This window comes from Pagrus major, chromosome 21, assembly GCF_040436345.1.
Source record: "Pagrus major chromosome 21, Pma_NU_1.0".
Lineage (NCBI taxonomy): Eukaryota > Metazoa > Chordata > Actinopteri > Spariformes > Sparidae > Pagrus > Pagrus major.
Window position 1 is genome coordinate 15,945,562 of NC_133235.1, and position 237,843 is coordinate 16,183,404.

Consider the following 237,843-nt stretch of genomic DNA (forward strand, 5'->3'; position numbering starts at 1 on the left):
AAAAAAGGTCCAATAACTCAAATACTGTACTGAAGGACTGTTTAGATGCACTTATGCTGCTCCATGTCAATGGAGAGCTGAAATAAGAGTTGATTAATCGATTTGTTGATTAATCGATTTGTTGATAACAAAAAGAAAAATGTTTAAAGGGGCATTGTACTTGCACTAGTGTAATTCATTAGTGTACAATATTAATGAGGTAATAATACTACATATTTACATTGTTTCTACTGCTTTTTTACTTATATTTTCTACTTATTTATTACCACTGTTGATGTTTTATTGTCTCTGATATAAAGGATTATCTTATCTTACAAACTGATTTTTTTTTTTTTTTTTGGCAGATGCATTACTTCAAAATACTTTGAGCTGAACTGAAATTAATGTTGTATTTTCTCTGATAAAGTCCCAGCTCATGATCACACCTCATCTGGATGCAATATTATTACTTCTTATTATAATTCAGAATGAAGTTCCTCAAGGGGCGCTATGTAGCTTGAGGAGAAATTCAAACTCAGAATTTTAAAAGTAACAATATTAATGAGGTAATAATACAAACTCAGAAATATTATATTTTATTCCATAACTGAGTAAGCAAGCTGTTCTCAGAGGAAAATAAGGTCCCAAAACTTCTGTTTGAAGGTAGAAAGGTGGCAGGGTCCGCCACATATAAACAGTAAAGTAAAAAAGTATAAAACTGTGTTGTCCTTTAAGGTCAGTTTGTTTATTCAGTTTATTCGCGCATTAAAAGAAAAAAACAGTCAATGAAGATCTTTAGCTTCTGATCAAAACTACATAGTGTACCTTTAATATTTGTTTAATTAAAACTAATTTTCAAGCCAAAATAAATATTCTCTGGTTCAAGCTTATCAGTTATGATTATTTCTCTCGAAACTAGTGTTTACAAAAATATTGAGTATCACAACATATCAATTCTGAAATGTTTAAATAACAATTTCATGCAGTAATCTCATCCAGAAATGAATCAACTTGGATGCTGTTGTTGTTGACACACACTAAACAAGCTGTGTTGTATTTATCTTTTCATACAAATCTCAGATGTAATGGCCTGGTTTTTTTGCGTGTGTATCAAATATCGATATTTTTCAAGGTATGGTATCAGTTTTAGTCTCGAGACATCACTACCCAAAACTTAATACCTTTGAAATTGATTTTTCTTTACATTTCCTCACCCATTATAGACCAAATGATTAATTAATTAATCAAGAAAGTAATCAACAGATTAATCAATAATGACATAACTGTCAGGTACAGTCATACACATTACACATTCATGTAAGCTGGATGCTCACAGACTGCTGTGAATCATTTAAAACCATACAAAAAGTCCAAAAAATAAGGAAAACTAGTTCAAAATAGTCGTCATTTCAGATCAACAAACTGATATTATTTTAAATATATATATATATATAATAAAAAACGCTGACAAAGCATACACTACATAAAACTGGAAAAAAAACTCTTGCTCATCTGTCCACAACAATATTTCAGTGTTTTGTTGAGCTATTTCATGCAAACTTATACAAGTTAACAGACTAACTTTCCATTTCTCCCAAATTACACAGCTCACACAATCCATGCCTTTACATTTTTTTTAAAAGGAGGAAGAATACCAGATCTTGACTGTGCATGTTTTTACTTCACTACAATCCAAAATGAAATGCTGTCCTTTATTTACTATTAACTACCATAATAAGCTAATAAAATGTGATGATAGATAAGATACCAAACAGTATAAAGCAGTAAAATAAGGTAATTCTTGACAAGCCACAATTGGTAAATGCTGTTAAGTTGTCAGTTCAAATAATTTAGTAATATATTATAAAACTACCGTCCATTTACATTTGATCCGTTCAGTAAATGTGCTGCTAATGCTGCCAAACAATGTACAATGTGTACAATGTATTTTTACTTGAAATGTAGTATTCTATTTTCTGATATTACCATTTTTACTTCAGTAAAGAACCCGAATACTTCTACCATCACTGAACTGAATATAGCACAAAACACTAGAGTTGCTCCTGGATTTCAAACACACATCTCAAATACTTACTGAGCCTGGAGAACTTTAACATTCTCCAAATTGAAAAACATAATCCAAGACACACTGACACACACATCTGCTGCCCTCCTCTATTGTAGGTGCATGCATGTGGGTCCGCATACACAAATACATAAAACGCAGACATAAAAGCAAGTTTTTAATTAGTGTCTGGGTTGTTCCCTCTGGGGATTTGTGGGTTTTCGCCTCCCGGTGGGAACTTGACCCAACTCGGTCACCCATTTGACTTTTATTTCATCTAATTGCTTTCATGCTCAAGTCATATACCACATGCCAACACTCACTGTACACTGTGCAAATATAAACACACAATCCTGCACATCATGGCTTCGGAGAGTTTTCTGCTGCAGTCATACATGAATTCCCTAAATAGTGGCGGAAAGCATAGCAGGCATGCTTTGCAGAGAGTGGAGGCTAAATGTAATAACACACACAGGGCAACTCTTATGTACAGCAGCCAGACAGCTGGCTCCTCATTCAGCTGGGAGCTAATTGTAGCAAGGCTCATGAAACAAGCTCAATGATGGCGATGAATGTTTTACATAATATTCACATTACAATCTGAAATGATTTCGCTAAAGTTTTAATTTCTAAAACACCAACTACAAGCAACCGTCAGTAAGAAGAGTGAAGTTCAGAGCTGCAGGAGCCCAACAATAGATGTAACTAAATATTCCTGTAACCCTCGATGCTGGGAGGAGGAATAATAGCTGAGGAGGGCTGTTCCTCACAAGGACACTATTATAACTCAGAGCAGTATCTAAAAATGTGTTCTTACTCACTACAGGTTCAGTTTTCACTATGATGAAGTGGATTGTTGTTACCATCCAAAATTAATTCCACATACTTTCGTATCATTTCTCCAAAGTTTGGTTCTTTCACTTCCTCCTTCATTTCTTGTTAAAGCACAGACGTCATTGTAAATGTTAACAGCTCGGAGTCCCAAACCAAACTGACACAAGCATAACCACGACATGTCTCTCTGAGAATACATTCTGTACAATAAGCAGGATGAAACTAACCGCTCTCTTCACAGCCAGACAATAGTTATCTACATTTAGAGCAGGTCTGGCGCAGGACTGTCATGACCTGACTGATCGTCTGAGACATTGCTCATCACGGCCCGTCTGGCCAGTGGGTGGTGACTGTCCATCTGTAATGTAGTAAACAATCTCAGATGGGAAATGAAAGGTTACACACGAGCTTGTCTCCAAAAGAAATATCAGTGTACTGGCATTGTTGAAAACAGATAATTCAAGCAGAGCTTTAATTTACGTATCCTTTTTTTTTTAAAGTTTGATGTATATTTCTGACTCACCTTCCTCTCAAAAGTGTCAAGGTGCTTTACAAAGACGAACCTAATGTAACCAAGTCTAGCTGATGAAGAGCGAAGTGGTGCACAGACAAAAGACAAAAGACAGAAGACAAAAGACAGCTTATACCAACAGGCCCTTTAGTATCTACCAAACCTGGCAGAGTCCAGTGCACTTGGCTCCAACAGCATTTGTCCCCCTTTAAGGTTAATAACTGTTTAGAAAAAAAAAAAACTTAATGAACTTAATGACAAAAAAACTGAGGTGGCTTTTTGCCTCAAGGCTGCATCGAGTGACCTTCAAAAGCTTAAAACAACTCTCAGCAAACAGGCCATTTAACAGCAGACATTTTGATTATCAAAGCAGGTAAATCCCAGGTGTAACTAATATTAATGATGTGTCGACCCTGTTTAGGTCTTCCCCTTACAGCCCGTCTACAAAGGAGGCGTTTCAGTTTTTCAGTTGTCAGCCTTTCAGGTTTTGGCACAAAACAGATCAACATGGACAACTCCTGGAAATCCTTCTTTGACCACCTGTAAAATTGAAGTCTAATTCTGTGTTCCAGACAACTCTGACCTTGAAAATGTCCAACCTCCTACTAGAAAAAGTACATTGCAACGCAACTCAGAAGCTGTAATTTCTACTTGCAAACTCACTACACATCGGTCTACCCTGATTTCTTGAGGGAGCAGTCGTCTGACGTCACACGACAATGGCAGCGCCCATTGGGAGGGGGTATGATGTATGTGTGTATGTCAGTATTTGTATTAGGCTAGTTAATGGAATACTTAGATACATTTCCAAGTATAAAAGTGCTGTTATATAAAATGTATAATGCCATCTGTGTCGTTTTCCCTCCTCTGTTTCGTTAATATACGCAAGGAGCACTGCTGAGTGTGTACAATTGCCAGAGAGACATCATTTTATTCAAGGTCAGCCACATTTTTTGTTCACTCTTGACATCATGCATCTGGAGCGTCTGAAGGTCCGAAGTTGGAAATTTAGACGAGGAAATTCCAACCTCCAACGCAGCATAACATTCAGTGTCTGTCATTCGTTTACTTCAGCTTTAATCCATTTTTGCTGGTGTGCATTTGACTCGTTTGACCTCTTGTGCTGGGAATCTGTTGTTCACACTTAAAATCAATGGCAGTGTTTTTTTTGTTTTTTTTTTCAGTCTGGAGCACAAAAACAATGAGCTAATAATAGCAGACTGAAGCTGAAAAAAGCTGCGAAGTGTTGATTTCCAGTGGGATCAGCAGCACTAACAAAGCTTTTTTAAAAAAACAAAAGATTTAATGTTTATAAATTAGTCAATGATCTCCTTTAAATCCTTTTGTTAAAATATACTTTACCAGAGAGCCTTTCCTGATTTAACTTTGTTTTTTAAACCTGATGATTTTAGGACTTATCAATTTTATTTTTCTGCCTTTGAGAAGCACACTTTAACATGTATTTTAAAAAAGTGCTCAGTAAATAAATGATTATTATAGATGATTATTCTCATTATGAAATCAAATTACTGATTGTATATATAAAAGACAGTATGGAGAGTAGGCTGACTTTACTGTTAATTCCAAGAAAAGTCATCATGTAGATTGGATTAGTCATTGAACATAAATCCACTTAACATTTCTGTGAACAAACGCACTGGAATATGGCAGTCAAAGCAGAAAAATATAAAAGCAGTACTTCACTTCTTTTTTCAATTATTTGAATCAATGTGTAATACGAAACAGGCAGCATGCTCGGGCCTTACTGCTGACCAGCTTTATTATTTCCTGCCTGATGCAAGTCGAAAGGCACTGAACTCTGCCGTCACATGCTTTCAGTTATAATCCTTATTTTCTTAGGAAAACATTGATGATGACATTCTGAGAGTTACGTGTTTACATCATAATATTACCCACTGTGTTTGACTGACAAAAGGGAAACTTGGATTCAGTGGAATAAATCTTGATGATTAACGCTTTAAGGAAACACTCTACTGTGTGTCACTCCTCGCTCCCTGTATGTATAGCGAGTTGCAGATAAGTGTGAGTGACTCCTCAGGCCCTCCAGAGCAGCCCTTGCTCAGCAGAATGATTAATACCACACAAGACAGACAACATGTGATCTCTGGACTCTACTTAGCTTATGTGGCTGCTTAACTCTTCACTTTTTTCTGCTGCGTACGGACACTCAGTTCCTGTGCGGCTCATCTGCTTTGACGCCTCACCTTGAACTCAGTTAGCCTTGAACCCGATCCAGCCTTTTCTCACAATTTTCACAAGTATTAGCATAATTGGGGAACATAAGATTGCATTAGACTAATCTCCTTGTTACAAAGCAATTCAGCCGTTGGTGATTAAAGTTTAATTCAACTTACATGAAATAAATTTCAAAATTAGTATCGTCCTGCAAGGTCAAACTGAGGGGAAAAAACACATTCCTCTCAAATTTTAATCAGCAAATCCTAGTTTGTATGAATATGTGTATATACTCAGTCTTCAAAATCAGTAACCTTATGAACCTCATTACAGCAATCTAATTTACAGTGCTGCGGTCAGAACAAGCCACCTGGCACTTCATCGATACGTAATTACATTGAAGCATGTCCCTTACAATACATGGCAAATCACCCATGTGATCCAATTAAAAAAACAAGTCCGGGCCAGCCAGCACTCCCTGCCATCCCCAGGGTTTTAGGGAAATAATTGCTGGTCTAAAAGGATCTCTGCCCAAACACAGAATCACATTCTCATTTTGTTTTCAGGCTTCTGCACAGAGAAAACACCATGAAAGTGACTTTGCACTGGATGGCCCGCTCTGTATGGATCTTGAAATAAAATTATTCCTAATTGCACTCTCAATCTAAAATAGTTCCACTGTCCAATATATGAATCCATTACTGAGAATGGAGACTTTATGGCTGTCATGCTAATCGTTGTTTCTTATTACACTTTGAACTGAATGACCTCAAAGTGAATTGGCTCCAGCTCTGCTTTCTTCTTCACCCCCTAACTAACCAAAGCCACCGTCCCCTGCTGTCCGGCTCTACTCAGCTGTAAACGCCTTCACTCCCAAAGGGCTGCAGGTCAGTAAGCATACATGCCAAATTACAGTCTGATTCTGACACTCCAAACTGTGCCAAGGCTCCCAAATCAGCCCCCTATCTCGAGCACGCCCTCATCACACAACACCTTCTATTAGAAAAATCTTTTCAACTTTGGCTCCCTTTCATGTAAGGCCAAGGATACATACTGCAGATTGAAACATGCACATGAAAAGGGATTACAACCAAGACAGTGAGGAGCACTCCCTTCTTGTGTTTTTGCATGTAGCCAGCACATCTTATCTTGAGGAATCGTAAATGTGTTGTGTTTGTAACCTTTGGAAAGCGGTAGGCCAGTGATTGTGCCCGTCAAGTGATTGCGGACGAGGCATTTTTAGAGAAAGGGAGGGGCAGCACATGTGAAGTGTGTGGTTGGGGGAAAAAAAAAAACTGCAGCAGTATTTAGAATCACTCTTCTCCTTGGAGCTTTGTATGGATATCAGGAGAACAATTTAAATAGCCTGACATCCAAGCAGCAGAATATGTAGTGTCTGTGGTAGTAACATCTTTTAATTGGTTTCATTTAGAGAGCATAGTCCAAGATACTGGATCATGTCCCTTTTTTTTCCCAAACAAAAAAGCATAAAATGTGTTCAATCAGGCTTTTTTGTGACTCTATAGTTTGTGTTGCATGCAGTTTTCATCTGAGGTAAAATATGCAATACATCTAAAAACAACTAGACCTTAGTTATATATTTTCTTGAGAGGTGTACTTACACTATCTCAAATGTTCAAACCCAGAGCAATCTGGACTGTAATTTAAAGTAATGGTGCTAAATTTGCACTAAACGCGAAGCACAGCTGAGGCTGATGGGAATGTCATTAGCTTAGCGGGTATTTGGTTAAAAACCAGTATAAGTTTGTGCCCAATGATGGTTCTAGAGGAAAAGTCAGGATCACCAGAGTAACTGCAGTTAATCCTGAAGGGGACATGAATGTCTAAACCTAACCCTGTACCAGTTTTATAGCAACACTGACATCCCTAGAATTAAATGTCTTTCCTGTTATGCGATATGCAACCTATAACTGAACAGATAAATTGGCCAGTCCAATATATCTATGGATGTTAGCTTGGCAGATATACCGTTTAGGTGTATACGTCGTATACAAGTAACAAGAAACTGAAAAACAAAAATGCCAACCTAGATTTGAGGCAAACCTGTGTATCCTTTCTGTGATTAGTTATATTATAATAAAAAACAGACAGACTTGTCCTTTAGTCCTTAAGCAGGGACAAAAGGAAGCTCAGTGTCTCAATGTTCAGTGCAAAATAAGCAAACTGGTAACAGTTTTTGGCAGGAAAACTAAAGTCCCTTCACAATAGCACATTTGATGAGGAGTTCAAAGACAGCCCAGTCTGAAGCTAACCCACTCTCCACTATAAATACCCTGTGACTGTCAAGGTGCCATCCCAGGAGCTGCAGCTTTATAAGGCAAAGACAGGCCCATACTGCTCTCAAGTGATCAGGCAACACTGGGGAGATAAGGAGACTCCCAACAAGCTTATCTCTCCACTCAACAAGATTGAGTCATACGTGTGATCTCTGATCGTGAGCAGCACTGTGGTCACGTGTAGAGCTCAGCTTAAATCAACTGACAGCGAATGACTGTACACCTGAGGGCAAGAAATCTGCGCTCATTGTTTGATTTGCATTTTACACTAAAAATAGCAAGAATCTGCTGATTATGCCGATTATGTTTTCAAGTAATTGCTTAGTCAAGGAAATGTCAAAAAGCAGTCACAATGTCTTAGGGCCTGAGGTGACATCTTCAGATTGCCTCTGATTGATTGATTTGTTCGACAAAACGGCCCAAAACCCAAAATTAAAAATCAATCAACACTGATTTGTTGAAAATGAAAGCAGACAGTGTTTACATTTAAGAAGCTTGAGCCTGCACATATCTGACATTTTTAGTTTAAAATATGCCTTGAAATCAATGATCAAAAGCGTTGCTGATTATTTTAATTAATTTTAATTGTTTCAACTCGATTCTCTCCATTTAATTTAGCTAAATAAATGAGTACCAGCGGTTCAGTTGCAAATGTGGTGTCTTGGGGAAAGACTTCTGGATTTTCGGGTGTTATTATTAGATTCCTGTCACGTATTGTTAAAAAATCTATTGCTGTCAATTTTAGAGCTGAAACAATTAGCCTTTAAGCAATCAGGCCATCCAGATCAAACTAATTGGTAACTGTTATGAAAATTCATGCATATTAAGAAAAAATGACAAAAATGTCCCTGGTTCCAGCTTGTCAAATGTGACTATTTGATGCTTTTGTTGAACCTGATCATTTATAATAAACACAATATTTTAGGATTTGAGGATATTAACTTGATTTTTTCCAGTTTATAGACAAACCAATTAACAATAACTTGATTAACAGTCAACATGTTTAAATAATTGTTAGCTGCAGCCCTAATTGATTTGGATTATTGTGGTCGTCTCAGAGAATGAAACAAAACAGTCTGCAAGATGGCATATCGTATTAAGAGATGAAAATAATATGGTTTGAATTGTGAGAAAATTTTTAAAAAGATGACTATTTTTACATTTATTGTTAAAAGGGAAGGAAAAAGTCTATGAACAATTATCTGCAGACATCAAGGAAGTAATTTTTATCCCACTGGGAGTTTAATAATGGAGCCATCATACAGTCTGTGCACCGTGGGAAGGTTGTGGGTGTAATGTGATAATAACTCAATACTCGGCTCAGGCCTTTTATTCCAAAGAAAGTCTACAGAAATTACTCTACTCCAACCTTTGCATGCCTTATCACTGAATCGTGATAACGGCAGAGATCTGCAGCCTATTCCTTTTAACCTTTAACCCTTATTTCTGACTCACACACGGCCCTTCCATATCCTTCATTTTGTCAAACACAGCACAATGAGTCATAGCATTAAACAGCACCAGCTAAAATAATGTGTTCTCCTGCAGTACAATGCCAGCGCTATTGATCATGACCTGAACTGAGAGTAGTATTGATCTAAATACCAAAGACGAATGGTGAGAGATAGTGAGAGAGTCTTTATCACTGGCAACATTAACATGAAAACAACAGTAGGAAAGGTCTCCTGTAGAGCCCGTAAGAGCCTCAGATGTCCGCAGCAGAAAATAATAACTGTGAACATGAATGACTCTCACTGAGCCAAAGAGAGATTTAATCTTGTTTTGTCATCCTGTGTGAAGAGCAGAGGTGCATGAGAGACTGTAGAGAATGAAATAACATTCAGAAGGGAATATCTAGGAGGAAATAAATTCCTTGTTTCTAAGCAAAGGTCACTGGGGTCACAAGATGATTTTTACAGTAGGTCATCAAATCTGGCCTTTCAATATACTGCCTGTGAAACATCTTCAGATGTTATTACCTGATGTAATACACAGTTCTGGCACATGTGCTCACTGCATTCAAGTCAAAGTCAGATTTTGGAAATTCCCTGCTGCTTGTCCATAATTACAACCTTCCTGTGTTCCAGTGGCCCGGCTTGGAAAAACCAAGGCAAGAAACATGGTCACCCACGAAATGTATATACACTTTCCCATGTAACAGCTGGTGTCACGCAATTTACAGTGTGTGTGACACGGTTTACTATGTGTATGTGCAAACTTTCCATTTTAAATTGACAGTCGTGTGATTTTGACATTCAAACTTTCAAACAGTGCATTTCCGTAGTATGCTGCCAGCTAATTAGCTGTGAAACAGCAGCATCCAGGAAACCTCTTGAAATAACACACGTGTCTACTACATAGAGATGTCATCTTTATGAGGCCCAGAACATTATTTTTTCTGATCAGTTTCTTAGGATTGATTGAGGAGTGACCGAATCCTATATAAACACCTTTTGTCCTGACACAGTTAGAGGCTACCTGTTGAATTCTTACAGCCAATAAGTATGTGCAGCATATTACCAGAGTAATTGATAATTGCCACTAACTGTATTCTGTTTTATGACTGTAGTTAATGTTGGGTCGTTAGCTCAGTTATCACATCTTTGTTGTCAACTGTTACATCTTCACATTCTGTTAATAATTTTGGTTCATTTTTGAATGTTTTTAAACTAAATTGCACCTTTAAAAGCACAAGTCGAACGAGTTTTATTAGTTAAAAAAAAAAAAACCCTCTCACTCCATTCGGTCTTCGCATCTTGTTGTTAGGGCTGGAATGAAAGTATGCGGGGGACGGTTGCAACAAAGATTTTTTTCTTTTGTCCCAAAGAAGTCGCTAACTGCTGCTAATTGTAGCTTCTAGTTAGCTCAGTTAGCCGTGCAGTAACCTTGGGAAATGTATTTACACCACAAGCACAGGACTGTTAGGTGGAGGAGCTTTTGAGGAATGATCATCAAAACTGGAGCTGGGCGATCAGGCAGTGAGGCGGGCTCAGCAGCCTCCCAGTGAACACGGCTGGACAGGCACCGAACACAGACTTTGAGACAGACAGAGGTCAGTTTGACAACAGGGAATGTGGAAATGTACCATTACAGTAGCTCCGATGAGGACTTTAGTCTCTGTTGTCTCTGACTCAGTTGTCAAATACTGACGCTTTGGGTTGGTGTACGATTGGTACATCATCAACCACGTGCACCGACTTACAACTTTCTCCCAAATCCTCTGTATTGGGCTGCACACTTGTCAGTTGCATTGTCGGAGAAATTACATATGTTTGACTTTATTTTACCTCTAGAGCACCGCATATAAGCTTTGGTTTCTGGCTTTGTGAGAGGTCTGACTATAATTTCAAGGAGCAATCAAACACTTTTCTTTAAATATGGAAAATTGCATGTTACATGAAACCAGTATGGAAGAACAACTGTCATCCTCCTCTGCCCACATGGTATGACATACAGCAACTACACTTGCCGTACTAGGGTCTCTTGAAGACAAGCAAAAGTAGCAGCTCAGCAAACACATCCGTTCACCCATTCATGAACACCTTACAGAGAAACGTGCTGTTCATGCCACCACCGGCCAATGAACATGACAAGTCTCACGGACTTTGCCCAGCCTTATCTCCCTGCTCCTGCACATTCACCGCCATCATTCAACCCCATAAACCCGTTTAAACTGTTGGACTGTAAGAACGACCATGTGGCTCTATAAAAAGCAATGGCCCGCCTTAAAAATATGCGTATAAAACACTAAATTTCAAATGAGACTTAATCACATAGCCATATGCACTACAGGACATTACAGATTTACAAAAATATGACCATGCAGTAAAGTTAAGTACCTCTCTGGAGTATTAAAACAAAGAGCTCTTCCTTCATTGATTCAGGCACATTTCTATTTCAGGGAGAGTATAAGAGGAAACACACGCTGTGAAGACTTCCCATTTCCGAAATGTCTGTCTGTGCCGAGCAAACTTCTGATCAGGTGTGTGAGTGTGTGTGTGAGAGAGGAAAAAACTAGTCGTGCTTGCTCAGCAGTTATGAGTTAAGAAACTGTCCAAGAAGTCTGCTGATGTAGATCTCATGACAGCAGAAGACAATCAGCATGTTCAGATGGACTCAGAGCAAATGTCACAGAGGAATCTGAACAGTTGAGAGTTCAGATAAGTAGTTTTAACACCAGACAGGACAGAAAACTGGTGGTTTTAGGATGCATCTGGTTGCTTTTAACCCTTGAAGTGACACACTGGCCTTTGCAGCCTTAATGGCAGAAGCTAAAACTAATGTCTCTTTAAATATATTCAATGTCTTTGTCTGCTATGTGTCAACTGCCAGATGTTATGTGTCATACTTCCCGCTTTCGTGAATGAAGGCTTGCACTCACCATTTCACATTCCCAAGTGAGGAGGACAGCAGCAGGGGACAGTGCGTTTGGAAACCCCGATGATTGAAACGGAAAGACACATGAAAATGAAACAAAACATTAGTGAGTGGACACACGTTGTGGAAATCACCTTTTGAATATGCCAATGCTGCCAAAAATTACACAAAAGTCAGCTGATTCACTGACAAGCAACCGGTTTAAAAAAGTGGAGAAGTTGTGCGGTGCGCACAAAGTGAAGTAAACCCAGCTGAGCACTTTACCTGACTCTTCTGTGCGGGGACAAAACTCCCTGAACACCAGCTGACACCAGTGTGTGTGCGTTACCGGCAGACAGGAATCCCGACGCGGGGCTCGTCCGGGTGGAAAGGACCAGACACCTGTAAGCGCCTGCTTTGGCAAACCTTCCCAGAGACGGGCCGACCTAACCCCACCCCCCTCCGGCCTCATAAACGGCCCCCGTAGTGCTGCTAAACGGGCACGCCCACGATGACGACGCGGCCAGCAAAGCCCCAGCGCCCCCTGGTGGTAGGCTGCAGGATGAGGGGTGTGTTCGATCATAATCTCTGTGTCACATGACCACTAGATGGCCTTGTTAGGCTGAGGTACATGTAAGATGCTTGGTGGTAAGTCTGCAAACTGAACTGAACATGTACTGTGACTTTTAGTATGTAGTGAAGGAAAGAGGGATTATAAAAGTGTTAAAAGCAATGATGTAATGCAATGATTACTGATGAACAAGCAGCATTTTTGATTTGTAGCTGGTTGAGATTGACAGTTTATTCGGTATACCTAGCTTAAATAGTAATGCTGTTATCTAATACAACAGTCCTGGGTCATTCTACGGAAACGTCCACTTTTGGACAGGCAGACTGTCTAAAACTTGACTCCCTTCTCCCTTTAATATTTAAAATTAGACCACACTATTTGCATTTTATAAAAAGGCTGCTATAGGGCACCAAACCACATGTTGTCAGACATGTAAAACTCACCAAATCATGTAATTCAATCCATTTGTGTTCTATTTCTCTTTTTACAATTCCCCACTAATAGTAGGTCACACTACTGACGTCAACTGACTGAAAATGTCTCATAATTGAAAAGAGACAGCGGACTTGACCATGTCCTTTCTTCATAGATCTTCAGGAAATAGGTCAAAGGAAGTAAAGTGATGTCATCAGTGTGATTTTATGTTGTCACACGGTAACACCAGTGACGTGACTCCAGGGGGTGACGACATTCATTATATATTTTATAATATTTATTTTGAATTTTTTAAAATGTCATTTCTATCATATATTTGATAACTATGTATACATTATTGTACTTTAAATGGCAGAAAAACATGGTTTTGAACTCAAAATACGGCACTTTCCTTCTACACATGACTCTGGGGACAAGTAGTTCTGTGGTGCTTGGAATGTTAAATAATTGATTACAACACAAATATTGCCAAATCGATGACCCAAGAGGCAGTAATTGTTCAAACAACCTGTCGTTTTGTTATAAAATATGAAAAAAAGGTTTCATTTTTCTGTAAAGGCTAGGGACAGAACAAATGATGTTTCCAAAGAATGACCCTCCTGCAATACCTGCAATAACATCGTGAACGATTCATTTTGTGCCGAAACTGTTTAAGGGAGGATTCAACTTCAAGGTCAATTTGGAGGCTGCTTTATGAAGGTAAGATTGTTGATATGACTACTTTCATTTATGCTACTGTAGGTGTAGCATACCGAAAACACTGGAAACTGTGTGTATTTTGTATGTAAAACCTTAAAGGGGCCTTATCTATCAATTTATAGCGATTTAAATGTATCAATCTCATTTTTATTGTCCATATGTGAGCAGATTGTAATGTGACATGAAAAATGACACCTCCTCTGTCTTTCTTGGTTGCCTAAAAAGCCTGCGGACGATGTGTTTAAAGCAGCACTATGTAGTTTTGGAGAAGAAATTTAAACTAAAATTTGAGTATTTACAATATTAATGAGGTAATAATACAAACTCAGAAATATTTATTTTTTTCCATAGCTGAATAAACAAGCTGTTCTCAGAGGAAAATAAGCTCCACAGAACACTATTTGAAGGTAGAAAGGTGGCAGGGTCCGCCACATATAAACAAAGTAAAACAGTATGAAATTGTGTTGTTCTTGTGTAGGTCAGTTTGTTTATTCAGTTTATTCAGTCATGAAAATGAATAGAGTTTGTTTATTTAATTTGTTTAGGCATTAAAAAAATCAGTCAATGAAGATCTTTCTCTTCCCCAAAACTACAGAGTGCACCTTTAAGCTGTTTAATGCTGCTGGACTGTGGATTTCTTTGTGATGGACTCAGATTTCCTAAACAGTCCAAAGGATGTGACTTTATGCATGTTCTCGAGTGCCTTGTCTCAGTGCCTCTCTGTGCTCCGCTAACAGAGCGACAGTAGCTAACATAAACTAACCGACTGGCTTCCACCACAACACAGAAGTCCCACAGAGCCCCTTTAACCTGCAAAGCAACTAGTAATAGTTGTCAAATAAATGTAGAGGAGTTGAAACTCTGAAATGTATTGAGTAAATATGAAGAAGCATAAAATGGAAATACATAAGACAAGTACCTTAAAAATGAGTAAAACAAAATAGTCCAGGAACACATTCAAACAGGTGTCAGAAAAGAAACATAATAAATGCATGTCTCCATGACAGTCACCAGGTCTCAGCTAAGGATGTACAATATATATCAGCCTGATAAATTATCAGGCCAAATATTGGGAAATTCATATCAATGGCTATTTATTGGTATCAGTGAAATTATAGCTGATAAATAGAGCCGATAATACAAAGCCAAATTGCTTTCACTGACTTAAGTAGTACAGCATCTACACACTCCAATACAGTAGGTGGCAGTATGCACCTTTCAGGTTGGATGGGAAAAGCTACAAGTAATCTTTTTAGAGCTATGCGATATCAAATCATCCATCTTTTCTCACTACATCTAAGCTTTCTTACTCTCAGGTGGGCATAAACTACAGGTTAGGAGCTTCTTTTTAAAATAGAAAAAAGTAAAACTTATTGGCACCAGCCATGAGAATTAGGGGATTATTGGTAATCGATATCGTCTGAAAAGAATCGCTATCATGCATCCCTAACGATTATATCAGCACGTCATCAGTATCAGCTTATAAAGGTTTTCAACTGATGTCCGTATTGGCACAAAATGAACATTTCTGCTAATATAACAGGCCAATAAATTACGCTTTTTTTTCTTTTTTGCCAAGTGAATGTGGTCAACTTGAAAAGCATTGTGTCTGGATTTGTCAGTGGGCCATCACAATAAGAGTAGGCATTATAATAATATTTTAATTCCATCTCAGAAGAGATTTGATGCTCCCTGCAATCAGGTGGGGAAAAAGTGCACAAATCAGTATCAGCATTGATTGGAAAATATCAACATATCAGGTATCAGCAAAACTCCAATAACGTGCATCTTTAGCGTTCTCATCAACAACCATCAACAGAACACTAAATGAAAGAATTTGAAGTTCCAGAGACTTGTTAAGACGATGCCATGGCACAGTGCAAGTTAACCTATTGGCTCATGTTGGCCAAACACCTGGCTATGGCACAGTATTTCCAAGTTTTTCCTTCATAGGAACAGTTTACCTAAAAAATAAAATTTCAGTCATTATATACTCACCCCCATGCCGATGGAAAGTCAGGTAAAGTCTCAAAGTCTGCAAAAAAGTTTCTGGAGCTTTACAGCAAAACAGTGTTGCAGCAGTCTCCCAAACAACTGAAGTTGATGGGGACTTGTTTCAGAAACAACTGAAATAAAACTTAAAATGGCTCCATACAGCTTGTACGATGTAATCCAAGTCTCTAGAAGCTGTAAAATTCAAAATTGATTTGAAAAGACGTTATTTACACCCTTTTTAAGAAGAACTCTTCACTGTAGCTGCTAAGCTAAAAATGTTAGCACATATGCCATCTGAACTGGGTGCACAAGCTCGACCGCCCATTGAGGGTGTAAATCACGTCTTCTCAAATCAACTTGGGATTTCCGGCCTTCTGGAGACTTGGATTAAGCCGGACAAGCTGTAAGGAGCCATTTTATTTATCTTTTGGTTGTTTTCCCCAGCTACTTCAGTTGTTCATGAGAAAGCTGCAACACAGTTTTGCTGCAGAGCTCCAGAAATGTTTTGCGGACTACACATCAGTGTGGTGGTAAGTAGATAATGACTGAATTTTCATTTTTGGATGAACTTATTGTTTAATTTTTCACTCATCTGAATTGGCAGAAGAGACTCTGCGGATCTTCCTTATTTAATAGTGAAGCCAATCACTCGAAAGACTGTTGTAAAGGTCACTTATAGGTTACTGGTCTCAGCTCAGTTAGCACAGATAATGTGGCATCAATACCACTGCAGTCCTTCACACTAATGAGAAGGGCTGCTAAAGTGCAGGAAAACAAAATCTATAGCATCTGCAGGTTAATCAATCAGCTGTTTTTCATCGTTTTAATGTAACTTTCTTAATTCTTCAGAGCAAAAGCACTAGTTTGCATTGGCTGCATTTAAGCTAAGACCACACAAGGACACCTACTAGACCCGACGGGAGGTGTTACAGTCAAGTTTATTCAACCATGAATGTTTCATATAAACAAGTGTGCACAGAGGGAAGACCTTGTCCTCAAGGTCCCGATCCTAAACCAAACGTCTACCTGAGATTCAATTCAGTTCACCTTTTCACGTGGTATTCACAGAACAATGTAGAGAAACAATTCTAGACTATTTTAGTTTACTGTGGCATATGTTGATGCTACAGTACAACATGTCAGACGGTAGTTCTCAGTGACAGTTTTGGCAATTCTACAAGCTACAATGTTTGCTCTACTGTTATACAAAAAGAAAAGTCGAAACTCATCAGATCAGATTTTCTTTTCTTTTTTCTGTTTTTTACAAATCTTTACTAAATCTTCTTACAAGTCTTTAGTATTGCTCTTGCTACATTGAAAAAATAGAAAAATTACATCTGATATTGAGCTGTGGATGTGGTATTTATAAAGAGCCTTGCTCTTGAGTGTTCATGGCTATGTTTCAATAGTCCTTTAGCTGCTTACTCTCCATGTTTCCTGCACCTCTCATGGCCGGCTTCACATCAGCGATCAGAGAAGAAGATACGAAGCAAAGAACAAGACATCGAAGAGTTTTCAGAGGCTCATCAGCAAAAAAAAAAAAAATTAGTCTAGGATTCTGCAGAGGTGCTGGGCGTCACCAGATCCTCCTCTCCCTGAGCTTCGTCTCCCGCCGCCGCTGCTGCTCCTGATGCTGTGTCTGTTGCTACCTCCTGTTCAGTCGCCACTAAAGAAGTGTCTGTGTCGGGGGCTTCGAAGGACTCGCCCCCCAGGTCAGTCAGTTTGATGTAGCCCTTACTGTTGGAGCGCTCCAGACGAGGGCAGCTGAAGCGCCTGGCTCTGTCGCCTTGACGGCACACAGTCACAGACAGGCTGCAGCGCCGTGCAGATCTGGGCTGATCTGTGAGGGAGTTGAGCGACAGCCGTGACCCCATCGCCCTCGCAACAGGTGATGGAGGAAACAGCTGGGTCCACTGCAGTTGAGGCTGAGGCTGCGGCGCCCCCTGTTGGTAAGCTGTGTCTGTGGTTATGTTGTCATGGCTCTGATGGGGTGGAGGGGAATCTGTCGTTGAGGCGTCCTTCTCCTTGGCGACCATCTCATCAGTCTGGCCGCCGCTGGCTTGTCCTTCCTCGGTAATGGTTTCAGTAGTAGCCTCAATAACGACCTCCTCCTCTGAGTGCCCCTCTGCCTCCGCTCTCTCGGACTCCTCCACCTCACAGTTGTTCAGTTTTATCACAGGGAGGGTAAAAGCGTTCACAGAGGAGGTGACGATGGAGGTGGTCTCCCACTGTCGGGGCTGTGGGGCCTGCTCGCTGCTATTGCTGTAGTCTTTGTAGATGCTGTAGACAGTGTCCGTGAAGGTCTGGACATCTCTAGACCAGCTCCGAGGCCTGCTGGCCAACGATTGGCGTCTGAACACCTCATCCGCGCCTAATTCGCCCTGGAAACCGAGTCCAGTGGAGGGCCAGGAGCTACGAGTAAGCATCCCGCTTGCAGGAAATGAGCCCGACGGACCTTCCGCATTCTTCGACTGAGTGTAGTTCACCAAACCATTTAGAGGTGAGTACTCCTTTGACCGAATGCTGTGGAGATCTATAACTGTGGAGTAGATATCCCTAAGGTTGATGATTTTGGTCTTCTTGTCTCTGTTTTCATGGAGGACTGCATTGGCACAGATGAAGAGGAAAATGCCGATACCCATCACCAGCGGTCCGAAGACTTTCAGATTGTCCGAGTACAGATAATTATCCAGGAAGTCACACAGGAAGCCACAGTGACGGGAGGGGCCGGGGGTGCTGCTGTTAGAATGGCTCTGGTTGAATACATTTGTCTGGCCAGCGGGAGGCTTATCGCGGGTTAAATTAGCAGAAACAGCCTGGCTCTTGGAGTAGTTCATCCTGTTGGGGTGGTAGGCTCCAGTCCTGCGGCGCTCCTGGTACTGCAGCTGGTTCTCGCTGGGCCAGTAGCCCAGCACAGCCATGGTAATCCCCACCATGAGAACTACAACTCCAACTCCAGCCACAAAACCAGCTGGGGAGCACAGATTGAGCTTCCCCTTCACTATCACCACGTCGTTCTTCTTCTTTTTCTTGGATTTCCGTTTCCTTTTGTTTTCCGCCCGGTTCTTAGAACGGAGGGAGTCCTGGCGCCTGTTCATGCGCAGCAGGCCACCTGTGGCTATCATGGCGGCGATTGGACAGCAGGCTTGTCACTCAACCTGGCAGGACACAAAGTAGAGAAGAGAGAGCATTAACTCGATGCTGCACACGATAAGCAGATGGTTTAGACATTTAGAAACAGCCATAGAGTAAATATGTTCATTTCACTGAGAGATTACACATGTAATCCAGATTTATTATCCATACAAGGCTGGATTATCAGGGACCACGAAGGCCGCAGGTTCTCCCTGACATTATATTTGTTGTTTTATGATTCATTTCACATTTGTTTGGTGATATGCACCACTAAATATGATATTACTGATATGTCCTTCAGGAGACAGGTCACCCCAAAATCTAAAATACATATTTTACTTTTACCTGTAGTGCTATTTATCCATCCAGATTGTTTTGGTGTGAGTTGCCGAGTTTTGGATGTATCAGTCGTAGAGATGTCTATGATGGAAGTAGATGGCACTTGCCTGTGGTGCTCAAAGCACCTAATACATTTGAAAAACTCAACAGCAATGTCTCTTTCCAGAAACCATGACCTGGTTACTCAAGATAATCCACAGACCTTGTTGTGAGCAGTTTTCTGTTGGAACTATTTTCTTTCTACCGTATCACTGCGCAGAAGCAAGCTTGCATCTACTCGTAGACAAAAGGCTCGTTCTTGTAACAGCATCCTCCTCAGCTGAGCTGTAACATTAGCTGGCTTAGTCAGCTTGGTTAGCTAGGCTCTTATTTAGGTGCGCGTTACCTTCTCGGCAAGAAAGTAGTTCCTACATGAAACTGCTCTCAACAAGGTCTGTGGATTATCTTGAGTCATGATTTCTGGAAAGAGACACTGCTGTTGAGTTCTCCAAATGTATTTTCTGGGCACTTCTGAGCACCACAAACTGAGTGCCATCTCCAAAATGTGGCAACTCACACAAAAACAATCTACATGGATAAACAGCACTACAGGTAAGGGGGAATAATACGTATTTTAGATTGAACTGTTTCTTTTAGGTGCAAAAATCTAGTTTGATACCTTTAAAGGCCCTGAAATAGATTTTCTCAGCCAGCTTCTTAAATGAGCGATGGGTTCCAACATGACCACACAGATTTCTGCCAACACTTTTGCTGATTTCACATGAGAAATTATTTATGTACTTCTTTTTTCCCCGTGCTCATCTTGCCGGTTTGAAGTGGGTGGGATTTATCTGGAAAAACGTGATGTCACGTACCGCCAGGCACGGACCGGGGTTTAGCAACATCTGGATTCAAAATCTGCTGACAGTTAGTGGGTTGTTGTCTGTCAAAGTCTAATAAAACAGCACCCACACAGTCCTGATGAAGCAGTTTGGTTGAGATTTAATATCTAAAGATGTTTCTTTTTTTACTTCTAAGCATGAATATTTAATGTTGTAGAGAAATACTTCCTCATTACTCCAACGTAAGAATACTGCTTGGACCCCACAGCTCATTTTTTTTCTTTTCCACTAGCGGGTTCATTTGGCCTTGTATCCGAGATTATACTACAGGTAGAGTATACACTGTTTGTTTGCACAAAAGGCAGATATTAGTCATCAGACGGACATCTATCTGCTGGTGCCCGATCTATAAATACAGTGATGTAAGCGAAACAGAGACAGATACTCAAGTTGACAGGGGAGAACAAGGAGTGCTATTTATCTATATTCAGCTGTGCCGGTGCGATATCAGCCTATGAAAATGTAATGTGTCCAGACAGGAGGCCAGCAGGCATGTTCTCTCCACCTCACTCTCGCCTCCTTACTCCCTTTCCCTTCCTGCCTCTCCTCTCTCGCACCAATCTCTCCTACCAAACACTCTGCCCTCCTGCTTTCCACCCAAATCCATTTCACCATCAACCGGCGCAGCTGTGCTCCGAGATGACAGCACCCGTCCATCACACACAGCACATCCACAGAGGCAAATCTGAGGCATTTGTCGACACACAGACACCGCCTCTGACACTTACAGTGAGATGTTTGCATTTGTTTTTCTGATTACACAGCACCGGAGTAGAAGCTGAGGCCCAAAGGGCGATGGAGCAACCAACACCTCTCCTGATTGCACACATCTGCTGATGAGTTTCATCCACATGTGGTGAATTATAATGGCAGGATAAGGCTGATTAGTTAAGACTCCAGCATTCCCTCCTTGATTGTGCTGGTAGCTAGATATTTAATTAGACTAATCACGCCTAATTGCGCATGACTTAGGGCTTAGGTTCATGAATAACTTATTCCACAAATTCCTTTCAGAGCAGCAGTTAATAAGACGTTTCCAAAGGTTGCTCTGGGTGTTGCTCTCACAGCCTTTAACAGTCAGAATGATGATGATTTAAAGGGCCTGGAGATCCCTTTATGAGGCAAGTTATTACACGCAGTTCCCACGGAAAGTAGAACAGGGAGCTGTGCTGCACCTGAGCCTCGGCAAACAACACGCCGGCGCTCAGCTGCTGTTTATAGCGACTTTTCACAGCGTATCTCATCCAATAACCACTCGAATGCCTCCCGGGCGCGACCGAGTCAACCTGCGCTAAACCTGATAACGCGTAGGCGGCGGACCTGTCTTTATGTTTGGACAGCTAACGTGGACCAGGAGTGGGTGTGGACCGACTGTTTCTCTGTCTGCGGTGCTGAGTAGGAAGCTGCCAAGTCCTCGGTTGCTGCCCGTCTGACAGGGATGGAAAAGGAGGAGGAAGAGGAAGAGGAAGAGGAAGAGGAGGAGGAGGCCGGCTTTAGCGCTCGGTCCGTCCAGGCTGCGGGGGCGCATATTTTCGCGCAATGTTGCATGAGTAATCGACTGTTGACATTACGGCGCATCTGTTTCCCTTCTGCTGGAAAAGCCCCGTGATGTAAATACGAGCCGCTGTGGACTTGGGAGTTGAAAATGTCCAGAGCCCCGGCGACGCATCTCTGCCTCCAACACAAAGCCTAACAGTGTGTTTCTGGGCTCACAAAGGTGCAGACAGATGACAAACATCCACACCTCTTCCACGGCCTGACGAAGCCCATGCTCCCATAACTAACACCACAACTCAGAGCTGCGTTCTCATAATTAAACCTTTATTCAGACGCACGGTGCCAGTCTGTTACCAACTTGTTATAAATCGGGCTTTAATGGCGACATCAGAGCGGCAGGAAAAAAAGTTTAGCTGGATAAATAGATTAAATATTGCTATATTCTCACCCCCATCACCTTATTTTCTTTACGCATCTCGCACATCTGACCGATGATGTGTCAGATATGGAAGAAAAAAGCGAGACATCTCACCAGATTGCAACAAAATCATCACGGAGAAAAAAGTAGACGGACTGGAGTGCGCATTGCTCCAAGTCCAACGCCTTCCTCACATCAAAACTCTTGTCCGTCGCTTTGTTCCAAAACCCCCGCCCCCAAAAAATACTCCCCAACTGCACCTCACCAAAAAATTAAAAGACTTCCCAAACCCTGCTCTTCCTCGATGCAGCCCACCCGAGGAGCCAACGTGGAATCAGACGCGACTATCAAAGCACAAAAGGAAGCACGGATACTCAGCTGGAGGTAAAGACGCTCGCGGGGGTAAATAAAATAATAATAAAAAACAAACAACAGATGAGATGAAATCGTAAAAAAAAAAAGCTCTCTTACCAGAAATCGCGGCTTGACAATCAAGCATCTTCAAAGGCGCACTCCTCGTTCAGCTGTGCCTGTCGTGGTGCGCCACTTTGGTGCCAAGGCTGGAAGAGTGGTTTCCAGTTGAAGGCAGATTCACAATAGACCGGCAGGGGCGGGCCAACTGCATTTCTATTGGTGGTGATTACTGGGCAGCGTGAAAAACGAGGGCTGCTCAGGACATTTATCATACTATATGTTACACTCCAAACGCTTCCACGTTTTTTTTCTCCCCCTTTCAGATCTTCTGCATCGACACAGTTACCTCTAAACTGCTGAATTACACTTGATTTACAGATGCCAGCTGCATTTTGCCACACTTAATGGTGTTTGCACACTGGTTTGTCCATTTTTTATATACAGGCTTCTTATGTGTATGCACACACTTTGTGATAAACATAACGCATGAATAAACTGCTGCATCATGGGTTTTAAACTGCATTTAAAGCTGAAGGTGAGGTCAGCAAAAGTGCACCAAATTCATCATCTCTCCCATCATGTGCCTTCCTCCTCCTACCTTCCTCCCTTGGGTTACATTGCTGTAATTGCCCGTATGCTGCGTCCCCATGTTTAACAAAATGAAATATGACAGAGTCCAGATGTGTTCCAGTGAAGTGAGACTGGAGACACAGGCAGCAGCTATACACCAGGGCAGGAGAAGAGGGAGCATGGATAACTGCGCTTTAGTGCTGATGCTCCAGAGAGTTGACTGCGAATTTATGACCCAGAAATGTGTTTTGTTTATGGCATAAATTAGTGGAAGGAACAGAGAAAACTCCAGCGTGCGTGCCGCCGCAGTGAGAGTCAAAGTATACACGGACATGGGGAATAATCCAAGGGTTTTAAAGAGCTGTCTTTAATCCGTCATGTTAACTGGGGCTCTGGAGGTCTGGAGGTCTGGAGCAGCTTTCAGGATAGCTCTAAGCTTGTGCAATATAGGAAGATGCAGTGACACACAACAGATGTTTCTGAGCTTCTGTCAAGGGCTTACAATGTCTTAAAGGTCTGTTACTGCGAACAAATACAGGAAATATTCCAAAATATGTTGTTCTAAGATATCACGGAGAGAAAAGCAGCAGATGATGTTACATAATCATTGGCTAGAATTGTTTTTATGTCAGTGCGTAGAGAAAAATACAACATGCATGACATATTCTTGACTGAATAGTGGTTGGAGAGTTGCACAATTGCCCCCACATCCTAATCTCACACATTTTTAAGTAAGCATCTCAGTATATTTTTAAAATTCTGATGAATCCAACCAGAACCACAACAATCAACACCCATACTCACCTCGGCTGCACACCAATCCCCCAGCAGAATGTCTCATTCAAGAGATTACTGTCCCTCAACAACTCTTGAATCCAATCCCTCATCAGTTATTGAACACAATCCGAGATTGACATCAAGTTTAGCCTGACATATGCTCTACTTCCTCCATATTTCAGTCCACCTATATAACAAGTCAGGGGTTCGCTCAAATGGACCTTTGTTGACAATGGCTTATGTGACCTCTGCCCGACGCAGCACCTGATCTTTTTAACAAATTCAATATATTAAAAGGGGCACTATGTAGTTTTGGAGAAGAAATTCAAACTCAGAATTTTAATATTTACAATGTTAATGAGGTAATAATACAAACTCAGAAATATTTTTTTCCATAACTGAATAAACAAGCTGTTCTCAGAGGAAAATAAGGTCCCCAGAACACTGTTTGAAGCTAGAAAAAGTAAAAGAGAAAGTAAAACAGTATGAAATTGTGTTTTCCTTGAAGTATTCGGTTAAAAGCGAAGAGAGTTTGTTGATTTAGTTTGTTTAGGCATAAAAAAATGGAGATTTTTCTCTTTTGATTGCAGTGTCTTCCCCAAAACTACATAGTGCACCCTTTGTGGAGGAGCAAAAACTTTAATTCATTGGTGTTTACACTATGCAGGTTATTGGACATGATGCTGTGACTGAGCAATATTCATGCTTTTGCTGTTCATTGTTATGGGAAGTATAGTTTCCATAACCTACAGGTGAAAGAGAACCAAACTGCAGACTCTTGCAGAAACTGCCATCAATTTGCATATTTCTGCAGACTTTCCAACTTGCTTTAATGATTTTACACTCACATACTTAATCATTCCTTATCAAGACACCTCCAGGTAATTAAACTCACCGAGGGCATGGTGATGAAGGGGGTATTCTCAGTCATAGAAAGAGAAAAGAGGGATATGAAAGACAGAGGAAGAGTTACTAGCTTCTGTTATGTCACACTCTGCTAATACTGGCTCTTTCATCTTTGGGAGGGGCATTCCCATCCTCACTGGAGCAGTAATTCAATAATTCAATTTATTCCCCAGTGATCATATCATGTCTGTCACGGTTATTTAAGACACCACTCTCCCGTCCTGTCCGCCGTGACTGATGCGTCTCCCATCCACAGTTCTATTCAAGCCAAGTGAGATTGTCTTCTATGCCATTTTCTGATGCTTATCAAAAAATAGATCATCCCTCACACATTCAGGCATCCCAGGAGATGGTGCACCACAGTAGGGCTCACATATACTGTAGTGTCAAAAATAGTTCCAGTTGATCTCCTCCTGAAATCAAACCGGCTTTGTTACCGCTCTGTAGCTGCACTGCCAGAGCGCAGAAGAGGACATTCAAGGCATTTCACTTTGTCCTCTAGCTTCCTTTACTTGTCAGACTCTCTTTCTATGTACAATATGCTGCTTAACAGCTAAGATATATATCTGAAGAAGCATCGGGAGCTGCAGGGGGTTCATTTCTTTTCTTAAGCCTGGGCTGTACTGGCTAATTGGGAATGTGGAAACTTGGAATACAGGCTCAGCGAGAGATCAACTCCCTCCTGGAGACGCTGTCATCATTACCGCCTTGGTTGCTGCAGGAGTCAGAGGGCTTTGCAGTTGTAGAGATAAAAGCAGTCCTCCCTTCTGAGGCCTTGGAAGTGAAGACACAGCAGCTGAGAGCTTTACAGATATGAGGGAGATGATGGACCATCAATTAAGCTTAAAGCAACGACTCTGGTCTGAGGAATCTGCCTCGTGTGTGGTTAGACGTGCAATCAGTGCCGAATGAATAAGGCTGGTCCATCTCTCAATGCTTTATGAATGCTGTCCTGTTTGAGGCAGGTAGCCTAAAGCCCACTGGTCCCTACTGAAACCATACATCTTTAAAAATAGCCACAAATATATAATTTCATTTTTAAAGAAGGAAGGGCACTGTTGTTTTTAGCAAATGCTTCTCAAACAGGAATACATTGCTTATTTGTTAGGGACTATTTTCAGTGGCGGAATGATACACATTTGGTGCTCTAACGAGTATTTACAGCTGCAGAAGGGTGTGGGACTGACTCAAAAACAAACTACAGCGCCCAGGTTCATCGTAAGTAAGGAACATGTCACCCAGTGCAACAGTGGGACTCAATGATCTGTTTCTAATAGTTTTTGGACAACGACAGCCCAGGTGCCAGAATAAGATGTTGCCATTTTAAGTTCCTGGATGCGTTCAAATTTGTACCTGTCATTATGTATTATAATATCTGAACAATACGAGTCATATTGTGTTCACATGACATGTACTGTATATGAGCTGACACTCATGTTGGGAGGTGGAGGGGTTGGTGGTGGTGTTACAGCTAGACACAACAGCTGCCGAGCCAGAGACCAGTGTTCGCGTGACATCGCTTGATATTTTTAAAGAGAGAGTGTTTTTGGCAATGGGACCAGGTAAGCCAAAACATTTCCTAACCCTAACTAAGTGGTTTTTTACGCAATCCTAACCAGACCATACGCACAGCATTGTTTGAAACATAACTGTGGCTTGCAGAATCGTACATTTATTTTGGCGATTAAGTCGACAACAAGCTCTACAGCAGAGAGGAATGAGATCAGTCAGGCTTTGGATACACAGAGACAATACTTCAGTAAGATCAATTTATTGTTGGTTTTGATCTGTTAATGGGATTTCTTCAAAATAAAGAATGTCACGACGCTTATCCTTTAAGTATACCTTCCATTTTCTTATACGCAATATGTTTTATAACCTGGATTATCTGTGAGAAGTCCATGAATTCCCCAAGGGATCACACTATCAAACTCCAACATCTTAATGTGTAAATCACAACAGATGCAATCAGTGTACAAAATAGGGTTAAGAAGAAACAAAAGTGCATAGAGTATTCTTTATCCCTCAAGCAGAATGCAATTAATAATAATTAAACACACTCACATCAATCTGTTGACCTTCAGTTTTGGCCTGAAGCTACACTTTGTTCATTATCTTCCACAATGGCAATTCAAACAGTGGAATGGAGAACCTCCTCATAAATCACACCAGAGTTTCCCACCGTAACCATCACCGGCACCATTGTCTGCTCAGGTACTTCAGGGAGAAGACCTTCTTTTGATGAATGATCATTTGGGTCCATCTGCAGCTTCTGCTTGTTGCTAATTAGATGCGTGACAGTACTTGCGACTGATACAGGTCATAGAGACATATTGGTCCGTTTCTATGTTCGGCAGTCATGCGTCTCTGACACCATGTAGAGCACTGGAAGTGGAACGAGTCGCCCAGTTGAAGCAGGCACAGGGACCAGTAAGCTAGGTTACCGAGGAGGAAGGATCATGAGAGCAAGGACGGATGGGAGGGTGGGAGTGTTGAGCAGCAGGTGTATACTGGGTCCCAGCAGGTAGCTGCTTCCCACTGGTGACCTTGTTTCATTTTTCCAGTATAACTGGCTGATGAATAGGCAAGTAAGGACCTGAACATGAAAAGAGGCCAGCATCAGCCCACATATCATCAGCTGGTAACACTAATGGGGATTCATGGGAAAATTATGGTGGAAATATGTTCCCTTTAATGGAAGAAAGCCCTAGATAGGGATCTCGGACTCCTTTCTGAAGACTCAGTTGTGGCAAAGTTTGCAAAAACAAAACATAAAACTAGTTCTTTCTTCTGAAGATGCTTATGAAGAGGATAATAAACAGCAATGTGCAGAGTGCGCATTATCTCAAGAAAAGGCAGTAATTACAATCCGCAGCATCAAAAGCTCTGCTCCCCCTAAACTGCAGGATCATGAATCCTGTAGGCTGAGCAGCTACAAAGAAGCTGTTTTTTCCACTATTTAGCTTCATGGCCACATTTTGCAGTGCAGCGAGGCAGTTGCGCAATCAGGGCTGATTCTCGGGGCTTGTAAGATGCAAAGCTTCATGGGATCACAGTGAGAAAAAAGCCTTCTTTGATCTTCCATCCTAGATAATATAGGTCATCTCTTCAGGGAGAAACAACAAAGACCAAATGAGGCGGAAAATACCGTTCAACCCACCTCTGTGGAGCAAGAAGCAAATAGTCCCTCCAGTGCTGCTGCACGGACCACAACAAACAGCCTAGCAGACCTATTTTTAGGGTCTTGATCTTTGGCATTTTTAACACAACGGTCCATCAGCTTGTGTGCTGACGAGAGAAAACTGATTTTTTTTTAAAATGTGAAATATTGCATCTGTCATTTCCTATTCTGCTGCCTGTATGTGGAGCCTGTTCAGACTGGGTATCCATGGCAACCGTTTTATAATGCCTCGCGAAACACCTTAGAAGAGGTTCCTTTTTATCTGGGCTGGAGGGCTGGGACATAGGCAGCGGAGAATCAAATGAGAGGGCAAAAGTGACAGCTGACGGGGTTGTACACAGGATATTTTCTTTTCATCTGACGTCTTTGAAAGGCGCCCCCTCAAAAGGGGTGACTTGCAAAAAGGCAGATCGAGAAAATAATGAAAATAGCTCTGAGAGACCAGAGAAGAAAAATGATGATATAAGATCTGTCAGTTTTTACTGCACGGCCAAATGTTCAGGAAAACCTCTTCAGTTGGACATTCAGAGATTCTTCTTCTGCAGATTCTCATTTTTTTTGTGGCGAATACACAGAAAGATGCCAGCATTGGATGTGAGTCAGTGAGACATTCTGGCACTGACATTCACTGTACAGGAGCGCGGTCTCTGGGTCCTGTAGGATCCAGTCATGTGGAATACAGCAGGCGTGAGCATGATGGGGGGGGGGCACACAGCCAGCTGGGTCTTCTGCAGGGTTGAGCCCGAGCCCATGCCAGGAACTGACAGGACCAATCAGGGAAGAGCGCAGGCCTCATCCATGCATGCTAATCAGCCCGTCAGAGGAGCCAGGGTCGAGGGCAACTGCAGGGGTTCATTGCCATGGATACAGCAGCAGCAGTCCCACAGTATTACCTGAGCAGGTAAACCAAGCGGAAGGAATGTGTTGTCTTGGCGTCAGCTGCACGAGGCTCGATGACCTTCAGTTACATCACCGCTTCTTAGAACAGTCAAAGGCTGCGGAGCGAGGAAGCAAAAGTATTGACACATTTTTTTTGGAGGCTTGGTAGCTAAAGCATTGTCAGCTACAGTGTTTGATTTAATGAAGGAAAACAAGATGAAACTGAAAAAAAGAACATTTCACTTGATGTAAAGAAGAAAACAAGAACAGAGAGTCTTAAAAACATGTAGGCTATGGCAAAAAAAGTAGTTTGCCATTTCAGCACAATCCTATAAGTGGATTTTAGGCTAATGCGGCCAATTTGTCTTTTTCACAGCTCCACTCCTATTTCTATTTTCAGTCGTGCAATACATATGGTGCTATCTCAACTTTGTGTCGGATGATTTTAGAGACCAGGTGGTTTGATCGGAGACCAACAGGCAAACTCCCCACAGCATTCTCTCTTTGGATAAGCTATTTAATCATTTTAAAAGGCTCCATTGAGTCACCAAAGTGAGTGACACAAAAACATCAGTAAATGATAGATAGATGCTTCTACTTTATATAATTTTGACTTTGGAGAGTCAAATATGCTGTAAATGGATTCTCTCCAAAACTGATTTGCCTCTCCGTCCCACAATGCAGTCTTTTTCAACCCATACAGTATATTTAGCTCATTAATCTCCGTCACAACATTCCCAGTTGTGTAGCAACTGCCAAAAATGTATTTCCAATCAAAAGGGTTTTCATCTCGGTGGTCGACCTAACACAACCACTTTTGACTGCTTTTATCCAGAGCATCTTTGAGGTCATTCATCTTTTCATATGCTAATGTTTTAATCAACATCTCCCGGTGAATTAAGCCTTTGCAGGGCGCAGGACTCATTTGTGTTATCGGGGAAATTAACCTTTACTGCTGGAGGGACAGCTGAAAATCATAACTGTCCGGCAGCATTCAGAGGAAAGTAATTTTTTTCTCTTTAAACTTAATGAAATGAATTGAGCAACAATGTGGCAGTGGTGTAGACTGAGAAAATTCATTTTCAGCTTCAACTAAGAAGTGATGGGTTACATCATCCTACATATTGGATTATTGACCCACATTAAGACCTCTCTTAACTTCAAACCATAAATGAGCAATATAATGAAATAAATCACTACAGAGCGTATGATTGCTCCTCACTTCAATACACTACCATTATTATGGAGATCAAGTAAATATTGATTATGAGTTATACTCATATCTCTGAGGTTTAGAGAGAGTCAAAACCTGTTCTGTCATTGATCTTCTGAATTAAAAAAGTGAGACAGAGCAAAACAGAGATTCAGTAGTGTTTGATCAAAGAGCAAGAAGGCAGAACATATGATATTCAATTCCACTGGGGATACACTGAACATTCAAGGAAAGAAATGTTTTGGCAAGCGTTTGCCTTTTTTAACATCCAGCAAAAAGTCTTAGTATTGGCATTTATCAGGTGTTGTGTTTCTGGCCAACTGATCCAAAATCCAATATTCACTCTCACTTTAGCTCTGTTATTGCTCTACAGGGAAATATCTGTGTCTTAAACTGCCATATGCTGAACCATGTTCTCATGCAAGTTGCTAACTGTGTCTGGCCAGCAGCATATAGTGGGTCTATCTGAGATACACATCTGAAGTGAGTCCAACAAAGATGTCATAAAAAAATAAGATTTTGAACCACAAGTGGTTTTCTTATGGACGTCTGTATTTGAAGTTGAAATGACGTCAAAAAAGACAACACATAAACTTACGCTGTTTTTTTTTACTTTTGGATATGTTTTGCTCAGCAGCTGCCTGCTGTGTCTGGAAATGATGCTGATGAGTGAAACAATACAGTTCTGAGCCTTAAAACCAAAAACAACGTTCTGTAGAACTGAACTGTGGATTTACTTAGTTATTAAACACATTTTTACCATAGAAAATATTGATTAGAGTAGAGTAGCCTTAATATGGATCTTTAGCAAGAACAAAAAGTTTTTCTGCATTTACCTGTGACAAGAGTACCTTTGATTTAAAGCAGCTACAAGAAACTTTGGTATTTTGTTGACTGTGGACAAAAAGTAATCTTTGATTTAGTGCCATACCACCGGACTACAGAGCAGCCTCTTTCCTCAGGCTCAGAGACCCCTCAATTCATCCTCAATACTCCACCATAAAAAATATGAAGAAGTTGGAATCCAACCTGGTGACAGGCATTAAGAATAACTCTAATAACTATGAAGAAATTGTCTATCTTCTCACTGATTGTCTCTTTTGCTAATATGTGGGTCATAAAAAGACATCAGTAAAAATCCATCAACCGTTATTACTCGAGAGATCATCGAGGAGTGAACCACCATGTTGGTTCTGACTGAAATGTAATGACGACTGTTGGATGGCTTGCCGTAATATCTTTTTCATTATTCATGTTTCCCAAAGGACAGATTCTACAGACTATGGTGATCGCCTGATTTTGACTGTAACATGATGGTATGTTTTTGGTTTAGATGATAACATTTTGTTAAACTGATGACATGCGAGATCAGAATGTCAACTAACACCCAGCTGTCTGACATTTGTTCTAAATCTCATTATCATATTTCCTGGAAACGAAGCAAAAAAAAGAGAGCACATTTTCTGAAAGTACTAGTCATTATAGTAAACAATCCCTGCTGCCAAAAAGCCTCCAAACATTATGTGTGTGAGCAGCAGAACATGTTGTGTACAACCACTCAGTCACACCGTACAACACCATTATCACCTTCTGCTGCCGGGGAGAGCGCGAGTGGGAGCCGGAGAAATGGAGAGAGTCAGTGGAAGTGAAGGAAATAAAACAACAAAGCAGTGTACACTGGCCTAAGACCAAACTGTCCGCTGAGAATGCCTACTCATCACTTTCCTCTGAAACACAGAGCACAGAGGATGACTGATCGGCCATTTGTTTTATCCACATTATCGACACAGGCAGTTGCTTACGTGCTGTGACTTTGCTTTATGTTTATTATGCACATGGTGTCCTTGTTGTGCATCATCAACTCTTCACCATAACAATGAATCTGCTGTATTTAAAAATCAATGACCAGGATGTGACCTACACGTCACTTATAGAAGGTATAATCAATATTTTCGTAATAACAATGTAAATGAAAATGTGCAAACACTTGGGGGTCACACCTACAGGGAATTATCACCAGACTCTGCAGCTCCTCTCTGCTTCATGGACCTTGGATAGCAGCCCTTTGTTTAGCTGTCCGGCCTGCAGCTTAATGTTTCGGATCACTCTCGCTGCTCTTGTGACGCAATTTTCAGCTGTACTAGGCAGCAAATTGCTCCGATAAACCCACTGCACTACCTGCAAAGCACCAAATGGCAGATAGACACAGTTAGCGACGAGCATTTAGTGGCTAATGAGCCTGAGAAATTGTAGGAGACCAAAAATAGTTGAAATTGGACTTAGATTCACCAGGTGGCCAAAACACAACTCTCAATCAGTGATCAGTTGCACCATAACTGCTGGATGTGTAAATAAGCAACTGCTGACAAAAGTGTTTCCGACCATGTTCAAACCCAGAGGAATCATCGAGTTCACTCAAGGTAACGGTGCGTTTTATTCGGTAGCATGTTGCTATCACTTCCAGGATAGAGTGGGGAAGGAAGTCCATTAATAGCCGTAGACTAGCAAGCAAAAACCCGCAGAGGATGTGTGTGTCTATGTTTTTGCATTCAGGTCAATCACTCAACTCAGCACTCACCAGAGACTCCGGTTCTCCCTCTTCTGTCCTCCTCTCGTCTCTGTAAGGTTACATTCATGAAGTAAAGTAACATTTCCCCTTCAGCTCCAGGTGGCAGTCAACATTACAGAACATAAACACCTGATAATGGCGGTCACGGCCCCGTGGATCGCTGCTGCAGTCAGGTTGATAAATGGGAGTGAAGAGGGTGAAGACTAGTCTTTTTTTAAATCCCAGAAGTTAAAAGCAATCTCTGAGCTCTCATCCTGGCCTCCAAATCAGAGCTGAATTCGACATGACTGGTTGTTTATTCCTCCAGAAGGTCTGGCTCTGCCGTCAACATTCTTCACCAGAGAAATGTCTTTTGTTTTGTTTTGATAGAGAGAAGAGAAGTGGCAGAAATGAATTATTGTGCGTTTAAATCTACTGTACTCTGGTTAGCTTTGCAGATAAACCATCTATTAGCTGAGGTTTGAGCTAGAGTTCATGTTGCTTTTTACTAGAATGTAATATATTTTGTTGTGTTGCCTTATCTTTACTTTCTTTACTTTCTTCTTTTCCTTGTAGTTTGTGCCATTTTTAAGGACTCTAAAACTTTAAATGGGTTTAAATTTGTCCCTAAAATATAATTGTTCCTGCAGCATTGTCACGCTAGTACTGAAGGTAGCACTGTAGGACACAGAGTAAACCAAAACAGCTTGCACTGTTTAAGGCTTGTGTTTGCAGTGTTTGCTCAGCCTCGCTCGATAGCATCACTCAGATCCTGCAGTTCTTTTTTTACCTGCAAATTTATGCAGAGATCTCGTTCCATTTTACACCTAATCACAGTGATACGCTACTGAAATAAACTGTGATTTAAATTCAATTACTGTCATGTTCCTGGGTCCATTAATTAAAGAGCCCCGTCAGTCAACAACCAAGTTTAGTAAAAGCTGTGCACATAATGCACAGTTGTTGCAGAGGGACCTACTGTGTGCCAAGAAAAGCCTCTTAGTCATTTTATTACAGCCATCAGCATGCACCTCTGACACAAGGATGGATAGATCAATCAGTTCATATTGTAAACAGCACATTCTCGCACTGACGTCAGTGTCTGACTTGAATTGCAGTTCATCAAACAAGCAAACATTTTCCAATCAATTGTCCATCCTTGTTGACCAGTGCTCCCAGTGTAGCTTTATCTACTTGTTCTTAGCTGAAGGAGATCAGTTCTGCTGCTACAGTTTATCCACGTGTTACAGATTTGCTGAAGGGCTTGAGCAGCTCCTTTCATAAGGAGTTAGAGAAGGAAATTCCCACTCAGGGGCAGGCGAATCTAACGACAGATGTTGCTTCCTAACATCTGGAAAGAAACACTTCAAGACAGAGTGGCCAACGACCTGACATGATAATAGATCGCTGACACATATATTTGATAGTAGGATGTGTAGGATTTAGCCCTTCAGGCCCTGATGATGGATGGATGTGCAGGAGGATGGAGATTAGATGCGAGGTTGCCTATAGCAGCTGTCTCCACTATGGGAGGAACCACCTCAGGGGTTTAAAAAAAAAAACGTGCGTAGGCTGAAACAAGGATCTTGGGCCGTTTACATCCTGTGAGTGTTCTCTTGAGGACCCAGAAGGTGCTGACGTTTTATTTTCTTTGTTGACTGTGAGTAAACCCTTAGAAGGCAGTCAATTTGATCGTCTCAACTGGAAGCAGTTGTAAAACAGTAAAAGTAAAAAATATTGTAAGAATGAAACATAACAAAAAAAAAAAATCACTGCAGATGAAAACATCAGGTCCGCGTGGAGCGATGACGAGACTGTAACGTTCCTCAAATTAATACACACGGCAAACATTTCTCTGGGATGGTTTAATGGCACCTGATGGGAAAATCCGTGCAATTAACTGTTTATCTTGAAGCACTCGACTTCCTTAAGTTCACATAACAGTAGTGGATGGAAATGCACATTTGTTTGCAGGTTCTTTTAGCAATTTTGGAAAAATTTGCAACACATTTGGATGGAAATCTGACTAAGGAGGTCCTGCTATAAAAAGAGCCGGACACCCAGCAGTGTCAAGAGGCATGTTTGATTAAGTTGGCACAAGGAATAATTTCTTAAAAACATCACTCTATCTTCTTCAATTGGAGGAATCTTTGTGGGAAATGCAGGTGGAGAGCATCACTGGAATGGGCAACAGAACCGTGCTCAGCAGCCTCCCAGTTAACGCAGCCAGACCGGGACCAAACGCAGCCTCAGAGACCGATGAAGGCCTGTTTGACAACAGGGACTAACCTACGGTACCGAGGTGGTTTTCTTGCTGTGTTTGGCTTTTGGCACCCCGAGGCTGACCCTAAAGTAATCTCTAATCAGGCTCTGACTGATGTCTGAAATGTTATCATGAGACAGGATGCGCCAAGGCTCGCTGGTTAGCATGCTGTCTTCAGTAGATATCTCTGCAACAGAATACAGAATGTCAAAACTATTAATTCTTCACAATTTGTTGACAATTTTAGTAAATTGTTTATGTTTTAAACTACATTTCTTATATATAGCTCCTTTAACAAAGAAAGGTTCTCCGATGTGACCTCTCAAATCCTGGTATGATGAACATCGGCTCTTCTACCAGAGCCAGACCTCTAACAAGCAGCTCTCATTGGAGGATGGGGAGGAAGAAATCTCCCCAAATGGAAGGAGACATCCTTTAAGTACACAAAGATGTCGCTCATGCTGCCTACTTCAACTGAGCCACATGCAGCAGCTGCAGTGTCAGTCTGGGAGACCTTTCTGTCCTCAGTGTGAGGTTATCAAATGGTGGCAGCGATGGATGTAGTCCCATTACAGCCATCATATCACTGCAGGCAAAGTCCGTCACGTGAAGCAGCGGCAGTGAGGATCCACAGCAGAGAGCAACCATGATGGGTTGCCACGTGCCACATGTGATAGTGTTATCACCGCCATTTTCTATTAAGTTTATACTTAAGAGCAGTGAGATAAGGGGATGAATAACTAGATGTGAAAAACAGAGCAGCCTTCATCTCAAGGTGAACTGTTTCATGACGTACCTTGAACGTTTCGTCTTTCACTAATTAAAACCCAAAGCCTTGAAGTGTTTTCTCTTCTACCACCATCATTTTGTAGCTCTTCTTTTTTCTTACCTTTTTGGGTAAAACCTGGGAGGTCACCCAAAGTACAGAAAACATGTTTCAAATTGGTAGCCATGAGGATAGTTTTGATTTTATTTGTTGATGTTTGTCTCTGGGATTTCTGCCTCCAGACCAACACAGTGGAGGATGGAGCAGATTAGAATATCTCTTGCGGCGCCCAAAGCATTAAAAAAAATGACATGTAAAAAATTAAACAGCTACATTTCTTTCCAAAAAAAAAACAAAAAAAACAGTGCCCCAGTTACTCTGGATAATCCACAGAAAAACACTGTCAACAGTTCTCACAGGAGAAGTCTTTCCTCCAGTGGGAAGTCGTTCGAATGAAAACTGTTTTTTTTCCTTGTATGAACTGACCCTTTAAACAGATTTATTTTCATTGTCTAGTCCGTTTTAAAGTGGAGCTAGTAAATGCCTGACTCACTGACTGCACACATTTCAGTACATCATCACTGCAAATACACTACTCACGCTTCCACTCATTCTAATACAAAGTGAGTCAGCTGGAGAGTCCACTCCAGGTTACCTTGTCAGACATGTCTCTAACATCCACCACCTCTGTGTACCTCCTAATTAGCAGCCGATGAGCACACGGCACATCTAAGCGCTGCACCACTCTGGATCTCAATATAGATACACGATCTTGACATCTACCTTCTCCCCCTTCGGCTCCCTTTGTCTGCTCACCATGTTGCGAGCGCCGAACACAGGCGAGCTCAGCTCAATATAATGCGTCGGAAGATAAAGGAGCTGACTCCCTGCCACGCCAAATCTATCCAGAATGCTATTACGGTGCCATGGCAACAGATGAAGACATGCAGGCCTCTCTGGATGGGGGCACCGCTGGTTCACTTGTCTTCTCTGCTAGACTGACTGGCAGGAAAGCTCCACGGGGCTGCTATGGCAACAGACTGATCATATGCAGAGAGGGGTTTGTTGGCTGCAACGGCAAGATGGGGGCCAAGTTGTCAGTTTCCCCCTGAGTTACAGCAAATTAGATTGACTCTGGTGAGGACTTGACCTCGGGCAGGCTCCCAGTATCATTCTGCATCTTGAGTATTTTTGAAATGACAGAGATTGACGCTCTGACATCAGTCTACACATGTGTGTTTGCATGTGTGAATACATTTTTGCTTGTTGGACCAACAAAAAAAAAGGGAGAAAGTGATGCAATATGCCAGCCATACACCAAACTAGGCTATCCACTTGTGGGTTGACACTAAGCTTGCAACTTCTAAAATATGTAGTCTCAAACTACTGAAATATGTATGCCACGTCTGTGCCCAGGAACACGTTTTCTCCAGCCTTCTCAAATCCAGCCTGTAACCAAGAGTAGTACAGCACCAGCAGATTCAAAGGGCTGACAATGCAATCACATCAAGCTGTCTGGGGGATAGGAACAATGTCAGAAGCGCAGAGACTTCTTACTCTCTCTCCTCCATCTGCATGAAAATGGAGGGAATATGAGATATGGATTGGCCTCAGATGTGAGAGCCTCGACAGGGGCGCTTTTTGTATGTTGAGCCGGTCCATTGATTGATCGCTCGCTCCCCCTTGGCAAACGCTCGATGGCAGGGGCTGCAACCCGAAAGCAAATACGCTGAATTATTGGAAGTCAGCTCAAAACAGCTGCTGCATCATTCTCCAAAAAGAGAAACGAGGATGTGGGAATGATTTGAAGCTTTTTTTAATTGTCAAACAAAATCACCGTGTCAACTCATGAGATACTTTGAGATTTGGCCATCTAAAAGAGATCAATCTAAATTCAGAGCCACGTGAAGCGCACTCTGTGAAATACGCAGAACGGATAGCCACATGAGGCCGAGCAAAGATGATGTCCACTTCTGCTCTCACACAGATTTACAGTCCAGTCTGTGCAATTGTTTGTGGGAGAAAAACAAGGTTGGGGGTGGGTGGGTGAGTGGGGGGGTAAAAAGATGAAGGCAGAGAGAGAGAGAGAGCAAGAGAGAGAATAATCCAGTCCCTGGAGATGGAAACAGGCTGTTGTGCTCCAGTTGCTTCAGCTACCCTTTGACCTGTGTGTGTGGATCCGCAGTTGCCTCGTGTTGCATGTGTGTGGGAATCTGCAGTGATGCCTGTGTGACAGTGCTGGAGCGCTTGTTTGTCTGCATTTCAGCGAGAGTCTTGATTACGAGAAAACGCACCGCTTAATCTTTCATAGGCAATTGCGGAGTGATTAATTATTCATTGGTTTATTTGGTACATTGTTACATCAGCGCCGAGGAGACAGTGTGGGAAAAAAAATATGCTCTGGAATTCAATATACAGACGGAGGATGGAGAAGAGGACACATTAAACTCTGGATCTGTTTATGATGCACATATAGAGCTGCCGTATGTGTTACAACACATACCTCAACTATGTGAATAAAAACCTGAAATATATATACTCTTAACATCATGAGGTCATTTTAAACATTAAACTTTTATCAGAACTTATTTCCAGGATTCATGAAATATTGACCTCGGGGAATTACATGCTAATAACTAATATATGTATATGTGGTCCTGAGGGAAATATCTAAGGCACGTTGAGTGTGTAACAGAGTGATGAGTGCTCTCCTCTAGCTGCTGTTGACTTTCGCTGACATTGTGTGGCTCACAGCTTTCGCCCTGCCTGCTCTACACCGCCATCTCCTGGACATGTGGTGCCACGAAAGCAGAGCCAATGGACAACTGCAGCAGCAGCAGCAGCAGCAACATTGCTCTCCTCAATAGCAGCTCATAAAAGATTCATGACGAAATGTAATGCCTGCCTTTTTGGAAAATGTGAAACTTGATTCTTGTAAAATGATGTCTGGGAAGACTCTGTCACTGTCAAATTATAATTGAGGTTGTGGAATAAATCTACTTAAAGGACTTAGGTCAGGAGAGTCTCTCTGTGGTCGTTACGAGTGTCTTTTAGTCTCTCTGTGGTTGTAATCTGAATCTGTGGTTGCGTTGAGCCTTCTTGTGGTCCTTTTGGTCTTTTTGTGTCTCTTTGAGGTTTTAAGTCATTTCAGCAATTTAGAGGCTCCTTGTGGTTTATTTTGCAACTCATTGTGGTCGTTTTGGATCTCCTTGTGGTTGCTGTTATGCATTTCTTTGTGGCTCTCGTTGGATGTCATTGTGGATGTTTTGAGTCTCTTTGTCGTCTTCTTGCATTTCTTTGTAGTCGTTTCTGCATCTTTTTGTCTCTTTGTGGTCATCCTGTGTATCTTTGTGGTTGTTTCGCATCTCATCTAGGATGTTTTGAGTCTGTGGATTTCTTGCTTTTTTTGTAATTGTTTTTTGCATCTTTGAGTAGACATTTTTGTCTCTTTGTAGTCTTCTTGCATTTCTTTGTAGTCGTTTTGCATCTCATTGCAGATTTTTTTGAGTCTCTTTGTGGCCTTGCATCATTTGTAGTTGTTTAATACGTCTCTTTGTTGACGTTTTAGTCTCTTTGTGGCAGTCTTGCCAATCTTTGTGGATATTTTGAGTCTCTTTGTGGTCTCCTTGCTTTGTTTGTAGTCATATTGCATCTTGCAATACTTGCATCTCTTTGTAGACATTTGTGTGTCTTTGTGCTCTTCTTGCGTATCTTTATGGTTGTTTTTGCATCTCATTGAAGATGTTTTGCTGACACTGCTCTGCACAGATATTATGCTAAATTCTACAGCATACTATACATACCAATATGGTCCTAGTGCCCCCCAACTCCTCGGACCTGTGCTTGGTAGGCATGTTTAGTAATCCATCCATGCACAGAATGAATCATCTATCTAAACAATTATTGAAAATGTCATAAGGAAAATAAATGTTATTTACATTTCCTTTGTTTATGCCTCTGGCCAAAGGAAGACTCTGAAGCCAGTCAACTAATGGATTTTCTTGTCTTTCATATGTTTGAGCATGAGTGGTGCAGATATCTGTTGCTGTTTGCATCAGACATACAATTAATGTGCAGCTCTGTGCATATGTTGTGTGTCCATATGTTGTCTCTGTGCTTTTGGACTCAGGGAACATCTGGTGTGAACTCTCCCAGCAGCTCAACACACATCAAGCCACAGCAGCAGGAGCAGCTCCCAGTTTCCCCAATCTCTCTTCCTTCCTCGCTCCAACCCACTGGATCCCACAGTCTCCATGTGTGAGCAGAGAAATAATTCAACAGCAGCCCTGCAATGAAATATGAAACTATCCCTGGTGCCACAGCGCCTGTAGCTCTGACCAGCTGGAACATTTCTGTAAAGGGAAAAGATGAGACCTTCAGCTTCCATGAAGATGTGCCAAAGATTCCTTCCTGTTATCCAACAGAGAGTCTTCAAGGAGCTGCAGCAGCCCGCAGAGACAAACCAGTCCATCAAGAGCCAATAAAAACCAAGTATCTAATTTTTAAGAATTGTGATGCTCTCTCTTTGAACCTACAGTGTGTAAGGCAGAGAAACATGGAAACTGTGCTGGGTTTGAATTGCTAATCAGCTGCTCGAGTCAAAGGATGTATTCCTAGGACTAATAACAGCTGAAGTGCCAAGGGATGTATGCTGTTTGCATAATACATGCTCAATTAAAACGCGTCATTTCATTGTTTTTTAAGAGTAACGTAATATCTAAACTGTAAAGCATGCTTCACTGACCCCTTGTGGTTGAAAGCTTTAGGTCTGTTGCAGCATGTGGTCAGAAGCGAGCTCTGTTCCACCTGGAACACTGACGTAAGGTTGCACCTCTACATCAACGCAGCAAGACAAATACAACCAGCGAAACGAAGATTTTTATAATCTGTTCATAGATTCATAAATCCCCACTGAGCTGTATGCATTAAGATTAGCTAGAGGTGAAGGAGCTGTCCATCAGACAGTTTAACGTGAGGTATGTAGTTGAAGTTCTTCACCAGAGATGTTGGAGAGAGGCGACTTTCTGAGAGCAGTAAAATGTAAATAAAACTTTCAGTGAATTACCTAGAAAGTTTGTGATTATTTCCTCTTGAGTGATGAGCCCTTAAGCAATGCGAACATACACAGTTGAAAGAACTAGACTAATTGTATTACTGTCAGGGTTTAAAGTCTCAAGGTTTTGAAAATTCAGAAGCCCGAGATCCCAAATTGATTTGAAAACACATTATTTACACCCTTTTTAAAGCTAAATCATCACTGTAGCTGTCTTAACATCTTTCCAAATCATTTCAGGATCTCTGGGCTTTTGGGGGAATTGGATTACACTGGACGAGCTGTATGGAGCCACTTTATGGCTTTTTTCTGTCGTCCCCAGCCACTTCAATTGTTTAGGGGAATGCTGCAAAGCTGTTTTGCTGTGAAGCTCCAGAAATGTTTTGTGGACTACAAAACTTCACCTGACTTTCCATCAGCATGAGGGTGAATGACTGGATTTAAATTTTTGGATGAACTGTTCCTTTAATTGTTGACTGAACTGAACTGAACCTTCGAATTGTTCCAGCAGAACTGCTTTCTGGCTGACAGGTGATATGGAGAAGGATTAACGTTCATCCCTGTAGTACTGATGTTTAACTGCATGAGCTCAAACATATAAATATTTGCCTGAGTTGATCAAGATGACACACTTTTATTTTCATTTGATCGTTTTTAGGTCGATTTACACCCTTCAACTGGACCTGAACACATAATGTGTATCGATTGCCAATTAGTTACCAATTACTGCCGAAAACAAATGTAATGAAATTACAGCATTTTCTTCTTTGACATATGCATGTGTTGATTGATTAGTGTATGAATAAAACAGTTTGACTTGGCTCACTCCTTGCAAGGGAAAAGAAATATAAAGAAATGATTAAACTTTTCCTACTACTTTAATTTTTTTATGTCAGAAAATGCTGACCTTTAATGCTGACATGATTATATCTGCTGGCCAGCAGTTAATAATGTAATATCTGTCCCTTGGTGGACTCCACTATTATTGAGTTTGATCTTGGCAGAGACTTGTCAACCTCTCCAACTGTGCAGGGAAAGACATGTTATTGAAACAGTTGTATTTAATATTACAAAACACCTCACTTACTCAGTTGTGAAAAAAGAAATCGCTAATTGTGGACACAACCACAACAAAATGATTTGGACTTGGTCACATGTAACTGATATGAATAAGTTAAATGTTATATGCCACAATGAATTGCTTGTTGAGTTAGTCAAGGAGAAGGTACTCAGAGACACCACTAGGGGGAGCAAAAGCCAAATGAATCAGAAGGCCCAGAGCTGCACAGGTGCTCCAGATACAGCAGATTTGACTGATATGAGCTTTGTGCCAATTACATTTCATTCTAATAGAGTAAAGTTTTCATATATGAGCTTTCACTTGATATCATTTTCGCAGTCAAATTAACCCCTAACACTGCCCCTCTCAATTTAACTTCATAAACAAAAGCTAAATGTGTTTCTAAAGATTTAATACTATTTTGTTTTGGTTTCTGAGGTGTTCCTTGATCTGTCAAATCATCAGTTAGCAAGGTATTTATTATATTAATTATATAATTATTTATTCATTTATGCAATGCGTTGTAGGAAAAATCATCTTATCAAAAGGACACTCGGACCTCAGAAAGTAAGCGGATTTAGTATTTAAATTGATATATTTGAGTATACTTACACGTTACCATTAATAATTATACACTTACACTACAAGTTGTGACTGACATACATTAAAACATTGTCCATTCTGTATTAACATATCCACCTCGAAGAAGGCAGAAGACTCTACATTTAACAAATAACTTAAAGAACCAATTGCTAACCAGCCGCCTGTGTTAGTTAAAGTGCTGCAAGTTTCTGCTTTTTTAAAGGTCAGTCCTTTGCTTGTATGAAAAGCTCAGGTCCATTCTGACTGATGAGTCATTATAAAGACTTTGTGTAACCCTGGCTTCTTCAGCACATTTTAATAGAAAAATCAAAATTCGTTGTAAGACTTCTGAGGAATATGGTTTTGAGTCCAACTTCTCAAAGTCACTGCACACTTAACATGTAAAACAGATTTTTATAAAGAATTTATTTTTGAAAAAGAGCCTGCAGGTGGGCCAAATGAGGAGAACTCAATAAATATTTATTCAAGGTTGTAATGCTTGTGAATCTTATTTTAAAAATTACAGGGAAGAACTTCACAATGTAGTGAATTACAGTACACTCTCATTTAGTACTGCTTCAAAATAACTCATTTAAATGAACACCTCTCTAAAATAAGATTAAAAAAAAAATCTAATTTAACAACCGTAGAGGTAGAATTTGCTTGCAGGACTGCTGTATTGGATTGCTTTATATAATTACATGTGCTATTGTGTCCGCCTTCTGTAGCCGAGTAATCTGAGGGCTTTATTTGATCACTGGGCAAAAAAAATAAAGGTAGACTAGACAGTGCAGAGGTCAGAGAAGTCCAGGAGGTCTGGGGTCCATTTCTAGCCTTTATAGATGGACACTCCATAGTAGTTTCAGAGCTGTTAATTCCCCTGGTTCCTGTTACAGTTTGTGTAGTGTTGGGTCAGTATATTTTATTTATTTATCTTTTTTGTTTGCACAGCACATTGTGTGGATGTGCATCTGTTACTCCTGATATGGATCTGGGGCGGGGAAATGTGCTCATATTGTCACCTGTTAGCAGCTTTCATGCCTAAACAAACATTTTGTGACACATGGTACATGATGGCATGGATGTACAATTCTTGCATTTTTTCTTGAAATGTACTTTTATGCGGGTATACATGCAGTATACTATGTGCTCCTGCTTCAATACATTCACACTCTTTTTAAACAGTCGGAAATATGGCTGCTATTGTAATTAACATGTCATTGTTGGTGTTAGTGTTATTTTTGATTACACTTTGAAATTATACTTGAAATTGAAAATGGAATTTTAAAAAAAGGAAAGAAATCAACTAAATAACACCAATTCTGACATTAACGAGAATACTAGTTTTTCGTTTAATAATTTGTCCGAATAAAAATGAAGTGCACCTGTCAACTGCATTTATACTGTGGCTTTGAAGGCGCCCATTACAGGAACACACGTAGTCCTTATTTTATATGCGTGCACTATATGATCTCAGATGTTGACTGAAAGTATGATCAGTATATAGTTGTTTTGTTTTAAAGTATCAAATAAAAAAATGCATATTTTACATCTGTCAACATTCAAAACGCATCATTTGTTATACTCTCACTTAAAGGTGCAATATGGAAGCATTAACTACCTGTCAAATTCATACTCCAAGAGTAACTGCTAACTGCTGCTATCTGTAGCTGCCATTTGCTAGTTAGCTTAGTTAGCTGTGCAGCTAGTGGTTCTATTCTGACTCTGCCCAGACACCAGAGGAGTGTGGCATAGGAGCTTCGGACCACCGGGAGGAGATGGTTTTCAGGACCGTGGCGGCATCCCTTTTCAGGTACAAAGTGGTTTCACGAGCCTGCACAAGCCAGGGTTAGCTGGTTAGCATGCTAACTTTATTAGATATCTCTGCAGAACAACGCATAGATGTAGTGTTGTAGTACTCGAGACCGGTCTCAAGACCATTTTTTGAGGTTCTTGGTCTTGTCTTGGAATCGAGGGCATTTTTACTCGGTCTTGTCTCGGTCTCGGACTGGGCGGACTTGGGTTTTTTGAACGAGACCGGTCAAGACCACCGCATATAGGCTTTTTGTCCATGCCTTACTGATAAGAGTGAAAAAGGACCCTGTCAAAAACAGCTAATAACTTCAAATCATTGGTAGTGTAAAGATTTCCCCCAGCTGCAGCTGCTACCTGCCTGGTGTCAGTGTGAGAGTGACTGACACGCCCCCCTGCACACTTAAATAAAAAGAAAACTCACATTTTGATGTTTTGTTATGATTTTCCTTTGATATATATGGTCTTGGTCTTGTCTCAGTCTCGACCTCCAAATGTCTAGGCCTTGTCTCGGTCTCGGTACTCTCTGGTCTCGGTAATGTCTTGGTCTCGGTTGGTGCGGTCTTGACTACAACACTACATAGACGCCTTTAACATAACGTCAAAGCTGTTATTTCTTCCCATTCTCTTGATAATGTTAATAAACTACATTTTTTTGATTCTGACATATTGCACCTTTAACCTCTTCTTCCCACTGAGAACTGCAACGTCAGATGGTTTACCTGTTTCAAGTGGTGTGATTGTTCAGCCTGTCACAACTTAATATCATTCAGCAAATATGCTTTAAATTAAACCATATCCATTTGGAAAAGTGCAGAAAAACCATCCGTCTTATCCTAAAACACAGCAGAACTGAAGACAGTTAGGAAAACTGATAAATACTGGGACATCTTTGAAAGTTGTAATGATGGTGGTGGTGTTATTCTTCATCTCTCCAACAGATGTCCCCCTCATGTCATCTTTCCCAGCTCCACTCAGAAAAGAGGCAGACATACATAATCCAATCTTTATATTGTAGATACATTTATATAATATCTTTTTTCTTTACAATGAAATTGATCTGTCACACAAGATGACCCCAAAAAAAAGAGAGCACACAATACAGTCAATAAACAAAACCTATTGAACCTATGATTGTCACTTACTGCGAGTCACAAAAAAAGTACATACCGTGAATAAATAATCTACAGAAATATGTACAATATGCACAACAAGAATTCAATGGAAGTGCAAATAAAGCTTTGGATCCCTGTACAGGAAATAAGGTAAGCAGATGTAGACTGAGCCAGCTGTCCCCAACATACAGTATGAAGCAATAATCATCTAGAAGTCATAAATTTACAGGACATTTAGTAACATTTAGGCTTTGAGCTCCTGCATTTAATGACTTTTAATAAAGAGCTGAGCAAAAAACTGAAATCAGAGAGAAGTAAAATGAACACATCATATTATGTACAGTGTATCGCATTCCACAGAAAACTGAAGAGTATTTAATGCTCGTCGTCCAATGAGGATCAAGGCAACAACCACGGGACTACAGGCGGCTGAGAGAGATAGAGGCAGAGAGAAAGAGGGATCCAGAGAGGAGGCGACTCACTGCAGAGCAAAAACGAAAAAAAAAAAACTCATTGTGCTCCTGCTGGCTCCGTTAGCCGGTACGTACTGAAACAGGCTGCGATATTTAACACTGTACAACTCTGCGACCTTTTCCCATCTAGACCAACTGAAGACCAGAAGAAGAAGAAGAGGAGCTGGTCAAAGGAGTTGCATGTATGTTTGTGTGTGTACCTCGCTCCTGTTGGTTCGGTAACACACACACTTAGCACAATGCACACATGTGAGCTGAAGTCTTCTGTAATGTCCCAAGCTTTAAGTCTCTGCTGGGTACAGTAGCTCTGAGTTACCCAGAGTTCAAGTACTCCAGCGCCACTTCATAGCAAAACTTGTACTGATCCTAGGAGACAAGAAGAGACGGACAAAACATTAGAGACATGTGCATGGCTGGATCAACATACAAGAGGGCCCCGGGGACAAAAACGAACAGAAGGGCCCCTATTAGGGGCGAGTACACATCAGAAGGCAAAAGTGTCAATAGTTGTTCTAGAAGGTGAAGTCATCATACAGAGGTGGAGATGCACTATTGTTTAAATATGGGGATAAAAGCAGAGTCTCTGTTCACATTAAAGGGGCTATGTAGTTTTGGAGAAAATGAACCTCAGAATTTTAATATTAACAATATTATTGAGGTAATAATACAAACTCAGAAATATTTATTTTCCGTAACTCAATAAACAAGCTGTTCTCAGAGGAAAATAAGGTCCCCAGAACACTGTTTGAAGCTAGAAAGGTGGCAGGGTCCGCCACATAAGAAGTACTTCTGGGCAGTTTAGGCATAAAAAAAAATCAGTCATTGAAGATCTTCCTCTTTTGATTAAAATTTCTTCCCCAAAACTACATAGTGCACCTTTAAAAATGACAGACATTGTTGTGCAATGAATGAAAAAAGACAGCTGGAGGCAGATGTTCAAACACTGGCTCCTTTTTTACCTCCCCAGCTGCACAGTCACAGTGTCAATAGTAATAAAAGAAACTGAGGGAGTGCTTGTTCCCATCCACTACTGTTGGGAGGTGAGTCTTTGAGATAAACAGTAGCTGGCCTTAACTATCCAGTTGGAAAACCATTATACCATTGCAGAAGAAAAGGGTGCAACAACATGGTGTGATTAAATGCGCGCCAGTCAGACATGAGCGGTGATAAACAGTGTAGGAAATGTGATGGAAATGTGATATTTCTGTCTGTTTAATGTGTCAATGGGAGGAAGGTTAGATCAGATCTGTGTGGAGCGTTGAGCAGTTTGACTTAATCTGACTTCAGTGGAGGCTGAATTCACATGTAAGTTATCATTTGCTACTTCTAATTCAGCCAAGTGTAAAAACTTTGTATGTGCAAAATAAAAAAATCCCATAAAAACATGTGGATTAAAATGCACCTAAATTTGGATCGTTGTTGGAAGTCACAGAAAGGGTCGTCCACAGACCACCCTAATCCTATGTTGGAAAGGTGGAGGGCCACAGGATTTCTGATGCTATTTGACCCTTTTTGCGCACTGAATGCCGTATTCATTTACTGGAATTCTCATTAAGCACGTATTAGTGCATGTATTGCTGGTCAGGGTCGGTTGCCTATTTGACAGTCCAGACATAGAGACGTACAGATTGGATTTTTAAAAATGTGCAGACTGCATTCTGATGATACTTTCACACTAATTTGTAAAAAAAGGGCAACAACATTTTTTCTCTTTTTCAGTAAATGTAACAATCTTGAAGGGAATAAAATATAACATAATTTCAACAAGCATTTGTAAATATTTTTTATGAATTATCTTATTTGCCATGATCACCAAATACTTCAGATATTCTATAGCTCAATAGACGCAAGTAGAATTTAGTGACTTTTAAAGGGACAATCCAACGATTTTACACATGAAGGTCAATTTAATTGCTGCAGGGAGAATCAGCCTGTGATAACAGTTGTAATCAAGATTATCTTAGTGTGGGCTTGGAAATGATAACTTTTTGTCAGAGGTACAGAGGGTCTAATGAAAATATGGTTGCATCGTGGGAAATGTTGAATTCAGCATTTTTGAAACGTGGAAAAAAAAAAAGAAATCTGGATATTTTGTTCCCTTCTGTTTTGATTTTGACCGTCCTTTTTTAATGTCTCCCCCCCTACTTTATGTAAGACTAACTAGCTGGAGCACCCCCTTTGAATACCATCTGGTGCTCTTTTAGATTATAAAAAAACTCTTCCAATTATTCCAAGTCTCAAAAAAGTGCTGCTGCACAGCTCCTCACCAGTAGGTCCACCATGTTGGGTTTATTGTTCCGTAGTGTTTTGACAGCGTGGAAAACATCCACAGAGCGCTGGTGTTGAAGCATCTCACACACAATGCTGATGGCACAAAATGTCCCACTGCGACCACCTCCATTCCTAGAGTTGTCACAGAGATAGAAAACATCAGAAAATATAATAAAAGAAAAGTTTAGTGACATTTAGTTTAATATAGAAAGATGAGGGTTGATCAAAGAGCTGGCAGAGGGCTGAGGAGTGTCAGAGTTTTTTGATGCAGTGAAGCTCTTCAGTCAGTAGGTGGAGATGTTTCATTTTTAATGCCAGCTCTGAATGAACTTCCCTCTGCACTCAGTGTTGTGATAACTTACAGACAGTGGACCACAGTGCGTCCCTCGCCCCCGTCGTACTCTTCCTGCCACTTGTCCACCTGTCGGATCAGCTTGAGGAAGGAGCGTTTGGACATGGGCGTGTCTCTGTACATGGGCCAGCCCAGGAACTGGAACTGCTGCACCATCCGGTAGCCGTCCTGAGGCTGGAGGGGAAGGACACACCGGTTATCCCGGGTTAACACACAGAAGGGGGGAGTTAATCGCTGCTGTGCAAAGATGCAATCAGACTGTAAAGATGCAGCGACGCTAAGCCTCGAAGTAGGACAAGAGATGGATAAGGGTGCACAAAAGAGATGATTGCGCAGATAGACGGTTTGATAGATGAGCACAGTTACTGCTGGAGACAGATCAAAGATGCAGACACTCTAAATCACACTCAGACATATTGATCAATAACACTTGTCAGTGATCATGTGTGATTAGAGTGTATTCCACGTAACACGCTGGCGGTGCCTCTGCCGGCCGACACGTTAATATGAGGAATGATTATTGACAACCACGGGCAGGCTTGCAGGGATAAGGAGCTTACGCAGGTGACTGCAGGTGACGCTGCCACGGGTCAGGACCCTTTCTGCGCAGCTCAAAGTTAAAGGGTCAGTTCACCCAAACAAAAAATCACATAGTCTGACTGACCTGTAGTGTTTTATTTGCCAAGTTGTGAGATATCAATATGTGGCATTCCTTCCTCCACTTTGATAAAAAGTGATTTCAGTTTGTTTTTTGGTGCTCACATCATTTAAATATGAAATGTAAAACTTGTTCAGCAACTTGTCTTTCAAGAATCAGTCAGGGATTATGCCTTCACTAAAAAGTACTTCCATAAAATACTGTCAACCAAAGTAAATATAAGATAAAATAAATATGAGAAAAACGAAAAACACATTTCTTTTACACAAGTTTAGGTATATTTCTTCTGACTTTTCTTTAGTTTTTTCCTTTTGTCTTATGAAATACTGGATAAAAATCAATAAAATAAAACAATGTGAGCAGGAAAAAATATTCTTTGATTGAGCTGCCCAACAAATATGTCGACACTGAGGTCTCAAACTGTTATTAGTGGTTCCAAGTTGCTTTGAATTAAGGGGGCTTAAGCCAAATTATGTTGGTGACCACTATTCTAGAGCAATGGTTAATAACTAATTACATCGACTCTAGTCATTTTGGGGGAGACTTGTACTTCTCTGTAATTTTACCCGTACTTAAGTATGTATTACACCATGTTATCTACTTAGTTCCTTTCTAAAATCATAATTAAGTACAATTTGAATTAATATCTCAACCTTTCATCTGCATTTTTGTGGTATATAAATCTATCTGATCACAAACAAGTCAATGAAAACTCTGGCACTAAACATCAATGGTTAAAAAGTAACTAATACTCTGAGTAGTGTTTGAGAAGAATACCAGTAATTTTACCGAGTAATATTTCAGTAATGTAACACGCACAGAATTTCAGTACTTTTTCCACCACTGGCAGTAACCAACCTCTTTGCCTAATGTCCCTTTAAACAAAGCACGTCTACAGGTGGCCCCTTGTCACAGATTTAATGTGTCTATGAGTTGTTGGAGGTATAAAAAAAAGTGATTCCTCTACTTTTGTTTCATGTGAAAACAGAATTTAACAAAAAAGGGGAATTATCAAAGACAAGTCAGAAAAATAATTATGATTTTTTGCAGAAATATATTTTGTATTCTCTCCTATCCCATCAATCACCATGAGACCCCTCAGATTGATATTGTGAATTCAAATTGGAAACCACTGATCTCAAAACCTGCACTGATAAAACCAAAACTATTTAAATGCCTGGATACCACTTACTGCAAATGAAAGAATGTGTTTATTTTAGTTCATGTTCATGTTTAGTTCATGTTCTACCCAAAAGGTGTTGATTGTAGAAACAGCCAGACTTCTACTGGGTTTCTACCTTTTTAACAACGTGTGAAGCTGCAAAACTTGTAGCAATAGCACCTCGGTCCAATCACTGGTACAGTGGCATAGTTAAAGGACAGAAAGAGTCAGCCTCTGCACAGCTTGAATGGACAGGCCGGCGTACGAGTGGGATGTGTGAGGTGTGCAGTCACAGAATAAATTGGCTGTTGTGATCACCACAGGGAAGACGAGCAACTTACAAAAGTTACACAAAAAGGGCAGCAGAACAGAGAAACTACATGACAGCTCCATCACACAACTCTGTTTTCTCCAAAATAAATGTTTGTTTTGAAGCGTGACCCTCCTGTCCCACCGTACCCGTGCTGCGTTGTAGATCCGGAATATCCTGCTGATGATGTCCTCCTCCAGGTCGGCAGAGACAAACTCCACCTGGATGGGTCCATGGCGGTGGACTCCGTTTTCTGGCCAGTACTGTGGGCACAACTAAACAAAATAGGCACGTACACACACATACATTCACACACGCAGAGAAGCAGGCACACCAGCACACACACAAACGAAACAAAGAAAAACACACAAGGAAAACAAAAGACATGAAAGATGATTCATTAGTTTCAGAATCTCACTGAAGACACTGACAATAATTTTACTTTATACACAGAGATGTTGAACAGGTTTGAGTGGGATTACAAAGTTCACAAGAAACAAGAGGTAGACGGAAGGAAGGTGAATTAATTCAGTGTGAAGTGCTCTCATTTTAAAATATGATGACCTGCCTCTTCACTGGAGAGCATTCAGAAAAAGCTAGAATACATTTTTGATGGACCAAACACTGGAAACAGATGCACTCTCAGGATGACAGCTTGACCCTTTGTTCAACAAATCAAACAGAAATTCCTGGAAAAACTTTGTTTTTATCAGCTCAGAAAAACACACATTCTTTCTTTCTTCAAAGCTGTTTTCTTTACTTTTCTTTCTGGCTAAGAGAAAATCAGAAGGAGTCTTTGTTGTGAAGAAACAATATAATCAAAAGATATGTTGCTTAAAATAAGGTTGATATTAGATTATTTAATAATTTGATTCTTAATATTTAGCTATCAATTTCAACAATTAATCCATTACTTTAAGCTAACTTCATCTATCTTTTAACCATAGCTCTGTCACTTGAACTAACTTTTACAATTGCTAATTCATTACTTTTGGCTGCAGTCAGGCCAGAAAAATAAAAAGATGTTTTTCACGTCATAACAAGACATTTTTGCATTATTATCACATATAGATTATAGACGCATTACAGGCACATTACAGTATAACTTTCCTTGTTAAAACAATACCCTCTTATCTTGTTATAATGTGGAACATTTCATGTTATAAAGAGACAAGCTGGTCTCCCTGGTGGACTCTGTGTGGTATGTACCTTAACTGTGAACTGGCACTTGGCTTCATAGTGTAGCCATACTTCTCTCAATACCATCCGAAATGATCAAATAACAGCAGAATCTTGCCATGTCTCAACCTTTGCATGAAGTAGAACTGAATCAAATTGTGTAAATAAACCATTTTCTTCAAATTATCAGTTCCTCGCACACCATTTCCTCATTCAAACATGAGTGTCCCATTTTTACAACATTTAGTTGCGCGATAAATAGAATATTGTTATAGTAAGAAAAGTTTCCTGGTATGTTGTGATGAATTTGTATGTTGCATATAGTAATATGAAAACAACAACAGCAACAACAATAATAATAAAATATACAGTAATGAAATGTAACTTTTACATTTACTCAAGTACTGCACTTAAATACAATTTTGAGGTGTTTGTAATTAGTAACCACTACATTTTAGGGCCAAATACTGTGCTTTTTACTCACCACCCAAAATCTGACAACCTTACTAGTCACTTTGGTGATTACATGCTGCATCAGAGCCAAAGTAGTGCATTTTTAAATTATTGATTTTATCGGCAATCCGACTAAAAAATTACTGAATATCAGATCTGATAATTGGCCAGGCGGACAGTTGGTCGACCCATAGAATACAGTGTGTATATATACATGTAAATATAAGTATAATTTAGTTTAAGTATAGTATAAGTATACTTAAGTATAAGTTTGGATACTTCAATACATTTAATATCAGATTGTTTGAGACTTTAACTCAAGTACTAGTCATATGGTTGACGTTCACTTTTACCAAAGTAATATTAACACATGGTATCTTTACTTTTACTTAAGTATGACTTTTGGGTTACTTTATACAACTCTGGGAACAAATACTAATACAAAACATTTAACAAGTAAAATGCCACTTGGGTGGATCTAGTTTCAGATTTTGTTTGACATAATTGCCGAATGAAAGCTTAAAACTTTGCTTAAAACAAAAAATAATCCACAGTTGTAGTCCTAATTAAAAGTATTAAGAGGCAGTCACTGATGGTGTTATTGACTGCTCTAGCAGCAGTGTTGAAAAAGTACAGAGGGAGAATTAAACCCCGGGGATGGCATAAGAGCTGCAAAATCTCCCCTATTTCCGCTCCTTAGGAGAGAAAGCCCTGTTAAGAACATGCACCTGCAGAGCGCGCCGCCGGCCTCACAGCACTAAATCAGACTGGTGGAAGCGTACACACACAGATGGACACATTCTGCACTGACAGTCGTGCTTACATACTGATTCATGAACAAACAAGGGGAAAAAAAAGAGACTACCTGAGAAGAATGCAAATAACAGGCCTGAGTACACGCATACAGATGGACAGACAAATATATGCTCACTTTGTTTCTCTGACACACAAACAGCACAAACACACATACAGTCTCTATGGCAGCAAAAAGCACCACTTTTCTGGCTTCCTCTGAGAGCCTGTCAAAACTTGACAAATTCAACAGATGCAAAAACAAAGATGCTGATGGAGAAGATGGTGAACCTCCACCTCCCTCGTCTACATCTATGCGTGCCCCCCTACCCTCCCTTCCCCACCTGTGCTGTTTCCTGGGCTGGCTGACTGGCTGGCTACAGTGAGAATATTGAATGAAAGGCCTTTTCTATCCAGCCAGTCAGCCAGTCAGTCAGTCACCTAGGGAAAGGGGATTTGGATGGGGAGAGCAGCCTGGCTTCAGGCTTTGATCCCCGGGTGTTATGACAGAGCCTCGGGCTGAGAAATCTGGAGAGTCTCTTCCACAGGCCTCTTTCTCCATCTACCCGCGCTTTCATGGCAAGTCCTCTTCCACTCTGCAGCTTCTACCTTATTTCAAACATATTCTGTATACGCATATATTATGTGTTTGCCAGCACAGATACATCCCTGGGCTTTTTTCCCTGGGTTCATGGTGGAAGTAAACAAAAAAAAAGAAAGAAAGCAATCTTTCCTGGAATCCGGTTCCCATGCTGTCCTTTTGTACGACTTTATTAGATACAGACGTCTGATGAAAGGAAGTGCTTCATCTGTCATCTGTTTGTGAGTGCACTTCTTGCAGTATCCCTTGAGGATTATTTTCTGTGATGTTTGCGTGTGTGTGTGTGTGTGTGTGTGTGTGTGTTAATGCACATGTATCAGGTCGGGTTTACCTGTGCTGGGTCGACGTCGTTGAGCATCACTATGGATGTGCAGTGATAGTCCAGCACCAATCTCCAGAAATCCTTCACTGTGTTTGGCAATGGGTGCTGGGTCACTATGAATGCAGAAGGCTGCTTGTAGCTCTGGAAGATAAGGGAAGAAAAAATACGATTTTAAAAAACGGTGGCTAAATAAACCACATGCATGTGGAAGCGGAGAACTAACCAGGAATAAACCAACAACCGTTTTAAAATGTCCTCCATCCTTTGACCTGCCTTCCACTGAGAGTTGTTTTCTAATGGCGATTCCATGTCTAGGGAGATCAGAGCAGGACGCTGCACTTTTAATGTGGTTCCTGGCTCCCAAAGATAGCCCAGTGGTGACTGAGAGGATCCTGTACCTGAAAGGTCACCTGCTCAATTCAGGCAAGAGCCAAAAAGTCCATCACCGGACTCGTGCTTTGTCAAGGTGTTCTTTGTTAGGTCCACCCTGAATAAATTTAACACTTGAAAATTGCCTTACATTGCATTTAGGGTTTATTTTTGCATTGTCCTGTAGTGCATTTTAGTCAAACAGAGCTGTTAATTTAAGTCCAAGTCAAGTCTCAAGTACAGTATGTACATGAGGGCTAAGACAGAGACTTTCTTTCATGATCCCATACTACATCTTTTGTTTTGAAATTACAGAAAGGTATTTCATACTGTACCTTTAATAGTCCCACCTAAAGGTAGCTGTTCTAGAGCTTTTGACACGATCATAGGATCTTCAATAGCAGATAAAGTTGTCATGAAACTTCTTGAAATTGCTGTCCACTGCTGTTTCCAAGGTCAAAAATTAACATTGGAACTTAACTTTTAAGCCAACAGTGAGGAGAAGTCCGAAACATGCTCATAAAAATGGAAATTTCAACATCTACATCTGCTCACAAGGATGAAGATCATACAATTTGACTACAACCTCCATACAGGCTACTAAATGGGTGTAAAGCTGAGTCTATTTCTTTGACTGCTGCTTTTTTAAGGTCAACCTTTGGAACCATGGACATCAGTTCAGCTTTTAATGGGTGAAAAATCTAACTTATCCAAGAAAAAAACTTGAAAATTTAGAGGTCAGTAATACAAGTCCTGCTCACTTCTTCCCGCCATATATCTAATTTTAAGCTTTTCTTCTTGTCGAGCACTTGTCTGTACTTGACAGCACAATACATTTCAATAAATGTCCTTTCATTTGTTTATACCTTCTCTTTTGTGAATACCGAATATTTATTTTAGTTTTTTGTCCTGTGACACTTTCAAATGACACTTTATGTCCCTGTGGTGTGATGACGTCCACGTGAGAAAATGTCCTTAGTATCAAGCTTTTAGCTCTGCGTCAAGATATTTCCAGCGCAGCCGAATTCATTTATTTTTCAGGTATCAAAAACATTAGCGATGTTAATTAATCACACAGAGAAATCCATTGAATAAAAGGCTGAAATACCAGCGTCACCACTCATAGAGGATGTTTTTTCCATTAACTGTCAAAGGTAAAATACCTGCTTTGACATCAGTGATTAGCATTTGGCAAGAAAAACAACATGTGGAAAAGTTCCAGGTCACACAGAGTCAATTTACCACTTTAAAATTACAGTGATACAATTTGCAAAGAATTCCAATAATGCGGGACGGCTCCTTCAAGTAACTCTGTGAAGAAATGCCATTAAATATCCTTAAAAGGTAAAACGTTCTTCACTTTGAGGTGCTATAACTACTACACCCGCCTGCATCTGGCTAAAGGGCTATCACACCGCCTCTAAATATGATTTTCTTTCTGTATATTCATTTATTGCAACTGAAATGAACTTTATTACATCTATTTATCCCTTACTCCACAGAATCATAAGCAATCCGCCCCTTCAATGTTTTCAACGGTTATGTGAAACCATTCTACCTCATTATTCAAACTTTTTTCTCTTTTTATCTCCATGCATATACAGAATATATCTACTCATCCTGGTTCTATGACTTCTCTGACAACAGGTCCACTATTTATTCTGTTCTGTACTAAAAAAATAAAAAGATTTCTAAAAAAAAGAAGTTTAAAGTTAGTGTCTGCTTGACTCTTACATCCATGAGTGCAGCGTTGATGTAATTGGAGCTCTCCCCATCGATGGTGATCAGGAATGGGAGGCAGCGGTCAGGAGGGAGCACGTCCATGCAGCGGTTCTTCTCGTGGTTCCTGGGCAGCAGGGCGATGCTGCAGTCCTCCACCCGCAGCGTGGGAGTCACCATGTTCAGAGTCTGTCAGGGTTGAAGCAGAATTACACGCTGTCATACCGACGCAGGAAGGTAGGCACTTGGGTCTTGAGAGTGCTAATTATCTCCCAATATGGTAATTAACAATGCAATTCTTTAATCAGTTACATTAGCGATAGCTCTAACTCCCCTGATGCGACTGTGATGAAACTTAGGGGGGCGATGCATCCCATATAACTCTGATTGGTCCAGGGAGGGGCGCTGCGATTACAGATTAAAGCAAGGTGACATATTTGCCACTGATTGGCCCAGAGGGGGACTGCTATTCATCAAGAGACAACATGTTTACTGTTGTTTTCAACTTATCCTGCACTTGAGCTAATGCTTTATTAAGGATTTGCATACAGGGTCCTATTAGCCTCATTATGTTAAAAATCTCCTCACCCTAAACTCCTCTTTAATGGGGCTGGAGTTGGTCTGGGGGTCCAGGCGGTTCATGTCGTAGTACACAGAACGGAGCTGGCTGGCAGGAATGGTGGTGTCGCCACAGAGACAGGCCTCCAAAATGGCATCGTGGATGAAGACATACTGCTCCTGCAAAAAACAGCATCCTCATTGCGGATCTATCAGGCTTCTAAGACTCATGACAACGAACAACATGTGATTTTATTTTTACCAGCAGCAGCAGCAGCAGCAGCAGCAGCAGCAGCAGAAATGCATGAGCCAGTGTTCCTCTGCATATTTGCTCAGAGAATTCAATGACCTTTCCATGACCTTACCATGAGTATTATTTACCCCTAAGGCCGTTCCTATGACTAATATTTGTCATTGTCTATGTTCAAAGGTTACATTACATATTTTTGCATTTTTTGGTACATAGCTGACTTAATTCTCTTATGAAACTGACATTTTAAAAACCTTGAAATATTTAGAGGCCTGGAACAAAGTATTTTCTTAAATTCCATGACCTTTTCAGGTTTTTCATGACCCTATCAAACCTGGGTGACCTTAGCCGGGTTGAGACTTCGTCATCATTATTGTCATGAACAAGGATGATGTCTCCACAACAAAAAAACAAACCCCCGCTGTCCTTAACTTCATGCGGAGCAAAACTAGAAAATCGCGACACATTTCCTCCTCCTCGCATCAGTCAGTCAAGCAGTCGACATGGTGACACAGCTTGAGGCTTGATGCAAATCTTTTCTGAAGTGACATTTTCAGCTGACACTCCCTTGTCACTTCGGACCAGAATCGGCACACATGCATGCACAGGGGGTCAGTGATTTACAGATTCACAGAGAAACATGTGTTGCCATTTGTTAAGTCTAGTGCAGAATGTGAACTGTTGACCTGCTGGCTTGACTAGCTTGGGCTGGGTCGGCGGGTCGGTGGCAATACGGCGCTCGAACCACAGATTGATAGATCTTATCTGAGCTCATAAACTACAAACAACAACAAGGCTTTTCATTTCAGCGGACAGATTAAACCACGTTGGAGAGTTAGTGTCTGGCCGCGGGCTGAGGAGCTGTGCCAAACAGCCTGAACACCTGCGAGGGAAAACACACACATACACACACTTTGAAGGTCACTGAACTTGAGGAGAGTGACTCAGGGTGAACAACATTTGGTCTCCAGTTACTCAAATCCCAATCCGGACGTCAACGATGAAACATTTGCCCATTAAGTCCAATGACGCTTGTGATTTAAAGGGAATTACGGTGAAATGATGCATCCAACGAGACTATGGACACCTCCAGATGGCCGGTGTTCAGGAAAGCGCAAAGTCCTTCGATAGCCCATACTGGCATAAAGCTGGAGGATGAGCCAGGGATGTTTTCAGTCATCAATATGAGCTAAATGCTCTCAGTTACAAGCCTCTAAACCCTTTTATTATAGCATGTATTGGCAAGCACTTGTGCTTAGCATCCTGGGAAATAGTTGGGGAATGCACTTCAATAAATGTCTTTTGTGAGAAATGATCATAAAAATGTAAAGCTGTAGCCATAAATACATCAGCTGTAAATATAAACACCATTCATCTGATATTTCAAGCAGGTTAAAACAAGCACTGAAGAGCACTTGTCCTACAGCTATCAGGTAAAGGTCAATTATCATTTGAATAATATTCACACTGTTTGAAAAATGCAGCACTTGAAGTGGCACTTCAAAATGACAGACAGCAAAAAATTAAAACTAATTATGCTGCATTTTTAAAGATAATGGGCATCATCAGTCACTGGCAAAATAGTTAAAAACCTTTACCGACTGGATCGCTGTTCCGGCAGAATTATTGCTAATAAATGCAAGGTAATAAATTATTTTGCCAAAAAAGAATACATGTTTTATAAAAGAGCTCCTTTCTTTGCTATTAATTCTGAGCATTTGTTCAGGAGCACCAGAGAAGTGGGGCTTATGCTAAGAATTACTCGCAGACACTAGTTAATCCATATTTGATGGCAGCAGCTCGTCAAGCTGCGTCCTCACCCTCTTCCTTTTACAGGATGAGTCTCTGTGGAACAGCCCAGCTCTGCTGAAGCCGGTGTGGGACCCAATTTACCGTACCTCAGTCTGGACCATGTTGACCCTCCGTGAGCGCAGCTCCCTCACGCAGTTGTAAATGTCCACCACACCCTCTCTCTCTGCCATGTCCAGCATGATGTCGATGACGATGAAGCAGCCTGTTCGTCCCGCTCCAGCACTGCAGGAAAACACACAGGGGGAACATCAGGAGGGCAACAGAAAGCACTGTTTTTATTCTGAGGAGTAGGACACCAAGTTAGACTGTTGAAGTCTGGCATTATTAAGATATTAATAATATTAATTTTGAAGGTATTTCACAGTCATGCAATTGTGATAAGTAAAAATATGTATCCAATATACATATTTTAAAGCATTACAGTGAAGTTTTCCTTTAGACCTTTTGGATATAATATGTCATCACTTTATCACTTTATCCTATGAGACACAAATGTTTGTCATAATTATCATATGAATATGAGTTTTGTGAGGTCACAGTGACTTTGATCTTTGAACTTAGACCACCATCTGATCAGTATCAGTATCAGTATTCCTTTATTGTCCCACAACGGGGAAATGTGTTTGCCACAGCAGCCAAAGGACAGAATATTTACAAAAAACAATAACAATAACCAATCAGTTCCTAATTAACGAGTGCGGGAGGCCATGAGGTCACAGTGACCCACAGTGATTGACCACGACTATCACCGGCAAAAATGTCATGTCTTTACAAAATAACTGTCCCTATACTTGGGATAATAGACAGATTTGTTTCAGTCATTACTTTTCTTAGGGACTATGTCTATGGTAAAAAGTTCTAATAACAGATCTCAAAAAATGACTCAATACCACCAGAGGTAATGAAGAAAGTATACTGTATTTGTTAAGTTAGTAATTCAGTAATATTGTTGAACAGACCCTTTAAGAGCAAAGGGACTTCATGATTTTATGTACTAACATTGACTGACAAACAAATGTCACCCATGTAGGAGGAAATAGTATTATTCTTTCTATTCTTCAGGTTGATATTTTTATGTTTTGGTTTGTCTTCGACATATTGCCTTTGAGCTGCAGTTCTGCACAGGTTCAACCTCCAGAACTGCTGGTTTTCAATCTACAGACCGTGGAGAATGCTATCTACTACCCGGTGGGACAGCGAACAGGTGTACACAAGTGTAGTGTCAGGTTAGACATAGTAGAAACAAAAGTATGACTTAGAGTGGTCAGTTTCAGTGCACACCAACCTGCAGTGAACCACCATGGGTCCAGCATTGGTCAGGGTCTTGGACTTGACTCTCCTAATGAACCCCAGCAGGCCCGTGGCGTGATAGGGCACGCCGTGGTCCGGCCAGCCCGTGAAGTGAAACTGTCGGATCTCCCGGATCTCATGAGCCCCTCTCTGAGGAACAGAGTCATCATGTTAAACACACAAAGCGCAGCAGAGGACAACGGGGATGTGGTGAGTAGACAGACGATACAGTGTACAGACCATGTAAGAGGTCCTTCTAGAGCAAATACAGAGTTAGATTGAATACAAACACACACTTCATGGGCAAAGTAGCGAAAGTCTTCAGCAAAGTTTACATTATCTAACAGCAAACAGTACTTTCAAGGCCACTGTAGCTTTTTTTCTCGCCTCTATGCCTCGTCCTTCCAGGAATTTAAGTTACATGTATAGTCTGAGCAGTGTGAATCAAACATAAAACAACAGGGTTTGTAGTTTTCATAAAATCGAATTTAAGTTTACTTTAAAGGTGGACTTAGAGTTTAATTAAACACAGTTTAACAACTACAATGTGATTGTAACCTTAATTACTAATTGTTTGCTCTTCAAAATGAATCACCCAAACTTGAATTAGTCAAACAGAGTGGGAACCTAATGGTTTAAAAGGGTCTCAATGGGAAAAATGTCATTAATTGAACAGAACATGCTATCCTTCTTTAGCAACAGTTTTTGGGGTAATTTGCTGCTCCAGCTAAATTAGATTACTCTTTTTACATGCTTTGTTTCTATCATCTTAGAATGACTTCCTTTTTAAAAACAACTATATGTGAAGTTCTAAATGATTTTAGCATCTTTCATTATTCCAGGAGCATGTAGTTGTGTTTGTACTAAAATCTGAATGATCCCAGTGAAACTGGTACAATCGATATGATACCTTTCATCTCAGTGTGATCTGTGGATTGGGAGCTGGATGCATTGCTGCCTACCAAACAAGCCAAATACAGATACTGTTCAGATCCTACAAACAATGGCTTAATATAAATTCTGTAACTTATCGTCACACAGGGTCATGTTAGTTATTTGTGAGTTATTTTTGGTTGAAAACAATTATATTAGGAGGAATATGAGTAGCATTAAAGGTGCAATATGTAAGAATTAGCCACCTGTCGAATTCAAAACAAATGGGAGCATGTCACCAGAGCAACTGCTAACTGCTGCTAACTGTAGCTGCTGTTAGCTAGTTAGCTCAGTGAGCCATGCAGCTAGCAGTCAGGATCTGGAGCTTGGAGCACAGAGGAAGTGTTGGTATTTACAGCACTAGCACAGGAGCTTTGGACGGAGATGGGATGGGGCTAGCTGGTTAGCATGCTTATGAGATAATGACCAAATTTTCATTTTTGGATGAACTTATCCTTGAAAACAATTTTTGCCAAGTCTTATTACCACGACCCTGATGAGTAGTTTCAATAAAGTTTATATTGGAAACAGAACCAAGTCCTTTTTAATCAAGTCACGACAGCAGACAAACTTTAAAATATGACTCTCCTGGACCACTTAGAAACTACTCTCAAGGTGCTTATGAGCACAGCACATAACCCATAACTTCTTCAGCCAAACTGTTCAGTGGCCAGAGGTTGAGGTCTAGCACTGAGCAGCTCTCAGCTGAGCGAGTGTGCAGTGCTGTGGACTGATGCTGAAGAGCGCTGATTCAAATCTCTCAGTGGCCAATAAAGGTTAAAAAGCGTACCTTCTCTACAGCAAAGGTCCTGATGACGTACTCCGAGAGCAGCTCAGTCTCTATCAGCGTCACCTTGATGTCTCTGTAGATCTCTGTGTCATCGGGCCAGTACTTACAGCACTTCACCTGAGAGTGACAGAAGCAAGTGTTTCATAACCACATGCACACATAATTTATGTTAACTGCAATGCATTTACACACACACACACACACACACACACACACACACACACACACACACACACACACACAGCTTTAGTTCACTGCATACACTCATATAAAATCATTTGAAAGTCTCAAAGTTTCCAGACCATCATTTTTTCCATTAAAGATAATTGTCACCTAACATTACCTTGAATTTGCCACCTGATACTTCACTTTCTAAAGCGTTTCTTTCAAGTCAAAATGAGATTCGCTTCGCATTAGTTTGGACCCCAGGTCAAGGATCTGCTGTAAATGGGAATCTTATGTATCGATGGAGAGCTCATTCTCACATTATTGCTTTTTCATTCTCACATCGATGATGTGAAAATGAGTGTAAGGGTAGACTGTGCAGAGCGCAGGAACAGAGCAGAATAGGTACTGAGGGGGTGTCAGATTTGTCCACCTTAAATTTTTGACTACCAGCGCGGAGAAATGGGACAAAACATTAAAAAAATAGTGTACTACAATTGGATGAGGGAGATATAACGACAATCCAATAATGATATGAAATAATAAACCCTCAGCTGTTTAAAACAGATTTCCCAACAGAAATCTAAAACACCCCACTGGAAATATTACTTGTATTAGGTATCATACGAGTGCAAAATTACCCCCTCCCCCTCCTCCTTTCCCTCCCGTTCAATTAAACTGTTGATACTGAGGGAGTAAGGCTGGTGATAGAGATTGAGATCACGGAGGTATATCAGAGAATGATAATTTTTGATGAGGGATAAATGTGACATCAGCCACAACTAGATTCAATTTTCATTTCTGGAGTCTGTGCGCTGATTAGGAATGAAATGAGATTTTGGTTTGTGGAGTGACACAGACAGGGGGGGACTTTCAGGTCCCTCTCTCTCTGACACCCCTGATGACTAATCCCCGATGACAATCACAAATCCACCGTCCGCTTCCAGCCAGATTGAATTAGGCAAAAGCCATTACCTTATTAGATCACTCTGAATCAGGCGCCTGGTTTGGGGGGAATTAGCCTTTGGGCTAAATTATGCCAGCATACACACAGATGTTCTTTTGCATGGCCACACTTATGAGCATGCGTGTCTGTGTACACAGCACTTGAAGTCATTCGCTCGTATGGATAAAGTGTAAGGAAGAGGAGCACACGTAGCATCAACTCATCACACACATCAGCACGCTACCTTCCAAACCAAATCTCTCATACATCAAAGTGCGCCGAGTGCCGCTCCTGTGTGTGAAACCAGCAGGACAGAGGCTGTGTGTGTGCGCGTCTGTGTGCGTGCCAGGATTTCCCAGAGTTCATCAGCAACTGTGCCGAGCAGATGGCCCGCTGTGATATGGCGGAGTGATTTTATGGGGCCCTCAGTGGATCCACCGTCACCGTGACCAACTGTGCCTGCCGCCCGCCATTGGACAAGGATCATATAACAGACGGTTTGGGGGCCCGGGCCCACCGAGGACGGCACCGCAGCTAAGCAGGTGTGGAGAAGGTGTGGGGCGGGGCGGGCTCGGCTCAGCTACTGTAGAGGAACGGCCTAATGAGGTACCTAGAGATGGGCCCATGAATCATTATCAGCTCTGCTACATTTAAGCCTCACCAAAAATGCACATCAGCGAAATCAAGGTGTGCCTGTGTTTAAGGGGCTTTCATTGCAAATGTGTTTAAAATTCTTAGAGAAAATTCCCCCGGCAGTCAAAGCATTACACTGTACGTTAGGACCTTCATTTTCTCTTGATTATAACCTAACCAGGAGGAACTACAGTGTGAGTTAAGTGGAACAAATTAGGACTGAAGTAGGGCTCCGGGTTTTTCTTTTTTTTTCCGAGGCAGGCCACATGCTGTAGAGTGAACAAAGAGAAAGTCAAGGCTCTACCATTAGTCTGAACATTATGAACCATCCTCACCACTCAATAACAGTCCCCTTTTGTTCAATGAGGACAACATTAAGAGATGTTTCTGCTAAGAGGAGCCTGGTAGAAGCTGGCGGCTACAGCAGACTATAATCTCCTGTTATAGAGTCACTCAGATGAAACAGTAGTCAGTTGCCTGGATGCCTCTCTGGTAATGAAGGCCATCAATCAGTTTTTTTTTCTCACTTCTCACTGATCAGATAGATGGAGAAAGAGCTGCCGGCACGAGAGACCTATGCCTCACTAATCCAGCGCACACACACTCACACACACAGTAACATCTGGGCACTGATGTCTAAAGACACGCCCGCACACACACACACACGCACACACACAAAATGATGGCTCCTTTTGCCTTGAGATACAATCAGGCTGTCAGTCGACTGGGGGCAAGGTAATCTTATTTGAGATCTGCGGTTAGAGCAAACGTGTAATTAATACCAACCCTGCCCACTTCCACCAGGTTGGTCACCATGACGATAGCTGCCGTGTTCTCCTGCCAGACCATCCTCCAGAAGTCGAAGACCGTCTCCTGCATGGGGCCTTTGAGAAAGAGAGAGGGGGTGACATTTTAGGAGAGAAGTTTCAACTCAATTTACCACAAAAAACATTGAAGAGGAGAACTTTTTCAAACTCTGCTTTGGGAACACTTCATGTGGCAGAACTGGCAGCAGAACATACAGACGATTGTCATTAAGCAAGACGTTATTTCTATACAACTTGTGGATGAAATGTACTATATTCGAGTGATATCACATGAATGATCCCTTTCTGTATTTATTCTTTGTGTAATGAAGAATATTTAATAATAAAATGAATTGTGCATACATTTTTATTTTATTTTAGGATTTATCACACTGTTCATCTGCCTGACTGTTTTGAAAGTAGGGAGATATTGGACTTTTAAAGAGTAATCTAACACTTAATACGCTAATTTGCGTGCGTATGTGTAAATCATCAAGCAGCAACCTCCAAGTGTCAAATACTGCAGTTCCTCAAATGGCCACTTGAGTGAATCCCCAAGGACCCCCATACTAAAATGCCAAACTTTACGGCAAAAGAAACACATTTACAGCCTGGTACAATAAAATTGTTGGGTGTCTATAGCTAATTTTCCCGGTCATGACAACTGTATGGGGGGTGGATTTAATATAACCTACTCATTTAAATTAAGGCTTAAAGTTATACATAATTAATGGCATGGCTGCACTGAGTGACAGCTAGCCAAATATTATCTAGCTAGCTGTCAGTAACCATGACTTATTTGGCCCGCCTCAGCTCCACCCACACTCCAATTTCATTTCCCATTTTTGGATTAGCCCCAACTTAAGCACTGCACTTTTTAAGTTAGCAAATTATATATATGAGTCACTTTATCACACCATCTATTGATCCCGGTCCCATTTTATAGTATTTATTTCAACAGAAGCTATTTCTGGAGAGAAATCCAGTAATTCTGTAGAAAGAAAAAGTCTGGAGTGCTCAGAAGTCAAAGAAAATGTGATGGTGCTCTTTGGTGGGGAATACAGAAGTTCAACAAAAAAAGGATGACTGATTGAAAAAACACAAGTCCCAATACATGCACTAAAAGCATGTGAACAACCAAACAAAGTACGTTGTCACCAATAAAACCATGGCCATTAATATGCTGTTACAGCAGCCTCCACTCTACTGGGAAGACTTTCCACGAGATTTTGAATCCTGGCTACAGAAATCTGCCCGCGTTGAGGCACAAAAGCTATAATGAGGCTGTCCGCGGATATTGAGTGATAAGACCTGATGTGCAGTTGGTGCTGGACTTCATCCTAAAGGTCAAGTTTCTCCACACCAATCTGAGAAAAACACTGGGGGTGCTGCCATGTTGAAACCAGACTACTGTCTAAAATATCATTATATGCTGGAGTATTAACATTTCACTGAATTGGTATTAAGAGGTGTTGCCCAAATCATAAAAGTTCAACATAGTGCCAGCATGATGCATTTAGTTCAGTTAGAGGCAAAGGGTTAAGTTTAATAAACGGCATTACCCTGAATTTTCCATCATTCTTTTTCTGAATATGTTTCTCCCTCTCTCTATAAGCATATAATATTTCATTGGTTTACCTCTATTCTTAAAAATATATTCAGGATATGTATTATTTACTTTATTCTGTTTAAAGCATACATCATGGCAACATCTTTTTTCTGATCATAACATCAAGCCAATAAAGCGCCTGTCACTGTCTTCAGAGGCAGACAGAGAGGCAGATCAACTTACACACAATAAAAACACAGGGGATTTGGAGGTATTACAGTCTTACAGCAACAATGCAGTTTATGGAGCATTTTCTTCTCCATTTTTGCTGCTCGGATCGAGCCTTGAAAAACATGTCAAATCAGATTTATTTATAGTGCTTCCAACAACAGATTCCTTGCAAAGTGCTTACTCCACAGTAGAGGGCTTAAATACTAATGGAAACAAGAGAGTACAAATAAATCACAAATTTAAAGATGAGGCTAGAGCTTGTGCATGTATGTGTGTGTGTGTGTGTGTGTGTGTGTGTGTGTGTGTGAGTGTTTGTGTGTGGCAGAGCTCAAAGTAATTACCACTACACCTCATCTGTTCAACACCAACCTTTCCACCGAACCAGACCCAAACACGTCTGCTGAACATCAGAATAAATAAGCGGTGGAGCCTTTGAATGTCTCTAATATTTAAAACTTCACTGAGCAATAATTGTGGCTTGATAGGAATTTAATTATTATTCTGGTTAATTAAAACAATTATTATTAGTTTTAATCAAGCACCAAGTGGAAAAAAAATTACTTCTGACAAATTAATTAGTGAATGCAAATCTCTGCACTTGTGCATTCTCCTGCGTTGGCCAAAATTACCTGGAGACATGAAAAATTATGCAGACACACACAGAGACGCAACACAACAACATGGCAGAGACACAAGCATGAATGTTTTTCTTCCCCGTCATTTATGTTGTAGGCAAATTAAAAAAAACCTTTAGGCCCTTGAAACAGGTGATTGTAAATCACTTTAGATACTTTTATTCGTTGCATTGTTAAGCGTTGCATTTAAAACATCTGCAATTAAAAATATTTGTCAGTGGACAGATGAGGGGTGACAGGAAACAACGGGGGAGTGAGACGTGGACGGTCATGCAACAAACATCACCCCCAAATAAAACTTACTGTGAAGTACTACTGAATTGTAAATAGACTTCTTTTCTACTTGAGCAGGAAAAAGTACGTCATCATTTTCTTCACCTATTCAAACACTGATGGAGGCAGCAACCATGCAAGACACTAGCGTTTGGGGTTATTTAAATATTCTGCAGGGAAACCTTGAGTCCTGGGTCTTTGGTGCAAGAACTGCTCAGGAACGTGACAAACACAAGAGCATAAACTTGGCCTCCAATTTCCCAAGATCTCAAACTGATTGATCATCCATGGGACGTGCCGAAACAAGTCCGATCGATGGTAGCCCCGCCTTGTAAGAACAATAAGAATACTGCTTTCGTTACTCTAGAATGAGGCTTTCATATCTACAAAGGAAGAGGGTCCTCTTCCATGGAGTCCAACCAGATCGTCCTCATCACAAAACAATGTAGGTCGACTGTGAAAGCAGAAAAGCCATATTCATGTTTCCTGGATGGTGGCAGCCTCTAATGGCTATAGTTGTTATTACGGCAGCAAAGGAGGAAGTCAGCTGAGGCAGTATAAAGAGCGACAAAGTCCACTTCCGGAGGTGGTCAGGGACGGATGGTTGGGTCGCCCAGGACTTTCACCCAGGAGACCGCTTATGTACATAACACAGGTACGTTTGTAACTGAAGTTTCAAGCCAAACCACAATGTTTTCCTAAACCTAACCAAACAGTAAGTGCACATTTAAAGTCCACTACGCCTGTCGCTGGTGTGCTTTGGGAGTCACAGGCAATCGACCTATTAAGTTGTTGAGGTATGAGGATGTATTGAGTCTGCCATGTTACATGGCTGTGTTTTCTACAGTAGCCCAGAACGGAAAAAAACAAACACTGGTCATTTGCTGTCTGTATTTCTGCATGATCAGTATGATGAAATTGAGGCAAAACAGGTTTTATTTCATATAAACTGTATATAATAATTTGATTATCATTGTAATAGTATAGTATTATTACAGTGAAATCTATTAGACACCATTTGCAGCGGCTCCAACATCCTCTTCTGTTGTTGAAGTGTGTGTTGTGTTTATTGGCTTCCATCTTCTGCAACAACCTAATTTCCCTCAGGGCATCAAGAAAATGTCATCACCATTTTAATCACTTGATTGATCAAGCCATGTTTCATTTGCTTTCTGTGGTGCCTAAACAGGTCTTGACTGTCTATCTTCTGACTGTATGCGAGCACAGCTTATTGTGGCATACTTTAAATCACTTCACAAACTCTGCAATGAAATTTGAATGAGACTTTTTTCTGAAAAAAAAAAAAAAAAAAAGACAAATGATTCGAAATGAACCATCATCTCCACAATCATATTTCTACTGCCAGCCTGTGCCAGACGGTGTGCCTCTTTGGAAAATGAGAACATCTTGCACAGTTGAACTTCTGCTGACTTTTTTCCGATCCCAATTGGATATATAGAAATTTGGAACAGGGCTCCTCAATATCTTCCATTTGTATTCCCACATTTCCTCTGCTTTGCATGATTTTTACTGTAGGACCTCAATGTCCAATTCTAGTCACTTCCAGTCTTTCCAATAACTACCCAACCTGATTGAACCACCCACTCTGCTACCTCCCACACTCATCCCCGAGGGAGGATACACGCTGCTGAGAAGTTTGGGAGAGGGAGACTGAGAAGCAGGACAGCTGGTGTGTAGGACTTCAGTAACACAATAACACTTGGCATTATATGGTAAATCATCCAATGGGGGGCTCCTGCCAAGCTCCAGCTAGCCAATTTTTGTTTCCATATGCATGAAAAGATAGAGAAAAGGTGAGGAGGATATGCTGGGCAGCACTGAACTTATTGATAGCCATAAGGTAGTGAGTATGGCTCTTGATTAATTGGTGAATAAGAACAAACAGATTTCATCAGAAACAATTCAACAGCTTTCATGGGGAAGTGGTTGAGAGATTCAAGAGTTTAGTTGAACTTTTGGTGACAACCAGAGGAATATTTGATATTTCCAAGGCTCAGATTTTTTTGTTTCCACCAATCTTCACTGAAAAATAGCTTGACCGTGTCTCTAACTTGAAAGTAAAGAGAAATGTTGCAAGAATGGATGAAAGCGTGCCAAAAAACAACACTGGTCATATTTATAGATTTTGAACCAATGACCAGAGCTACTGGGCCTGAAAAGTGAAGCCGATGTGGAAGTGCCTTAAACCAGCATTCTTTCTTGTTGCCAGCAGGGGGAGACTCTACTGGTTTCTGGTTGTATGTAAGCTTATGAGAAAAGCACCCTACTTCTCACTGGATTTATCATCTCAGTTCCTAATGAGTTTATAGTCTTAGTGTTTAGTTTCAAACCTACACAGCATGATGTTCATTTTGTAAATAATGGTCCCACTAGATCTAGAAGATAAAGCAGGGTATGCTTCAGAGCGGCTACTTTGTGATTGACAGGTTGCCACAACAGCATGACCTTGGGTTTTCAGTAGGTTAAATCCGGATATCCTCCCCAGATCCATTTAGGCATTCAAATATTGTCACTTCTGGCTCTCAAAAACCAAGACGTGACGGCCATAATGTCATAACTTGAGGCTTCAAAAACGGTGACCTACGTTTTCCTGACAACCAACCTCCTATAGTCATGTGATTAATGACTGTTGTCAAAGGCAGAAGCATCATCTTTCCCTAACCTTAACCAGGTAGTTGTTTAAACTTAACAAGACCTCAACCTTAAAACCTTAGAAATAGCAAATCAGAATATGGTCATTTGAACCTTTTAATAATTACGTGTAATCATTTCTTGATGTTTCATTTCTGCAACAACTTGTTGTTTTTTCATCTCAGTTTGTGTGTAAACAAACAAGATGCAATGTCTGCTGGCTCTGGCCTCCATAGTTTCTGTGCAGACATTAAAGCACGAGTAAGCATGTCCCCCAAAATGCGGAAACAGCTCCTTTAAACTACAGACTGCTCCATGTAAACATATTTTCAAAATTCAAACTTTTTCCAGCTTGTTAAATAATAAAAATAAACACCAATACATGTATGAATTTGTTTAAAAACCCTGATATCCACAAAACAGGTTAACCACATATTAGCACATGACTTTCAAAGATGCCTCAACAAAAAAAAAAGAGTCATCTTGACAAAGAGTCTTGGTTTAGAAACTGTGTTGAGAGCTCATTCATTTGTAGTGTTTGTAGTAGGCGTGTGTGGGGCCTAGTTGGAGAAGTTTGGAGGAGGCACTTCACAGAAGAACAACACTGGTAGAAGCTTCACTTCCAGCTGTCAGCGAGCTAATGCTGCTGTAGCAGACGCTGTGTTTTGGGACCAGGCCTGTTCCTCCTCAGAAGCAGTGAGTGTGACAGCTGTAGAAATCCCACAGCCAGGTACGCCGCAAAACTCCTGATCAACGTGCGCGCATACACACTCGCGGGCTATGTTCCCCTTTTGCCCATTAATATTACATGCCGCAGACTTTGGCATAATGTACAGTCACTTATCATTGATTTGCTCTCTCTCTCTTTCTATCTCCCAACCCTCATCCCCCGTTGGGCTTTGAGATGCTAACCTGTAAATAATAAAACTTTTGCGCTGCTGGTGACATTTGGCGCTCGTGAAGGAGGAAAGGGAAGAGCGGAGGAGACCGGAGGGGGAAAGCTTGATGAAATTGAACCCTTTCCTGCGTCATGAATATTTTCCACATCACCAGGAGGATGCAGGGACTTATCAGAGCTGTTTGTGCCCCGGCTTCAGTGTAATTCACAGTCTCCACCAGGAAGAAGCTCGTGTCTGATCGGTATTTAAACGATCTGCAGGACATAAAAATGAAAAGGGGCAAGACGGCGAACTGGGAGGGCTGAGCCGCATGCACGCGCTCAATCTGCTAAGTAGGTGAGCTGCAGTCGGCGTTGGTGAATTACTGAGAGTCAGTTGTTGTACTGCCGCAGCAAAAAAAAAAAAAAAAAAAAATTGCTGGATGAGAGAATGACCTACATAATGAGGAGTGGAGCTTGGGTGATGAGGCTTTTATGGAGTGACAGCTGTTCTACCTGCCGTTGTCACCTTGACAGTGCAAAGGGACTCATCAATAAATCCCAAACTAATGAGTGTCATTGTAGTTTATAGCATGAGAGAACGGTGACAACGTTTTCCCACATGTCTGCCATATTAAGCACACCCTCAACCACCCCCACAACCAATTTATGACAAAGATTTTTTAGCTTATCCAGCACTACTGCGAGTATCATCATTTTCGGAGCTACCGCTGGTCCCGGTGGACTTGAGTGGGAAGTGTCACTCACTGAAAACTTTACTGGGGGAGAGAAGAGACTACTTCCTCATTTTCAGCTCAACTGTGCCAATGCCCAGGTGCTCTTTTCAGGTGCTACAGTATGCACTTTGTCTGACTGAGAGAGACAGGTCTGTGTCTGGCTTTCCTATCATCTCTGGCTGCTCTTTGCCTCAGTGTCAGCAGACTGAGCCTTCCTTCCTGTCAGTCTGCCGGAGCTGATGATGAATTATAAAAGGGCCTGCTCTCCCAGAGAATACAGATGTTTCCACACACACACACACACACACACACACACACACACACACACACACACACACACACACACACACACACACACACACACACACACACACACACACACACACACACCTTGTCTCCGTTCATACTGGATGGCTCTACACTGTGAAAATCCTTATCGCACTTGCGATACAGTCGATGGAAAACGAGGACTTAATATGCGAGCTCAATGAGAAAGCAGGGGCTAATTAACTTGAATGCAAACACGTTTGGCTTCTGCAGCTTTTCATCTTCGAGAGGGCTTCTGTTTGCAATATTTCTTTGACTGCTGATCTGCATATGCATATTTTTTAAATGAAATATGGAATGCCCTTAATGACTGTGGGACAATTATAGAAGTCATAATAATACAGTTGAAATCCTTTCATTGCTGTTAAAGTGGCTCATTTTTGTGAACTGAAGCCCCGTAGGAGACTAGCCAATTGACAGACTGTTTAGTTTTGAGTGTTTGACTCGTTGGTCACTATTCACCAGGTGCTGTGCATACGGCGAAAAACGAGCGGCCGCAGCCTGATTGGTATGCCATCTCTTTTCTAAAGTAAGAGCAAACAGAGGGTTGTTTTAATTGAGACACTGAGGAAGAGAGGCAATGCACTAATAAACAGGTAATTATGCAACTCCCAGCTCCGCCAAAGCAGATTGTGAATCCATTAAGGCCTCTTCGCAAAAACGCCTCCTCCTTTTTTTCTTCCTCTGCTGATTATTTTTTTTTTCCTCTAAAGTGGTACGCAAAATCCCCATGCATGCAGCCCTGTTGTGTGGGAGAGAGGCTCCCGACGCAAAAATTCATAACAATTAACCATCAATCAGACTTAACCTCTGGGGTCACGGTAAGTGCTCCTCGCCCCTGTGAATCTGCCGGCCAGATTAACACAGTGACAAAATGTGCCTGTACATGTCAGCTAATCCATTTATTTATTCAGCTTCCTCCCAGACTGCCTGATTAATCGCTCCCACACCACCGATGGAAGGAAAAGAGGAAAGAGACAGCGAGAGAAAACGTGCTGCTCTGTGCGCTCGGAGGTCCGTAAGTGTGTGTCGGTGTGTGTGCGTGCATGTGTGTGTGTGCAGTGAGCAGTACCAGATTCCCCGAACGCACACTTGACTGAGCATCAAAGAGCAGTTTGCGAGAGCGTATGTAAACAACGACGGGGATGTTCAGAGAGATATTCGCTAACACCTGCACACATCCATCTCTCCAAACAGACAGACAGCTTTAAATTCTCACCGCCCACACATTTCCAACCCAGAGTGCCTTAGCAATTTTTAGAAAGTTTTATTCTTACCTTGAGTGGCAATGTAGTGATTTGGCCTGTGGTAGCCCTGCAGAGAGAAAAAAAGAGAGAAAGGAATATGAGAGTCACTTCACTTTCCTCCTACTCGTAAAATAGAACAGCTGTGTGGCGAGGCCATTTCTCTCAGGAAATTACACTGTCTTTGATTTTTAGTCTGTTTTCTGACAATGCCGGTTGACCCTTGCATGCAAACGCAGTTTATCTCAAACTTACAAAAAATAAACTTTACATACAGTACATCACTGCACAGAGCATATTTAAAATGTATGGAGTACCAGTAAAGATGTTTCTGCAGCAGAAATTAAATGAGTCCCCCTCCAGTCATAAATGTGTTTTTCTTCTTGTTCTTACAGTCCAATGTTTGAGCTCTACTGTGTAGAATGAAAATGGCTAGGTACCTGAAAAGATTCAGTGAAAGGACCCTCTTCGCTTTACGAAGCGAAAAATAAGTTGGTCATTACATTATACTTTGGGTGTAAAGCCCTTGACAGTTCCCTCTTTTTCTTCTCCTTGCTTTCCTGGCATCACAAGGAACTTCACTCCAACATTAGTAGTTAGTTGAGGTCCGTGAATTTCTCAGGTCATGTGGGCGGCTGCCCATGGTGCACTTTTGACATTGCATACAAAAACAAAGACTCATATCAAGTAACAATATATTAAATGTTTATTTTTGCTGTTTTAGTATGTAATGGTGAGTATTTTGGAAATAAAATATGGTTATCATTGCTTATATTAAGATAAACATGATTAGCGGCTGGGCCCCAGGAAGCTTTCCCCTTATGGGTACCCCTGGATACATTTTTGCATTTTCATATGTTCTGGATTTTTATTGAGGGAGAAGGAGTAGGTGCCATTTTTAAGGATATTTATGTTCCAATTATACTTTATTCTGCAACACACTAAAGCATTTCTGTACACCTTAATATATGCGTGAATGGGGTCTTTGACGTCACTGCTGCTGCACCTTATGGGGTATTGTTTGAAAAATGTGTGCTGCTCTCCAGAAACACTGTGCCTGTTCAGGCTGCCAGCTGTTTGCTACTGTACACCCATTCAGTTCTTTGTTTCGACATCTGACTGAGTGAGAGAAAATGCGCGACTGAAAGCCAGTGATGGATGCAGCTGGATGCATGATGCATAAACACTCTCCATCACACACTCTACATGCAGAACACCTCTGGAGTAAGCAGCCAAAGTGTTGATAATCCCCAAGATACAACTAACAGCACTGATCTTCACAACAGGCCCCTAGTCTCACGGATTACTCTAATCCCTTCAAGTTTTATTTGTCCAATTCCTTGTCTTCTCTCCAGAGATATGAGGCAGGAAACAAAACATTAGGACTTAAAGGCTCTTCCCAGGCCCTGCCTCCTCTTGATTGTCTTCTCTCCCCCCTCCACCCCTCCACCCCACCCCTGCTGCTCTGCTTATCTCCCTCATATTCAATTTAACTTGGACTGTGATTAACGCTCCTCCAATGAAGGGAGAAAGACACAAAGGATATTTTGCTCACTCTCTCTCTCATCCACCGGGCTCTTTCAGCTATTCAACTGTCCTCCATTTTTAATGACTTCTTTATCTCTGGACTGAGGAGGAGATTTGTTTGTGCTTTCATGTAAGTTCTGTCAAGTAAAGTGGAGGCCCAGTACGCCGTCGGATTAGAGGGGGGAGAGACAGGAAGAAAGGAAGGCCCTGACAATGACTGTCAGGTGAGTAGAGCTTACTATAAATGGACTCGCGGCTTCTTAGACACATGTTACATTAGGTACATAAGAGCGTTTCATCATGAACAGCACAAAGAGATAAATGCAGAAATGTCTATGTTGAAATTATTAATTGAACAGGTTTTGTTTCCAGGGATGTGTAAATTACTAAAGGAAAATTCAATATGTGTTAGGGTCTCTGTATTTTGCTGCATTGCTTACTTTAATGATCATTTATATTAATTCTTTCCAGCAACAGTGGGGTGTAGAGTGTCTAAAATATGCAGAATGAAGTGTTTTTGCCTGAGGGCATGAATCTGTATTTTCAGGCTGAATATCATTAGATAGCCCACTTCTGCTAATCTGGGGTACCAACCCTATCACCTACAGAATACATTCATATACTGCTTATTTGCTTTGCCAAATGCACTTTAGAGAAAAATGCCTTTATTATGCTCACTGGCGATGTTTCATTTATGATCCAGAAAGTGAAACATCCTTCATGGAAGTCATTAGGGGGAGCCAGGCTGGATTAGTAACAGGGCAAAGTGAGAAACTGCCCCAAGGCCCAAGACCACAAGGGGTTTCCAAAGCCTCAGATTCATTATCTATTTTTTATTTATTGTATTTCAGTTATCAGAATCAGAATTTATTGGCCAAGTATGAGTGCACATACAAGGATTTTCTTTTTCTCTTTTTTCCTTACATTTTTTTCTTTTTTCTCGCAGTTTTCTTACAAAACTAGGAACAACTGGACAAATAAGGTAAAGGAAGATAAAAAATAAAGAATGGTGAATGGTCAGGACTGTACTGTCAATAGCATTTGACAAGAAAATCAGTACAGCATAGTAAAAACACCATGGCCAAGAGTCTGTATACAAACCAGCTGTTCTAAATGTTTTAAACAGTGCAAAGAAATAAAGAATGAATACTGGATAAATATGTACATAATGTGGATGGATTATGTACATTATATCCATGTATACATGTCTATATATTACACACTGCATGCAGGATTTACATTGACAAATTATGTACAGCAAGCAGGATATATATTGACCATCAGTAGATAATGATAAGTATATGTTAAAGATGGTGCATTTTAAACTGTAAAAATATATTATATAGTGGAAATGAGTGGATGTTTTGGTGTTATAGGTTTCATACTGTCACTTGTTTTGGGGTAATTTGTCATTTATTGCTTATTTTTGTGATTAAGTGCAAATAATGCACCATAAAAAAATGTGTTTAAGGGCCTTAAGGTGGGTTATTGATTTTAAGTTGTATTACTTTTCACTTATTTCTATCTAATGTTTCTTCTCTACTTCTGGTTACTTTTACCTTTTCAGGCCTAAAATAAAACGACATGAGGAGAAATAAATCAGTCTCTCGTTGGATTCCTCACAGGTCATGTCAATAGTTGGTCAAGAGCTGAAGAAGAGGCTGGTTATATGCACATCATATAGTTTCAAGGCTATCAGGAAATCGTGTGAATAAAAGGAGGGTAACGCCTGCACACTTAACCCTGTGCCATAGAAGTTTAATTAAGACAATGCTTCAATCCCACTTGGATCTTCATCAGGTCAGACTGTTTGGCTATGTGATAATAAAATATTGAATTTATTGACCTATACCTCAATTTGTAAACAGCTAGTGTCAGAGCTTTGAGTCACTGTTGTATTCTGGCTCTTTCTTTTAATTGTACTGACAGGGTAATAAGTATCTTTTCAAAAAGCTTTATAAAGAAACATCAGAATTGAGTTATGGAGCATTTATGGAACAACTCACCGTGACATTGTAAAGACTTGACATGACAAAAGAAAAAAAAAGTCATTTTTTCCACTGTTTAACACATTTCATCATCAGAGGTTAAATGCTTTGGTGACTGTGCAGAGCTTCTGTCAGTAAATACTCATGACACAAGCCAAAATGGTTGGGAATCACTTTTGCAGAAGGCTTTGCTGAATGTCAAAAAAAGACCGCTTGTTCTGTATTGCATATAACACTGTATAACACCATGGCCTCTATGCTAGACTTGAACGTAATCATTAGGAGACAGTAAGGGTTACCTAAGTGACTTGATTTCTGTGCACAAGGTAAACTCTGTTTAACTTCAGTTTACACTGCACAACCACCAGCAAGCCTCTTTGTGCACAGCAGCACGACTCTGCAGACAACAAGCTATTACACTATGTTTCCTTGCCTCCTAAATGCTTATGAAAATACTCAATCAGCTGCTGCGAAAAGAAACATACCCGGCTGATTCTGCTTACTCGTACATGACTCGAAATAATCGGCAGTATAATAGAGTACAATAACAAACACAGTGGGAAATGTTCTACACATAAGAGTTTATTGGGCAGGACAAGCTTCTAGATGGGTTAAAAAGCTTTCTGAAGAGCAAAAACATCATTACCCATCTGCCTGCATTTCTGCTAAGTACTTTTTCAATGAAGCTGGCAGAGCAGCGGAAATCCTTTTCAATCAGGAGCCTTTTTAATATGCGTATATTCTTATCTTATAATGGGGCCCTCGCTATTGTGAGAGTCTCCTCCGCAGCGGCCCTTTCTGCAGCATAATGGGCTATAAACTGAATAGTGGGAAAGGTAAATAATTTAAGCCCCCTGCATTTGCCGTGGCACACCTTGCATTATGAATTTATGTTTGAAGGCGTAACAAGAGATTACAAATTACCGCATTAGAGGGGCGGGGGAAGAGAAGATGGGAGAGGGAGTGAGAGATCTCTCCTGAGCAGAAAACCACTTAGGACGTCAGGTACATCACCAGGCCATTACACATGGAGCGGAAGCATCTGCTCAAAGAGGCCAATGAGCTGCTGTGTCTGGTCACATCCTGCTACTAACCCTGCTATCAACAGCAAATCAGGTCAGGTCTATATTGTGTGAGGTAAGTGGGTTAGATCTGTTTTCGACGGGAGGCATGTCTCACGCCACTTTTTAATGACTCTTACTGAGTGTAAAGGTGTGCACAGTCACTCGGGTTGCATGTAAGTGCTGTGCTGCGTGTACTCTCCTGTGGTAAGATGTTTAACAGAACCTCTGTATAAAACTGCTGTGTCTACTATTCACTAGTATGTCCATGATAGTTTTTAAGTGTCTAACAGTAGAAAAGAAGGCAGCTGCCTTGTGTGGAGGTGCGACTGAGAAGCAGCTCTGATCTTTCTTGACCGTCCTCACCAGAAAAGGACAACATTGGCTACTTGTTCACTTGTTTCAAATGACCAGATGTGACAATGCAAAAAAGCAGCAGTTTGTGACAAAGCCTATTAAGAAGGAGACTGATGTGTGGAATATGAATTAACCCTCAAAGACCTCGACAATGTCATCTGTTATGATTTAATAACATTTCTAGTAACTCTCTCTTTTGGACACATCTATGTGGTCAGTAAATTAGATAAAGGATTACACCAGTTTTTCCACTAAAAAACGACAAGGATAATAATATAATATAAATGGCTGTAACTTGGTAAGGAAAGGTCAGAGGCAGACAAAAATTCATATTGGAAGTCTAAAACATCCAAGTACATCTATTTAAATAAATAAATGACTCTGACTGAGTCATCATTAAAAAAAGAAAATACATTTGGGAAAAAATCGTTTTTTTTTTAGATCTGGCAAATTCCTCCATTCTCAGACAAGGTAAATGTAAAACCAGGACTTTAAATGAGCCATACTGAAACTTAAGATTCTCCTGAATCAAATTTGTTGATGCTGACTGCAAGAAAAACAAAACAAATACAGAGAGAGTCAGGCACCCAAAAATTTGTTTCAGGCTCTTAAGGTTTAAGGAGTCTCACAGCCTGAGGAAAGATGCTGCTCTGTAGTCTGGTGGTATGGTAGTGGATACTTCTGTATTGCTTGCCATACGGCAGCAAGGTGAAAAGGCTGCGGCTGCGGTGGGTCTTTTTGGGCTTTGCGCAGACAGTTCACCTCACTCATATCACTAATGCACAGTAGATGGGTACCAATGATGTTCTGGGCAGTTTTTAATCACCCGCTGTAAAGCCTTCCTGTCCTACACCGCGCACTAACCAGGCCAGTTTTCAGTCATGATGCTTTCTATTGTTCCTCTATGAAAGTTAACGAGAACTTGGCACAGGAATTTTGCTGACTTGGGTTTTCTAAAGATATAATGACATTTCTGAGCATGACGGATTGACTATGATGTTGATTCTCAGGAATCTAAATCTAAATCTGGACCATAAAGGAAGCCAAAAACATTAATTTTAGTGACAGCAATATAATCTGTGGATGACCTTCTTGTCATTTTGGTATTCTAAGTTGTTGTATCTTTCATTTGATAGATAGAAGTTGATTATTGTCATGTAAAAAAAAGCAACAGAAGAGTTGGAGTAGCCAAACTAATCATTTTTGATTTTTGATTCATCATTATATCATTTTAACTTTTTAATGAATTAATCATCCATGGAACTTCTCTCCTTTTTTCTCATTTTCAGTTCTCACGATGTGTTCATGCTGTTGTTCAAAGCAAGGTCCAAAACTATAACCTCAGTTTCCCCTGAGTGCTGGTTTGCCTTTTCTCTCTCCCAGTGCTGTCAGCCTCTGATCTTCATTCCTCTTAATATATCCAATGAATAGAGTGCTGCAGCAGCCCTCTAAAGTTGAATATAAAGGCACTGTATGTGTGTGTATGTGTCTGTCTGCATGTGTGTGTGGATATGATGGGCAGGCAGTAGGGGCTGCTTTGTCCCTCAGGCCCCCCGCAATGGCAGCACCAGCGCCCTCTCTCTCCCCGAGAGGAAGCGCAGTGACCTTTGCGTTGGTGGCGCTGGCTGGTGTGTGTACTTACATCAACGTAATTTGCATTAATGTAATCGGAGCTCTGTTCCCCCTCCAGGGCCTGCAGCCTGACACGGGAGTGATCATCTGGAAGAGAGGCAGAGAGGAAGAAACCAGCGTTGAATTAATCATATTAACGAGGGCAACAGGAGAAGAAAAGGGAGGAGAGGGTCGGAGAGATAGACAGTAAAAACAGAGGAGGAGGTGATGGAGGAGTGGAAGAATGACCAGACTGGCATCATCACACTGTGGCACAAATGAAAACAGAGTAATAGAAATGCAACATGGCTGATGAATGGCTGCTGTCATGTGATTGAGCCTGTATGTCAAACACAATGTATACATCCCAAGTCTCTTATATGGCATCCATGATTCCTTCATTTGCACCCTTTCCTCAGAAAGTCCACACGTTCTCTACTCAAGCAGAAGCACAGAGCCTGTACCTGTACAGATACAGGTACAGGTACAGGTACAGGTACAGGCTCTGCAATGTACTCAAAGTATAAAAGTAAAAAGTTTCCCTCTGAAGGACATTTCTACCGGCCATTTATTTGTAAAGCTAACTGAACCTCACGTCATATTAATATGATTCAAAGACTATCAAACTTATAGGTCGAATCAGCAGGACTTATCTGATCTGTTCGTTAACGCACCAGAAAGATAGTTGATTGTTGAGTCTCATTCACAGAACGTCAAATATCGACATTTTGGGTTGTTCAAGCGCCCCGAGCCGTGTGTGATATGCACTGATAGGTTGAAATCAGTCTTGTGATGTTTGAAAGGCGGCATGCATTGATGCAAAAATAAATAAAATCGATAAAGCCCCTTGAATGCATTAAAACTAAAGAAACAAGCCTGTTTTGAAAATGTAAGAAGAAGAAAGTACAGATATTTGTGTTAAAATGTAGGGAAGAAAAGTACAATGTTGTCAGAAATATAAATACTCAAGTACAGATACCTAAAAATCTACTTGAGTGTGCTAACATTGTATTAGTATTTGTAGTATTTGTAATTCGCTACTTCCCACCTCTACTTTTCCTTCAGCCTTCCAACCGAAGATGGAGAGACGCAAGGAAACCATGTAAAGACAGAGGAACTGAGGAAATGTGTTTTAAGAGTTTTCCTCTAAAGCGCCACATGGAGCGACATACGCCATCTCGTTCAAATGTGTTTGATGTAGGGGCGGAGAATCGTTCAACGGAAAGTCTTCTGGGAAGGTTGTTCATGTTTATCATTGTTCATGGGTCGTCAGAGATTCCTCCTCGCTGGCCGGAGCACACAACAGTGCAGAGGGACGGCCTGCAAGATGGAGGACCAGAATGACTTCTGGTAAAAGCGAGGAGTAAGAAAAGAGACTTGGAATGTATCCTGTGATGCTGCTGTCAGTTTGCAACCTTGATGATATTAAATAAGAAATTATGTGCTTGAAACTTGCTTAATGGAAGACCTAATAAACCTTCGAATACTTATTTTAAAAGTAAGTAGTGAGGGTAGAGCAAGAACACAATACAGCTATTTTGAATAAGGACACATATTTAAAGTTTAAGTGAAAACCATGCAGCCTTGACTCTGGATCACGAACATTTTCAAAGAAATGGAATTCTGTAGATCTTCTGCATTCTTAAGTTGCCTCATGTAACGTAAAAGACACTAAAGTTTGGATAAGTGATTTGAATTTCTTGCAAAATCAAATTCAGCATCTTGTATAAACATTGCAGAGGCAACGTGTTCTGTGCCATATGCTGGCGAAGCTTATTTCTCACAACTGAAAAGACACTGCCGGAAGATGAATATAAAAGTAGATTGGAAAGGTCAAAGCTGCTCTCGTTGGCTGATAATAAAACTCTGTTTGAGCAGCTTATAGTTATCCAGAGTCACAAGCCCGGCCAATAAATCAGCCTGAAGAATGGGGACGGCACACAAAAAAAACTCATGAGCGCTCAGGAGGTGCTTTGTACACACATGCAATAATATTCCCATATCGGTTCTTCATGCGGTTCTCATCCTTCTTGGCAGAGTCCCACGGCGCAGACTGTCCTTCAAAAAAGCTCTGAAAAGACAGAAAAACAGAAAACAGAGAGAAGAGAGATGAAATATGGTGTCATGTGTGAGCACTCTAAATGATAACCAGGCTAAAGCAAAACATAGCCTCCCTTTTTCAGCTCTCCAAAAAAAGGAAGGGAACATTTGCAATAGAGAGAAAGACACACACAGAGAGAGATATTCACATCATTATTAGACATGAAACACAGAGAGGATGGTGGATCCCGGGGAGCTGTGTCAAACAGGGAGTGCCATTAGGGCAGAGGCAGTGGGTGTCACTCTCAAACCTCTCCCCCTGCTCCTCTCTGCCGGGTGGGGCCACCGCAGCGGCTGTCTGTCTGCCTCATCTGAAGGACTCAATCAGCTCGTCGCGGGGAAAAATAAAGCCAGCTCATCGTCTGCAGATCAAAACTGCTCTGCTCAGATTACCCTCATGAAATATTTATCATCTCTCGCTGGGGAGATTTCCATTCTGGTGGCACACCAGGCACAATTAAGCCAAATTATGAAAATACATCTCCACTGCCAGTCCACCGCTGTTCAGCAGGGGCGGGTGGGGATGGCTCCAAGCAGACTAGACCGGACAAAAACACGCTATTGTTCTGGCTTTTTGATAGTCAGCTAATGCACATTTGAAAAGTCAGCTAATACATTAGAATGCAGGCCATCTGTGAGTTAAGATTCGAGAGCATTTATCGGAGCTCAAACAGATTGTTTGGAGGGTTCACTTAAGTGGGGTTAGCCAGTCTGAGAGAGCTGGGCGCGTCGTCTTCAATCATCAGTGTTCTAGGATTTGATGGTTTCATTCATCTCAGCGCTACGGCAGGCAGCAGGCCGTTTGTCTAGCAAATAAAAGGTCCCTCAGACACGCCACAAGGACATATTCCTGTATTAAGTCCTAAGGATTAGTGATTTCTCTGAGAAACAGCTTTAATATGCTAAAAATATGTCCTATCCCTCCAGTGAAGATGGAAGCATGTCTTAAAGATGAATTATACAGGCCTCTCCTCCCGTGGCAGTATGTCTTGAGTAAATGCACGGGCCAATGTCATTCCCTCTGTCACTCTGAAGGATAAAGGTCTAATATCAAGCATCTGGAGACAAATCTTCTTCAAGCCGAAAGGCGTTACCTGGCGACTTTATAATACTTCTCTCTTAAACTGAGTGACCCTGCCCGTCTCAGGCGGTATAGTCTCATTCCTCAGGCTGTTTAGATCCTGAATTCAGAAAAAAAAAACTAATTATGGTGATAAAGTAGTTCTCAAGAGGAAGAGATTATATGAAGGCTTTCAATTTAAAGGCTATAAACTCATACTGGGAATAATTAGCTAACTAAAACTCATTGAAAAACAATGGTTGGCTCCATCTGTAAAAACTATTCCCGAGCAAAGGTCGGTGTTGTACTTAATTTTAATGCATCTGCAGGTAGATTTTCACCATCCTCAAATTACTCCCATAGGTCCAGTTCACACTTAGTATGTTTTTAATTACAGGCTACCTGCTGTACTCCTGTCCCAGCAGAGTTTGTCTGAGAGGCTTTAACCACTTTTGTGCATTCACTCACTCTGGGAAAACCTACATAAAGCAGCAACAGAGCACTTGACGTACACACCATGGCAAAGTCAAAGAAATAATGGGTGTCAACACAAAGAAGAGTTGATTCTGAAGCAATTAATCATTTACCATGTGAGAGAAGGAGACTCATTCAAACTGACTAGTGTTCATTTGTGGTTGGAGCTTATTGAGTTTCTCACAGTAGGCTAGATGCAACACATTTCCCCTTCACATGAAAGCAGGCTGAAAACAAGCGAAATACAATCACAGCATAACATTTATAAACTTGTTTTCTGCTCACTGTTCACTCACTCAAACTGTGCGTCAACATGCAGAATAATTTGGACATGCAGATAATTAAAGTTTCGACCAAAAATGGCTTTATAAAGCTTTTGCAAAGTATAAAACAAAGTATGAAGTGATGCTGCGTCTCATCTGTTTGGTCCAAACTGTAAATTAACTTTGGTATTTAGTTAGTTTGGCTATGTGATAATAAAATAATGAATTTATTTACCCAAACCTCAGTTTGTAAATAACTAGTAGTGTCAGAAATGGATTGTTATCGGCCAAATTATTCAATTATTTTATTACTGAGTTATTCTGGCACAAAAAGCTTTATAAAGAAACATCAATTAAGAATTAAGATGTGGAGCATATATGGAACAATTCACAGTGACATTGTAAAGACTTGACATGATAAAAGTAAAAAAAAAAAAAAAATGTCACCGCTTCACACATTTGATCATCCGATGTCAAATACTTTGCAAAGCTTCTGTTGGTAAATGCCCTTTTCAGACTAGATCATAAACGTGAGATGTTGTTATCCCACAGGGCCAACAAGCACCATCAATCTGTCAGGTTCGTGATGATCATCTAAAAAACTCACAAATAACCAAAAATATTGGCTTACCTCGTTTATCTGATCCAAAGTTAACGTACAGAATAACAAGAAGCATGGGTCAGAGAGAGATATAGTACAGTGTAAGTCAACAGGTTTAGAGGTGCACTGGGCTCCAATCTCATCATCAGAAATAAACGGTTTGAAAGGGCATTAACCTAAAGACAGATTGATATAGAGAAGACAGCAGCCGAACACAACATACAAATGAATCTCTCTAGCCAAGTTAGAATGAGCTCCGTTCCACACTTTAAGCATCCCATGGGCCTTTTTTGCAAAAGGCTGTGGACGGCGGCGAGGGGACGGGGGGCCAGTAGTTGTTTTTAATTAATTGTGGCGTTGCTTGTGTTTGATTGACTGTTAGGTGTCCGTGCAATGCTGGCCGCATGAACCCAAAACACCTTTATCCATAATGGATTAGGCCCGGAGGGCAGCCCAAAGCACTCCAGACCCTCAATGATCTGATGCTGCAGGTAGCAATGGGAGGCCGCATTATTTAATTCTGCAGTCATAAGCGGGAAGTGTGGAGTTAATTACTGATAAATCTGGCCCACACATAGTAGAGCTAAGCAGGGAGGGAGAAGAGGAGAAAGAACGCAGGAGGTGTAGATGAGTAAATTAGAGTACAGAGAACATACGGTCAGCGGGTTAAAAAAAAAGATGTGATGCAAGTTAAAAGGGACAGTTCAACCAAAAACAACCGAAAATACGTGTTTTTCCTTTTACCTCTCTATCTAGATTGTTTCGGTGTGAGTTGTAGAGTTTTGGAGATATCGGCCAGAGAGATGTCTGCCTTCTCTCAAATATAATGGAACTAGAAGGCACTGGGATCCGTGGTGCTTAAAGGTGCACTGTGTAGTTTTGGGGAAGACATTTTAATCGGAAAGAAAAATATCTTAATTGATTGATTTTTTATGCTTAAACAAACTAAATAAACAAACTCTCTTTGTTTTCATGACTGAATAAACTGAATAAACAAACTGACCTTAAAAGGACAACACAATTTCATACTGTTTTATCTTATTTATATGTGGCGGACCATGCCACCTTTTTTAGCTTCAAACAGTGTTCTGGGGACCTTATTTTCCTCTGAGAGCAGCTTGTTTATTCAGTTATGGAAAGTTTGTATTATTACCTCCTTAATTTCTTAAATATTTAAATTCTGAGTTTGAATTTCTTCTTCAAACTACAGAGGGGCCCCTTTAAATCCCCCCCAAAACATTTGAAAGCTCAACAGCAACTATTTTCTTTCTATCAAACTACACCCAGCAACCGTATCACCTCCCAGAAGTTGGAGTGCATCTACTCATGGAAGAGGCGTTCATGCTCGTGAATATTCCTTGCTAGCCTCACGTCCGTCCATTCTGCATGGTGACACAGTTAGTGGGTGTAATTTGGTGGTTCGAGCACCACAAGCTGGGTGCCAGCTAGTTCCATTATATTAGATTGAAGGCAGACATCTCTACTAGAGTGTGGCCTGTGCTGCATTTTTCTGTCTGAACCCAACTGAGTCGGAGAGAGTACAGTATTAACCGATCCCACTTGAACTAAACGCAATGAGTTGAACCTTGCAATGACTTTCTGTCCTTCCATGCAGACTTGTCCAGCTTTTGCATGCCTGAATATAGTTTGTAGTGTCTTAAAATATGAATGAGCCTAGTGATAGTGAGTTACTTACTACAGCTTCATTCACAGTATTGATGAAACGATGAAACTTAATGATGTGTGCTGTAGCAAGTGTGTGGTTGAGCAAGTGAGAGAGAGTGAGCGGAAGAGAGCGAAGGTGAGTGCCCGCAGAACAAAGGAAAAGCAGTGAGGCTGTCAGTGAAAAAAGCAGTACATTTAAACTTTAAGGATGACTCATTGTTACCATGGTTACTGTTTACCCTGTTTACCCTGATAACAGACATGTACAATTGTAGATTATCATGAAAAGATATTGTTCTACACAAAGATACCAAAAACATGTATATATTTATGATGTGACCGAGCGTAACCCAAACCCAAAAACATCATTGCTAAAGTTTTGTACCTTTAAAAAAAGAGAACGTCAGGATGGGGGAAGATGAAGAAGAAAGACAGAGGATGTCAGAACAAAAAAGTGGCAATGCTATCAACAATAAAGGGTGATGTCAGATAGAAAGACTGAAGCCATACAGATTAGGTATTTAAAAAGAAGAATTTAAAAGTATAGCTTGAAGCCAGTCTGTTACAATGTGGCATCAGGGTGAGATGAGGCTGGCTGGTGTGGTGTTGAAGGATGGTGAGGAGCCTGGAGCTCCGCCAAGCCCCTGCCAGCCTCCTGCACTAATGAGAGGAAATGAGAGTGATGCTCTTCTGGGGCAAAAAATCTTTTGTTTTGGTGTCAGCGATAGGCATGGTGTCAGATTACCATTGCTGTTGTGTGACAACAGTCTTAAGAGAGCAGCCGGCTGCTGTCGCGGGAGCCTAATCGGACTGGATTCGGATAAAGAGGGGACATGGCTAACACACAGCTAGCTGTTCCTCGCGCTTTTTTTGTGTGTGGGGTGGGGAAGGGGTTTGCATTTCAAGTTGGTCTACAGCTGAGTCTCCGAGGGGGAACTGGGACAGCAGCATTTGACACAAACACACGCGCACACACACACACACATATTCGCTGCAAACAACAAGGAACAGATGAACAACAAAACGAATCACACCGTAAACACACTGAGACGGGGTGCATTAACAATTTATCATAAAAGTGCATCTGGGGAGAAACAAAACAGTTGTGCTGTGCGTTGCAAAACAGAAAGAGAGACAGACAGAAAGAGAGAGAGACAGATACAGAGAAAGAGACATGGGGCTGTACACCATGACACAGATGAAGCCTTGTATTAGACTGATAAACATTCCCACTCAAGAAGCTCCGTGGAGATGTTATAAGTCTATCACCAGGCTTTATTTGTGTTTGCAACCTTTGTTGGAGGGGGTGACAGCTGGGTTGCGTCCTACCTCGTACTCCTCCTTGAAGCCGTAGCCCTCGGCGCATTTCATCTGGGTGATGTGCTGGAGGAGGTCTGCCACGCGGATGGCCGGGTGCAGCTGACCCGTCTGATACGGCACGTCGACCGGCTCCCGCTTCCTCAGGGAGTGAGTGTGTGACTGCACCAGGCTGCTGGTGTCGCTGCCCATGTTCTGGCTCTCATCTGTGGGACATAAAGAAAGAAACAGGCCAGAGCAGGTCAGGATGGAGAGGCAGGAGATAGCATTTATTTACCCATATATTGTTATAAGATAGGTGACATAGTGCTTGAAGCAGGAAATGGCAGTAGTGTTTGATTAGTTTATCAATATATACAGTAAAGTTACATAGGTGTTTTCACTCACACCAGTTCATATCTCACAATTGTTCCCATTAACAGATGGCACATTATCTCATTTACTGTTAAGCATTATGTCACCGACCTCCAGATTGACAAACAACTCTCAACTAGTAATCTGTTTGTTATGGATGGTCACAACAACACAACATCATTGAGTAATAGGATGAGTCATGTGGTGGGAAGGTTCAGGTCCATCTGTCTCAGTGTGTGGCTGGAAAAATATTTCATATTACAGGCCTACTGCACTGTACGACAGCCTATAGCCATTAGAATACAAGGCCCCTAAGTGCTTACACTATTAACATTTAATACGTAGAGATGTTCCAATACCATTTTTTCCTTCCTGATACCGATTCCAACACCTGAACTTGCGTATTTATCAATACAAGTATTGATCAGTTACCAGTGCATTAAATTAAATGAATAAATAAATAAAGACAGCTGTGTAACCCAGTATGGATGTGATGTTATTTATATCATTGTTGTATGGCCTGACTCAGGTTAAACTCTTTGTAAAGCATAGACAAATATCTACAGAGAATACCTACAACTAGGGCTGGATGTTATGGCCTTAAAATAGTATCGCAATAATGTATACAAAATCAAATATCACAATATATTTGACCAAATACCTCAATATCAATATTGCAACAATATTGTAGAGATTACTCTTTGACACTATGACATGTTTTGATAAATAATAATAATAATAATAATAATAATAATAATAATAATAATAATAATAATAACGATAATAATAATAATAGTAGGTGGGTAAAGGCCAGAATTAGAACAAGCAGAACAGTGTGGTAAGTCCTGAAAATGACATCACTTTACTGTAATGCAGCCTTTAAAATAAGGAATAGACAACGCTAATGTCATATCATAACAATATACAAAATCTAAAATGATATATACATACAGCTTGCTTTTGCTTTCTAGTTTGACAATCAGTAATAACAGAAAAAGAACATAACTATCAAAAAAATGTAAGTTTGCTGAAACGCTTGAAGTTACACAAGTCGCTTGCCATTTTTGGCATTTCTGGGGAGCAGCAGGGTCCTATCTCAGGATTACTACATTTTGTGGTAACGAATCGGTGGATAGACTCGCCAATACCCAATCCAGCATTTCAGATATTGGTATCGGTATGGGAACAACCCTACTAATATGGCTACTGTCAGAATAAAAGGAGTCAGTGGCCCTTAACTGCAAGAAACACTGTAGAGCGTTTGTAAAAATTCACATAAAGATGCTGTAAAAGAAGTTCACTTTTTTTTTGTTTTGTTACTGGCAGTACAGTATGCTGGTTTGGGCTGCAGCTCATATTGAGAGTCCATTCCAGCTCTTTCATACTGTAATCCAGTCAGTGGCATACATGAGGCACAGATGCTGTGGGGGAGCCAGCGGACGATGGAGGGTGTCCAGAGACATGAAGGAGGAGGATGTGAGGGGGGTGCGGTGGGCCACAGTGAGCATGTTGCAGCAGGCACCGTCAGAAGCATCACACAGACACAGCGTGGATTCAACCCCTGCCACCCATTCTTCCCCCGAAAAATGAAAAAAATAAATAAAATAAAAAAAATAAAATAAATAAATCAAACCTAAATTAAAAAAAAAACAAGAAGAACAGGAGGGAAGCGGAGATGGGAGGAGAATGCATGGGGTGATGCTGCCAATGGGGCACTGTACGTACTTTGACCATGCTAGGCTAATGGTGGCGTGGTGGCACGGTTACGGAGGGCGGTGAGATGCTAACATGTCCACTGGTCATGCAATAAAATGTCGGAATGTCCATGTCAGAAGCAGCCTCTCACTGTCGGCTTGCTCTCTGAGTAAACACCACCTCCTTCCCCCAACCCAGGGCCCACTTGGGAAAACTTACCATTAATGGGCACTTTTTAGATAGCAGATACATAAGAGGTTACGTGTGTAAAGAGAAAGAGAGGAGAAGAAAGAGGAGAGAGGGGATAAGCAACAATACAGCATGAGAACCTGTTACAGTAGAGTGTTTTAGAGCTACGCTATAGGGCAAGATCACATGCCTTCTCAGTCCAAACTGCCTAGGTAGAAAGCCTAGTCAAGGGGGGGATGTTGAGTGGATGGATGGGGCAATTTCAACAGTGCAAGACAAAATTAAAAAGAACAAAACAAGGAAGTCATGGATTTCAAGGGAGAAAATAATGGTGAAATTCTGGTCGTCTTTGCAACAAGCTGCAATTGTTTCCGATCTGTGACTTGCGTATTATAATGACGCCAATTATTTTTTTGAGCATTCTGACATTTTGAATTTCTTTCTCTAATTGCGATAATTATATTTGCATGTGCTGGTGTGGTGACACCTGTATTTATAAAAATTTTTTTCTTTTTTTTTTTTTTTAAATAGAGTAGAGGAGTGTGCGATGAAATAATAATAAAAAAAACATTACCAATCCTTTATGATCTAATCAGTTTTGATCATTAACTTCGACTGATGAGACAATGCTGTGACTGAATGTGTCACAACTGAAAGCATGTAACCTTTTCTGGCTGTCGTAATTTCATGTTAATTGTTTCATGCTTCATTAGATGTGGAACTAACATAAGCAGCTGTCACAGCGGTGATGATGAAAGACGCAGCTTTAAGTTGCACTAATGTGAAGGAAAAAATAAGCCCTGACTGTAAGTTGTGTCTACTTGTGGTGAAGCTGGAGTAGAGTTGCTTATTGCATCTTCCTTCTTGGCCTTGAGTATTAATTTATTGCAGTTCTAGTGCCCCACTTTCTAGCTACATTTCGTGGTCTGCTGATATAAAAAGTGCCTGATCGTTTAAGATGCTGCACTTTGGGCTGCTCTGCATATTCAACAAAGGCCAGTAATAATTAACAGAAGAACAAAATGCCTTTTGATAATTCTATTTTATCGCTGAACAGGATGAATAAACACTGGCGAAAACCAAAACAAAAACAAGTAGGTCACTAGCAGTTAGCCAAAGGCAGGGGGAGCGACATTAAAAAGAATAATAGAAAAGGTTGTTGTTTTGGAGGGAGGGAGGGGAGTTAAATGCGTAGTGAGGAGAGAGGGGAGGGAGGGGAGGGCAGCACAGCTAATGCAAAACTTTAGATGTTCAGATGTTCAGACCGAACGCATCCCGGTTTGGAATTTGTCTTTTTTGGTGAGGGGGGCTAAAAGAGAGAGCGTTTTTCTGTCTCCCTCTCACACTTTTTAATTTCTGTTTTGTGTGTCAGTGCAGCTGCTACGGCTTCAGCACGCTGTAGCCTTGGCGCCGGGGCCAACTGCCCCCCCGTTGACCCCCCTTAAACACTCCCCCCACATCCAGTCCACATGTCTGTCCATGCATATGAGAGGTCAAACATGTATGTGACATCACACGCACGACACGCAATGCGGATGGGATGGAGTGAAGCCAGCCTCAGCCCAGGAGAGCCCCTCGTCTGACGGGGAGGGAGAGGAAGAGGAAGAGGGGAGGAAAAGGAGGGGGAACAGAGGGGGGAGGGGGGGGGAGGAAGGGGAGGAGAAGCAGCAGGCAGGTATGAAGGTGAGGAAGCCATCTTTAGTAAAAAAAGAGCCAACTGAACCAAAACTGGGTAAAAGAAAATCTGTGCTTTTTTTGTCCTCACAGTTAAGTCTTCAAACAGCCATCTTATGAATGTAATGCTCTGTCGCTTTCTTCAGCGTAGAAGTAAATAATCAACAGCAATGGGAAAAGAAAATGTGTCTCACCTAAGATAGCAGTTGGCACAAAGGGATCTGCTCATACCCCCATAACAAGTGCAGAAGTTGGAGGAGGAAAGAGAGTTTGCAGTAAATAAAAGAAGATAAATCCACAAAAAAAACAACAATCACAAAAAATAATAGACAGTTCCTTTTTGGTTTCTTGCCAAGCAGCATAACAAGAAACTTATCAAATTTTCCAGAAAAGCTAATGCCACTCTAAGATTGATTGTAAATCTAGCTGCCTTTTACTCCATCTAATCAATGAGCTGTAATCTGATTACATAAGACACACAATTATGCATATTATTTGGAGAAACTGAAGTTATAATTGAACAGCTAAATTGCATCGTGGCAAAGTGATACAAAACACTTTCTGTTACAAGAAGAAATTAAGCAGGGTGTAAAGCCATCCAAAGTCAATTTAATCTACCTTCTCATTTGTGAAATCAGTTTCTAATTTTTAAAGCACATATTAACTTTATTAGCTGAATTCATACCACGCACTAAAGTCTGTAATTTACATAAAAAGAGGTCTTACCAAGAACATTAAACTAATTAATACTTTTTTGAAAACACGGTGTCTTATTAATTTATCCTGGTATTGTGAAGAATAAATTTCACACCTTCTGGTTTCACTCAACATCACTGCTTATATAGTCAGCACTTCTCTGTTGACATACAGGATTAGCATGAGGAAATGCAGTGTATGTTTACCTGGGTAGTAGGAGTTGGTGGGGATGGAAGTACTGAGAGTGTTGGCTTTAGGCAGTGTAAAGGAAGAGGGCGATGATCCAGCTAGAGATGCAAAGAAGAACATAACACAAGGAAATCAATAATCTAGCATTGCTTAGTGTTGGAGGTAGTATTCAGAATGTTTACATTAGTAAAAATAGCAATACCACTGTGAAAGAATAAAATACAGACAGGTGAGGAAATGTGGTTCTTTGTGGGAACAAGATATTATCTTGAGGGAACAAGATACTCGTTGTGTGAACAAGGTTAATCTTGTTCTAACAAGTTTTTATATTGTGTGAATGACATTATTGTTATCTTGTGGGGGAAAAAAAACATTATTATATATATATATATATATATATATAAGAACAAGATACTATCCTGAGGGAACAAGATATCTTGTGCACATAAGCTACCATGTTGTGCAAAGAACTCTTCACCTTTTTAGACTTTAGGGGTTTCTTTCGAAAAAAAGGTTTTATGGTCTACAGACGAAAATGTGATATATTCTCTTCAGTAGGAAGAGAATACACCATCATTAGGCAACCTGCCATAGAAGGCGGTCGATAGCAAGAAACAAAAAGCATGTTTCCTGGTGAGAAACATTGTGCTTACTTCTCATTTTGCTATTGTGGTAAAACCTTTGAAATACTTTTCTGTGACTTTATAAAACACAGTGTAACGATAGCAACATGGAGAAAGTCTCACAGATTTTACTGCAGCAATGTTTGCTTTCATTAGCCACCATCAACCCAAACATGTAAGAGTATAGTGGCAAGACCCTTGGGTGTATTGGACTCAGCAAGAGTGTTTTTCATTGCATTTGTAGTAAAGAGTTTGTGTTACTTTGTCATTGAAAAGTGACATTGTCTTGCTTTAACGCATGGCTGCAACTAAAGATTATTTCTTATCGATTAGAAGTTAAAAGTGAAAATGAAGAAAACCAAGCCAACTAAGCAAATATTCAGATCTGGAAATAGTTTTTGGCATTTTTGCTTGGAAAAACAATGCAAATGAGTATTCATTCAGCAGCAGGATGTCCCTCTTAACTACACTTTATCATAATCAAAGTAACTTGAAAGTAACTATAGCTAACACACATGCAGTACAGCTGTGAAGGATTGTGGTGGAGTTTAAGCATAAAGCAGCATACCAACCTACAGTATATACTTAAATGTAAGTGGGTTTCAATTTATACTAATGATGTAGCAGCATAGAAGAATACTCATATGGGTAATATAGTAAATGTCAACCCCCCCGCGGTTTGTCATCTCCTCATGTAACAGAGCTAACTGCCACGCTAATGTGGCTTGTGTTATGAGTGCAGCATGTTCATGACTATAATCTGTCAGTCGTGATGTTTTGAGCCAAAATGACACTATTGACAGTCACATAAGGTCATGGAGCGCGTGAGAGGGCTTCGGTACAGTATTGAAGGCATTACACTGATAGGCAGTAAAAAGTAATGCATTTAAATCATTTGTGCTGGCAGACAGTGGGGTTAGATTTAAAACATCCACAGACAGTTAATCAAGGTCAGAGCATCTTTGGGGCTCATCCCCTGCAGGGGTGTGGAGACAGAAGCTGGTGTGGAGTTTTAATCTGATGGTTTTGACTGGGATTATACCAGGTCAAGCCCTGGGTGCAGACTTAGCCAAGCTGTCCATCAACAAAGTATTAAGTTTAACCTGGGACGGAGAAAATTAATAGGTTATCGCACCGGGGAACATCTTGTACGTGTTGTGCTTTTCCTCTGGGAAATGGAAACAAAACGAGTTTAAGGTCTCACGACAGTCTTCTCAGCCTTGATTAGAGATCAAAATACAAGATTCCCTTCAGGCTATTAACACAACTATTAACACAGCTATACAACTATAGTACAGAGCCTGTATCAGCAATAAAGTCCTAACAGTAACTTATTAATATTGCTGATTTAAGTTTACTTTTTGTTAATTAAACAAAATGTATAAAGGGAATGTATAAAAAGGGTAGAACAAACCCTTGAGGCCCTGTGAAGAAGGATGAATCTCTGGTTGAAGAAGAAATGAGACAATCTTTCTCAAAATCATATCAAAGCCTTTCCCGTCAAATCAAAGTAAATTCTGTTGAACTGTTTTGAAGAAGCCGGTTCCCTGTTGACTACCACTGCCGCTGTTAACAACGGTCGTTTTTCAAAAGCTACAAAATTACTGTCAAATCACTGCAGACTGAATAAAGCCTCAGTTAGAACCAGGCAGAAACTGAAAAAACAAAAAGAAAGGTTTTTTTTTTTAATTAAAAATCAATTTTGAACACTGTTTTATGCAGCTGGATGTGGTAAATGATAAAAAAGGTCTTTATCATGGTAATAAGATAGAGTCTTTTGGCCAAAACCTAGATGATTTCAGACCTAACATGGAGGAATAGTTCACCCAAAACTACACACGCATGCCAAAGGAAAGGGTGATGTTCCACACAACATTTGTAGAGCTTCATAACAAAGTCTGTTACAGGATTCTCCAAAACAACTGAAGGAGACCGGGGGACTTGCATCATGTTGGACGGAAAGAAAAACATAAAATGGCTCCATTCACCTTGTCCAGTGTAATCCAAGTCTCATAAACCCTAAGATCCCATTTGATTTTGAAAAGACGTTTTTTTTTAAAACACCCTTTTTAAAGCCAAAATCTTCACTGTAGCTGCTAAGCTAAAAGTGTTAGCCTGTCTGAAGTGGATGCACAAGCTCGACCGTGCTTCAAGGATGTAAATGACGTCTTTTCAAAATCAATTTTGTTTCTTGGGGCTTCAGGACACTTGGATCACACTTTTCTTTTTAAAAATTTTAAAACCAGTCCCATCTGCTTCTGTTTTTCAGGAGAATGCTGCAACACTGTTTTGCGGTGAAGCTCCAGAAATGTTTTGTGGACTACGAAACTACTTCACTTGACTTTCCATCAGCATGAGGGTGAGTAGATAATGATTTGAATTTTCAATTTTGGGAGAACTGTTCCTTTAATCTGCAAATGAGGATTTAATACCAATATTGAGATTTGGGTTCTTACCCTTAATATGTTCCTAAACCCCTTGGAAGTGGACCAGGAGTCATGCTTTTTAACGTTATCCCAGTGTGAGTATTTCCTGTGTGGCCGAGTCTGATTTCTTTCTCACCTGACCAAACTAAATAAATTGCTTCCACCATGCTCGCTATGTGTGTGCGGATCAGGTAGGCTGATGCACCATCTTACCTCGGCCGTTGAGAGTGAGCGCACACTCGCTGCGGCCGTTGAGTGTGAGCGCGCACTCGCTGCGGCCGTTGAGCGTGAGCGCACACTCGCTGCGGGTGTTCAGCGTGTGGTTGTGTGTGTCCATGAAGGACAGCGCCTCGTCACAGTTGGTACCCTGCTCCGTGTAGCTCTTGTCCATGGAGTTGACCATCACGGTCATCTCCTGCCGGGTGCTGTTCAGTGTCTCCTTACGCTTCTTGGCCAATTTCCTGTATGGGGGGAAGAAATAAAAACAAACAATCAGATAAGAACAACAATGACTCTGCTTGAATTGATCTGATATGATGCTGGCAGCGATGACTCATAGATGTAATGAGATGGCAGAGCTAATGCGCCCCAGGCTGTGGTTACATTAGGTTTTTATTAGGCTCCAGATGCTTTTTCAAGCAGTGAAATATAAATCGTGGAGAATGTGCAAAGGTGTGACACCCTAACCCAAATACATCACTGGCCCTGATGATTTAAAATTAGCTATAGTATTTGGGGGCCGAAGAATTAGATTTGTGAACGGTGAACTGAAACAGTCAACCTGCTTTTATTGACCTACTTTGAGTTGATGTGCTGGAGCCCACAAGCAATCTGTTCCCGATCAGACACCATTAGAGCATTGTGTACAGAGTAAACACGAACACGTGCGCACATTCACATGTATGCACACACACATATTCCAGATTGATTCTTATGTAGAAGCAGCTGCCAGGCTCAGATTTCACCTGTGCTGGCTTCACTTTACTGACTGATACTGAGATTCATCAGATTCATGTTTTAACCTATAAAGCTGTCCCACAATCACACCAATCGTTTTTATTCATGAACGCTTTAAACATCGGGCGGCATTTTAAGGTGATGGCTGTTTGACCCCAATCAACACACAAATCTCAGGGTCACAAGGTTCTGTTGTTGTGGCCGCAGGCTCTGATGCAGCCTTCATAGACATTAGGTCGATAACACTGAACTGTTAAGTCAGTGTCCAAAACATTCATGTGCATTTAATCTTAATTGATGTAGTGTGTGTGTGTGTTGTCTAGAATTGAGTCTGTTCCCATTGGTACAAATGGAATGGACTTAAAGTATAATGAAGCACAATTCAATAGCACCACAAACGGCCTGGATCCCGAAAACAAGAAGTCCATAAATCAACATCCATCTACAACGGTCTCAACGAAATCTCAAGATTCTAACCTCAAGGCAGCAGTTATTCCAGGACTGTTGCATTAATTGTTAGCCTGGCATCACCAGACTAATTCACAAATGCGTATTAGCCTGGAACATCGCAGTTCATTTTTGATTTCCTTGGGGCTTTATCAACTGGTGCAGACCAAAATGCCTCAGGACGCAATTGGATAGACCTATAACCAATCAAAGCAATGAAACGTGACCTACAACAAAGCAGAACAATGAAATGTGTGGCGTGTTCGTGAACAGGAAAAGAAATGTCTGCCTGGTCACAAACTTTCTCAAATTACAGCACACTGAAATGTGTTCCTGAAAACATTTGATGAAAGACAAAAGCTATGCAGTAACAGAATATTAATTTATAGTTGATCATCAATGCCAAGTTTGACAGTTGAATCTGAGTTTCCTGGGCCTGGTGCATTGTGCTTGACGGACCTGAAGACCGGAAGCAGTTAGATTTGTTACGTTTCGCTAAATGTGAGGACCCAAATGCAGATACAGTGGGGCAGGCAGGTAGGAAACAAAAAGCAAGCATCATTTACGGTGCCACTATCCAAAGACTCACAATGCAGGCAATATATGGCTAGAGACAAAAAGGCAAGAAGAATCCAAGAAAAAACACTAAGATTGCAAAACAAAGAACAAACCAGAAAGTTACGGGGAACGAAACCTCGAACACTGAGGAAATGCAAGGAGCAAATGCAGACACAAAAAAGGTGAGAAGAAACACAGAGACAGGAAGTGAAAGTCAAATATAATACATGAGGATAAATCTATCAAAATAAAAGAGGAAACATCTTAAAATGAAACCGAAACCCATGATAGGATTGACTTAAACCAATCAGAGCTTCAAAACAAGTGATGTGTGACTTTTCAAAAATCCAGATAGGTGACGCTCCTCTGTCAGCTGCGGATAACACCCGCCAGGTATTAGAGAAAACTGTTGTGACTGGCCCGTTACAAACCAGGATGCTGGGAAATCTGTCTGATTGGGAGGGTGGCCAGACGTATCAGCCAGAAACATGAGCTTGCAGATTTGTCTGGCTCCCACGCTGATAAACTGCAGGTAGGTGTAATAAAATGGCAATTGAGTGTAAATACAAATAAACAACCTCAATTCTACTCGTCTGACTTTGTATTTCTTTTAATGTCATTTGTATTGTTGCCGTTTTTCTTTTGAAACATGATACATTTGCTTTACCTTTGGAATCTGCTCTAGTGACATTTTGATGACATTTATTAATATGTTTGAATTGTTTCCAACAAATTATATCAACTTATGGGAGTTGGACAACAGGAGAGAAGGCATTAGCTGCAACTCTCAAAGATTTGTGAGTTGAAACAAATTTCCCGCTACAACTCCTGCTGAAGTGTCATAAGTAAAGCTCTGATGCCGTTCTGAAGCTGACCCTGACCTCTGACCTCCCAGAGATAGGAGCCACTTTTACCCTTGTATCCTTATCCCCATGGAGATAAATAATGTGTCACTTTGTCACACTCTTATATTTCCACAGAAATATAGCTATAGAAAAATGGCAAACAGCTTGAGAGGGAACACACTGTAGCCATATATCTGATGGCTGCCGCTGCTTCGTAGCTGGAGGGGAGCGAGGAGTAAGAATTAACTACGGCAGCCCTCACACTGATCCTCACACTTTGTTACTCTCTGTGTGACCCCTCTGCCTATTTGAATTGCAGTCTCTCTCACGGACAACTGCTGTCTAATGATGCACTCCTGCTGCGTTGTTTTCGCAAATCTCCTCTGTTTATTCAATTTCGTCGCTGTCTCGTGCCATATGGCAACAGGCCCCCGCTGCCTTCAAACAGTCATTTGCTCTGAAGGCCGCGACGTGAGGCTAATAGTGGATCGGTTCTTCAGAAAGCAAAGTGACAAAGTAGTGACATTTTCATCTGCCGGACCCACTTTTTGTCTTTAATCTGCAATTAGAGCGGGGAACAAAATGGCAATCTTGTCTCTTTTTTTCTGTTATAGCTTCATATTGTAATAGGGGGGAGTGCAGAGGGGAGGGGGAGCTGTAGGCACCCCAGGCGATATTAAGACTGATTCGGCACTGTGTGCACTCATGGAGAAGACCATTAAGAACCACTATAATCCAGGTTTTAATACTGTATCACTGTTCTTATTTCTCTTTCTGCTAAGACTTGGATTTCCGATTTCCTGGCCTGTGTAACAGCTGAAGCAAGAGCCTTGGAGATAAACGAGGCAGCACGGACACCGGTGCCAAAATGAGGAAAGCACCAGCAATACTGGGATGTTTGCTAGGCACCGTGGGTGTTAGATGAAGATTAATTGGCACGCTATTCTCTGCTCATTTGTAAGAATGGAAAATTTAATGATAGATGACTATATTGCAGAGTGCGATGTGCCAACAGAGATAGTACGAGGAAGTGTACAGTATAGTGTTTGTGCATGCTGATGAATGTGATCATTTATCATATCCCCAGATAGTTAGTGTAAAGCTGCATGTGCAAAGATCCCAACAAAGAATGTAAGGACTGATTGCTTGCAGGCATGCATGACAATACAATCACAAATTTCTTTGATCAGTATTGAATGTGCATTTGAAGGGGATGGTACACAGACAGATGGCAGAGGTGTTTGTAGAAGTAAAGACTGAGCAAACACTGGAGGTAACTATATTAGGCAACTCTCATTAGAGGGATTGTCTGCAGTTCAGTACATGACAGGCCTGGCATACCCAGGATCTTAGTGAGCAGAGCTCCGAACTCCATGAGTTCAGCGACAACAAAAAGGAAGCTGCAACGATTGTATGTGTGCGTGTGTTTGCCAGAATGTCTGTTCTGTGGGAGGTGACGCGGCTGCAACTTCTAACACAGGAGCTTCAAAACCTCAAGCTCAGCATGGTGGGCCTCATTTCAGCGCTGGAGCAGCCTAAACCTTGTGACATTGAGACAAAGAAGGCTTCATTAGACGATTCACACACATCCGCAGTGCATGGGTGTGTGTGTGCGTGCGTGTTAGATGACTGACACGCAGCTGGGAGGGGCAACAGAAGCGTCTTTGATCGACCCAGTGGGGGCATTTCAGTAGTTGTTTGCGCTGTGTCCTATTTCAAACTTTTACCCATCTTTAACACAGGTTGTCTGTCCATCCATCATACATCCATCTATCCATTCTTCTGTCTATTTGTTTCAGGAGAAGAAACAGCAGAAAAACCAATAGGGACTATTTCTGAATGCAGACTCTATTCAGTGGTGCACAATGGTCTTTATCTGCTAACTTGATTGCTTCATCAATTCTGTGAAACAGTATTCTTTTAAACAAACAAGAAAGTGAAGACTGTCCTCCATAACTTTGTCAATCTAAAGACAACAATGAACTGTACTAAGAAAACAGCTGCAGCATGAAGAGCCTTGTGCAGTCTGACATGACCAAGGATTTGTTCGCACTGAGGTGGTTTAATTAAATTTGGAACATTAAATTCACTGCATATAATACATGCTTCAAAAATGTGAAGTATGAAATACATGAGGAGACACAATGCTGGGGGTGATTATGTTCCCCAAAAGGTTGGTATTGTTGTAGATAAAGCCTCAACCTGTAATATTGTACAAAGCATTTAGTCTTACTTTTATAATAGCTGACATTTTATTACAATTTGTAACATTTTGGATCTGGTAAAGTACTACTTGTTGCCTCCAAATCTTATTTTAACAGAAGAACTTACGTGAATCTGTTTTTTGGCATTATGGCTAGTTTACTAAAAGTTTACTAAACACTAAATGTGCTAAAATACAGAATTGTACCAAATAGTTTGAAACTTTATTCATAATGTCATCATTCGAATGCTGCTCAGCTTTTTCCTTTCTTTGTTTTTTGCATCTCTATTTAGCTCTAAGTGCTGTATCGTAGGCAACTGGACTTGTTTCAGCGTCTTGAAGACATTACACCTTTCATCCAAGAGGCTTCCTCTGTTCTAACTAACTGGAGGGTTAGGGTCACCCTGAAACAAGTCCAGTTTCCTACGATACAGCACTTAGATTTACCATGACCTGGATGACTGAGAACCTTCATCAACATGTCTATTTAGCGATTCTGGAGAAAGATTGTTGACTGCAGAGTCTCAATCCCAGGTCTTCAAATATTGAAGCTTAGTAGGGGAGATTCTCCAAATCCAGGATTAGATTTGTCTTTCAGTTTTTAAGATTTAAATTCAAGAATTTTAATTTCAATGTTTTACAATAAAGGCTATCGTGTTTTGTAAAGATCAGTAGAGCATTGGTTTTATGCCCTGACAACTGTCATGCAGGTGGATTGCCAATCTGGTGAATTGTATCATAACTTACGATCTTTAATTTTCAAAAACACACAGTAGCTTTAAACTGCACCTTAAATTATCTGAAAAAAAACATGCTCACATCAATAGATGTTTTTAGTGAAAAATAAAATGAATCTTGAAAGATTCAAGTGATGTTCATGCTTTTATTTTTTGTGAGGTAAAAAATGCTCTTTAAATATGTAGGATCCCTAATTGTTTAATAGCATTCAAGTTTGTCAATTAAGGGAACTTGGTATCCTCGTACCATTTTGCATCTTAACAATACAATACAAATGGTGCTTGCTTTTGGCCCCTGGCCCAACATTACGTTTCAGTTTTGGCCCTCCAAGGGGAAAATTCTGCCCTCCCTGGTCTATATTATACCAACACATGTTATATGTATATGTTATAATTAAGAAGCTTATAAGAGTGTGTATTGTGTCAAACTGTGACAGGCAGATGTTTTATGAAAGACGCATAATTTTAAAATGTATGCATTTAAACTTTGTCATTCCATGCATGACATCCCTTCTGCCTGCTCGAGCTGCTCTTCCTCTCTCCCCCACCTCATCAACATTCAGAGCTCGTCGGTGCAAAAATCTGCAAGGCTTGTACCAATTAATGTGATTCTGCTGCATGTTCGGCTTGTAAGGTTTAATGAATGTGCTTGCCCTGAGCATATTGTGTTATACATGGTACGTTTAGTAGGCCTCCCATTCTGACACTGAGTGCAGTGGAGGTGATTATGAAAAGAAAGATTTATAAAGAACAAGGAAGATGATTTATTTGTCTCTCTCTCCGCGTGTTTTCAGTTAAAAGGAAGACACGTATTTATAAAAAGTAAATTATACAACACTATGACACTGCAGGAGCTTGGTCAATTACAGGTGATACAGTTGTTTATTATTGGGGCCACTCAATACAATGCATGTATTCATCATACCATAATGGATTTATGATGTGAGCGACCACCTGCCAGATGGAAATGGAACATGTCATTACCTGAATGAAATTGAATTTTATTAAGTGAAACAATAAAACACCAGGAAGAAACATCAAGCATAATTCCAATATTTAAAATGGATATTTTGGGCAAATATGGGCTAATATTCTTATAACTGGAAATAAATCGTTTTTATTAGTGAAGTAAATAGGTAAATAGTTGCCTGTTCCACACATTTATTTTAGGTATATTCCTATTAAATCTCAAGTATTCACTCTCTTTTAGCTCTGCTTTGATTTCCACCAACCCCTGAAGAAAATATTTGGCTGTTTAGTGGCCAAATCCTGAGATACGTTCACAAGGTAGTTGCTAAGTTTGTGTGTTTTTTTGCTGCCGGCCCATAAATCTACTGTTTAGGTTCACTCTCACTGCTCTTATAGCATTGTTTTCCGCTGTTTTAAGCAGAAAAGCTCTAAAAAATACTGTACACTATCACTGTTAGTAACTAGCTGGTGAACATATTGAAGCATTTAATAGCTAAAGATATATTATTTCCCTCAGGAGTTGGTAAAGACCAAAAACAGAGCTGAAAGATAGGGAATATTGGACTTACACTTACGCGACCAGAAACATGACTCCAAATGAAAGCTCTGTAACTACTGGATGTGTAACGGTTTGCAAAAATGTTTTCCATATCAACTTGTTTCTGCTCACCCAAAGTAGCCAAAAAATGTGTTATTGAAGCTTAAAAGCTTTTTCGCTTAAAGTAGTTCCCTGCTGTGACTAAAATGTTTGCTACGAGAGTGGAAAGAATGAAAAAAAAGCACTAAAGTTGCAAATAGAAAACTGAAACAAGAACTGTTTCTAAAGTGCTCAGTAGAGCTGAGGGGAACTGAGAGCCGGGTGATAATTCTCCATGTGCTCGTCACTACAAGTGAGTCCTTTCACATTGGACATTGTCTTTTAAAACGTTAATTTAAAAACGTTAACTTGTGCAACTTTAAACAAAGAAATGTATAATAAAATGTGCATGCAAATTAAACGGCAGTGTTTCTTTTTTTTAGCTTTTGCTGAAAAAGAAATGTCAGCATCTAAAGAGTAGGTCAGATGTCTTACTAGCCGACACTGCAAGAAATTATTTTTACATCTCTCAGTCTAATCCAAATATTTAACATTTTTGTTCTTTTATTTAGATATATTTGTAGGTGTGGGGTGTGTTTATACAGTTTCCATTGAGGAATTTTATCTTACATGATGAAGAAAAATAACATGGACAAAATCTGCACATTCAGATCATCTCATACCTGAGGTGTGCTTGTATTCAACATGCTTGCTGCCTTACGGATGAATCAAACCCTCACGGGAATAAAAACCCAATTGCAACCCTTGCCCTATGCCAATTGATCTTTCTCTCGTCCCCAGCAGCAGCAGGCACAGCGGCCGGTACGGCCACCTGATTAAAGGACGGTCATATATTTGATCACACATGTAACTGCATCCCTAATGAGCGCGCTGACTGATGTTGTGTTGTGTGCTAGCCCCCGCAGTCACCTCTGGCAATATACCTAAAGTGCATATTTTGGCGACTGCAGGATGTTCTCATGCCTTTAAAAGACTTTGATGAATGCATGAGAGCATTAATGGGGTTCATCAATCATAGAGGTGTTGTAATCTCATGGCTGGCAACAAGCCTGTCATCAGGAGTGCAGATGAGCACTTCAGAGAACGCTTCAGAGGAGAGCATCTTAGGAATGCAGTGTTTAATTAATTTGACAATGTGAACCTTGGGTATGTGCAACATATTAGTTATATTTGCTTATGAACTGAACTTAGACACATTGAGTGCAGTAAAAGTAGGGGTGAGAAGATTAATGTTAGCCCAATCCCAATACACCCCTCCTCCTACCACTTAGCCGTACACTTTCATTTTGTGACTCCACGTCTAGGTGTAGGGTGTCCCAAATCTTGAGACAGAGGGGCAGGGTGAAGCTACCTAACTTTACATTGTTATTGCTAAATTTATGTATAAAAGTTTCACATTTTTAAGTATTTTGTATTTTCACACTTTTCTATCGCCATCAGATAAATGGCAATTTACATTACGATAAAACTGGTACTGCCATGGTTCGAGAAATCTCCAAAGCTGAAGATAGCATATTGAAAATTTCCGGTCGCCCATGTTTACGACAACTGATGACGTATGGTGACCTTAAGGGTTGTCCCATTTCTTAGTGGGAGATTTCAACCTCTACCCTTTGTAACTCTGTTCTGAGGGGCAATGGGGCACTCGAAAACAAAGGGTTGGGGTAAGAATGGGAAGTAGGATTGAGCCACCAATCCCACAGAGTCCTTCTGTGGTGAGATGCAACAATTTCAGCTTCTGCATTAACAAATCAAGGTGCAAATCAGAGTCTGTCCAATTAGCTAACATGCTTCGGCGCTTCTCTGTGCATACCGTGCAAACCACAAGAGAGACGGATATAAGGAGGAGATGGAAGGATGGGGGGTTGTATCATTGAATGGGACTTACTGGCACACTCCAGGATCATTTTTAACATAATGATGCACAGCACCACCTGTTAATGGCCTCATAGAGAATTTACTTTGGTTATACTTAGCGATGCAGGCCTAGCGTTGAACATCCTGATGTTATTGTTATTAAATTACTCCAACAAAAGGTGACAGAGGTGAAAATAACATGTGAAAAATCCTTCACATTGCCTTGCACTGAGGTACAGTAAAGATCCTTATACCTACAATAAACAGCAGTGCAGTTCAGGAACTTGGTGAATAAAAATCATTAAAATCGTCATAGAATTGGTTGTTTGACTATTGAAATAATGTATTACACCCTCAGGACTTTCAATCCAATACAACAACTTTGCCAAGAATTCTTGTTTTATGAAGCTTATACTTTTTCAGTTCCTGTTGACACTGTCAGAAAGGTATTAATTCTACTTTGTGATTATGATAAAGGTCAAAGTGGGTGTATGTTGTTGTACTGGAGTGCATTACATTGAAAGGTGCTGCTGATATACTGCAATCTACCACCTCAATAGTGAATATGTAGTTAAATTAACACTTCTCTGACAGTTATCAATCAAAACAAAACGTTATCATCTTTGCAAATGCAGATTTTTATTGCAGAGCTGACGTATTGGATCACATCACATCATATCTAATGAAGTGGCCGGTGAGTGGATGTTGTTTGTAGAGGCGTCTTGCATGTAAAAATATCTGGGGGGCTGTTGCAGTCTAGATTTTTCCATCACAATATCACTTGTTACAGAGATCCCTGTGATTTAAATAAAGCGTGTTTTACTATTACTTCATATTTGCTGCTGTCATGGCACATGTCCCAGTGGGAATCATTAATCCTTCATCTTATCTGACTGTATATTATGTTGTTATCTTGTCAGCTTTAGGAGAGGAGTCACAACATTCACAACCCACTCTTTCCCTTCTTTTTAAATCCTCACAGTAAATCCCCCCATTTCATTTTGACATTTAGAAAAAATGAGGATGCGGTGCTGTCGACGTCACAAATACATGATTTCTTTTTTTAAAAGGGACTCCCTAAAGCCTGCGATTTAACGTAAGTGTTTTTAGAGCCAGAATATCCAATTTGACTCACCTAAATCCTGTCAATCAAAGCAAACATGCCTTAGAACAAACCCATCTTTAAACACGCACATCTGAAAATTAGCCATTAAATCCCTGACGTCTTCGTGAAAATAATACATTGACTCCAAGAAAATATTATTTGCATGTAACGCCTAAAATAACAGAAACACAAAACTGATATTTTGATTGTTTCGCTGACAACCTCGTCTCTTCCTGCTTAGCTCGGTCAATGTGTGTGCTCAGCTTTGATGACACCACTCCTCCGAGTCATTGGGGCTTTCCATTCAAGACAGCTGTGATCTAATATGAGTGACACACGGAGTAGCATTATCTCCAGGTGTATTCGGAGATGTTCTTTGATGTGAGGCAGCCTCCATTCTGTCCTCTGATCACAGTCATCTCAAGACAGATTAGTCGGCATCCATCACAAAGAACGTACAGAGGGAGCCTATGAGCTACAGCGGGGAAGGCAGAGCTGCAGAATAAGCTCCTTTACCATTCAGAGGTGTGATTTGGAATCAACTGTTATGTTAAGAGCGAATACAGCGGCGAATAAGACGGCCATTGTTTAAGGATGTTCGAGACATCTACAATAAATAGAAAGGAGGTGATTCTGTGATCGCATCAGCTCGTTCAGTAGCGATGCAAACGTCTTGTCAGCTAAAGACACAACTCCACCATCACCATAGAATCAATGGGATGACGTGCAGTAACCCAAAAAACATGCTTGGAAAAAGAGGGGAGGAAAAGCGTGAGATGGTTTGATGAGGATGGAGTAGGGGAAATTATCACATGCATATGGAGCCAAATTGGTAACGTCAACATATCAGCTCATGCTTAAATTTTCAGTGTGTTAGCTATAAATATGAGCAATCCTACATAGAATTATCGACAGCATTTGTTTTTTGCATTTGCAGGGTATATACATAAGTGTAGAACATGTGAAATGTTTGGGCTGAGCTCATTGAGGTTCTAGGCACAACTAAAGCATAGATGCACTGTGATAGGCACTTCAAAGTCAACAGAGATGAAATCATCGGAGGCAAATGAAAAATTCACACTCAGTAAAAATGCAGTAGCTCCTGCATTGATTTTTTTTTTCTTCCACAAGATGAGTTTGGCAGCCGTAAGATCATTAAGGCAGTTTAGTTCATCATACGATAAACAAACTCCTTAAAAGTCGAGCAGAAATCATGTCTGCACCAACATTTCAGTGGCAGGTTCATTTTACGTGGGGGTGTAGCTGCGTCAGAAGTCGTGCCAATGTGACATACAGTGTGATGTGCTCGTCGTGTGGAGAGGCATTGGAGTGGCGTCCTCCGTTCCTCCGGCAGAGATTACAGTTGGGCCTCTGTAATAGCTCTGGGCAGGAAGAGGATGACATGGCTCTTTGCATGCATGGGAAACAGCGTGTGTGGGTGAGAAGCATGGCACTAACATTACACAAAGTGGTTACTTACAGGTAGTAAGTGTAGGAGTGATAGGTTCTTCTGCCGATTGGGGTGGTGGTAGGATTTAAGCAGTGGAGGAGGGGAGGGGATGGAATGAAAAGGAAAGAAAAAGTAAAAATATATTAATGTTTGAAAAAAGAGTAGAAATGAACAAAATCAGATATGGTGGCTTACGTGGAGGTAAACTAGTGATCATGAGGGCAAAGGTGATCGCTTGGAGTCATGTCATGCTTTGCAAGGGGGGAGGGGCCTCAGTACAGTACAGTACAAACTCTCTAATTAAACTGATATTGAGCTGCTCTACAGCACGTGGTGGCAAATCAGAGGCAACCGTTCTGTCACTAAAACTCCCCTTTTTATCAACACATCATTTTATACACCTATAAAAATTACCATATCTGACCTCCAAGGTTGAAACTTAATGAGCGGTTTGAATGTCTAAACACAACTCCGATTCCCTGTTGCTAACAGCAAATTACACAAAATTCAACCAATGAAGTCATCTCCATCTCTGGTTTGATTAACGCTAATTGAAAACAATTCCATTACTGTGTGCTGATTTTTACACCCACCTACTGATCACTGGGCTACACAGGCAGGGCCTGCCGTAGAAAATGAAGAATCTTACATTAACCTCAAAAATAAAAATGGAACATAGTGATTATATTAAGGCATAGCTATCACCTTCCCACTCAGCTGCATCTTCTCTTCTCTGCACTGACCTTTATTCTTATAGTCAAGACAAATTAAACTAACATTAAAGGAGAAAGTACAGTAAAGTACGACTAACACATACTTGGTTTTACTGGGAAATTTTTTTCTCCCTCTCGTGGTTTACAATCAAAATATAAAGGGAAGAGTACAGGTGAACAGAGAAAACTTCCCCAGTTGATTAATAAATTACATTATTTTTGTTACAAGTTTTCTGAAATGTAAGTAGACATTAATTTATTAGATATGCACCAGTTTCCACAAGTTTTCAGACCAGAAATGTAAACATTGGATAAAGCATGGTTTCATTTTGCTGATATATCAGAGTCAAAAGTTTTTACTTAGAGATTTTTGAGTATGCAAAATCCCCAAAAACTTGAAAGGGCAGCACATCACAAATTTCCCAAAAAAGTCAGGGAGGACAAAATACTTCTATTTCATGTCCTAATGCGTTCATCTATAGCAAAATAAACAAGTGTAGTGATTTTTGAGATGTGCTGCCCTTTCAAGGTTTTTTAATTTGCTCACTGGATTTTTTGGGTCGAGCTAAGAGTCCACTAAGAATCTCATTGTTGAAGCGCAACTTCCTTTTTCTATTTCTATTCAGATCTATCACAGTATCTCTTTGTGTGACTTTATAACATAGACGATACTGTAAAAAAGCCATTAAACACCAATTTCAGCCATGATGAGCCTCTGTAAAATCCTTCAATATATAGATATAAATATTCAACTGTAAAGTTTGGTGTATGTAAGTGCTACTAAAGTGGAGATTCAGGGAAAAAAAACATTTTGAGGAAATGGCTTTTAAAAGGTATGTATTGTAAAATTCCATTTGATTTTATATAAAAAATGTTTAATATGATAAATATTTTAACTTGTAGATATCACTGTGAAAACTTCCCCAGTTGATTACTTACATTTAGAAAAGAAAATTATCATCTTTGTATTACAAGTTTTCTGACATTTTATGTATATCTAATTATTAACACGCTTATTTGCAAAAAATCAAAATCTACACCTACAACACAGGAAGTCAACTTGTGTCTGCTAAAGAAATCTCTGCAGAAACTGTTATTTCAAGCCTGTCTGTGGACAAAAGGGGGTTGATATTTGCTGAGCTTTATCTCCACTGATTGCGGGGATATGTACAGAGGACCTACTTCCAGTATGGGGTCCTGGGCTAATGTAAACTCAGCCTTCAGCTATGCGGCCATCATCTTCCCTTTTGAGCCTTTCATCATATTTTCTTTCTTATCTCCTGCACGCCTCTCTCCATACCACAAGCCTCCAAAACATTTTTCCTATTCCCATTCCAATGTCATTGAAGTGCTGCGCATTTGTTTGAGGGTGCCGTGGAAACGGATTAATTTTTCATGGCACACTGTATCTCATGGTTGTAAACAGCCTTAATGGGGCGTATCAACATAATCAAATTAATTATTTACCGCGACACTGACAATACTACCGTTTGAGGGAGAAATATACAAAATGATAAAACAGAGACTACTTATTTGTGAGGACTCGGAAAGTTAAGTTTCAACCTCTTCCACAAATCTAAAGTAGTATTTCAACGAGTAAGAAAAGAAAGCTTACCTTTTCTTCATGAGGAGCACCACTCCTAGGAAAATGATGACGAAGAGGAGGATGCCAGCGATGACCCCGGCGATCTTCACCGTGTGGTCTGTTTGTTTCTCCGGCTCCACGGCATCAGGTTTGTGGGTGGCTGCTCCTGAAAAACATCACAATTCATAAAAAGATCAGACAAAGAAAGCATAATTAATCAGGAATGTGAATAAAATCTAATGACCATTTTGCTTTTGTTCAACATCAGAGTGCACATTCATGCTTTCACTATTTTCTCTCATTGATGCGACAGTGTGGCGGACTGAGGCATATCAATCAATACGCTGATATTCTGTGGCATTCTCTGGACCATAAATATCAATACACATTAATTGGCTCAAAGTAATGCTTATTTTGAAAGTAAGTGACTCCCTTTTGTCCACCTTCAGCTGCGTCCTCAGTGGACATCAGCGCTCTGTGGATCGAGCTGCACTAGGAGAGATAAGTGTGCACCATCTTTACCCTTGGTTAATCATGTTTGGGGCAAATGGTTGCTCGGCTGTAGAAAAATGTAGGATGCACGGCGGGAAAGATAATACCCATGAAGATAAAAAAGCCTGAAATAACCAAAACATTAAATATCAGCTCGGGAGGAGATAGCCAACAACAAGAGACACAAAGAGAGAGGGAGGAGGAAAAAAAGCGTCTTGTTTAAACAGCATCTGCTCCCCGGGAAGTGATAAGAAGCACTCTGAGGAAAGCAACGCTGCCGGAATGACAACTGTCCACCTGAACAACACCATTATTCCTTGTCACCAGGGGTAAATTTAGAATGATAAATTGTTATGTCAGACAAATCTGTTAGAGCGGGGTTCCTTCTCTCTTCAGCGTGGCCATTTTCTATCCCTATCAAAAAGGTAAATATCTATCCCCGGCTGGTTTGTGACATATTGTTCTTTCAACAGCCACGTCTCTATTTAGATATAAGTTTTTAAGGCAGGGCTGTGGAGGATTTCATGACTGGTGACATATTTGCAATCACGTCTGGACGGATGGAGCTGATTTTGTCTCAATATAGTGTTACAGGCTAATCTTACAGGACTGCTGTCAGTGACAAATCCCCATTTGAGCTGTGAGTGCTGTATATTCGCTGCTGAGAGTCGATATTCTTCCATTCTAGGCCAAGGGTGGACAGTAGCAAAGTACAGTTCTTAAACAGATAATATGTACCACTTCCGCATTAAAATATCTAAAAATGACTACACCTTTGTTGCATATTTTGTTGAGTTGTGTACTTCCATTCTGCCAAATGTTTCAACAATGTTCAAACCCAGAAATTCTGAATTTTACCCTGGTGAGGCAGCGGTGCGTTTCATTTGGTCGCGTGTTGGTTATAACTTCAGGTGAAACATCAGATGATACGTCAGAGAGTGAGGAAACAAACAAATTGAACTTGAAGGTGGTAATTGGTTTATTTTATAAATAAACATTGTGCAACATTTCTGTGCTTATAGTGGTTACAATGTTATGGTTGTGTGTTATGTTATGGTTGGTCAAATCAAATTGTTTTTAAAGGATTTAATGGATTTACCCACCAATTTGTTGTATTGGGATGAAATTAATGAATTAATTAATGTCAAGTCAAGTCCTTAATATATGTTTTAATCTTGCCAGTAAACACAGGACTACTGTTAGTTATGTAAACTGTGTAAACTGTGGCAAAAATAAATAAATAAAATAAAATGCAGTATTTTTAAATGCAGTACTTTAACTCAAACTTTCACTTGTATTGGAGTCATTTTTGACCAGGAGTATCGGACTTCGACTCAAGAACTTGACTCATGTACTTTTTCCACTGCTGCTCTAGTCTGAGATTACTTAAGTCGAAACTGAGCAGAGCAGAATTTCAATAGTTAATTTCTACACTCTTGAAATTTCTCCAGATCTTCACATTGAGCACTTCAGCATCCTTTTGTGTGTTTACAGTTGTCACAACTGCACCAAGCAAAACTTAATCTCCCAGAAATAATGAGAAATATTCATGAAAGGGGATTAACTCCTGCCAAAAATCTCTAACACTGACACATCAAATGAGAATCACACCTCAAACAGGTCTTTCATGTCCACTAATGCTGAGGAGATGAAGGTAGACAACAATGTCTACGAGTCTTTGTTTTAGTCATTGATTCTATGCAAATAGCAGGACAACAATCAAAATCCACACACATGCAATATTCCACTTGTTTGTTTTTCTGTTGAAGGAATCGTCACCGCTGCATTCAACACAGTGGGAAAACCAAGTTGTGGACAGCATAACTGACATAGTGGGAGATGCTGCAGATCTGACCTGTTAGTTGGTTGTCACCGGCCGCTGGGGCGATGCGGATGTAAGGGGTTGTGAGCTGAGTCACGAGTATGGCGGCTGAGTAGAGTCAGTGGATCCAGGATTGCATGCAGTCGAGAGAGACGGAGAAAGGGAGAGGGAGAGAGAGAGAGAGAGAGAGGCCACACTGAAGCAGAAAACAGCCACACCAACAGTTCCCATCATCATGCAACATTGAGGCAACTCATTACAGTATTAGAAAGCATTTCACATTTTGTTTTGCCAACTTAGCGACAGCAATCATTTCACACAAGTTCATACCTTTGTGAGCCTAATGTAGAGCATTTAAATATATCCCTGCAGTTGATGAATTGCTTACATGATCCTTGTAATTCTAGTATGTGCCGTTTTACTTTCCAGCCTGTTAAGCCATGTAGATGGAGATATCTGGAATTCCACAAAAAAAATCAATAGTGGAGCCGCATGCAAACTCCACAATATCTAAGATTGTTGGAGCATGTGACAGGGCCTCCTACGGCCCAGAACAGAGTGTGACTCAGGCTCCCTCCGGCCTTATCAATTCTGCTCCCGAATCAATCAATGGTGCTTAGACTTCATCACCTCTAATGTGTGGAGCAGGATGTACAGGCAGCATAGCTAAGTACATCCAGACCCCAATAGGCACACAGGCTGCCTCCCAGTCATGGAAAAACACATGTTTTTTGGTCAATACATTGACCAAGAACATGTGAAGGCCGTAACACACATTTTTGTCTTTTAAAACACCGTTTCTCAACCAGGGGTACTTGTACATCAGGGGGTACTACTGCTGCTGCCATGGTGTACATGGAGAGACTGTATTCATTTAGGCATTATTGCAATTAAAGGAACGGTTCAATCAAAAATTAAAATTCAGTCATTATCTACTCACCCCCATGCTGATAGAAAGTCGACTGAAGTTTTGTAGTCCACAAAACATACAGACAAAACAGACTTGCTCATACAGCTCATCAGATATAATCCAAGCCTCTGGAAGCCTGGAGATCCCAAATTGATTTAAAAAAACGTTATTTACAACCTTTTTGAGGCTGAAATCTTCACTGTAGTTGCTAACAGGCTACAAGTGTTTTTGTGCACCCCGTCTAAAGTGGGCACATGAGGTTGACTGTGTGTTGAGGGTGTAAATAACATATTTTCAAATCAACTTGGGATCTTGGGAATTCCAGAGACATGGATTGCACCAGAGCCATTTTGTGTTTCTTTTGCTGTATTTTTCTTATGTTTTAAAACAAGTCGACATCTTCTAAAGACTTTCCATCAGCACGGCGTTGAACAGATACTAAGTGAATTTTCATTTGTGGGTGAACTAATCCTTTAAGAGTGCGTGAAAACTAGAAGGTAAGAGAACATGACCAAACCCAACAAAACGTTGACAATTCAATTTCATGAAAATATTGTATCATCCACAATCATATCACCTATAATATTATTAATTGTTCAATAACTTGTTCAAAAACATTTGGAACATAAGTGGTGCTAAAGGAGTAACTAGAGTTCATTGGACTGGGCTATGGCTGTACTTCTTACAGAAAAGGTTGGGAATTGCTGTTTTAAGACGCTTTCAAATGGTAACACATTAACACTAAAAAATGTAATGTAAAGTGAGAGTGTCAAGATATTGATTTCAGTGAGATTCACTTAAAAACATGTTAATTTTGTTAGTTTTCAGGAATCATATGCAAGTGATGTTAGGAAATCATTCACACAATCGGATCATTTCCTACCTTTGGTTGCGACTCGAACGCAGTCAATTTTGGTCTCCTGTACAAACAGATAATTTACGGGAGGAGAGGGGAAGAGGGCGGAAGAAATAGAAGAGAATCAGAAGTTATCATGACACACATGTTCAGACATGACACACACACACACACACACTCTTACACCTATCTAAGAATCCATGGTTACAACAAAACAGCTCGGCCAGTTCCACGCTGTCCCCTATCATCTGTTGAGCTCAATGACTGTGACACAAAACGCAGTTAGGCGAGAGGGCCTACAGCACAGATTAGTGGTGCTGAGCTGCTGATTTGTCAGCCAACAGCGATCTGTCGGCAGCCTGCGGCTCAAGGTGGTCAGCCACTGTGGAGAAACCAGAGCCCCTGTGACAAGCGACACCAACCCAGTGTGCAGGGCTCCAAAATGACACGTCAGGGAGCCTTTCTGAATATGTAATCGAGTTTCAGCTCTGACAACAGCCTTCAACAACATAGAAAAAAAACCAACAACACTGCTCCCGCTGTTGGCAGAGAAGTTTGTTGTCAACAATGGTCTGGTGAACAGGAAAAAGGACACAGACAGGAACAGGGAGGCGGTGAGTAATACAACACAAAAGACACGAGTGCTGTGTCCCTGTGTTTGACCCGGCCAAGCTGTCCAATGAGCAATGAGCACACATGGGAGAAACAGCATTTAGAGGCATTATAAAGAAGAGAGAGAAAGAGAAAAAACATTAATGTTCCTGTGATCCCGGGCACATGTGTATTCACATTACCACAGCTTTTAAGCTGTCCTTTTGTTCAAGGAAACATTACAGGAAGCTATATTAGATTTTTATTTGAATAGAAGGCAAAAAAAATATTCTGGGTATGGATGCCACGCACCTTTTCTAAGTGCTAATTTTGTTTAAGAGGCTCAAACCAATCACTCCAACACGATTAGACATTAATTAAAGCTTGCAGTGCTATCCATCGACAGTGATGGCTTAATGAATGAGAGTGCATTTGGCTATTGTAAATCAAAATATTGAATAGAAAAAAAATGTCAGAAATGTCTCCATCAAGGAGACGGAGCTTTATTCTGTATCAACAAGGGACTCTTTCATTTTGTTTGTTTGACGAAGAACACTATCAGCCAACTAATACCACTCGGTGATTGGAAAGTTTCATTCCGCCAATGCTCTCCTCTCAAGAGCAAACTCGCTAATTGGATTCAGCCCTGTAGCACGTGTTACTTCTATTGCCTCCTTAAAGACGTGCTGGTGTTTCTCAAGGAGGCTGTTTATGGTGATTCTCATTCAGCAACACAATCAGTAAGGCTCTCGAAGTCACCATTGAGCTGTCTGCCGTGGCTCCGCGGAGGGAGGGCCCCGCCAAGTGCCACTTGATGACAGAGGCTTCGACCTGTGCGATCGGCAAGCCCAGTTGTTGTTGCCTGCCTCCCACACTTAAATGCTGCTGGGACGAGTGCCTCTCTTAAATGCCGTTGATCAAAGGCTTGTTTGGCATTTGGCGTGAAGCGCCATTGGAAAAGGCAGGAGACCCGAGCAACAGTAATAGCGAGAGAGAGCATGTCACCGCATAGGGCTCTGCATTCCACGCTTGACCCTGCTGTAGCCTATTAAGAGTGCAGACAGTGCTGCTGGTGCACCCCGCCAGAGTACTGACACATCTAGCAGAGGCCAAATGCAATTGTGCTGCTGCGTGCATGTGTCTGCCTATGTGAGCCGTTCCTGTGTGGCATCAGGGACTTGTGTACTCAGCCACTTCAGTCCCTTCAGTCCCTTTCAGTCGCCAAGTCAATCAATCTGTCAGTGAGCCTTTCACTCTCATTAAACCCATCATAACATTTAGCATTTCATGTACACTTTAAAGTGGATATGATTTAAAAGGCGAGACGTGGATTTGACTTGGCAGTGTGTTACAGAAAGTCCTGTATAAAGAACTAGAAACATAACAAAGTCAACCTTCACATTCAGTTTTAAGGAGTGGGCTTTTTTCTGATGTCAGTGCTCTTGGTTCATTAATTACATACACAAATTTGACATTTTCTCGACTACCCTAATTGTTTAGTTGCTGAGCTGAGACTGTGTAGTGTACATACTTAGCACAGCACTATAAGACATGCTGTCAAACAAAAAAATGTCAAGCTGGCACGCACTGTTGCCTCTCTTTGTCATCTTTGTTATTAGTGTTTGGTTATAAAGGGTGGTGAAGGGAGTATTAAAGGGGAATTCCAGTATTTATAAAACTGGGCCCTATATTTACATGTTTCTGTGTGTAAATGATTCATACTTACCAAAAGGTTTGGAACGTAGATCGTCTCAGCTGGCAGCCGCAACACTGCTGCAATGGCTGCAACGTAATCCTTTGAGGTAACTCTGACTGCCAAAATGACGTCCCATGAAAGTGCTCGTTTTTGAAAGAATTGCTACAAAGATACACCTCTTTTTGGTTAAGTGTAAGATCCTTTTTGTAACCAGAAACACAAGTCTCACTAGTCTTACACTAGTCTTCTCACAAGATTCTAGAGCGAGACTTCTCCTTGAGCGAGACCTGTGTTTCTGGTTACAAGACAGATCTTATTGTTTAACTAACATGTCTGTCTCTGCAGGAAGTGTTTTTGTAATTTGGTCAGACACAGAGAATAACAACCCCCACCTGAGAGTGACAAAAACAAGCACTTATAGTGGACGTAACTTTCACAGTCGTAGTTGCAGCTGGTGCCACCGTGTTGCTACCGCCTGCTGTGGTGATCCACTGCACCGATCCAAAAACTTTTACTGAGTATGAATCATTTATGCACTAAAACTTGTAAATATAGGGCCATGGATCATGTATTTTGTTTGTAAAATCTTTATCTGAAAAGTATTAAAAACTGCTAAATGAATGTAGTGAAGTAAAAAAAAGAACAATATTTCCCTCTAAAATGGAGTGGATTAACTGTATAAGGCAACGTTAAATGAAGACACTAAAGGAAAGAACCTCAAAATTGAACATATGTTCAGTATTTGAGTACGCATACTTTTGGAAACTCAAAGTAGCTTTAGTGCAACTAACATGAACACTACATGAACACCCACCCCGTTGGCTGTGCTGACAGCCTGGTAGTAGATGCTGTAGCTTTTCTGAGGCAGCAGTGGGGCGTTCCAGTAGCCGTTGTAGGTCTTGTTGTCCCCCACAGTGAAGGGCTGTGGCGAGTGGATGCCAGCGGCGGGGAACTGAGCAGTGAAATAGTACTGGGAGTTTAGGAGTGTGGCGTTCTGGAAGTGAATGGGAACTGGGTAGCAGCGAAGGATTTCTGCTGTGCCTCGTGCTCTGCGTGGACGTTCCTCCTCCACCACCACCTGGTACGCACTGCAAACACAGGACACAAACAGAATGAACAGACTCCAACGGGCCAAACAGGCACAGGCAGAATACGGCTGGCAATGAAGGCATTTTTCTGTTTTGCCTGTTAGTATCACAAACTGTAAAAAAAAGAAAAAAAAAGCCTCTTTATGAATGGCACAGAAAGGCATGTTGAAAGCTCCAAATCTCAGAGTACACCAAGTCTCTAGATATTCTTTATTTAGACGTGAAATAGAATAGATTTTTCTTATCTAGCCATTTCAGATTTGCTCATTAAAAGTTTAATCTAAATACTATGATGAACTAAATACGCTGTTATGCATCTGACTTTCATTCAAGGTCAGAGGTCTGGAACTTTTGCTGATAACACATACTCACCCACTCACTTATGACTTACGAGCAACATACATTCAAGTTCGTCCATATTTATTTCAGAATCAGACATGTTCTTGTATCTACAATAGTTGTAGAAATTGTGTACTGGAGAAAATGAGACACGTTCTGTATCTGTGATTTAGGAGCTGATCGCAAATTCTCCAATGGAAAGACACATACACGCTCTCCCGCAGTCAAATAGAGAATGTTAAAACATTTATCTCATGGCAGGCTTGCATTGAATGATCTTCAGCTACATTGTATATTCAACACGACTTGCAATTTATTGATCAATATTAAATATATTTCAAAATAGAAAACGTTACACTTCATAATGTAGTCTGGATTGACTCAAAGTTCCCAACTTGGAGAAGCCCTGATACAGTGCATGATCATGTATATGTGAAGATATGAGTGTAAACATGTAGCTCCCTGGCAGAGTTTCCTTTTCAATAGAAAGTCGATACCGTTCTGAAAACATTTTGAAAACTTTATATGTGGTTTTATTTTTGGCATATGAAAAACTAGAAAACTAGCTGGAAGCTTAAAGCTAAAATTAATTAGCTTAAGCAGTTCATGGGGTCAAGCAGTTATAAGAAGGCTAACAGTAAGAACCTTTACCAATAATAGTCCAACAAACTTTGTCTGTGAATGTGCTGTGTAAAAAGGGTTATTTGGTGAGCCAAAAAAAGAGAAAATGCTTAGAAGAGTAGAAGAGCAGGAAATAGCTACTGATAATTACATTCATTTCCACAACTGGGATTATTAAAAACTAATTCTCTTAAATAATCATATCAGAGCTACATAAGAAATTCACTTGTTTTCCTAAGTGAACAGGATAGACTCAAAAATACAATGCAAGATAAATGAGCGGTGACACTGGACAGGGCCTGACGTTATTTGCATTTTCATTATTCAACAACTGAAAAGGTTAACGGCTCTTTCCATTTCCTCTCTGCCGGAGCCTTGTGTTTAGCTAGATCAAAACTGCAGCCCTCTGTGCTGCTGACAGAGATGACATTGTCTCTGAGCCGGCCACTTAGCTGGAGGGGGAGACTGACTGTCTTATAGACGTTCATGTTAGTATGCATCTCGCATCCACCTGGTAAATCTATTGAGTCGCTGAGTGACAAAGAGTCTGTTTACAGCTGCCACGGAGAATAACCAGCCATGATTGGGGACTAGTGTTCCATCACCAAAAGAGTCATGCATACAAGTTATAATTACAGAAGACTGATCGATGAATGAATGCATGAAAAAATGTATGAATGAATGAATACTATGATGTGACATGTTCTGGTTTTCTGATTTTGGATGGATGACTTATGATTTCAGCATCATTTTTTCCTACAATTGGATTTTTTTTTTTTTTACTAATAGTATTGTAATTTTTGAAGAGTGGCTCATTTTCTTTGTATCATGCAGATGCACAAGGATGCACATCACACGGGCAAAACACGTATTATTGCAATGGCGGATAGTGGCAGCAAGGTCGTAAAGAAGAAGACTGCAAGCTCGCAAACATGGATGTGCACAGTATAAAATTTACATTTACAATAAAAAAAGTGGGTTTGCAAAATGAGGAAGGAAATGCATTTAACATGTTTGTTAGACCTCAAGGATACACAAAACACTAACGTGATCTGTATCTGGACTATTAATGACGATGAATGGACGATGGCTCACAGGTATCATCTAGTGAGCCCTGCACCGTTGTAAAAAGTAGTGTTGTTTAGAAGTGTTATTACAAGCCAACAAGGCTGCAAAATGGCCCACCACAATTCGAGACACACTGTTAGATATATTTTAAGGACACCTGGGAACATTTCCACCTGTTTTTGTGGCGACCAAAATGGGCGCTTTCTTGCTGCAAGTCCCACCATGTCCATCTGGGATCGCAGCGACCAAAACAGGTATTTTAAGCCAAACCTTGATTTTTTCCTAACTCTAACCAAGTGCTTTTTGTAAATAAACCTTACCACAGCATTTGCACCACTTTGTAACAAGTGAGGAACAGAAAGTTAAACCTAAACAAAGTTGCAACATAAAGAAACATTCAATTTTAACCCGTGAAGCCCAAGCGGAGCCCAATTGGGCAATTTTTTAAGCACCTAGGGTAACATATAAGTTAAATATATAGTTTGGTACAGTAAATGGCACAGATGGTACCAAAATGTGCCAACATTACACATTTGCAGATTCTGCCTGAGTACTCTGCACTAAAACCTCTCTAATTTTGGTCTGATTCACTTTATTAGCATCAAAGTTGGCAGAGGTAATGTTCAGATGTTTTGCTATGGTTTGGTAGAGATTTGGAGCTGCAACGGCATCATTCCTCAGGGATATTTTTTTTTAAACCTTACATTTATGCCGTGTGCCAACTTAATTTACCCAGTGACATATATACTTATACTTACACATCTGAACAAACATTGTGTTCCCTTTATTATGTTACCTTGACTATTCAAATAGACCTTGTAGTTGCAGAGATACACTCTATTAATTATCGAGCAGTGACACAAAATAGAGGCTAGTTCTTGCAGCAACGTTTATTAACATTTGTTCCGGCGATTGGGTTGCCTTAAACATCTGGGAGAAGTGGAGATAGGCCACCTTTCAACCTGCTTTGCACCTCTTTTATAAGAATGTGGTCACGCTGTGTGGATTGCATTTACACCTGGTTGAGATATGATCACAATGCAAGTCAGACCTTCTCCAGATGTGGTCTTGCTGATCCAATAGCATTCCAATCCCAATGCATTCAGTTACACCTAGCATTAACATTAACGTGTTTTTTTCATTATTCAGATACAGATTACCTGCTAACGCCAGATGTTAACGGGGCACAAATGCCGACAGAACTTATGTTTGCCTACAGGAAAATGACCCAAGGCACCTTGTGGTCCTTCCCTCACCTTAAAAGATATCATTGATAGAATATGAATACATTAAAAGATAATTAACAAATCATGTACCTCACTCTTTTAATGAGTTTGCCAATTTATTTGTCTTTTTTTGCAAACAAACACCTCATTTTTATACGGCATGGTACAATAAATTCACAATGATTGAAGTAAGGATAGACCTGGCGGAATGTAGAGCTTGGATGACACCGAACATTTTCCCTCAGCCCGCATTATTAGAACAACAAGTAGGAAAAAAAAAAACCTGCACTGTAGTGGCTGTACTCTTAAGCTCCATAGTCACAGTACCAACAGCTCTGGAGATGATCAATTGTTCCCTGCGGTTGGTGCTGGATGATTAAGTGTCCCCTTGTGTGTACAGCATGTGCTCTTTAACCCTACAGTTTATCATAAGGTGCTTGCAGTGTCATTAGAAAATCCCCCTTTGCTCTTGGTGGGTGTGTCCCAATTCCTCAGAGCTCTCCCATTTAGTGCTGGGTTGGGAGGTGATGAAATATCTAATCCCGCTGAGAGCCTGCAGGAGAAATCAGCCTTTAATTACTGTCCCCTATTGAGAGCGGAGGTCAAAGGGCAGGAGGAGATGGAGCATGGGAGCCCCTTAAGTAGCTGCAGAGCGGCAGAGAAAAGAATGGCTTCAGCCAAAAAACCCTAGATCTGATGTGAGCTATGATGAGAAGAATACTTAAAATGATAGCAGCTGTCAATCATATTACATTACCCATCTGCTTTAACAGATACACAGTAACTTTTCAGGAAATATAGAAGAAAGACTTATTTCCTGCTATCAGCTATGTCTGGTACAAATTATGGCCACAATAACTATTTGTTGAACTCAGAGCTTGCCCGTATCTGTACTTTATATTCCAAATCAATCTGCAGACAGTGAAATAAAAACAAAAGCTGGCTCCCCCCTGGGTGGTGTCTTGTGATATGATGATGTGGCTGTGCCATGACTTAATGATAGACACAGTGTGAATAGGACTTCCTTTCCTCAGGCAAAATACCAAGTGCCAAAGGCTATGAGGCTCCAAGGGTAAGAACTCTTGTAATGTGGAAATCTGAATCACTGCCTCTCTTCCACAGAATATTCACTGCGGCAAGAGACTGAAAATCTCGCTCGCAATAAATTTGCAATTTAATAAAAATGTTTTGTTCGTCTTTGTAAGTGATAGCGACAATAATACCCACTGGTTTCACTTCAAGCATTTTTCAGTGGTAACTTGCAGTACGCCTATAAAATATTTAAAGGCGCACCCTTTCTTGGTCTTATACACATAAACACCATTTTCAACATGAGCTATAAAAGTGACCCAAGAGTGTAATGTTGGCTATTTAAAAACACAATGATTCCGTCTTTTCTGTAATTGCTGCTGTCACATTAATGTGCCTTTGAGCAGCTGACACCTTGTCACCACATGCTGAGTTCACAATTTACATTATGAGTCATTTTGACAGACCAGAGTCATTTAGTCATAATCTTGATTTAGCATGACATGAATGAGCAATGAGTAAACAACAAACAACAGATGAACAACAAGCAATGGCTTGATAGCAAGAACAAAGAAAACCTTTATGGCTGATGTACCATTTGCTCTAATGTAGGCATGATTTCATGTCACTATTACCCTGTCTGATATAGCTGCGATTCACAATGTTATCCCAATAAGCACCAAAATATTCTTCAAAGTCTTAAAATTGCACTAAAACATGCTGGAATCACTTTACATTGTGTTAGGAAACAAATGTTTTTTTTGCATCACAGATAGGACAACTTTTTTTGGGAAAAACAATCAAAGAATCTTAAATAAGTAAAAATAAATCATGAGGTCTTCCTGCACATATAAGGATAAATAAATGGTGGTAACCTCATCTGGCTGTCCTTCGTTAGTTCCGTAATATTTACACACATCCGATTTAACTTTATCCCGTTAATGAAAATTCATTACGATCAACTCATTGTGTGTTTTTATAGTGCTAAAATCTTTTATCATCCCATCCCTAATCTGATGCCACCCAGAGAATAGAAAATTAATTCAATTCATGTATTGATGATGATGATGATCCAACGATAGCTTAACTTCCTGAAGCAAAAGTCGCAATATCACAGCAAAATATACTTATCGCATGTGTAATTACTAAATATCGTAGACGCTAGGGTACTTAAATATTGTGGTAGATCGATGTGGATGTGCTTACTAGCTATAGTTTTACAAAGAGGTTGACTGATAGTGGTTTGTCAAGGGTCGATATTATAACTTATGCTTAGAGCAGAAAAAGGCAAATAGAATAAATACATTCTGCAGTGTTGGAAATAAACAATCCTTGACTTAATTAAAAACTGGATAACTGTTTAACTGAACATCAAACGCAAAGTAATAAATACCTGAATTAATACATAAATCTGTGCTGTATATCCGCTGTGTGACCATCCACTATGGGAGCCAAGTTCTGCTGACACCGATAAAACTTTTTATCAGCGCCGGTTAATCATATTAATCAGTCTACCTTTAGTTTTATCTATAACAATCCATCATACGCTGTAAACTGATCATATCATTTGCATATAAAATGTTAATCTCAAATGTTGACCAGCAACTATAGCTGTTAAATAACTGTGATACAACAAAAAGGTAGCATAAAATGGATGCACTCAAAGCACGAGTACCTAACAAGTGTTAGTTTGTGAATAAATGCAGTTTAATCTGACTAGGCAAGTGATGAACAGTTAATAGTCCTCAAAACAGCCAACTAAACCTTCACAAACACACAGATCACCGATTAAAAGGAAGAAACCCACAGCTTGCCTCTGTGAAAAGCTGCGTAATTGTTCTTAAATCCAAAACTGCTTCTCTCCCTGAGCAGAAGATGGAAAGACAAGGAGAGAAAGAGGAATGAAGGGAGACGCTGTACGAGATGAACGCTCTAAGCTGTTAAAAGTGGTGTGCCAGAGGTGCCGGCGGGGCAGACCTGTATTCCTGCAGCAACGGTGCAACCTGAGCTGACACCAATTAGGCCTCCTCCAGCCTCACTGCCCGATAGATTTCAGCTCTGCCGCCATGTGACGCCAACCAATTATGGCGGATTGACTCGGAATCGACTGGATTGTGACCTGAAACTCAGATTTATTTTTCATGTGGGCTGATAGGGGGAGAACTCCAGGCTGTTTGAGCAGATGAGGGAAGGTGTATGGGGAGCATTTCAATCACTGTCTCGCTCTCTCTAATGCCAATTGGCTGGCTCTATATGCCTATATGTCTGATTTAAGAGCGGTTGTAAGTAACACACTTCCCCTGACCCAGCAGCCTTCCTCCATGCGTCTGGCTCCTTATTTTATATTTCCCTGGTGTCCATAAAGCTATAAAGCAAACAAATTAGAAGGTGCCATAGATTACATTTGCCATTAAATCGTAAAAAGCACTGAGTTGTGTCACGTTTAGGCACAGCTATTAGCGTTTGCTATGCCGTGATCAAAGAAAGTTAGTGCTTATTTTGGGACTGTAGAAAATCACTTAACTGATTTCAGGCCATGGTTGAGCACAGATAATCTGATGCTACAGGGTAGAAACTACACTGGAACTCAGTTTCCTCAATATGCTACTTACAATGCCGCAAACTGCTCTATTTTATAGCTTTTTCTGTTTATGCCTGTGTGTGTGTGTGTGTGTGAGCTTGCTCAAGGCAAAGGTTATGGCAGGGGAAAAGAGAAGGGCTGATTTAGTGGTATGAATGATAAGGGAAGCATCTCGAATCATTTATTTCTGCAGAGGCATGTAAACATTTATTTTGATGCTACGGAGTGAGGAGGCGTATTCTGGCCCTGACGAGGGGCCATTGCAAACATTAGTTAAACACGACATGACTGATAGACAGTTCACTAATCCTCTTAAAGGAACAGTGTCCCCTCTGGTAAAAACTGTTCCCGGCTACGCGTGTCGTCCCCAGAGATTAGAAGCCAAATCCAAGTTGGAAATGTTATACCGATTAGCAATTACACAAATATGAAAAATTGACTGTCTCTCTCAGCAGTGACAACGTCTGCCCGCATCTATCTGAAATATGATTTGACTTCAGCATGACTGCAGGATGCCGAAGTGAAAAGGACATTTGTCGTCTGCTGCGTTTTGATTTTTTCATGAACCGACACTTATCGTGTGATCTTCCCCTTCCTGCATTACAGCAAAACATCTGCTGGTTGAAACTCAAATGTCTGGAGCTCTATTACCTCCCAAACCCAATCAGCGTGCAAGATTGCGTTATCAAATCAAGCTTCGCATGCTGCTCTGCTCTGTGGTGCTGCGGATCAGTGTTCTCCCTCGTCAAATCCTTATTTCACAGGGGCTTTAAAACTGATTTCATAAAGTGTTCAATTTCAAAATGAGCTACCCACCACTCTAGAAAAGTGATGGCTACTCCTGCAACATCGAGCGCTAGCACAAAATTAAATCTAACTATGGTGTGAAACTTAAATCCTTAGCTGACAAAAATGCTAACTCTTCAATAGACGGACTGAATCAGCTCCATTTCGGAACTTCATGGACTCTTTCCAGCACTCCAGGTCAGGGAACATTTTAGAAAACATCCCTTTATATGTGCCTCAACTTAGAACGACACTTAGTCATGCATCTCAACCCTCCAACCCAAGAAGAGATTAGAGATGTTGTTATTTTTTGAGCCTGGGAAATTCAGATGACTAAATTTATCATTATTGGCCAGAAAGCAGATCCCAACAGACCGCCGGGCTCAGCTCCTCTGAATGGAAGCTACTTTATAGTCACCTTAGATTTTTTCAAAGGCATCTCGTGTCACTTGAGGTGGAGGTGGAAAACACCTTCAAAAGCCTGCCAGTATCTCGTCTTAGGCCTGCATCATAATCTCTCCTGTTTGCTGCCCTCCACCACCTCCTTTTCTTTTGCAATTCATATTTTTTGAGACACCGGGTACACATATGAAGGCAGTAAACTGGCCTTTATGTCCTGTGAGATTCAAGAGAAGTGAGGAGGTGGGGAGAGAAATGTGTACCTGAAAACCCCCAAAGTTTAGCTGTGGAGAGGCACTGCTGTGATCAAAGGATGCCTCAATTAGTTTTGAGGTGTAGTTGTGCCATGTACTCAACTCCACTGATGAATGGTGATGAATTCTTTTAATGGATTATCTCTAGAGTCTCATTAAACATATATGATCCTTAAAACTAAATGTCGGTATCAAAACACATCTTTTTAATGATCAACAAGCACCAACACTCCATCTAAATGGATTAGATGACAATCACCATATTTAGCATTAGTGCCCAGTTCTGCCTCAGCTCAGGCAACCAGAAAGAAGCAGGTCTCAAACTAAAGTTTAAATCCCCAAAGACAGATTTCTTTCATCTGGTCATGAGGTGGGCATGCCTTCCAACGGTAAACAAAAGAGGAGCCCTGCATGCTAATTAATGGAAGCTCCGATTCACGACACTCTGTTAATTATAATTAGGGGTTTGTAATTAGCCCAGTGAAAGAATGGCAGCCAGAGTAAGGCCTTCTGAATTGTACCTGCGAGAAGATTAAAAACCGATCGCTCTGTCTTTCTTGCTCAGGCCTCTCCGTTTGGCGCTGGGGCATTAATCTGGGCAGCTGCACATAAGGTAAACATGAGCTGACAAGCCTGACTAAAGATCTCAGGGCTATGATCTTTAAAGGACTCAGATGAGTTGATAGTGTAAAATTGAGTTTTACAGCGGGCACAAGTGTTTATCACTCCTCATATGAAGGAGATAGCCCACGCTCTCAGGGTCCTGGTGGCTGAAAGCACAAACTTTTAGATAACAGACTTTTCTTTAATATTGTAAAGGCTAATTCACTTCGCACTCAACCTCAACCAAAGTACTTATACAGGTCCAAAACAGTGTTGCTAGATGTACGATGATTTTGCCCTCTGTACGATGTCTGATGTACGAAAATTTTACCATTTTGTGGCACTAACATTAATAGTTGGTTTTAGTCCACTCTGTTTCATTTCAATACATTTCCTGGCACAATCGGGAGAGCCAAATACAGATCCCGCATCTAACATGACCTCTTTCCAGCCAATCATGCTCGATGTAGGCCCTGATGATGAATGTGATTCATGAGGATGGGTGTCGTTCGCGCCGTCCTGCCGCTCGACACTCATTTAAAGCTACCTGGAGCTTGAACTTTCTCACCAAGGTATGTTGCGGGCAAGTCATGTGTTTGGATGGACTGATGGACATATGAACACAACCTTTCATGCATCATAGTTACAAGAGCTTGCTTTAAATACACCCACCCAAATGCAGCAATTTAAAGGAATAGTTTGACTTTTCGGAAAACATGCTTATTTGCTTTTCCGCATCCATACGACACTCATATCTGTTTGTTAAATATGAAGCTACGTCAGTTTGTTATATGTTGTATCTCTAGTCAATGTTACACCTCATTTTTGTTGGTAGGTGGATTTTTTTTACCTTTGGGAAGAGCTGGTGGTGCCAAAAGCTAAGCTAGCCATAGATTCGCATTTAACGGACAGATGGTGTGCTATTAATCATTTCATCAAACTCTTATCAAGAAAGCAAATAAGCATATTTCCCTAAATGTTCTTATATTTCAAATTATACCTTTAATGTGGGGAAACGTAATGTGTACTAATCACACATTACACTTCACCAATTTTGGAGGACATCATTAGTTAAAATCAACATTAGCTACTGTTGCTCTCTGTTAGCAGAGCGGAGAGAGGCACTGAGAGGAGGCACTTGAGAATGTGCTTAAAGTCTCATCCTTGAGACTGTCGAGGAAAATCGTAAGTCCTTCACAAAGAAATCCAGTCCAGCAGCTTTAAACAACTTCAACAAGTCTCCAACAGCTTGCATAGGCAACCGAGAGAGATGGGGAAGGTCTCATCTTTCACGTCACGTTACAAAGAGTGATTAATACATGTAAATTACTACAAATTGTTACATAAAGGCCCTTTAAATGATCAAGCAGTTAAAGCACCTTTATCCTTGACCTTGTTCCTACTATTCAAACTTGCTTTAACATTAGTATTGGTATCACTTACTGATAAGTTAAAAACACATCATACAAAGAAACACTTGAGGTGCAATAACACTAGATATAAGAAAATTAATTTGGTACTCAAAGAAGAGACCTGAAGAAAATAATTGTTTCAGTGAAGGCTGCTTCCTTAAAAACTGTTAATGCTGTATTAACTGAACAGTGTTATATCTTAACAGCTAGTACTTAGAAAAAAAATGATCAAGCAAGCAGCCAGAAGCCTGCATTGGCCTTGGGAGGAAACAAAATGATAACTTTTGCCCCAACAACTTGGCATTTAAAGAGAACAGCTGCACTGCTTCCCTCATGAATGACTAATAAATGCAGCATCAAGCAGGCAGAATTCCTTCGTTCCCCAGCAGCCAGTGGTGGCTCGTGGTGGGCAGACCGGTACATAAAAGACATGTAAAAGGAAAGAGATCCTGGAGCTAGCCTTGGCTGCACCGGGTTTTTGTGTTCTTATCTTCAAAGGCTGTGCTTCTTTTTCAAAAGGATCAAAACCCACAAACAAACAAAGCTCTGAAAATGAGATCCGTACAGTAAGGTGCTGAATTCCCTGGCAACATTCCTTCGCGGTGGGGTATTGATAAACACAATCTCTTTGATAATTTTCTGTTGCTGATGGTCGTTCCTAGTGTTTAATATGCCGTTTTTTGTTGTTTTTTGCTCGGTGCTGCGATGTGTCTGTGAGTTCTTATTGTGAATGCCTACCTCACAGGTGCACCTCTGCTTTGGGCAGGTTTAAGCAGCACTGTGACCGTGCTGTCCGTTTGGTTCAGAGAGGTCTCCTGGTCGTACGCCGGCATGGAGGGAGCTGAGGAGAAAACCAAACAGAGAGATGTTTTACCACACTGCAATGCAAAGTTCAGCTTCGGTCAACATCAAGTCGTTCTGTATATCAAGTCCCTCAGCTCGGCAGTAAATAGAAAAAAAGGAAAGCCAGTTTTCTCACTTTTACACAGAGCACTTACTGCCTTTTGCCTTTATAGCTACATAATTTAATCATTAAGTGGAGCAATAACAGAGGAGTGAAACATTTGCTGCTGTCACAAAAGAAAGTCTTCAAAGCAGTGCACATGTATTAGAATAAGAAACTGTAGAAAGTAAGGAATAATTGCCAGCTAGCCTTGTGGTCATTATATAAATCAATCCAAGTTTTCACTGAACACGACTCACCGTCCTTTATGGGAAGTTAAAGCACAATTTGTCTTCGGCCAAATCAGACATTTCTGCTAAGTCTAATGTAAAAGCCAGACCAAATAATGAAAGTAATTTACCAAAACATCTAGCTGGTTCTGTGATGAAGAATAGAAGGTATTTGAGCTCATGAACATTGTGGTTTATATTAGTGGATTTTTATTGTTTCGCAGTGTGTTGGAGAGCAGACGGACAGGATATATGCTTTGAGCCAAAAGAATAATATCCGTGAAGTAAAACCAGGCCTATCTAACTTTGTTCGATTTCCCATTCACACATTTGGACATAAAGACCCCCCAGCGGCGTTGAGTGGTACACTACTCATTCGACATCCGCATCCATGCCGTTGACCCCACTGACCTGAAATCTTAGTGGTGAACTGGGTGATGATAGGGGGCCCGTAGCCCTTGGCTGTGCTAGCGCGCAGGGTGAAGGAGTACGTGGAGCCTGGGTAGAGGCCTGTGAACATGTGGGTGGTCTCGTTGCCCAGCTTCACCACCTTCCCACTCTGGTTGGAGAGGTCCAGCTCAGGGTCAAAAGAGCTCACTGCCTTGTAGGAGATCTAGGAAGGAAGAAAATGAATATTCTGATAGTGGCCTCTGGTACTCCACACTCCGCTCTCTTCAGCTGAGGAGGATTTGTATTCATTCAATGAAAACGTTTTATGTTGGAGGCATCCAAGTGGCTCAGCAAGCTAAGGCATTTACTGTACTTGCTGCGCTGAGGTTTTATATCCCACTCATGGTGGTGAGAGATATTTAAATTTTTCTATCTTTCTTTCCTCTGCACTACTCAGTAAAACAGAAAGCCACAAAGCAATTTGAAAGAAGTATCATGTTGTACTTCTTTGTGTGTATGCTTCTGAATGACCAGCTTAATCATAGAGCTGCACAATATGGTAAAAAAAAAAAAATCATATTACGATTATTTTAACAGATATTATGTTTGCGTTAATAATTCATGATTTTACTGAAAATTATCATTTTTTGCGTCACACTGAAAGAAAGAAATAAAATCATGTGTTTTGTTTTCTTATATTTGGAGAACAAGATTTGTTGGCCAGGGCATCTCTACAGCACCTCATTATAATGCTGTTTTGTCACACATAACTTAAAAAAGTGCAGCTACTTGCGATATGGATATTGCACTTGACCATATGGTGATTTTGATATTATTTTGATTATTTGTGCAGTGCTACATACTTAGGTATACTCCTTCAGCTGAACAGAATCCAGTGCAGTAGCTCTGGAGCTATTAGGGTTGGGCAATATGGCTTCCAACACTCTTCAGCTGTTAAACAAAACCCAAGAGGATAAGTTCTGCATGTGGTTTTATGTGAAATTTATTTTCAATTTTTGGATGGATTGCCATGAAATTTGGTACAGGCTTTTATTTTCACCACAGGATGGATTTGTAATAACACTGCTGATTGCATAACTTTCAATCTGGCACGATCATCAGTCAAAATTTTAATTTGCTTTAATTTACTCTGGCTTATGACCAAATACATGCAAAATCAATGTTATTCCCATCAGCCTCAGCTGTACTTTGGGTTTATTAATTAGCAAATGTTAGCATGCTAACTGACTAAACTAAGCTGGTGAACATGGAAAACATTATTCCTGCTTAAAGAGGACATTTGCTGTTTTATGTGGATGTCCAATCATTGTTGATGGTATTGTAGTTCATAAATTCCTCAGTGCGTGATGTATTAACCAAGAAAGCTGCGTTCCCTTTCTGCAATATCGGTTCTTCCCGTTCCACCAGTGACGTAATTGGGGTTAAGGAAGAGCTACAAGCTATTGCAGCTTGGATTAGCCTCTAGGTTGCCAGGGGGCATGATGCCGCTCATAAACAAAACATGTTCTGTTTCTTGTAAACTAGCTACATTTCCAACAGGGAAAGGGAAGTGCAGAGGCTACATTTTGGGTGCAATGCATCCTGGTGCTCAGCAGCAAGAAACTAGGTTTTCTCTGTCAATATATTTATGACTATATTTACCATCAACACCGATGGTATATCCACATAAAACGTGGCACATTTTCCCTTAACATCAGCATTGTGACTGTAGGCATGATAGCATACTGACATTAGCATTTAGCCCAAAGAACCGTATATTAATATATTTACTTGGACAACACAATTAGTATAAAAATAACGTGATATGATCATATTACCATATAATAGAATCATCTGACAAAATATTGGAAAGAATAACGTATTCCAGTGCAACAACCCGAATATGTTAAATTGGTTTCTCTGTCTCCTCTGTACTTTCCAGTAAAGTCAAATGCCACAGAGGAAGTCTTATGTTGAGAAGAGATGCTCTTACTCCATGTGTGAGCTTTTGACTTCATGTCAACAGGGCTTTATGCCAGCATTTCCAAAATTAGCAAGGTACAAAAGGTCTTTGGAGAGGAGCTGTCTCATAACAGTGGTTAAATTCTACTGTAAAAGCAGTAGGTACATAATATTTTTCAACCAAAGCCGATGCAGGCTTGAGGTTTCAAGGAGAGAGGAAATACACTTAATATATTCCTTCTCCATTTATAAACACAGGGAGCTCTGGAGGGAAGCATTAAGGTGAGTGTTTTTGCTAATATCCATTTTGAATAACTGTAAAGTCCCACTTTAAGAAAATGCCTCTGCTCGTAAAGGAAAACCTCCATTATAATTCCAATTAAGAAGCACAATGGAAGTAAGGAGTGCTGCATAATTTGTGTCCATCAAGTTCTGAAATGCTTCGAGGCCTTCTCATTTAGTCTTTGTCTGTGAAATGAGTCCGTGATGCCAAATCCTATATCATAACATTTCAGGGAGAGGAATTTGAAATGACTTGTCAACACTGGGCACATGGACAGGTTTTTACAATTATAATGGAACTGACAGGAAAAAATAAAATAAAAAAGAATATTTGAGCATATTCATTTGAGCTTGCTTGTAACTATTACTCGATGTGATATATTGAGCTTTTTAAATTGCATTGGTTTACTTTTTTTTATCTCAGGGAGGTAAATGTCAAATTTATGAATAGTTCATAAAATATAAATGCCTGTATAATCTCCAGCGCTCTTATTTTGTGAAATTATGAAGAAAGCTAGAGAACAGTTCATTTAAGATGCTGTATAATCCTTCCTGTCATAAAGTAAAATGAAGAAAGTGGAACAGAAAACCCACCTAAACTCTGTTTAACATTTCCATTTGAATCTTCAAAGGTAGATCCACAGTAATTATTAACAGTTTTTAAGTCATTTGAAAAGGCTGCATCTTTTATAAGAATAGTGGCTTTTAAGGAAAAAAGCATTACTTAATTTTCATGTTCTGAATATGCTATTTACTTGTATATAATTGTCTATTTCCCTGAGAGGTTATGGGATGCACAGCTTTTATTTACAGCAACACTATGATAAACAAAACGCTACTTCACGGTCAATTAGTACTGTTAAATGGCTGACGACCAAGAGATAATAATTGGAAAATGTGCTGTATACCTTTTAAAGAGATGCTGGCTCATGTCTGTCTGAAAAGGTACTAATAATATAGCATTCACAGAGCTTGGTCAAAAAGGAATGGAGCTGAAATCTCTTTGATATCAGGTCTTGTCAGACGTATTTCACTTTGAGTCCTTTGATAATGTCAAATCAAAGCAAGGTCCTGACTCGTAAGAAGCAACTTCTGGGGAATACAGGCAGAATACATTGTGGGTTACTTTCTCAAACCAGAGAGTCAGATTGTAGCAGTGCGAGAGGAACACACCTGGAACAAGCTGCTGTCGGGCTACATTTTCCTTATCTGTCACCCGACTAAAGATGAATAATAATACTCTTCGTTACTGTAAAATACGACCTACGGTTCTAAATGATGTTGGGAGAACTCTAATGATTCTGAACCACATTACTATACTGTTAAGGCTTTCCAGACAGAGACAGAGAGAAGTAATTGCTGCAGTATGTGACTATAATAGCCCAGGGTAGGTGCTTTGTAAGTTGCTTCAACATAACTGTGAGTGAACCTGAAAGAGCGGCGATGCAAACCACACCATTTGCTGAATGCTTTTACTTGTAGCATGAATTTTTAAAAGGATAAACAACTGAAACATGTTGCTCTAAAAGTGATTAAGTGTGCGGTAAAGCTACCGTTTTTATGGACATTGTTTTCCTGCACTCTGCCAGCACCTTTAAGTGCACAGGACACAACACTGCACTACACACACTTGAATAAACAGGGCCTTGCTGTGATTCTTTAGGACTTTCCGGCTTTGATTGAAATGTCTCCGTGCCACTGCGGGAATATCTATTTCATATTTCATTCGCCTCAGTCACCTGGCAGCGGATTGAGCAACCTATACAACGACCCTGATTGCATCGCTTTTACTATTCAATCTGCTCTGCTCGTATGAGAAACAGCCGTGTCAATGATTGCTAACCTAGTCAAAATATCAAGCGTGAGCAAACGGTGACAAGAGGGAGAATCAACAGAGGAGAATCAATCTGTGGAAAGGCTGCAGGATTACTTCCATCTTAAGCTGGTTTAGATCAATGTGAACATATATCGTGTGTATGTGTGTGTGTGTGTGTGTGTGTGTGTGTGTGTGTGTGTGTGTGTGTGGAGACTGTTTCTATTATTCAAGACTCGATGCAGCTCCTGGACGAGGCTAGCAGAGGCTGTGCGGAGTCTTATGTCAACATTTGTTCGGTGCTGAATCGTGATGTGTTCGAGGTGTTCTTCAGAGATTGTGTTGTCTTTAGAGGTCACGCACGTGTTGAAGGACAGAAGACGGCAGTAGTTTGCAGTTGATTATATCCAGGTAAAATGATGTACAACAGTGAAACACACTTGAGCAATACTTCATAAAGGAGGCGAAAAGTAGCTGAGCGTATTGCAACAATCTTGGCTTGAGTGAACCTAACAAATGGATTCAGTTTTAAGCTGTTCCACAATTATAATTTAGAGTTAAGCCGGCATAAGAACTAATTAAACACATCCTGCTGAATGCTGCTGTCAGCTCAGTTTGCTTCCCTCATAGTCAAGTCAAGTTGGGTTCAAATAGAGTCAACAAAACAGTTTTTTACCTTTATCAGGAGGGCTAAAAGTTAGCTAACATGTCCAAGATAGAATGAGATTATAAAACTTAAAAAGGAGCCAACCAGAGTAATTTATCTGTGTCCAGAGATAGTTTATGTTTAATTTTGAAAGGCTGCACAGGAAGGAATGAGTCCATTCGAGTCTGGTAGAAAGATCGGAACACTTAACACTCTGAAAACTAACTTGACCAGGTTGAAGTTGATCTGAAATACAGCTGCAACAATTGGTCGATTAATCGATCCGTCGACTGAAAGAAAATTGATCGTCAACTATTTAATTAATCGATAATTTCAATCATTTTAACATTTGCTGGTTCCTCCTTCTTAAATGTGAGGATTTGTTGCTTTTCTTTGTTGTTTATGTTGGTAAATGAAGTCTTTAGGTTTTGGACTGTTGGTTGGACAAAAGAAGCAGTTTGAAATTGTTCTGGGAAATTGTGATGAGCATCTTTTACAATCTTAAAGACTAAACAATTAATCATGAAAATAATCACCAGATTAATCGATAATGAAAATAATCATTAGTTGCAAAAAAAAAACTGTTTTGGGCAGTGGTGGAGCGAGTACGAGTACAGTTACATTACTGAAATATTACTCAATTACAAATTAAACTACAGGTATTATACCTACAGGTATAGTACTTTTTTTTCTTTTTAACCGTTGATGTTTAATGCATTATCTGTAGCAGGCATTCAACCTCTTCAAACCTGCACCTGCTGCAGAGTTCTGTATTTTTTTGTCCGTATGTTTTCAGTGGCATAACTAAGTAGATTTAATGTTGCAGTATGTAATGCATACTAAAGTACGAGTAAAATTACAGACTTGCCCAAAAAAATGACCTAATTACATTAATTTGAGTAGCTGTAATTAGTTACTTCCACTCCTGGTTTTGGGGTACATGTTTCCCTGGCCTGATTTACTGGAATGTGGCTGGTTTAACGGTTAATCTCACTTTATGAAGCACTGTATCCCTTTGTCATGTAGACTGTCAACAGACTAGCAGATGCACCCGATTCCCAATCATAAACTGAAAAAAAGAGTGATTCATGATAAAATTAGATTTGAACATTTCTCTGGCATTGCTGTACACTTCTGACTATCACAGCTGCGGGAAAAAAACAGACCTCAAAGAAATGCAGAGAATCCACAGAGAGGTGGGTGAGAGAACACAGCTTGATATTGGAAATAAGTCTGTCGACTCCTCAAACGGGTGATAAATAATATCTCTTAACATTTCTCTGACCCTGGTCTTTGTTTTACCTCGTACTGAGTGATGATCCCGTAGGTCTGCGCGGGCTCTCTCCACTTCAGGATGATCTTCTCCTCATAGGCGCTGCCTTGAATGGACTCCAGAGGAACAGCTCCTGGCACTGTGGGAAATGATGACAGACAAGCAACTCAAAAATGGTGACTGAGTGGTAATTTTCAAGGTAGAAACAATGTTATGAAAAGGGTAAACAGTAGCATTTCCATGGATACATATTATAGGCATGTTGTCAATAAAAGTTGAATGAAAGGCTTTTTGTTTTGATTTATGATGTGCATAAAACAATCAATAAAAAGCTTTCAAGGACCCACAGTACACTCAAGCGGCCATGAGCCAAAGTCAAACACATCTTAACAGGAAACTGGGACATTATCTGAAGTCATTGTCACTCAAAACACGCACTCCGATATATGTTTTACAGCAGAACTGAACACTTTTCTCACAGATAGAACTGTGTTGCAAACAAAGATGAACTAGTATTCCCATGGGAATAGGGGGAATCTTAATCTTTCCGCTATGTTTACTTGTACTGAGATGCTGCCAAAGAGATCTGGTCCTTTAACCCCTCGTGTGAATTACTTTCATTCTGTAACCGAAACAGAATGATGTCGAGATGTCTTTTTTTTCTCCAAGATTTATCTTCAAGAATGCAACTACAGCTACACCCTGTCTGTACACTTGTTCCCATGAGACCCTAAACACACAGATCCACAGACGCGCAGCAGTCAGAGAGTGAGAAACAGTTGCCACTTTCAAGTTTCCGACCACAGATATCTGAGCCAGACATGACAAGACTCTCTTTTCGTCAGCTGAGCCTGTTTGTTATCTGGCGGCCGGGGTTCCTTGAGACTTCTATAGAGTTCATTTCCTGTGCCTGCTGAGGCAACACAGAAGATCTTTCATCTTTGAAGGAGGTGAAACAAGCCTGCGACACAAAGGCTTGCTGTGTGACTTCTGTGCTCACCTGGAAAATATTTGGAAAATCCAAAACTTGTCCCGAGTACAAGCTTTTTATGATCAGGCGAGAATTATCCACCTACACTAAAGATCAAAATGTTCCAACTCTAACGATCAAGCATGTCTGCTTGAGCGGGACTCATAATTATCCTCTAAACTGCCAGGTGTTATAAGGTAAAAAAGAACAAAAATGGAAAACGACTTGCAACTGTTAATGAATGATAAAAAACACTTTTACAATAAGTGGTTTAAAACACATTATCATTAAGGATCGACAGGTTGTTTTTATCAGGGCAGATACGGTTACAGATCATCATTGGTCAAAGAGACCAGTAACTGATATCTGGAACCAAAATGCCAGTGATGGAGTGTAGAATTCACTCAGTCACTGTACTTAAGTACAATTTTGACGTTTCCACTTTCTGCTACTTTGTACTATCACTATGCTACATTTATTTGATATCTTTAGTTACTAGTTACTTTGCAGATTCAAAATTATTCAGTGTTGAAAGGCTTTTACCTGTGATGGGTAACCAACCAGATGGTGTAGTGGGTAGGCAGGGCCATAGCCAGGATTTTAGAAATACTGAGATCATGCCTCCCACCCCCACCCAACCATTGAGAACATCTTGAATACTTTAGTATAAATCTGTGCATGTGTCTACATTTTGACAGGGCCAATAATCACTTAGTAAATAACACCAGCGCCAGCACATAGATGAAAATTGGACTCAAATTCTGACAGAAGAAGACGAAAAAGAAAAAGTAACAAATATGGCCAATTTTGACTTAAATCTATTCAACTTACTGTATTTTAACGTATTTCTAGGCTTAAAAGAACGTATGAACGTGTCATAACAACCATCATTAATAAATGGTAAATTTATAATTCAGATACAGATTTAGTTCAGTTATTTCACTGTTAAGAAACAATATGTATATATATATGTATATATGTATATATATGTATATATGTATATATATATATATATATATATATATATATATATAGATATATTATTTTTTATTTATTTATTTTTTTGTTGCTGTTGCTGTCTGCTTGCTGAACGAATGCTCTACTTTGGCTCTAATGCAGCAGCTTCTCTCTGGTCTGTAGTCAAGTCATGCAAAGCCAGACCTCCACTTATTGGTAATAAAGCCTTTCCTAGGGAGCATTAATGAATGTTTAAACACAAACAGAAACCCTTCAGGGGTGGTATAAAAACGGTTTATATAAATTTATTAAAAATGCCCAAAGACATGTCTTTTTCTATGATTTCGAGTATGTTATGGTTCATTATTAATCGACCAGTAATGAGTGCTCCACAAACAGAGTTCCCACAAATATTTTTAAAAACGCAAAAAAGATGCTTACATCTGCTCAAAACTACATTTCATGTGTCATAAATCATCTAATAATTGCTGACATACTGCTAGAAATGCTAAAAAAACAAACAAAACCCTGCATGACACTCACCATCCTCATCAGTCTGAACTTCCAGCTCTTTGCTCTCCATCACCCCCTCTGGATTGCGAAGCACCAGCTTCACACTGAGGTTGGTGAAGGGCGTCAAGTTGTGGATGGTGTGCTGAGGATCTCGGCTCTGGGTGTCATAGCACACTTCCTCCCGGGTCTCCTCCTTGCCTCCCACCCTGGAGCGGTACTGGACGGTCAGGTTGTAACTGTGGCAGCGGGTCACGTTGTAACCCAGAGGCTCCCAGCGCACTGTCACCTGTTTGGATTGGATGTCCACCACTTCTAGCCTTCGTGGGCCGTGCATGGGCTCTGGCGGGATTGACAGAGAGAAAGAGAGAAGAGTGTGAGCATACATCAAGATAATCAATTAGGCCATACGAAACGGCAGGTAGTGTGAGGTAGTTTCAATAAAATCAAGGAAATTATTGAGGTCTATGCGAGGGCACAGAGGAGGCAGCGTTCCTTTGGGTCAAAGAAAATCTACTACCAGATTTTCATAACACTTGAGACCCATTCAATATTCTTTTTTTCATATTGAAATACCATTTCCACTGTTTGGAATTCATACTTCCAGAAAATATTTAAAAATGTCAAAGCCCCGGCCTGATACTGAGCATTGCCACATCCCATCACCGTTGCTAACTCGGTCTCACAGCAGCTGCACACACCAAGACACCACAGGTCTGTTGGTGGAAACCCTCAGCAGGAGGTGTATCATCCCTTCAGAGCGTGCCGCTCCTCTGCTCCTTCCACCTTGTCCTCTGCCTTTTCCTCTCTCTTTTTCCATCTCACCCAGTGGCGGTCAGCTATTAGCACCACACTGATACAGAGTCAGCCAGCCTGTCAATCCAGGCAGGACACAACCCCCACTGCCATCCTATCACCTCTAATCACATACACTGTGTCTCCTTGCCTTTTCTTTGCTACTTTCTCCATTTTCTCCTCTCCCTCTCCTTCTTTCTATCTCCTCTCTTTCCATTTCCCTTCTCTATTTTCTCTTTTTTTCTGTGGCTCCCACATTTCTATTTCCTCTCTCTCTCTCTCCTTCTCCTCATCTTCTCTCTCTGCTTCCCCCGTCCATTTTCCCCTCTTGCTCTCTCTCCCTCGCTTGCCTCCCCTACCTACGGGAGGAAAGCAGTCCAAGCACAAGGTAATGGGATCAATTTCCATTCCAGGTTAAATTTGCAGTCCATTTCTCTGGAACTTAACACTTTACCACCTATTAGGAAGAGCCAGAGCTCAATTTCCCCGTTCCCCAGGAGACACAGTCCAGCAATTCAGAGGCAGCCACGGCAGCCATGTTTAACATTCTGGAGGTGCATGTGGGGAGACTGGACTGGAGCTCCAGCATGGTGTTCATTTCTACAGGCTGCACAAAGGAACATGACAAAAAAGCAAGAATCTGCAAATAACAGTTGGCAACCCTGAATGTGATTCCCACCGAAATATTTGCTCCGATGCCCAATGAAAAGATACTGTCCGACTAATCAAGTTTTATCAAAAATCCGTCAAAAAAGTACAAGAATAATTCTCAAGTCAAGAATTCTTCTCAAGTTCCTTGTAGCGCCACAGAAAAGCCACATAAGATTTTTCAAAAAATCAGGAAATTAGGTCATGACATGTGATATGACATGTACAAGTGAGAAAGGATAATGCCAGTTAGAGAAGACAAAGGCGCCTGCTAGGTGAATGAAAGACGGAACACTTTCAGATCTTACAAGGAGAAACAATGGATGTGATCTCTCCTGCGCTGTAATAAGGCAGATGAAATAGCATTAGAAAGGCCCAGAGGAGGCAAAGGAAGAGCTCTCAAAGACAGATGGGGATTTCAATGTGCAGCATACAGTTCATGATGCATACACAAAGGGCTACAAGTGAAAAAAATATGTCTGTAAAAAGGAAGAAAATCTTTCCAAAAGGAAAAAAAAGGCAATTATTTCCTCTTTACAGGGGTCATTATAAGTCGGAAACCTTGACAGAGTATGATCTTCTCTCATCTTTACTAACAATCTAAACTACAGGTGAAGAAAATATATACCGTATATATCTGTGACTTGCAGAGTTATGTAAGGCTCGCTTAAAAGTACTTTATATTTGCAGAACATTTCTGCAATAGTGTGTAGGAGCAGCTGCTTTGAGAAAGGGTCTCTGACCTCCAGTGATTGTTAAAATTTGAAAGAAATGTTAATCTTAATGGAAGACATATACCTTCAAAAGGATTAGCTGTAGAGAAAATATTCAGCATAACAGACAATGGGGTAGGCCAACTTTACTTTGCTAGAGAACTAATAATTCTCAAAGTCATCTGCCATTTTAAGAGATTTTAACACAGAACTGGGACGAAATGGTGAAGGAAAACAGGCCTCCTCAAATAGGTTGCAATGTCGGGAAAGCCATCCAGAAAATAGAAGTTTAAACCCCTTTATTTGCGGAACTATCTGTTGGCCGCACTCAGTAGGCAACGGTTACACTAAAAGCACAGAGAATTGCAGGGTGGCCAGGCACAGAAATCAAATTAAACCAGATGCTCTCAAAGTGACAAATGCACCAAAGTGTGAATCTCAAGCAGACGTGCACGAGCGGCTCGGAGGAAGTCTCATTTCTGGAGCGTTCAAGGAAAATGTCACACTCCCATCTTTGTGGAACATCACAGATAATGTCCGCTGCAGCCTAATTCTGGCCAATGGAGAGATGCCAACAAGAATGGGGATCACTTGTGGAAAATTGCAGAGGGAAATAGCCCGAATAAAGAAAAAGCAAAAAATTCAATAAGAGAAATCAATTATATACATTTAAATTCAGCTTTTTGGCAAGTGGTAAGAACATTACACAGATATTTTTGCTAGTGTGCCAACAGTGATAGTGAGGTGCATAAAGAAACATTGGCCATTGAGCAAACAGCTCTTATGAGTATTCTATAGCCCCTTCCTGGAGTTTTGTTGAGAAAAAGGCTAATTGTTTGTTGCCCCATTGGCTCCCTGCAGTGCGAATGCCAGCTGTCTGAGGGAGGCTGTTAAATGTGATGATCTGTTGCGGACGCCCAATCACAACTTGTACCCCATGACTCAGAATGACATCATCTTTTTTCATGAACAACAAGGTGCCTCATCCATTTCAAAGCCTGGTCATGATTGACTTTGAAGAAAAGAGGAAAGAGGAAAAATAAAAAAGACACAGTGTACCCTTCTTCCACACTTCATCTGAAATGAACAGATTCGCGCTGAATGGCAGATATCCTTTACAAATCCATCCGTGCATAGATGGTGGCTATGCAGCCATTTTCAAAACAGGCCCAGAGGCCCATGAACGACAACTGATGAGATGAGCCTATTACCCCAGTCTACTGTGACTGCTAGTTTAGTTTTATTGACTGAGCAGTAAGAGGCTCAGTATCAAAAGCCCAAGCACAAATCACAACAAGGAATAACAGGGCTAGCTCTTGAAATCCATACCACTTTTTTTTTTTTTTTTTTTTTACAATTCTCACAAGATATCACACACTGAGGGCGACATTGGGGTGAAAGTACTGAAAAATATGACTCTAATATCTCTCCAGTATGGCAGATATTTCTAGTGGAATAGAGTTATAATAATGGCTATGAAAGCATCCCTTGGAGCAGGAAATTGCTGAGGTCTATCTTATGCCAGGGCACACAGAATGAGCTCCAGCAAGGAGCCAGATTGGTATTCCAAGCGGTGGACAAATTATCACCTGCCCCACACTCGCCGATGTAATTGAATAATTTGAATTTGACATTTGCACAGAACTATTAGTGATTTTTTTTGTCATTACAGTGTGACATTTAAATAATGTTTTTAGAAATTATCAGCACATTATTGCCTCTTGTTAATTTGAATGGGGCGCTGCGTACGCGCTCACTGCAGCTGAAGTGATAACACGATTTCCCAAAACATGAAACAAAAACAACAAATAACCGCATGTTACAGGCGTCTGTCCTAGAGGGGGTTTCAAATGGTGCACTTAGCCCCTGGGTAGAGCGAGACATTAGTCCTGGATGAAAGGAAACAAATTGGGCATGTCCGGAGCACAGCCACTTTACTGCGAGACAAGTGTGTGGTGTGGTGTGCGGGTGTATGAGGAGGGGGAGGACAATGTGTGTTTTCTAGCATGTTTATGAGGGAAGGAGTGTCCACATGCCTGTGCAGCAGCACAGATGTGGTTCCTCAGCACCTTACTGGCTATATGTACAGAAGAACGATTTACTTATCAGATCTTCCTCGGGCTTTGCGGCGCACAAGTCTTTCAGAAAAGCCGGGATCTTTATCAGATCCACATCGATTAAGAGCAGAAAAGCCTGGTGCTGGCATAGACTTCCATCTCCCTGCTCAGCAAACAGAACCAGGTGGGGGGGGAGGGGGCAGGAGGGGAGAGAAAAGACTACTTCCCCAATGATTAGAAACCACCGTCAAGTCAATGTGGCTCCTGAGCCTGGTTGCTATCTCATCAGGATGAAACGGCGCTCAGGTTGAGGAGGAGGAGGAGGAGGAGGAGGAGGGGGGGGAGCCTTGTTGTTTGGAGATGAAAAAAAGAAAGAGAAATGCCTCGACTTTCACAAGACGGCATGCAGACTGTCGGATACCTTGCTGGAGAATGTCAGCTAGGGCTAGTCACACACTCATTGTAGACAGTACCAAAACAACATGACAACAACGGCGAAGATTAAATCCTGGTCATAGGGCTGTTTTCATGTAAAGTGTTCCATTCAAGGCAGTGAGGCCTGGTATTGCCATCACTTATCTCTCCATTGCTGTGTGTTATTCACTCTGTTCTGTTTGAGCTGGGCGGGCTGGGAGGCGAGCACATTTGTTTGCCTCTTTCTATTACATCTCAGTGATAGCAGTGAGGCCATTGAGGTAATGACATGGGTTTTACACTTAGGAAATCATTTTCATATCCCGCAGAAGCGAGCTGTAATGATAGCTTTTGATAACCGACAATCAAAGCTCCATCACCCTCCTAGAGTGCTCCTCTATGCAATCCTCTGGAGGAAGAAAGGGAGGGAGGGGGTTAAGAGGGAGAGATGGAGGGAGTCAATGTGTGGGTGGGTGGGTGGATTGGCGAAAGAAAGCTAAGACAGAGGAAGAGGGAGGGTAGAGGGGCCAAGGTTTTGCCATCAAATGCAACAAGTCGAAGTAGGCCTTGAGGTTTGACGTGTGTACACATGTTATAATTGATAGCACTTTAAAGGCACTGTACATGGACCTCTTGTGTTCTAACATCGCCCTCTACACCCATTACAAAGTCAGAGACAAATGCCCACACGGTCAGGACACACACACACAGACACTTTGCTCATATACCTTGGAGGCGTGGATAATCACAAGGATTTATTGAATGGTGCTGGTCGCTCCTCACTCTATCAAGCCCTCCTTTATAGGCCTCGTGATAAATGAGACTGCCATGATGGGTGAGGATGAGGCGTGGAGGGGCCTACAACACGCTGGATCGAATTGAAACCACAGAATGAGCCCCGGCGCTGGGCCGAGCTGGGCTGCCACCTTGTCTGATGAAGCCCCCGAAGCTGTAGGTGTGGAGATGAATGGGTGAATGCCTTCCTTCTCACAGCACTGAATAAAAAGGGAAGGCGAAAAGCGTGAGAGGGAAAGTGAGATACGCCCTACTAGTACAGGAGGATGATGCATGAAAAAGACTCAAGACAAGTCAAGTCATACCAAGTCAGTGCTTGTCTCTGTTCATTATCGACCACCCGACTATACGCTGACCTGAAATAGTCAGCAAGCTCAACTGTGCAATTTTATGGCTGGTACTTTACGACATTTAAGGGTCGATTTGTGCTCCAATAGATCCAGTTCATAAGACTATGTCACAAATCAAAACTATTTATGGCTCTTCTGAATGGTCACACTCGAAGGAGAGGTGCCATCAGGCAGACACGATATCTTCAGATATGGAGATAATGGTTCACATTTTCAGTTGTTCAGATGAAAGGTGAGAAATAGTTTTGTCAATAATGAAAAAAGGGAACTAGAGAAAGACCTTCAAACCCTGCTTGCTTCCTCACTTCCAAACAGCTGCCAATCACAGCGTGAAGTGAGTGTAAATGTTGGATTGTCGGTTTACAGAAATGGTCGGACACTGGCACCCCCTAATCCGATGTCAGGGAGGTGCGGTGGAGGATGTTTCTGAAGCTATTCGACCGTGCGACAAGCACTTCTGGAGAAGCTTACTGTGCTGACAGCTGAACACTTTGAACTTCTAGGTAATTTTGCTTCATTCCTTTTTCTTATAAAGATGATGAACGTTTTGGCAAATCTGCAGTGAAGAAAGTCATGTTGCATTAGTTGCGACCCGTTCCTATTTGCACTTCAGCCATAGATGCACAGACAACAACTGACGATTGTGAGACAATTTCTAAAGATAGAAAGGGTGCTGTTTTGGCATCATCTCTGAATGAGTTAAACATGTTTATCCTGGCCCAGTTGGGAGCAAAAATGTTGGCAAAGCAGTTTTCTGCAAACTATATACAAGTTAAAACTTTATGTTTTAACCCTAACCCCATCAGGTTCTAGGAGTTAACACAGACAAAAAGCTGTTTATACTGTACTACTCATACCATGAATCTATTCAAAAGCCTTCCTAATAATCCATGGATACAGTATTCTTGCATAGAATCAGTCACTTCATGAATTGATAATGGTTACTTACTGTAATCATGTTTTGCAACACACTAGATGGTGCTGTAGTGTAAAACCCACTACAGCTAAAAGGGGATTGTTGTTTATTTATCATGACAGTTGTGGTGTGAGAGAGGAAGTATATATTGTGCTGTAGAGTGCATTAGTAAAGTATTTCAGGTGATATTGCTTCTCTGCTTCCAAGACACATCAACTGCAGCTACAAGTCAGAAAAAGTTGCATCTATCAATCGCAATATCAAAAATTTTGATTTAAAAAAATGAAAGTGGAATAAATAACTCAATAAAAAACAGGATATAAAATGTCAGCAGGTAGTCTTTTCTATCGCTGACCGTTTAGAGGGATTAAGAGAACAAACCTACAAAGTGTTCCTCAGGGGCAAGAGGTGAAGGGAAGCGTGAGTCCACCAACCGGATGAAAACAAATGGACAGCCAGTTGATGGAAAGAGCAGAGGCAGCGGAGGTGGAACTGGTTAAATCAATCTTTCATTTCGTTTCCACCAATATGCTGTGCGGTGATTGGGGTCAGAGTGACAGGTACACTGACCCCCTGCTTCCTCATCTGTCTTAACACATACACATACACACACATCCATCTCTACTATCAGACCAGGCTTCGTCTTTTGTGTTCAGTTTCCTGGGGAAAACGCCTGTGGTTAGGGCTCACAAATGGGAAGAACACAAGCCCTCATTTACCGACAGGGACGCAATCTCTACAGGAGCAGTGGGAGGTTACCAAGGTGATCCTTCAACTTCAACACTCCCCAGATGGCCCGTGCGGCGGCGTCATTTGTCGCCAAAAACCTGCATGTGTCGCACTGAACTCAGGGTGTTACCTAGAGTGTAAATCAAAGTGAAGCGCTTGACTTTGTGAAATGGTCGCTGCGATTTCTGAGCCACCTACTTTGGAGATATATGAGATCTATGATGTAGCTATCTAGGTGGGGAAATACAGGATATAAATCGCAGCCTTCCTGACATTCTTGTCCTTTAGTTGAAGAGGAGACGCACAAATGTTCTTGAGTTAGGGTTATACAAGCAGACTGAATGAGTGCTTCCTGGACGCCTAGCAAGGGGAATGGGACATGTATAATTCAGCAAAAGGATGGAGAAAATCTGTGACAAAAATTACAGCAGATAGACCATGAATAATTAACCACGAAGAATAGAAACATTTAAAGACCTTGAGAAGCATTTCAGTTCAGATTTAAAAACAGCAGAAAAAAAGGATCTCGCCAAGTCTGACTAAACTACAGCTATTTATCTTTCTCCTGAGGCTTAAGAGTTGAGGTTATAAACAACCTCGATGATAATTGTTTGCGAGGAGCTGAAGAGGCAGCTCGACAGTAAGAAGTTTACATGGATGTCACCAGAGTATCGTTTGCGCACATCTGTTCTCAAAGTCTCCATCCCTTCGTGTTCGGGGAATAGATAGATGTAGTGATGTAGATGAGGGAAATAATAAAAATGAAAGGGCTATAAATGCAAAGTCTCTCTCACTCTGCGTCTGTCTCCTTTCCAGCAGCAGTTGTTTGAAGACGTGTCCTTGAGAAGAACACAATTTGCCTTTTGTGGAGCCAATATCATAGTACACAATTCGCCATTCTACTTCCAACTGCCTGTGATAAAAAGACTTTTATTGTGGTCCTCCTATAACCTTCCTGCACACCACAAACTCAATCTACCCCCGTTTTCTCTGACTGACAAAAGAAAGCAAATTCAATAGGCCTCAGACCAAGGCTTTTCAGTCGTCTTGCTGCAGACAATTTATAAACCCTATAGGTCACATGACTGCTGGCTATTGTGGGTGACAAACCAGACCAGTGTTATCTGAGATGGTGAGGTGAAGTGGCTTTCTATTCGAGCCTTGAGGCAACAATAGCATTAATTAGAAACATCAAACCTTGCAAACATTTTCCTTTTCCTTCTTTGACCCACAGAGACAGATCTGCTCAATCTCAGCTGTAGAAAAAATAAAAACAGATATCATAAAGGGTCGGACCTCAGTGAGGCCATTTGCCCTGTAGACATGCATGAAGCTATAGATGGAATGAATAGCAATTATAGCTGATGGATCTTTGTTAATAAATTGTCAAGGCTCTTTTAGACAAGAATGGGCGAGGTAAAATATACTGGCTCCTTTAAGTGCAACTGGAGATAACGTAAGCTGATGGAGCTAATCTAGTCAGCAGACTAACAATAGCGTCTGACAAAATGAGGTGGACTTGTAACATCCTTCTTTCTCTGCTTCTTTCGTTCCTCAACTACACAGTTTATGTATACATACATGGATATAAAGAATCAATTCTTCCTGAATGAAGAGACCAGAGACACCATTGCTTTCATAATGCCCAGACGATGGAGACTCTTGCTATTTTGTAAGCTTAACCAAGCTAAAATTTGACCAATGAGGGGCCAGAGCTCGCACCAAAACCAGACCCGAATGTTTAAAGTGAATAAGAATATTCGTAGAGACTTTATGTGAGTGGTGCCAAGCCCCAACCTTAGTAAGTCTGGTCATTAAATCTTCTTGTCTATCACCGTAAATGGTTTCTTGACAAATTAAAAAGTACACTGGGGAAAAAGGTCTTTTATCGTGTAGATTGCACTTTTCAAAGCCATTTTTGACTTTGCTGAACAATGCCAGCAAAAGGGAATGGCATTATCTTACGTAAATCACTCTAACCATTATTTGATTCTTTGTAAGGTGAAAAGAAAAGATGAATGAAAAGGCAGATTTGTTTAAACTATACAACTTTTATGACTCTTATTACACCAAACATGCTCACGTAAGAGGGTCAAATCTTTTTGTGTGCGATTCATGAACCTCAAAGTCTGGCAGTAATGGTATTCTTTACAAAGGATTTTTATGGGTAGTACAGATTTGCACAGGAGCACTTGGATAATTGAGTAGTGTTTCTTGTCCTGTTTAAAATAATGAAAATAAAAATGTTCTCACAAAGATGCTTAATCTTGTATTACACATAATAAGAACTTTCTGAATGCACAGATTTTAAAAAACATACTTTAAAATTACCTTTCATGAAAATGTGTTAATTAAATGTAAGCAGACTCTATCTAAACACACATCCTCCTTACCCCCATTCATTTAAAAGTAAGAGGTGAAAATTGAACAGGATTTTCTGCAAATATGTAAAGGTTTGCAGGACGTTTCACAATGAGAGGGGAAATGCTGGAAAAACAGTTTAACTTTCACTGCAGCGACAAATTATTTTACTTGGCAACTTAGGCAATTCTATTCCTAATCTTTTTCATGTTGCCAAACACTGGCTTCATTCTTATTTGCGTCAAAACAGACCTGGTCTTTCACAAATTAACCAGGAGGCTAAATGCAAATAACCAACCTTGGTGTGGGTGCACATAATTGTGCAGCTCCTCCCTACTCTCCACTGTTATAAACGAGTGTTTAAGCGAGGGCTCATCCCTGATTAACGCTGATTCCCCTGTGTTTAATAGCACTCAGTGCAACAGAATGGCAAAGTAAAAACAAACAGATGAGACTACTCCCACGTGGTACTGGAGCGCAGATGGAGACAACTTATAGATGGAGATGTAGAGTTGGCAGAGGACGGAGTCTGAGCAGGTGTTTGGACCCAGCATGGACATCATGTACAGCCATTTTTAAGGAGGCTGAGAGCCAACGGGACAGCAGAGGCCATGGGGTGGAGATGAGGAACACAGCGGGGTACAGACTGTTCTTCTACCATGGAGACTATCAAATCATCTCCGCTGCATTAGAAACAAGCGTTGTGTGGAAAACTTGCATGTGCACCTCTTACACCCTTTCACATCAGACAAAAAAAAAAAGTGGTTGGTGTTGTCCATACCAGGTTTACCCTAACCCTAACCCCTTTCCACTTCCTCTCTTTGTCTGTTTTCCCGCCCTTTTTCTGTGTCCACCTGTGTATTTACACTGTGTTGTTCCCTCACTGTTTGTTGGTTTGTCTGTTTCCCCATGTCAGTCCTGTTATCCCGCGTCTATTTCCTGGTGCTTGTCTGTTCCCCGTCTTCCTGATTTGTTCCACATGGCTTTGTGGTTTGTTCTCCTTTTTTGTTTAATAGTTTTGGATTCTTCTTGTTGCCTTTTTGTTGCTTGCTTTTTTAGATTTTGGACTTTGGTTACCAGCATTAAAGCTAGCTTTTTGTTCCTGTATCTGCCTGCCCCTGTTTGCGTCTTATGTTTGGGTCCATTTTTGCATAAACATGAAACACCACAACTATAATGACGACGACAGTGGCGAAACAATCTCTTTGGGATTACTTTCGAAGCAATTTGATCAATGATAGAAACACTGACAGCCTATCAAAATCCATCTGAATTGAGTTGTCTTTAAAACGTGACAACTCTCGTTACAGAGTGAGCGTTGCATTCTCCTACTCGTCTCATCTTTAAAGTATTACATGAACCCGTATCCTTCTGGTTTTCTTTTTGTTTTGCAATGTGTACTTGGTGCTACTGTTAACAGAACATTATCGTTCATCAGTGTGCATGCTCACGTCAATGTCATTATTGTTATTGTTGGAGTTATTGTTCTTGGTGTGGACGGCCCTTTTCACCCACTAACATCTGCCTTTGGTCTTTAGACGGAAAGGTAAAATCGGCATTCATTCCAGGCAGAAGTCACAGGTATGTATCGGCTCCAGCTCAGAATGCATTGATTGAAACGTGACATCTGGGTGGACACACTAATATTCACCAATACATTGGAACTGGATGTCAAACACAACCAACATGCAAAAAGAAGAGAAAAGAAAAGAAAGGCATACTCGTCTACAGGCGAGTCACTCAGCTATCTTTGGTGGGCTTCCCTGCATTTTAAAAGTCTGCATACTTGGGATATGTTGGGATCCACAGATGAGTTTGAGGGATTTAAACTGAACTCTGAGCTGAACTCAGTCCCCCACAATTCTCCAGGTCTTCTCACCCGTCACATATACAACCTCATTTTAGTGGAGAAATGGTATTACTCTGCCTCAATCAACTCCAGATAGTTTTAAAACAATAACCAGAGTAATTGTTGATTGAGCAAAGTAATTGTCATCAAGTTAACAAACTGTTAACTGTCTGTGATAGTCTTAACCCAAAGCAAGAAGACTGAAAAGATCCAGCAAGTTTTTTTTTCCACAGAGACATAAAGTACAACTCAGACTGCACAGGAGTAGTTGTTTAAGGCTTACTTATCTCTGCTGCCTAGCGTGGGCTGGAAATGGTTTCTCTGCGTGAGATGGTCTCTCAATGGTGTTGCTGAAATGCAGGGCCCCCTGCTGTGATCCTAGGGCACCACCTGATAATACAGTGTCTTCCTTCAAGTAGCACTTACCGAGTGTGGAGAACTCTGAAGTGGTAAACAACTTCACACAGACATAAATTTCACATTTACCAAATGTTTTCCTCCTTTACCTCAAAAATATTTGGTGAGTAATGTTAGCCAGTCGAAAAATGGGAAAATAAAAAATGTTAACAAGTTGTGAAATTTGACATTGACGGTCCGAAGACATGAGGACATGCAAAAGCAAAACGCTTTTTGAAACATCCTGCGAAACTCTTGAAACCTACAAATAACCCCCTAGAGCAATCAAAGAGCCTTGGATAAGATATTCTTTTGATGTTCACTAGAAAAGTAATGAAAGTGCGTCATGGGAAAAAAAATGTTTCAAGGCTCCCCTTTTCTTCCTCCTGCTTCTGAATTGAATTGGTTGCGTCCTTGCATTATACATTCCCCATTTTACAGAAGATTGAATTAAAACATCCTTTGTCGTCAGAAACATTGCTCAGTTTGTGAAGTGACCAAGGCATGGCAATGAATAATTATGAGAGAGACAGTGCTCTAAAGTGGCCACAGATTTTCATTAGCGCCTCCAGACAGCAGTGCAGGGAGAAGGGGAGCGAGTCTCGGGGCCTGTCTGTATCAACAGTGATGTATCACACAGCCCTGTGAGTCTTAACCGTTCAATTAGGAGCTCTGCTGAGGCCCAGCCTGTCAGTGGGAAAGACCAGCAGAGAGCCGGACAAGATCAAGAGCTGCTTCCTCAAACACACTTCAGTAGCCGGGGCTATCAATCTCCCCGACTGTGACCGGCAGGGTGGCCAAGGGGCCAGGACCCCCGCAGAAGCCGGGCCTGGCTCAGAAGGCAGCACAGGTAGGGCCATTCATCCCTATCAGCCAGACTAAAAATGAATAAGCTCATGACCTTCACAGTGGGGAGAGGGGGTTACACCCTGGGCAGGGAGGGGAGAAAAATCTCATTTTCATCAGCATTTCTCTGGACACAAAAACAGCATTAGCCTGGGAAAATGCTGAGGCTAGGTTTGTTTTGTTCCCCAAGTTGGCATCCTAGTACAGCATGGGAATTTAGCTGGTTAATGTTGTGAGAAGGGCAATTTGTACAATATCATCAGGCATTCTCAAAGTGTTTATGTACATGTTTGAGTTTGAATGCCCACAATACGGCAGCAATATAATGATCCAAATCTAAGGTGGCACTTTGCTTCACACACGATATCAATCTGTGTTGCTAAAGAATTAGGAAGCTTGCAGGGTTGTTGGAATGAGAATTAAGCTGAATAAACAAGTAGTTATGAAGCTAACCATGTGGCAGGGGCAGTTTTCAGCTCTATGTTTGGAGCCAACTATAAATCATATCAATTATTGTGACACACAGCTGTTCCAAATAGCAGGGGAAGTTTAAAAACTTGTTATTATCCCATAGGCTCATATTGTAGTTATCATTTTCTTCTGTTACATGTAATTTTATAAAAAGTATGCATGGCTCTAATTGTTCCAGGTGCTCATTACTCAGATAGGAGACAATTTATGTCCAAATGCTCAAACTCCTAATGAAGATCTATAGGTGGAAACAATACAAACACAAAGGGCTTTGTCTATAGAAAATAATTACCTGAGTAAAACGGCGATGATATATGTTGGGCAATTATGAGCTAGAGTTACTTACTTCAAATGGCTTTAGAGGCAACACAATGGAGCTCGACCAACAATGGAGCCCTGTACTGATGGATAGTTATGTATGCAGGGGGCCATTTGTGAAAATAGGAATCTTTTTGAAATGTTTTGTTTGTTAAACAAAGTAAATTCCAGATTGCACAAACTCAAATACAACAAGCCCAAGGCAATAATAATACATTATTTTTTAAAAAATGCTGAATGAATAGACTGCTTGAACTGCTTGACCACTCTTTTTCACAGGATTGTTACAAATACCAATATCTCTCTCTTTCTCTCTCTCTCTCTCTGTCTCTTTTCTATTTAAGCAGGCCACTTTTGTTCTTTGTTGTATTTTCATTGTGTTGGAACTGTGCAAAGTGCTGACAGTGAAAGTGAACCTTGTTCGTTCAGTTGTTAGGGCTGTGCACTGTAACAGAGATGTGATTTTGGTTGCCTGGCACCTATTGACACAGGCTCATTCACAAACTGAAACACGCACAATAAGCAGGCAGCAGATTCTGATTCTGATGCATCTGTCCCCACAGGTAAAGAAAGTGCTGCAATTTGAAAAGTTGCCCACCCTGCGAAGCACCTGGATTTGCACGATCATGTGATTATGCGAACTTTTAAAATCCATTTTTCTAGACTTCAACCTATCAGTGGTGGCCGAACACAATGGTTGAACCAATCAGTGTCCTTTGAGAAACTAATGGCCTGATAACTAATAACTTAACCAAGTAGTTTTGTGCCTAAACGTCACCAAAATGCGACTGAAAACTGAAAATAATCAAATTACAAAAAAACAAAACAAAAAACAAAAACAACCTAAAAATAATAACTCAACTAAGTCTAAAAAATATAGGTCAGCATTGACTTTTGGCTTCAGGCAGGAGTCCAACATCAATCTCCTGTGTCAAATTCCTTTGTTTAACCCATCTATCAACCATGACTTCATCCTTGAATTACTCCCAACTACAATAATTAGACACGTGCTAGTAGCGCAGTTGTGTGAGACTTGCGCTCCCAGCTAGCATCCAATCACAAGGATGTGTTGAAGCAATGAGTAATAGCCAATCACAACATGGTCAGATGGGTCTAGGTCGAGCACTCATGGCAGAAAAAAAAATAATGCGGACGTGCATGCAACCTTGCGTGCAACACGTTTTTATGGAGCGGGGGCCCGGTGTAACTATTCTCACCTGAGTGCAAATGTAGAATCGGTCTATTTTATAGATCAGCTGTTTTTCTTGTTGTTTCCTGTGTTTTAGGGCTTTTATATTTAAAGATACAAATTAAAATTGTATTTTTTTCTCTCTGTTCTTTGAAATGTCATCAATAACATGTAATTGCTTTCCCCATGTTGGCTTTTGATTCTCTCTCATCTCAGTTGTGAACAATTGCAAATGATTTTGTAACAAATATGAATACTGCTGTTCCGTGGGCTTTGTCTCTGATGTGTAACTGACGGGTCATTAATTATCAAGTTAGAGTTGAGAAAAGGCTCCTTGCCAACCTCTGCGTTGTGTTGCAAGGTCTGTTACAGGAGTAGTTTGACTGGATTGTCAACAATAAAACTTCTCTCTGTCTGGCTCTAGTTCACTTTTAAAGCTTGGGTAAAATTTATACACAATTTATTTTACACACCTGCATCTACATATAATGAATTGATTTTTTAGTCACTGTGAAACAATATAATGTGCAATTTCTCTAAAATCTCAGAGATGTGCTGTAAGTTATAGTATTTTTGTCCTCACCAGCACATCTGGTCCTGGCCCTCAGCGGCGGTCCGGGGGCTCCGGTGCCTCCCTCCAGAGGTCTGGTCAGCAGAACGCTGATCTCGTACTCTGTGTCTGGATCCAGGTGGCCGATCTTATGTGTGGTCTTGTCTACAGGCTGCAAGTCGTACATGGTGCCGGACACAGTGCGGTATTCCACCTCCCTGTCGATGATTGGGCCGTCCCCATTGATGCTGTTGGCGTTCAGCTGGATCCAAAGGTAGGTGGCGCCGACAGCAGTTAGCTGAGGTGGTGCGATTGGCACTGGGGGCTCTAGGGGAACAACAAGTATATGATTGATGTTAAATAGCCAAACTATTATGGTGAAATGATGGAAGGTCTTTATGATAAAGAAAACAATTATATATTTTTAAATGTGTAAAAAGCACAAAACAATGGATAAATGCTTGTACCAAGAAAACAAGATGCTCAAAATCTATTTTTTTCATCTTGAAGCACAACAAAAGTATCTTCATGTTTTCCAATGATCAAGGTATTTAAGAAGAGCCACGTAACAATCAATAGTTACAATGTGGTGAGGAGTCTCATCACCAGTAATACACTGACTGCAGTCACCAAGACCTTGGCAAATGATGCTCCTATTCAACAACATATTGATTTCAATCATGGACTTCTATGGAAAAGCCTCTGATAATTGACAACTACTGTAGTTGTCATCTCTCTCGTCTGATTCAGCAGCTGCCTTAATCTCTCAACTCATTATGTTGTGTAATTTTGCTTTTTCTCTATTTAAAGCTGAAAACCACTGCTGGGAAAGCCTACGACAAAACTCGATATTATGTTAACTATCTCGACTAGTCTTACTTTTACAACACAGTTAAGCCTTGTGTTATTTTAGTTAGGTTGTGTGACGCAGTATGCCTTCCTGTCAATGCTTTCACACTATCCCATTGATCAACAAGTGGTAGTAACACGGCAATATACATGTACGCTGAAATGCTTCTGCAAATTTAAAGAAGAAGAGACGACTGCTAGCTAGTAAACATTGATGTAAACAATGCTGAATTTAAAATTAGCTTAAAAATTAGCTTTGCAAATGTTTTACAAGGAAGAAAATGCGCTCAAAAAAATTCTTTGACCTCAAGGATACACACGGTGAGTTTTGGTGTCTAACACTGGAAGTAAACATAACTTTTGGTTGTTTACAAGAAAACTCCACAAGGCCCCTTTAAAAGATCTCTTACACAGTTGGGGAGGAAGTATTCAGATCTTAGCATCAATATCACATCGAAAAATACTTTCTTCTTTATGCAGCTTAATCGATGATATTGCATCATATTTTATAAGATCATCATATTTAGACCCTTGAGTTATAGAAATAGTAACGACAACTGTTAATTAACAGTAGTGCACTACAGAGGACATAATTTCCCTCTAAATCATAGTGGAGAAGAATTGAGTGCAGCACTAGGTTGAATATCTGACAGTATTGCAGTTCAACAGCAGGGCATGGGTAGTCAAAGTTTTAATCAGTGTGTCCAAATCAGACAAATAATTGTACTTGTTCAATTCAAACTGCTTCAAATGCTTTATCCCTCCACAACATTGTCAAAATAACTCAAACAAACAGTGACTGAGAAACAGTATTTCAACATCAAACTCTTCATACTATCATTGTGAGGACAGCTTCATCTGTGTTGCCGCCTTTGTTTGAACCAGACTCACTGGTAAAATGTCCAGGTCTTTCAAAGTTAGAGACCATCACACAATGATTAGCAATAACAATATGAACCTGCAGTCTGTGGTTCTTAAAAAAAAGAGACACATTTCCAGACTCTATTATGCAAACGTTTAATGGAAGTTCAATTTTCCTCTAAAATGAATGGTTCAACCCTTGGAAATGAATACATTTCTGGGCCCTTTGAACCTTCAATGTGTCTGTTTGGATTTTGCGGCAATGTAATCTCAAGTTCTTCAATACAAGTTGGCCTCTTTCATACAAATGTGGTGTTCAATGACAACCTTTAAGATGACCTTTTCTCTGTTATGTCACCGATGTTTGTGTAATCTTGCTTAAACCTTAGACACTTCTCAAAAATGTTATTAAAGTTTTTCTAGGTGCTGTATCGTAGGCGACTGGACTTGTTTCAGTTTCTTGAAGACGTTTCACCTCTCATCCAAGGGGCTTCTTCAGTTCTAACTAACTGGAGGGGAGTTGCAGGCTTTTAAACTCCGTGTGTGGGAGTGTCCTTATAGAGTCGTTAAGGACACTGTGAGCTCTGAGTTTCAGAGTCGTTAGGGCCACTTGTGGGTTGTTGATCCAACCGGCGTTTTCATGTGGGTTGTTAGGGCTAGGTGAGCCCAGGTGTGAATGGTTGTTAAGCTAGGAGCACCTAGCCCTAACAACCCACATGAACGCCGGTTAGAGTTTGAATTACCATGACATGGATGACTGAGAACCTTCATCAACATATTATTTTAAGGATTATAAAAGCAGGAAAGGGGAGGCTACAGTAACATTTGAATTGAGGCATAATTAGTAAATTCTAATGTTTGTGAGAATAGTTCTTCACAAAAAAAAAAACCTGTTCTAATTTCCATTTGAATATAGAGAAAACAAAACAAGTGCACCTTCTCAATCCCACCGTCATGTCTTTCATGCTTCGTACACTCCCCATCTCCTGGTGCAACCAAAAAAAACTGCCATTGTCAACAAAGAGCTAAACCCACAGCCAAGGCATTGCTTAGGAATCTACCCTTGTCATGCACAACAATACGTACACGTCCCAGAGGCCACGGTGAGTAGCTCTAATGAGCGCACACATGTAACAGAATAACGCCATTAGTCGCCTGGCTGCTTCTCATGGAGTTGTCATGGAGAGGGTGAAGTCTCCAGGCACATTAGAGAGCAGGCTGAGGTGTCCTACAAAGCATTGGAGGCTCTCCCTTAGCAGATGGTTACCCCACGGTGACCTCTGTCGCAGGTCCCTAAACTGCCACTAATCCAAGCCTCCAGTGTGGCTGTCAAACATCACCTAAAGCGAACCAACTAATCCGGCAGGACTTCTCCTGGACTCACACGCGGCACACCAGTCTGCGTGCAGGAGCCAGACAGAACAATGAGGTGATCCAAAATCTGGCTTGTTTTGATGGTCTTTTATGGTCTGTTGTTGTGTCTTAAAGGGGTTTAACTCAGTTAAGTGGCAATATGCTCGGATTAATGTAAATAACAGAAAGCAGCGCAGGCTCACCCTGCCACACCATCCCTCAGAGTACAATGTTATTGTAATGGTGTTAAGCATTAAAAGTTAAAACATCAAATGAGGCTAAAATGTATTAAATGGGTTGGTTTCAGAGAATCTAGTGCTTAGATTTCCTTGATGTTGTTTGGCTTTTATTTTTTCTCCTGAGAAAAGCAGATGGCATGTACCATTCGAGGACCAGGAGTAATTTATCTATCTGCATACGATCTTCATCGGAAAAAAAACAAATTAAAAAAGTAAGAACTTTGTAAAAGAACTTACTAAAAGTACAACTTTTAGTAGAGGTTGTTACCAGATTTTATTGACACATTTGCTGACGCACTCATTCTGTGTTTACACCTGCCACAGGACCAAATGGCTCAAAAATATGACAGTGTTCCTAGCTGCTGACTCAGACATGACTAGTTCACAGGATGAGAAACTTAACTCCAATTCAACCAGCTAAGAACCACTAAAATTGTTATACTGCATCTTATAGTTATCTGTTTTTTTCTGTTTAGTCTGATATAATTACCTATGACATCATCTTCTCACCAATCTTCCTTTTCTACAGAGAACAGGCCTTTGATGCACTGCAATGCATAGTTGCCTCTGCTGCCACTCAATCTCATTTTTGCCGTTATCAATTGAGACCATTCCGGTCACAATAGGACTAAGCAGCATAATGTATGACCGCAATAAGCATTTCATTTTACTTTGAAAAGTTACTGCTTCAAAAAGCAACAGCAGCTTACAGTGATGTAATAACTCCTGTAGGTGCAGTAATCCTCTGTTCAACAGCCATAGCAGATGCACTGAAAATAACGGATTACCGGTGTGAAATACACTCAAGTGCTGGAACACTTTAGGATATTAACAACTCAATTCCCACTGTTTAAGCCTCACGAGGCACCGTCGCAGCAGCGGGGCTCTGGAAAGGGCTCCGAAGCGAGCCCCGTGCTGGCTGGAGATGGGTGACAGCGCGCAGATGACAGTGGCGGCCATACGCGGGGGTCAGCGAGCAGCTGTTGTCATGATGTTGACCAGACAGGCAAACGGCCTCGCGACAGCTGCGTCCTCCTCTGCTGCAGCACCTGCCCGCCTGCCAGAACGCAATCACACAAATGCACGCTCATGCACATGCAACAAATACACACACACTGGCATGCACATGGACCCCCGGGCTGAATGATAAAGACATACTAAGTAGCAATGGACTAGTGCTTGAACTAACTATTATTTACATCTTCAATTAATGTGCCTATTCTTAATGTGTCTACAAAGTGTATAAAATTGTCAAAAATGCTCATCATGGTGACTTTTTTGTTAAACCAACTGTCTAAAACACAAATACATTCAATTTACAGTTATATAGCACAGAGAAAAAACAGCAAATCTTCACATTTGACACGCATTTGAACCACTTTGACATTTATGCTAAATAAATGACTAAAATGATTAATCTGGTCTTCAAATTGTCATTTCATTTTCTTTCCAGTGACTTATCGATCAATAGACTAATCGTTTCAGAGCTGCAAAACATACATAAATAGCACATTCTGCAGACACGCACATGTTTCCTGCCATCCATTTACAATTCACCACACTGAGAGCAATAATAAGAGCTGCCACTCTGCTCTGCTGTTAGATTAGTGAGACCTGAGTCTTTATAAAATCCTTCTTTCATTTGCCCGTTGCATCCACAGAGCCTATCCTGCTAACATGCAAGAGTTCCTCATTACGTTGTGCACTCTTCCTAATTGGGCGGCTGTGAGTAAAGCATTGATCTGGCCCTGATAGGAGAAGAGGTAGCCACAGGAAAATGACGAGCTTGGCTGGCTGGCCTTCGATTTTTGGTGGCTATTCTCATTAGTGGTGACACGGCCTCGCCTCGGCAGCCTTGACTAGGTAACACAGCCCAGAATACTACGTCGGGGCCCAGCGGACTCTCTGCGGGCTCCAGGTGATTCTAACCAGGCCAAGAAAGGAGCCAGCACTTGGACAGGGAGTAATTATCCCCCTTTCAGAACCACTGGCTGCACTACGGGAGAGCCCACCACAAGGAGGGCACAGGAAAGGGGCTGCACGGGGCCAATCCGTATGGCGCTCTAGAAATACATGCAGTGCACTTCCACAAAAGCACATAAATCTGACTGAATACTGGCATGAAAGGCAGAAGTGATTATCTGGGATAATCAAGCATTCACTCTCCTCATGTTGTAGAAAAAGGCAGTGTATGGTAATGAGCGGCGGGGGGAGAGTGAGCCGATGTGCCGTTTGTAGCAGGCTCATAATCCACAGAATCGCTCCGTGGTCACTCCTCCAAAAACGAGTCACGGACGCGGTGAACACACATTTAAGGAGGATTTACGACTCAGACACATTGCTAGGAGGGTTAAGCACTTGTTTTATGACTGGTACGATAAGAGGAGATATCAGCTTTTTTATGTGTGACACTTATAACCGTGAAAACGCCTCTTTTCTTCCCCGGACGACGTTGGCTTATGCCGGAGTCATAGAGGTGTGAAATCTCTGCAGAATTTAAAGCAGGGATGCATTACAAGAATCGACGAATGCCTAAATCTAGAAAATTACTTTATTTTAAATATTTATGACAAAGGCACTTTACACTTAACTGGTTTGTCTTGTGCAAGAAGATATCTAGTAACACATTGAAAGCAGTGATCAGCAGAAATATTACCATCTAGCGAGTACGTGTAAGTGCGAGGAGGATGTGCGAGTGATTGTGTTGCTGAATTTATGCACGAGTGTGGTTTTGAGTGCCTCCGGAGTGTCAGTAAATTTTCTTTGAGTACACCACTGAAACCCACTGATACACTCGGGCAGAGAGACTTTATCTCTCTCTTCACTCTGCTGTGTCTGGGCCCGGCCATTCTCGCATGATTGACAGACCTCGATCTGGACAGCCAGGATTAAACCTATCAATCACATAAAGCTTGGAGACAAAAAAAAAAATGGAGAAAAAAAATCGGGGCAGTAAATTCAATTGAGAGCACAGGGAGAAAATTGAGGTGAAGAAATATAGAAGGCCATTACCGGGCTATAGGGCTGTAGGAAAGTGAGGCCTTGCAGGATTTAGTTTCAGACGACTCCATAAATTCATATCAAATGACTAGAGGAGTGAAATATCAGTGAGGTTACTGTAAACCCTGGTGCCTCTTGCCTTTGTGATCTTTTAGGTGGAATTGTGCGCAGTCAAGGACAGCCTTTACACAGGAAAGTATTAAAGTCCACTGGATAACAAATCAACATAAAAAGCTAGTATTTTTAGTATCGCCTAAGAGGACATTTTCATCTACGAACACGCAGCATTTCCTGTTTATCTCCTGTTGACTTTGCTGTATGCATAGAGGTCGTGCGGATGGAAAACATTCCCGCTGTCTGTGCTGTGTTCACTCAGATAGGTAGTGTTTGTGTTTCTCTCTGCTCTGGGACCAATACTCACGTTTTATGGTTAGTTCTCCATAATTGGACACTCCAACCCCTTTGTCTGAGTGGACGATGCAGCGGTAGCGGCCCGAGTCGCCCTTGGTTGTGTTCTCTACGTCGAAAGTGCCTATGAAGCGTCGGTTGTTCCAAGGTTTAGTGGCTTTCATGGGGGCCTCCCGTCCACCGATGCCCTGTTTGGAACCGAGACAAACACAAGTGAGCCTCCAAAACGGGAAGGTTTAATAAGCAAAGTGGCCTGACCTTGTGTGTTTCACAAACTCTGGTTGAGCGTACTTGTTGTGTGCTCTTGCACGTGCTTGTTTGTGTCCTATCATTCCCATCGGTGGCTGATAGTAGGAATACATTTATCACACAGGAATGCATGCACACACATGCACGCACGCAAACACACAGCGGGCTCTCCCCAGCTGTCACCCCTCACAGCAGGCAGATGGGGGACATTTGTTCATTAGAAATATTTCTTCATTACTGTCATCGGGGGACTTCACTTAATGTTTGTTTTCCAGCTCCTGTGCTAATGAGGACGTGTTTGTTAAAATGATGGAGTACCTGGCAGAGGACCTTTACCCAGCGTCATGCTCCCACTGATCACATGTGTGACAGTGTGCTTAGCAGCAGAGCCGGCAGGGTTATGTCTGCCAGATGCACTACCTTTGCTGCTCAGAACAAGGTCAATTCAAGACTGCTGTGCAGCTCAGTTGTGCCAGATATAGTACACAGTATCCACAGAGCCAGCATCTATATAGGTTAAGACCATACTGCGGTGATCCGAAACAACTGTAATCCCCCGCCTCCCAGACACAGGTGAAATCTCAAACACAAGGGCACAATGAAGCAGCGTGTGAGTGTCCTGTCTTGAATTTTTCAAATGATTTCAGAGCTACTTTTGTTTCCCAAAACCAGCTTTTAAAAGTGGATGAAAGGCTGGCAAAAAGGCATTTTGGTTCTTAAATTAGGGGATGCACTACAGGTGAGAACATCATTTTTTCATGCACTGGTCAATTTTGAGATTTGGGGTTATTTTGCTTTCATGTCTTCTTTCAGACTGGTGGAACAAAAATGTCAAAAAATAGACATTTAGGTGTGTATTTTAGGCAGATATCTGTTCTGGGCATGTATGCAAATTAGTGCATATTTAATTAGATATCCTCATTTGCACAGTTAAACATAAATATCAGAATACTTGTAATACAAAAAATAATTGTCTCAATGAAAGCAAACAACTGGGTAAGTTTCTTGGTGATATCTGTTTAAAAATGTATGGAATTTTACAACTCGTATCTTTAAAGGTCGTTTTCACTCACATGCACCAAGCCTCCCAGTTTTATTCCCATCTATACTCTGAGGAATCTTCCAGTGGAGTTTGTTCATATATCATTTAGAGACAAATTTACATTTTATTCCAAAGAAGATGGCAAAAAATTACTTTTTATGGTTGATGACATTTTCTGATTTCTGGAGTGATAAAAAATAAATATCCAAAAATTATCTACGTATCCACCTTTGACTCCAATATGTCAACAAAATGAATCTTGAACCGGGCTTTAACCAACATTTCACATTTCTGGCCTGGAAATGTATGCGTGTTTGTGCAATTTTAACTTGACAATGCCTCATTTCCAGATTTAAACATCAAATTTCTGAAAACTTGTAATCCAAAAAATAGTGCGAATGTAAGCAATCAACAAGGGACATTTCATGGCAATATCAAGTAGTTAAAAATCTGGCTCCACTTAAGAAAATAGTTTCCATAATTTGTGTAAATATGGTACATGACTACGTGCCATGATAAACAGACGGGTGACAAATTAAAGGAAAAACCAACATTCAGTCTCTTAAAAGGTACTGGGCCACCATTTGCTGCCAGAACAGCTTCAAAGCTCCTTGGCATTGATTTCTACAAGTCTCTGGAACTCAACTGGAGGGATGAAACACCATTCTTCCCAAAGATATTCCCACATTTGGTGGTTTGTGAGTGCTGTCTAACACATCAGCCGCCATTTGTTATGTTTCTCCACTCTTTTATTTAGGTTTTCCTTTAATTATTCAACTGTCTGTATGTTTACATGATTTAAGCCCCCATGGCGTTCTTTCACTTCCATGTCCGTTGTTTTCTTGTATCAGGCAAAATGCTTAGCTGCCCATTTTCTTTTGAGTTAATTCGTACCGTATCTTGAAATATCCAGTACATTATAACTGTTTCAACAATTACTTACCATTTAAATTACTTTGCATTTAGAGTTGTGGCTAACCAGAGCTATGTTTGAGGTCTTCTGTTTTACAACTTTAAAAGACATCTGCTAGCCAATCAGGAAGATGTACTGTCTATGGTTGTGGTGTAACTGTTTACATTTGGCGCTATGTAATTAGGGTTAAACATGTTAAAAATAACCAAGTAGTCCTGCCTCAGCTTCTTTTTTTACTCTCTCTTACCCAGCTATTTGGACCCAAATAATGTGATTTATTGAACAGGCACACAGTGTCTACAGTATTATGGGTTGTTCTTTGATGCTGATTAATCATCAATTTATTTTTTGCTCACCATCTATTTTATTTTCGTCTCATTTTTGCGAGACAGATCACACAAACTGGTTTACAGTTGCTAAAATCTGGCCTGATTTAACTTGGATAAAATGTTGATTTGGGAATCATTCCTGTTATGAAAGACATCGTTATCCCCTCAAACCAGGCGTTGATCTCACATACATTAAATGGCAAATCCTACGCTCCTAATATCCCATTTAACAAAGACATAGGCATGGAGTCGTCCTTAGACCTGCTGGCAACAACAGCACTCCAGATCAGAAGATTACATATTCAGACAGTAGGGTCTGTTCAGTAAAACACATTAATTTCCACAGGGCCCGCTTCTAATAGTGATTCCTCCCTCTGATCTTGTCTTTGATCTAGAGTGTAAGTAAGAGGATAAAAATGGATCTCACCTGAAGCCAGAGGCGGAAATTGTCCCTTTTGCGTCCATTGACGGTGCAGTGAAAAGATGCAGTCTGTCCTGCGTTGACCTCCACTCCTTTTATAGTCAGGAAGTGAGGTGTGTTCACTGTGAAAGAAATGCAAGTATTTTTCAGACAGGTGCAATGGTGAGACACAGAGTCCAACTTCCCTAAAATGGGTTTGTACTTCATGAGAATTAATCACCAGAGCTGGGTGCTAGAGAAGCTGCTCATCGCCAGCATTAAGACTATGCCAACGCCAATTACACTTTTACCCACTTCGTAACTCCTTGTGCCAAAATCTGCATGTAAAATTGGACAACTGAGAGAAGTAACCTTGAATGGATACTGCTCTTTATTACACTCTCTGATACCCTTCAGTGCCGGAAGCCAGCATTGCTTTGTGAGGAACATTCCACCTAAATCCTAAAAATGAGACACCAGAGGCAGATCTCACACCTACCAAAAACCCAATTTCTTCTGTCTTTTAACTGCATCCTTTTATTGATTGAGAGGGAATTTTTTCCAAAAACATTATTCTTTTCTCCAGCTGTGCTCATTACCAGCATGCTCACTGACTGGGATAGTCCACAGAAAGTAACTTATGTAGAACATTTTTGATTAGTACCGCTATTCTGCATCGAAAAATAGGGCAATTCAGTGGAGCGACCTTGATTCGAAACATAACCAAATCTCTAAAGACTTGGCAAAAGCTAATTCTATCACTTTCATCATCAAGACTTTCACTTCTACTTAATATTTTATAACCTCGTCTTTGAACTGCACCTCCTTTATAACTTTGTCCTGTCAATCCATCCGCTGCCAAATAAGACAAATCTATTTTTCTCATCACTAATGTCTTCTTTAATGACAGGGAGACGCAGACCACCCGGTGGCATAATCACACCTTTGTGCTAGATATTCCACACGGTCATATAAATAGAAAATGAATTGGCTGTGCTCCACAGAGGAGTCGCTCTGATCACTTTGCTTATCACTCAAAGAAACCCGATTGCCACTGAGTGGGTTATCGATCCGCCAACACTTTTACGCATTTGAACATTGATCACGTCGCAAGGTGTCATTGATTTACTCAAATACATTTATATGCAACACCTTTCACTATAATAAATCCATCTTATTGACATAACATTTGTAGGAATTCAGCTGCTTTCAGATGGTTACCAGGTCATTAGCGCCTAACAATCCGAGCTTGATACTTCAGTTATGTGGGGTAGAATAATGTATAAATCAATTGATGAGACCTCATGTGGTATTGATTAAGACTTAGACTGTAGAGTGTGAGCACCTCTTAGTATAAACTTAAGGAGTGCCATACGGACTAACATGGCTCTCAGTACTCAAAAGCGTAGCGATGAAGAATCCTGAAGAGCCCTCATCCTTGTACTCCCACGGCAACAGCAGACTATCCCAAAAGCCGGAGCAGAAAAATTCTAAATATGCGAGTGATGACATGTTCATTAGCTCCGCAGCGCACTCTGAAGTGCTTGTACTTATATTCAGCCACGGTAGCAGAAATCTCAACATCTGAGAGATGAGATGCTTAACTGAATATCCTTCAGGGAGGAGAAACATAGTGGAATCCAAACACGAGCAGCAGCAGCACACTGTACGGTGGTATTTGTTTTTCGTCCCCTTTTCTTTTGCACTATTTCACCCATTTCTCAAAGGATAGATTTAATAGAGCCACTGCAACATTAAATCACGAGCACACTTGAGCATGTCGACTGTATGCTCGTAAATCTTCAGGGAGCCAAGAGGAGGGAGGTTTACACTTTGGACTGACTGTAGTATCCTCTCTGAAGGCCTTTTGTTTGACTGGGAGGCCTTGGATAGAACAACGGTACAGGTATTTGGGAGGGTGTCATGGAAAGGACAATGACTCTTTGATGATATTCTTTTACGGTGAAGGGAAAAAGGACTTACTGCACTGGTGGCCCTGGACCACGACGTCTTTGATGGCCAGCAAGCCACGCTGCCCGGAGGTTACGGCTTCAAACACAATCTGAGAAGGAGAGAGGAGACTCATAACGCCAGTGATAAATGGGCACATGTCTTCAAATGGCACTTGAGTGAGGCTGCACAGAGAAGTCCAGCTCCTGCTAATATGATCTGCACTTTGCAGAGCTGCAGCTGGTCACACAGCTGCAGGCCGCTGACGTTATTTCCACAATATGTCACAGTCGATAGGTGTTATGACATGCAAGTGTTAAATTAAGTTTGAGCCTTGAGACGATTAGCACACAGTCTGTGGCAAGCACGCGGTGTATTGGAGGTGAGATATCACAGCTATGTTTAAGGGTTCAATTCACCCAAACCTCACTTCCCACTTACCGTTATCTAATCACTTGATTTTAATTATCCAGGTGATGAGATTTTTGCCCTCACCCCATTGCAATGTAGGCGAATGAAATTTTGTTTGTGCATTGAATCAGAACAGTAACATCTCTTTCCAGGACTGGAAAGATGAAAATGTCTTAGCTGGAACAGATCTGAGTGATCAGAGAATTTGTTGCTGGAAATTTCTGTAATGCTGTCAAATCCAAAGCAATCACATGTGTAAACAGGAAGTCACTGTAGCATCACAAGCTGTCACTGATCCTGCATTCAGATGCTTCTCAATTGGTCCCATTTCCTGTTTTGGGAAGTCGTTGGTCCAACTTCTGTGTGTTCATGAGGTTTTAAGCCACAATGTGGATACAACATAGACGCTGTATAGAAGATGTGTTGTATCCTACTGCTCAGAATGCTTAAACAACATGTTGATTGCTGCTTGAAGCTTTATATTAAAACCTGTTTTTGTCTCAGACTTCTTGCTGCAAAGGGTGCATTTCACAAAACAACTAAAATATTGCTTTACTTTCTAACTACTCTATGTCACTCACACACAGTTTAAACCTAATACCATATTACAAAGTACATGTGATCAAAAAAATTTATATGCAAGACATCAATTAATACAAATTTTCAAGTGAAAATTTACTGTGTATGATGAAAGTCAAGAAAACATGTTTTCTTTGTGTTTTTTCGCCCACCTTCTGAGTTATTGCTCTGACTTGTGGAGGTCAGCACGTGAATTTTCCAGTTAGGAATTAGTTTTTCCTCATGATTCTGACACCACATGAACGCACTAATACAGTAACTTCCAAATATAATAGTTTAAGGCAGCAGGATAACTTGACTGGCAATCCTTTTGTAAATATGAGTGTGACTTTGTTTAATCATATGAAAACACTGGGGAAATATGAGTATTTCAGAGTTAGCAGCATTTACAGTATGTAGAATGAGTGTGGAATAACAGATTAAGCAAACCTAACCATTGTTATCTGGCCCTAACGTCTAACATTTTGGCTAATGTTATGTAATTTGAGGTATACTGTAAAGTGTATGTATTTAAAATCTGTCACGTTTACATCATTACTAAACAGCATTTTGAGCAAAATGTCAGGTCAGATGTGTCGAGCATATTCCATTACTTCTTTTACTTTTTTATCTCATGAGGTCATTATGTTAGCAAGCTAACGTTAGCTTGGTTGGTTGTTTCACTTAGCTGTGAAACAAGCTGTTTCACCTGGCAGTTACTAAGTGCAAATATTTACTACTACTACTCCTACTACTACTATTACTACTACTGCTACTAACTACTGTAATCTCTATGTGAGAATGAGTTCATGTGGTGCAATCTATACATCTTCATTTAGCAAACACTTCAATGATAACCAGGCTTAGTTTAAATATGAGAACAGCTTGGTTACTGTTCACTCTGGATAATCCACAGACCTCCCTGTCAGCTATTTTTCATGTTGACAGAATAGTTGGCATTGCTTTCTATTAGAGAAATAGTCTCTATAAAAACTGTTAACTGGGGTAGAAATCTCAGATGTGAATACCTGATACCTGGAAAAATGAAACCAAATCTACCTGCTTGAAAAGAAACCACAAGAACTAAGTGTGAACACATGTTCTTTAGGGAGCCAGTCGTTAAGTGTAAATTTAAACGGTATTTCTTCCATGGGAAGTGGCTGCTGTTGCATTTCACAGTTGCTCTGTGTCTAATGTTTCCTAGTTGACATGTTTGTTGCCATCTCCGACAACATAACCTCTGAAATCAAGTGCAACTGTGCTGCGTAGCACCAACATGACCCTATTTTAAGGGCCAAGCTCTCCTCCAAAACAAATGGTAGTAAGCCCCAACAGAAGGCGTGTCCCAGCAGAATGTCAGAGTTATGTACTCGCTGGTCTGCAGTGTGATAAAAAGGGAAACAGAATGCCGGGCCCTTCCCAAACCGAGGGTGTGGTGCAGAGACCATTTACACCACACACAGTCGCACTACACATGTTTTGCATGCCATCATTCACTAAATATAACCCTATATCATCCAGTGATCGGTATATATTAATGGATATGTACCGTATATGGTGTCACCCAGAAACTTGTGTCCTGCTAGTCATAGTGAGGCTGCACACACATACATCTCTGAGATTCCCTTTGTAGCCGAGGAATGTGGAGGAGGAGATAGTTACCATTGTCATCTGGGAGGCAGGATGCCTTCAGATAAGGCTGTCTAATTATAAATTTCTTTTTTTGTCTCATGAAATATGAAAGTGAATGTCTTGGGTGCCAATTATGGCCTCATTACAGGCTAATTTAAAGGAAATTAAAAGGCCAACCACTCCATATATTGCCACCAGACAAATGAACTAGACCTCACTCTCTAATTGAAATCCTTTGTTTGTGCAACAGACATCAGTCAGCCTGCCTAATAGCTGTGATATAATTGATTTCAACATCAATGATAGTGCGATGCATAATTGGGCCTGACCCACAGAGTGAAAATATTCACATGGGACGAAAGCTGTTGATGTCACGGGAAAGTTCACCATTCTCATTTGTCAGAGAGACAGACAGTGAACCCTACATTCAATGTCTACATCACCGCACCTGCTATCCCTAAGGGACTTGGCTAAGTGCTACATTACAGCAGGATTGATTAGCTCTGCCATAAGTTACACTGTATTAAAATCAAGATAGATGAGGACATTTGGGTTTTTCTCTCTCATTGGTGCACTGCTGCATATCGGGATAAATAATGGATGTACATCTTAAACACTCAGTATATATTTTGAGTGGGATATATTTAGACGATGCATCACATTTGCCGGAAATTATAGTTGTTTGTGTTCAGCAGTTTTGGAAATGCATGACAATCTCAATTAAAAGTTTTCGGGATGACCTGACAGAAGAGTAATTATCAAAGGCTGAAAGGCTCATGATGACTAAAAGCCTTACCGGTAATTAAAAAATAATTTCCAAGTATCAGGTGGCTTCCCTTTGACAATTGCGTAGGTTACTATGCAATTAAAGATACCTATAATTAGTGCCATGTTGTTAATTAGTGACAATTTTAAGCATTGGTCTCTCTTTTTCTTGACTGAGCGTGGTGCTAAGATCATTAGCATCCTCGCATTTACCCATGTTGTCAGTTTGGGTCCGGAACAATTACAAACACAGACAGACCTTCCGCTGGGGTTTGAAAGGCAACAGATGCTGGGAATTTCCCTGAACACACTGGAAGGCATAATATGTCATTTGGGGCCTCAACGCTCACCCTATGTGCAGAGATTTGCTGAAACACAGCATGAACAGTATCTCAAAATGTTTAACCGTCACTGAACTTCACTTAAAATTCAAAAGCAATACATGGTTTTTGTTTGAAGGTGTTGATTTGTTTGTGGCACTGGAGAAGCAGCTAAAGTCAATCTATCTGAACTTTACAAATAAAACCCGAGTGAAATGGGTTTTTTTTCCCCATAATTTCATAACAGGATCAATAACTGATTGGACTTTTGCTGTGGGATATATCCAAACCGACCGGCTGTGTCTCTACTACAGACAGACTTCAATCTTTCAAGGGTAACTCCACCATTTTTACACATTAAAGTGAGCTTTTGTGGCTCCAGAGGAAGCTGCATGGAATTTGATAAATTACCTCCATTGATGTCACTCAGTGGTTAAGTTGCATTGTGGGTAATGTAGGCTCCAGGTTTTGAAAAGAAAGAAAAATATGTGGAATAAAAAAAGTGATATCTCTGGTTCTGCTGCATCAGTTTTGATTATTTGTTTTAAAACTGTCAATAGTGAGTCCAGCAGTGTTATAGGAGTGTATTGCTAAACCCGTGGATTGCTTTTCAAAACCTGGTGCTTACATTACCCACAATGCAATTTAGCCATTAAGTAGTAGTACTCCCCAAGACCTTTAAACACACTTTCAGGTGTAAAATTGGTGGAGTTACCCTTTAAGTGACTTGAGCCGAAATAAAAACATTCAATCAGACTGGCTTTGCATCATTTTCTCACACGAGGGTCACCATCCTGTTAACAGTGAGTATTATTAGTAGATGTAGCACATTCTGTCTGTCATCTGTTGCCCTCTTTCTTTCTTTTGTCCATGTGCCTCTCATTATGGCTCCTATGTTGCATTCAGCAGTGAGAAGCCCAGCGGTGTGCCTTGTTAACTAAGTTATCAGGTTTGCTATGATGAGCAGACAATGAGGACTCCGCTCAGCTTCACTGTGGACCAGCACTGCCAGGCCATAATGAAATAATTCACCAAGGGACTGCCTCCCATTGGGAGGTTAAGGGGTCTCTCTGCATCAATTAACATTTGGTGGACTCGTGGAACAAGCCCGGCGAAGACTAATAGCCAGGCAAGTGTGAAATCACCTTGCCCCGGCCAGCAGTCATGTGCATTGGTAAGTGAAAATGAGTTCTCAGAATTGGAAAAAGAGAAGTGGCTCAGATGATAGGGGGAGAGAACAGATTGCCATGGATACCGATGTAGCCCCAGAAATCAATAATCTTAGGTTAGTTTTAATGGGCTATTGTGCGATTGTTCGCAAATAATAAATTTGTCTTGCTCCACCCAGTGAACAAGCTTTAACGGCTTTAGCTTGACTATAATGGCTGCTTACAATGAGCAGCCTAGATTTGAGATAAGGCATTATGCAAAAAGAAAGCTGGATTCAGACTACACTTCCTCACCTGGTAGAAGTTGGGCCAGTAGGTACTGATGGCCAGCTCTATCTGTCCCCAGGAGCGAGTGGCTGGACCCGACACGTTCCAAACAGGCATCCCCATGGGACTGTTGTTTTCTTTGATATACACATTTAGGTGACCTGGGTGGCTGTTGTCTCTGCCTCCAATGTAGTAGTGGAAGGTAACGCAGTGGGTGTCATTCTCTCTCAGCTGAGGTGTCAGCAGTAAGGCCTTCTGTCCTGCAAAGCGTCCGGACGTATTCACCATCATGAAGGCTGAACCTGCAACATGGACAAGAGTTTAATATAATGACTGGAGCAGGTTTTATCCAACTTTCAGTTCAGTGGCAGGGAAACACAGCCTCCCAACTTTTTGGGAATTAGGGTTGTACATGGCATGATAGCACGCTAAAATGAACTACATTTCATTTTCAGTATACTGAAATACTATTTCAAAAGAATTGAAGTAGTGGTAACATTGGTAATCTATCATTAGCAGAAAGAGGTTTTAAACCATGCTCACGGTCAGAAAAGACAATGTTGTCTGTTGGTCGGTCCACCACCTCTCTTAGATGATGTATCCTAGTATCTTTATTTATCCTGAACTTTTAATCTAACATCATCACCAGGGCAAATTCTAATGTGTCCAATCCTGCAGTTTATGACCCAATACCTGCAAAAATAATGACTCAGCTGTTCCTAGTGTTTAGTATTAATTAGCAAATGTTTGCATGCTTACACGCAAAACTAAAGTGGAGAACTATCCAAATATTTTACCTGCATTGTATTGTTACTGTGAGCATAATAGCGTGCAGATGTTAACATTCGCTCAAACCTGCTGTGCCTCAAAGAGCTGCTAGTGTGGCTTTAGATTCATAGTTTTTTTCCAAGATAGATTTTTGCCCCCTAAAGGCAACACTTGGGGTGAATAACAAATATCAAAACACATCATATTTTAACGCTTTAAAAGGTCCAATTTTTTCTATTTGTAAGACAGTTGATTGTTGAGTCTAATTCCAAACTCCTCAAATACTGACACATTGGGTTTGTACGTTGGGCCGCCCACCAACCCATAGTGTGTCAAGTTGGGAATCAACTACCTTACAAATAGGACCTTTAATGCTATTTAAGTCGACATGTAAGGATACACTACTGTCCCATTTCTTGTGTGTGAGTATCAAATTCTACATCACTATGTGTTTGACTTTCTCTGTATTGCATTCAACACCCACAAGAGGCAAGGCAGGAGTATGTGTAAAGCACCTTTCAACAACAAGTCATAACATTGACACTGAATGAGAACATTTTCATAAAAACTCAGTGAATATGTTTTGAAACTTGACTACATTGAGTGTCAAATTGTCGACGGTGAGGTAAGGCAAATAACAAATATTATCTTGTCATGTAATGTATCTTTAAAGTCAGCTACTAAAGACTGATGTGGTATTCTATGAGCACTAAAATACTTTTGTAAGGGTTACATAAGACCTGCAACAACTTTATATATCTACGTATGTGTATTTGATCCAGCAACGTAACTTGGATCTGTTGTGTTTACAGGCAGGTGGTTGCAACAGAAAGATCTCACAATCCGGTCCTTAGGTTTAACAGTAACTAAGTAAAAGGGCCAATCCTATACAAGTATGCAGGAAGCAGGTAAACGAATGTGATTCGACCTTTCCTGTTAGTGCTAGAAATTCTAGCATAAATGAGAAAATGCTTTTATCTTTGGATTGATAGAAACTCTATTATAAATTCCATTCATCAAAATACAAAGACAAAAAAAGACTCGTCCTACAAATGCCGGATGTTTGAGAGCAGTGTTTTTATCCCTCAATGACGGAGAGAAGGGAAATGATGAGAAATCAATAAGTTAAAATCTATTTGCCAACCAAGCCCCATTTAGATTTTATCGCTTGGTTCAATATTAAAGGTTAATCTAATCCTCTCCCCTCTTGCCAATAAAACACAAGTGAGAATTATTATATTGGCAAACTTTCAAGGAGATGCAGAACACATTCTATTTGTCATCATCCTATTTAGCTTGGCTTGGTAATGAGATGGCACAAATCGTAACAGCATTTGAGACGGCGCCAGAGAGGCTTGGTTTATGTTGAAATACATCTTTTTGCAAGTGTGGAAATGATTGGAAAGCACATTTTGCTCAGAGGTGAGACAAACAACCTGTTAGCTTTATTCTCAAGCATGCAAGGCAGAGCTGAAAGGCAATGGATGCAAATCTTTGTCATTAAATTTAACATCTGGTGATTCACTCAGATATGGTGTTAAAAAGGGTGAATAACGTCAACTAAATCAGCAGGCTCGATCCCCGAGTGTGTCAGCCAAACAGCCTCTCACAAAACCCTATTTGCTCCATCAATGACTCGAGTTTGCCCACTTGTCTTGTTGTGCTGCACTTGTAACGCTCACCAATTCCATCTGTCTCCAGCTTCAGATAACGAGTGGGGGCTCTGTCATGTTTACACAATGAAACAGGAGGAGAGGGAGCAGAGGAGGAGGAGCAGTGAGTTGTGATGACACTGAGTCAGCCTCCTCGGCTTTGTTTGTCAGGTAGAAGCAAGTTGTTGTTTTAAGGATCTCAACATGTTTGGGCTGCATGAGGGACTGTATTTTAATATGAACACACTCCCACACATAAGTGAAAACATGAACACAAACTAGAGAAACCATGCTCCAGTACACTGCTGATGAAACTAGTCATGATAAGCTTACATGCCCAACATTTGATTGTGGATCATGTGGACTACATGGGTTGCCCGGTTATCATCACATTACCTGAGTGTGGAACTTCTGAACTAAGGACATGAAAACGATTAGTCGATTAATCCATTAGTTGATTGAAAGAAAATTAATTGCCAGCTATTTTTATAATCGTTTTCATCGTTTAAGCAAAAATGTCAAACATTTGTTGGTTCCAGTATCTTAAGTTGTAAGGATTTGCTGCTTTTCTTTGTCATTTATGACAGTAAATGAAGAGTCTGTTGGTAGGGCAAATGAAGGAATTCAGAGAGGTCATTTTGCCGTTTAAATTATTAATTAATCAGTAAATCATTAAAATAATCGACAAATCAATCGCTAATGGAAATAACTATTAGTTGTAGCCCTCAACTATTCCAACGCTAAGGAAGACTGTGAGATGCAGCTGTCAAATAAATACATAGTTTCGATAAATAGATTTTAAAAAGTGAGAATAAGTGTGTGAAAATGTTTGTGTGAAAATATTTTTCTCAATTTCTTTTATTATGTATTGCTCACACTGGCCCTTTTGTGTGAAATCTAGTGAGTCATTCAAGGCCAATCATAATATCTCCTTGTGTTTACAGTAATAAAAGGTATTTTTTAAGTTGGGATTACCTATCATAGACTGTATAAAAATGTGGACAGGGCCACCGTGATGTCACCTATTGGTATGTTGACTTCTCTTTTGAAGCCTTGAGTTTGGCATTTTGGGCATCGCATTTTAGTCTTTGGTGACCGTATTTGGACGGGAGGGAGGAGCTGGGGAGGATATCCTAATTGGATCTGACTTTGAACCCCTGGAAGGGGGTAGTGACTTGCCAATCACATGGTAGCCAAGCCCTTAAGCGTACCCTGCTTTATCGTCTATCTACTCTAAAGGGGACCATAATTTTCAAAATAAACATCATGCTGCGCTGAAGAAGACTTGAAACTAGTCACTGAGACCAAAAACTCATCAGGACACCATTTACATAGGTGATAAATCGAGTGAGAAGTAGGGTCATTTTCTCATAGTCTTCTATACAATCGGACCTGCAACCAGTGGAGTCGCCCCCTGCTGTCATCAAGAAAGAATGAGGCAAAAAGTTTGAGGCACTTCTGCATTGGCTTTACTTTTCAGATCCAGAAGCTTTTATACAGTCCATATCAGCTATTTTTGATCGTGGCTTTTTTGTTTTTATAGATTTTCCTGCACAGCATGATCACTCATGATTCACTATTGTAAACAGCACACTGCTGTTCTCCCGGAGCTTTGTAATCTATTATTCACATTCAGTTGGTCTCTGTTTCAAATGATGAGTCTAATTATTTCTGAGGCAACGCAGGAAGTTGTGTAGGTTACATGTAGAAGGGCAGGAGAGGAGTCGACTTTGAGACACTTGTTTGTCCAACCTCAATCAGGTGCCTCTCTATGAGGGCTTTGAGGTCTCCTTAATAACATTCAGCCATCTGCTCAGGTGCCCAGAACATTTTAGTTTTTTCCCTTTGAGGCATCAGCAAACCTTGGTGTGATGCGAACCAGCACTAATAATCAGTTGATGAATTGTTCGGTTGTAGCTCACGTTACAAAGACAAAGATGCTGGCACCACTGCTTTCCTCTATGATTACAGCAGGCTGTTTACTTTTCATCTCAAACAGCCACGTTGTGACAGTGTTGCACAGGAGATTTATGCACAGCCGTGCTCTTTGTTGGTAATTAGAGATGAAAATATCAGAAGCCTCAAGCGGCATTTGTACATTTTTACTCCCATGTTAATGAAATATTAATAAAACAATAGGTACCCTTTTTAAGCAGTCACTTCTTGTTTAATAAAGCTTAATGCAGTGGCCGCTAGTTTTCATGTGCAATTACTAAACAGAAAGACGTGTAAATATAAGAACATTTCTTCCTCGCTACCAGGAAGATTGCAGAACTGTTGCAACAAGGCTGAGAAATTCCTGTCACCGAATTTGAGGCCTACAAATCATCTTGATTTGGGTCAGTGAACTCGAACACAACAAGGGGGAAAAGTCTTTCCTTCCGTCACTGTTGACCACCATAAAATGTAAGAATCCAGTATTTCGGTGACAGTGTACCCACCTAATCGTGCTGCCATTGTCACTGTCTAAAGAAGTGAAGAAGATGACAGGAAAACACTGATTGTCATTCAGTTTCTATGCTCTCAGAGCCTAATGACCACATACTCTGCAGGACCTGCTGCACCATGACAAGCTAATTAGCCAGCAAGACTAAGAGCAAATTATAATGACACTGTGTTAGTGCTGTGCTAATGTGCTAGTGATGCACAAGGGTGTTTTTTCTCCCTCTCGTCTCCTTTCTCTATCTCTTTTGCCTTAACAATGACGTGTTCAAGACCAATTAAAAATAGAGAGCTCTCAGCACACTCAAGGCCCGTCTCCACGACTCGGTAAAGGCCAGGGCTCGGCTATTGTCTAAGGTATTCAGAGGAACAGATTTATTATTATTCCAATGTAGGCCACCTTCACCTTCCATTACAATGATGGCTGAACATGGCGAACATGGAGGCTGGTATGAAAAATGAATTAGTGAAAGATGAAGCGTTCCTGCTGCAGATGCTACATACATTCATGTTGCGGTTCAGAAATGAAGGGGAAGAGCGCTGAAATAGAAATGCATGACTTCATTATGTGAAGATATTTTAGACATTATTAACAAGGACAGTGTGCCTGGATGAGGGCTGTTACACAGAAATCATTAACCATGCATCGATTATCAGACAATTCATTGTCAGAGGCAATAAATGAGTAGGTGGTTCACATTAAGTTGTGGCCCCAAACTTTCATGGACCAATTTCAGTGAATTTCAGTCATTAGTCAACTGTTTTTACTTATGGCTAAAGGGGAACTCAACAAGTTTTACACATTAAAATCTGTTTACAGGTTTATGTGGAATACCACCTCATAGTTTATGTGGAAACACGGTCTTTTGTGGCTTCACAGGAAACCACATTAAGTCTGATAAGTTGCCTCAAATGATGTCACACGAGTTTGCGTCAGTTGGGGCTGAAGACTACAAGTTTGAATATGAAAAAATCTGGGGGTGTGGAGTAAAAGAGCAGTGACCTTACCAGCTGCTACATTAGCACCTTCTAGTATAGCACACCCGAAGCACTGGCCAAACTGTCGGCTGCCAAGGTGCAGTGTGGGTAATGTTGGTGCCAGGTTTTGACAAGGACATCAGATAAGAGATCTTAAGAAAAAACAAGGTAGAAAGTTCATATATTTTTCATTCTACAAGTTGTAATCCCTTTATAGTACTAATAATATGTCAAAGAAATAAACTATTTTGATTGTAAAGTGCGAAGGATTCAATGGGGAGTTTCAAAGCATGAGGAAGAAACTGTTCTGTAGTCTGGTAGTGTGGCAGCGGATACTTCTGTAGGTGATTATCCATCCATCCATTTTATTTGCGCATTTTCAAGTTGTGTGTGAAAATGCCAAATATTTAAAATTAAATCTCAAAATCTTGCAACAAAGTTTTTACGCACAGCTGACATAGAAAAGTTGGCCTATCAATAAAAGCAAAATGCAACAAAGTGCAATAGAAATACAAATAAGAAATAAATGATGACCTACATAAAGAGTGCGACTTAAACATCCACATCAGAGACATTAATTAGCAGCAGACTAAAACTTCAGCTCTGTGTGGAGTGATGAGAACTGTAACGTTCATCAACTTGTTTTCGACATGACTGCCGCTTATTTCATCATGTCATCTTGTTGTGCTCTCTTCTTCTGCAAGGGCACAATCACACCTGACTGAAGAATTGGTGCAGCCTACTGCTCATCTAGGTGAACCAACTCCAAACAATCGTAGTAGTAGATGGAAACAAGCATTTATTTGCATTTTCTTTGGCCGATTTTCTCGAAATGCGTTTAAAATTTGCGATACATTTGGATAGAAACCTTGCCAGATGAAAGCAGGGTGAACAGAGTGTGGCTGGGGTTGGTGTTATCTTTTAGTATCCTTTGGGTTCTGTGCAGACGCCTCGCTTTACCGACATAACTGATGTTCCGTAGATCGGTACCAATGATGCTCAAGGTGGTTTTAATCATCCGCTGCAGAGCACATCCATGCCAATTTGTAGTTCATTTATATTTCTAGTCAGGATGTTTTCTATTGTTCCTCTGTAAAAGTTAACAAGAACAACATCCAAAACTTCATCAATTAAACCATCAAGAGGCTGCAGCATTGCAAGCTGAATATCTGGTCAGCATTAATTAAGTGTCCAGGGGACGGCTTCCATCAGGTTAATCCTTTGACCTGTTGGCTCACTCGGGCTGGCAGAGCAGGTGGGAGTTGGTCACAGCTTGCGTCAGTCCATATGGGAAAACAAGTTCATTCAGCTAAGAGCAGAAACTGGTGACAAATTCGCAATCACTCAAGAATTAAATACTTTAATTTGATGGTTTTCTAGCACCTAATCACCCCATAAAATAACTTTTTAGTGGCCACTGGAACTTTCTATCCAAGCACATGGGAGCTAATTTTTCTGCGCATTACCACTCTGACATTATCTTGAGAGAACACACGCGAAAAATAATGACCATAATCCATCGAAAGACTAACAGAGTGATATACAGTATGAATTCCCGCTTTTATGAAGCATGCAAACTTAATTTAGAAATGACAGCTTTTCAGGATTACCACAATGGGACAAGACCACATCCTAATTTCCTCGTTTCCTGCATCAAAGTGTCTTTAGTGTCTGTCTTTATTTATTGTTGTATTGTAGAGAGCAGGAAGAGGTTCGGGGTTGGTGGAGACCAGTGACCGGAGACAAACTTTAGATGAATCCTATTAATCTTGTTCTATTGCATTCATGCATCCCATGTTTGACTGGAAACAACTCTGAAGATGCAACTCAAAAAAGACTTAACAGCATCCTGTGTACGAATGAGATTTATCTTAAGCACATCTGATCTGATCTTTTCAGGTAAAGTAGGCATGATGAAGCGAAAACACCCTCGAGCTGGTTAAGAGGCTTTTTCTTTCTCCCTTGGATCCTTTTCTTATATAAAAGGTAGGGAAGTCTTCTTAAGGGGAGTTCAGGCTGATATAATTTAGTTCATACAAATAGGGTACTGTCTAATCCTAATCATCAAAGTCTATAGGTTGAAGGTATGTAGATTAATTATGAGTTGAGTGATGGTCTGAGCAGAGCATATAATTTGCAGTAATGACTAGCGCTCATTATTTCTCCTCCATTCAGGTCCTGAACTCTGTGGAAATCATTATGTGGGGGAAATCAGAATGAAGGGGCGCTCTTTAAACCCAAACCCTCCAGGTCTCATTTGCTAATAAAATTCACAGAGGTCACCGCCGCAGAAAAGCACGGCTGCCGCTTCGGAAATGTCAATGAAGACAGGGCTATTCTCACTGTCTGCCACCAATCAAAAATGCTCTCGCTGTGAGGGTTAGGCTGTTAATGTGAACAGCCGTGGCCTCCACTCAATTTTCCAGAACTTTCCCAGTGTCCTTTGAAACATGAAAGGGTCTGATAAAGTAACAGTGAATAAGTTTGGGCTCTCCATATGAAGGACCTGCCAGGTTTATTTGACGGTGTCAGACAGATTCACCCGAAACCATCCATCATGCGCAACACGTTTCAGCGCTGTCATTTTAGTCAGGTGCAACAACTGACCCTTATTATGTTCCATGACAGCATCCTTTGTTGCCGCATGTCAATCAACAGCAAATCTTAATGGCTTAATATGTCATCTTAATATGCACCACGCACTGTTGGCTCTCCACTGCAATAAATGGGTCATATAATAGCCCATTTGCCTGATACAAACCCATTATACAACAGAGAGTGTTCACATGTCACCTAGCTGCATCATTAGCCGTAATTGTACATACCATGCACACTAATGGGGGAAAGACATAGTATGCAAATATGTCCTCCATCATGACAATACAGTGTGCTGTCATAATCCTGTTTATAGTAATGCATGCAATCCTGTTTGCTCAGACCACGGTACAGTACTTAACCTCACAATGCTAAATTGAAAATCTCAGTCTGTCGTCCCCAGGAATTAATTCACGAATTGATCAGATGTAATTTGCTGTTTGGTTTCATTCCCTAATCATATAATGGGGTTTCTCCTTAACCTCACAACCTTGCCAACACCTTGCAAGGTGTGATTTTCACACAAAGTTGTGAATGGCTCAAAAGCAATTAGCTTATTTTCACAAGACGGAGCCCCTCCCTTGTCAACAGCAAATCCCATCTTTTGCTGATGTGATTTAAATTCTGATTAAATTTCTGACGTCCTTCAGTCAGTGGGTGTTCTCTCCTCTCATATTTTAAGTGGCCATCCTCCTTTCTCCTCTTCCATTTGAACAGCACACACAGCGTCGTAAACAACACTGGTTGTCCAGGTAAGGCGGAGGGGCTTTGTCAATTCATTACCTCCTGATTAAAATGGTCATAAAGGTGAACTGTTTGCCTTTTAAGATGATCCGTCTTATCCGTATGCAGTAGCCGCACTAAGAAAGGAACCCTTCTGGGTTCAAGAGTGAGCTGCATTTGCATGAACGCATTATCAACCTGACAAGAAAGAAAACAGAGTGAGAGAAGATCACCGTTACCCTATGAAGAACCTCATTCTGCCAATCCTTCACTATTGTCTAGGTGTCATTACAGACCAAGGGCATGCTATCAAAACAAAAGCCTTGTGCAACAGAGAGACAAAAACATTCAATTTCTCTTGCACAACATATTTAGAGCAGATATTAAGAATACAACAATAAGTCATTTAGCCCAAGCTGCACTTGCTATTGTGCCTAGCATAATACAAAAACCCTAATTAATCTCAGTTAGAGGACCTTCTTTCTCCTCCTCCTCTTGCCATTATTCCCCAGAACGAGTCTCTGGGGGGAGGCAGGGAGCAGCAGCCTACTGCTGGCAACATCCATGACACCATCAGAGAGGAGGCAGCCTCTGCACCAGATGGGGCTCACTAAAAAACAGCTTCCTCCTTAATGGCATCTGGACACCCCCCCCTACAGCTCCGCACTGCAAACTTCCTCACAGTTTCTTCATCCATTCTTCTTTGAGACAACTGCACCATGTTGGAGAAGTCATAACAACAGAGGGCAGGGTGGAAATGAGAGAAATCAGTTTTTTTTAAGAGATGACACAAATGTCTTTGACTCAAGTGTGGTAATTTTTTTTTTTTTTTCAAATAATAAGCAGTCCAAGCCAATTTCGGACTCTGACAGAAGTGTGTCCAGTTTTATTCTCCAAGGCTGAATGAGCGTTGGCTGTGAGGGTTTTATTATCATTGTCCAGGACAGATGAGGCTTGTTGGTAATAACAGGACTGACAGTGACAGTTCTGCCGGGGGTTTCTCCAGTTGGCTCGGGAGAGGGAACACACAGGGGAGTGCCCAAGCAGACATGCAGAGCCTCAGAACTGGGCTGAGCCACTCTAAAGGAGCCAAAGCATGCAATCAGAGCTGTGCGGAGGGATAAACAAGGCTACTCTCCGTCCAGACGTAGCAATTAGGTAGGGATCGCATCGTGGTAAACAACCAAGAGTTTCAGGCACTGCTCATCTCTTCTTCATGTGACTGGAGGGCTTGTTTTTTTTCTTGTCGCGTTTCATTTTGCCTTTTTCCCTTTTTGGTACTCTTTTATCTACATGATACGAGGGAGTCAGGCCAGTTTGGTCTTTGGTTGCAGCATGAGCTTTCGTAGGATGAAGGAGAGTCCTCAGCGGGGCGACATCAACTTCTGCACAGTGCCTCTCATGAGTTGTGTGTTCTCTACACTGAGCACACTGACACAGAACATTAATGCAGGATGTTTCCTATTGATTTCACAGGCCTTTGATAACATGTTTTTTGTAAGGAGATAGTAGATAACATGTAGCGTTCAAGTCTGAATGTTTTCAACTTTTAATAAATATGTGAAAACGTATTGTTGCATAATAAACTTAAATAAACAGGTCTAGTCCAATTTTTCAAATTGACAACGTCAAGATAAAGTATCTGGATACAAATAATGGAGAATAAACCTGACAGATAGGAACCTAAGTGCTGGATGAGTCTACAAAACCTCAAATTAGATTTAAGGCCGTCTTTTTTTTTACATTAAGTGCCAACACTTTTAAAATTCTCCCTTTCTGCATTATCTGCTAATGGCAGCTACAATATGTTATCATGGCAATTAACTTTGGCTGAGATATGATCATGAATGTATTATTGAGACCTTTACACAACGACGCCGTTTAGCCTTGCTTCCAATTTTGCCACGTGCCAGACGAAAATTCTCCTGCGCTCCAAAAGCATTTTTCCCAAAGAGCACCATTATAAAAGAGACGTCTGTTAAACTTTTAATAGCACACCTCAATATGCAAACAATGTCAGTTAGGCCTATGACTCTTTCTGCTATGGATTTTTGACCCATATAGGTTTTAATTTTGTAAAACTTTCCTCGAGCCCAGAAAAGTGATTTAAAAATATGTGATGTCACCACAATGTAAAAAGTATGGGCTGTGTGGGAACTCGGGTCTGGGATCTAGTACCACAATCCATCTATGGGTATGGTTAGAGCTAGAAAACTGGAACACTTGGTTAAGGTTTGGGAAAACAACTGTGAAGAAGTCATGGTACACCACCCTGATCTTCACACACTTACATAACAACCTCACTACATTAAAGGATATGTTCACCCAAAAGTGAAAGTTCAGTCATCATCTACTCACCCTCACGCTGTAGATAATGACTAAATGTTCATTTTCTTGGTGAACTTATCCTTCAAGGGCGAACTATATCCTGTATTGGCACTCAACATTGGTTTTGGATCGAAGTCATAAGGTGCAGATTTGTCCAAAATTCAAAGGGATACTTGGATTGGAGTTAATGTGAGGTAGCTGTTAAGACCTCTAGAAGGATTTAATTTAATGTTTTAATCATCATTTCAATCATAAATTCACACTGACATTAAGAACATCTCTATTTGGACAGACACTGTCTACAACCAATTCTAAAAGTGTTTGAGGTAGCAATGCCTTCTGTCAGGAACAATCTGTTCTGTGAGTATGATAAGGTCGTTTTGTGAAGATTCATAAGTACAGGTTGAGAGTGAGACAGCAATCAGAGGTGAGATAGCTTTTCCACCAGTGCGGCTTTCACATAAATGCATTTCTACCCATCAACACCCTCTCTCCGGTAGCCCTAAAACAATTTCAGGCGTCAAGTACACTACATTTCACATCCCTTTCAGTGCGGTCAAAGAGGAGAGATTACAATTTCGCACGGCAGGCTGAGTGCTCACACTGAGAAATGGAGAAAGAGCTGCAACCTGTTAATTACGCACAATTCAAGACACGCGGGTAGAAAACAAGCCTATCTGAAGTGCACTCAGTCTAGGAAGCACAATCAGGGACACCTCTTAACCAGACATGGGATTTTAATCAGATATGTTAAATTTAGACCATGCGCGAGGCGTTAATTTGTAGGTCAAGGCTTTTCCAGATCTCACTGTAACCTTTGCCCAGCCTCTGTGGGTCCCGACATTAATCAATTGCGGTAGAAAAAAAGTCGACACTTCCCCCGCCATGGAAAGCAATTTCTCCGGGGCGGTTCAACACACATCATCCTGATGTACACATAAACAGGTCTGGGCACTGGCTGCTTAAAATTAGTGAAGGCCTGCTAATTAATTCCCCCTCTGTCACTGGGGGGGCCCGGTGCAATCTATCTGTGATGCAGCCTTTGTGAGATTAGGCATCAGATAGGGGAGGAAAACAATATCCATTAGTTTGCAACGCTACCTTTGTTATAACACGGGAAAAAAAGTCATTCCATTAGTCTAATTCCTTAGGTGCCTTCTGCTCAGTGGCGGTGATATCTCTGCATTTCGAATCAAATGAAAAGCGATCAATGGAACATTAAAGAGACAAATTGTGTGCGACAGACACAAAATGCACGGAAAGCATTTTAATGAATTTCAATATGGGGGGCTGACGAAAAGGCGGCGTTAATTAAAATGGATCTGAGTGTTTTTATATCAAATGTCGCTTTTGTCTCAGTTCATGTGACTGTCCCATAGATCCTGTGTAGCAGACAATCATGCGGGGAGAAGTTGTGTCACGTTGATAATAAAACAGAATAGTGTTGAAACTCTAGGGCAGCAGGTGGAAGTGTTGTCTTCTCTTTAAAGATTATGCTTACGAGATCGAATAGTACATGAACATACTGTATAAGCTGTAATCAATATTTATTAGTCTCTAACACAAAGTTGTTTACATGCAGCCTTACAGTATATTCCAATTATAGTCAGACGTATAGCCTAATCAGAAAAATGCCCCATGTAAACACCTAAATCATCAGACCGAGCTGGCCATTTGGAGATGCATTTCATTTTGTGAAAAAAAAACAAAAAAAACACATAACGTAAACATTTGTCACGTAAAAGCTCTGTCAAATTAGTTGCATGTTAGAAGTATTTATAATAATTATGCTTATAGCATGGCCACTTGAGCCAAGTAATATTTAGGCTACTATTTCAAGGATACTCTTAACCATGGCGGATGTCACGGTGGCTAATCCCTCTCCATGTAATAAGGAGGAGCAGCATATTCTGATTCATATTTAATCGGATGCTTTTTAGAAAATAATATTCCTTTGTGTAAAAATAATCCTTGCTCAGCACAGAGCACTGCTTCTTACATAAAAAAAAGACAGGGTCAAATGTGCAGACTATTGCAATGGTGTACTCTCTGTATGGTGATGGTTTCATCATTTCTCCTCCTCAGAAGCCAGTGTCACTCTCCTTACCTGAGGGCATCCATGGATCTGATGAAGGCTTCTCTCTGGTATTGGCCTGCTCCCAGTCAAGGTCATCGTCTCTGCCTTGGCTGTACCCGCACGCTGCCAGCGGCTTCTCAAAGTTACAATCGCCTGTGACAAAAGGAAGAAATTTATATGGTTATACAGTTTTTCCATTAACTTGCTGCTCAAATGAATGAATATATAAATTAAATTCTCCTTCTTTTTTTCCCCAGCGGTATTCATAATGCAATATGCCAGACAATGAGATGCATTTAAGTGAGACAGAGTGAAGGATTACTGTAGTAGGCGAGGCACAACATACATTACCATCATTAGCGACACGGCAGTCCAATTTCACAATGACAAGTATGAAGTGTCCAAACTCCATCATCGTTAGGCATTATGTTCCAAAACTGCACCACCATCAGGGATAAATTGATTTATTTTCCTTGCCGGCCACAGAACTTTGCTGTTCATGCGCCCTTACACTCCACAGAGCCACTCTAATCCTTTTTACAAGCTGCTTGCAAAATGACAGCAAGCAACCATTAGGGCCAGGCTTCAACCAGGCTTGGCGTGTGATCGATTAATACAAATTCCCCTTTTATTCCTCGCACCTTAAAGGCCACGCAGAGAATGTGAGAGTTGAGCTTTTTTTTTTCGCCCCAAAGTGCCTTTCAATCCACTCATAAATCTACAAAAGAAAGGCATAGACAAAACAAGATGTTGCTGAAAAAAGGAGCTCAAAAAAGTGTGAACATAAAGGTGGCTTTTAACCAGTGGGAGGTCGATTTCAGACACAGCAGATGTAGCTAAATGATATTATGCAGCTTCAGATGCGTGATTACACTGGCTCGTTGTTGATAACGTATGCACAGTATATTATTATGCCTCTTGCCAGAAATGAATCTGAAAATGTTTGCTTGCTCATTGCTAATAAGTTTCTAAACACAGATGACATACAAATTTTATTGCCTCTCTTGTAATGTCCCTTGAGCCAGAATCTATGCCCGGCCAAAACTAATATCTCATCTCTTACAAGCTCCCTCTGACATTCTGCTGCATAAAGGCTACAGGCTGGGCTTTTTGTTTTCCCATTTATCTCTCTGGTGACATTTACAGTACACGTGCAAATGAGTGGCCAAACGAGGAGAACACAGGATAATTAATATCCAGCTCCATAGGGCAGCTGCTAATGATATATTTGCTACTTTGTCTGTTTTTTGAGGGGGTGGACATCGAAAAGGGAGTGATTGCCAAAGTATCACAGGTATAAAAGGTTGAAGAATTGTTGAGAGCATGTCCAGAAATCCATCGCCTACTCAAGCTAACCCCATCACCAAAGAAACGTGCCGAGGATAAGAAGCTAACTGTAACGTTACCTGTGCGTTAGCTGGGGTTACTGCTAAGTGCAGAGAGAAACTAACAGGTGACAGCCAAAAAAACAAACAATACAGAGACAGATATTCAAGAGCTAGTACAACAAAACATAATACGAGACTTACTTATACTCACAAAGAGTTCAGACTCCAAGAGATATGTCCATGTTGCTCTATATACGCTAATGCTAAATTAAGCAGTTTTCTGTAACATGTTAGCCGGAGCTAAAAAGCTCACTCTGGTGAGTTTGACTAATGTTATGTCTACTTTAACTGCTTAATTTAGCTCCAATTGAATCTTCATACCTCTCTTGTAAAGTTTCCATGTGCGCTAACTCCCTTAACTCATTTAACCCTCAACATACACAAGCTGAGGATGTGTGTTGAAGTTGCTGTCAGCTGACATTAGCTAGCTATAATTTGAAAAACACTCGAGGCTGATGAACAAACAATGGGTCCTTGTCACAGTAGAAGAAAATCACAGGTTTAAATATGAATATATACTATTATTCATACTGTGTGTGTCTAATTGTTTCTGTTTTGTTTTTTTAATTTCCATATTTACCTCACAAAATGCTTCATATACTTTTGTTTTTCCCTCCGAGCTATTATCCTAAGCTCATTAGCATTCTTTAACAGCTGCTAACTGCCATTGTATAATTGGGTGCAAGTAAGTTCATTAATCTGTGGAGGCAGTTAAGCAGTGGATCCACCTATAGCAGTACAGTACACAGCCTGTCCAACCTGGAAAGTTAAGTGTTTTATAAACGTGAAACAGCAATAACAGGTGGCCAAAAAATTTATTCCCAAGACTAGCAGAGAACCTGGCTGAGGAAACCTGAATAAGAAACCTTTGTGAATCACCATCACCATACCCTTGAGCAAGGCTCTCAACCTCCAATGGTTCAGTGGGAGCTGTTCTGTGGCAAACAGTGGGGAGCCGTGGTTGTCCTCCACCTCCCTGGAGTGACTGTGTGAAATTCTAGTACGAGTATGAAGGCGGTGCTGAAAAAGAGCATGTACTTCATGCTCAGTCAACTTTCTCTCTTAAATAAATAAAAATGTTTGAGTTGCCAAGATGTAACTTGGAGAACATTAACATGAGTCTTTGGCTGCAGCGGCATGGAGACTGGCTCCGTTCCATCAATATTTTGACTCAATAGTTCCAAGATCCTTTGCCCCGCGCCGCCCACCTTCCTCTCACAGCATGGTGGTGCTCAAACAAACCCAAAGAGGTGACTTTTATTGGTGTTTGATATTCAAATCGATGGCATTGGCGAGGAGCAGAATGTATTCCGAGTCAATGGGTGATGGGAGTGCAGGGAGAGTTTCAAAAACATGCACTGAGCAGATCCCTATCGCTGTTTAATTTCAGAAGGTTTCATTTAACAAAATGTCAACTCTGTGTTTAATAATAAATCAGGAAAATGAGAGGAGTGTGGTTTCTGTTTGAAACTTCATTCCCTTCAAAGCCATCATTAACAGATCTGTTCTATTAATGATTCTCGCATTGCGCAGTTCATTTGAATTCAAAAGACATTAAGTGAAAAGAACACAATTCAGTTTTCATTGCATACATTTCCAGAGGCGATACATAGGAAGTTAACAAAATGTTCAGCTTATATCACCAATATTATTTTACACAGGCCACCTGCAGTTCAACCTGTAGCTGTAATCTCAGTTTTTAGTGGTATGTGATACCAGAAGTTATCACGGTGACAATTAAAAAGGCTTTACTTTAAGAGAATTAATTAAAAACCCAATCCTTAATGAGAATGTAGTGATTATAAACCATTTTACAGTCTCTTGGTAACGTTTTAATTGATCCTCTATGGATCTGAAAACGGTGGGTGGAACAAACCCGTACCGCTTTTTTATTGACAATACCGAAGAACCCTCCACATTCAATGCCTTAGCTGAACTATTTTGACCAATAAGACGGGCTAACAGGGTGTGAACATGCAATAAATCAATTTGCATTGCTTTGATTGTTGCATAGGGCTCTTGGTATCAGATTCCAGTATTGGAAAATGCACCCGTGACGCCTGCAACTTGTTATTGATCTGCTGTAGAACTGTTCTGCCCTGAGGCAAACATTAAAGCGTCTTGTTCGGCAGAAAGCACATGTCATCATAGCTTTCATAAACATGTGACATCACCATTGTGAGCGCCATAAATCAAAAAACAAAACGTATCACCGATCACATGTTGCACGGCGTCAATACAAACAGCTGCTTCTGAGTCAAGAGATTGTACACATGCATGCAGATGAAAGCATCAATCAATAGCATCATAATAGTCCTTCTCTCTGTAGGAGGTTTATATCGCTGCCAGTGTGTGGCACAACCCCCATATAATCAGCCTCGACAGCTGCTGAAATAGATATCCCAACGAGAGGCTGCCAACTCTCTGAAGGAGATTTAACTTTCAATAAAAGCTTCTATGAGGTGTGGGTAGTCTGGGACTACAGATGAATGTGCTCCACCCTGTCAACATTCCCCTTTCAAGAGAAGCAGGCAGCTTGAAGCTAAAAAGGTGGCCCTAGATATGTCATGAAACAATTTATTCCTGAGTGAGAACACACAATAGTCTTTATATTCTCACGCAGAGTGCATTTCAAAGAAATCTATCCATCTTTTCCTGGACTGAGCCAGAGGCCAGAATCAATACCTCAACCCCTCAATGCTGGAGCCAATTTCTCCTAAAGATTTTCAAGTCAGACTTAAAAGGCCTTTTGTTATTGCACCTGTAACAAAAGTAAACTTTAAGCATTAAAAGCTGTGTGCTTTGTGTGTGTGTGTGTGTGTGTGTGTGTGTGTGTGCGTGTGTTTGTGTCAAAGTCTGGTAGTGTAGTGGAGTGCTATGCATGCAGTCCTCTCTCTGAATGCCAACGAATGAATGTGGGAAGGACTGTGAGGGTGAAAATAGAATATAGAAGAAGCAGATGTGTGTTGAGGGAAAATAAGGTGAAAAATAAGGTGTTTTTGAACACATTAGCTGCATTTGTTCAGGATGCATCTCTTTGGTGAGTTTGTAATTGACTTTGCTGGCTTCTGTTTTGGGGATTATTTGTTTTGTTTGGAAGATTAACATTTGTGAACTTCTTTCATTTTTGAAGAATCCTGCCTTCCTAATTTTGGAGTCTTTATTACTCAGGGTTTAATGAAAAGACTTTTAATAAGCATCAAATCCAGGCCTTGATTTGACGCTAACCATTGTTTGTGGTCCTTTATTTTTTTAGCCATATTGTTCAACTTTTTTAGAAGGAATAGTTCTAATTATTTGCTTTCCTGCTGAGAGTCAAGTAAGAAGATCAATACCAATCTCATATGAAAAAAACAGCAATCCTGGGTCAGCCCAAAGGTAATAAAATCCACCTACAAGCGCCTCTCAAGCTCAGTAATGAACATGTTACTTTCAATATTGTTTATTTCTATATTGTAGAAAGTCTACCTGCAATACGAATAATGTGAACGTATCAAAAGGATCAATGAACAGAGAAATGCACACAACCGGTATTCAGAAACTGTGCCTGAAATGAGCCATCAGGATTTCTGTTACGTTGTGATGTCACAACTATACCTTCACCACCCTCAGCCACGCCCCCAGCATGGCGTAGGCATAGGTGACATGGAAACACAGTGGGCGGTGCCTGCTCAGGCTTGTGTGAGCTGACCAATCAGAGCAGACTGGGCTTTTCAGGACAGGGGCCTTAAAGAGACAGGCACCCAAACGAAGCGTTCAGGCAGAGATTGAATCGAGGTGCTGTAGCAAAGGATAGTATGAGAAAAATAATGTGCTTTTTGAGCATTAAAGCATGTAAACATTTTCTAGTTGACACCCAAGATAAAGGAATGGACCAGAAAATGCTCATTATATCAGCCCTTTAATTCATATTACCCATTCAGAAAGAAAGCAATTAAGCATATTCCAAAATGTTGAACGATTTACTTTGATTATTTTTTTTGTGGGTTTTACTTTTGTTAAACAGCACATAAACGCAGAAAAACAAGAAGACTGGAAGGTTCCCAGGCAAAACATGAACTCATGACTTTAAGGGTAGAGAGCATCTTTGGCACCTGTACAATAATTACTAGCTACTTCATAATTAGTGTTCATTTTCCACGCAGTAATTCTGAGAGTTATTTTTCTGTATGGCATGTTACAGAGCAGGCAAATGAACAACAGTACCAATAGTGTGGCGTGTGGCTGTCACTCGTATGGCATCAGATAGAATATCCTCCCAGGGAGGACACTGAGCCCTTTTCCAGCATCACCACTGCCTCAGTCCCAGTGGCAGATATCATTGCTGCAAGACCTCCTTAGCCCCTCTGCCAATTCTGCAATTACCAGCCTTCCAACCTGCTCTGTCTGGCTAGGAAATCGCAGGTCTGCTCCTTGCCCCAATCTGCCTCAATGTCTGCACTTGTTTTAACAAACATCTTGTCTGCTGGCGTCCCCGCAGACTGAAACCACAAGGCAATCTTGGGTAATTTAAAACCAATGTCGACTATCTCCCTCCACCACCACCAGTTTAGAGCTCCGGATTCCTGCAGCTAAGCCCCTTAGGGACTGATAGGCCTTTTCACTCTGGCCCTATTTCACTTATCTATTGGCAGCTCCTGCCAAGTCCTATCTCTGCACTGAATTGCATGTATATATACTATCTGTTTGGGGACTTTGAACTGTGGGATGGGATTTAGACAATCAATCTCAATATCATTATCAATCACGTCTTGCTGTTCACCACATTGATTCGGGGGGAAATAAAGAAGTTGGAGTGGAGATTTCCACTGATAATCTGCCTGGCTGAGCTGTGCACTTGTCAGCAATGTTTTGCAAAACAAAACCGACAAATCACATCTAGTGTGACGGAGCAAAATCAGGGCAAAAAGCAAACATCGCATTTGAAAGTTTAGACAGTGAAATATGTCAGATGATGTATGACACTATGAATATTTTGACTTAAAAATATTGTGCACAAATTCATTATTAGAAAAAACCCTTTGGCACTATATGTGTAGCTCAAAACCACCTCATTATAAAAACCTCTTTGCCTTTCCGGGGCATTTTTTTTGACTTGTCAGCCAAATATCAAGTTGATGAATGTGCTTTACATCAGGAGTACAACATAGTTCCTGATCAAATCCACCCTTGTGCCTGGTTAGACGTACATAGAAGATGACAGGCAGCCTTTCTCCTTAGATATGCTAAATTTTGACAGATGATTTTCAAGCTATGTGTGCCAGAACACGGCTTGACGTTCTCTTCCACTGCGCCTGTCAAGAACTTCCAGTAAATGACTTCAAATCCATCTCCATTCTGTACAACCTGCCAGGCACCAATTAAGATGAATATGGAATCTAAGTCGGAGACATGGTAGATCCTTATTGTCATTTTTCTCTAAGCAATAAAAATGAGGACTTTAGGTCTGACTGCACAGGAGGATCCTGTGGTGATAACATCCAAAAATATGCTAATTTTTCTTCTTAGCTAAAGTCCATTTTGAATCACAGCTTGTCAGAACTTTTAAGGGGGGCTAAGGTCAAATAATATAGTTCATTTACATTAAAAAGCAGGAGAGCTCTCAAACGTTGAAGATCAGATTTAATCCAATCTTAAGACTGAGGACAACCACCTGCTGTGCCCGGTACTTAGTTTGCAGACAGTTGGCTGAGGCACAACCTGACTCTGACTTGACAGCAACGAGGCTGGTTAACAATGGCTTCTCCTCCTATTGTCCCCAGCATCCTCATTCTTGTCTCTATCCACAGGGAGAGAACTACAGTCTGTCTGTCTCAGTGCCTCTGCCCTCCAGAGAGAGAGAGAGGGAGAGAAAATGCGGCTGTTTCCTATTCAGCTTAATGCCTGTTGATACACTGAATGGCAGAGCGAAATAGGCTTGTTTGGCTTCCCATTTTCCTGTGTTCAACATGCCCCCAGAAATGATATGGTGACTGAGCATAAAAGGCGCTCAATTAAAATGACTGTTTATTTGTTGCTCAAGTTAAAACTGCAGCGAGGAGAGGGCGCATTTTGATCAGTGAGGTGAGGAAAAGCTGGGAAAAATGCTGAGACTTTGATTGTCAAATTAAAAAAAAACAAAGAAACATCCCGCTGTGTCTGACTGCCCCGGTGTTGTTGATGTGTATCTTGTGCTGCAGAATCAACTCAGCACGGTTTAAAGTGGAATTAACCCTCTGCATTGATTCACAACACAGTAGTAGCTCGATACGATAAGACTGGAAATTAAAACTTCCTCCAGTGTGGTTTCACTTTTGATCCAGGTGTGATGGGCCACTGGTCTGAGCTTCAATCAATGAAAGACAGTAGAAGAGAGGAGAAAACTCCCTGGTTTCCGGAGGAAAATAGATCCACACTTGGACAGGGAGCTCTCTGAAAGAGAAAAAGGAGTCAGAGCCATGCCTGTGCTCAATGCTAAACACCCCCCTGGCTCACTCCAATACAAAACAACATTCCCATCCCTCAGTGGATGACCCTTCAGACTGAACCCCTTCAATCCTCCCAAAACCTGCTAAGTCAACAAACCTTTGAATTCTGCCCGAAGAGTGTAACAAAGAAGGGATGAAATGCTAATGTATCTGTAGCTTTTCCCTCATGTTCTCTCCGACTTTCCCAGAGTCTAATTTGTCAAACATGCAAGTAACAATGCCAGAAATTAGCCCAAAGGGAGGTTTCCTCCAGAGGAGAGAATGATTATGTTTGATCATGGAATAAACAAGAACATTAACATGCTTTGTTGGTTTTCCAGAACTGGAACAAATGGTTGTTTTTATGTGTGGAGGAGGGAATAATTCAAGGTTGAATGTCAAAGAATTAGGAAATCACTAAAGCTAATTAGAAAATGTAGAAGAATAGAAGAAAGGTTGAATCAATCCCTCTTGAGAAGGAGGGAGAATCTAGGCCACAAGGCAAAGCCTGCGCATCCAGGCAGAATTATCAGCTTGATGAAATATCATTACTTTGCTTTTGTGTCATGACATATCGTCAATCACATGCAGTGCGTTTAATCCCTCGCCACACATAGCCGCGGCGAGCTCGTAAAGTCTGACCAACACGTGGACAGACGGTGCACAGGTGGAAGGTGGATCTCAGCCCAGGTGAGAGGTTACCGTTTGGATCTGAGTGCTGCCTTAACAGGTGTGGCTGAGGAGATTTCAATCCCAGTGGGAGCTTTTTCAAAGTGCCGTCTTAGGGTCTTCACCTGCACACTTCAAACACATTCAGGCCCTTTGTTTCTCCTGCTCAAGCCCCATAAATCAGCTACCAGAAAGAAAAACCCCGTGGCCAGGCTTAATCCTCCTGGGTCAGGGGGGGAGCCAGCGAGGAAGGCATGAGGCACATGAGCCCCCGTTTCAAATTTACTGCGTGTGCCGAGCTCTTGTTGTGCTTGGCAACAGGAGAGTCTGCAGACTGGCCAGTGTGAATCTCGAAAACAAGTGGGAGGAATACCGTCTCACCGAGTTTAACTACAGCCTCACTTCTTACAGACATGACATTTTAAAGACAATGTAGATAATTATATCAATTAAGATCACCAGCAGCACTTACCATGACATTTCTCTCCCTACCAAAGCACCTAATAATATCATCCACATCATTCTGTCTCTGTAGCCTAAAGCCATTTCTAAAACTGACATTGCAGTCAATTTCTACTGTGTCAAAATGCTTCCCAGTATGCTGCCCAGTCTGTTTCGGAGTAGGAAGTGCTGATTTTATTGTTTTTAGAGTCAAATAAGCAAAAACTGTAGGTGCCTGCTCGAAGAATATTTTACTATAGTTTAAGTAATGGCCAGGTGCCATTAAAAAATACTGGATTTTGATACAAGGGTTTAATTTCCACCAGGGATAGGACTTTTCAAAATCCAAATCCCCCCCCCCCCCCTCATTATTGTTTCAGTTTCTTAGCTGACTGAAAACCTGATCAGTGTTGATTTAGTGTCCTGCCGACAAAGTCCACATGAGAGGATATCTCAGTTGATCTGTCTGTTTATGAAGCTTGAGCTACCAGCTGGTTAGCTTAGCTTAGCATAAAGACTGGAAACAGTGGAAAACAGCTAGCCTGGGTTCATTCAAAGGATACAAAGTCCACATACATGTAGAAACACCTCTAAAGTTCACTAATCAACATCTCATATCTCTCAACCACAGTCGAAAAGGTGTAATGACAAACTAAATATCGTCTGTCTAAGTCTCCCTCCTCCTTACCTTACTTTTCTTAGAGGAATGGTCCTTGGACGGCCAGAAATACATTGAAATACTGTGATATTAACAATTGTTTGATAGAATCACAGGGTAAGATCATCATTTAACCTTAAAAAGATTATAACCAGGCCTTGCATACCTCAATTAGCTGAAATCTCCACAGTGTGTCTCGCAAATTAGCAACTGTAACTGCTTGCTGCACATGTAGACATACTGTCAGGATCTCAGTTTTCCTATTCTTCCTGCTGGTGCCCCACGCCTTATTGCCTGTAGTTCTTTAGTTTGGTATCATATAAAAACTTAGTTTGGGTTCTTTATCTTTTTGGTCAAGCAAAGTGTGGCACAGCAACTTTTAGGCATGAATCTATTGTTTGCTAGCAGACAGAAGTACGAAGGAGGCACCTTCATGCAGTCCAAAGTCAATGCAGAGCGATGAATTGTTTTTCCATCCAGACGTGGGCGGGACTTAATTGTGTACTGTCTCTATAAACACTGGTATTTCTTGGCATTTCTGAGTCTTGGATGGTTGGCTGGCAACCACACAGTGGTTTTTGCACAGATTAAACAAGCATGCTATAACGTGTTAATCAGTGAGCTGTAAAAGGTGCTAATAGGCATATTTTCAGATCGAACAAAGGCTGGCAGTTCGCCCCATTTTCTGTCTTTATACTAATCTAAGCTAGCTGGCTGCTGGCTCCACTTTCATATTTACCATACACACCTTAGATATTTTTGCTGAAATCATATTTACATATTATATCTTCAGCATAGTGCAAATACATTGTGCATCTTTAACAGAAGTGACCACGATGGAAAACTGTGTCGTCCACAGGCCACAATCGCCCTCACCTACCAGTTCCTTATAATTTAAAAAGTAAATAGTGGGTGAAGATAAAGTAACAATCGCATTTTTGTGCTAGTTTACACTGCTTTACCAGCCTATCAATGTCTATTTTAAAATGAAATATCTCCTCTTCACGATCCGGCGCAGCTAACCTACATTTAATATGATAATGCATGTACAGGTCGCCTCTGTGCAGTGTGAGTGACAGAATACCCAGAGACATGCTAGACCTTTTCAGCTGGTTTGTTATCAATTCAGACAGTCAAGTGGTATGAATAAGTCACGGAAACAAAGGAATTCCCCGACTCTCATTAATATTATTAATTTTTAAATCCAATTATTGTATGACGGCTCATGACCTATTTTCTGATTTAAGTGTCCTATCAAAACCTAACACTTCACGGAGAGTGGAGGAGCCTTTTACGGTTCTAGGTGGTTGTCGAGCTTCAGCAGGGAGTTCCTTCGGGAGTCCGCCAGTCTCTGTCGCCTTCAGTCGTGTCCTCTGCAGGAGAATATTACGATCCAGCCACTGTACCATCCAGGTGAATGATTGCAGGTATTAGTCCAGAGCACACAAACTTCTGAGGCACAGCAGCTCCATGATCCCTTTTAACGCTGCAGTTTTTTTCATTAACAGGGTGACAAACGTCCGTATAAAGTCATAGTGCAAGCACATTTGAGCTGGACAGCAGAAGAAATGGAGGAGGGCAAAAGGGGGCAGAAGTCCAGTGAAGAGAGCTAATGTGCGGATTGAAGCAATATAATGTGATTGGTTCACTGTAATAATAAGGAAACTGACATAAAATAATCATCAGTATGTACTTTTGTTGTCTTGTCCAATATGTTTAGTATTAGAGCTGAAGTTTAGTCAATTAACCTATTAATCTATCAACAGAAAGTATTACACTTTTTACTATTTTGATACTTTATTAAGTTTTGAATGTGAGGATTTCTTGCTTTCTCTAGTGGCTTGATGTCTCTGGGTTTTGGACATTTTTACAAATTCCTGATATGCTTTTTTTTTTTTTTTTAAGACCAAATAACAGATTGTCTTAAGATCACACAGGGTTTCCCATTAATTACCTAGAGTGCGACTGCTCGCCACAGTCTAATTTGTCCACTGCATTTGAGACACAAAGTTGTGCATCTGATTTTATGAAGATATTTCCAAAATCCTTAAAAAAAACTCCTGGATCATTAGAGACAGTCTTATCTTGGTAAACAGGTTCAAAGTGCCTGACAAATGTGAGACTGATGTACAACTCGCATTGCGCTGCAATTGATAAATGCTAATGGGCAATGTCGTTTATAAACTGCAGCTCAGAAAAACTAATCACGCTGCGTTTGCACAAGCAGGAAATGAAACTTTTTCCAGCAGCAACCCGTGTGTGTGACCAGTCTAGACAATATGTAGGCGTGAAGCCAATCTTCACAGGCAAACATCATTTTAAACAAGACAGTGATCTAGTCTATCAGTCGAGGTTTATATGCAATGGATTGATATTGACTATAGCCTATATGCTCATGCTTCCATTTTAGCCAAAGCTGTAGAATATAGTGTGCTGTGAGGACTAGACCTGTCACCAAGCAACGGAGCCAAAGCTCAGTGTTATATTTTATCATTTTATACATCATATATTTTCCACAATTTCTTATTCATGTTCATGTTATTTATGATATACCATCATGAAAAAATAGTTTGTTGCAGCTCGATTGAGTATTGCACCAAACATCTAAATCTATAAAACCTTCCTCTAAAAGACTCGAACCTTCATCTTGAACTCAGAAAACAAGAATAAAGCAGTGCGACCGTGTCAATCTACTCAAACCATTGTGCATATCTACTTATGACTGCAAACATAAACAAAAAGAAATTGTAAAATCATTATTTTAATATTGCTTTTTCATCCTAAGTATTAGCTGACAATATTGACTATAATCAAAAACTACCTCCTTACAGGTATTCGTAATGGCCAATAGAAACACTTAACAGGCCAGCACTGAAGAACTGAAAAGTCTAAAAGGAACATTCTGTGCAGTTCATACCCTAAAATGGTCTAATGACATCTATTCAAGTGCTAATTCACTGAAGAATCTGAAAACCAATAGCAGAGGCTTAAACCTTCTCCTTTAAAAGTAACAGTCAAGCAACAAAGAGACTTAAAAATAGACATAATGTGCGTTTTCTTCTTCTGGGCTTGGTCAGCGCACATGCTACTGCATTTTGAATGAGCTGCCGTTTATCTACAACTTTCTCGGATAGATCAGAAAAAAGAACTTTAGCAAGTCTGCGAGAGATAAAAGCAGTGTCTGCCTTCTAAGTGAAAGTCAATAGACATATTCCTGTGACATTTATATTCCCTCAATTTTTTTGTGCTGAGATGAGTTCTTGGTCAACACATCATGAACACTTTCTGGCTCTATGAATAAATATGCTGTTGGACTCAGTATCCATAATTACATGGTGCTGTATATGCTGCATATAGCAGAGTAGCCTGCGTCAATACATCCCAGCAGTCAAAGCAACTACAGGCCTTAATTAAAGTAGCAAAATAAAAGATGTGTTAGTCATCAGTCACTTTATATTGTCTCAGCTTGAAATGTCACTTGTGTAATCTAGTGAATTCACTGTTATTTTCCAAAATAGTAACCGAGTCTCTGATATATGCTGAAGAATATGCTGGATAACTTTTTTTATTTGCAGTACCTGGAGGCTCGTCAATCAAAAAAAAAAAAACAGTGACATCTGTCAATCTATCTATCTGATCCCTCAGGTCTTTCAAAAAAGTGTCATCATCTGAATGACCACAAAGGTCAAGATACTCACAAAGCTCTGATATTTGAGGAAAACGTCTCATCCAGTCAAACATCACTTTGAGCCGTCTGCTCTGCTTGACCATCCCACAGGCCTTTCGGCCTATATTGGTTTGGCCAGAAGAGCTAAATCAATCACAAAACAAGGAGAGCTGCCAAAGACTTCTTTCACACCCCAACAATGCAGCACTCAATGCCATGTTAAGGCTATTTTGACAAGGTTTCAGAAATGTCACAGACATCAGCAGGGACAGCATGCAAATGCTGCAGGGCACGTGGCTGTCATGAATATGACCATGAGACGAGTGAAAAAGACAGAAGCTGTTAAAAGATAAGAGATGATAAAATATTTAATGACACTTGGACCAAAGAAACTATTAAAATGTCTTGATGACTCATTGATGGCAAAAGCAATAACAACCGGAAAAGTTTCATTTTATATGAAATTAGCTTCATCGTCTTCTTTATACGACCAGGTTCAGTCAAGTTTACATCAAATGCTGCTAATCCAGTATAGTGAAAGAAATGATCCCTTTGATGGAATTTCACCGCAGCACAGATCAACAAATTGAACTAAACCACAAAACACACTGAAGTAGCTCGAGGCGATGTGAGATTAGCGAGAGAGCAGGAGAGAGAGAAAGAGACATAGGGAGAAAGACAGGGGGGTGGTGGTGTGTGTGTTTGTGTGTGTTGTTGCTCCATCTCACCAGTAGCAACAATCTTCAGGGGTACTGGAGAATCGACTGCAACCACAGGGGCATCGACCTCAATGCTAATACCAAGAAGCACAAACAGGCCTTAAATGAAGCTCATTTATAGATGAATGGAGAAGAATGATACGAAACAGAGAGATTCCATATGGAGCAGGAGTGGTCACTGACCGGTGTGATGAGTTTTTAGATCACTGGATCTCGACCCAACTAAACACCTTTGGAAACTTCTGGACCATGAGCTCCCAAATAGACAAATGACTTTCATCCCTCCAAAAGACTTCAGAGATCTATGCAAATTAGTGCTGAACTGTGCTGCAGGCTTGAGGCAGCAGAGCAGTCGTACCTCTAGTGTATTACCTTGCATTTGAGTCACAGAGCTATGCATCCGATTTTCTGAATGTATTTACAGAATCCCTAAGGACTCTTCTCAACATCTGGATGTCTTCTGTCGTTGCATGATCAAAAAAAAAAATCTTTCCAAGTTGCACCGGCTTGTTCCAAACAAAGATGGTAGCTGGAAATGACACATGACCCTGCTCAATGAGTATCATGTGAAACAACGAGAAAACTCGTAAAAAAAAACAAAACTCGAAATTACCGATTATGTAATGGTATTTTTGGTATATTCTCAAAATACCTTTGAAATAGAACTGGGCAATCAACTGATTTTAAATCATTATCGCAATATTAGACTATATATCATCTTAGATTTTGAATATCCTTACATCGTGATATATTATAGTTTGAAATGTGTTGGATAAGGCATAAGCGTGGTCTCTTCCTGGTTTTAAAGGATGAATTACACTGTGATGTAATTTTCTGAACTTATCGGACTGTCCTATTTGTTCTAATACTTGCCCTGACCAACTTGGTTAGTAAATCCACATTAATGATGACTATTCATCAAAAATGTCATTGTGTTAATATGTTGCAAAAGTACAAATCGCCATCCCTATATAATATTGTCGCATTTTCAATAACAAGGTATTTGGTCAAAAATATTGTGATATTTGATTCTGTCGCCCAGTCCTAGCATTTATGAAGAAAAATCTTTATTGAATATACAGTATTGTGCATCATAATATCGCCTGAAAACATAGCAATGTTATTATAATTTAGCCCAGCCCTACTTCAGAAAGACGGTTAGTGTTTTAAAATGAACTGGGTTTTTTTCCCCCAGAGATCACTAGGTTATTATTTTTAGTTTTAGTTCATTTCAATCTCAATTATGTGACTGGAATGTAATGCTAACACGAGAGGCACAAACGGGCCCTTACTTACACACTTCATGTCTTGATCTCACCCTTTGCTTTTATTCGATTTAATGCAATTTAGAAGTCGTCCCTGTCAGTTACAGGACCTTTTGCAAAGGAAGGAACGGGAAGTCACACACGGAAAAAGAAAAGATATAGAGAGGTACAGATGGTACTGCTGTGTACCTCTCGCAGGCATGTATGCTTCACGTTCACATATTTCTCTATAGCTGTGAGGAAATGTTATTTTAACAATTATTTGGACTCTTCCGATGGAGGCTGGAAGAACACCAGGAAGTTATTCTCATTTGTGACTACAGAAACTTTTTTAGCTAACCTTGTGTAGCCCACTCCCATATGGCAAGAGGAATCTGAGAAAGTACATGGTGTGATTACACAAAATATGGTCAGCTAGACCCACACTGGGTATCAATGCCAACTTCCAGATGTTTAAGTGTAAAATCGACAAGGGATTCTACACTATGGCCATCTGCAGTGCTGACCTGACATTACAGGAGGGGGGAAAAAAAAGAAAGGCTGCTGGCTTTTCGAGCGCGCCTGAATTTGCATCTCCAGCACAAACATTGGAAACTTTTAACGAACACTCTGGCTCTTGGGATAAACCATATGCACGCACAAACAAACAATGCACAAAATCACAAACTTCTCCAACAGATTGAGAGCTGGCAAACTTCCCAAAGCTTCTACAGGACAAATCTGAATATGATGATGATAACTGGCGCCTGGGAAGCATTTGCTCCTTAAAAGGAAAATGTGAACATTCAGCTGTTTTTCCAAAACGATATGAGCATAAATGCATTATCCATCTCGTGCATAAAATTAACAAGCTGTGCCTCATTTTGACATTCACAGGCTTTTTATTTTCTTATGATTAAGGTGAGAAGTTGCGAAGTAAGCGGTAAATTTAGCGGCGGATCATTTTCGTGGATTGTGCCTCGGGCTTCGGCTCCTAATGAATCAGATGTGTGAAACTTTTCAAGAGCCGTCTTCTATTTCACACACACATTTCATTAACCTGTAGTTCATTCATTATTGCTGTGGGTGTGGAGGAAAGTAGCAGCCCCAGATATAATTGTGTTATCGGGGTTGTAAGGGCTGTGGCTAATTACTGGCTGAGAACACAACACAGGCACTTAGACATCAGCCTGATGGAACAATCCACAATGGCTTGTGACAAGAGCTGTCCTCCCTGGAGTTTCAGGAGAAGACATGATAGCATAGTGATTTGTGACTCATAACAGAATCGCATCATCTCCATAGCACGGGAGATGACACAGAGACACTGAAATAAGTCAACAAGTTTACTATGCAGCACGACTGAAAGACCATATCTGACAGCAACCGGCTAAGACAGGAGGAATGTTTTACGAGAAGTCAATATTTAGAATTATTTTAATCACCACGTTCAAGAAATCCACATCAATTTGTCGTGGTGATGCGGCTGTTGCAGCATAGTGGTTATGCTAACATGCACGGAGTCACCTGGCTGTTTGCCTGTGAGCCGTTAAGGTCTTATTTGAGTTAAGCTAATTACACAAGGCTTTGATACCCTGAAAGTAGGTCTCCGTTTTGCCAGAATATTCCTTTAAACCTGCAGCGTCCTGTCTGCAAATACAAAGGTAGACTCAAGTCAAGTTTATTCATGTAACCTCAAATAGTAAATTGGTCTTTAACACTTCAGTTCCTCTATTCTTATACTTTTGATTCAAATAAAGAAAAAGTTTAATAACTTAATAACAAAATAACTTTAAACAGGAAATATATTTAATAAAAGGCATGAAATATTATAAAAAAAAAAGAATCAAGATATTACTCAGATGAAGTTAAAGTAAAGTATGATAAATAGTGCTTTATGAATAAAGTATTCTACATAAAAGAGACAAAATAAAGTATATTCAAACCAGATGGCATTCACACTAAATTCGGCTGATTTTTGAGTGTGCTGTTGATCAGGACGATTCTCCCATAATGCAATGCACAAAGGAATAGGAGAAGCTGCTGACAGCTGAAGAGTTTTAGGACTAAATTAATTGTGCAAAGTGGTGAAATGGCTCGAAAACAATCTTGAAAAAAATGGTATAAAAACTTTTAATGTCTGCGTATAAAGTATAATCAACAGTCGCCAGGTCGTCAACAGTTGTCGAGATATTTCAGTTTGAACTAAAGTGGTGGACCAACCAAACAACACCCCATTATTGAAAACACCTGGCTGCCAAGTACCTTGTCCATTAAATTACATCTAATACAGTGGAATAAAGGCCATAATGTCATCTGCAACTACTTTTCTTGTAGTTCTTTGAACTGGAGCTCAACAAGGTTATTCTAACCTAGTTATGAAAATAAATAATGATGAGTGAAAACTAGATTACCCGAGTAACTGGGTTGTCCTGCGTGTAAACATAGCCTCTGACAGCTCACAAGGTATTGTGGAGCGTACCGACACACCCGTTATGCAGACAACACAATCCCAAATACTGCACAAAGGGAGAATGCAAGGCACTGAAAGGCCAGCAGCTTTAAATGTTTCCATCCACATTCATAATCAATGTTCAACAACGTCAAGTTCAGTGAAGGTACCGAGCAAAAGACAAACTGAAAAAAATCTAATTTCTTCCGACTGCATTTGGTCTAAACTGTGCTTAAGAGTCTTTAAATTATTTGTGGTCCTCTCAGCCTATTCATGTTAAAAACTGAAGTAAATGGCCTGACATGAAGAGCCCTTATCCCACAAGTCAGGGGGAGCTGGAACATTGTCTGTCACCTGGCCTCCCTTATCTTCTGGCCAACACAATGTCTGACTCATTGCAGCTCTGAAAACTCCACATTTGGAGCTCATGAAAAGGACGAGACATCCACAGCAGCATATTTCCTCACAATCAAAGCTTTACAAAGGAAGAAAAGGAGAGCGCAGACGCCTGAGAGTTATCCTCATGAATATCTGGCTGGATTTTTTTTTTCCTTTATCCTCCTGTCGACAGCTTGTCTGATTCTTATAAAACCCATCCTTCACTCATGTCTGTTTGCCTTTCATTGTATTGGCTGGAGATATCTTCTCCACTCATTGACCTTGAGAAACAAACTAAGAGTTTTCGCAAATTTCAAGAGTGAAGCGTTCAACTTTAGGCAAATCTTTATTTTTTCAAAACGGAGGGGAAATAAATGGAAATTCGGGGATAAAAAAAGGGAGACGTACAAACTCTTTCCCTCTGCAAAGCTCACCAGCCCCAAAGATTCTGCTGTTGAGAAGGCTGACTAGTTTATTTTCTCTCTGCCATTTTTATCTCTCTGTTCACATGCTGTTCAGTGTCCATTTATCCGTGGTGAGGGCTTCTCCTTGGCAGGAACGATCACTTTCAACAACAGTCCCCGCGAATCAGAGCGGCGTGTCACATCGTTCCAGTGACAACTAACGACTACCAATGTATCTGGGCAAGCTGCCAGTGCGCTGGGCTAGGAACAGCCGCCGGGTGTGTGTGTGGAGGGGGGGGTTGGTGGAGGAGACGGTAGAGGTGGGGGGGCCTGCACGCTCCAAGGAGACAGAGGTTTAGCTCACATGTGGCAGCATTAAAACCTCACATCACATCCCCGCAGTCAACAAAGTCCCTTACATATCGTGTGCCGAGAGATTGAATCGATGTGCTTTGAGAGGCTGACTCTGATACTGTATGTCTGGAGGCCGACTGAGACAGGAGTCAGAGAGCCCAATAACCCGACCGAGAGAGCGGAGACATGTGGGTCATCTGATTCATCCAACAGTCAGGCCCTCTTTTCCTCTCCACCCGTCTGCTCATTTGTATTCCCAAGGTCAGAGGGGTCGCCAAAACTTTGCTTTGCATATATATTTTCTGGCACTAAGATTGAGAGTAAAACACACTATCTCCATAAATAAACACTAATTGGTGGCTAATTTTCTTAGTTCTTGCCTGGTTGATTCATTGCCTCTGGGCTAATATGAATTATTCATCCAAATGGCAAAACAGCTTTATGTAGAAACCTACAAGGCACCGCATTCATTATGCTATCATGCCGAGTAATTCCAGGCACTGACGGCTGGTATTAGAATAATATGCATATTGGGTATTCTTTTTTTTTCCTGGGGCATTGGCAGGCAGTAATAGCGCTTCCGTTGGCAGGGACTGAGAGGGATGCAACACCCCTCATGGCTGACAAAACCCCCTTGTTTTGACAGAGGATTGAGCGAGGAGGGGAACGAGTGTTTCGACTCTGCCCTCGTGGAGAGAGGATTAAGCTGTGTGGCCGTGCTGCCGGGTGGCGCGGGGAGTTGGGTAGGCTATGTTATCATGTCAATCCTCCCTCCCGTGGTACCGCGGATCTGCGCTGCCCCCGTGACTCCAGAGGAAGCACCTGGTCTGGCCACGGGGAGCTCATCAGGCTCACTGTTCTCCCTTGGGAGCGAGGTTGCAGCATCCCAAGTCTGGCTGACTGCAGAAGAAGGACAACTGAAAGGCATATATACTGTGAGGCCACGAGTTCTGTTTGTGCTCGGGAATAAGCTTTCCGTCCCCGCCATCACATCTAGATCCCCATGTTTTTTTCTGTACACAAGTTTGCGGCGACAGCGGCAGAGCGGGGGCGATGAGTCGGACGAGAGATGGTAAAACAGAAATGTCAGTTCAGAGCAGGGTGAGGCTCTTAAATGGCAGCAGGCGCCTGGCTGAGGTATCCGTCTTCCCAAGTGCTCCCTGTCTCCGCAGATCTGTCTCTGCGCCGGAGATACCTTGCCTCCGGAGGCAAACATGTCCTCAGGCTATGGCAACATCAGCGCGGGGATAACATGCAAGGAACACGGGTGGGCTACAGCTGGTTTTCTCCACAGGCTGGACTACTGTAGGAGCTTCACAGTAAGAATTTACATGGCAATTTGCAGGTTAAAGTGTAGCTTAAAATGGGCCAAATTAAAAAATGAAAGGTTAAAGTTCAGTGCTTATTTTTCCATATGTGGTCGTTTCATATTGAAATAAATCAATTTAAATGCCTTTTAAACAATACCGAGCCTTGGCTTCAACACTTTCAACCTCAGTCTTCCTGTATCCAAATCATATGTCTAAGAATAGAGTTTCTCATATGATGTTAACAAAGGTTTGATTTAAGCGTATGGAAATCCATTACCATGACCTGCTAGGGGTGGGCGATCTGATGAATTAAGACCACGATTGTTCTTGAAGGTGTCCCCAATCTACATTTGCAATTGCGATATTTAATATAATCTTGCTTCTGTCTCCAAACTTTACATAACCTCATTCACTAGTAGATCCATGCTACGTACACAAATCAATAGAGCGATGTAGCGAACTAGATGGGTATGCTGAGTGGATGAATTACTTCACGTGGGCCTTCCTTGGGTGAGGTATTGTTAAGATGGTAACAAGATTACAGCTAGCAACACGGTGGATGAGCCTGTGCCAAAAGATAACAACCTTTAAAGCAATATTGTGTTTATTAACGATTAAAAAAACACAGAATAACACCAAGCACCTGCGCACAAACACTTTCTTCGACAGAGCGATGAGCCATCACAGCACAGCCAAAGCTTGACAGTCCGCCATCGTTCTTGTTGTCCTTTCTTTCGTGCATGGCTACTGGGCTGAAAACATAATACACTTGCACGAAGGGGGGGCCTTGTCGTCACAGGTTTCTAAACTTTGCGTTTTCAGGCCCCCAAAACGCTGTTGTCATGTGAGCAAATGACCACAATGCAAGAGAAGTTAACCATTTTATGCAAAAACCTTTGTCATTTTGCAAGCACTGTTTGTATCTCTACAGCTTTTCCATCCAATAGTTAAAGTGACAGACTCTTAAAATCACAAACCTATTTCACTATCTTATTATCCAAAGTTGTTTTTAGGAGTTTAAAGAACCCCTGCTGACAGTATAGCAGCCTCCAGAAATTGCTGATTGAGTTGTCAAACTGTATTACTGTACAATCCCCCCTACAGTGAAAGCAGTAAGTACAAAAAGTATAGGATTATTGCTGGCTGTTTGCCATGCCTGGTATCATTTATGAGATCTCCGGTCAATTTGTCTTTGTGATGTTGGCACCAAAAATCCCTTGTTCGGTCCAGACCGTGCAACAATAAAATGTGATCTGTGTAATAGAGCATGCATGTTTGGAGGAATTATCTGTGTTTCAAGTGTTTTCCTCATTATACAGAGTATCAGAGTGTGTGCTGTCACATATTCGGTGGCATTAACATCATGCATGCCCACTGGGGTGGAATTCAGCCTGTCTCCAAACCCAAAATGATATTAATTTCAAGAAATTAGACAACCCAGGGCAAGGTCAGGTGACAGGCTCTGCCTCGCAACAAATGTGCCATGAGATTGCTATCAATCTAGCAGTAACTGTATCGTCTGATTCAGAGACCACTTGAATCCAAGGACAGTATTTTTGATTCACTGCTGCCGCTCACTACTGTTCACTTTCTCCTATGAGAGCTCATCGTGTAGATATATTCAACATGTTAAGCAAATCTCAACATATTCCCAAGTAAATTGAAAAGATGTTTAAAAACTTATTAACGGGCAAAGGATAATATCCCTCCTGGAATTAAAGATTGACAGAATTGGAGCAACTCGGGCGAAACATTAATTAAGCGCAGGGGTTTGAACGTTCAACCGCTGCAGCCAGCGGATTGTCTGGCATCCAGTCCAACATCATCGCAGGAGGCCTCGATGCTGGCAGGCCTTAATGCACACATCTAAAATGTCAATGCATATCTCTGTGATGATTACATAGTGTGAACATTTTAAGAAACGTCAGTGATGCAGGACCAAACTATTCAGACAGCTCAATCTTTACTCTCCGAGGGCAAATCTTACAAGCCATGACAGAAAGTCACACACTGGTAGAGTACAACAGTAATGAAAAAATGTGATGGAATCTAGATAAGAGTGATATCATAAATCCAGCGGCAGAAACCAAAGGTGAATTTTCAGAGTAAATGTCAGCTCCTCCCACAGGAGGATAAGCCTCTATGCCTCGCCACTGTCGCTGCTCCATACCGTGTGTGCAAGTGTATTACTGTGAGATAAGGTGCGCGCATCCGAGGGCGTCCTATTTAATTTCTGAAAATAGTACCCTTTTACAAGTGTGCGAGATGAACTTCCACCTCGCCGAGCTACTTATAACGATTAGATAGAAATTTCAAAAATTGTCTTCTTCCACAATTCGAGATAATAGTCCAATGAGCACACAAAACAATGTGACCCCCTTCGCTGACCCTCTTTGTGGCAGGGAAATTGCCTGTAATGACATGCTGTAGCACTGACACATTAAAAAGATTTCTCTTACAGCTTTGCCAATTGACACATCTTCAGCAAAATCCTCCACATGCAATAAATATGGCAACCCACTGTACCAGAGTGTAGCAGAAATCCATTTTTGCCCACAGCAATAATCTTGCATCACTCACTCTAAATCATACTGTAGTACCTTGATGTAATTCGACAACTACAGATGATATTGAATAGAATCTGGAGGATGAAATAACCTCATTTTTATAGAGCTGAGTTGGGGGGGTGCAGCAGCACACTTGGGCATATGAAATTAGGAGCCATCAAAGTAAAACACGTAATTATCTTGGAGGAAACGAATGTGCGTGAATGCATTAACAGAAATTAATAAGACTAATCCTAATCTATCTTTTTTTGAGTCAGGTGCTTCTGGAAAAAAGCTGGACAATCTTCGGGGATTCCTTCAATTAAAATTGTGACTCCAAAGCTTAGACCTGGTTATTATAAATCTCACCCTACCTACGTTTCATCTCCGAGCCAAAAATCACATATTTTTCTGTTGTCAGTGCCGAGGCAGACGCTAATTACAACTCATACATAATCTTTTATGTAAATGTTTTTTGCCTTCTTTGATCTCCCTGTGTAGTCGAGGACAGCCAGATCACAGACTTGGGCTAGATCTGTCACTTGAGTCAGAAAGAGAGAAGCGAAGTGGAAGGAAATCTGATTTGTTGTGGTGTTTGTCGGCCCATGAGCGCAGACGATGTTTGATCAGGTCATTTCATGTTGGGCTCTAAAACAACACGGTCAAACCACCCAGATCTTTCATCCCGATCTTACGGGACAAACAAGCTTAGCCTCAGATGTGAACTAGTGAAGATAGAGGATAGAGGATAGAGGGGGATTTGAACACCTTTTAGTCTCTGGATTAATCTTTCTTAAGCTGCAATGCTTTTTTACACAGTTCTTAAACCTAATGAAACACCAGCTATACGTTAGAGCGACTCATTTTTCATAATGAACTTTTAAATGGCTTTTATAATTCTAAATTTCAATGACAGATAATGATTGGTGCTGGGAATAAATGGGGCAAGCAGCAGCCATCAGTATCAGTATGAGACCAGCTGAGCAACACAACTCTCAGTGTACCTCATTAGCTATTACTCAAACATAACATTGGAGTAGGCCCCTGTGGTCCTTTCTGAGGCTTAAACACAGCTGGGGGCATGACAGATAGAGGCCGACTGTACGTTACTCCTCCTACCAACAGAGAAAGGTCAGCTCTGACACCCCGGAAGGAGCCCTCGAGCTCTCGTGGACATAAGGAAGCCAAACTGGCTCGCTCTGAGGCTGAAGGGTCAGACAGCCAGCCCCGAGCCAGGCAGGAAGGACTACAGACATCCTCTGGCACTGCCACCCGGTCCCAGCTTAAAGGGGCTGGAAAACACAAATTACAAAACCAACAAAAAGAACTCACTTACCCCTAGTGGTGTCAACGAGTGCAGATTTTTAATATTGTTGAGATTGCCAAAATTGTCAATTAGCCACGTTTCCATTAAGTGGTTTGGAGCCAACAAACAAGGCTGCATAAAGTTTAATCAAAAGTTGGTGGTATAGGCTACCATATGCATGGCTGTAATCAATAAGTAGAAGAAGCAGAGGTCGCAAACCGGAAACAAAACCAAGTTGTTTGCTAACTGCCAACTGCTAGAACCAGTCGCCTTGGCCATCTACAAGAGAAAAATGAAAAAGAAGGTCTTCAGGAATTCTTCAGTGGAAACAGCTTCTTCTTCTTCTTTTTGGATCAGTCATGTGAGTTTCCTGTTTGCTACGTCAGTACTCGGAAAAGGTGTTTCCAGCTCCAACTTTTTTTTTTCTCCAAATTTGGCCATTTCCATCAAACTTTTCTAGCGCAATACTCCAAAAAGGGTATAAAAACATGCCAATGGAAACATGGCTTGTGAACTAGCTCTGACATTAACATTATAGCAGTAAGTACCAAACCAAATCAAGCTGTAGCAGTAAAACCCTGAAGTGTATTGGCTTAGGGCTCATATTACTTATGATTTTCACTTTGTACTTATAGAAGAATAATTAGTGATTTATTTCCTTTCCTTACTTAGGCCTATCAGCTTTTGATTAGAGCAAAAATCACTTGTTTATGTGACTCAAATACAAGTAGATCCTTGATAAACACCAAGAAGAAAAGGGGCCAAGGTTTTCTCCAGCCAAACCTAGCTCTTTGAAATTGAGAGCAAAAGGGAAAGACTTGACAAGACATAATGAAAAGGAGAAGACTGAAAGGGAAAAATCTGCTCAGTAGACAACTTGGTTAGCGGGGCTATCTTTGGTCGACCAGGCAGCGGGGAGTTTTGCATTTGCAGGATTTTGATAGGAAGAGTGTAGGTGTTCTCTCCCTCTGTGTGTTCTACAAATGAACATGACGGGCTTAATCCACTGGTGCGAGGGCCGGACCCGCTGTCCTCTCCTTCAGTCCTGCCAGTCTGGTTACTGCCTCTCTCATTCCCTCACGCCATGGTGTCACCAATTAGCCAGGGCCCAGGTTTCATTAAGGCATCGCGGCTGCTGCCTGCCGCCTTCTGTCACATCCTGATTATAAGCCTGAGATGGGTCTGCTACCTGACACACAGGGACGAGCACAAAACACAGCACATACACGGCTCACAGACACAAGAAGATAACCCACACTGGCTATGCACGACGACACACATCCAAGTGCACACTGGTGGAAAGTAGCCACCATCAGAGATACACACACTATAAACACAGTGTATGTGTTTATGCGCACAAACGCCTACACGGTCGATCTGTCAACGCTTGAGCATCTTTTGTTCAGATAATTATAGAAATGAAGGCTGAATGATGAAATGTAGAATGATGGGAAGAGGGGGGGAAATGAAAGAAAATTCAATGTGCTAAAGTCAAACTAAAGCAGCTATGGCATTGTTATGCATAAAACAATGACATAAAAATATGACACTTACAAAACCCAACAGAAAAACACTTCTTTGAAAACTCAACCTGGAGGTGATTGGTACCAATACCAAGATGATGTGTACACAAAACAGTTGTGCAAGATCTAGAAATGTCAGAATTGGGCAAAATACAGCAGTAAACTAGAATCGCACTCACTAGAGCGCATACCTCCACCAACGCCAAACAGTCTGATAGCCCTGAAACTGCTTAACCATAATTTAAATTTACCAGATCTAGGATCAGTATGAAATCATACTCACTCATAGATACCAGCCACCTAAATATGCCTGATTTTCTCAGGACCCATGCATTACTCCCTGAGGAATCAACGAAAATGTCGAGAAGAAAATTCCTGGATCCATCCCTTTATCCAGATCTGCACCAAAAGTTAATGGGGTCTATTCTGGGCCATGACCCATCCTCCATCCAAGATTTGTGGAAATCTGTTCACTAGTTTTTGTGTAATCCTGCCGACAAACCAACCAACAAAAGAACACAGGTGAAAACATAACATCTTTGGCGGATATAACAATCTTACCGAATTTAGTGTTCTGGGGTTTTCGCCAAAAAATACACAAACCTCAGCTATTATGTTAACATAGACGAGAAGTCCTTAAAAAGGTCCAAGTTGTAAGAAAGTCTATCTTTGAGTCTTATTCCCAATTTATCACATACCGACACTTGAGATTGTGGGTCGGGTCAGCTGCCATCCCAAAGCGCCGGTATTTGACGAGTTGGGAATGAGACTCAAAAATCTACTTTCTTACAAATTGGACCTTTGAAGCAACAAAATGTAACTTCCTGGAGAGAGAGAGTAGATTGTTGAGTCTCATCCACAAAGCATCAACTACTGACGCTTTGGGTTGGCAGCCCGGGTTTGGACGCCAATCCAAAGTGTTTGACGATCTGTGGATGAGACTCAACGATCAACTATCTCTCTCCAGGAAGTTACATTTTGTGGCTTTGAAGTGTTGGAACTGCTGACCAAGACCATGTGACATTATCAAATGCTCCTGAGCCAAACGGACACTGTAGCGAGATTGCTTTCTCGTCTAGCAAAGTGTTGATCTGCATCAATAAGTGTATGATCAAAGAGTAAATTGGAACATAACAAATTTGACCAGGGACTTGATGCCAGCTTGGTAGGCGATTGTTTTCAAAGCTGGAGGCTACAAACACGTTTCTATCAGCACCAAAAAGTACTGAGGTTTACTGAGGCTCTAATTATGTTATATTATGTATATTACTTTCCTCAATATTTCTGAGTCCACTCACACAGCCGCTTAGCGTACACTGAACTATGTTTCCTCTTAACATTTCTGTCATTCCAGCCACGGCAGTGCTTTTCTGACAGTTTGGAGAAAGCACAGCTGGGGTGATGCCGGGGTTGAGGTTTTCCCCAGGGAAAGGAACCTGGTGGGTTGAAGGAGGGAGATTTTCAGACACACAGGTGCTGCTGAATATTAGTCTCACGGCAAGAAGTCTGGGCTCATGGGAGTGAATTATTCATCCTCTGAACCTGTGTGCCTCTGCCTCACCACCAGGCTACTGCAAGCCTGATCTGCAACGTTTGATGCTGCTGCAACTTCCAGCGACTAAATAAAGCAGAGCTGCTCTAAAGACGAGCCACGCTGTCCCTGTCCGAGGGAGGCATGTATATGAAAAATTCCCCCAAATCAGCAATTCTGCTCACGTTCAATGTAGTTTTTCCTACAGCGACATTCAGTCCACTAATGTTTTTTGCGTTGAGTCAAGTACTATGAGGATAATTTAAAAGAAAAAACACCTTCAGTAATGTACCAGTCTTGACTGTATACATGAAACCATTTAATTAATAAATGATTTTGTTGCCTCATGAGGCTGCTATGGGCATGAGCAGGTTGAACATAAGATCTGGCTCCAAAATGATTCACTTTCAGGTTCATTTAGGCTTCAACATAATGCGATGCAGATTAGAGTGTAATAGGCCTACATACTCAGAAACAAAGGGAACACAAGCAATTAAGCAACTAAGTGATGAAATAAACGAAAAAAGTGAGACATATTGATCTTTTAATTGCTGTTAAAAGGTCGGCTTGATTTAATGTGCAGAGGATGAGAAAATCTGGTAAAAAAACAAAAAAAAAATCTTGACCTCAGACTTGCCTGCTCGAGAAAAACCTTACCAGCTTGCATAACACATGCCGTAAGGGTGCGATCATATGCTAAACTACAGCCGTAACTCCTAAATTCTGAACAAGACAAGCCCGCTTCGAAATGGCTCCATGTCAACTGTTGGAATCAAACACTTAACAACCACATAATGGATTTTTTTTTGTGTGGTTGGAAATTGGCTATTGAAACTATGACAGTCATTAGCTCTGCTAGTTAGGTGACCTGTGGCAGGAACCTAGCAAGATGAACAAAATGTATCATTATCATTTATCATCACAGCAAAGGTCATATTATTAAAATTACAACCACAGGTATATAATTCAAAGGCTTTGTTGTTTATCTCACTTTCATCCTTTTTCTTCTTGATGTATGTTAGCCGACAACACACAACTGGAAGCTAGCAGGTTTTCCCTCCTAAATGCAACACCAAGACTTTTAATTACACAGTTTGCAGGAAAATGGCAGCCTGGCCAACACCATGACTAGAAATAGAAAATAATACGTGTTTAGGTTCAACATTAAGTGGTGAAAGGCTTTGAAAGTTTCTTTTGATGAGTGTTAGCCAACTACATGTAAAGCGGCAGCTAGTATGATTTCCTTCCTAAAAGCATAATAATTCTGAAGATTGAACACAATGTTAAGAAAGCTAATGGCAAATTAAAATTGGGAGTTCAGTCATCAATGATATGACAAGTAATAGAAAATGTATGGACAAAGAAATATTATAATTATTACTATTTAGGTTTAGTAGTTGAAGGCAAGGACAATTAACTTGGACCATTGGCACAATTTGTAGGAAGAAAATATCACAACAGTCACCATGACAATAAAATAAGACAAAGGCATGCTTGAATTGAGATTTAAACGAACCTATGTGGTGACAAAACAGGAAAAATGAAAAATTACATGCTTTTCTTATGAATCCAGTTGCTCAGATTTTTTTCCCCCTTGTCCTTGCCTCTTTTTATAAATGTCTCCACCGTCTACCTTCAGCTGGGATTCTATTATGAATAATGCCCCATTTAGAGATCTGGGAATGGCAATAGGGAAATCCTTGGTTAGCCTTGGGACTTGCTCAAAGAGTTAGTAGGACAGGGAAAAACATATGTTTGCATTTTCGTCAAACGTAGCTTCAGCAGTGGGTAATGATATTTACACTGCATAAAAATATTCAGATTAGTGTTCAGAGCATTTTAGATGTAGTTCTTGAGGCTATAAAGTGCAGAAAGACAACTGCACAAATTGCTTTAAAAGTAAAAATCAAACCAAGTCAGATTATTTCAAGAAATTTGGCAAACATGGTAAGTTAATTCTGTTCTAACTTGTTTAAGCAGGGTGCTATTCGTCATTATATGTTAAGCTGAGGCAGTCGGACTGATGATAACGTTGGTGGAAAACCAGCTAACTGATGCTCGAGGCTTTCCACATTAATTACTCCTTTTGCCCTGATACCAATACGTCTCTGAGACATCACATCCAACTGAATTTATCCTCCCGGCCGGCAGCGTACTATCATTACAATCAACTTGTCAGATTTTCACCGGTTTGTTTATTCAGATGTGCATTATTCCAAAAACATGTGTTTTCAACTTTGTTTCCGTTTGCAATGCCGAGCTGCACCCACACTCCTAATGACTCCTGTGCCCTGTAATTTCTTTAGCGTGGCAAACTCTGATTACAGGGTGGGAGTCAAGCTTCAAGCCAAGCATCATCTTTTCTAGTTATTGTTTTGTGTTTTCCTCCGTCTTTAACACTGGCCCTGCAGCTGTGTGTCTCAATAGCCGTGTCGATGAAGCAGTGGTTAACACCAAAAGTGATTTAGTACAACAGTTCGCTGCAGTACAGCCCGTGGCTACTGATTTTCAATGCATCGTTTGCTCAGGCACGCTGGCAAATTACACAAGGAAAGTGTTAAAAACGGAGCTGACATCGGTGGGAGCTTGATGGCGGACTGTCCAGCAGTCCGCCAAGTTGTCCCCAGAAGAGCTATTAATGCACTTGACTCATGTCAGAGCTCAGCGAGTCAACAGACTGTCAGAGGGACAAGCACAAGTGAGAATATAATTTATGTTGTGATAAGAGGTTTGCCACATGGTTAAAAAATGAAATGGTGATTGACATGGGAGGAAAGCACCGCTGTACCATCAGATTATTCCCTTCCCACAAGCAACATCCAGTTCGGGGGCATAAAGGGTTCATTCACGTGAGCATCCGCATGTTTAGCGAGAGACAAGAGTGCGTCTTTTCTCCAGCATCGTTCCCACCGTCTTATTCTCCCTCTTTCCCTCTGCTTCTGGAGGCATGCACACCCCCCTCGGGCTCCGACAGCTCCGGAGTGACCACCCTGCATAGTGTGGAGCGTACAGTAATGCCATTAAACCTCCCCCCGGGGAATCAGTCACGCGGAGGTTTGAGCTCAGGGCCAATACAAAAGAGACCCATTTGAAAAGGAGCCAAGCCCAGCCTGAGGAGGTCAGAGGGCTGTTTACAGAACAACAGTCTCTTATCGGCTGTATGCTTCCCCGAGGAGTCTCCACCGCAAACAGATAACAGCCTCCAAATAGGCGCCAGAGTGTGACCGATAGGAGTATAATCAGGTACATTCTGCTTCGGGAGTAGGTAGCGGAGGGATAAGGCTGGATGATAGTGTACTCGACTGTTAGCGGCGAGATCATATGCTAGAGAGACATTAAAAAACATACGGAAGGTGAAAAAAAGTTGCTCTCAGTACGCCGTAAAAATGCTGTTTTTTTTCACGTCCTAATAACCATTATTCAACAGCACCACTGAGGCCTAATTCATCCTCAGGGATCTCTTCATTATTGAACAGTTAACTGGTCAATAGGTTCAGCCGAGGCAGCTTTTAGAACAAGGGCAAATAGGCAGCGTAAAAGCCAATGCAAATAACTGGCACTCAAACAAGGCCTAATGCATTAATGACTGCATGACGTGCGCTAATGTGATGGCAACAGATTCAGACTGACAGTAATGGAGAATTTTGCCCCTGGTTATACTCATAAGGCCCGGATGGGGAGAGGAGGAGGAGGGATGTACACCTGCCTACTGCCTGAGCCTTGACAGAAGCCTAATAAATAACAGGAGACAAGGTGAAACAGCGGCAGCAGCAGCACCCCCTCCTCCTCCACCTACCACCAGTCGTGTGAGGAGCAGCGAGCCTACGCGGAGGACAGCTTTTTGGCACGAAACCGAGCCTCCCCCGAGTTAGCGAGTGCACTTGTCCCGCGAAGGAGGCAACTTGAGTTATTCATGGAGAAACTTTGCACCTTCTCTCAACTACGTGACTCCGGCGCCAAAGCAGTGGCGGGAGTTTTTATTTGACAGACTTGAAATTAAGCTGCAGGCTTCAGGTCAAGGCTGTACGCTCACCTGAACCAAATATCAAAGTGCACTCCATCAGAATCAATTTCAGTGCACATAATAACCCCTGGGTTTACTGGGTGACAATGCTGAATAGAAACAAGCTGATTGAACGGCCGGGTTTGAAGATAAGTGAGGAATGTGCCGGGGTCGGGGTCAATTCAATCTGAGTGTAAAACCATCGCTGCAACTGCCAGTCATTGGTCACTGATACAGGTTTAATTCTCCAGATAGCAGCAGTGAGCTTTATTATTTAATTTGGAACAAAAGTGAGCTGACATGCAGATAGAAGGCCTCCAAATCAATCGAGTAGACACACTGTAATATCCTGATTTAAAATGCTTCTCCTACTCCTCCCTCGTTCCCCTCCTCCTTCTCGTCACCATTAATAACAATTGAGACCCTTGGAGCATTAATTAGTGAATTTTTACTGAGTGCCTGGACTCTCTGAGCCACCTACAACGAATGCAGACTTCTGTAAACATGATGCGCTGCATAGTAAGTTGTTGTTTTTCTACCGAGGGGTTTTTTTTCACTTTCCGACATGGTGATGAGATCACAGAATTGTTCGAGCATGCCTTAGACACACAAACACTTTTTCTCTCTCGCTCTCCTTTCTCTCTCTCTCTCTCTACCTCACACACACACACACACACACACACACACACATACACACACAAACACTCGCCTCTCTGTCTCTCACTCTCTCTTCATTAGGCAGCCCCTGTGCTGGCCTGTGTGCGATTCATTAGCTTTTATCCTCTTCATTTGAAGAAGGAGCTGTGTATAATTAGAGCAGCTCTGTTTGTCCAGCATCCTTCACACAGTCACATCTCAAGGCCAATTATCATTCCGTCGCACAGCTCCCAGATAGCATAGCCACATCAGCCGCCTCGAGGATGAACTTCAAACTATTACTGCCTCTCAAGAATGTAAATAAAATCACTTGCAAATCAACAGCTAATGATTGAATGTGGAGTGGCACTCCAGGGATATGAAGATGATGATCATGTTGGTAGACTCTGCGTTCCAATATTTCACTCACTTTCTTTCGCCTCAAAGTGCCTGTGATGAGCCAGCACTTAACCAATTTCCACACTTACACGAGAGTTTGGACAGTCACATGTTTGTTTTTGTGTCGGTGCTGTACGTCAGCACTTGTTACCTTAAAGCCATTGTCTCATTTCAGCTTTAATTTAAGCTTTAAGTCTTAAATTGAGCTTTAATTTCAGCGTAGCAGCAGCCATTTTCACACGATGTCTCCCAATCTGAGGACAGTGGAGCAGGAAAATTATCCTAAACATACAGCAAGGGCTCCCAAAGAGCTTGTTATGGTCAACACTGGAATGTTATTGACCAGCCAGATCAGGCATCTGACTCCGTCCAAATTATCATGTGTTTCACTCGCTGAACACCAGACTGAAGGTGACTGGAGAGTCTGCTGATGTCTGCGAGTCATTGCTTGGAAAAGATTCAACACCAAAATGTCAAATTAGAAAAAAGAAAAAAACTTCAGCAAAGCAAGTAGAAGAGACATATTAAAGTCAAACTGAAGTCATGATTAGTCAGCCCTTTTTGCAGTCGAAAATAAAGACAATGAATTTTTTTTGTATTGTTAATTGAACCGTATTATTGACAGAAAGAGAAAAGGTCTGGGGCAACTGATTGACAGCATGTGGCAGGCTGCCAGAGTGCTGCTGTTAGGCTGTAGTCACACATATGCGAATGCGGGCAAATGAAAATGTGCCTGAATGTGGGCAGTGCAGGAGGTGAGGTACACAGAACTCAGCTAGCTGGTTTGTAGACAGTCTGACGGGTCAACCACACACATCCTTGCTACTGGTTGTGGAAGCAACTTAGCAGGTCAAAGTTGAACTCCACATGAAGCAAAGATGCAGATTTGCTTCACTATCAGATGCAGATGCAGTCTGCCAGATATTTTTTATTTGCCCCTCTTGCGTGCATGGAGTACAAGTGAAATGTTGGAAAAGAGCATTGGGCAAAAAAGCGTGGAGCACCTGCTGCATGTGTAACCTGGCGCTCAAATGTAATTAAAAGAAAAAGCGGTAAAACTCCAAGCCTTGCGCTGAAAAGTTGGGAATATTTTAACGTCCAAAAACCTTGATACAATGTGCAAGAGAGTTTGCCAGGCCATAGGCTGTTTTCTAGCTACACGTCTCAGCGTGATCGGTTTGTTCATCAAGCTAAGGTGTAGAGCAAGACTCATGTTTGCAACTTAGATAAAAAGGAGACTTTAGCAGGAAAGCTAACGTGGGTTGTTGTTCAAAGTCTGTGACTCCTGTGTTGTGTAGCAGGCTGTTGTTTGGCTCAGTGTGACCAACTGCTCTGCCTGTGATAGACTGCTGGTATTACTGCTTTATGCAATATTTGATTGGCTGTACGGAAACAAGCTCTCAATCTACAGATCACTAACAATGCTCCATTTTCAGTTTCAATTTCAGTTGAGCAACCTGGTCTAAAATGCTGACCAGTTTCTACCTGGCAGGGTCTTAATCAATGGTAAAACCAGATCCCTAACACCAGCTAGTCTATACAGACACTTCACCAGAAATCAAATGAGAAATCATCAAGAGCACCTTTGCATTTCTTTTGTATTTGAAGCATTAAATATGATGAGTTCATGTCACCTTATCCAATTACCTTCCATACCCTAAAACTGTGCTCTATTTTATAAAAAGGGCTACACTTTGTGCCCTATTTATCTGATGAGGATCCAAAGCACCTTCTCATTAAAGCTGGGAGTCAGGACTTTAAAGACTCTTAATCATTTTAAATCCCATGTGCTTGGGTACGGAGACGGCACGACAAAAAAATGTATCACTGTCAAAACAGACTGCACTTTGTTTCCTCATAAGCCAATCTATAATACCACTTTTATTAAGTTTTAGTTTTACATAAGTGAAAGTGGGAAAACAAAGTGGCAATGTGAAGAAAATTAGAACATCATTGATCTTGATCCATGTTGGAAACATTTCATGAATTAATGTGTCCAGATCTGACAAACAGGCTAATGTCCCATTTAAAGTGTTACAAACTGTGTCAATAACAACAGTTAGAATGAGACAGATTCTTACCCTATTCAATCTTCGCTCTAGTTATGCTACCTTCTCCCTAAATTGATGTAAAAGTCCACCCTCAACGTTAGTCGAGCACTCCTATGCCTCATCAGTCTGTGATGTTAAGAGTTTCTCGGGAGTTATTTCATCATGAAGTGCTGTTTACGTCTCTTGATGTGTCGACTTTTCCTCAGCCTCCGTTATCTGCTCCTTCAGTTACTGATTCCCTACATTTCCAAGAATGCCTCGTGGCATCTTCCAGAAAACAGATGCTGACTTTTCCCAATGAAACAAAGCTGAATAATGTGTCAAGCTGTGTGCCCTTTACTCAGAGTGCAATGTGTTTTGTTATTCAGATAGAGTAAGTCTAATGAGGATAGCAAATTATTAGACATCTTCCTCTTGTATAATTAATTTTTCTTGAAAAAAGTTATTGAACTTTGATTCTGAGGGGCTTAGGCTAGTTTCTGACATTTGCTGCTCATGGGTCAGATAACAGACTTAGTAGCAAGTGTTTAGGATAGAGTCTGACCGGTTCTCAATTCTTTTGGGCCGATGTGAAGATCAATATGAGGGAGTTAAAGACTCAGATACTGATATATTAGCAGATATACAAACATGTTTTTTGCAATGTTTTAGATCACTCTTGTGACAAAGATATGTAACGCAGGCTGGATATTTTGCAGTTTAACAATAAACTGAAAAAGTTAACTCCTCACCAACAGGAGCTCCTCTCTCCCACACAAAACACTGCTCCTGAAACGCCTCGTTAGTGGTCCCACCTTTAATTCCTTGACTTTGTGACATCACACTACGTCGCAGAGCCGCACATCTGCATTATTTATGCCTTGCGGCTAGTTTGGCACACAAGAATTGATTTAGCACAGCTGCTCTGTTATTGTTGTTAGCGGTGCTGGGTCAGTCATGTGTAAGCTGACCAATCAGAGCAGACATTCAGGAGGGGGGCCTTAAAGAGACAGCAGCTAAAACAGAGTGTTATAGACAGAGGGGGGATACAGTGCTGCAGCACTTGATAGTTTGAGATAACGTTTTTTGGGCACTAAAGCATGTAAACCTATTCCGGTAGTAACCAGAAATAAAATTCCGAACCTGAAAATGAGCATATGTCTCCTTTAAATGTTAATATTTTCTGGTTTCTTAAGTCCTCGATGACACTAAACTGAATATTTTTATGTGGTGGACACAACAAGACATCAACTTGGGCTTTGGGGAACAGTGAACAACATTTTATAGACCAAAGAAAAATTGGTCATTGCAATGTCTTACATAACTGGGTGTAAAGCTAAGATGCACAGACACTTACAGGCCTGTACAAAGACATGTTGGAAATCAGATGCAGTGATTTTCTTTTTCACACATCCTGAAGACTTACGTTAAACACCTAGGAGTGAAAAAAGAATAATACTTCTGTTCGTCTAGTCACTTCAAATGACTGGTCTAAGTCTTATACAGCAGCATTTTAAGTTCCTTAAATATAGTTTTTTTTTTTAAGTGAGAACCCCCCCATGTCTACCAGTCGTGATCAGCCCTGCTGACAAACTCAGCAGACCCTTTTCTAGGAAGTCACATGTATCCGCAGTGTTTGAACAGCTTCAGTAAATCCATGCCTCTCCACCGCCTTCATTATCATCATAATATAAGTGTCTGAAAAGCAAAGTTACAGAAGAATGTAGACACCTCACTTTCTGCTTTGTACTATCATCAATCACCATGGAGCTTTTTTTTTCTCCTCCAACATTGGTTGAAGCCATCAAAAAAAAAAGAAAAAAAAAAAAGAAAAAAAAAAATCACATGCATATTTAATTTCATTCTCCACTGGCTCACACAAAGGAAACTGCCACCCTTCAGGACACCTTTCGGAAAAGTCTCTATTAAATCTGAGTCAGCTGGGAGTAGGGAAAAAAGGAAACATTTCATGAGTGAAAAACTATCTAAATTATTGCCAGACTTCAAATGAAGTGCTGTTTATCTTCCCAAGCAGCCAATGTGTTGTTTTACTCCTTAGTCACAGCTTGGATGGCAATCAGGATCGGTCAACCAGGACACTATCAGCAGCAGTCACTCCGCAATGACAAACTACGGCTCTACACTCCAAGCATGGGCATTATTCTCAACTCACGGCTCGGCCCTATCAGAAAACGAGGCAGGTTTTATGGCTGCTGGAAAAGGTGGTAAACATAACAAAGCGCACAGCTCCCTGGAATTTAATGTGCTCGGTCAAAAGACAGAGTATAGATATCAAAGGGCAGGCCTTGTAGAAAAAAAAGGCTGTCCTCATAATGTAGAAAACAGAAGCACTGGCCATACACAACGAGTGATTTATAGTGTTGTTGTTGTTTTTTTTTTTTTTGCTTTCTCTCTGAGCCGAGAGCATCCAGTGGGCATTGTGAATGCAACAGGGAGGGAGAAAAAAACAACAACAAAAGAGCAGTTCATCTCTACCACGCCACTGAGAGCAGATATCCAGGTGCATAAACAAGTTTACAAAGGAAGGAGATGAAGCTGATACGGTGTGATCCTGATTACGGAGTCGGTTTGGGTTTTTTTATTTATTTTTTTTACGTGTAAATTAAAAGACCTCCAAAGGGCCGTTCTGCTGTGATCGAATTGAGGCTGCACAGTCACAAGGCTCTGATACCGTGCACTGAAGTCGACTGGTACTCTGGTTACCTCAATGATCTGATTATCACATGAGCTGCTATCACATACTCGCCATAACAAATGTCTCGGGCCGCTCATATTTAGCCCTCCACCTCTCCATCCGTGTGTGGCTAATCCGTCACCTAGCCGGGAGAGAGGAACACACATCCGATTGATTTCTTCCTGGTTTACATATTTACACACACACTCATGCAATTAGGAGCACATTTATCGATGGGCTTGGGCACCACTGGGAGCCCCGCAGTGCAGCCCACTCCAATAAATCTCCTAGTCTGGAGGTTGCCAACGGGCAAGACTGATGAACCTCACACAAAAATGGACTGGGAATACTTAGTGCTTCAGGGTAAGAGAGTTCTCAGTCACTAAAATTGACCCCTGGCGTTCATACTGCTGGATTAAAAACTATTTATCCAAAATAAAATGTTTTAATAAATAATGTAGGACCTTGAACGTGTCTGCTCTCCTGTTCAGAGATCCCAGGAATGATTCAAAGAATAAGGAAACTAAAGATCTAATTTATTCAGCAGCTAAGTTGCATTATTAAATCAAAGTTGTGATCAAATCTCGTCACAGCACGGACACAAATAGTTTCCAAAGTGCATCTGAATCCTGATCTGTGCGTCTGACTCGTGGTCCGCCACTCTGCTCTGCTTGGCTCCATCATCAGGGTATCATATTATATGTGTGCCATGCTGCCCCCAACAGGCTTTCAGAGAAATGCATCAGCTGACTGTTGAATCCCCCACAGCATCCGAGAAGCCACACATCACACCACAGCCTCACCGCACACGTCGCCTCCTCAGAGTCTGAGCAGCATGTAAAAGTCAAACACATGCAGACACTGGGTGCCGGAACGTCCCATGTTTTTATGAAGTTTTTAAACGCAACTCTAAATTGAACTGGCAGTATGGATCCGTCTCAGTCTGGACATTCATCATCTGTGCATTGATTGGCATGAATACAGGCTAATGTGCCTTTTTTCCACATAGATAATTCCATTGTAGAAACAGCAGAAATGACCTCTTTAGGGGCTAAATTAGGCTTCTAATGTAAAATCCCCTGAGGCAATCTACAGCCATTAAAACTGACAGTGAGAGTCTGCACTATTATTTCAGTCATTCTAATAAGTCAAACCACTATCTAGGACTAATCCCTGAACTTTTTCTCCTCACAAAGCTTTGAATAGACTTGACAAATGAAGTTGCCTATGCATGAATATTGGGAATCTGAGGGGGAAGGATGTGGAGAAAGTTTACATCAAGATTCAGGCAAACAATACATGTAATTTAAAGGGAAACTCCGAAGAAAAATTGACAAAGCAGAGACACCCAGAAACATGTTCTCAGCTGGAAACAGAGCGCGTGCAGGGTAAACTGAGGGGAAGATGAGAGGATGATTCAATTCTACACAGTAAATTGAATTAAATGAGATTTGTAACGCAAGAACACAGATGAAAAATGCTTTCTTTCTGTGTAGGACAATTCTATCCACAACAAAGACATTTAAAATCAGTTCTGAAAGTCATATAAAAACTACTGTAGAAGTATATAACATGTGGAATTAGGTATTACGCACAGAAGTTAATTAATCTTTGGGACAAAAACAACTGTGTCCACCAAAAATAACTCACATTTAGCATTTTAAGTGTGGGGGGCGCTACACGTTAAACTGACTCTGACCTGTGTACATATGCTCACTGGGGTGTTATAAATTAAGTTCACGGTGAAATAATGACACCAGGTCTCGTTTGGCTTATCGCCTCGCCGTGTACAAGCAACAGTGACACTCCGGCCCGTCAATCCCTTGAGGTTAATCACATTAGACAGCCAACTTATCAAGGTAAAGTTAGACACAACAAAACAATGAACTCGTTAAAGTCGGGTAAATCGCGGCATTGAATCGAGTCGCTCCGGCGGCCGTAGCGCACCTGCTCGTTGCGCACAGCGGCACAGAAGGTGAGAACAAACAAACTGATGAATGCCAGCGCTGTAGCGGCAAAAAAAATATCTTCTGACATTATTTTGCAACCCTCATGTAACTTATATTACTCCCCTGCTGCCGCATACACTCGATTTTACGCCATAAAAATTAGTTCAAGCTTCGAATTTGCCACCAAACTATCAGACAAAATAGTGCGCAAACTGTTTAAGTGCCTTTCCTTTCCACTTCGTCTCTCAGCTGAGCCATCATACAGGACTGCGCGTATGCTCTCTGCGTGCAAACATGTCCAGGTAATCCTCCTTACCTTTAAAAACTTCCCCTCGGACGGACACCAGCAGGGTTATTGCAGCAAACAAGCAATTGATAACTTTATCCATGTCGAAAGCGCCGTCGTCGCGTTAACCCCCAGCCGCGGGGTTAACTGGCAACTCTTCTGTCTTGATCGCAACTTGAAATCCTAACCTGCACTTTCAGGAGTGTTTAAATCTAAAGTCTTCTCGTCCTGCCCTCCGTCCCTTAGCGCGCTGTCGGGCTGTGAGAGGACACTGTCGCCGACGCGGCTGCTCCTTTGCCGGCTTGCTCCACACTTGGAGGAGGAATGTGTGAGTGAGTCCTGATTCCTGAATTACGCGTGGATTGAGTGGTCCGGCAGCTCCAGGAGAGAGGCGGCTGTGTGCGCGCGGTCTGGCCGGTAGAGGGCGAGTGTGAGTCCCGCCGGGGAGGGAGAGGACAGGCGGGTGAGTGTCCCCTCCTCCTGGCTCCGGGCGTGACTGTGTTGATGTTTATTTGGACCAGGTGTGCAGGCTGAAGAGGGTGGAGGTGAAGTGGTGCAGTTAAGTCTGCCATTATTAATTCAAGGCAGCAGTTAAAAATTAACAGTCAGTGAAATTGTGATAGATCTCATGATCACTAAAATGAACATAAAGCAGTTATATTAGAGGACACGTTTTGCTTTTTAACCTTTACTTCAACATTTCCTTTTAAATATATAATTTTATTTTATTATGACCTCATCAAGACCCAATGTGTAGAAAAGTGTTGGCATGATAACACTTCTCTGTCTCTGAAGGTCCCAATATACTCAAATGACCATGAAGCATTGCTGTTCCGCCAAATACGGACATATCCCTGCATTCAAATACCCATACTACCATACTATTTAGTGTGCCAGAAAAAGATGTATTATGTCCCAATACGAAGTATGTGCAGTATAAAGCACATTTAAGTGCAAGTACTGTGTTCTTTGTACTCCAACGTTTCGTGCTAAGGCTGAGACGCATGTAGGTGCACGAGGGTCAAAGTTTAAGGTGCACTGTCATGAGGAGGTAGTATGTCCCAACTGAATGCATACTGGATTTTGACTTAACTGTCATAAAACTTCTATATCAGAAAATGAAGCAAACGTATTTTGGATTTAGTGCTGTGTAACAAGTTCTGACACCAATCACGGATGCAATGAATCCATTAAATTTAATTATGTCTCGTAGCTGTCCTCTCCGAGGCCCCAGACACAATAATGCATCAGTTTCTGTAGCGGACCTCTTAAAGGATAAGTTCACCCAGAAATGAGAATTCAGTCATCAACTACTCACCCTCATGCTGTTTACAGCCATTTTATCATTTTTCAGTTCCCATCCACTGCAGCTATTTAGGAGAATGCTGCAACACTGTTTGGCTGTGAAGCTCCAGAAATGTTTTGTGGACTACAAAATTTCACCCGACTTTCCATCAGCATGGAGGTGATTAAGTAAAGAGTGCTTTTTCATTTTTGTGTGACCTTGTCCTTTATACATGAATTCAGTTCAAATGATGAGCAATTCTCATTGAATTAGGAAAAGCCATGAGGTATCAAAATGATTAAACAAATGCTGTTTTCAAGCTTTTTTTAAAAAAACAAAAATCTTTAAACCTCAGTTTTTAATCTCTCATGGACAGAAAATGCTCAGAAAATTAAATAAAAATGTACATCTAACACTCCATAATCTGCTGATGAAGACCACGTGATATTATCAAAGTCCAGCGCAGCCACTAAAAGGACCTTGTAGTGAAGTTATTGTGATGAATAGTTTCATATTTCATTGATCACTATGAGTCATTTTTTTTTTTGTCCTCCACTGGAGGGTGATTTTATTAATCACAACACTAAATAGGCTATATAAGCCTTTTTCATGCTCAACTTGACACCTTAATTTATTAACTTAATATTTCAAATCTCTGCCAGCTGGATTTTTAATCAGAGTTCACCTTGTGCGTCCTTTCTGATCAAATTCATGCATTGATCCTATTAAAGGGAAACCCAGGCTGACATTCAAAGAGGTCGTCATCAGTTGACCTGGCAAAACGGACCGCATCATCACACACACTTTTTTTTTTTTTTTTTTTCTCAGCTTTGATGAATCAATAATGATGGCTTACTTTAATATATGCAAATATTTGTTCAAAATTAGTCTTATCTGAGACGGCAAGTGCAAACAACGGTAGGGTATTCTCGCAGCGATATCAAACAGAGGGATGGAGAAGCAACTAATGACAAAGTCAACCAATGTCGTTCCCTTATTGTTTTTGCATGCATAAACACACATGGCTATTTCACTTGTACCAGCAGTTTTCATGGCTAATTAAAATGCAGCCAGATTGACAAGGGTCTACATTTAGTCTCGAAATGACCTCGTGTTGTCAAGGATATATGGCTCCGGTTGTTGTTTTTCCTACATAAGGACACCAAACAATGGCTGAGGCATTTCATGGTGCCACATGTCTTTTTGTGGTTTTTAGGTATTGTCTTGGCTGCGACAGTTATGTTGCCAGGAATGCATGAATACCAGTCTGAGCAGAGTTGTCATGGGAATTGATGAGAATGTAAACTCCTCCGATTGGACGGAGGAATGAATGGATAGCATCATTGTTTGCACCCACGAAAGCAGACAGAGAGAGAGAGAGAGAGAGAGACAGAGAGAGAGAGAGAGAGAGAGAGAGAGAGAGAGTGTTTGTGTGTGTGATTGAGGGCTGTGTTTCAGTAGTTCTCCATAAACACAGTGCTAAGTCATGTTCAACAAAAAATAATAGTATCCCACTTCTTTGTCTGATGTAGGTACACCCACGAATAACGTTCCCCTTCATCAACACCACCCACAATGTTCCAAATCTGTTCCCTTGATTTGATTTTAAACTGTGTTTTATATGGGAGTCGATATTGTCAGAGCAGTTTCTCCATACGATTTAACCGTCAAAGTTTAGGTTAGATCGGTCGAGTCAGCATTCTGACTGGAAACATCACAAACCGACATGGTTCAGGCACGGCAAAGGACGGGATGACATTGCAGTGGGTGATTAAAACCACCAAAAACATCACTGGCACTGAGCGTTATTGATATCAGTGAGGTGAGGTGTCTGCACACAGTCCACAGGATACTAAAACACCCACCAAAGCCACAGTCTGTTCACCCTGCTGCCGTCTGACAAGAGATACAGAAGTATCTGTTGCCGTACCACCAGACTGCTGAGCAGCTTCTCTCTTCAGGCCGGGAGACTCCTGAACTCATCCTCTACACTCAACTGTGAAAAAAATAGTTTTGCTCAACTTGCACTTTGTTGTACAACCCTTTGTTGAAGAATGACAGATAAATGAACCTTGAACCTTGTTTGTATTCACACTAAGTTGGATATTGCCATTTATCCACTACTTTCGACTATTTAAATAATAATTCATATAACTCTTAGTTTACCATCAACCATTTGTCCATTAGGGTGCTTTTAGCTATTACCACCATTGATGTTACATTGTCTTTAGCTCACTATCAACCATTTATCCTTTCCTATTTGATCCATTAGCTAAATGTGTCAACTGTTGATCCATCAGGCTACTTTTGCAAAGTATTAGGCCTAAAAAATAATTAGATTTATTCAAGAAGGCCCGATATTTAAACCTTTAATCCATTACTTTTAATGGCTTTAAATAGGCTATGTAGACCATACAACTACATAGCAGGATTTTTAGCTAGCTATTTCAACCATGTTCAACGGCTACCTTTGGCTAACTATCAACCATTTATCCATAATGTTTGGCTACCTAGGACATTTCAACCATCTTAACCCTTTATCCTTTACGTAGCTAACTTATTATTTTTAGCTGTCTATTTCAAACCTCTCCTCTTACTTTTGGTTAGCATTTTAAGCTGTTGATCCACTGGGCTATTTTCTAACTATAAACCATTCATCCAACCATTAGCTATCTATTTCAACCATAATCCACTACCTTTAGCTAACTATCAACCACTTATCCACCACTTTAAGAGAACTATTTTAACATTTTATTTATTGCATTTAGTTTACAATTTAGGCCATTTATCCATTCAGCCATTTACCCCAAGGCATACTCTTTACTAACTTCAACCATTATCCATTACTTTTAGCTAACTGTTATTTACCCTTTTATGTTTGGCTAACTAGGCCTATTTTAACCTTTTATACAGAACTTTTAGCTAACTATTTAGACAGTATCCATTAATAAATGAATGAAATAAATATCCATTATTTTTAGCTGTTTATATCAACCCAGCCTGCCACTTTTTTTTTTTTTTTTTACACAGTAACCTTTCACGAGCCTTCTTTCATCGCAATCTCAAAGCAGGACACAGGAAAGCTGTGACATCACACTGATTGGATGGGAGGAAGTGGCTCCAAAATTGATGCCAGGCCACGATCAAAAGATTCCATATTTAGGCCTCAAAGGTTATGACATGGCCTGCTGTTACAGTGACTCACCGTTGCTGATTTTCTGAACAACAACATCCTGAGCTTTTGAATTGGTGATATTGACATTTCGTCATGGAGAGCTGCCACCAGCCAGGGAAGAATCTGTTGGCCTTCAGCAAATCTATTCCCCTGCATATTTCTCTCTGCGGGAATCCGTTAAACATAGAACGATGAGCTAAATAACAGTTTGTAGTAATTGACGTAAGTGGTGGTATAATGCTGTTTGTCAATAAATGCCAATCACCTCACCCTATGTGAGCAGTCTCAGTGAGACTGAATAAATCACAGAACTTAAACTGCACTCCAAAGGAAGACTTATTAAGCCTCTCCTCATGCGGCTGCCAGACAACAGTGATTTTGCCATTTAATTCCATTGTGATTATCCCATGCCTTGATTGTCAAAAGCTCAATATGAGATTGATTAGCTGTCCTTCATTATGGGAAGTCACTGGCTGCTAGCGATGCTAAACTGTTTTCTAAGCTTCGGCTTATGAATGCAAAATACCTTTGAATGAAGAACACGGGTGCCAATCTGTGCTCACCCAGTTGTTGCATCTTGCACAGTGTCTCATTATAAAGCAAAGTTATCAGAGCACGCAGCAATTAAATAGGATCAGCAAATCCTAGAAAGCTTGCTGACGGCCGTCATGGGTGATCTCGGGTGTACAGCTGACCACTAGTGAGTGAGTGCCGTTCATTACAATGAGGTTGGTTGCCAGACTGAAAAGGATAATTTAAATTAATTATCATGATGGTTAAAGTGTGTTCTTACTTAAAATATTCATGAAAAAAAGAAATTCCACTAAAATCCAATAAAAACTGCTGTGTCTCATTCTGCCAGTATAACAAGACATTTGGCCATTGATTTTGAGTGGATGGCTCAAATGACCTGGGAGCTATTGAAAAAATCGGGCGGTGTATTCGCTGAAAATGGTGATTTTTTGAAAAAAATATTCATGAAAAATAGAAATTCCACTAAAATCCAATAAAAACTGCTGTGTCTCATTCTGCCAGTATAACAAGACATTTGGCCGTTGATTTTGAGTGGATGCGTCAAATGACCTGGGAGCTATTGAAAAAACCGGTGGTGTATTCGCTGAAAACGCTCATTTTTCATTAAAATATTCATGAAAAATAGAAATTCCACTAAAATCCAATAAAAACTGGTGTGTCTCATTCTACCAGTATAACAAGACATTTGGCCGTTGATTTTGAGTGGATGGCTCAAATGACCTGGTAGCTATTGAAAAAAACGGGCGGTGTATTCGCTAAAAATGGTGATTTTTAAAAAAAAATATTCATGAAAAATAGAAATTCCACTAAAATCCAATAAAAACTGCTGTGTCTCATTCTGCCAGTATAACAAGACATTTGGCCGTTGATTTTGAGTGGATGGCTCAAATGACCTGGGAGCTATTGGAAAGATCGGGCGGTGTATTCGCTAAAAACGCTCATTTTTCATTAAAATATTCATGAAAAATAGAAATTCCACTAAAATCCAATAAAAACTGGTGTGTCTCATTCTACCAGTATAACAAGACATTTGGCCGTTGATTTTGAGTGGATGGCTCAAATGACCTGTTAGCTATTGAAAAAAACGGGCGTTGTATTCGCTAAAAATTGTGATTTTTCATTAAAATATTCATGAAAAATAGAAATTCCACTAAAATCCAATAAAAACTGTTGTGTCTCATTTTACCAGTATAACAAGACATTTGGCCATTGATTTTGAGTGGATGGCTCAAATGACCTGGGAGCTATTGAAAAAATCGGGCGGTGTATTCGCTGAAAATGGTGATTTTTTGAAAAAAATATTCATGAAAAATAGAAATTCCACTAAAATCCAATAAAAACTGTTGTGTCTCATTCTGCCAGTATAACAAGACATTTGGCCGTTGATTTTGAGTGGATGGCTCAAATGACCTGGGAGCTATTGAAAAAAACAGGCGGTGTATTGGCTAAAAACGCTCATTTTTCATTAAAATATTCATGAAAAATAGAAATTCCACTAAAATCCAATAAAAACTGTTGTGTCTCATTTTACCAGTATAACAAGACATTTGGCCATTGATTTTGAGTGGATGGCTCAAATGACCTGGGAGCTATTGAAAAAATCGGGCGGTGTATTCGCTGAAAATGGTGATTTTTTGAAAAAAATATTCATGAAAAATAGAAATTGCACTAAAATCCAATAAAAACTGCTGTGTCTCATTCTACCAGTATAACAAGACATTTAGCCGTTGATTTTGAGTGGATGGCTCAAATGACCTGCTAGCTATTGAAAAAATCGGGCGGTGTATTCGCTGAAAATGTTGATTATTTGAAAAAAATATTCATGAAAAATAGAAATTGCACTAAAATCCAATAAAAACTGCTGTGTCTCATTCTACCAGTATAACAAGACATTTAGCCGTTGATTTTGAGTGGATGGCTCAAATGACCTGCTAGCTATTGAAAAAATCGGGCGGTGTATTCGCTGAAAATGTTGATTATTTGAAAAAAATATTCATGAAAAATAGAAATTCCACTAAAATCCAATAAAAACTGCTGTGTCTCATTCTGCCAGTATAACAAGACATTTGGCCGTTGATTTTGAGTGGATGGCTCAAATGACCTGGGAGCTTTTGAAAAAATCGGGCGGTGTATTCGCTGAAAACGCTCATTTTTCATTAAAATATTCATGAAAAATAGAAATTCCACTAAAATCCAATAAAAACTGCTGTGTCTCATTCTGCCAGTATAACAAGACATTTGGCCATTGATTTTGAGTGGATGGCTCAAATGACCTGGGAGCTATTGAAAAAATCGGGCGGTGTATTCGCTGAAAATGGTGATTTTTTGAAAAAAATATTCATGAAAAATAGAAATTCCACTAAAATCCAATAAAAACTGCTGTGTCTCATTCTGCCAGTATAACAAGACATTTGGCCGTTGATTTTGAGTGGATGGCTCAAATGACCTGGGAGCTATTGAAAAGATCGGGCGGTGTATTCGCTGAAAACGCTCATTTTTCATTAAAATATTCATGAAAAATAGAAATTCCACTAAATCCAATAAAAACTGCTGTGTCTCATTCTGCCAGTATAACAAGACATTTGGCCGTTGATTTTGAGTGGATGGCTCAAATGACCTGGGAGCTATTGAAAAAAACAGGCGGTGTATTGGCTAAAAACGCTCATTTTTCATTAAAATATTCATGAAAAATAGAAATTCCACTAAAATCCAATAAAAAACTGTTGTGTCTCATTTTACCAGTATAACAAGACATTTGGCCATTGATTTTGAGTGGATGGCTCAAATGACCTGGGAGCTATTGAAAAAATCGGGCGGTGTATTCGCTGAAAATGGTGATTTTTTGAAAAAAATATTCATGAAAAATAGAAATTCCACTAAAATCCAATAAAAACTGCTGTGTCTCAATCTGACAGTATAACAAGACATTTGGCCGTTGATTTTGAGTGGATGGCTCAAATGACCTGGGAGCTATTGAAAAAATCGGGCGGTGTATTCGCTGAAAATGTTGATTTTTTGAAAAAAATATTCATGAAAAATAGAAATTCCACTAAAATCCAATAAAAACTGCTGTGTCTCATTCTAGCAGTATAACAAGACATTTGGCCGTTGATTTTGAGTGGATGGCTCAAATGACCTGGGAGCTATTGAAAAAATCGGGCGGTGTATTGGCTAAAAACGCTCATTTTTCATTAAAATATTCATGAAAAATAGAAATTCCACTAAAATCCAATAAAAACTGCTGTGTCTCATTCTAGCAGTATAACAAGACATTTGGCCGTTGATTTTGAGTGGATGGCTCAAATGACCTGGGAGCTATTGAAAAAATCGGGCGGTGTATTGGCTAAAAACGCTCATTTTTCATTAAAATATTCATGAAAAATAGAAATTCCACTAAAATCCAATAAAAACTGCTGTGTCTCATTCTGCCAGTATAACAAGACATTTGGCCGTTGATTTTGAGTGGATGGCTCAAATGACCTGGGAGCTATTGAAAAAATCGGGCGGTGTATTGGCTAAAAACGCTCATTTTTCATTAAAATATTCATGAAAAATAGAAATTCCACTAAAATCCAATAAAAACTGCTGTGTCTCATTCTGCCAGTATAACAAGACATTTGGCCGTTGATTTTGAGTGGATGTCTCAAATGACCTGGGAGCTATTGAAAAAATCGGGCGGTGTATTGGCTAAAAACGCTCATTTTTCATTAAAATATTCATGAAAAATAGAAATTCCACTAAAATCCAATAAAAACTGCTGTGTCTCATTCTGCCAGTATAACAAGACATTTGGCCGTTGATTTTGAGTGGATGGCTCAAATGACCTGGGAGCTATTGAAAAAATCGGGCGGTGTAATTGGCTAAAAACGCTCATTTTTCATTAAAATATTCATGAAAAATAGAAATTCCACTAAAATCCAATAAAAACTGCTGTGTCTCATTCTGCCAGTATAACAAGACATTTGGCCGTTGATTTTGAGTGGATGGCTCAAATGACCTGGGAGCTATTGAAAAAATCTGGGCGGTGTATTGGCTAAAAAACGCTCATTTTTCATAAAAATATTCATGAAAAATAGAAATTCCACTAAAATCCAATAAAAACTGCTGTGTCTCATTCTGCCAGTATAACAAGACATTTGGCCGTTGATTTTGAGTGGATGGCTCAAATGACCTGGGAGCTATTGAAAAAATCGGGCGGTGTATTGGCTAAAAACGCTCATTTTTCATTAAAATATTCATGAAAAATAGAAATTCCACTAAAATCCAATAAAAACTGCTGTGTCTCATTCTGCCAGTATAACAAGACATTTGGCCGTTGATTTTGAGTGGATGGCTCAAATGACCTGGGAGCTATTGAAAAAATCGGGCGGTGTATTGGCTAAAAACGCTCATTTTTCATTAAAATATTCATGAAAAATAGAAATTCCACTAAAATCCAATAAAAACTGCTGTGTCTCATTCTGCCAGTATAACAAGACATTTGGCCGTTGATTTTGAGTGGATGGCTCAAATGACCTGGGAGCTATTGAAAAAATCGGGCGGTGTATTGGCTAAAAACGCTCATTTTTCATTAAAATATTCATGAAAAATAGAAATTCCACTAAAATCCAATAAAAACTGCTGTGTCTCATTCTGCCAGTATAACAAGACATTTGGCCGTTGATTTTGAGTGGATGGCTCAAATGACCTGGGAGCTATTGAAAAAATCGGGCGGTGTATTCGCTGAAAACGCTCATTTTTCATTAAAATATTCATGAAAAATAGAAATTCCACTAAAATCCAATAAAAACTGCTGTGTCTCATTCTGCCAGTATAACAAGACATTTGGCCGTTGATTTTGAGTGGATGGCTCAAATGACCTGGGAGCTATTGAAAAAATCGGGCGGTGTATTGGCTAAAAACGCTCATTTTTCATTAAAATATTCATGAAAAATAGAAATTCCACTAAAATCCAATAAAAACTGCTGTGTCTCATTCTGCCAGTATAACAAGACATTTGGCCGTTGATTTTGAGTGGATGGCTCAAATGACCTGGGAGCTATTGAAAAAATCGGGGCGGTGTATTGGCTAAAAACGCTCATTTTTCATTAAAATATTCATGAAAAATAGAAATTCCACTAAAATCCAATAAAAACTGCTGTGTCTCATTCTGCCAGTATAACAAGACATTTGGCCGTTGATTTTGAGTGGATGGCTCAAATGACCTGGGAGCTATTGAAAAAATCGGGCGGTGTATTCGCTGAAAAACGCTCATTTTTGCATTAAAATATTCATGAAAAATAGAAATTCCACTAAAATCCAATAAAAACTGCTGTGTCTCATTCTGCCAGTATAACAAGACATTTGGCCGTTGATTTTGAGTGGATGGCTCAAATGACCTGGGAGCTATTGAAAAAATCGGGCGGTGTATTGGCTAAAAACGCTCATTTTTCATTAAAATATTCATGAAAAATAGAAATTCCACTAAAATCCAATAAAAACTGCTGTGTCTCATTCTGCCAGTATAACAAGACATTTGGCCGTTGATTTTGAGTGGATGGCTCAAATGACCTGGGAGCTATTGAAAAAATCGGGCGGTGTATTGGCTAAAAACGCTCATTTTTCATTAAAATATTCATGAAAAATAGAAATTCCACTAAAATCCAATAAAAACTGCTGTGTCTCATTCTGCCAGTATAACAAGACATTTGGCCGTTGATTTTGAGTGGATGGCTCAAATGACCTGGGAGCTATTGAAAAAATCGGGCGGTGTATTGGCTAAAAACGCTCATTTTTCATTAAAATATTCATGAAAAATAGAAATTCCACTAAAATCCAATAAAAACTGCTGTGTCTCATTCTGCCAGTATAACAAGACATTTGGCCGTTGATTTTGAGTGGATGGCTCAAATGACCTGGGAGCTATTGAAAAAATCGGGCGGTGTATTGGCTAAAAACGCTCATTTTTCATTAAAATATTCATGAAAAATAGAAATTCCACTAAAATCCAATAAAAACTGCTGTGTCTCATTCTGCCAGTATAACAAGACATTTGGCCGTTGATTTTGAGTGGATGGCTCAAATGACCTGGGAGCTATTGAAAAAATCGGGCGGTGTATTGGCTAAAAACGCTCATTTTTCATTAAAATATTCATGAAAAATAGAAATTCCACTAAAATCCAATAAAAACTGCTGTGTCTCATTCTGCCAGTATAACAAGACATTTGGCCGTTGATTTTGAGTGGATGGCTCAAATGACCTGGGAGCTATTGAAAAAATCGGCGGTGTATTGGCTAAAAACGCTCATTTTTCATTAAAATATTCATGAAAAATAGAAATTCCACTAAAATCCAATAAAAACTGCTGTGTCTCATTCTGCCAGTATAACAAGACATTTGGCCGTTGATTTTGAGTGGATGGCTCAAATGACCTGGGAGCTATTGAAAAAATCGGGCGGTGTATTGGCTAAAAACGCTCATTTTTCATTAAAATATTCATGAAAAATAGAAATTCCACTAAAATCCAATAAAAACTGCTGTGTCTCATTCTGCCAGTATAACAAGACATTTGGCCGTTGATTTTGAGTGGATGGCTCAAATGACCTGGGAGCTATTGAAAAAATCGGGCGGTGTATTGGCTAAAAACGCTCATTTTTCATTAAAATATTCATGAAAAATAGAAATTCCACTAAAATCCAATAAAAACTGCTGTGTCTCATTCTGCCAGTATAACAAGACATTTGGCCGTTGATTTTGAGTGGATGGCTCAAATGACCTGGGAGCTATTGAAAAAATCGGGCGGTGTATTGGCTAAAAACGCTCATTTTTCATTAAAATATTCATGAAAAATAGAAATTCCACTAAAATCCAATAAAAACTGCTGTGTCTCATTCTGCCAGTATAACAAGACATTTGGCCGTTGATTTTGAGTGGATGGCTCAAATGACCTGGGAGCTATTGAAAAAATCGGGCGGTGTATTGGCTAAAAACGCTCATTTTTCATTAAAATATTCATGAAAAATAGAAATTCCACTAAAATCCAATAAAAACTGCTGTGTCTCATTCTGCCAGTATAACAAGACATTTGGCCGTTGATTTTGAGTGGATGGCTCAAATGACCTGGGAGCTATTGAAAAAATCGGGCGGTGTATTGGCTAAAAACGCTCATTTTTCATTAAAATATTCATGAAAAATAGAAATTCCACTAAAATCCAATAAAAACTGCTGTGTCTCATTCTGCCAGTATAACAAGACATTTGGCCGTTGATTTTGAGTGGATGGCTCAAATGACCTGGGAGCTATTGAAAAAATCGGGCGGTGTATTGGCTAAAAACGCTCATTTTTCATTAAAATATTCATGAAAAATAGAAATTCCACTAAAATCCAATAAAAACTGCTGTGTCTCATTCTGCCAGTATAACAAGACATTTGGCCGTTGATTTTGAGTGGATGGCTCAAATGACCTGGGAGCTATTGAAAAAATCGGGCGGTGTATTGGCTAAAAAACGCTCATTTTTCATTAAAATATTCATGAAAAATAGAAATTCCACTAAAATCCAATAAAAACTGCTGTGTCTCATTCTGCCAGTATAACAAGACATTTGGCCGTTGATTTTGAGTGGATGGCTCAAATGACCTGGGAGCTATTGAAAAAATCGGGCGGTGTATTGGCTAAAAACGCTCATTTTTCATTAAAATATTCATGAAAAATAGAAATTCCACTAAAATCCAATAAAAACTGCTGTGTCTCATTCTGCCAGTATAACAAGACATTTGGCCGTTGATTTTGAGTGGATGGCTCAAATGACCTGGGAGCTATTGAAAAAATCGGGCGGTGTATTGGCTAAAAACGCTCATTTTTCATTAAAATATTCATGAAAAATAGAAATTCCACTAAAATCCAATAAAAACTGCTGTGTCTCATTCTGCCAGTATAACAAGACATTTGGCCGTTGATTTTGAGTGGATGGCTCAAATGACCTGGAGCTATTGAAAAAATCGGGCGGTGTATTGGCTAAAAACGCTCATTTTTCATTAAAATATTCATGAAAAATAGAAATTCCACTAAAATCCAATAAAAACTGCTGTGTCTCATTCTGCCAGTATAACAAGACATTTGGCCGTTGATTTTGAGTGGATGGCTCAAATGACCTGGGAGCTATTGAAAAAATCGGGCGGTGTATTGGCTAAAAACGCTCATTTTTCATTAAAATATTCATGAAAAATAGAAATTCCACTAAAATCCAATAAAAACTGCTGTGTCTCATTCTGCCAGTATAACAAGACATTTGGCCGTTGATTTTGAGTGGATGGCTCAAATGACCTGGGAGCTATTGAAAAAATCGGGCGGTGTATTGGCTAAAAACGCTCATTTTTCATTAAAATATTCATGAAAAATAGAAATTCCACTAAAATCCAATAAAAACTGCTGTGTCTCATTCTGCCAGTATAACAAGACATTTGGCCGTTGATTTTGAGTGGATGGCTCAAATGACCTGGGAGCTATTGAAAAAATCGGGCGGTGTATTGGCTAAAAACGCTCATTTTTCATTAAAATATTCATGAAAAATAGAAATTCCACTAAAATCCAATAAAAACTGCTGTGTCTCATTCTGCCAGTATAACAAGACATTTGGCCGTTGATTTTGAGTGGATGGCTCAAATGACCTGGGAGCTATTGAAAAAAATCGGGCGGTGTATTGGCTAAAAACGCTCATTTTTCATTAAAATATTCATGAAAAATAGAAATTCCACTAAAATCCAATAAAAACTGCTGTGTCTCATTCTGCCAGTATAACAAGACATTTGGCCGTTGATTTTGAGTGGATGGCTCAAATGACCTGGGAGCTATTGAAAAAATCGGGCGGTGTATTGGCTAAAAACGCTCATTTTTCATTAAAATATTCATGAAAAATAGAAATTCCACTAAAATCCAATAAAAACTGCTGTGTCTCATTCTGCCAGTATAACAAGACATTTGGCCGTTGATTTTGAGTGGATGGCTCAAATGACCTGGGAGCTATTGAAAAAATCGGGCGGTGTATTGGCTAAAAACGCTCATTTTTCATTAAAATATTCATGAAAAATAGAAATTCCACTAAAATCCAATAAAAACTGCTGTGTCTCATTCTGCCAGTATAACAAGACATTTGGCCGTTGATTTTGAGTGGATGGCTCAAATGACCTGGGAGCTATTGAAAAAATCGAGAACGGGGTGTATTGGCTAAAAACGCTCATTTTTCATTAAAATATTCATGAAAAATAGAAATTCCACTAAAATCCAATAAAAACTGCTGTGTCTCATTCTGCCAGTATAACAAGACATTTGGCCGTTGATTTTGAGTGGATGGCTCAAATGACCTGGGAGCTATTGAAAAAATCGGGCGGTGTATTGGCTAAAAACGCTCATTTTTCATTAAAATATTCATGAAAAATAGAAATTCCACTAAAATCCAATAAAAACTGCTGTGTCTCATTCTGCCAGTATAACAAGACATTTGGCCGTTGATTTTGAGTGGATGGCTCAAATGACCTGGGAGCTATTGAAAAAATCGGGCGGTGTATTGGCTAAAAACGCTCATTTTTCATTAAAATATTCATGAAAAATAGAAATTCCACTAAAATCCAATAAAAACTGCTGTGTCTCATTCTGCCAGTATAACAAGACATTTGGCCGTTGATTTTGAGTGGATGGCTCAAATGACCTGGGAGCTATTGAAAAAATCGGGCGGTGTATTGGCTAAAAACGCTCATTTTTCATTAAAATATTCATGAAAAATAGAAATTCCACTAAAATCCAATAAAAACTGCTGTGTCTCATTCTGCCAGTATAACAAGACATTTGGCCGTTGATTTTGAGTGGATGGCTCAAATGACCTGGGAGCTATTGAAAAAATCGGGCGGTGTATTCGGCTAAAAACGCTCATTTTTCATTAAAATATTCATGAAAAATAGAAATTCCACTAAAATCCAATAAAAACTGCTGTGTCTCATTCTGCCAGTATAACAAGACATTTGGCCGTTGATTTTGAGTGGATGGCTCAAATGACCTGGGAGCTATTGAAAAAATCGGGCGGTGTATTGGCTAAAAACGCTCATTTTTCATTAAAATATTCATGAAAAATAGAAATTCCACTAAAATCCAATAAAAACTGCTGTGTCTCATTCTGCCAGTATAACAAGACATTTGGCCGTTGATTTTGAGTGGATGGCTCAAATGACCTGGGAGCTATTGAAAAAATCGGGCGGTGTATTGGCTAAAAACGCTCATTTTTCATTAAAATATTCATGAAAAATAGAAATTCCACTAAAATCCAATAAAAACTGCTGTGTCTCATTCTGCCAGTATAACAAGACATTTGGCCGTTGATTTTGAGTGGATGGCTCAAATGACCTGGGAGCTATTGAAAAAATCGGGCGGTGTATTGGCTAAAAACGCTCATTTTTCATTAAAATATTCATGAAAAATAGAAATTCCACTAAAATCCAATAAAAACTGCTGTGTCTCATTCTGCCAGTATAACAAGACATTTGGCCGTTGATTTTGAGTGGATGGCTCAAATGACCTGGGAGCTATTGAAAAAATCGGGCGGTGTATTGGCTAAAAACGCTCATTTTTCATTAAAATATTCATGAAAAATAGAAATTCCACTAAAATCCAATAAAAACTGCTGTGTCTCATTCTGCCAGTATAACAAGACATTTGGCCGTTGATTTTGAGTGGATGGCTCAAATGACCTGGGAGCTATTGAAAAAATCGGGCGGTGTATTGGCTAAAAACGCTCATTTTTCATTAAAATATTCATGAAAAATAGAAATTCCACTAAAATCCAATAAAAACTGCTGTGTCTCATTCTGCCAGTATAACAAGACATTTGGCCGTTGATTTTGAGTGGATGGCTCAAATGACCTGGGAGCTATTGAAAAAATCGGGCGGTGTATTGGCTAAAAACGCTCATTTTTCATTAAAATATTCATGAAAAATAGAAATTCCACTAAAATCCAATAAAAACTGCTGTGTCTCATTCTGCCAGTATAACAAGACATTTGGCCGTTGATTTTGAGTGGATGGCTCAAATGACCTGGGAGCTATTGAAAAAATCGGGCGGTGTATTGGCTAAAAACGCTCATTTTTCATTAAAATATTCATGAAAAATAGAAATTCCACTAAAATCCAATAAAAACTGCTGTGTCTCATTCTGCCAGTATAACAAGACATTTGGCCGTTGATTTTGAGTGGATGGCTCAAATGACCTGGGAGCTATTGAAAAAATCGGGGCGGTGTATTGGCTAAAAACGCTCATTTTTCATTAAAATATTCATGAAAAATAGAAATTCCACTAAAATCCAATAAAAACTGCTGTGTCTCATTCTGCCAGTATAACAAGACATTTGGCCGTTGATTTTGAGTGGATGGCTCAAATGACCTGGGAGCTATTGAAAAAATCGGGCGGTGTATTGGCTAAAAACGCTCATTTTTCATACAAACTATTCATGAACAATAGAAATTCCACTAAAATCCAATAAAAACTGCTGTGTCTCATTCTGCCAGTATAACAAGAACATTTGGCCGTTGATTTTGAGTGGATGCTCAAATGACCTGGGAGCTATTGAAAAATCGGGGCGGTGTATTGGCTAAAAACGACTCATTTTCAACAACAAGTGTCATGCAGAACAAATAGATAGTCCACTAAAATCAAATAAAAACTGCTTGTGTCTCATTTGCCAAGTATAACAAGAATTTGGCCGTTGATTTTGAGTGGATGGTCCCAATGACAGGGAGCTATTGAAAAATCGGGCGGTG

The 237,843-nt window shown here is 40.6% G+C and overlaps 2 protein-coding genes across 7 annotated transcripts; both read right to left on the reverse strand.

Moving 5' to 3' along the window:
- Positions 1–17,488: 17,488 nt before the first annotated feature.
- LOC141016261 (transmembrane protein 200C-like) lies at positions 17,489–19,063 on the reverse strand. The gene has a single exon (XM_073490521.1). It carries the CDS (start codon positions 19,061–19,063, stop codon positions 17,489–17,491), a length of 1,575 nt encoding a protein of 524 aa, XP_073346622.1.
- A 26,161-nt stretch (positions 19,064–45,224) lies between these two features.
- On the reverse strand, positions 45,225–221,521 carry LOC141017155 (receptor-type tyrosine-protein phosphatase mu-like). 6 transcript variants are annotated; one of them, XM_073491781.1, is made up of 34 exons: positions 221,099–221,521; positions 182,065–182,187; positions 168,499–168,773; positions 163,383–163,461; positions 161,427–161,542; positions 158,480–158,654; positions 151,790–152,083; positions 136,393–136,701; positions 133,952–134,061; positions 127,968–128,169; positions 127,122–127,224; positions 115,792–116,065; positions 112,718–112,754; positions 110,958–111,032; positions 108,641–108,776; positions 106,343–106,372; positions 94,800–95,047; positions 91,555–91,635; positions 90,847–90,873; positions 86,753–86,946; positions 81,244–81,331; positions 79,292–79,368; positions 72,750–72,786; positions 64,172–64,269; positions 61,642–61,758; positions 59,914–60,068; positions 58,715–58,850; positions 56,597–56,740; positions 56,024–56,197; positions 53,930–54,061; positions 50,723–50,848; positions 48,454–48,617; positions 48,088–48,223; positions 45,225–46,186 (listed from the first exon to the last, which is right to left on the reverse strand). In XM_073491781.1, exons 1-34 carry the CDS (start codon positions 221,169–221,171, stop codon positions 46,133–46,135), a joined length of 4,599 nt encoding a protein of 1,532 aa, XP_073347882.1. In that variant the 5' UTR covers positions 221,172–221,521; the 3' UTR covers positions 45,225–46,132. The 6 variants fall into 6 exon arrangements, with proteins under 6 accessions (XP_073347882.1, XP_073347883.1, XP_073347881.1 ...); XM_073491782.1 differs by having other exon boundaries at positions 50,723–50,836; positions 56,597–56,746; XM_073491780.1 differs by having other exon boundaries at positions 56,597–56,746.
- Positions 221,522–237,843: the final 16,322 nt, after the last annotated feature.

Coding starts and splice junctions, on each gene's coding strand:
- LOC141016261 (XM_073490521.1), bottom strand. CDS start 19,063: ATGATAGCCACAGGTGGCCTGCTGCGCATGAACAGGCGCCAGGACTCC.
- LOC141017155 (XM_073491780.1), bottom strand. CDS start 221,171: ATGGATAAAGTTATCAATTGCTTGTTTGCTGCAATAACCCTGCTGGTG. Junction 163,462..168,498: donor ACTGGCCCAACTTCTACCAG/GTGAGGAAGTGT, acceptor TCTCCTTCTCAG/ATTGTGTTTGAAGCCGTAAC. Junction 108,777..110,957: donor CGGTGACAACCAACTAACAG/GTCAGATCTGCA, acceptor GATGTTTTTCAG/GAGCAGCCACCCACAAACCT.